Source organism: Peromyscus eremicus, chromosome X (assembly GCF_949786415.1).
Source record: "Peromyscus eremicus chromosome X, PerEre_H2_v1, whole genome shotgun sequence".
In the NCBI taxonomy this organism is placed as follows: Eukaryota; Metazoa; Chordata; class Mammalia; order Rodentia; family Cricetidae; genus Peromyscus; species Peromyscus eremicus.
Genome location: NC_081439.1, coordinates 66460798 through 66733297, shown reverse-complemented (window position 1 = coordinate 66733297; position 272500 = coordinate 66460798). Strand labels below are relative to the sequence as shown.

Below are 272500 nucleotides of genomic sequence, written 5' to 3'. Positions count from 1 at the left end.
GTGAATGGAAGTGGAGCACGAGAAGGGGGCGGTGCAGTGCCTTCGCCAACCGCCTAGCCATCTGAGCAGGATTGCCATGCAGAGGTCTCGGAGGGGACTGCGCTTGCAAACAGTCTTCTCCGAAGTGGAGGACTGGTGGGGTCACAAGCCGGACTCGCGACCGTGTCTCCTTCACCCCAAACCCCAAGCTATCCCGCACCGAGTTCGGTGGAGGAAAGTGACTTAGCTCTAATTCCACGTGCACATTTCTCCCAAACTCAGCAGAGCGAAGAGGTGGTTCCGCTCAACATCCAGGAGAAAGAAAAGAGTCCAGTGCGTTCACACGTGCACAACTCAGCCTTCCTCCTAGCCATCTAGCTCACTTGCTGTAATTTCTTCCTTCTCCAGAGCCAACAGGACCGCTTCCCGGAGTTCTCGCACTCCCATCAGAGTTGCTGGGCGCGAGCGTTCAGGAAGCGCGGTGGGGAGCCTCTGTGGCAGATGGGAAGATTGTTTTACAGCACTTCCGCCACTGTCCCAAAACAGACAAGGGTTTTGGGGTGTGTGTGTGTGTGTGTGTGTGTGTGTGTGTGTGTGTGGCACAGGCTGGTGCGTGTGTGTGTGTGTGTGTGTGTGTGTGTGTGGCACAGGCTGGTGTGTGTGTGTGTGTGTGTGTGTGTGTGTTGTGTGTGCCCGTTCAGGCACACGCTCCCGCCATACCTTAGTCTGAAATCTTCTTGCCCTAACGTTATCTAATGACTCAAAACCGTACATAGTTCATAGGGACAGATGTTAACACGCTGGAAAATGGCGTTTTATCTCCCTCACAAATAAGGTCAGAAGATCAGTGAGTGTCCCAGGCATTCCAAAGGCTCTATGTCCTAAATGGTAGCTCATGATTCTTCTTCCCCTACCTATCAAACATCCAGGACTTACTACAAAAACACACAGGGAACTAAATGTCTGAGTAGGGTACATGCCTGAAAAAAAGCATTATCATTTCCAAACAACATATCACAGTTAAATCATTTATCCAAGTTGTTTTAAATTCCATGTCAAAGTTTAATTGAACTGCCAGGTATTCACTTTGTCATCCTCTCCTGGAAAAGCTGGCAGTTATTCACTGTGTTAAATTCAGGCTTTGTTTGTTTACAAAAGCTACCACCTACATAGCTACATAACTTCTCTGATATTCTTCCAGAACATACTTTTAGAAACTTACAGAGTTTTATTAGAGATAGATGTACTTAGCAGTATCAAAGAGGGGAGGTGAGTGAGTTGCTTTTCCTCCTCACTTCCTAAGCCAAAAATGCCCTAGGTAAGACATTTCATCTCTAGCTACAGCTTGTATTACAAATGTCCTTTTGAATCGCTTCAGAGTGTCCTATTTCAAATTGAATGAAGTCAAAATGTGAAGAACTAGTGTTGATAGTGGCTTTTGGAATACAGGAATAAGCAACTCTAACATAACAGATTGGAATATATTCAATCACAAATCATTTTTAAAGGCATGAAATTGTTTTTGCTCACTTGTTACACTCTTGGGAGGAAAATGAGAAGATATGAGGGCATTGAGAAGATAGAGCAGAGGCAAGAAAGATTTCCAAAAAAATGTAGTGCTTTGCAAAGACTGTACAGCAGCACTGACCTATTTGTTAGTGTTTATTAATTGTTTCTTTTTTTAAGAAATCTCAAATCTGTACAAGAGGTGTTTTGACAGAATATCTATTAAATGATGTATTGAAACAACTTACCCCTAGTGACATTGCAATAAAAATTCCAGGAGAATAAATTCAATACAAAGTTTGATTTGAGAAAACTCTAATTACACTGATGATCCTAAGGTCAAGCAGCTCCCTGTTATATGGCAGCAACTACATTATGAAGGCCTTTCTTTCATAGTCCCTGGGAGTTTTCTGCAACAGGACATTTCAGGGATGTTTGGATATTTCATATTTAAGAAATTACTAAATACAAAATGAAAAAGTAGAACACTCATTAAAGTTGTAATCATTACTTTTGTAATAGAAAACAAATGCATTTGATGTTAGAAGAGTCTTAAATTAAATGTTATATATTTCATTTACCTATCAGGTTTATAGAAATGTTCTAATTGTTAGCAGAAATTAATGTTAAAATTCTAGTAGAACTAATAGAATCTCATATTTGCCAGTGATCACTGAAGGATTAACAGCTCTTTCAGTCCTTAAATGTACAAGATACTCTTGGTTTCATTACTTGAATCTCTTCCCATTGCAGTCCTGTAGAAAATAAACGTGGTCATTTTAAGTGATGCTTGTAACTTAAAAACATCTAGATCAAGACTCCAGATACTGTGTCTTTGAGTTTCTTGATGCTTTGATGGATTTATTTCTATTACTACTATCTATACTTTGAGACTGAGATAATCAGATTCCACATATAGAGTTTCATTTTATTCCCTTTTGATGTTAATACCTTCCATCAGACAAACATATTTCTAAATAAGCCTGTGTTACTACAAGACCCAAAGAAGCCTTGCATGTCAACACCCTATAAGTGTGGAACTAAATAAAGTAGTATAAAATCACAAAGGCTGTAGTAAACAGAGTACCTTTGGGAGATGACATGCACTACATGAACAATAAGGAAATATTCAAGGTTTGTGAATTCATACCAGAGAGAAGTTAGCCACTGAAATAAATATGAATAAAATTAGTTCAAGTAGACAGCATATCTTATAAGGAAAAGTTCTAGTACAATTAATTTAATGATTTAATGTCCTAAAACAGAATAGCTATAAACTTCATTACCTTAATTAGGAATTTACATTTTATCCTAATTCATATTCAATTAGGAGGAGAAGGTGCTTATTTGTAAACATTAGCAAAATGTTCCACTTTTTGGTATAGCCTATAAAATGAAGATACCTCAATAAATATAAATTTTTAAAGATTTATTTATTTTTATGTGTTTGTCTGACTGTATATGCACCACTACATGCAGACCTGGTACCCATAGACACCAGAAGAGGGCATTAAAGTCCCCTGAAACAAGAGATACAATTATTAGCTGCCATGTGGGTTCTGGAACTCCAACTTGCGTCCTTTGCAAGTGCTCTTAATTGATGATCTTTTTCTCCAGCCTAACTTTTTTATTTATTACCTTTTATTTATTTATTGTGTGTGTGTGTGTGTGTGTGTGTGTGTATTCAGAGTCAGTTCTTTCCTTCCACCATGTGAGTCTCAGGAATCCAGCTCAAGTCCACAGGCTCAACAAGTGCCTTAACCTGCTGAGCCATCTTGAAAGCCCTTTATATTTAAGATATTTTTATTTATCCTTTGAGAATTTGATACACATGCACAATGTATTTTGATCATATCCACCCTCCACTCCCCCATCCAACTCATCCCAAACCACCACCACCACATCTCCCTGCCAACCCATGTCTTCTTTCTTAACCCCACTAACTCCAGTTACTACTAACCCCATATGTGCATGGATATAGGGCTGTCCACTGGAGAATGAAGACCTATATTCCATATAAGGATTTTGCACACACACACACACACACACACACACATGCATGCACACTTGCATATATATGCACACTTGAATAGAACTGCAAATTATCCAGAACTATTTGAAGGGGCTGGTTTTTAGAACAGACATTCATGCACATCCCAAGTAATGATATTATTTGAAACCCACAGAGAAATCCTGTAGGTGTACCCCCCCCCGACACAATTTATTCTCAGAAAACTGGCTGCATAATGATCATCTATACTGTACCCCTTTTCCTCTGTCAGTTACAAGGTTATACTGAAGGTGAATTCTAAGTAAGGCAAAAGTGGAAAAGATGGACCATTGGGACAAGAAAAGAATTTGCTGGTGCTGGAGAGATGGCTCAGCAGTTAAGAGCACTGGCTATTCTTCCAGAGGACCCAATTCCCAGCATCCACATGGCAGTTCCAGGAGATCCAACATCCTCATGCAGACAAACATGCAGGCAAAACACCAATGCACATAAAATAAAAATAAATTATTTTTGAAATAAAGAAAGGAAGTTGTCAAAACCAAGAGAATTAACAGCTAAAAATGAGAGGCTTAAAAGAAAAATGATTGTTTTCTAACTGATATACAAAACAGTAAACTTTGAAAGTATTTACAAAATACAGGCCTTAAGTTTTGTTGATATTCATGGGAGACCTGCCCTTTCCTAAGCAGAAACAGAGGATGAGTGGATTGGGGCATGGGAACAGAGAAAGGTTGGGGGAGGGGACTGAGAGGAGAGGAGGGAGGGAAAACTGATGCCGGGATGTAAAATAAATAAATAAATAAATTTATATTTAAAAAAAAGCCTTTTCTATCCTTTAATAGGATAGACAGTGTAATATAGGGTGTATTATATTAAAGGATTTAATTTGAATTTATTTTTAAAATTTAAATTCCATTTATACTTCACGATGCATTTTCTCCTTTAAAACTATAAGGGTTTTTTTTTTTTTGGACTATTTAGATTGGAGCCATTTGAACTTCATCTGGAATCCTACCAGTACTAGACATGGTTTTATTCATTTTGCTAACTCCTTATAGAATTCATTGGAGCATCTGCTCCAACCTTTACAAGCCACAGTTCCGTCCACTCTCATCAGTTGCTACCTTCCACTTCTGCATGCTTTTACCACAAAGTAATTGAGAGTTTTTCAAGCCTCCCTTCTCCTTTCTGAAATAGTTTTTCTCCTTCATGTCTCTAATCTACTCACACTCCCCGTGTCCCTCAGAAAATATCAAGCTTCCTCCACTACCTTCCTTGAGCCTTTTGTATCCCTCAGGCCACGAATCAATTTTATTCCCTAGTCTAGTCTCTTTTGCATCTGCAGTGTAGCCCTTGAATATGGGAAAATATGTTTTCCCATATTCAAGACCTACTAAAACAGAATCTCTAAAAAATGAGGCCCAGAAATTTGAGTTTTAACAAAACCTATAGATGATTCTGATAAAAGCAAAATATTAAAATCCACTTGCATTCATGCAGATTCTTAAAACTTTTTGAAAATAACAGCTGCTTACAATTGTTTCCCTTTTTGACACTTTTGACCTTACCCTTTTGCAATGTAATTCTTAATAGCAAGCAGCTGAAATTACTATAACAGACATGATCATTGTCCTGCTAAACAGCAATCCAAATTTGTTTTTCTAAATCTTCATCCTTTAATATTCTGGATCTTTCTGTACTATATATTTGTAAAATACTCTTTCTTCTTTTATTTTCTGAAATTATAATTACATCATTTCCACCTTCCCTTTCCTTCCTCCAAATCACCCCATATACCTATCTTTGCTCTCTTTAAATAGTGATCATTCTTAAGACCCTATCTCCTAGCTTTTTGACCTTGCAATTACCAAATATTTCTCTTCTATACAGCTTTTCCACTTTCATGTACTTGTTCCTGACACTGAAAATGTAAACCTTTTGATGCATACACTATCATTACTGGTCGTAATTTCACCAATTGGCTGTAGCTTCAACACCACCAACATAAAGGACTTCCCCAAATCTTATCTCTAGCTTTCTCAAAACTCTCCTATAAAATAGAATGTCTCCATGGCAGGAGAGCACTTACTGCTTAGAGGACTGAAGTTAATTCTTGGCACTCATAAAAGCCTGCAATTCCACTTACTGGGGATTTGATGCCCTCTTATGACAGCTGTGGACACCTGCACTTACATGCACTTGGTAATCTGAATGTAATTGGCCTCCATAAACTCATAGAGAATGTCACTATTAGGAGGTGTGGCTTTGTTGGAGTGGGTATGGCTTTGTTGCAGGAAATGTGTCACAATAGGGGCAGGCTTAGAGGTCTCTTTTCCTCAAGGTTAACTTAGTGTGACATTCAGACCATTTTCTGTTACCTGCAAGATGTAGGACTCTGAGCTACTTCTCCAGCACCGTGTCTTCCTTCATGCTGTCATGTCCCACCATGCTCCCTGACATGATGATAACAGACTGAACCTCTGAACTGTAAGCTGCCACCTCAATTAAATGTTTTCCTTCATAGAAATTGCCATGGTCATGATGTCTCTTCACAGACAGAAGTTGGTACCAGGGACTGGGATATTGTTTGATAGGCCTGACCATGTTTTTGTTTGGAGAAATTTTGACTTTGGTACTATGGGTTAGGAAAACAGTGAAATGCTTTTAAGCACTGCTTTATGGGCCAGACTAGTAGGAGCATGGAACACAGTGGTGTTGATAATGATTTGAACTGTGGTAATCAAGAGGTTTCAGGGGAAAAGGATGTTAGTTTGTTGCCTAGAGAACATTCTTGTGATATTTTAGTGAAGAATGTGGCTGTTTTTTGCCCTTGTCCAAAGAGTCTGCCTGAGGCTAATGTAAAGAGTTTTGGATTAATTCTAATGGCAGAGGAAATCTCAAAACAGCCTAGTATAGACTATGTCATGTGGTTATTAGTGGTAACTCTAATGAAGATTTATTTATAATGAAAAGGAGCAAGCTGAGCAAATAAAAATACAAAATGTACACAGATTGAGAAAAAGGTCACCAGGAAGTGAAATAGACCTAAATCCTATGTTCAAGGAGGAAAATGGATTAAGAAATGAAAGAAAGGGAGTAGTGACCTCAGGGCAGGATCCTGCCAGCTAAATTTCCAACTTCTGAAAAGAAAATAAAGAAAAGCTTAGCGCCCAGAGTGGTGGTGTATGCCTTTAATCCCAGCACTCTGAAGGCAGAGGCTGGCAAATCTCTATGTTTGAGGCCAGCCTGGTCTACAGAGCAAGTTTAAGGACAGCCAAGATTAGACATTGAAGGACAGAAAGCTGGTAAAGATGTAATTGAACTAGGGGGCCATGTTACAGCCCCAGAAAGCAGCAAAACTTGGCAGCTTTGGCCACATGGTTCTGGCTTTAGAGTTAAGCATAGAAGAAACGAGTAATGGAATTTGCCTCCACACCTAGAGAAAGCCACTGAGGCCAGGCATGTGTCAGGGGTGTCCCTAAATGAAGGTCTAGAAAGTCCATTGTGTGAAGCTGTGAAGTTGAAGCCTGGATTGCCTTGGCGAAACTAAAATATTGGAGATGCCAGAGCTGTGGGATATCTGCTGGGGAAAGCTGCTAACAGGGAGTGGAAGAAAAGAGAAAGAAACTAAGCAGAGAGTTTTGACATCGGAATTTGGAGGTGCAAAGTTTGAGCTTGCCCAGTTGGTTTTTGGTTTTTTAGTTGTGCTTTGCTCTGCTATTTCCTCACTATGCTTCCTTCCCTATGTTTTAGAATGGTAATGTATATCCTGTGCCATTATATGTTAGAAGTATGTGATATGCTTTTTTATTTTGATGACCATGGTAAATGAAGACCACATGAGAATAGGAAGAAACAAAGTGCTAGAGAGGCCCACAGAAATCCACAAAGATACCCCCACAACAGACTGCTGGCAATGGTCGAGAGACAATCCGAACTGACCTACTCTGGTGATGGGATGGCCAAACACCCTAATTGTCGTGCTAGAAACCTCATCCAACTACTGATGGATCTGGAGGCAGAGATCCATGACTAGGCCCCAGGTGGATCTCTGGGAGTCCAATTAGCGAGAATGAGGAGGGTTTATATGAGAGAGAATTGTTGAGACCAAGGTCGGATAAAGCACAGAGACAAATAGCCAAACAAACGGAAACACATGAAATATGAACCAATGGCTGAGGGGTCACCAACTGGATCAGGCCCTCTGAGTGGGTGAGACAGTTGATTGGCCTGATCTGTTTGGGAGGCATCCAGGCAGTGGGACCGGGTCCTGTGCTCATTGCATGAGTTGGCTGTTTGAAACCTGGGGCCTATGCAGGGTCCCTTGGCTCAGCATGGGAGGAGGGGACTGGACCTACCTGGACTGAGTCCACCAGGTTGATCTCAGTCTGTGGGGAAGGCTTTGCCCTGGAGGAGATTGGAATGGGGGGCGGGCTGGGGGGAAGGTGAGGGGGGCGGGAGGGGGGAGAACAAGGGAATCTGTGGCTGATATGTAGAACTGAATTGTATTGCAAAATAAAAATTAAAAAATAATAATAATAATAATAAGCTAATATTAAATTATAAGAATAATTAAAATGTAGATATCAAGTACAAAAAAAAAAAAAGAGTTTGCATGAATCTCAGAAAAGACTTTGAACTTTGGTCTTTTAAACACTGATAGACGATGGGGACTTTTGAAGTTGAACTAACTCCATTTTGCACTGTGATATTATCAAAAGTTTATGGGAGCTGGGGACTGGAATGTGGTAGTTGAATGTAATTGGCCCCCATAAGCTCATAGGGAATGACACTATCAGGAGGTGTGGCTTTGTTAGAGTGGGTATGGCCGTGTTAGAGAAAGAGTGCTGCCTTGTGTCTCAGTTGACACTCTGTTGCCTGCAACATGTAGAACTCTCAGGTACCTCTCCGGCACCATGTCTGCCTACACACCACCATGTTCCACCATGATGATAATGGATTAAACCTCTGAACTGTAAGCTACCCCAATTAAATATTTTCCTTTATAAGAGTTACCATGGTTATGGTATCTATTCACAGCAATAGAAACCCTAACTAAGACAATGCACATATCCACACAACAGTGAACATACTTTAAATAAATAAATAAATAAATAAATAAATAAATAAATAAATAAATAAATCTTTTTTAAAAACATATGGAAAAAGAATAGAATGTCTCCAATGGGGTAATCCATGGTCATCTCAAATTCAACATACCCAAAACTGAATTAATTATTCTAGCTCCTGTGAATCTGGTCTTTGTTTTTCATTTCTGATATCTACCTATCTGTCTAACCACCTATCTAATCAGTTTTGCCTCAGATTTGTGATTCCCTTGCCTTGGCCTCCTTAGTAGCAAGACTACAGTTGTAAGTCACTGTGTTTATCTTCATTTATCTTTTTGTCATATGTATGTGTGTGTAGTGTACATGCATGTGTGTTTAAATATGTATTGGTGCACATGTGTATGGGGTAAATGTTAATGGGTATGCATGTGTATGTGGAGACCCAAGGTTAACATAACATAGAGGCTCTCTCAGTTGAACTCAGAGATCTACATTTCAGATAGTCAATCTAACCAGCTTGCTCTGGTGATCCTGGTCTCTATCTCCCAAGCACTAGAATTATAAGAGGGCCACCAGACACTCCTGCCACTTAAGTGGATGATGGAGAGGCAAACCCTGATCTTCAATCTTGCACAAGTGCTTTTACCCATTCTGCCATCTCCACAGCCCCATTAACTTCATTTCCAGTAATTTTAAAAGCTTTCTCCATGCAACTAGCTACCATAAATAGGTACTGGAGAGAATCCTTTGATTTCTCTCTATCCATTATATATTCCATCAGTCAGCCACTCAGAAGTTTTTCATGTCTTCCACATGTTTTCATTTTCAATGTTAAAAACTTCACTGATCTTTCATGTTTTTGTATCATTACAGTAGTTATCTCTCAATCTTGTTACTTTGAGTGCTTCCTTTTCCAGTTTTACAATGGATACAAAATTAATTTATTTTTCTTTTTTCTATATTTCTCCTTTTTCTTTCTTATATTTTTTCCAGAAAAGATCCCCCAATATTTGTTGGGTGATTTGAGCTTCTATTTCTCCTGCCTCAGCTTTCCAAATGCTAGGATTAAAGGCACAGGCCACTATACCAGATCACACTATTTGTTAATGAAGTTTTGCTATAATCTTTTTTAAAAATCTTCATTATTACTCCACTTGAATATCAGATAATTTCTAACTCCTTAGAATGATGCTACTTTGTTGATTTATCTCTTCATCATTTCCTCAAATACTGACATACTGCTTGAACACAAATAAATGGGTATCACCTTTCACGATACTTAAATTTTTTACAATGTTTTCAACCTCATGCTAATCTTCAGGTCCGCCATCTTTCTCTAGAATGCATAATTGCACCCTTACTCATCTATGTTTGCCCAAAGCATATTCGTGCTTTAAAACTAAATTCCAGCCGGGTGGTGGTGGCGCACGCCTTTAATCCCAGCACTCGAGAGGCAGAGCCAGGTGGATCTCTGTGAATTCGAGGCCAGCCTGATCTCCCAAGCGAGTTCCAGGAAAGGAGCAAAGCTACACAGAGAAACCCTGTCTCGAAAAACCAAAAAAAAAATAAAAAATAAAAATAAAAACTAAATTCCAATGCAGTGCCATGAAATAGTATCTCATTCTTTTTATTTTTAGCTAGAAAGGAGATCTCTTTTATCTGAATTTTCATGGTAATTGTGACTTAAACACATTCAATTATAACTTTAGAGCCTTAGGTCATGACCTAGAATCAGGTTAAAATAGATTAAGTATCAGTTTTATATTCACCAGTATGGTATTTCAAGGACCAACTACTGTGCCTGGCTTATGGTTGCTGTTCATTATTGTTTCTTAAATATTAAACAATGACATCTCAATTTGCTTTATCCTATGGTTTTTAGAAATTAAAGGTTTGTGGGAACTTTACCTAAAGTACATATTTTGTTATTTTTTCCTAACAGCAATTGCTGACTTTATGTATTTTCAGTAATGAAATATTTTAATTGATGTCTTACTTTTTAAATATAATGCTCTGCACACTTGATACTCTATTGTGGAGTAAGTATAACTTTTACATATACTTGGAAACAAAAAAATTGTATGACTCTTTTGACTGCAAGATTTGCTTAATTGTGGTGATCTGGAACCCAGCTTGCCATATCTCTAAAGTTTGCCTACATGAGCTGGTTGCTATTGCTAATTCTGAAGCAAAGTCTACAAATTTATAGTATATTACAGATTTATGGGTAAGAGGATGATTGGGTTTTTTTCCTTCTTTTTTTTCTTTTCTTTTCGAGACAGGGTTTCTCTGTGTAGTTTTGGTGCCTATCCTGGATCTCACTCTGTAGACCAGGCTGGCTTCAAACTCACAGAGATCCGCCTGGCTCTGCCTCCTGAGTGCTGGGATTAAAGGCATGCACCACAGCTGCCTGGCGAGAATGATTGTTTTTATTATCAGTATTTGGGGCATCTATTAATGGTAACTGCTCTTTCAGATTATTAAAGAATTATTTCAATTTTCTTTACCTGAGCACCATTTTCTGAAAGTGGTTATTTAAGCATGGTATGTTTATATAGCACTCCCCTTGCCATCCAGTTTCACTTATTGCAGTCTCAGCTACCCACTGTCAATTGGGATCCAAAAATATTAATGGAAAATTTCAGAAATCCATGAGTATTAAATTGCTTGTCATTCTCAGTAAGTTGATGAAATCTCCTGCCATTCTGCTTCAATCTATGTGATCCCACACAAGATTTGAATCATCTCTTTGTTTAGTGTATCCAGGTTGAATGCTATGCTAGTAGTCCATTAGTCACTTAACAGTCATCTTGGTTATCATATTGACTGCCAAAATATTGCAATGTTTGTATTCAAATAACCCTTATTTTTCTTAATAATGATCCCCCAAAGTGCAAGCACAATGATATGGGCAAATTGGATATGCCAAAGACAAGACCTAAAGTGCTTCCCTTAAGAGACAAGGTGAAAATTCTAAATAAAGACAAAAGATGTAGGCTGATGTAGTTAAGATGTACAGTACAAAAATTTAAGTTAGAGAAATACTAAAAAGATCACATTCATATGGTTTTTGGTATGGTACTTTGTTCTATTTTATTATTGTGGTTATTCATCTGTTACTGAGCATAATTTACAAATTCATGTGTGTATGTGTAAATAATCTCATAATGTAGTATTATATTGTGCCATCCATGTTTCAAAACCCAACTGGGATGTTACACCACATCGCGACAAATAAAGGAAGATTACCAGGTTGCATTGGGCTTTTTATATGAGCCCCATGGCGTTAATTTGTTATATCCCTGCAATGAATATGTTATAAAATTATAATGATTCTTCTACTTTTCCCAAAGAAAAATATTTGGTTGGTTAACTGATACATTTTTAATAAAATATATTTAGTGTTTGTTTGTTTTTTTTTAATTTTTCTACTCTACATGATTTATGTAAGGTACCTTAACTGGGGAAGTGTGTCAATGAGAAAATTATTTAAATCATTGCTGAGATATGTTAAGATGCACAAAGAAAAGGTAAAATTTTATATTTACCTTTTGTAAAATACCCAGCTCTAGTCTGAGAGAAGAGGGAAAGATTATAGATCTTCTTTATGACAGGTTGAAACAAAAGCTACTTTTCTCTGATTGGGAGAATACAAAAATGAAGACGGAGACACTCACAACAGGACGGAGTAATTATTGTATTTCATTCTTGTTGCTTTTCTTCTGCACTAGGAAACAACAAAGACAAGTTCCCTCATAAATGGAGAATGGATCGAAGAGAATGACTGCACCATTTTGTTCTAAATTAGTGTGAATATTTCTGGGCTCTATGTCTTCTAGCTGATCTAACTAGAAGGCTGGGTGAATTATATTAAAATGTAAACCCCTTGTAATAAAGTTACTTTACTAACTAGCCTTTATTGAGATTTTGTATCTTTGTGCATGTGTTAAGAACTTTACATGAATTTCCAAGTGGACCAAGAGGTGAGTCTTTGTTATCTTAGCTGATCACTCCAACCTCTGGGCTTTAGGCTCAGGGGCACAGCCTGCACCCCCATACCTGCACCCATTGCAGTCCCAGTTGCAGGCCACCAGGCAGGACTCCTGCAGGCAAGCTGGACTACCACTACCCTCTACCAGTCCCTGTAACCCACAAGCCCCACCCCATCCCCCAAACCCACCCATCCTCTGAGATCACAGCTGCTCCCTGAGACACAGACTCTGCCAGCTCCGAGTGGACCAAGAGCTCTTATTGGACCAAGAGTGCTTACTGGACCAAAAGAGGCTCCCTCAGACACAGACACCTTTTGCACTGATTGGAGGAAGAGAGGGGTAGATGCCAGTGCAAAAATACATTCAAGAACATGAAGAGAAATATGGCACCACCAGAACCTAGTGGTTCTACATCAGCAAGACCTGAAAATTCCAATGCAGAAGAAGCAGAAGAAATTGACCTTAAAAATTACTTTAAGAAGTTGATAGAGACCTTTAAAGAGGAAATGAAAAATTCCCTTAAAGAAATCGAGGATAAGACAAACAAAAAATTGGAAGAAATCAATAAATCCCTTAAAGAAAGCCAAGAAAAAGCAATCAAACAGATGAAGAAAACAGTTCAAGGAAACTGAAATAGAGGCAATAAAGAAGACACAAATTGAGGGAATGCTAGAAATGGAAAATCTGAGTAAATGGAAAGAAACTACAGATGCAAGCATAACCAACAGAATGCAAGAGATGGAAGAGAAAATCTCTGGCATTGAAGATACCATAGATGAAATAGATTCATCAGTCAAAGAAAACATTAAAGCCAACCAAGTCATAACACAAAATGTCCAGGAAATCTGGGACACCATGAAAAGACCAAATCTAAGAATAGTAGGGATAGAAGAAGGAGAAGAATACCAGCTCAAAGGCACAGAGAATATATTCAACAAAATCAAAGAAGAAAACTATCCCAACCTAAAGAAAGAAATATGGTGGTATTTTATTTGTACTGAAATGTGATTTTAATTGTATGTTAATAAATAAAGTTGCCCGGGGTTCAGAGCTATTAGAGCCATAGCAAGAGCGTGGCGGTGGTGGCGCACGCCTTTATTTCCAGCACTTGGTAGACAGAGCTAGGTAGATCTCTGTGTGTTCAAGGATACAGCCAGCATTGGAGACACACACCTTTAATCTCAAGACCAACCATAGAAGACCTGGAAGTCTCTACAGACAGGCAGTGACGAGGCAGTCATGTGTTTGGGTTTACAACCAATGAGAAGGCAGAACAGAAAGACTATATAAAGACATACACACAGCTCTGAAAGTTGGAAGGTCCTGGGCAGACATTATGCAGACACTAAGAGACCATGGCTGCCAATCTAGACTTTTATATCCAGCAAAACTCTCAGTCGCCACAGATGGAGTAAACAAAATATTCCACGACAAAAACAGATTTAAACAATACCTATCCACAAACCCAGCCATACATAAAGCACTGAAGGAAACATCCAACCTAAGGAAGTTAGACACCCAAGAAAACACAGGCAATAGATAATCCCACACAACAAATACCAAAGAAGGGAAACACACAACACTACCATGAAAAAATAACAGGAATTAGCAATCATTGGTCGTTAACATCCCTTAATATCAATTGACTCAATTAAACTATAAAAAGACATAGGCTAACAGAATGCATACAGAAACAGGATCCATCCTTCTTCTCCATACAAGAAACACACCTCAACTTCAAAGACAGACACTGTCTCAAAGTAAAAGGCTGGGGAAACACATTCCAACCAAATGAACTCAAGAAGCAAAGGGGTGTAGCTAGCCTAATATCTAACAAGATAGATTTCAAGCTAATATCAATCAAAAGAGATTACGAAGGACATTTCATACTCATTACAAGAAAATTCCACCAAGATTAAGTCTCAATTTTGAACATTTATGCCACAAATACAAGGGCACTCACATTTGTAAAAGAAACATTACTAAAGCTTAAATCACACATCAAACCCCACATACTAGTAGTGGGAGACTTCAACACCCCACTCTCATGAATGAACAGGTCTGCCAGACAGAAACATAACAGAAATAAAGGAACAAGCAGACACAAAGACTCAAATGAACTTAATAGATATCTACAGAACATTCCACCTTAACACAAAAGAATATACCTTCTTCTCAGCATCCCATGGAATCTTCTCTAAAATCGACCACATACTCGGTCACAAAGAAAAATCTCCACAGATACCAAAAAAAAAAAAAGCTGGAATAATCTCCTGTATTTTATCAGACCACCATGGCTTTATCACCACCATAGATCTCAACAACAACAAAAACTACAGAAAGTCTACAATCTCATGGAAACTGAATAATGCTCAACTGAATCACCAATGGGTCAAGGAAGAAATAAAGAAAGAAATTAAAGATTTCCTAGAATTCAATGAAAATGAATGTACAAAATACCCAAACTTATGGGACCCTGTGAAAGCAGTGCTAAGAGGAAAATCCATGGCACTAAATGCCCACATAAAGAAGTTGGAGAATTCTTATACTAGTGACTTAACAGCACAACTGAAAGCTCTACAACAAGAAGAAGCAAACTCAACCAGGAGGAATAGATGCCAGAGAATCATCAAGTCATACTTCAAAAACCTGTACTCCATAAAATTGGAAAAATCTAAAAGAAATGGAAAATTTTCTGGATAGGTACCACATACCAAAGTCAATTCAAGACCAGATAAACTATTTAAATAGACCAATAACCCCTAGAGAAGTAAACAGTCAGTGAAAGACTCCCAACCAAAAAAAGCCCAGGACCAGATGGTTTCAGCACAGAACACTACCAGATTTTCAAAGAAGAGTTAATATCAATACTCTTCAAATTGTTCCACACAATAGAAACAGAAGGAACATTACCAAACTTTTATGAGGCTACAGTTACCCTGATAACCAAACCACACAAACATGCAACAAAGAAAGAGAATTACAGACCAGTCTGCCTCATGAACATTGATACAAAAATTCTCAATAAAATATTGGGAAACTGAATCCAAGAACAAATCAAAAAACATTATTATCCACCATGACCAAATAGGCTTCATCCCAGAGATGCATGGATGGTTCAACATATGAAAAGCTGTCAATGTAATACACCATATAAACAAACTGAGAAACAAAAACTACAATGATCATCTCATTATATGCTGAAAAAGCCTTCGACAAAATTCAATACCTTTTCATAATAAAGGTTTTGTAGAGATCAGGAATACAAGGACATACCAAAATGTAATAAAGGCAATTTACAGCAAGCCAACAGCCAACATCAAATTAAATGGAGAGAAACTCCATTAGGAATCAGGAACAAGACAAGGCTGTCCACTCTCCCCATATTTATTCAATATAGTACTCAAAATACTAGCTATAGCAATAAGACAACAAAAGGAGATCAAGGGGATACAAATTGGAGAGGAAGAAGTCAAACTTTCCCTATTTACAGATGATATGAGAGTATACATAAGTGACCCCAAAAATTCTACAAGGGAATTCCTACAGCTGATAAACACCTTCAGTAATGTGGAAGGATACAAGATTAATTCAAACAAATCAGTAGCCCTCCTATATACCAATGACACATAGGCTGATAAAGAAATAAGGGAAACATTACCCTTTACAATGGTCACAAATAATATAAAATAACTCAGGGTAACTCTAAGCACACGAAAAACCTGTATGACAAGAACTTTAAGTCTCTGAAGAAAAATTGAAGAAGATGTCAGAAAATGGAAAGATCTCTCATGCTCATGGTAGAATTAACATAGTAAAAATGGCAATCTTATTAAAAGCAATCTACAGATTCAATACAATCCCCATCAAAATCTCAACACAATTCCACACAGACCTGGAAAGAACAATACTCAACTTCATATGGAAAAACAAAAAATCAAGGATAACTAAAACAATCATGTACAATAAAGCCACTAATGGAGGTATCACCATCCTGACCTCAAGCTCTACTATAGAGCTATAGTAATAAAAAACATCATGGTATTGGCATAAAAACTGACATGTGGACCAATAGAATTGAATTGAAGACCCTGACATTAATCTGCACACCTATGAACACCTGATTTTTGACAAAGAAGCCAAAACTGTACAATGGAAAAAAAGAAAGTATGTTAAACAAATGGTGCTAGCATAACTGGGTGGCAACATGTAGAAGATTACAAATAGATCCATATCTATCACCATGTACAAAACTCAAGTCCAAGTGGATCAAAGATCACAACATAAATCCAGTTTCACTGAACATGATAGAAGAGAAAGTAGGAAGTAGTCTTGAAATCATTGGCACAGGAGACCACTTCCTAACTATAACACCAGTAGCACAGACACTGAGAACAATTAATAAATGGGACCTCCTGAAACTGAGAAGCTTTTGTAGGGCAAAGGACATGGTCAATAAGACAAAACCACAGCCTACAGAATGGGAAAAGATCTTCAGCAACCCCACATCTGACAGAGGTCTGATCTCCAAAATATATGAAGAACTCAAGAAACTAGACATCAAAATACTAAACAATCCAATTAAAAAATGGGCTACAGAGCTGAACAGAGAACACTCAACAAAAGAATACCAAATGGCTGAAAGACATTTAACGAATTGCTCAATATCCTTAGTCATCAGGGAAATGCAAATCATAATGACTCTGAGATACTATCTTACACCTGTCAGAATGGGTATGATCAAAAACAGTGATGACAGCTTATGTTGAAGAGGATGCAGAGCAAGGGAACACTTCTCTACTGTTGGTGTGAGTACAAACTCGTACAGCCAGTTTGGAAATCAGTACGGTGGTTTCTCAGAAAATTGGGAATCAATCTACTTCAAGACCCAGCTATATCACTCTTAGGCATATACCCAAGAAAGGCTCAATCATACATACTCACCTATGTTCATAGTAGCTTTATTCATAATAGCCAAAACCTGAAAACAACCTAGATGCCCCTCAACCATAGAACGGATAAAGAAAATATGGTACATATACACTTTGGAGTACTATTCAGCAGTAAAAAACAATGACACCATTAAATTTGCAGGCAAATGGATAGAACAAGAAAATATCCTCTTCAATGAGGTAACCCAGACTCAGAAGGACAAACATGGTATATACTTACTTATAAGTGGATACTAGAGATAAAGCAAAGGATAACCAGACTACAATGCACAGCTCCATAGAAGCTAGCTAACAATGGGAACCCTAAGAGGGATGCAAGGGTTGCTCTGGGAAGGGGCAATAGATGAGACCTTCATGAGCAAATTGGGGATAATGGGGGGCAATGGAGGGTGGGTGATGGGGGATGAGAACATAAGGGAATGGGATAGTCAAACTGGAACAGGGTCAGAGTGGGAGAGCAAGGAAAGAGATACCATGATAGAGGAAGACATCAAGGGAACAGGGAGAAACAGGGTGCTAGGGAAGTTCCCAGGAATAAATAAGGATGCCCCAGCTTAGACTACTAGCAATAGTGGAGAGGATGCCTGAACTGACCTACTCCAGTAATCAGATTGGTGAATACCCTAATTTTCATCATAGAACCTCCATTTAGTAGCTGATAGAAGCAGAGGCCAAGCTCCAGGAGTCCAGTCGAAGAGAGAGAAGAGGGATTGTATGAGCAAGGGGCATCAAAATCATGATGGGGAAACCCACAGAGACAACCAAGCCAAACTAGTGGGAACCCATGAACTGTGGACTAATAACAGTTGTGGAGCCTCCATGGGACTGGACTAGGCCTTGTGCATAAGCAAGACAGTTGATTAGGTTTATCTGGTTTTTGTTTTGCTTTGCTTTGTTTTTTCGAGACAGGGTTTCTCTGTGTAGTTTTGGTGCCTGTCCTGGATCCTTGGATCTGCCTCAACTGAATGTACCAGGCTCTGCTGACTCCCCATGGGAGGCCTTGCCTTGGAGAAGGTGGGAATGAGGGGTGGGTTGGCGGGAAGGTTGGGGGTGGTGAGAGGAGGGAGGAGAGGGGCATCAGTGGTTGGTATGTAAAATGAACAGAAAATTTCTTAATAAAAAAAAGAAAAAAGAATGCAATTGGATTTATTTGCAATCTGAGTTTGCAACACTTCATTCCATAAAAAAGTATAATTCAAAAAATATTTTCCAATACTTAGGTGCTTAGTATTCTGATGACTATAATTCATTGTATATGCATATAACATTACTACAATTTATCCTATAAAAATGTAAAGACATCATGCTTCAGGAAAAATAATAAATCTTACTTTTAAATAATATAATAAAGGTAAATCTTTATTAATCTATCAAGAAGTATATTGAATACTTACTGTATATAAATGTCCCTATACTTTGAAAGGTAATACACACAGTAGTAACATTTTTAATTTTTCAAGGACATTATTGCCATGCAGCAACACTCATGGGAAGCATTTGCCCAGGTGAGACAAGTATGTGTGCTGATTACACAGTTGAGCTGTAAAGCAAAATAGAAGTTCAGTAATGTGCCCTGGCCAAAGTAGTGTTTTGAGAGAACAAGAGTTTCAAATGAACCCTGAAGGAAGTAGTGTAACTGGATGGAGGGTAGAGGCAGGGGCATAGCACAAACAACACATAGCATGTGATCAGAAGTCAGTGTCTAAGGCAACCTGAGGAATAGAGACAAGCATTTGGATAGCTAGAAGGATTGAATCCAACAACAGTTTTGCTTCTGCACGTTAGGTAAGAGATAGCCCTTAGTGCTTTAGGGAAAAGAAATGAAATTCTTGAAGGCATGGAAAGTAATTTGGAGAGCATATGAAAGATGGGAAATCGAGACTGAGAAAAAATTTAATGCTATTAATTTTCTATTTAAATATATTTTTAATTACATTGTTGAACACTCCTGTAATTTGTGATGGTCTGCCCTCCTAAACTGCCTGTATTGTAGTAGGTTTTTTATCTTAAAAGCTTATCCAATAATATAAAATTACATTAATATTTTGAAATGTTTATATCTGTTATAATAATGACATAACACATTGAGATGCTTTTTTGTAAATATTGGATCAAAAAAGAAAGGTAAATTTATGTAAAGTCCAGCTGTAATTGGAAACCAGTACCATTAATACGGTGTCCTTTAATTTTTCAGTTGCTTCTGTATTCGTACTTTTGATATTATAAAAACAGCATTTTGACACTATTATTCTCTAATTTCATTAAAACTTAAAAATATAATGAGGGAAGCCAATGGAAGGTAAGGGATGGGGGATGAGAACATAAGGGAATGGGGTGGCCGAGCTGCAACAGGGATGGAGTGGGAGAGCAATGAAAGGAATACCATGATGGAGGGAGACATCATGGGAATAGGGAGAAACCGGGTGCTAGGGAAGTTCCCAGGAATCCACAAGGATGTACCCAGCTTAGACTACTAGCAATAGTGGAAAAGGTGCCTGAACTGGCTTACCCCAGTAATCAGATCAGTGAATACCTTAACTGTCATCATAGAGCCTTTCTCCAGTAACTGATGGAAGCAGATGCAGAGATCCAGAGCCAAACACCAGGCTGAGCTCCAGGATTCCAGTCAAAGTGAGAGAAGAGGGATTCTGTGAGCAAGGGGCATCAAGATCATGATGGGGAAACATACAGAGACAACCAAACCAAACTAATGGGAACTCATGAAATTTAGACCAACACCTGTGGAGTCTCCACAAGACTGGACTAGGCCCTTTGCATAAGCAAGACAGTTGTGTAGCTTGTTGTCCTTAGGGGGTACCCTGGCAGTAGGATCAGGATCTGACCCTGGTGCATTTTGGGCTTTTTGGAGCCCACAATCTATGGTGGAACACCTCACACAGCCTTGAGGTATGGGGAGGGGCATGGACCTGCCTCTACTGAATGTACCAGACCCTCCTGACTCCCCATGGGAGGTCTTACCTTCTTGTAGGAGTGAACTGGAGGTGGGTGAGTGGAGGAAGCCTGGAGGGGTGGGAGGAGGGAAGAGGGGGATCTATGATGGATATGTAAAATAAATTTTAAAAAATTTTAAAAAGAACTTTATATAAAACCTCTTATTGTGTCTTCATAGCATCATTGTGAAATTGATTCTGCTATTATCCCTTTTTCTCAGATGAATAAATGACAGTTTATAGTGATTACCTTGTCCACACTCACTCAATTTTAAATTACAGCCAAAATACAGACATATCTTGAGACCTTTGTCTTAACCATTCCAATAGACTTACCTCCTCACTTCAAAAGTGTTATGTAGTAAATTTCTAATACATATTTAAGTCCAGATGTGTTTAAGATAGAAAAATGTGTTAATAAATGATGTGCTGAAGCATTAGAGAGAGATTCTCAATCTGCAGTCTAGATTTTATCTTTAATTTTAAGCCATTATTGACTCATTCTCCACATTGTGGCACAAAGCACATTACAGGCTTAAGCTTTTTTGAAATGTTAACATGACAACTTTGATTGCTTACATTTTTTAATCCCCAAGTTCTGAAAGGAAAACAATACAAAACCATATCTTCACATTCCAAACTACTGAGAAACTTTTGACAAATTCAAAACGCGCCTTTCATTCACCAGTGAAGAGGAACACTTTGTGAAAATGAAAATGAACACAAACCCAAAATATCTCTTTGCAGCATGAGCAGTACTTGTACATTTGGTTTCTTTACAGTTCGTTGCCTTGTTCACTGGGCACAGTAATCTCTTCACTCAACAAGATTCCTTCAGGTCAAATTTAGCTATTTCTATCCCAGGAAGCAGTCTAGCAGAGTGCTTCTAGAAGTCAAATCTGCAACCAGACTTCAAGCACCCAAAGCCTGCTTCTCCAATTTACTGCATGAGTGCTCTTAAACAAAATACTTAACTAATTTGTGCCTCAGTTTCCTGATCTGTAATCTTACACAATTATGTCTTGTTCACAGATTTTTATGAGATTGTATAAGTTAGATATAGAGTAGTGCCTTCCATGGGGTTAGTGTCATTTCTGTTAAACATTATCATTTATTTGTAAAGATTACTTTTCAAAACTTTACTATATATAAACTGTGGCTTTCCCAGATGGAAATATTAATGACAATGAGAAGAAGAAAGAAACCTGAAGGAAGAAGAATGCCGATAGGTCGTCGTAAAAAAAAATGAGAATAGACAGGAGACAGAGTAAGAAAATACATTTTGGAAAGTAGGATAGGGCAGGCGATTCAAGAAGTAGGCTGAGTCCTACAATCACATTCTTGCATCTGGGATGAGGGAAGAAACCAGGATATAAGCAAAAGGATCTGACAGCATGGGTCAGAATACAAATAAATAGAATCACTGCTGAAAGATTAGCACGAAAATCTCTGTGGGGTATTTGCCTTAAGAAAGCAACTGTTAAAAAAAAAATAGGAAAATAAATAATTAAAAAAGCCGGGCGGTGGTGGCGCACGCCTTTAATCCCAGCACTCGGGAGGCAGAGCCAGGCGGATCTCTGTGAGTTAGAGGCCAGCCTGGGCTACCAAGTGAGTTCCAGGAAAGGCGCAAAACTACACAGAGAAACCCTGCCTCGAAAAACCGGAAAAAAAAATAGGAAGAAAGCAACTGTTAGTGGTAATACCTGAAAGGCCTTGAGCGTTTTGAAGAGAGCTAGACACAGAGAAGCATTGTTAACCACTTCCTGGTGTGCAGACACTCAGTTCTGTATGTATGTATGTATGTATGTATGTATGTATGTATGTTTCTGTGGATAATGATTTATAACAGGTAATTGATATATGATAAGGCCAATCAATAGACATAAGGTTGTAGAAAAAGGTTAATAAAATAATTGATACTTGATTCTTGTATTGTTACTATTATATGAGAGTTAAATGAACACAAAGAAATGGAAGAAAGTTCAAGTGAGTATATAATCTCTTCTTCCATTTTACCAAGTAGAATGCATATTTCTTCCTTGTTCATACTTAGAGCTAATCCATTGTTTATTACTGAAAGAGATTGTGCAAAGAATCTCCTTCCAGAACTAAAAAGAAAACTATGGCTTTTCCTATGATGTTAAAACCAATTTGATAGTAGTGTTATACCCAGTTTAGTTGAAACCTTCAACATAGGAGAAGTAGCTTCTTACATTGTTAGAAAGGAATAAACTCACAACTACATGTAATGATCTAAACTGAACCTAGAGATTTGATTTTAAAAATACATTTATATGGTGATATTTTATTTGGGCTGAAATGTGATTTTATTTGTATGTTAATAAAGTTGCCTGGAGATCAGAAGTCACAGCGAGCCATAAGTGGGAGTCAGGTGGTGGTAGCACACGCCCTTAATCTGATCACATGGCAGGCAGTGTCTCTATGGTCAAGGACACATCCAAAGCAAGGTGACTTGAACTTTTAATCCCAGTACCAACCATAGAGACCTGGAGGTCTGTATAGACAGGCAGTGACGAGGAAATCATGTGGTTGGGTTTAGAGCCAATGAGAAGGCAGAACAGAAAGGCAATAAAAAGACTGGACATAGGAAGAAGGTCTCTCTCTTGGGGAAGAACGGCAGTGAGTGATAACATAAGGTGGTCTTAGCTCTTGGCTACTGCTCTGATCTCTGGGCTTTTAATTCTGCATTTGGCTCTGTGTTTCTTATTAATAAGACCATTTAGAATTTCATCTACACATTTATATGGACCAAATTGATCACTACTTGGGGTCTATTGGAAGTCTGAAAGTATTCTAGAATAGTTATACTAAGGAATACAATTTTTTCCTTTAAAACAACCTTCTTCTAAATATTTGACTTAGTCCAGTGTGCACTTCAGTCAGGCTAAGTGGGATATCATATTTTTTTTCACTGTTCTCCTATAATCACATTCATGCCAGTCTAACTGTTATACTCAGATATCCTACAAGCCTACATTCCTAAGCATTTGAATACTCTGTTCCTCTGCCTTCAATCCTCTTTGTAAATTCTATCCCTCCCACTCTATTTTTATTTCTATCTCTATCTCAGCTTACAAAATCTTTCTTGCAGAATTTTTAGTATGCCATAAAATTTTTGGTGACCACTACTACCTTCCCCAGAAACCTAGATAATATAATACCATTATTGAAATATTATCTGTTTTTATCTGGATCAGAGTTGAGATTTTTCAGTAGCAAATATTTGTTGTATTCTCACTATGTGTAAGACAATTTCTGAGATATTGTTCAGTCTGTCTGATGAGTGTTGCATAGTATGCATTTCTGGATGACAAGGACCACTGGCCACTTGAAAGACGTATAATTCAGAAGCATATTTAAATTAATAAAATCTTCAGTGTATATTGGTGCACACCTGGAAGGCCAGTACTCAGGAGGCCAAGGCAGGAGATTCCAAGCAAAAGGTCAGCTTGGCTTGATCCTGTCTCAAAAACTGTATATTTCTTAGGCAGTCTTTTAAAAGTAACTCCGAAACAGTTTCATATAAATATTGAAAATTTATTCTATTTCAGTGTGGATCAATAATTATCAAACATTTTTGTTTGTTTTTTGAAGAAAACCGATAAATTCAAATGTCTGCATATCAACAGAAAAAGCAATCCCCTCTTCTGCATAATTAAATGTTTTGTTTTAATGTGTATATAATGTAAAATCAATAAATAATAATTACCACTGATTGTAATTGAATGTTTTCATAATTTAATTGTCAGCCATGATAAATAATCAGTACACTTAGACTGCACTAAGTTAATTAGTGTGTCATTTCTGTTACATACATCAGCAGTGTAGTAATGCTGTGACATCTGTTTTTAATGTTATAAAGATAAAATATCCTTTATTGAGTAAAAGAAGGAGTTGCTAGAGATATTTTCAGTGGTTGAAAAGTATAGTGGTATCTTCAAATTGTTCTTTATAATAAAAGTATTATAATAATACTTAATGAAAGTATTGATTCGGCATTATTTCTTACAAAAAGTACATTTAGTTCACAGCCAATTTTCAGTAACAATATTAAGGTAAAAATTCCTTCTTTCTCCACAATTATTAAAGAATCCTTAGATGGCTTTGTCACATCAATAGGCTATGCATTAGACATTGTAGTGACTAAAGAAGTAAAATTAGATTTAGCATATAAAAATCCAAGGTACCATATTTAGGACATGAATATTGTTCACTGCTGGTCTGAGATATAATAGTAAATATGGCTGGTCCACAGGAGACAGTCCTGAGTAATAGCTGTGAGACTTTCAGCTTATCTTCAACTAAATCTGAAAATGATGAACAAAGAGGTGTGGTTTTATTTAAATCTCGAACCTTTGTCTCCAAGTTTGTAGTGATGTCTGACAAGAATAAAACAGCAGCAATTGCCCAAAACAATTCCTTAAAAATATACAAAGCTCTGCTCTGCACAAAATTCTTTCTCATTTTTAGTACCTCCATTAGGTGTCCCCTTGCTCTGTGAGAGTTAATTGGCCTTTAGTTTTCTAACCTAAGGAGTCAGGTCACTTCTCTCTTCTTTGACTATGTCACCTTTTTCATTCTATGCAACTGTTTACACCTTTCAGAATGTCTAGTCTCAGTGTAATTTTATGACCATCAAATAGGAAATTTGAATGGGGCAACAGAAAATGTTTCACTAGTGATTGATAATTGATGAAGGACTAAAATTCATTTTAATGCAAAATAGTGCTTATATCCTGTGTCTTTACTGACTTATGAAATGATTCATTTTAAACACAAATTGTGTATTATGCTACTTGCTAAAATCTGTCACTATGTGGCCTTTACTTGGCTAAATCATTCTTATCTATGTTGTCTTAGAAGGTATATTCATATGAAGTATGCCTCATCTTTCACTCATTTTCAGTTAAGAAAATACTTTTCAATTAACTGACCCAATCTCTTCATTTATAGAGTAAAGTAAGTTTTGACTTCACATGTCTGAACAGAAAGAAATGTCAAGTGGAAGATGTGACCTGATTTTATATTAAAAATAGGTGTCACTGCTCCCCATTAACTAAAGATGCTATGATCATTATTAATATTGATTCTTAAGTAATTCTGTTTGAAATTCAAATATTGAATCAGGGGAGTAAACCAAAACAAAAATGTTTCATATTTCATAAAGTATCTCACCTTTTCCCAGTTTTTCATTTTTTAATTAAAAAACAATTACATCATTTTCTTCCTTTCCTTTCCACCATTCCACCTCTCCCATACATCACCCTTTGCTCTCCCTCTAAAATCTCTTTTTCTTTAATCATTGTCAGAGAGAGAGAGAGAGAGAGAGAGAGAGAGAGAGAGAGAGAGAGAGAGAGAGAGAGAGAGAGAGGGAGAGAGAGAGAGACAACTTGCTCATTCCATATGTTACTTTTATATGTTTGATTTCAGGACTGACCACTTGGTATTGGACAACCAAGTTGAGGACTCTTTTGTGTAGAAGACTATTTCTCTCATTCTCAGCATGCCTTAGTTGCCTGGGTTTTGTTTTTGTTTTTGTTTTTGTTTTGTCTATATTTGAGGCCCAATGAGATTTCTTTCTTCCATGTTAGCATGTCTATTGCTGTAATCCTTGTTCAGGTCTTGTTTAGACATCGATGTTGATGATGTTTCATGGGTATAGATTTTAAATCAGTTCTCTTATAAACAATGGACTATGTCCTCAACATAAATTAAAAATTCCACAGGCAGACACACACTCCTTCACATTATCTTCCATCATAGACATGTGCTTCATTTAGCATAACCAGTAAATTTAAGTCAACAAACACCATCATTTTACCACTTTGCTACAAATGATCTATCCTGGAGTTACCACAACCTGGTGACCTGTATTTAACCATTCTACTTTGCAAAATCAAAGTGCATACAATTTTGAAAAGTAAAAGAATGTAGAAATCAGAGGATAAAATATTGAAAGAATTAATCAATCAAAAAGTATCTGTCAGGCCATTGTTTGACTATAACTTAAAGTTTTCTGATTTCAAAAAATTGGAATTCTTCCAGGTTTCTTGCATGTTAAGATTTTATTTATTGATTAAAACATAAGCAATGCAGATTATGTATTCTTTGATATTTTAAACCTACTGAAACTCTATGGGAAAATATTTCTTTTTATTGACTTATCAAATTGTTTCCAGTAACAATAATTTTCTATTTTTATAAAATGTGCTGCCATCTGCAGCTCTTATCTTGAGAAGTTCTGTGTATGCAAGTTCCTGAGATGTTGTCACTAATGATTTCCTTGCATTCATGACTACATAAATTTTGTCTGAATGGAAAAATGTTAACATTTGGTCAAATATTTTAGAATTCTTTCATAAATAAGGTATTCAGTCAGCTATCTTTCTCACTGTCTGTCTGTTCTCTCTCTCTCTCTATCTATCTATCTATCTATCTATCTATCTATCTATCTATCTATCTATCTATCTATCTATCTATCTCGGGGGGGGGGTTAGCTCAGCCCTGTAGGAGCTATAAGGAGTTATTATTTTTTAGCACTGAGCTGCTATCATCTTTCAGAGTCACACACATAGTAACTTCTGTGTGAAAAGTAACCTTTGTTTAAACCAAAAGACAGAAATTGCAAAATTTTAGTTTAGTTTACAAAGGAATCCAATGCAGCCCTAGTGACCACAAAAGAGAACATCCACAGAAATATTTGAATTTGGCTTTGTTTTATTAAAAAAAAACCTACTACTTAGTAACAGATAGTACTCATTTGAAATTATCTAAGGGCTAGAGATGTAATTCTGTGGTAAGATATTTGCCTACCATTTGTGAAGCCCTGGATTCAATTCCTAGTACTGCCAAAAATATCATCTGTTTTGCAATTTAAAAATACAATGAGTTATATATAATGTTTGGATTTAGTTCAGTTTTCCCACAGGAACAGTATGAAAATATCTACCATGGACATTGAACATGCCAAACAGGCAATTTAATCACCCATCTAGTTGCAGAACTGCTGGGGTGCTTGGGCTAATTCTTTTGTGTCTGCCAGTAAGTAAAACCCTTAAATATGAATGGGTAGGTTCTGGGTCTCTAGGTTAGCAACCACTTTTCATTCCCAGAGTCACTGGAACCAAATCTCATTAATCTATGTCTTGTAAAAAGTTATAGAGGTCACATTAAAATGTGTGCCAAACAATGGTTTCTCCATCTGGGCTAGAGAGAAAAACAAAACTAACAGTAGATTTCTGAGGTTTAGATCTTTCATATTTTAATACCAGGCCTAAATGTAAGTAGTGTCTTAATGCTATTACTCATTAATAAAATTGGGCTTAAATTCAGCTGATGACTTAGAATTAGACATCTATTAATTGATTAGACTATATGATCTGTGGTTAGATTATGTTTTAAACAGCTTCTAATTAAATATAAACAATGCTGGATCAATTATGCTGTTATTAGAGAATTATAAAGGGAAATTTGCTCATGTCATGTAAAATATTCAAAGTAATATAAAATACTCTTAGTTTTTTATCGTATTCCTCATTCTCTTATTCATTATTTTGAACTGGAAGTGAAATTTAATTTGAAAAATAGTTAATAACCTGTGACATACCACCCGTGTAATACTGATTTCATGTACATAAATTTTAAAATGTGAAAAAAAATATGAACTTGTCTAAATATTTTAAAAATCTGAAAATTTTGTGATGAAAGTAAAAATTTTAAAAACAATTTTTTAGCATAACCAATATACTTCAAACACTAGTATGCTTCCTTAACTTGATTTTTATGTGCCTATTTTTTCATTAGTATTACCAGATTGAAGGATGGAGTCAATAATAGAATCCTTTGTTTAGCATGTACTAGACTCTGGGTTAAATTCTCACACACACACTTAGATTTACCAATCTAAACAAATCATTTGTTTTGAGGTGTTTAATAGTCATCAATGAGAACTTTGTAATAGAAAATTAAAAGAGTATTAATTAAATAAATGATTTATTTCTCAAAGGAATCAAGTAAAGATGTTCAACGCTGAGACAGATATTTCACTTCATATTTAACATACATTTTCTGGATTCATTCAACATTTCTTATTTAATATCAATCTGTAGGGCAGAGGTTAGGCTACAGTAATCCATCAGATGGAAACCTCTCATGTAGAAACCCTGGAGAAGGGAATGTTGTTGTGGCTTCCTAGAGAGGCAGTGAGATCCTACATTATTGTGTTCTATGTCACCATAAGAATGAAAGACAAGAGCAAAAATTAGAAATATTTTTACACTTAAGGCAAAGACAAAAATTTGGAATCTAAGTTTTCAGAAGAAATTAAATTCAGAGAAAATGTTGTAAACCTATCTGCTGTGATCTTAATAAACCAATATATATTAAAATGGAAAGAAGTTCTCCAAAAAGGAATTCCCATTATATAACTAAAAAGGATTAGTAAATTAAGAGGATGATGGTGCACACCAGTAATCCTAGCATTTAGAGGCTGAAGCAAGAGAGTTGCAGATTCCAGAACAACCTAAGATAATCAATGAAAACCCTATCTCAATGACTTACTGAATGAATAATAAATAAATAAATAAATAAATAAATAAATAAATAAATAAATAAATAAATAACATCTAAGTAAAACAAAATGGAGAATAAATCTAAAAAAAGATGTGGTCAAATAGGGAATCCATGGATGAGCTTAAATTACAAAAGGAGTCTCACAAAGGATGAGAAAATAAACATTGTAAAGACATGTTTTTAATGGCACAGATACACATATTTATATACCAATCGAAAGAATGATACCAAGGAAGTGATGAGAACTATGAAATTAAAAGAAAAAAAAACCAAACCACTAAAAATGCCTTTGCAAAATACGTACAAAGAACAGGCATCCTCAGGTTTATTGAATGAATACCTGTTGTGCTTGTAATTTCCTGCACTGGTTATTTTAATCTATTTTTAAACTGATTTACTCATTTTTTTAAATTTTATTTTATTTTATTTTACAATACCATTCAGTTCTACATATCAGCCACGGATTCCTTTGTTCTTTTCCCACCCCTTCCCCCCAGCCTACCTCCTATTACCACCTCCTCCAGGGCAAAACCTCTCCCAAGGACTGAGATCAACCTGGTAGACTCAGTCCAGGCAGGTCCAGTCCCCTTCTCCCAGGCCGAGCCAAGTGACCCTGTATAAGCCCCAGGTTTCAAACAACCAACTCATGCAATGAGCACAGGACCTGGTCCCACTGCCTGGATGCCTCCCAAACAGATCAAGCCAATCGACTATCTCACCCATTCAGAGGGCCTGATCCTGTTGGGGGCCCCTCAGCCATTGGTTCATAGTTCATGTGTTTCCATTTGTTTGGCTATTTGTCCCTGTGCTTTATCCAACCTTGATCTCAACAATTCTTGCTCATATAAACCCTCCTCTTTCTCTCTAATTGGACTCCCAGAGCTCCACCCGGGGCCTGGCCGTGGATCTCTGCATCCAGTTCCCTCAGTCATTGGATGGGGTTTCTAGCACGACAATTAGGATGTTTGGCCATCCTATCACCAGAGTAGGTCAGTTCGGGCTGTCTCTCAACCATTGCCAGCAGTCTATTGTGGGGGTATCTTTGTGGATTTCTGTGGGCCTCTCTAGCACTTTGCTTCTTCTTATTCTCATGTGGTCTTCATTTACCATGGTCTCCTATTCCTTGTTCTCCCTCTCTGTTGTTGATCCAGCTGGGATCTCCCGCTCCCCCTAGCTCTCTTTCCCTCGACCCTTGCCCTTCATTACCCCCACTCATGTCCAGATTGTTCATGTAGATCTCATCCATTTCTCTGTCACTTGGTGATCCCTCCTCTTTTGGTGAGAACATATCTTCCAGTCCCTTTCTGGATAATAGATAAAAGACACCTTTAAATTAATTGGGAAACAAATACTTAAGGAAGGTCTCTGATATAAGAAAAACAGAGACCAAATTAAACATAAGAATTTCAGAGTGAAAAGAAAAACAAAGCTAAGTATAAAACTTTGGAAATTAATACATAATATGCTGAGACAAATAACATCTGTCAAACAATGACATAATACTTTGAAAATAATTAGAAGAGCACAAAACAAGTGTCCTGGAAATTTAAATATGATGTAATATAAAATCAGTTCTATATTCTCTTGCTAACTATACTACACTGGAGGACATAGACATGTGTTCTCAAGGTTTAATGTAGCCCCAAAGTAACCTGCAGATTACAGAATGAGTAAGATGGGTTATGCACAGATGATCTATTTTCCTTCTGAAACTCCACTAAAATTATAGGAAAGAATATGTAAAATCTTCATTGTATCAGATAGCAAAAGTAAAAATTAAAAAATGGAGAAACAATGAGAAATCTATGACCAGCCAATAACCTTAAAAAAGGAGTACTACTATTAAGGACGATTGAAAGTAAATAGAGGTATGGCCAGCTGACTTAGTTTAGGCAGAGAAATGTACACAGAGGCTGACTCCTCATTGCTTTATTAAGACACAGTCATTTCACCTTTCACTTAAGTTTCTTGACATCACTTCTGTGTTTTTTATGTCCCATGAATATGACCTGTAGAAGGATAAATTTCAGTATTCTCTGTGTGGTAAGCTCAGAAAATTCCCAAACTCCTGAGCAACAGACACAATTTTAATGAAGTCTGGTTTATTGATCATTTATTTTTGGCTACAACCTTTTGAGTTTTGCATTAGCAAATGTTACTTATCTCAAATTATCATAAAAAATATTCTCTTAAATCACATTCTATCAGATTTTTTGTTTTCACTTTCTCACACACAGATTTTCATGCACTTAGAGTTGAAGTTTCTTGGGTTTTTTTATTTTTTTTTTATGTCTATGAGTGTTTTCCCTACATGTACTTATGTACAATATGTGCGAGCCTGGTGTCAGAGGAGGTTAGAAGAAGGTATCAGATCTCTTGGAACTGGAGTTATAGACAGTTGTGAGATATCATGTGAATGCTGGAAGCTAAACTCTCGTCCTCTGCAAGAAAAGCAAATACTCTAACCACTAACCACTAAGCCATTTTTCTAGCCCCAGAGAATTGGTTTCTTTTGATAGTATTGTAATAAATGTCCTTTGAGATAGATATCAAAATGGCACATTTTGGGGTAAAACATTTGCATTGTTCTGTTTTATAAATTATGTGACCATACATGTGTGGATCTGTTTCTAAATTCTATATTACTCTATATTAATCTACTTTTCAGTTCCTTCATCAATACTATTGTATCCTTGTCAATAGATGTTATTTGGGAGTCTTGATATATGGTACTTTAGTTTTATTATTCTTTACAAAGTTTTTTTTGTTATCCTTGGGCTTTATTAATTCTAAAAATAATTTTAGAATCAATTTATCAAAATTCATATAAAATATGATAAAAACTATTGTCAAATAAACCAAAATATGACAAATAGCACACAATTGATATATTTAAAAGATTATCTCTTTCTGTTTCTAAACATGGCACATCCCTCCATTTACCAGAATTTCTTAATTTTTCTCAATAATATTTTATAGCTTTTATGAAAGGTTTTTTCATATCTCTAGTTAGATTTGGATTGTTTTGTTTGTTTGACATTTTTTTAAATGGCGTATTTTTCTCAAATACAATATGGATTAATTTTTGTATGCAACATTTTTATCCAGGAAGCTTACTAAATACATTTGTTCTTTCTAACACACATGTACACATTTTTAGATTGTTTCCACACATAACAACATCAAATGCTGTTATAGTTTGAGTACAGTTTGTTCTCTATAAACTCATGTGCTAAAGCCTTGCTCCCCATTGTAGAAACTTTAATAGATGGGGCTTAGTGCAAGATTATGGATGCTAAGAAAAACAACACCCTTGCTAACAATAAATCAATTTTTCATAAGACATGGGTCAGTTCCTGAGAGAGTGCTTTATAAACAGACTAAGATTGGTCTTTGAGTGTTTTCTGATTTCTGTCTTGCTACGTGATTGTTACCTCTCACATTTAGAATATAATGTCATGTATCATCTTTTGATATGGGAGGGGGGCCTTTTAAGAGACTAAATATAAGAATCTGCATGATATTATACTTTCAACTTCATAAACTATAAGTAAGCCTCTTTCTTTGTAAGGTTCAGTTTGTTGTGGCAACAGAAAACAAAGTAATGCATATATAAGTCATAAAATTCTTAAGTTCTCACTTCTAACACTTTTTTCTGTAATTTTCTATTGATTTTTATTAATTCTTTTGATAATTTTATACAATGCATTTTATTCCATCCCCCAAATCCACTCACGTCCATTCTCCTTTCCCTACCCACCCACCTTCATGTCCTCATTATTTTAAACCAATTTGGCCATCCATACTCATACATGTGTAGCTATCCATTAATGTGCAGTTGACCTACCAGGGATCAAACCATTAAAAAGTTGACTTTCCCTATCCCAGTGGCTGTCAATTGCCAATAACTCATTAGCTGTGGATTTGAATTTGTGGCTACCTTCCCTCTCTATACTGGGATTTTATCAGGCTAGACCTTATGTAGGTTGTATACATGCTGTCATGATCTCTGTGAATTCCTGTGTGTGATAGCCCTATTGTGTGTGGACAACACTATTTTTGTAGTCATACACCAACTCTGGCTCTCACAGTCATTCCACTCCCCTCTTCCACAATGATCCCTGAGGTGTGTCTGAACTATGTGGCTGATCTATTTATAGCTTTTGGAAGAACCTACACACAATTTCCCATTGTGACTGCATTAGTTTGCACCCCAAGCGCTAAGTTTGCCAATTTCTCACATTCATACCAGCATTTATTGTCATTTGTGTTTTGTGGTCCATTTACACAATGAAATATTATGCAACTGTGAGGAAAAACGAAAATATGATATCTGTAGATAAATGGATAGAACTATAATCAAGACTCAGAAAGACGAATGCTGCATGTTTTCTTTCATTTGTTGGTGCTCTCTTTGAATATTGATGTAAATGTGTTTCAATTGAAATATGCATAGAGATCAGGTGTGGTGGTATTTTACTTGTACTGAAATGTGATTTTAATTGTATGTTAATAAATAAAGTTGTCTGGGGGTCAGAGCTTTTAGAGCCATAGCAAGAGCATGGCGGTGGTGGTGCACGCCTTTAATCCCAGCACTTGGTAGACAGAACTAGGTAGATCTCTGTGTGTAAAAGGATACAGCCAGCATTGGAGACACACGCCTTTAATTTCAATACCATAGAAGACCTGGAAGTCTCTACAGAGGCAGTCATGTGTTTGGGTTTACAACCAATGAGAAGGCAGAACAGGTAGACTATATAAAGACATACACACAGGAAGTAGGCCCTTTTTCGGAGAACTCTCTTGGCTGAAGCAGGAAGGGTAAGGCTCTTAGTTCTGACCTCTTGGCTTTCTTCTCTGAATCGGCTCTGTGTTTCTTATTTAATAAGACGGTTGGTTACATCTACAATCAGGAAATTTCTAAGGGGCTATGAAAATGGGGCTTTCTAGAAAAGGGAGATAGAACACAGTGTTGTAAAGTGATAATAGAGAATAATGGAAAATTAAATGTTGAAATAGATAGTAGATGGAACACAAAGTAGAAGAGAGAATATGAGGAGGAATAGACAACGTTTAAAGATCTTTCTAAAAAGTCATATGGAATTCTACTGCTATAGAAACATCTTAAAATATATACACATATAAAATATAGGTGTTACTCTATAATAGGGTAAAAATGACTGCAGAAGACACTATACACTAACAAATAAAAAGACTAGTGTCAAGAATCTGTTACTTCTTTTAAAGTTGTACCATATTTTCATTATCCATTTCATTTCAATATCTATTCATCACATTTCATTATCTATTCATGAGTTTATGGATATACAGACTGTTTTTTTTTTATTTTATGCTTATTGTGAAATGAACATAGATGAGTAGGCATCTCCATAGTAGGATATAAAGTCTTCTGAGCATTTGCTCAGGAATGGTGAAACAGAATTAGTGGTTGATCTATTTATAGTTTTTCAAAGCTAATCTATTTATAGCTTCTGTTGCTATGGTAAAACACCATCACAAAGGAGTCTTAAAGAAGAAAATGGTTTACCTTGGCTTATGGTTCCAGAGGAGCTGAGTACACAATAGTGTGGATAACATGACAGTATCAACAGGAAGCTGGGAACTCACCTTTTGAACTGAAAGTACAAAATAGAGAGAGCAAAGTGGAAATGGCAAGAGGCTTTTAATATCAAAGTCGTGCCCCCAGTGACATATTTCCTCCACCATGGCAGCACTACCTAAACATCCCCCAAACACCACCACCAACTAGGAACAAATTACTCAAATGTGTGAGACTAAGGAGGACATTTCTCTTTCACACCACCACAGCCAGCAAACTTCAATGACTTAACTCCAATTAGGCCTCACATCTTAATGGCCCCACCACTTCTTAATCCCAACATATTGGAGAACAGAATTTCAACAAATGAATCCTTGGTAAGCAAACTACCCAAACAATAGCACTATCGTACACACTAATTTCACATTTTGCAATATAAAATTGACAATTGTCATTTTCTCTATAATTGCTGAAAGCATGTTTTTTTTTAACTTTAACTTAAATATGCCCTGTTAATTTTCTTTTAGCCTTTATTGGATTCTAAATGTCCCTCAATTCTCTCACAATTAATATATTTTGATTTCTACACAACAGTTATACAGGATTATGAGATACAAGGTGACATTACAATCAATATACAATAGGTAATGATCATATTGGGGTAATTAGTGCAACCCTTACTTCAACCATTTATCATTTCTTTGTGTTAGAACATTCCAAAAATCTTTTTTGCTAGTTATTTTGAAGTATACAACTAATTGTCACTAATTAAATGTTTGCCTTTTGTCTCTTCTTGTAAGGATGTAAGGAAATTAAGGGGATTTCTTTTTTATTACAAGAACTTGAACAATAAAAACATCTTCTATCATATCTAACTAGTTATGACACATTCTTTAAAAACATAAGTAATACTAAGAATAAGACCAATTAGCATAAAGAGATTAGTTTGACTACAAAAACAATGGTATACATCTCCTTCATTTGCTACAGCAGTCTTACAAATATTCACCCATACCTCTGTTTTTAACTTATGAGAAATTATATTGGGGCGAGGAAAATCAGGCACAGCTATCTTATTTTAAAACTAATAATTCTGGGAATAGCCTCATATGTATTCACCACATAGCCTAAGTACAAACTTGCTAGTTGGCAGTCCTTTCAGATGAACTCTTATCAGTAATAACTGTTTATCAATGCAGACTCTCAGTAGAGGAGAAGCAATAGCCTACTTGCATGAAAGAATTATCTATTGTTCCCTTGTGGTAGCATCCAAAAAATTTAAGCTGCTAACACTTGGAAAAATGGATCTTTGTGTAAGCTTATGTGTCTCAAAGGAGTATCTACTTGGTATCATAGAATTATTTTATTTACATGGGGCTTTACATGTCATTTCCCTCTCCCATTAGACCATTTAAGTATATTTTTATAATATATCCTTTCCTGGGTTTTGGTCACTTGTTAAATGTCTTCAGTAATGGTGCACAAAAAGAAATAGCTGGGTATTGTCTGTCCTTCAGAGAAAAAGAAAAGTATGAAGTAAATAAATAAAACAAAATCAATCCAAAACAAGAAAACTTCATGTTTTCTTTCAAATAATGATCTTCCTACCTTTTGGTTTGTTGCTTGGGAAGCATGAAAATTTGCTTATTCATTTGAGCTAAGGAATTATTTTTAATCTCTGAAAAATGCCAACAGTGTCAAGTACTGAACTGCAAAGAAATTCTGTTAGCCCTCAAGCACTGTTTGATGGATCACTGAGATGGGTCTTGATCTAATTTGGGGCATCTAGCTGTAATGTTATCTATAGGAACAAGTTATAGTGCATTTGTTTAGAGGAAGATATTGGACTTGCAAATTAAACTTCCAGGTGAAAAAGTGCTGTGTTGCCTCCTTAGGAATACATGCCAAGGGCTTTCCCCTCACCACAGTGACTTCAAGTTCTTAATATTGTTGGCAAAATTTAATTAACAATATTTTTAAACACACTTTTATAACAACACTGATTTGTACAAGTCAACTTCCAAAAATGTTTGCAAAGGGACTTATAATTTCATAAATGGTTCAGACATTTAATATGCTATCAAGTTTAGCCCTCTATTCATAATTAAAAGCAATTCTTTAAATTATCTTGGAGATAAAATATTACTAGCAGTGATAACTGTACCCGTGTTACCTGGTTCTCAAGTAAAGGGAGTGTTTTTGTTTGCTTGATATGTTTACTCAGCTCCCACTAATGTGAACAAGCAATCCCCAAGGATAAAAAAAAAAAAGAAATGATAGATCTGGAAAAGAAATACAAGCTCAGTAAGTTCCATTCTGCAAAGGGATGTGAAATTCTTCCTGACACAACAAGAACCACGAGTAAACTTAGTAGAGGAGGAAAGGACTTGAAATGAGAAGCAATTTCCCTATCAAATCACACCAATAAATGTCACCGAGATGTTGGTGAACTGGCTGGAAAAGTTTGGATGCCTTTAGTGCATCATGATTTAACAACAGTGCTAAAGAACAATGGAGCATGTTTATTGAATTCACAATTATTATAGAAGTTTACTAACTGTTAATTGAATCACGTTGAGGAGTATTTGAAAAAAGAAAGCAATTTGCAAGTTTTTTTTTTTTTTTACTACCAATACCAAGTTTTTAAAATAAAAGGAGCATTCATAGCATGTTTGGAACTCATTTTTCAAACTCCTGCAGGAATTGGATTCTCTAAATATCTTTAGAAGGAAGGGCCTAGAGACATAGGTTGGGGAGAAATGAACTGAAACAGTGTCTTCAGGACGTGACAGGATCAGTCCACTCATGAACTCACAACAGCTCTGGTTGCCTGCGTATTACTTGTACAAGTGAGTCAATACTCCAACATGGGTGGGGGGGTCAAAACAAAATGCCCCCAATTTAAAAAAACAAAACAAAATAGAGTTTGTTAAGGATTTGGCACGTTGACCATGGTAGGTAAGTTGACCATGTCTCAATGGGTGGCCCCACACACATTAGTATTTAGGCAACATAAATAGGGCTCTGTGGGTTGTTTAAAAAAAAAAGGCCAGATATTTTCAAGTATATAATATTATCACTTACATCTTAGTGCTAATAGCTACTAAACTTGGAATTCCTGCCCAGTACTGTAAACCTAGCCAAATACCTGTGACTGCTCATGGACCCTACAGGAGAACATACTACTGTCAGTTACTTAAATTAGGATGATTCTTAATTACATTCTAAACATCTATGTTTATACCCACAGTTTTTTACAGCTTCAAGTATTTTATTTTCTTCTATTGGAAATAGATACTTTTCATTGCTCTCCTACCCCATCCCTCCCCCAACTCGACCCTCCCATTCCATCATGTTCTCATCTCTCATTCCCTCCTCTTTACTGCCTCCCCCACTCCCTGTTTGCCCAGAAGATCACATCTCTTTCCCCTTCCCAGTGTGATCCATGCGTCCCTCTTAGGGTCTTCCTTGTTACTTAGCTTCTTTGGAGCTGTGGATTGTGGTCTGGTTATCCTTTGCTTTACATCTAGTATCCACTTATGAGTGAGTACATACAGTGTTTGTCTTTCTGGGTATGTGTTACCTCACTCAGATATCTCAATAGAGGGAGCCATTATGGGCCTAGGGAGAAACCTGATGTTGGGGAAATTCCCAGGAATCCACAAAGATGACTCCAGCTAAGAACCCTAGCAGTAGTGGAGAGGTTGCCTGAACTGGCCTTCCCCTGTAATCAGATTGGTGACTACCCTGTCATCATAGAACCTTCAACCAGTAACTGATGGAAGCAGATGCAGAGACCCACAGCCAAGCACCAGGCTGAGCTATGGGAGTCCAGTGCAAGAGAGGAAAGAGGTATTATAAGATCAAGAGGAGTCAAGATCATGATGGAGAAACCCACAGAGGCAGATGACCCAAACTTGTGAGAGTACACAGACACTTGACCAATAGCTGAGGAGCGTGCATGGGACCGAACTAGGACCTCTGTATATGGGTGAGTTTTACATCCTGGTCTCTTTGTGGGACCCCTGGCAGTTGGACCATGATCTATCACTGGTGCATGAGATAGCTTTTTGAAGCCCATTCCATGTGTTGGGATGCCTTGCTCAGTCTTGATGCAGGGGCAAGGGGTGCTTGGTCTTGCTTCAATTGAATGTGCCAGGCCTTGTTGACTCCCTATTGGAGGCCTTACCCTTTCTCAGGAGTGGATGGGGGTTGGTTGGTATGTAAAATGAATAAAAATAAATAAATTTAAAATAAGAAAGAAAAGCACTCGAAAAAAAGAGAAGAAAATAGATACTTTTCATACAATAGATCCTGATTATGGTTTTTCCCTCCCTCCACTCCTCCCAGTTCCTCCTCACCTCCCATCCAGATCTACTCCCTTTCTGTCTCTCATTAGAAAACAAACAGGTATCTAAGGACAATAATAAGATAAAACATAATAAGATTAAACAAAAACGAACACAGCATAACAGAAAAAAAAAAGAAACCAAACAAACAGAAGGAAAAAGGGCCAAGAAAGTAGCACATGTAACAGACATAGAGACCCAATTGTTTGCATACTCAGGAACCCATAAAAATACGAAATCAGAACCCATAGTACATACACAAAGGACATGTAGGATAAGAGAAGAGAAAAAAATAAAATAAAACTAAAGACAAAAATATTTTAAAAGCCCTCATTTAACATTATGAGAAAGAAACTTCCAAATGTGCCATTGAGTGTGTTTTGTTTTCTATTGGCCATCTGCTTCTGGGCATTCAGCCTACCCAAAAGAGCCCTTTGTTCCCTTGGAGAAAACTAAATTTTCATTTGTAAGAGGTTTTCAATTGGAGATAGCTTATGGGTGGGGGATGGGGGCATGTATCCACTTCTCCTTTTAGCTTTAGGACCCCATCTGGTGCAGACCCATGCAGGCTCTATGCATGCTGCCCCAGTCTCTGTGAGTTCATATGTTCATCTGTCCCTTGGGTACAGAAGACCTTGTTTTCTTGATGTCTCCCAAATCTGCTGGCTCTTTGTGCCTCCCCTTCCATGGTGTTGTTCCCTGAGCTCTGAGGGCAGGAATTTGATGAAGACATCACATTTAGGGCTGAGAGTTCCAAGGTCTCTCACATTGTGCATAATGTTTGTCTGTGAGTTTCTACATTCTTTCCTGTCTGCTTCAGGAAGAAGCTTCTCTGATGATGGTTGAACAAGGTACTGGTCTAGGAGTACAGCTGACTCATTAGGAGTCATTTAATTGCTACATTTCTTTAGTATAACAGTGGTATTTGGTTTTACCCTAGGTCCCTGTGCTATCTAGTCTCAGTTCTCGGTCACCCAAGAAGCATCTGGTTATGGTTCCATCTTGTGCAGTGGGCCTTAAGACAAATCTGATATTGATTGATTATTCCCACAAGCTTTGTGCTACCATTGCACTAGCATATCTCACAGGCAGGACACCACTGTCAGAGGGTTTGTGTCTGGGTTTGTGTTTACGCTTCTTTTTTGACAGAGTGCAGAGTATCTCCCTGTACTAAAGATGTTGGAATATGAAGGTGAAGGCTCTATACAGGCACCAGCTCAATTTCTTCATGTTCATGAATTGTGTCAGTGTTGTCCTTAGCAATAGGGCCTTGCTGTCAGTTTGTAGAGAACGACCTAGGCTTGAGAAAAACCTAGGTTTAGTAACAGCCTAGGTTGTTTGGGGGTGCCATGGAACCCCTTTGGTCAACAACTCAATTAACTATAACACATTCCTGATACTGGAAGCTTCGTTTGGTGACAAGAGATGTCTAGTTGGGTCTGTATTTCCCCAGTTATTTGGAAATTTCACTTATATCACCTTCAGACATGTATATATTTTTGAAAGCTTCTACTGCTTGTTTCCATACTACCCCCTCTAAATGGCCCTTAACTTTAGCTTCCTCTCCCCATATAACCTCTTGTGTTCCCTTCCTCCCTCCCCTTCTTGGTTTGAGCCAACCATTCCAGTTCCTTCCTTTATCCCTCAATAGCTATGTATTGTATTTCCCTTTCCTAATCCCCTCTAGTCCCTTATGCTGTACATAACCTCTGTGATTATATGGATTGTAGCTTGCTTATTATTGACTTAACAGCTAATATCTACATATAAGTGAGTGCACACCATTTCTGGGTCTAGGTTACCTTAATCATGATGATTTTTTTCTAGTTCCATCTATTTACCTTTGAAATTCATGATCTCATTTTTTAATGGTTGAGTAATAGCCTGTTCTGTAAATACACCTCATTTTCTTTATCCATTCATCTATTGAGGGACATCTAGGTTATTTCCAGTTCTGGCTATTATGAATAAAGCAACAATGAACATGGTTGAGCTGAGTAGGTATCTCTGTGGTAGGATAGAGCATCCTTTAGGTATAGACATAAGAGTGGTATAGCTGGATCTTTAGGTCAATCAATTCTCATCTACCTAAGGAACCACCACACTGATTTCCATACTCTTAACACAAATCTTAAATGGTCTTATCGATTAAAAAAAAAACTCAGTGCTAGCTATTGGGGTAAATTCTGAAAGATCAGAGAGACAGAACAAGCCACAGCTAACTTCACCTTGCCAACTCCTCAGCTGATCCTGTTTCCTCAAACAGGAAGCCTCTGAGTCCTCATCTGAATGGATCTCAGCTGAACTGCTGCTAAAAGCGTCAAAGCTTATAAGCCTCTAGTTCCTGGTCCTCACACCTCTGTTTCCTGCCATCCCTTCCTGGAATTAAAGTTGTGTGTCACCATGCCTGGCTATTTCCAGTGTGGTCTTGAACTCACAGAGATATGGATGGATCTCTGCCTCCCAAGTGATAGGATTAAAGGTGTGTGTGCACCACCATTTTCTGGCCTCTATGTCTACCTAGTGGCTGTTCTGTTCTCTGACCCCAGATAAGTTTATTAGGGTGCACAATATATTGGGGGACACAATATCACCACACATATGGGCTGTACAAGTTTGTGCTCCCACTAGCAATGGATGAGTGTTCCACTTAGTACACATCCTTGCCAGCATGAGCTGTCATTTGTTTTATTGATGCTAGCCATTATGAAAGGTGTAAAATGAAATTTCGAAGTAGTTTTCTTGAGTGTTTTTTTAGCCATTTGAGTCTCCTCTTTTAAGAATTTTCTGGCTTTCATTACTAAGAGTCCTGGATAGGGTCACCGTCATAGATTCCAGGAAGTTTGCACTGCTCTAGGTGGCCACATCATCTCTTAAATGCACCCCAACTCCATGAACTGCCATCTTCTGTAACTAGACAAGTTTTCCAGTGGTGGGAATGGGACATCAAACCAGTCACAAAATCTTCGACCTACAACCTGCCCTACCTGCAAGATGTGTTGGGCAATGGTAGCTCAGAACTTTTGGGAGTAGCCAATCAACAACTGGTCTAATTTGAGGGCCATGCCAAGAGAGGGAGTCCATGCCTGACACTGCCTGGAGGGCCGTAAATTGGAGGCTGGACGGCCAGAAACAAGAGACCTATGGTAGATCCAAACATAACTGACAAAAAAAGTCAATATAATGATTCCTAATGATATTCTACTATACTTATAGATTGGTGCTGTGGGAGTGGGGTTGTTTCTGACCCTTTTGCCTGCTCTTGAGACCCTTTTCCTCCTACTAGGTTGCCTTATCCAGCCTTGATATGAGGGTTTGTACCTAGTCTTGTTGTATCTTGCTGTGCTGTGTTCAGTTGATATCCATGAGAGGCCTGCTCTTTTCTGATGGGAAATGGAAGAGCAGGGGACCTTGGAAAGAGCAGAGGTGGAGGGAGGACTTGAAAGAGTAGAGGGAGGGGAAACTATAGTTGGGATGTATTGTATGAGAGAAGAATAAACAAAAAGGAAAAAGAAAAAAAAAGGAATTTTGTTAGATCTGTACCTCACTTTCAATTGGGTTATTTTTTTGATATCTAGTTGTTTTGAGTTCTTTATATAGTTTGGATATTGACACTCCTCTTTGAAATTGTGATAGATTTCTGTACTAACTTTTAATTACTGTTTTTATTTCACTAGGGGCTACAGGTCTGTTTACATAGCGTATAGGTGTTGATTTATCTTTGATAAATAGTTTATATCAAGAAAATTATCCGTTATTTTAGATTTTTAATTTGGTAGGATACAGATTTTTCAAGTATGTCCTTATTGTTCTCTGAATTCCTCAGTATCTGTTGTTATGTCTCCTTTTCATCTTTAATTTTGTTGATTGGATTTTCTCTCTATTCCTTTTAATTAATTTGGCTAAGGTTTTGTCAATTTTATTGATTTTCTCAATGAACTCAACTCTGTTTCATTGATTCTTTGTAACTTTTTGGTGTGTATATGTGTGTGTGTGTGTGTGTGTGTGTGTGTGTGTGTGTGTGTGTGTGTGTATTTTATTGAATTCAGGCCTTTGTTTGAATATTTGTTGCCATCAACTTTTTGATACAGAGCATTCAGGTGTGTGGTTAATTTATTTAGTATGATAATTTCTCCAACATTTTATGTAGGCACATAAGGCTATGAACTTGCCTCTTAGAACTACACTTCAATGTGTCACATAAGTTTGTGTATATTATATATTCATTTTCATTCAATACTAGAAATTCTTTAATTTCTTTTTTAATTTCTGTCTTGATCCATTTTCATTCAGTAGTCAGTTGTTCAGCTCTCTGTTTTTTTCTGCTGTTGTTGATATCCAGCTCTAGTCTGTTCTGGTCAGATATGATTCAGGCTATTATTTCAATTTTCCTGTGTTTGTTGAGGCTTTCTTTGGTCCAGGTATTTGGTCCATTATGGAGAAAGTTCCTTGAGATACTGAGAAGAAAGCATATTATGTTGTGTTTGGGTGAAATGTTCTGTAAATATCTGTTAGATTCATTTGATTTATATAATCAGTTATCTCCGGCATTTCTCTATGTCATTTTTTTGTCCAGAAGACCTGTCTATTAACAAAAGAGGGGTATTGAAGTCTCCCGTTATCACTGTGTGCGGGTCAATATGTGATTTAAGCTGTAATGGTATTCACTTGTTTTTGGTGCATAGATGTTAATAATTGCAACATCATCTTACTGGATTTTTCCTTTGAACAGTATGTAGTGTCCTTCCCTGTCTCTTCTGATTAGTTTTGGTTTGTAGTCTGTTTTGTTATATATTAAAATGGGCTTACTTTTTAGGTCCATTTGCTTGGATTACCTTTTTCTATCCTTTTTCCTTGAGATGGTATCTATCCTTAATATTAAGGTGTGTTTCTTCCATGCAGCAGAAGGATGGAATCTGTTTTTGCATCCATTCTGTTAGTCATTTTATTGGGGAACTGAGACCATTGCTGTTGAGAGTTATAATCAAGAGCAGTGTTTACTGATTCTTGTTATTTTTATGGTGTTCTGTTTTTCCTCTTCTTTAGATTTTCTGGTGTGGGATGATTTATCCTCTGTGTTTCGGTGGCTGTAGTTAAACTCTTTAGGTTAGAGTTTTCTTTCTAGCACCTTCTGTAGGGGTGGGATTGCAGACAGTTACTATTTAAATTTGTTTTTTATCATGGTATACATTTCTTTCTCCATCTGTTGTGATTGAAAGTTTTGCTGGGTATATGAGTCTGGGCTGGTATCTGTGGTCTTTTAGAGTCTACAGCACATCTTTCCAGGCCTTTCTGGCTTTTAGAGTCTCAATTGAGCTGTCAGGTGTTTTTCTAATAGGTCTGCCTTTATATGTTACTTGGTCTATTTCCCTTCCAATTTTTAGTATTCTTTCTTTGTTCTGTATGTTTAGTGGTTTGATTATTATGTACCAAGGGAAATTTCTTTTCTGATTCCAGTCTATTTGGTGTTCTTTATGTTTCTTGTAGTTTGATAGGCATCTCCTTCTTTAGGCTAAGAAAATTTTCTTCTATGATTTTTTTGGAAATATTTTCTGTGCCTTTGAACTGGGTCTCTTATCCTTCCTATATTCCTATTATTCCTAGATTTGGTCTTTTCATAGTGTCACAGATATTCTGGATATTTTTTGCATGGATTTTTTAGATTAAAAATTGTTTTTAACCATGTTATACATTTCTCCTACTTTGTCTTCAATGCTTGAAATTGTCTCTTCCATCTCTTGCATTCCACTGTGAAGCTTGCCTCTGAGGTTCCTGTTTGAGTTCCTAAGTTTTTCATTTACAGATTTCCCCAAATTTGTGGAATTTTTTTTTAATTGATTCTCTTTCCACATTCAATTCTTACACTATTTTATTCATTTCCTTCCACTGCTTATTTGTGTTTTCATAGAATTTTAAGGGATTTACTAATTTCCTCTTTAAGCATCTTTATCATATTCACAAAGTGTACTTTAAGGTCCTTGTTTTGTGCATCAGCTATGTTGCATGTCTCAGAGCCTGCTGTTATAGGGTTCCCTGGCTCTAGTGGAGACATATTGCTTTGTCTGCTATTGATTGTATTTCTACACTGGCTTCCAGACATCTGTATTTGGGATAATTATAATTATAGGTACTGAAATCTGGTCTTGTCTTTGTTGGGTTTTTTTTTAATCTCTTGGTTTTTGTTGCTCTCTCTGGTTCTTAAGAGGGTGTGGTGGCTGATTTATGTCTGGTACAGAATTCTTTTGGGAAATTGCTAGGTGTGTCCACTGGGGGTTCAGGGTAGAGTGTGCTTTTAGGTATTCCAACCTGACATTTAGGAATGGAAAAGAGATAGAAATAGAGGAGACTGAGGGTATTCATAGAAGGAAGGAAAGCAGGGTATTTCACCAGAATCTGCTTAGTCCCTTGGAAAAGGGGTAGAGAGTCTAGAGAAGCTGCAGCAGGTGGCTTGCAGCAGGGATCAGATGGCAGGATTGGATTTGGATTAGAGGAGGGAAAGTGAAGATTTGAGGCTCCCCTACCTGCTTAGCTAGGCTGTTTGCTTCTCTGACAGGTTTGGCTGGTGGGTCCCAGGAGACATCTGCTGGAGTTGGGGGTTGAGACAATGGAATGAGTTGACAGGAAGTTTGTAGGAGGAGTTCTGCATGATCTACTGGAGGTAGAAGCAGAGAGGAAGGGGAAGCTACAGCAAGTGCTCTGCTACAGAGCTGAAGGTGAGACTGCCCCCAAAATTGATTTATTAGGAGAGGAGAAAGAACTGAAGAACTGAAGTTGGCCTACCTACTCCCCTGGCCAGCATGGCCTGCAAGTTGCCAGGGAATCCAGTTTGAAATATTTCAGCCCATGCTTTTCTGGCTTTTGTGGTTGCTGATGAAAAGTCTGGGGTAATTCTGATATTTCTGCCTTTTTATATGAGTTATAATTTTTCTCATTCTGCTTTTAGGATTATTCCTTTACTTTGTAGTTTTTTTTTTAAATTTTTTATTTTGCAATACAATTAAGTTCTACATACAGGCACAGATTCCCTTGTTCTCCCCCATCCCGCCCCCCTCACCTTCCCCCCAGCCCGCCCCCCATTCCAATCTCCTCCAGGGCAAAGCCTTCCCCACAGACTGAGATCAACCTGGTGGACTCAGTCCAGGTAGGTCCAGTTCCCTCCTCCCAGGCCGAGCCAAGCGACCCTGCATAGGCCCCAGGTTTCAAACAGCCGACTCATGCAATGAGCACAGGACCCAGTGCCACTGCCTGGATGCCTCCCAAACAGATCAGGCCAATCAACTGTCTCACCCACTCAGAGGGCCTGATCCAGTTGACATCCTAATCAGAATATGTTTTAGAGATTCTCTTCAATGGTCATGTCTATTTAGAGTAATAAAATTTTCAATAAAATAAACTTAGAACATCTAATATTAAGTGAGGTCACACAATCTTAGAAAGTAAAATGATAGACACTCTCTTATACATGGAATCTAGAAAGCAATATTTGTATATGCGTAAACAAGTGTACATATGGGTACCATATAACATGAAGAAACTAGAACAAGAAAGGCCAAATATTATGGGATGAGAAAAGACTGAAAACAGGTATGGATACGAATTATGAAAGTGAATATAAAGCTAATATTTTTATAGTTCTAATTCTTTGATGAATTTTTTGCTTGTTTGTTTTAGTGGTGTATATGTGAATAAAACATATTGAATACTTAAAGAGTAAAATTCAATGTGAAGCAAGTTCAGTTCCAAACACCTATTTTAACTGTAGACAAGTTATTTTAGTTATATAGACATTGTCTCTGGTTAATTTGTGTGTGTGTGTGTGTGTGTGTTTGTGTGTGTGTGTATTTATTTATTTGAGAGGGTTTTTAACATTATAGAGTTGGAGAAAAAATGGAATAAAAAATAAAATTGACAGCTGGTCAAAATGCAGAGAACAACCAACTCACCATGGTGTATCCATCCCCAACTGATACATCTACAACACAGCTCTTACACATAAAGTTCAGAGAACATCACAGATGAGCAAGCAGAAGGATTGTGTTTTGTAGATTTCAAAAGCCAGAGTACCACGGCATCTGCTAAGAGATAATGTCTTTTACTCATAATAGGGAGCTTCACTCATTAAATCTTAACAACATGGTCACCTAAATAAGACCTGCCCAATGGCAATATCAGTTGACATCCCAAAGTGGATAGGAGAATTCTCACATTGCCCTGCCCCTAAATTAAGTATGGTAGGCAATTAATGGCTGCTACGACAGGGAGAATTGAGCTTCTCCAGGGATGAGCCCCCTGATAAATTAGTCAGCACCAAGTGGTCATCTTTAAACACACACACATGAAAGCAATACTAAATGGACTCAGTAGGTTGTGTTTACCATACTCACATATGAAGTTCTCAAAAAAGTTCATCTAGCTAAAAAAAGACATGGACTACATAGTGAGTTTCAGGATAGCCACAGCTTAACAGGAAAACTCTTTTTAAAAAAAAAGACACAAAACTGTGAGGGTAGGCATAGAGAGTCGAGGAGGTTGAAGAAGGAATGGGGCTGAATATTACAGAAATACGTTGAATTATGTTTCTAAGAATTAATAAAGATATTATATATAAAAAAGAATGACTTCGGTGGATGGATAAAGTTGATGGGTGATTCTGTCTCAAATCAAATGATACATGAATAGTCATGGAGACTTATTAACTATGAAAGCTCAGCCTATAGCTTAGGCTTGTCCCACTAGCTCTTATAACAACTTTTATATTAATCTACATTTTGATTTTTGGCTTTTTACCTTTCTTCCATCTTGTATTCCCTGTTTTCTCTCTGTGTCCTCTGGCATATCTCTCACACCAAGATTTATCTCCTTTTCCTCTCTCTGCCCAGAGTCCTGCCTAACCTCTTCCTGCCTAGCTATTGGCCATTCAGCTCTTTAATAGACCAATCATAAGGCACCTTGGCAAAGGCACTTCTTTACAGTGTAGAAGAATATTATTCCATCAATAACATCTCTAAAGAGTAAAAAGGGCTCCCATCTGGCCCAGAGGTGAGTGACTGGGTTCATAACCAGGGCAGCTTCCCCCTAGGTCCCATCCCTGGGCCCCAGCCTTTCCCGGAGAAGACCTGCCCACCTCAGCCCCAGTTGCGGGCCAGAGGGCAGGGCTCCCAAGGGAAGGTTCCCCTTCTCCAAGACCCCCCAGTGGACCCTGCAATCTACACGCCCTACCCCCACACCCATCCGCCTAAGACCCCTGCCACTTCCTGAGACTTGAAGACCAATCCCCAGCAAAAATAATGAAGCATGGAGCTGGAGAGATATCTCATTTTTTAAGAGCACTTGTTCTTGCAGAGGACCCAGGTTTGGTTGCCAGCACCCACATGGCACCATATTTAACTCCAGTACCAGGGGATGTCAGAAGAAGGTCCAAGAATGGAGTTGTGTGGGAAGAATTCTGAGTGCTTGTAAGAAAACAAGACTCTTGTGACCTCAGTTTCTTCAAGAACTCAAAATTGTTCTTGTATTATGCTTTCATGCCCCTCCCAGGTGTGGCAGATAGAAATGAGTTTACTTCAGATTATTCATTACAGCTGGCTACCGCTATTTGTTTATATACCTTTATGGATAAACATGTTTCTGCCATGTGTGGCTTGTCCTTGTGATTGTACACTTCACTCATGTGACTCCTCTTAACTCCCAGAATATAAACTGTGTTATGCTCTGAATACAGTTGGCTATTGCATGAGACTTTAGTTTGCCTCATTTATTGGCCACACTCTCCCGAGTCCCACTGCCAACTAGAGAGGCAAACACTGGGGATCTGATACCCTCTTCTGACTTTTGCAGGCAGCAGGCACACATGTGTTGCACACACACACACACACACACACACACACACACACACACATACACACACACACATATACATGTAGTCAAAACACTTATATACTGAAATTAAGTAAATAAATCTAAGATATGTATTTTTTACTGATGAAACATGTTTTGGCACAAAATAGCTGCCCCAATTTTATATTATATTTAAATAGCAAATAGTGTAGGTATATGAATTGAAAAGGATGATAATACAGTCTTTGAGTAGTTCATAGGCTAAACAATTTCTTCTAAAAAAGCATGACTGTAAAGAATTAAAGAAATACAAAATTAATTTATACTACATTACAAAGCAGTCAGTAAAGCTTCCAAAAATGATTATTGTGGTGACAGTAATTGAGCTAAAAATCATTTAACTGATTTATTTTCTTTGCTAGTAAAAAGAGCACATTTCTCTTCCTAATAGTAATATAAGCATTATAAAGCAGGTCTTCTTGCTAGCTTTCATCTAAATGCCTCTGTCAAAATGAAGAATGGAGCAGTCATTCATTCTGTGCCAAAATTTTCAGGAGATGCTTTGATTTCTATGGAAGACTCAGAATAACATCTGTGTCATGTATTATTTTTGGAACCACTGGAATAAAGCTTATATTGTATTCTAATGCATAGTCTAAATGTAGCCTGGCAATGTATTTTCTTTACTTTATTAAGATTTTAGCCTACTACAATAGCCTTGCTCTGGGTTTTGACACACTGTTCATTGTATAAAAACAAATGAACTCTTGAAAGACTTTCAGACAAAACTCTGATGCTTGTTACCTTCTAGATTCTGCCTACTGCCTAAGAGCAAAATGAAGTCTTCTACCAATCTGATTATGGAAGACAGATTTAATCTAAAACAAAACAGTGCAAGTATGAACTATAAGAATAAGATGTTAAATTATATAAAAAGTATTAGTCATTAGGCTATCTCTCTTGATAATTCATGTGGTGAGGAAATAGACTTGATAGACAAAAAAATGAAACAATAATTCAAATTGGAAAAAATCTTGCATTCTTTTAAAGAGTTAAAAAGCATTTCGCCAAACCATAACAAAAGAACAGAAAAAAAACCCTTGTTTCTCTAGCTAAATTGGAATTATTGGGAGAGAATCCACAATAGTTAGCTTCATCCTCCTTTTCATTATGGAAAGCAGAAACACAAGTGCCTGGACTAAAAGAAAACCTTGTTTCTGTCCCCTGCATTCTGTCCAGGAGGAGTCCCATATGGAAATATGACCCTTATAAAGCTGCCAAGTTTAGGAAAACCTAAGGTGATCTTTCGAGGAAGTGCTAAAAGCAGCTTTAACTTACATAGCCAGTTTTAAAAGCTTTGAAAACATTCTCAAAGAGAATACTTATGACATGTTCTTCTGGTTATTCCCTCTCTTTCTGACTTCATCAGCCTCAATTTAGACACTACATAAATACATTGTTTCTGAAAGAACTGGAAACATGAAATTTAACCTGTAACTTATGTTTCTCATCATTCTGGGTAATAAAGTTTCATATTTGTTTTTTATCTCTTGTGAATTTGGAGTGTCTTCCTCAACAAATCTGAGTTTTCAAAACCTCATTTCATGTGATGTCTTTATGGTCATTTGTTTATGGATTCCCTTTAAAATGTCCAAGTTAAAATATTGCATATGAGAGGCATCAAAGTTTTAGGTTTATGGACTACCTTAAACTCTTAGTTTTGTGATGAAATGTATAGTAAAATTCCTAAACCAATTTTTTCATCTTCCAATTTTGGATATTGTCAAACATTTTGTCATGGTTATTTTTATTTACTGGGGTTATAAGGGGACTATAATTTAACAAATTTCCCCAGTTTTGGAAAAGAGAATAAGATCAAAGTTTCAAATTAGATCTCTGCTATGTTCTAACATAGAGCTTTCAGAACAGCAAAACACGTTGTTTGCTTTCAGTCGATATGAGCTGACTACACAGAGTTGGTTTAACAGTGGTGATCAGATATTTAGTATATCTGGTTATAAGGAACTAGAAAATAACATTTATATGTATGTACATTTTCAGGGCTTGTCATTTGGTAATTAGGTATCTAGGAATACACGTACATATATATGTACATATATGAATTATATCTACCTATATGTAATATATATACAACAGTAATGAAAAAAGAGGGCATAAATTTGAAAGAGTGCAAGGAGGGATATATGGAAGGGGTTGAAATGAGGAAAGGAAAAATGGAAATTATGCAATCATATTACTTCTCAAAAAAAATTTAAAAGCCCCTTTACAGGGACATAGTAAGTAATATAAATGAGTAAAGCTATCTTGTATGAGAAAATATGTCTTAAAACAAGACACGATTCTGATCTCCCAGTTTTCTACTTTTGATTTATGACAGGTCCAAAACATCCCCCCCCATTCAGTTACTAAAGGAAATATACCTGTGTGAGAAAACAAGAAAGAGCAACTGACACTTATTTCAAATGTGTCTATGTAAAAGATTTGGCTATGCGTTTTCAAGGTATGACTATTGGTTTAAAGGGAATATCAAAATTGTTAGGTTATCTAGACACTGACATCAGAGTATACTTTTTTCACATAAATATGAAAGAAAGGAAGACAAGTATGTTGGTACCTCTAGGAAGGAAACAATAATAAATTTAACATGGTCCATAGGAACAATTAATGCAGTACCTCAAAAAAAAGATAACGGCAGAGAAAACGAAGTTTGTCATAATATGTTACTCTAGTTTCAGAGAGACCAAGATTTATAGCTCTTGTTTAAGTGCCCATCTAAACATACATTTTTAACGAAAAGGAATATTTTATATGAGATATTAGAGACTACCTAATTTGTATAGGTATAATACCATTACTTTGGTTATGTAGAAAAATATGTATGATTTTTAGAGATGAATATAGAAGTATGAAGACATGAAAAAACATGGTGTCTAGAGGACTTGTCTTTAATGCTTTAGAACAATGAGAGATCATATTTGCACAAATGTTATAAGAGTAACCAACCACTTTTTGGTTGAGATTAAGACCAAGCCCATGAAATGGAATCCATACCTGACACTGGTAAAGTGAACAAGAACTTGAGAGTGAAAGACTTTGGACCACTTGGTCCTAAATGGGATGTGTTTATCAAACTCCTCCCATCAAGCCTCAGAGATTTATATGGAAGAGAAGGCTGAAAGGATTCTAAGACCCAGAGGTGATGGATGACTCCAAAGAAACAGTATTTCCAGAAACAACAGGCCTGTTGTGCAAACAAATTCACAGAGGCTGTGACATCATGCCCAAGACCTGTACATTAAGGCCGGATGGGGTCCTTTCACTGAGAGTAGTAGTGGACATGGAGTTCCCACTCATAACTAAAAAGTTATTTGCAGCTGATACTATCTGGCAAAGGGAAATCAGTTTTCCCTAATGAAATGTCACAATCCAAGACAAAACAAACTTCTCTCTCTCTCTCTCTCTCTCTCTCTCTCTCTCTCTCTCTCTCTCTCTCTCTCTCTCTCCTTTTCTCTGGAACTTTTGTTTTATTTTGACTTTTTTTCTTACGAATCTTCTTGGTTTTTGCTTTGTTTTGTTTTCATTTTTTTTTCTTTAAAAGAGACAGAAGAACTCAAAGCTGAGTGGATAGAGAGGTGAGATAACATGGAAAGAGGTTTGTGAGGGAAAAATCACACCTAAATATTTATTGTATGAAAAAATATAATAAAAAAAAAGAAATAAAACATTTCCCGGAAGTCGACAAGGATGACCCCAGCTAAAACTCCTAGCCATAGTGGAGAGGGTGCCTGAACTGGCCATCTCCTGTAATCAAATTGGTGACTACAGTAATTGTCATCAGAGAGCCTTCATCCAGTAACTCATGGAAGCAGATGTAGAGATCCACAGCCAAGCACTGGGCCAAGCTACAGAAGACCTGCTGAAAAGAGAGGAGGGATTGTATGAGCCAGCCGGGGTCAAGGTCATGACAGAGAAACCCAGGAGACAGCTCACCTGAGCTCTTGGGAGCTCACAGACACTGGACCAACAGCTAGGGAGACTGCATGGGACCGACCTAGGCCCTCTGCATGTATGTGACAGATGTGTAGCTTGGTCTATTTGTGGGGCTCCCAGCAGTGAGATCAGGACCTGTCTCTGGCACTTGAGCTGGCTTTTGGGAACCTATTCCCCATGCTGGGTTACCTTGAACAGCCTTGATGCAGGGGGAGGAGCTTGGTCCTGCCTCACCTTGATGTGCCATGCTTTGTTGACTCCATGGGAGATCTGCCCCTTTCTGAATGGAGAAGGAGGAGGAGTGGATGGGGAGGGAGGTTGATGGGGGGGGGTTAAGGGAGGAGGGAATGGGACTAGAGGAGGGAAGGAAAACTGCAATCATGATGTAAAATAAAAAATTTCAATTAATAAAAAAAACTCCTGGAACCAAATGAAAATAAAAACATTGTGTGCAAACCATGTTTTCCTGGGTATATGTAGCCATCACTCCTCATCAAAGAAGCCCTTCTTTATGGCAAATGGAGACCATCACAGAAAACCACAACTGTACACATGCAGAGACTAACAGATTGTGAGGGAGCCCAGACCCAATGGATGCATCTCCATCCCAGCTCCTGTATCTGTGGCCCAGGGACTATCAAAGAAGAGGGAGCATAAAGATTGTAAGAGCCAGACTATCAGGAAGTCTGCTGTGAAACAGCCTCTCTTCGAGAATTGTTGCAAACAAGGCTGGGAAAATGACACTATCAATAGACATGCAAACACAGAAGTGGGCAATCTCTCAGGGTCACAACCCTGAATAAAGAATGGCAGTCAACGGATTGCTACTTAAAGAGGGGTAGTTAGCAACTCCCAGAGATGAGCCCCCAACAGGTTGTCTGACACAAAGTGGTCAGCTTGGAAACCAGATACACGCAAAGTAACAGTCTTTAAAATACAGTAAAAAGCATTACTAGAAAAGTAAAATAAAAAATAAAAATTCACACTAGAGATTTTTCATTTTAATTTTGATCAAATTCAAGTATATCAAGAAAGGTTATATATACTGTGTGTATGCATCAAAACATTAAGTTGTGCCAGTTAAATACATACAATCTTTTTTTTTTTTTTTGAGACAGGGTTTCTCTGTGTAGCTTTGGACCCTTTCCTGGAATTCACTCTGTAGCCCAGGCTGGCCTTGATCCACCTGCCTCTGCCTCCCTAGTGCTGGGATTAAAGGCGTGTGCCACCACTGCCTGGCTATAATCTTTTTTTGAGTCTTAAAATTGAACCTACATCCGAGCACATGCTGGCAAGTGTGCTTTTGAGTCTACCTTTGAGCAATATTCCCTGCTAACATTTATGGATAAACATTGAAGATGTTATGTTATCTGATGTAAGCACAGCACACACTGCATGATTTCACTTATATATGTAACGTAAAATAAACTCAGTTTATCCTGCTCAGTATATCACAAGAATATAGAATATATGTAAGCAGGATTCGTGAATATTGAATCCTGAAGAAAATGAATGTTGAATTATAAAGCTCTAAAAATCCCAAAACTAAATGTTAATTAGTACAGTACATAAATTCTGAAATGTGAGGCTCTCAAGGCTTTAAGGAAAATAAATTACATGTAACTTTAAAATGTCAACAAAATAGAAAATATAACCCAGTAAATTCTGTAGTGGTCTTCTATTTTGTTGATAAAGCATCATTCTTCACTAGTTTTATAACCAAATATACTATAATATTTTTGTTATGACTGAACTCTCTCCTGTTCTTAGTTTACAAGCTCCAGAAGACATGCATGATCATTTGATTCTTACCATCCAGAACTTCACCTTTCCACAATGAATACGGAACCATAGGAAGATGGGTACCTGGCTTAGCGTGAACTAGTGAGACTTTCTGAGATGAATTTTAAAAGGCAGGTGTTTTAGTTAGATTTCTATTGCTATGATAAAAAAAAAAATACCAAAAACAAGTTGGGAAAGTAGGGGTTTATGTTGCTTACCCATCTGAATAACAGTCCATCATGATGAAAAATCAGGGCAGAAACTCAAGGTAGGAAGCTGGAGGCCAGAAATGAAGCAGAAGCTTTGGAGAAATGCTTCTTACTTGCTTGTTCCTTGTGACTTGATCACCTTGCTTTTTCATGCTGTCAGGATGTCCTGGCCAGGAGTAGCACTGCCCCTCATGAGCTCAGCCAGCTCAGTCTGCTGATATCAATCATTAGTCAAGAAAGTACTTGCCTACCGATTTTACGGAGACATTTTCTCCATTGAGGTACCTCTTCCCAAATAACTCTGGTTTGTGTGAAGTTGACAAAATACACACACACACACACACACACACACACACACACACACACGACAGCAAATGATCATTACTGGAAGCTCATTTGCCTGAGTCAAGAGGGTTATGCTGCTGCATATATATTCTTGGTAGAAAGAAAATCCCTAGAGTCACTGAGGGCCACCACATTCTGAAAAAATAAGTGACATAATAAAAGCAGCGCTAAAGGTGAAATGTACACTGTACAGGCATTGTTGGGGCCATACTCCTTAACATTCATTTACACAAGGCAATACATTTTCCTTCAGAGTTTAAGGAGTTTGATTTTCTTATATTTTTTATTGTGAGCCTAGCCTTTAATGGCTGAGCCATCTCTCCAACTCAGAAGTTTGATTTTCTATCTGATAAAATACACTACCATTAAGTTTGTGGATAATAATAAGTTATGAGCTTTGTGCTCTTGTGTCTTATCCTAGTCACCATAGTGTTCTGAAGAAAGAATCCTGGAAAACTTCAAAGGCATCTAAGTATTTAGAACAAAGTGGAATGCTTGCACAGAACAAGTTGAGCATCTCAGCTGACAGAATTAGGAGTTAGAAGACACTAGGGGAAAGTAAAAGCTACTTTTCTGGTGTGGGGGAATGTGGGAGACAATGCACATCATGTTCTCCTCTTTGAAAGGCAAATCATTTGAAAGGATTTAAAATGACTAAGAAATCCTATTAGTAAATAATGGGGAATATTTTTGTGAATTTAAAAAATTGCTTATGAAGCTTATGTTTACTTTTTGGAGCCAATCATTATACTTTGAAGTTGTATTTTTGTTTTATTTTTATTTGTATGTGCGTGCATGTGCATATGTGTGCATGTTGTTGTATGAGTGTGTGCACTTGGGTGTGAGGATGCACAAGATTATGAGTACCTATGTGCATATGAAGATCAGATTACAACCTCATTTGTCGTTCTTCAGGTGTCTTCTACCTTTGTTTGACAGGAGCTCTCGTTGGCCTGGAACTTAACCATAAAGCTAGACTACTTGCCTAGCAAGATTCTGGAGATTCACCCCATTCCAGTTCCCTTCTCACCACTACTATAATTACAGGTGCTTAACACCACACTTGTCTTTTGTGGGTTCTGGGCATCTGAATTCAGGTCTGCATGCTTAAAAGGCCGGTGCTTTAAGCACTGGGTTATCTCCCCAATACTATACTTTATATATCCATTTTAAAGTAAAAAATCAGATTAATATAATTTACATTTATTTATATGCTGTTTCATTTTGTCAAAAAGTATAGATCTCTCAGTATAAATTCACTGCAGTGGGAAATGAATTAGTGAATTTAAGAGGAATCATAAACTCAGACACAGAGATTAGGCATATAAGTACAAGTAAGAGGAGTTTTTTGAAACAAAGATCAGTGGGGCCTAAGATATCCTGAGAAACAAATAGGAAACTCAACACATGCATATGAGTCCATTGTTGCTACAATCCTGTCAGGAAAGCCTCAATGCTTTATTTTTTACAATTTAAATAATGTCAATTATTATTTTTGTTGGTGATGCTACTTCTATTATTTTTATTGTTATAACTGTGGGAACAAAACAAAATAAAATCTGTTAAAATTTTAAATCCCAACATTCATTCATGTAACAGATATATTTATCATTTCTAATATGCTCCAGAATTTATTATAATCCTGTTGCATAGAAACAATTAACAAAGGAAGCCAAACTGTGCCCCCATGAAGCCTATGTTCTAGAAACAAAGAATAGGCAACACAATTTATAATAATTTTCTTACTGTGTTTGGTGTTGCTGTGCCAAAATGCCTGAGTCTGAGGTTCCATTTAGCTCATAGTTTAAAAAGTTCAAGAATATGAAGCTGCCATCTGTTTGGCTCTGGTGAAGACGTTATGGCAAGTGGTATTACATTAGAAGGAGTGAGTACATGAATGGTCAGTGGCACATATCAAAAATAGAGGTACCAGACTTGGAAAAAAAAGAACTCTCAAAGAACCTCCCTCAAGAGTCAAACTGCATTTTCCTGTGAGAAAAGTACTAATATCCCTTTACTATTCAGTCATGTCTCACTAATCCAACCTCTTAGATGTCTTACTACCTCTGAACATGACTATACTAATGACCAAGGTTTAACACATGATTCTTCAGGACCTCAAACCATATCCAAAATTTTATGTTAATGCTTCACATTGCTTTTGTTCAGAAACAGTGTCAGACAGTTTCAATGGAACACATAAAATATGTATGTAATTTTCTCTGATAAATTAGTATTAATTCAATTTATATTTTAATATTTTGTTCTATTACTTTTTAGCAGTTGCAATTATCAATATATACAGTTTTCTGTTTCTCTTTAAGGTGGGTAGGTTCTTAACTAAAGACATATGGTCCTGTATTTGTCAAGATACTAAATAATGTGTACCTGAAACACTGTGAGATAATATTTCAAGATGCTTATTTTTAATACACTTCTTCCTTTTATCCATTACTTTCCTTCACTAATTTTGCAAATATAATTTTTCATATAACTTGATATTAGTTGCAAGATGGTCCCTTCAAATAAAGATGACTGAGTTGTCGAATGCATTATAAAATATAGAAGACATAATCTAAAATCCCCAGGATTTTGACTTGTTAGAGTCAAGTATGATATATAGGTAATATATATTCAATAATACTGTATATATTGAAAGTAAAGTCTTTTCTTATACAATATACCCTCGTTTTCCCCTCACTCTACTCCCCCTAGTTACTCTCCACCTCCCCTCCCCTCTAAATCTACTCTCTTTATTTCTCTTATTAGAAAAGAACACTCTGTTAAGATGTAACAACAGTACATGACAAAATAAAATATAATAAGTTAAAACAAAAACTGTCATATCGAAGTTGGACACAAAAACCCAACAGGAGGGGGAAAGTCCCAAGAGCAGGCAAAAGAGTCAGAGACCCACTCATTCTCACAGACAGGAGTCCCATAAAAATACCAAGCTAATATCTATAATTTATAAGCAGAGGGCCTGGCATAGACCCCTTTGCCAACAACTGAAATAAATGTAACGCAATCCCTCCCCTGGAAGCCTTCCCTGGCATCAAGAGATGGCCAGTTGCGACTCCATAATCCCCATTACTAGGAGCCCTCCTTAAGTCGCTTTCAAAGATTCCAAGAAGTTTCCAATGTACTAGGTTTCCACATCACTTCCCATGTCCCCCCCCATTCCAGCCTTCTCTCTCTGTACTCTCTTACTCCAACCCATCTCCCTCCCCAATCTGATCCCTCCTGCTCCTGTCCCCACCTTCCCTCAATCCAGCTATAAAATCTATTCTATTTCCCCTTCCCAGATAGATCCATGCATTCTCCCAAGACCCCTACTCTTTACCTCAACACTCTGGGTCTACAGATTGTAGCATAGTTATCTTTTATTTGACAACTAATGTCTACTTATAAAAGAATACATACCATATTTGTCTTTCTGGGTCACAGTTACCTCTCTTAGGATGATTATTTTGTAGTACCACCCATTTCCCTGAAAATTACATGAAGTCATTTTTTAACAGCTGAGTAATACTCCACTGTATAAATGTACCAAATTTTCTTTATCCATTTTTGGTTGAGGGATGTCTAGTTTGTTTCTCATTTTTGGTTATTATGAATAAAGTCACAATGAACATAGTTGAACAAGTCTTCTTGTGGTAGGATCGAGTGTTTTTTGGGTATATGCCCAAGAGTGGTATAGCTGGGTCTTGAGATAGATCAATTCCCAATTTTATGAAGAACCATCATATTGATTCTCATAGTAGCTGTACAAGTTTGCACTCCCACCAGCAATAGAGGAGTATTCCTCTTGTTCCATAGCCTCAACAATATGAGCTGTCCCTTATATTTTTGATCTTAGGAATTCGGACAGGTGTAAGGTGGAATCTCAGGGTCATTTTGATTTGCATTTCCATGGTGGCTAAGGATGTTAAACATTTCTTTAAGCGTTTCTTTGTCATTTGAGATTCCTCTATTAAGAATTCTCTGTTTGGATCTGTACCTCATTTTTATTGGATTATTTGGTTTATTTATGTCTAGTTTCTTGAGCTCTTTATGTATTTTGGAGATTAGCCCTCTGTCAGATGTGGAATTGCTTAAAATCTTTTCCCATTCTGTAGGCTGCTGTTTTGTCCTCTTGATGAGATCCTTTGCCTTACAGAAGATTTTCACTTTCATGAGATCCCATTTATTAATTGTTGATCTTAGTGCCTGTGCTATCAGTATTCTATTCTGGAAGTTTTCTTCTGTGTCAATGAATTCAAAGTTGTTTCCCACTTTGCTTTCTAGTAGGTTCAGTGCATCTAGATTTATGTTGAGGCCTTTGATATACTCAGATTGGAGCTTTGTACAGGGTGGTAAATATGCATTTGTTTGTATTCTTCTATATGCAGATATCCAGTTTAACCAGAACCATTTGTTACAGATGCTTTCTTGTTCCAGTCTGGCTTCTTTACCAAACATCAGGTGTCCACAGGAGTGTGGATTTACTTCTGGATCTTCAATTTGATTCCATTGATCAACCTGTCTGTTTTTATGCCAATACCAAGTTTAGCGCAACTTGAAATCAGGGATGGTGATACCTCCAAAAGTTGGGTTTTTTATTTTTACCTTTTGTTTTGTTTTGTTTTCAGGATTGTTTTAGCTATCGTGGATTTTTTTTGTTTTTCCATATGAAGTTGCAAATTGCCCTTTCAAGGTCTGTAAAGAATTGTGTTGGAATTTTAATGGGAATTGACTTGACTCTATACGTTGCTTTTGGTAGGATGGCTATATTTACTATGTTAATCCTATTGATCCATGAGCATGGGAGATCATTCCATTTTCTGATATGTTCTTCAATTTCTTTCTTCAAAGACTTGAAGTTTTTATCATACACGTCGTCTTTCACTTGCTTTGTTAGAGTTACCCCAAGATATTTTATACTATTTGAGGCTATTGTAAATTATGTTGTTTCCCTCATTTCTAAGTCCATTTATGATTTGTATATAGGAGGTATACTGACTTTTTAATAATTTTTTAGCTAATCTTGCATCCAGACACTGTACTGCAAGTGTTTATCGACTGTAGGAGCCCTGGTAGAAATTTTGGGGTCACTTCTGTATACTATCATATTATCTGAAAATAAAGATACTTTTCCTTCTTCCTTTCCAATTTGTATCCTCTTGGTCTCCTTTAGTTGTCTTACTGTTCTAGCTAAAACTTTGAGTACTATATTGAATAGATATGAAGAGAGTAAACAGCATTGTCCTCTCCTTGATTTTAGTGGAATTGCTTTGAGTTTCTTTCATTTACTTTGATGTTGGGTATAGGCTTACTGTGTAATGCTTTTATTATGTTTAAGTATATCCCTTGTATCTTTAATCTCATCAGGACTTTAATCATGAAGGGTTCTTGAATTTTGTCAAAGAATTTTTCAGTATCTAATGAAATGATCATTTTTTTAAATCTTTGTTTATATCATGGGTTGCATTGACTCATTTTCATATGCTGTACCATCCCTGCATCTCAAGGATAAAGCCTACTTGATTATGGTGGATGATCTTTTGATGTGTTCTTGGATTTGTTTTGCAAGTATTTTATTGAGTGTTTTTGCAAAAATGTTCATGAGGAAAATTATTCTGTAATTCTCTTTCTTTGTTGAGTCTTTATATGGTTTGAGTATCAGAGTAATTTTGGCCTCATAAGATGAATTGGGCAATGTTCCTTCTGTTTCTATTTTGGGGAATAATTTGAGGAGTATTGACATTAACTCTTCTTTGAAAGTCTGGTAGAATTTTGTGGTAAAAAGTTCTGGTCCCTGAACTTTAAATGGTTGGGAGATTTTTAATGACTGCTTCTATTTAAATAGGGGTTATACATCTCTTTAAACTGTGTATCTGAGCTTCATTTAACTTTGAAAAGTGTTACTTATTTAGAAAGTTATCCATTTCTGTTATATTTTCCAATTTGGTAAAGTACAGGTTTTAAAAATATGTCCTTATAAACCTATGAAATTCCTCAATGTCTGTTTTTATGTCCCCCTTTTTTTTTTTCATTTCTAGTTTTGTTAATTTGGATAATCTCTCTGTGTCTTTTAGTTACTTTAGATAAGGGTTTCTCTAACTTGTTGATTTTCTCAAAGAACCAACTCTTTGTTTCATTGATGCTTTGAATTGCTCTCGTTGTTTCTATTTTATTGATTTCAGCCCTCAGTTTGATTATTTCCTGTAATCTACTCCTGTAGCTGGAGTATTCCTGTATCCACCTGGCTCCTGTAGCCACTCAGGCCCAATTAAACACACAGAGACTTATATTACTTATAAATTGTATGGCCGTGGCAGGCTTCTTGCTATCTGTTCTTCTATCTTAAATTAACCCATTTCTATTAATCTATAAGTTGCCATGTGGCTCGTGGCTTACTGGTATCTTAACATCTGCTTCTCATTGTGGAGGCTGGCAGCATCTCTCTGACTCCGCCTTCCTGATCCCCCAATTCTCCTCTCTGCTAGTCCCACCTATACTTCCTGCCTGGCTACTGGCCAATCAGCATTTTATTTATCAATCAATCATAGCAACATTTATTCACAGCATACAGGACATCCCACAGCATTCTCCTCTTGAGTGGTTTTGTTGTTGTTGTTGTTGTTCTAAAGCTTTTTTAAGTCACTAGTATGAAATTTCTCAAATTCTTTATAAGGGCACTTAGTGCTATGAACTTTCCTCTTAGCACTGCTTTCATTATTATCTATTCCTCTTGGGTATGCTTCTTCCTTTTGTTCTAAAGCTTTCAGATATGCTCCCTCTTAAGTTGATAGTATGAGATCTTTTCTACTTTTTTAAAAATGTAGGCACTATGTGTTATGAACTTGCCTCTTAGCACTACTTACATTGTGTTCCATAAGTTTGGGTATGCTGTGTATTCATTTTCATTGAATTCTAGAAAGTCTGTAATTTCTTTTTTTATATGTCTTGGCCCATTTTTCATTCAGTAGAAAGTGGTTCAGTTTCCATGAGCTTGTAACCTTTCTGTTGCTTCTGTTGCTGTGGATTACCATATTCAATATATGGTGGTCTGCTAGGATGCAGGGAATAATTTCCATTTTCTTTTATCTGTTGACACTTGCTCTGTAGCTGAATATGTGGTTAGTTTTGCACAAAGTTCCATGAGGTGCTGACATGAAGACATATTCTTTTGTGTTTGGGTGAAATATTCCGTAAATATCTGTTAGGTTCATTTGGTATATAACATCTGTTAAGTCCAGTATTTCTCTGTTTGTTTTGTCTGAATGACATACCCATTGGTGATTGTAGGGCAGTGAAAGTCAACCGCTTTCAGTGTACGAGGGTGATTATGTTATTTAAGCTGTAGTAGTATGTGTTTTTCCAAAAATGGGTGCCTTTGTGCTTGGGGCACAAATGTTAAGAATTAAAATGCCATGTTGGTAAATTTTTCCTGTTATGAGTGTCATTCCCCATCTATTTTGATTTTTGTTCAAAGTCTGTTTTGTCAGATATTAAAGTAGGTACACCAGTGTGCTTCTTAGTTCCAATTTTTTGGATTTTCATTTTCAAACCTTTTACCCTGAGGTAATGCATATTCTTGATGTTGAGATATGTTTCTTGTATGCAGCAGAAGGATGCATCCTATTTTCACCTCCATTCTGTTAGTCTGTGTCTTTTTATTGAAGAATTGAGACCATTGTTATTGAGAGATATCAATGGTCAATGGAGATTCATGTTATTTTATTGTTGTTGTTGTTGGTGGTGGTGGTGTTTTGAGTGTGGGGGGAGGGAGGGAGGGAGGGACAGAGGAAATGAGGGAGTGAGAGAAGGAGGAAAGGAGGGAGGGAGGGAGAACAAGCTTCTTTTGGTTTTGCTGGTGTGATATTATTGCCTATTTTCATGGGTGTAGTTACAGTCCTTAGGTCAGGGTTTTCCTTCTAGCACTTTCTGTAGGGCTGGATTTGTAGATAGATATTGTTTAAATTTGACTTTAACACAGAGCATCTTATTTTCTCCATCTACATTGATTAAAAGTTTCACTGAGTATAGTATTCTGGGCTAGCATCTGTAGTCTCTGAGAATCTGCCGGACATTTATTCAGGCCCCTCTTGCTTTTAGTCTCTCCACTGAGAAGTCAGGTATAATTCTCATATGTCTGCTTTCATATGTTACTTGGTCTTTTTCCCTTGCAAATTCCAATATTCTTTCTTTTTTCTTTATGTTTAGTGTTTTGATTATTATGCAGTGATGGGGATTTCTTTTCTGGTCCAATTTATTTGCTGTTTTGTATGCTTCATGTAATTTTATAGGCATCTCCTTCTTTAGATTAGGAAAATTTTCCTCTATGATTTTGTTGAAAATATTTTCTGGGCCTTGAGCTGGGATTCTCCTCCTTCCCCTATTTCTATTAGTCTTAGGTTTGGTCTTTTCATAGATTTCCAGATTTCTTGGATGCTGTGTCAGGAATTTTTTAGATCAAAAAATTTTTGACTGATGTGTACATTTCTTCTATCATATCTTCAATGCCTGAAATTCTCTATTCTACCTCTTATATTCTGTTGGTAAAGCCTAACTCTAGTTCCTGTTCAAATTCCTAAATTTTTCATTTCCAGAGTTCCTTCAGTTTGTGTGTTCTTTATTGTTTCTATTTCCATTTTCAGGTCTTGAACAATTTTATTTGTTTCCTTTAACTATTTTTTTTTGCAGTTCCTTGCTTTTCTTTAAGGACTGAATTTATTTCCTCCAACTGTTTGTTTGTGTTTTCCTGGATTTCTTTTATGGGATTTATTCATTTTCTCCTATTGTTTGTTTGTGTTTTCCTTAATTTCTTTAAGGAATTTCTTCGTTTCCTCTTTAAAGACCTCTATTATCTTCATATCGTTTGTTTTAAGGTCTGTTCTTTGTTTTCACCTATGTTTGAATGTTTAGGGTCTGCTGTGGTATGATAGCTGGGTTCTGAAGGAGACATGTTGCCCTGGCTATTACTGATTGTGTTCTTATGCTGACATCTAGACATTTGGATTTGGGGTGATTATTAGTCTAGTTGCTGATTTCTTGGTTTGTCTTTGCTGGGTGAGTGTTTTGTTCCTTGGTTTCTGTTTCCCCTCTGGAGTTTTGGAGAGTAAGATGGCTGTGTGTTGCCTCTTTTACTGGTCTGCTCAGCTACTGTGCTCACAGGGAATGCCTGTTGGTGTTGGAGTCCGGGATACAGTGATGAATTGGGGGAGGGATGTTAGGAAGGGATGGTCTGTGGGATCCACAGAAGATGTGGACAGTGAGGGAAGGGAGGATGCAGCTGATTATCTGTTGCAGTGCTAGGAAGGACACTGAGGAATTGGGTTTGAGAGAACATAGAGTGGAGACGGTCTGTGAGCAGCCTACCTGTTTTTCTGACATGTGTGGTCTGTGGTTGAACAGGAGGTAACTGATAATTTTTTCAAATGAAAAAATTCATACATGTTTTCAAAGGTGCAAAAATATGTTTATATCATTGTCCATTAAGTGAGAGGTTTTTTTTTCTTAATCAAATGTTTTAGAGCACTGAAGATAATTGTCTACTCCCAGGGTGTCCTGAAAATGAAAAACCTCAAAGAGATCAACTTTGGTAGCAGACTCACTATGGTGATAGAATGTGATCAGGAAGACAAACTTTAGGAAAGCATTCATACTGCATAAATACCTCCATCACTGTGCATAAAAGTAGTTTAATAATATAAAAGCCTCAAGAAGTAGTTGAAATATGACTGATAGAATTAGTTTTGAACACAAAAGGAAGTGGTAAGTTATTCAAATCCAGCCTAATTCCATTTAAATGCTGAGAGCATTATCCTATAGCCATTTTGCTCTCTCCTTCATATGCACACATGCTGACAGTACAACTAGGGAAACATGGAAAGTGAGACATATGCACTGAAGGTTTTTGTCATTAAATTCTATGAAATAAGCAATGCTCTTATTATGTTTTTATAAATGTTCAATAAAACTGAAAACTAACAAGAAAAATAAATCAAAATGATACGCCTTATGTGATTGAAATTATTATGAAGTCCAGTAAAAAAATTGTATCAAACCATTTCACTTACTTTTAGAAACAATTATCCATTAAAAGCAAACACCAAAGACATCCCCACAATAGACTGCTGGCAATGGTCGAGAGACAGCCCGAACTGACCTACTCTGGTGATAGGATGGCCAAACACCCTAATTGTCGTGCTAGAAACCCCATCCAATGACTGAGGGAACTGGATGCAGAGATCCACGGCCAGGCCCTGGGTGGAGCTCCAGGAGTCCAATTAGCGAGAAAGAGGAGGGTTTATATGAGCGAGAATTGTTGAGACCAAGGTTGGATAAAGCACAGGGACAAATAGCCAAATGAATGGAAACACATGAACTATGAACCAATGGCTGAGGGGCCCCCAACTGGATCAGGCCCTCTGAATAGGTGAGACAGTTGATTGGCTTGATCTGTTTCAGAGGCATCCAGGCAGTGTGACTGGGTCCTGTGCTCAGTGCATGAGTTGGCTGTTTGAAACCTAGGGCCTATGCTGAGACATTTTGCTCAGCCTTGGTGTAGGGAGGAGGGCACTAGACCTGCCTGGACTGAGTCTACCAGGTTGATCTCAAACCTTGGGGGAGGCTTTGCCCTGGAGGAAGTGGAAATGGGGGGTGGGCTGGGAGGAAGGGGAGGGGGGCAGGAGGGAGGAGAACAAGGGAATCCGTGGCTGACATGTAGAACTAAATTATATTGTAAAATAAAAGAAAAAAAAGCAAACACCGTTGTGTCATTTGAAAATACTACCTGTAGTCTATATGTTAGAGAGCTACTTTATATTTCCCTCATATGGTGTCTTCTAATTCTTAGTGAGAATTTAACTAAACAGGAAAACTAATACTTTAATTGCATCAAGAAAAGCACTAGATATTCAGAATCATAGAATTCTTATTTTATATTATAAAAACATCCATGCAAAGAAATATTTAGCATTGTATTCATTGAGTCACAGTCACGTATACCTTGTCTTCTATTCTGCAAATATATCTTTATCTTTATGATTTACTGTTTTTGAAGATTTATCCCAGCTCTACAAGCAAAAGAATGAACTTTATCCTCTGCATGTTCATGACATCTTGTCTATTCTTTTGTTAATCGCATTTATTGTGTCTGATATTATAAATGATTTGCAAACCCAGTCAATGTCACACTCTTGACATCCCAGAATTCAGAAGGCAGAAGCAAGAGAATTACAAATTTAAGATCAGCCTGAGTCACATAGTGTGACAATTAGTTATACTTGGTTGTCAACAGGACTAGATCTGGAATCAACTAAATGCAAGCCTCTGGAAAAGCCTGTATGGGATTTTCTTGATTAATTCTTGATTAGTTTATTTAAAATGAGATGACCCACCCTAAATGTGGGTAGAACTTTCTGGTATTGGCTCAGATATCATGAAGTACAAGGGAAAGGTTTTTGAGTTTTGCTACTTGCTTTTGTGTCTCACTGATAAGTTCATCTATGTTGTTGCTGCTACTCTGGCTATGATTCATTGCTTTTGGATCCCATCTTCTTTGTCTCTTTCATGTGACCTGAAGATGAGCAGCTCCCAGGCATCCTCCAGGCCTTCAGTGCCAGTTTGGGATTGCTGAGGCATCCAGACTTGTGGATTGAGCAGCCCTGGGTACTTAACCTCTACAGTGTGAAGACAGTTATCACTGGACTACTCAGATGGTATCATGCAATACAATCTAATAAATACCCCTTTAAATATGTATTCATTCTATTATTTCTGCTCCTCTAGAGAACCCTGACTAATGGACATATTCAGGTATAGGAAGAAAATAGGTGACAAATAAACCAAACAAAATAAACCACTTATATTTCTTTCTTGCAGAAAAAAATACATCAATTTCTTATCCATTATCATGTAGTGTGATAGTGTCTTATGCATAGTAGTTCTTACTGTGTATAGGCTTTATATCCATCGATTTTCCATTCATATTTCATTCACAGAATCAAAGAAGCAAGGTAGACACATCGTAACTAAGCTGACCTCAGGGATAAAACACAGCAGTAGCAACAAAGAAAAAAACAAAACTTCCTCAGTCCTAAACCTTAAAATATGAGTCTGAATACTTGCTTCAAATAATTAGTCATTAAGAAAATGAAAATCAATATTACAATGAGATGTTATTTCACACCATTAGGATGGCCAGAATTAAAACATCAGGTGTGAGAAATCAGAACCCTACCTCTTCTGAGACTGATAAATGGTAAAGTCACTTAATAGAAAATTCTGGAAGTTTTTCAAGCCATTAAACACATTTATCACATAACCAGTTCACTTTAATTGCAGATACATACCCAACAATAATGAAAACATGCCTACCGAAAAGACTTTTTCAAAAATTTTTATAGTTGTATTATTCTTAATAGCCCAAAGATGAAACAATTCAAAGTCCACTAATTGATGAGTAAATCGACACAATGGAATAGTGGCTGAACTTTGCATTCATTATGCTAATGTAAAATAAGCCAATAGAGAACTCCCAGGAGTGAAAAACCTACACAGATTAAAAACTAAACTAGCAATTGTCTGGGTCTGAGGGACACTGACAGAAGAAAGAAGGTGAAAGCTAAAGGATATGTTTTCTAGAACTGGTGTCAGTGGTTCCACTAAGATGTTAAAAACCATTGAGTTGTTTACTTAAATGAGTTTTCTTTGAGCTTTTAATGTATAAACATATTTTCAGTTCTAATTCAGTAAGTGCTCCCCAGAAGAATCTAGTGCAATATTATGATTGCAATGGACATATTCATGTACATAGAATCACCCCTTCAGCTGTGCTACCTTTATGCCAGTTTCCAGTCATGAGGGCTCTACTATTGCTGGGCATTGCTTCCACTTCAACTCCACTCCTTCAGTGATCAGATAACCTAAGCTAGACAATTATCCTATCATGTCCTGGACCACAGTGATTGGTCTGCATTTGAGCACCTGGCTCAAGTTAATGCCCTGGATATGTTTTCATTTGTATGTTTAGGTCCATTATCTATCCTTTTGACTCTGTAATGCATTTCTGATCTTTTTGTTGAATTCATAAAATATAGAACCATGGAATAGAGAAAAAAGGAGAGAAGGGACAAGAGGCAAGCTTATTTATTCCTGTAGTTCTTTCCATGCATTTTTGCAATGTAATAGCTATAACTAATTCCTGGAGTCAGGTGGCCTTCTCCATATTCTCTGTATGGCTGCCCTGTCTGGGAGCAAATACAGTTTATTTTGTCTTTCATCAGGATGATAGTGGTGCCCCCTTTCCCCTTCATTATGACTGTACAGTTTTTTATCATTCTCCTTCAACCCTGACGACAAATTACAGAGAATGAGAGAGGAGAGAGGAGAGAGGAGAGAGAGAGAGAGAGAGAGAGAGAGAGAGAGAGAGAGAGAGAGAGAGAGAGAGAGAGACAGAGAGACAGAGACAGAGAGAGACAGAGAGAGACAGAGAGAGTCGGGGGGAGGGAGGGAGGGAGGGAGGGAAGGAGGGAAAATGTGATTTTAAATTGTGACTCTGTGTGTGTGTGTGTGTGTGTGTGTGTGTGTGTGTGTGTGTGTGTGTGTGTTCCTACCCTGCAGTGCATGTGTAGGTCAGGAAGAACTTTTGAAAGCTGGTCCTCTCCTTTCACTCTGGGGCCTGAAAATTAAACTCACATTTTCAGGCTTGTGTAACAAATGTTTTGTTTTGGTTTTTTGTCTGTTTGCTTTTCCCCCTCTGAGTCATCTCTCTGTTCCCATACATGTGATTTTCTACAACAAGGTTAGGGTAAAAAATAAAATGGAAAACAGAGTGCTTTTTGGTCAGAGAAAACAATTCGAACAAAGACCTGGAGACATACAAAAATTTAGGAACTAGTGAACAGACCAGCTTTGCTGGACCATACTGTAAAGGTAGGGAAGGAGCAAAACTAGACAAATCTGGAAATTTGGAAGTAAGATTTACTTTACTAAAATACTTCAGAGAGTTGAGAGCATAATTTCTTGTGTATAACATAATTCTCTCAATGAGATAGCTTGATTCAAATACCATTTTAAGATGGGTTCTAGTGCTTCATTGTTTTTTAAATTTAAGTGCTGCTAAACAGAAATCATCTAAAAACTTAGCGCTATAAAATGATTAACATTGTTATCTCAACATTTATGTGAGGAAATGCAGAGAATTTAGTTTTGTTGCCAAAAATTCCACCAGAGGCAGCTCACACCAATGTCTATTGGTAAGAGACCTTAGATCTATGCTTCACCTGGATAGAGAATCTGGTCATATGGATCTATTCATAAAATTGTTTCACATTGTCGTGAATTGGGAACAGTCTTTTCCTAGAGCAAGTGGTCCTGAAAAGAGTCAGGTGGTGAAAACTATAATACCATGCATGGATGACCTGACTTCTACAGTCACATTCTGCCAATTCCACAAAATCCTATTTGAAGAATAGTCATCCAGGTTGATGTGATAAGGAAATATGTAAGAGTATCAATCCCATGATATGCAGACAAAGAGGACGATCTTGGAAACTACCTGCCATAGTTTCTACATATTTATTTGATAAAAATTTGTGCCGGGCGGTCGTGGCGCACGCCTTTAATCCCAGCACTCGGGAGGCAGAGCCAGGCGGATCTCTGTGAGTTCGAGGCCAGCCTGGACTACCAAGTGAGTTCCAGGAAAGGCGCAAAGCTACACAGAGAAACCCTGTCTCAAAAAACCAAAAAAAAAAAAAAAAAAAAAAAAAAAAAATTTGTAATTTGTAATTTACACATTGAGGAAGGACAGTTATGATTACAATTGAAGTTTCCATTAATGTGTTTCCATGGCTTTATAACATTGTATGCACTGGATAGTTCTATAGTATTTTTTACAGTAGCATTTTCTTTCCTTCTCTGCAAAATCAAGGAAACTGCTTATTTGCCCTTATGCTCCAATACTTATTTTTATACTATTGTTTGTACAATGAATAGTAGATTAAATTATATTTAGTTGTTATAGTTCCACCATTTTATAATGTGAAGTTAACATGATACAAACATATCACTTTAAAATCCAAACCTAATGTTAAAGATTAGCGAGGCTGGAGTTATAGCTTAATTGTAGAGTAAATGTTTAGAAAACATGAGGTCCTGGGTTTGATTTCCAGAAGCACAAAGCATCACAAAAATTATGGAGTACCTCCATGTATTTGAACTTTTTTACTTCATGAAACCAAATGCAGAAAATTTACATGGTTTATACTTCAAGGATAACACAGAAGGAAATAATTTACTGAACAATAAAATGCAAATGAATAGAGCTTACATTTAATCTTTCCAATGTGTATTCTTGGATACATTTAGGAAATTCTGATTAACTCAATGTTAATTTGATAAAATATCAAGAACTTCAGAATTGGGCTACTGAATATTCAGTTTAATTATGTTGATATGCATTTCTCTTTGCTTCTAATGCCAAGGATCTATTGGTAAAATGAATGCCCATTTTTTGGTCTGTTATGCAGAAAACGTTTAATCCAGTGTTTGATTTACTCTGTTAAATCTTCCTTATTGAATGTGCTTATTCATCCATGAAGAATTGGGCATGCTGCTTTCTGTTAATATGACATTATAATTAAATAGCTAAAATAAGAACAGCAAGCTTTTTAGCAAAAGTTCATGAAATTTCCACCAAATTATTCATAGTTTTCTGTTTTGTTTGCTTTGCAAGGATCATGAAAATGCAAATGTGTTCCAAATACTTCTGTATTGAACAAGCTGACAAATACGACAGTACAAATAATCATTTTGTTACTAAAACTGGCACTTAAAACATATTTCTTGTATGGTGTAATGATTGCTTCTGTGACACTGATTATCTTGTAAAAACAGCAATGTACATGCACTTGAAGAATGAGGTTTATAAACAGAAAAGAGATAATGGCTAAGTATTTCTATATATTTGAAATGAAAAGATTGAAGCTGATTCAAGTTACACTTCATGCAATTTGCAATTATTCTATGGTAAACTGGTCTCTCTCTAGTTTTAGTTATGTTCTGTTAACCAGAACATTTGTGTTTGAAGATTTTTATCACCACCACAAACACTAGCTTCACAGCAGAAAGATTTCTATTCAAAGAAACCAGGACAGTAGTTCTGCATTAATTATAATTTCCTTTTTAGACACGTAACTTGCAATAATATGTTTTGTAAGCTTCCTTTTGTAATGCTAGTGATTATTGTTCATAGTGTTAAGAGACTTGAGTTGCTATATACAACTATTTTTGAGTAAGTTTTCTTTAGCTTAAAGACCTCAAAGTGACAGTGATTCATCTGACACTGGTGCTTTTTTTTATGCAGAAAGAAATGTTTTGTTAGTTTGGTAGTTTAAATATGGTGACAATGGGCTTCGGCGGTGGCGGATTTAGTAGATGTGTGCATATGTAAGGAAAACTATGCAATTGTTGGATCATAAACTCTACTAATGCTGTCATCTGATAAAAGTATGCAATAATTCTGAGCCATCTGGTTCACTGCCACTCACAGAGAACATTTTTTTTCCTGTGTCTGCCTTACTGATGATGAGACAATGACATTATTTATGAAAATTTGAGAAATATAATTCCTGAGTATACCAATAATCTAGTCTAGTGCTTTCTATAGTTTAAAAGTTATGAAACCCCCATGACTCACATGTATGTTTATTATAAAATACTTTAAGAGAACTCCTGTTTTTTAATTGCAGCCTAAATGTATTTGATCATGAAAACCTTGCTAATATCCTGCAGTATTATTCTCTTCTAGATAAGTCATTGAGAAAATGGCTCTGAGGGAAAAAAAACTGATTATAATAGTAAGAAAAGGTTTAGCATGAGTACACTATACATCTCTGCCTTTAAGAAATATTTATTATTATTTCATTTTACAGTCACTCTTTCAGATTTGTATGTTAATATAAGACTTTAGAAAATATAAGATAAAATGTTTATATGCATAATTCTAGGCCATCTTGTGTGTAAAACACATATCTAATTTAAGCCAAAATTGTCTATGTTATGGTACTACATGTCAAAAATAACTACTAAAATGAAAAATTATTTCTTTCTTTTTTTTTTTTTTTTTTTGGTTTTTCGAGACAGGGTTTCTCTGTGTAGCCTTGCACCTTTCCTGGAACTTGCTTTGGAGATCATGCTGTTCTCGAACTCACAGAGATCCGCCTGCCTCTACCTCCGAGTGCTGGGATTAAAGGCGTGTGCCACCACTGTCTGGCGAAAAGTTATTTCTTGATCACAGGAATTTTAAACCTGAAGACCAGCAATTGTTGAAATGATATATAATATTGTATCTATCTTTATAAATACCAATAAACCACATTTGTGAGTCTGTAGGATAAATTCCAAATAAGAAAGTGATCAATTATCAGGTACGTAAATTGAACATGTTGACAGATATTGCCAAACTACCCTCCAATGGCAGTATATGCATGCGCCTGCTTGCAAATACTTTTACTTATATTGTACCCTTATCTATACCTTGTGTTATCAAATCATTTCAACCTTTAAATCTAATTGATTAAAAATTGTTATATCCCATGGCAAAGACTCCCCTGAGGATTGAGTTCAACTTGGTAGATTCAGTCCAGGCAGGTCCAGTCCCCTCCTCCCAGGCTGAGCCAAGTGTCCCTGTATAAGCCCCAGGTTCCAAACAGCCAGCACATGCACTGAGGACATGGAGGAGATGGGAATGGGGGGTGGGCTGGGGGGAAAGGCACGGGGGGGGGGACAAGGGATATGTAAAATTAAATTAAATTATAAAATAAAAAATGTTTAATACTGAAAAATTGTTATATCCCATATACTTATGAAAACTGCCACCATTAATAACAACAACATTACTAAATACTTACTCTAGGAGAAATATAATCTAAGTAACTTATTTAACTTTTTCACTCTTCATATATACCTTCGAGGTAAGTTGTATTATCATTCCTATGTTAAAGATTAAGGAAATCAAGTTCAAAAAGGTGAAATAACTTGCTCAAGGCCATCATTCAGTTTGTGATAATAGAACTGGGGCTGGAGCTTTGATAATCTTCACATGAGTCTCAATGTATAACCATTATCTTCTACTGTCTCCCTAAGAAAGAATGCTTGTTGAAGCATGATTTTTAGTAGAAATAGACCAGAAAATATTGAATAAAAATTAAGTGAACGTAAAATCAATCATGATATACACATACAATATAATTGCTGGAAATGATTGCAAAGAAAGAGGAATTCGTCCATATCAAGTGCAGAAGATCTCCAAGTTAAAACAAGATAAATAAAGATGTAAGGAGACGAATAATGTTTATAACATGATAAATGTATAATACACATACACACAAACACATAGCACAGTTCACAAGAAGCTATAAGCACTAGTGAAAAGTTGGAGGACAGACAGGTAGACTTACTAGCCTCACCAATCATTGTAAAACCTTGGTACTTCTTTGATTTTGTATTAATCACTTATTTGATATTTTTTCAATTACACACATAAAATCAAACATTAAAGCAATTTACTGGCTAGACAACACATTCCCATTAAATAATATTAATTATTACAACTCATGTGTTGTTTTATCAGGTCCTCATATACTTTGCTTTCATCTACTCAAGTAGCAGATACAGTTGAGTGTCACTGTGTGCTAGGCACTGGAGTGTGTATGGGAAGTGAAAAATTCATATAAGGTACAGTCCATTTCTTTGAAGAGCTTACCTTCTATGATGATGAAAAAAGTAATTCCCTAAATAATTAGCTATTTCCAATGATGGTAAGTTCAGCAAGGAGGGGACTATTGGGTGATAGAATTTAAGCTTGAAAGAGTCCTCAACAAAGGCTTGGAAGAATACATAAATTTTGAGTTAATATAAAAGATGAGCAAAATTATGATGGGAGAAAGTGGGAGGAAAAAGACAGAGGTGTACTTCAGTCACACATAAGACTGATCATGTGTGAAATCCCTGAAGTAAGAAGGAACATTACTAAATCAGTAAATGAAGAAATTCTAGTATGACTGGAGCCTACAGAATGAAAGCAAAAATGTGACTGAGGCTAAAAATTGGGTGTATTTTAAGAGCAATGCAAACTCATGAATAGTTTAAAGTAGAGGAAGACAAAATAATATTTGAGCTAAATATATTTACTTAGCTTGTATTGTGGACAGTGGACTGGAAAGAAGCAAACATGAATAATGTATCTAGGACTTATTGTAGTTGTCTGGGCATAATTATGGTGGGAACCCAGATTGAGAGAAATGAATATGCTTGTAATATATATATGTATATGTATTTAACTTTCTTTTTTAAGAATTTTATATGTCTTTACAATGTTTCAATCAAATCCACTACCAGTCCTTTACTTACAAATCTTCCCCTATCCTCCATCATTTATATTCCCAATTCTCTCTCTTTCTCTCTCTCTCTCTCCCTCTCCCCTCTATCTCTTCTCCTCCCTCTTTCTCTCCCTCTCTCTTAAATCTACTGATTGCACTTTATTCTACCTTTATGTGAATGGGAATAGTGAGAATAGGACTATCTACTGGAGCATGGGTAACCTCTTAGTGGGCACATTTCTGAAGAAAACTGATTACCCTTCCCTCAAAAACCGTTCAGCTGTCAATAGATTCTCAGCTAGGAGTGACACTTCATGAGTACTTCTTTGTCCAGACTTGAGTTTTGGCTGTTGATGCCTACTACTTACGGCCCTAACAATCATTTTTCCCTTTCTTCTAAAATGATTGAGCCTTGTGGGCAGGGACTGTTACATAGACTTTACATTTAAAGTCGAACACTCCATAGACTTACTTTCTGTACACTGATAAGTTGTGGGTCTGTGTACTAATAATTATATACTGCAAAAATAAGTTTCTCTGATGAGGGTTGAGAGATGCACCAATTTAGAACTTAGGGGCAGTTTAATACTATGACATTTATCAGGATAATGGTATTGGGTTCTTCCCTAAGACTTATGCCACATACTTCAGTTATAGGACATGAAGAAATAAAGCTGATACTGACTTGGTAGCTTCACTTCTACTGAGTATGATTTCACATTGCCAAAGGGTTCTATTTATGCTACCAGAGGAGAAACATCTTACAAAACAAAAAATACCCTGCTGTGAACCCTGTGAGCAACAACAATGACTGTCCTGACAAGATATGACCACTGGTGCAATGGAGGCATGAATGTTATGGCAGTAATCAAACATTTTCTGATCGGATTTAAGTGCTGGTCCACAAATTGGAACTCATGCCTGGTACAGTTAACTAGGTCTTCAACGCTTGCAGTATGTTTTAAACATAAATCTGCTCTGAGATGTTGATATAGTTTAAGAGTTGAAGAAAAAGATGTGCTTAGGATGATTCTTTTTAAAAAAATATATTTGTTTATTTTAAAAAAATTTAATTCATTTTATATACCAACCACAGATCTCTCTCATCACTCCTCTCGCTCACCTCTCCCAGCCCCCCCCCCCGACCCACTCCCCATCCCCTCCTCCAAAAGGGTAAGGCCTCCAGTGGGGAGTCAGCAAAGCCTGGCACATTCAGTTGAGGCAGGACCATGCCTACTCCCGCTGCATCACAGGATGATTCTTGATGTTTTGACTTAAGTGAGTAGAAGGTGGAACTATATTTAAGACAGGAATTACAAAATAAAGAGACAGTTTGCAAATGCAGTTGGAATATTTTGGAGCTTAGTACTGAACATACTGAGAAGAGATACTAAGTAAGGAGTTAAATATAGTTCTAGAGCTGAGAGGAAAGACCCTAGGGAAAAAGCCCACTCAATTATTGATTTGTAGAAAGATAGTATTTATAGTGGAATATACCTTTAAACACACAATAAATATGTAAGGAATTATTATTTTTCAACTCAGAAAACCTTTATGTATAAAATTAGTGTCATGGTGATTTAATAGGCACTCATTTCTTAGATATAATTCATTGTGCCGTAACTTATCAAAATATTTCAGCTCTCAAAAATAGATGTCCTTGGAACAATTGCCAGCAATTTAGTTGTTTTTTTAATGCCATTTCCTGACATTGTCAACTCCTGTATTATTTATTTACATAAAATGTAAACAAGGTTTTTAAGGAGAAAAGACATTTTAACATTTCTTCATTAATAAGATTTATATTTTTCTAATATAGTGATTATTTTTCATCATACATGAAAACATGATATATTTAGAAAATATACAGCAAAAGATGTTGGTAATATTATCTTCATGAAGACCATACTTTTTAATCTTCAGGGAAAAAACAACTTTAAATATAGGGCAAGAGAGAGTGGAAAATCAGTAGAATAACATGTAAACTTTCTGAAGACGAGAGCTTTTTGACTGTTATTTGCTCTTATCTCAGCATTTAGACTATAACCCATCCACTTACTAGAAGAATAATTTTTAAGGAATAAATTTATAAATGACTTCTGTAGTTACATTTGTGATTATTAGAAAAATTTTCTGAAATTATGGAAAGTTACTCATATTTAGAAAAATACTATATAATGTACAGATAGTATGTGCATGCATGAATGTATGCACATATATCTCCCAAGGGGAATGCAATGCTATTTGTTTGTATTTTATCTTTTAGTGGTTTCTCATGGCCAGAGGAGATTTTGGAAAGTTTCCTGTGCTTACTTTGGGCTGTTTTAATTTTAATTTACATTGATATATCAGACACCTCACAGATGACATTTATTTTAGTTCTGATAAAACTCAAAACTTTCTTGTCATAGCAAAGCAAATGATGTAGTGACTTACTGAATAATACATTATGTTCAAGGAATCTATTTTCCAAGAGCTACATACTCCTCAGTGGCTCATACCATGAGAGAATTCTATACTATAGTAAGATAATCCATAAATAAAATTAGGAAAACTATAATATTCATAATGATTGTACCAAAATATAACAAAAATGTAGAAAATGTCTAGCAAAACCCATTTAAAACCAGTTCTTATGGAACTTTTAAAATTAAGAAATGAATAAAATGTCTTAAAAAATTCAAGGCACTTCATTGTGACAGGTAGATATAAAGGTGAAAATGGCCTAGTCTTTGTCTTTAGAGTGCTCAGTATCTGCTAAAGAAGTCAGGATTGAATTCAGGAAATAGTTGTAAATTCCTAGTGTGAAAACAAATTTAGGTTAAGTGTTCTGGGTAAAAAAAGAGGAGCACAACTTAATCTCTGTCATGCAAGGATTGACACTTTATAGTACTGTATGTCTGGGTGTGCATTTTGTGTGTATGTGTGGGGATGTGAGTACTTTATAGGAGTCAACATACTTGAAATTTTAGTGCAATGTAGCAGGATGTGATAAAGTGGTAATATCTTGTAAAGAAGTAGCACAACATAGAGAAGGAATGAAAGCAAGATAAAATAGAAGCTTGCTAAATTTTTCTTTAAAAATAGCTTTTTCTTTAAAAAATTTTTTAAAAAATAGCTTGCTGGCTGTAAACCTGTAATATCAGTACTTGAGAAGCTGAGTATTCTAGGCTGCCCTAGCCTACATTAATGGGACCTTGTCTCAAGAAACGTATTACTTAAAGTTTTGATTGCTTTGCCTCCAAAGTTTATTTTTGGTTTCCGTTTATTATGATTATTGTTTTTAAAAGTTTGTATTGGTGAAATTATTAAGGCCACTCCACGTAGTTAAAAGATTTATTTAATGGCGTAACTTACAAATTAAGGGATAGGTAGGTCGCGGGGTCTGGGGAAGGTGTATTGCAGTCCAGCGGTGTTCTCTGGAGGTCTGCTTGGCCCACCTCCACCGTCCAGGGTCCCGGACCAGAGAGAATGCTGGCCCATCCAGATCTCGGGTCTTCAGGTGCCTCCCTTGGCCCCGCCTTGTAGGCGTGACAGTTGCCAAAGTCTCAATGGGGGTTTGGAATTTCCAGATCAAAGCTGGAATGGCTACCCACTACAGTTTGTTTATATAATGTGTACTTATCTGTGTGCATGTCTGTGTACCGTATGAATGCAGTGCCTTGGGAGGCCGTAAGAGGGAATCAGATTCTTTGCATTTGGAGCTACAGGTGTTTGTGAGCTGCCATGTTTGTATCAGGAATAGAACCGGGTCCTCTAGCTCTGAACCATTGAGCTACATCTCTAGCCTCCCTTTCATTTTATTATTTTTTAACAGTACATGAAGTTGTGCATATTTATGTGGGATCAGGTGGTGTTTTAAAACATGTATACATTAGTTAATATTTTAATAAGGTTAAGTATCTCTTCCTTAGCAGGATGGTGGTGGCACACGCCTTTAATCCCAGCACTTGGGAGGCAGAGGCAGGAGGATCTCTGTGAGTTCGAGGCCCATCTGGGCTACAGAGTGAGTTCCACGAAAGACGCAAAGCTACACAGAGAAACTCTGTCTTGAAAAACCAAAAAAAAAAAAGTATCTCTTCCTTGATATAAAATATAAGTGTAAGCTAGAGCTTGAGAAGATCTTTCATTCATGAGGGAAAAGCTAGTGTGAGTAGGTCATAGAGACTGAGAAGAAAACAAATATGGAGAAGCACTGGAGACAGAATATAGTATGAAGGATTATCATACTACTGCATCTCACATTTGAATTATTTTGAAACTCTTGGAAAATAACTACACGAATAATTCTTGAGATTAAAAAGTACTTTCCTTAATCCAATGCACCGTCCCTTCTCTTTTTGCTTTAGCATTTTCAGGCAGGCAAGCATTTTAAATAAGGTAAAGTGGAAGGTGACAGACCTTGAAAATACTCATGAGAGCTCTGTTAACTACTTTGCATAGACAACCTTAAGCTCCCTTATTAAGTATGATCACTTCTATATAAAGTCTATTTTACTTTAATCATATTTTTCCAACAGTTTCGTAGGAGAAAGGTGTATAAACTCTTATTTTGGCCAGAAATCAGATTCTGAAACAAAAAATTTATTAAGCATCTACTATTCTTTATTATTCTTTCACATTTTTCCCCCATCTCATTTTGAAACTTGTATTGCTAGGTGGCTGTTTGGACTGACTAGAGAGTACAAGAGAAATTCCATTCTGTGGAAACTAGGCAAAGGAATTTTTGTTTGGTTGTTTCTTTTCTCACTGGAAAGATACAGAGAAAAAAAAGACACAGAATATAGTTGGACAGTATTGTTATGAAGTGAAAATCAATGCCTCAAGTTCCAAAAATACAACTGCAGACACGCTAGGGGAAAGAGTTTTCCTGGCGTGAATGAAAATCTCCTTTGTTCAGAATGAGCACCTTTGAATTTCACTCCTCCCCGAGTCACTGACCAATTTTTGCTAGGTAATTGTCAAGGAGTATACAAGATTTTCCTCATCATCCTTGCTTGAGGAGTCGAATACTTACATTTCTTTTCCATATCAAACCTCCAGGATAAATAATGTATTTCACTGAAGCCTGTAAAATGAATAGAACTTTTACCATTCTCGTTAACATTTTAAATACTACCTCTTTGCTGCCTACCTGGACGCTTCACCGTAGAACTACAACACCCAGAATGCACTGTTTTTCCTTCCGCCTTCTACCGAGAAACTGCCTACGGAACGCGGAGCCACAAACTACTGTCACATGACACGTTTCCTGTCAAGATGGCGGATAATCTCCCTTCGGATTTTGATGTGATCGTAATAGGGACGGGTATGTGTAGCCCTGGTTTTTCCTGGACAAAATTTAGGAAATAATTCTCGCCTTTTAGTTTCTCTGTCAGTGGCGAGGGTTGGCGAGAAACGGCAGGGGTCGAGCCTGAGAGGGAGGTCGGAAAGGAAGTGAGGTAGTCTGGAGTCAGCGCGGGACTTGGCAGCTTCAGGGAGGGGCTTGGACCCGCGGTGTTTTGCGCCGTTTGAGTAGGGGTCGATCTGGTCGATGCCGATTGCTGAGGTTGGTTGCTGCGGTGATTCCTGTTAATTTCCTTAGAGGAGGGTGGGTTCGCAGTGTCATGAGAATGGAGGGTCGGGATTTGATCAATGGATTCGCCATTGGCATAACATAATTGCCTCCTTCCCTCCTCGTTGATTTCAAGGTTATATTCCCCATCAATTTCTGTCGCTATTTCATAGCACTTTTTCCATATACTTATATGATTCTAGGATACGTTGCAGCTCAGATGCAGCTTAATTTGCAGTTTTATAAGAATGATGCTCAGTTACCCCTGTGTATTTTTAATAAGGGAAAGATAATGAACTCTTTTTTGTTGTGTTGAGTAGCCTAAGGGCCTTTTCCCCCCAGAGGTAGCTATTATTCTTGCATTATGGTGTTTAAAGCATCCTTGTTTTTGATGCAGAAAGGAAGCATACTGTTTTCTTTCACCCATCTATACACCACAAATATGCTCAGAAAAAGCTCCAGTGTTTCAAATCCCATGTCTGACCTTAGCTTCTCCTTGCTTTTCCATCATTAGTTCTCCATGTTTTGGGTGGAGCCAGAAATCCTCTTCAGCTTCTAGTTGACTAGTTAATCCTACAACACTTGGCAGCAATTAACATTTCTTAACTGTAAGGGATGTACTTTGCATAGTATAAGAGATAGTGGGGTGGGTTTTTCTACCGTCTATAGAATGTGGTAGGCAGCAGAAGCTTTGGTGAATGGGATTCTGTCCATTGTGCTAATGAATTCAGTTTCCTCTGTTCCCAAAGAGTAAAAATAGCCATATTTCCAGGTTTAGAGTGAAAACAATAGCAACTTGTTTTCAAATGTATATCATTTCCTAATCAATGGATTAAGCACTTCATAAAATCCCAACAACAACCTTCCTAGGATGGGTATTCTTTTCAGTCCATAGAAGAGAAGCAGCCTGGAAGTCTAACTTGCCAAAGTCACATAGTTGATAAATGTCTAAAGGCCAGTACCATCCAAGAAATGGAAGAACTTTTTTTTTTACTCTCAAAATTGTACTATGTTAGCAGAAATAACTGGGAAAACTTAGTCTAGATATTCAGTGGGAATCAGACACTCAGCATTTCAATTTCCACAATTTTGAATATAAGAAGGGTAAGTCAGACAGCCTTTAAAGGTCTTATCCAAACACAAATTCCCATATTCTAGATGTACCTGGGTAGTTGTTCTCAGAACAGTGGGGGTGTATTAATTTTCAGCCTGAAGATAACTATGGCAGTAGCTAACCTGGCTGTAACTGCAATGAACAGATGTTGGATGGGAGCTTGAAAGACTCAGGAGACTATTCACTTTTCCCAGTCTGCTCTCAAACTGAGAACACCATCCATTTTAGAATAAGGTGCTTTTCTTAAAAGTTGTACTTGAATTCTATTTGATTTGGGTGATGTGTGTTAACTTTTATTAAATGTTTTAGATACATTAAAAGTGTAAACATTTGGTGAAAGTCATTTTTCAAATAAAATGATTCTGACAGTTTCAATCATTGCTTTTAATTGAACTGATTTTTAAAACATTTTGATTTCCTCCCCCAATACTTTGCTGAATTAGACTTCAAATGTGTTGGCCTTATTAAATTAATATGTAGATAACTTATAGGGGAAACAGTGTTTCATAAGTTCAGTTCTGTTAACCAAAGCAAAATGAAGCATGTCATCAGAAACAAGAACTGGGCTGTGAGTTGTAGTTCCCTTTTAGCAAGTTTCTAGTTTAAATGTCACCAGGAGACAATTGCTTCATCAAGTAGAATCCATCCAAGAATATTTTAAAAGTCCATCTACCTTAAATAATTTGTATTTTTACTTTTTGAATGACGTGGTTTAAAGCTTTCCTTTAAGGTCACATTTTCAAGATATGATGGGGAAATGATATCAGAATACTCAATAAAAAATTAAGATTCAGTACTTAAATTGTGGGGTAAAAGATAAAAAGAAAATGGTCAAAGAAGGAAAACCAATTGGAATCTCAATGGAGAGGATAAAAAAGACATAAACTATTAGAATGTGATCTTTGGCTTGGGTACACTATTGTCATTTCAGAATAGTTTAGCATTTAAAAATGATTTTAGCGATAATTTTGTGGGTTATGGAAAAGTTATCATTAGGTGCAGATTAAAAATTATCCCAGTAACAATTGTCACTCGAAGTGACTTTTCTGGTAACTTGTATGATCTCCAGCAAAGCCAAAAACTCACAAGTGCGGAAGAAATCGAAGTTATAAAGGTTATATGATAATGTTGACATATGCCATACATAGGAGCATACTTCAGCTCCTCACTTGGAATATATATTCTTATTTTAGAAGGAATTCTAGCATGCTTAGAATGTACTATAACCATGTCATTTGGAAGCACAGACTTATCACCTGTGAAGAATATGTTTGGCTGTTGCTATTAGATGTATAGCTGACTGAAAATTCATAGCTCTATAAGAAAGGGAATACATATGAAGTGGCATAATGGGTTGACATTTTTTAGTGTAAATACACACATATAATCAGTCAATCAGTTTTCATGAACTCGACTTCTATTGAGTACCTACTCCCCTTGTGCTTGTAATATTTACTGTATTGCCTTTTCCTCAGAGTCATAGTTCTACACTTTTTCCTGAAAGCATGGAAATTTTTCATGCCGTGGGTTCTTTATGCTTTCAGTACACCATAAAGAAATTCAGTCTGCATGCTGTTCCTTCTTAACTATACTTTATACTTAACTATGCTTTATCTTTACCAAAAGTTCCTCCTCTACGAGACTATGTAGTAAGCGAGCTTATTTAATTTCTTAGTTATTTTCTTGAAGAAGATCTTTTCTCTTTTCGCTCCCTCCCTCCCTCTCTCCCTCCCTTCAGTCTTGTGCTGGTCTTTGAACCTGGGCCTTTGCACATGCTGTGGAAGTACTCTAATGAGCCACATCCCCAGCCCCACTCAGATCGTTTTTTAAAGAGCTAGGTAGCTAAAGCTTCTCTAAGGTAAGGGTTTACCATTGTGTGTATGTAAATGACCCTGTGTTTTCTATAGCCTTTTAAAGAAGTTGAATTTGTGTTCTATATATTATACTGATTAAAACATTTTTTAAAGTTAAGCTGCTTTTTTCAGGAATGTTCATGTAGAGAGCACAATCCCATTCTTGATGTTTCAGAATGCAGCATTGAGGTAGTTAACTTTAAAGGCTGGCAGCTCATTCAAAGATTTAAATGCTTCTGATATCAATAGGGTACTATTTCTAAACCTTGCTGAATAATAATGCTGCAGTAAGTGGTGTAAAACCTGATATTTGCCGAATAGCACTTATGCTATGTTCAGCACAAGTGATTTCCCATATTTACAGACCACTTAATACTCTTCTTAGGATGTCTATGTGTGCTTCTGTTATAGTATGCACATATTCCTTCCCTATATCTCCAAACATCCTTACACGTACTGTTGAGAATGTGTGTGTGTGTGTGTGTGTGTGTGTGTGTGTGTGTGTGTGTGTGAGATTTATTTTTTAACATCCCAACCACAGTTTCCCCTTCCTCCTCTCCTCTCAGTTTCTCCCCCTATTTGTCCTCTGCTCCACCCACCCCCAACCACTTCTCCATTTCTGTTCAGGAAAAGGCAGGTGTCCTGTGGATATCAACCAAACATGGCATATCAAGTTGCAGTAAAACTAAGCACTTCCCCATGTATTAATGCTGGGCAAGGTGACTCAGTATGAGGAGTAGGGTCCCAAAAGCCAGCAAAAGTCAGAGACAGCCTTTGCTCCCACTGTTATGAGCCCCACAAGAAGACCAAGCTACACAACTGTAACATATATGCAAAGGGCCTAGGCCAGTAACATGCAGGTGCTCTGGTTGTCAGTCCATTCTCTGTGAGCCCCTATGAGCCCAGGCTAGTTTATTCTGTAGGTTTTCTTGTGGTATCCTTTACCCCCGTGGTTCCTACAATCCCCACCCCCGTTTTCCACAGAATTTCCTGAGCTCTGCCTGATGTGTGGCTTTGGGTCACTGCATCTGTTTCTATCAGTTGCTGGATGAAGCCTCTCTTATGACAATTGGGCTAAGCACCAAGAGTGGCTTTGTTTTTTTTATTGCAAGTTGCCACTTCTTTGTAGTTCATGAAATGAATGCTAGCCCTTAAATGAGTAGATTATATAATATTAATATATATATAAAATAAAAGATTAATGTATTCTCTTTATACATACCAAAATTATAATGTCTAGAAAACATTAAGCAACGTAATAGTAAATAGTATTGAAAGTAGTATTTCAAAGGTTCTTTAGACCTTCCATAGATTTTGCACACTTTTACATACATATGTCTCATTTGTGGAGTATAATGTGGTAATTAGTAGCATGGCTGTGGAATCAGCCAAATTGAATTTGAATTCCAAGTATGCTTCTTATGCTACCTTAGGCACATTCCTTAACCCTTCTTAAGTTTCACCTTATTTCTAAATAATTTCTAGGACGAGTTCCACCAACTTGTGTTAAATATTGAAGAAATAATTCTGATAAAATGTTTACAAAATGTAGCTGATTTTTGTGGTCTGAAAAGCCGTACTGAGGTGCTTTTATTATCATTACTGTTTAGCCTGAATAGTTTCAAGGAAGAGCTCATGATTTTCATGGAGTGTCTTGGATGGATGCTATTGTAAAGTTCATTATCTTCCTCTTCCCATTGGCTACTTGATTGGAAAGAACTTTGTTTATACATTACTACTCTTAAGAAAAAAATCAGATTTTTTTAATCTGGTAGCTTGAGTTTGGTTCACCAGTTTGCGTTATTTATCATCTGTTTTGAGTAGATTTATTAATTCATTTTAATTGGGGACATAGTGTGAAGTACTGTTTCATTGCTTATAAATGCTGTAGGAGGTAAAGAAAGCCTACAGGTCTTGCTGTTTTGTTAACTATTTTGTACTTCTTTGGGCTTTTTGTTTTTTAAGGAAAATCATGTCTTTTCTTCTCTTAGTACCTAACAAAGTAAGGAGGAGTTATTTAATTCTGGGGATTCTCTGAGCTGCTACACTTCTCTGTAAATCATAAATTTGAGCCAATCCCTCAGAGAGAGCCGCATCTGTTACCAGAGTTCCCTGGGCAGCATCATTTTCATCTCCCATGCTGCTTGTCATTTTCTCATTTTCTCCAGTGTTCTCATGATGTTTTGGATAACTCAGGCTACAGCAATTAAAATCAAATGTGGTTGCTCAACCTCACATTCTCATGTTTAACATAAAATCCCAATGCACAGAAACAATTATAATTCCACATAATTGACCTGTTACTCATGCTAAATCATCTGCCATTCAGTTTCAGTGTGAACTGAAAAGTTAGGCTGTGCCTCTTATGTGTGTAAATCCTAAAAGTTGCTGTCTGCTCCCAGTGTATAATCCATAGTATAGAAAGATTGGGAGTCTGGGAGACATTTAGTTGTGGCTAGTAAAATAGGGATACTTTTCTAAAGATTTCCTTTTTGTTTTTTTCTAATAAGTTAATTAAAGGGCAGTATACAAAGAGACAATGATTTGCCATGGATAGAGATTTATTGGAGCATGATTATAAGAGTTGGCATGTTTTCACATGAGGCAGATAGGGAAAATAAACAAGACAACAAAAATCCCTAAACAAACAAACAAACAAACAAAAAACCCCAAACAGGTTACAAATAGTTGAGGAGACAGGCAACTTGGCTTAGCATAATGCCTAATTGATTTCATCTCAGAGCTTAGGCTGGTTTGGTTTTCTAGTATCTACTTTGCCCTCTCATAGTGTTTTCTATTATTGTGCTTGTCCACAAAAATTTAGTATAATATTTGATTTCTTACTATTACCCTTTCTGGGGTAAATATTATCTCATCTCAAGTAAGTATAAAACCATAGATTTAGCCAACTTTGACATAGATTATATAGGTTAGACAAGTCATTGTCAACTGATGTTGAGATACTGAATTGAGTTTGTTGAATTTTTGTAAGTGGTAAAGAACATCATATACTCTGAAGATTAGATTAGTGTGCTCTAGGTTTGTGGGTGGCAGTTTTTTACTGATGCCAACAATAGCTATGTGTCTGGTCCTTAATTATTGACAGCACTATGATATTGTGGTCAGCTTGCAAACCTTGATATAAAGGCAAACAGGATGACCTAGTTAGGTTTATCCCTAAAAACGAAACAGAACAAAACAAAAATCAAAGAATTACACTAAATCAGTGGGATCGGAGATTTTAGTCATGTTTTAAGATACAATTTGTTTCGATTGAATGTCATTCATTCCAAGGTGTGTAATTGCATAATAATGATGTAAGTTTGAGAATGATTCAGTATTCAATTCATCTTCTTTCAACATTGGCATTCAAGTCTTATTTTTCATGACTGTCAACTTGTTTTGCGGCCATTGCAGCAAAAGCAAAAACTTGGCATTCCTGGAAGAGAAGAGCAATGATGCGTGCAGAGACACACCCTGTGTTTCTTTTACTAAGAAAAAAGGACAAATGTATTTTACAGTTTGGTATATTTAAAGGGCAGAGTGGGGTTACTGAGAGTGTCAGGCCTTATCTAGAGCTTTAGAGGTCATAAGGGCTCAGAGTTAGTGAACATAGTTCTCCAAAAAGGCCAGCCTAAGGGCATTTTCCTTCTGGTTATCAGATTGCCCTGCAGTTTTTTTGCAGACATGTGAACACCCACAGGGAGCATTGTGTAGTTGCCCTTGAATTTAGGTTTGCCCTTGATGAAAGCTTTGGAGGCCATCTGTATAGCAACAAACTTGATACACAAATGATACTTCTTGACAACAAACTTGATTCACAAATAGTATTACTTGTTTGAATTTGCATTTTATGATAAATAAGGCTGAATATTTATGTGATTTGGCCACCTACATTTCCTTTGTGAATAACCATAAGATATTAATCAGGTCATTACTAAATTATTATAAATATATAGTAATTCATTCATTAACTTCTAGTTTTTGTTATATCTATTTAAATTACTATTGTATTTTGTTTTTCTTCCGGAGCTGAGGACCGAACCCAGGTCCTTGCACTTAGCTAGGCAAGTGCCCTACCACTGAGCTAAATCCCCAACCCCTAACTATTGTATTTTGATTAGCACATACTTGTATAACTCAGTTTTGTTAGCATGTCCACTTTAAACTTTTATTATTTCTTCATTATTCATATATTTGAAATTTTTCTAATTAGTACTAAATACATAATGTGGTATGTTATGTATAGGTAGGTCACCAGAACTTACTCTTTTTAATGAGCAAACTCTCAATTCCTCTTTTATCTTCTTTCCCTAGTTTGTTATGTCATTGTTCTTGTATCTTCTGTGAGATCAAGTTTTGTGGATTCCATAAAGATCACCTGGTATTTGTGTTTCAGTGTTAACTTGTTTCACCTCACATACCATGTTGTGGCAAATGACAAAATTTTATTTTATTTTTTATAATTTATTGTATGTTTGAGTATTTTGCTTATGTATGTATATATACCATGTGCATGCTCAAGGAGATCAGGGAGCACATTGAATCCTCTATAACTGGAGGAATGGATAGCTGTGAATTACCATGTGGGTGTTGCTGGAGAATTTCTCTCCAGCTCCCGCCACCAAGTCCCGCCAGTTCCAGAGCCCACTTACAAAATAAACACACAAACTCTTATATTATTTAAACTGCTTGGCCATTAGCTCAGGCCTGTCATTGTCTAGCTCTTACTCTTATATTTAGCCCATTTCTATTAATCTTTACTTTGCCACATGGCTTGTGGCTTACCGGTACTTTACATCTTCCTTGTCCTGATGGCGGCTGGCAGTGTCCCCCTCTCTCCGCCTTCCACTTCCCAGAATTCTTTTCCTTGTCCCACCTATACTTCCTGCCTAGCCAATGGCCAATCAGTGATTTATTTACTGACCAATCAGCAACACACTTGACATACAGACCATCCCACAGCACTTCCCCCTTTCTTTTCTTAAAAAGGAAGGTTTTAAGTTTAACATAGTAAAATTACATATAACAAAACAATTATCAAGCAAGAATTACAGTTATAATATTAAAGAAGAGATCCTATCTATCTTATATTTGTAAGTTTAAGGTTTTATATCTAACTTATCTTTTATTATAACTAAGGAAAATTGTAAGTATCTAGTCTTTAACCATATCAAAGACCTCAGAAGGATATATTATTACCTGAGAAATGGAGAAGGATATAAGCAACTTTTAGGAGTCTTGTAGGGTAGACAGAGACAGATGGCAGCCTGGACAGTCATTCAAAGTTCTCTTGTAAAGTTGGGGCATCTGTCTTTAGCCCATAGGCCTAGAGTCTCTTATTCATTTTTCTCTGTGTCCTGTAGAATGTCTGGCAGTTTTCTCTGCAAAGCAGGAACCTGAAGGACCATTTTGTCAAGCAAAGTTCAGTGGTCATCTTTGTATGGGTCCTGCATGTCCAGTTGATCAGGCAGTCCAGGCAAGAACAGTTTCTTGCCCAAATGGCTATTTTTGTCAAGGTGAAGATAAACTCCGTATGGAGTGTCTTCGATGCCCATCCTCCTCTCTGAAGTAAATCGGTGCTGTCAGGAGCAGACATGTCTCATTGTCCAGAAAGTCTAAATTTTTAAAACATTTTAAATGCCATATTCTGTAGGTCTTTGAAGTGTTTGAAGACTACCTATCTATCTGAAATATATCTATGTATATCTAGAAGACTTAACTAACATGGCTACAAATATTATCATAGATGACTAACTATTAATCTATTTTTTAATTATCCATTACAATTTTAAATGAGTTACATAAACATAATACCTCAAACAAGAATAGAAATATATATACAGTATAACAAAATTAAGTTTAAATTTGTATCAATAAACTAAAATCTATAGCGATGTAAAACATTTTAAACAAGTTGTTACTCTTTAAAAGTAGGTTCATTAATCTACCCTTTCATCCTATCATATCTAAACTATCCCCTTTTTTTCTTTAGAAAGAGATTGTATTTATAATCAACCTGCTTTAAATAAAAATATTGTTTTTTCTCTGTCCCACACCAGAGGGCTCTTCTGATTTGGGACATAAGAATCTCTTAACCATTTTTTTTTTTGAGCAATATGTCTGGGTTTAGAGGGGGAGTGAGCCAATTCCATCTCTAAAGCCAGCTTGGTATATTTGGGAATTTGGGCGTAGCTTCTCTTACTACTTCCTGCTGGAGGGGGGCGCTGTATCTTATGGGGACACGAAGAAAATTTTAGGATCATGGAGTAGTCCATGAGGCTGTATCATCTGAGCCAGTTGCCTTGGAACCATTCTGGATGTTGAGTCATCTGGGCCATGGTGTCATTGGAGACCTTTCAGGGGGTCTTGGCTGGTCAAACCTGATGTATCTTAATCTGGAACAAATCCATAGTCTCTGGCTTTCTGTGGAAACAAAAGAGACTCTTTTCCAAAGCAACATATCCTTATATCCAAACTTTGAAGTCAAGGTACCTTTAAAATACACATTTTGGCATAATTCAATAGCTTTTGTAATCAAATGTTTTTCTTCAGTTACAAATATCAAAGAGAACATAATCCAGATTCTCTGTGTGGTAGTCATCTTTACGTGGCTTATTTTTTTTATATTAGCTTGAGCCTATTGCTTTTAAACTGCAGCCTTCTAAGCCTGAAATGGCGCAGTGGCTGCTGGCTCCGCCCATTTCAGCTTCCCAACATGGCGGCGGTCCGCTTTCCGCCAGCTCTGGGAGCCATGACTCTCAGAAATAGTGGGTCTACATTTTTACCAAAGTAGCGTGTAGCCCAGAAACCTCTTTTTTTTGTTTTGTACTAGCAAAGGCTAAATTCATCACATAGTTTAATGTGCTACTTGCAGAGGCCTCATTCCCACCATACTGCAGGTCGAGAGCGCACACTAGGAACCCGCCAGTAGCTCAAACCGGCAGCTGCTGCTTATTTGAGAGAGACAATTAGGAACTGTTTTTAGCTCCGTTTTAGAATCTTTTTTCTCAGTTTTTAGGTGGAAACTCTTGCCCCACGTTGGGCGCCATTTGTTGCTGGAGAATTTCTCTCCAGCTCCCGCCACCAAGTCCCGCCAGTTCCAGAGCCCACTTACAAAATAAACACACAAACTCTTATATTATTTAAACTGCTTGGCCATTAGCTCAGGCCTGTCATTGTCTAGCTCTTACTCTTATATTTAGCCCATTTCTATTAATCTTTACTTTGCCACATGGCTTGTGGCTTACCGGTACTTTACATCTTCCTTGTACTGATGGCGGCTGGCAGTGTCCCCCTCTCTCCGCCTTCCACTTCCCAGAATTCTTTTCCTTGTCCCACCTATACTTCCTGCCTAGCCAATGGCCAATCAGTGATTTATTTACTGACCAATCAGCAACACACTTGACATACAGACCATCCCACAGCATGTGGGTGCTGGGAATTAACATGGGTTCTATGAAAGAGCAACAAGTGGTCTTAACCCCTGAGACATCTCTCCAGCCCCCGATTTCATTTTCTTATAGTAGAATAGTGTTTCATTGTGTCTATGTATTTAATTCTCTTTATCCATTCATCACATGACAGACATTCTAGTTTCTATCTCTTAGGTGCTGTGAATAGTATTGCACTGAATGTACTTGTCAGGTGGATGATAGCAATAGTAATGCAATTGACTGTGTTTGTGAGGTGGGTGGTGGTATACACCTTTAATCCCAGCACTTGGGAGGCAGAAGCAGGTGGATAAGGCTAGCCAGTCTGGTCTGTAGTGAGTTCCAGGATAGCCAGGACTACACGGAGAAACCCTGTCTTGAAAAACAGAAACAAAACAAAAAAAAAAAAAGAAAAGAAAACCAAAAAGTACTTGTCTGTTTGATATGATGATTGATTTCCCTTTGGTGTATACCCAGTAATGGGAAGACTAGAAATATAGTCTTTCTACTTTTAGTGTCTTGAACCTTTATACCTTTTTTTTGCAATGGCTATACAAATTTAAATTCTTACTAATGTGTATAAGAGTTCCTTTTTCTCTTTGTCCTCGTCACTTTTTTTTGTCTTTTCAGTGATTGTAATAAAGTCATAACATTCTTTTTTTAACTTACATTTTTTCTATTTGAGAAGTTTCTCATGTATCTATTGCCTGTTGGTTTGTCTTAAGAAATACCTAATCTGTGCTTTAGCCCCGTTTTGAATTGGTTTATTTATTTTTTTATTTTTGCTACTAAGTTTAGTTCTTTGTATATTCTGTATAGTAACATAACTGCTTGTTTTGTCTATAGTTTGCACATGTTTTCTCCTGTTCTATTAGTTGTATTGTCTGTCTCTTTAATCATTTTTCCCCAGTGATGATTATTGATCTCATGCCTTCATGTATGCTATGCAAGTACTCTGTAAGCCTGTCTCTTAAATTTTGCTGTGTCTTTTGTTGTATAGAAGCTTTGTAAGTTGATAGGACCCCATTTTTCAGTGTCTGTTTTTGTTGCTAGCACAGTTGGGATCATTTCCAAAACACTCTTTACCTAGACCAATGCTTGTGAGTGTTTTCCATGTTTGCTTTTGCAAGACTCACAGATTTGAGTATTTCAGATATCTTAAATTCACTTTGAAGTGATAGCTGTAATTGGTGAGAGATGGGGGTTTGATTTCATTCTTCTGCACATTGATACTGGTTTCCCAGCAGAACTTACTGAGAAGACTGCCCTTTCCCTGCTGTGTGTTCTTGGTGACTTTTGTCACAAATCAGTCAACTCTCAGTGTAGAGGGCTATTGGACTTTTGTGCTCTCACTTTGTTTGTTTCTCTAGTTTTGTTTTGCTAACATCATGCTGTTTTAGCTAATTATTATTAGTTATCATTGTCATTTTAAAGTCAGGTAGAACTTTATGCTTTTTTGCTTTATTAGGCTTTGGATATTTGAAGTCTTTCATGGTTCTATTTTTAATTCTGTGAAAAATATTGATATTTTTGATAGAGATTGTATTGAATCTGTATATAGCTGGCTGGCCTAAAATTCACTTTGTAGACTAGGCTGGGCCTTCAACAGAAGTCTGCCTGTCTGTGCCTCTCAACTGTGATAATTAAAGGTGTTTGCCAACGGAATCCATCATCTTTCCATGCCCTCTTTTTGACGCCCTCTTTAGTTTCTTTTGCCATTTTTAGATGGTTTTTGTAGAGATCTTTCATCTCTTTTTCTTTTGTTCTTTAGGGACATTGACGTTGTGTGTGTGTGTGTGTGTGTGTGTGTGTGTGTGTGTTATTGTCATATTCATTTTCTAAGTGTGCCTTCTGAAATGAATGATAAGCGGCACTGGTGGTGGCACTGGTTACTGGTGGAAAGGTCACGGTCACGACAGAATCTGGTTGCTTAGTAGCAGAGAGCTTTATTAGGAGGAAGGGGAGGAGGAATAAAAGACCAGGCCTGGGGAGAAAAGAGAGAGGGAAAGATGGTGGGGGGGTGGAGGGAGCAGAGCAGAGCAGAGAGAGGGTGGGGTCCGCATCCGGCTTTTAAGGGCTCCTGGTGAAGCGGGCTTAGGGAGCTACCCCATGCATGCGCTGATTCCGTGACCACACCGTGTGCACATAGTCGACAGTGCACACTGATGACGTAAGATGCAAGACCCTGAACTGCACATGTGTAGCTGGAGTAAGGGCAGAATTCTAACATTCCAGACTTATAGCTTATTATAGAAAAGCAAGTGAATAGGAATAGGGGCGTTGTTTCTCCCAGAAAAACTGCTCCCAGCTGACTTGGTGGGTGTCAGTTGGCTCTTGTGGGGTAGGCGTTCTGGGATGGTGGGCTGTCCTGGGATGGTGGGCTGTCCTGCTGCCTCGGAGCCATTCATCCCTCTTGGCTTGGCACTCTGGCTGCTTTTGCGTCTGACAGGATGCTGATAAGACAGAGAAAGCTTAGGAAAATAATTTTACCTTCAGGGAGGTCCCAGGGTGAGGAAAAGGGAGTCCTGGGACCAGGAATTTGGGTTGCACTTATCTGAAGCAGATCTGACCTGTCCAGATGGATTTGAGCTGGTTTCTGGAGCTTGGGAAAAATTTTGAACATGTTAAGCAGCAGCCATGAGAAAATTAGTGACCATTGTAGTGTTTAGTACTCTGCTTAATTTTACCTGTGATAAGCTTTATTAGAGGTAGATTATTTAAGGCACCTGCTTCCTTTACTAGTTTAGCATTCAGGAGACACAGGTGATCAATTGTTGAGAGCATTTAACAGTAATAGATGGTTATATTAAAGTCTGTTTTTGTAGAGCCCAGACGCTTTTGTGTCTGGGGGTGTAAATACCTTTTAGCTGTTACAGTTTCTTACTTGATGATCCCTGGACTCCCGTTCTGTGATGGTCCTGTAACCATTAGCTGAGCAGTTAATTAGAAGAGGGAACCAGGAAGAGAAAAGCTTGTGGTGCATGAGAACTTATTCTTTAGGAATTAGGGACAAGGCAGAGATCAGGGCTCTCTCTGTGTCCCTGTGCATGAGGAGGAAAAGTACTTTTGACAGGTCTGGAGTGAGGCTCCTATCTTAGATGGAAAATCTTTTTCCATTAAGTAACCTTGAAAGTACAATTAAGTCTGGTGAGGTGGATAGGCTGTCCTCCCTACCCCAACAATAGGGAAACAAGGAGAGGTGAGACCCCAAAACTCCCAGGACTGGGCGAGTGGCTCTGGTGTCCAGAAGGAAAGAAATGGATCTCTTTCCATGCTGTGTTCTGGGTTCCCTGCAAGCGAGACAATAGCCAAGCCTAGGTCTGCTGGAGGTCTTAGTTTGATGTTCCCATGCCCCTTGGTGCCTGGGTGCAGTCAACTGACCAGTTGTCTTTCTAGGTGGCACTTTGAAAAAGGCCCAATTGATGGCCTGGCAGGGCACATACTAGCCCATGTGGCCTCTCCCCACCCCCACTTAAAACAGGGACCCAGCAGCTTTCGGGAGCCAGTAGGGCCACGTGTGCCAGCACTTGGCAATTCTGTTCTTGGGCTTTTTCATCTCTCCCCTGGTACACCTTAAATGCCACAGCTGAAACTTCTACCTGTGGGGTCAGGAGCCTTGCTCTCCAGATGCTTAAGTTTTAGCCCTTATGTCGGGGAGGTCTGGGAGACACGAGACAGATTTTATTCCATGTCTTGAATTTTTTTCATCTCTCCTGGCTTGAGGACAGCTTTAGGAAGACCCGCCAGGAGGCAGGGTATAAACTGATCTCTGGTTAAAGAGCCATCCTGATTACTGTGATCCCCATGTGGGTCCTGATCATAAACTTATTTGCATGCATCCTAGCCTGCTTTCAGACCCGTTTGTGCTTCTCAGGGCAGTGTGAGAGTGAGTGGGAGGAGTTAAGGTGAGAGCCAGGGTTGGGCAGAAGCAGCCTGCTCAATACTGGAGAGCCTGCCCAATACTAGAGAGCGGAGAGCGGAGCACAGAGTGGAGAACAGATGAGGTTCTTTGGAGTCAGAGATTCCTTAGGTTTAGGAATGCATGTGGTCAGGAGAAAGAGAGAGTCAGAAAGGGAGAGGGGCTTTAGCGCTTTAGAGCTTGGGTAAAAGTGTGGGGATAAAGTAACTCTTTTCATTTGCCCATTTGCTGGCAGAAGTTAGATAATTCCCATGAAATATTGGGGTTCAAGCAGCCAAATATAATGGTATCTGGGGATATTTAAGACATTTGTCAGAGGAAGAATAGAACCATGAGAAGAAGGAAGCCCCTATGTCCCATGGCTGCAGTGCCAAGAGAGAAAAATAAAAATTAAAAAAAGGAAACGGGATCAGACTCTAGTCCCAGGCATCCCTGAGGTTGGAGAAGGATCTATGAATCAGCACAGGTTACTCCCTGCTTCTTCAAGAGAGGAGTAAAGGTTGGGAGTATACATAGCATGAGGACCCACCGGGGGTCTGACAGCATTGACCTCTTTGTCAAGAGAGAGAATGAGTCAGTTACTGCGCAGCCCAAGGACCCCCTGGGGGTCTAGAGCAAGGAATATAGCTCAGGCTTCAGTCGCGGAAATGGGCGGGAGTCAGAAAGGGGAAAAACTCACCAATCTGGTTGGCAGGTGTGGTTTACAGGTCCGGCGGCTGGGCAAATGAAAAAAGCGGAGTGGGCAGTCACAGGTCCTACGTATAAGGTTTCCAACAATGCTCAGCCCTGGACACAGAGCGGGCAGAATATCCTATTGAAGTCATGGCACCAATAAAATGAATGATAACTGCACTGGTTACCTGCGGAAAGGTCATGGTCACGACAGAACCTGGTTGCTTAGTAGCAGAGAGCTTTATTAGGAGGAAGGGGAGGAGGAATAAAAGGACCAGGCCTGGGGAGAAAAGAGAGAGAGAAAGATGGTGGAGGGGTGGAGGGAGCAGAGCAGAGCAGAGAGAGGGTGGGGTCCGAGTCTGGCTTTTAAGGGCTCCTGGTGAAGCGGTCTTAGGGAGCTACCCCATGCATGAGCTGATTCCGTGACCACACCCTGTGCACATAGTCACCAGTGCACACTGATGACGTAAGATGCAAGACCCTGAACTGCGCATGTGTAGATGGAGTTAGGGCAGAATTCTAACACCTTCTACTTTTATGGTGATGTCTTATGTGAAAATGTATAAATTTTACATTTCTTTATTCTTTGATGTGTTATTTTTGTAGGCATTGTAACTGGTATTGTTCCAAGTTCTTTTTCAGATAATTCACTATTAGTGTCTTGAAATACTGATACTTGTTTGTTGATTTTGTTTCTTGCGTTTTGTTGAGTTTCCTAATTATTTCCAACTTCTCCTTGGTGAGTGATGACTCTGTATAGTTTTCTATATAAATTAAATTGTCTGCCATAAAGGTCAGTTTGGTTTTCTTTCATTTCCAATTTAGATGCCTTTTGTCTTTTTCTTGCTCCTTTGCCTGGCTAGCACTTACAGTAGTATGTTGAACAAAACTGGTGAAAGTAGGATTCCTGGTCTAATTCTTAGTCTTAGAAGAGCTTCTAATGTGGTGAGGTATGTTCCTTCTATATATACTGAGTTGCTTGGAAGCTTTCTTCATGAAGCGTTTTTTGAATTCTCTCCAGAGTCTCTTCTGTATTTGTTTAAATAATTACCTTTTAATTGTTGCTTATTGTAATGTGATGAATCGTGTTTATTGATTTACATATGTTTAACTGTCTTTGCGTTGCAGAGATCATTCTTACTATGTTCTGGAATTGAATTTGGTTTGATTTACTACCAAACGAAGGGATTTTGGCATTTAGTGTTTTTGTTGTCATTCAATTTCTAAGTATGTCTTTTGTTTTTATGGTGATATCCTATGTGGACATGTATACATTTCACATTTCTAGTCTATCAAAAATTTTATTCTGTAGTTTCCAGCCTTTGCAGATATCCCTAAAAAAAATCTTTCCTTCTCTCTAAGAGTAGGTAAATATTACTTTGATTTATTGTTCTTAAAAATGTAATATAAAAATTGTTAATGCAGAAAGGCTAATTTTAATTAGACAGAATTTTATCATTTAATGGTTTTCTATTTTAAATAATTAATTATTTGCAATGATGGAGATCAAAACTGAATTTTGCATTTGCTAGACAAGCATAGGCAGGTAGTTAGGTAGGTGTGGTTGCTTAAACTTCTAATCCTAATGCTTAAAAAGCTGAGGCAGGAGGATTGTCCTGAGTTCAATGCCAGGCTAGGCTCTAAGGTTAGACCTTGTCTCAAAAAACGAAAATGAAATTGCCTTTAGGTTACATGTATAATATGGTGTATGTAGAACATGATTTTTTTGTGTTATATTTGGCTTTTGTATTCATGGTTATCTTATTATGTGTATACCTATATTCTCAAATCTGAAAAAAGAAGTCATCCCAGATCTTAAACATTGCTGTTTCCAAGCATCTTGGATAAGGGATTCTCAACCTGAACTTACATTTTTTTAAGAAAAATATTGTGTATGTGTGGGCATGTATGTGCTATAGCACAGAGGAAAACTTTCAGAACTTGATTCTCTGATTCTAGCATGAGTTCAAGGAATTAAACTCAGGTTGTTAAGTCTGCACCTTTGCCCACTGAGCCATTTCCCAGGCCCAATCTGCACTTAAAAAATGTTTATAAGGTTATTTATTTATGGTACTCTGCTATATGTCTGTGTTCCAGCCTATGTATATGCATGTATATACATGCAGTAACAATTAGTTAAAAAAAAAAGAAGCCATGAATTTTGAAGGAGAGCAGGGAAAGGTATATGGGAGGGTTTGGGGGGAGGAAAGGGAAGGAAGAAATTTTGTAATTATAATCTCAAAAATAAGGAAAAAGAAAATGGATTTCATGGTAAAATTTCAGATAAAAGGGAATGTGGTTTTATAACAATCTTGGAATGAGCACTCAGTCTATTTTATCATCTATTGTAGACTCAGTTTTATTATAGAAAATTATAAAAATAATGATGCAGTACAAAATACCTTCCCAGGTATCAGATTCTCAGTTTCATCAGTTAACTACTCATAGCCACTTCTGTTTTCTCTGTATTCTCTGCCTTCTCTCTCATTTCACCATCCAACTCCAGATTGCTAAGAAAGAAATCCGAGACATAACATCATTTTATCTGTAAATGCACTTTCAACATTTATCTGAAAGATAAAGGATCTCCTTACAAGCACAGTACTGTCATCCCATACTCTTTTTGATCATCAGTTTTTTTCATCGATTTTCTTTGCTTGTGTACTCTAGCTTAGTTTTCATTTCTGAAATGAGTTGTAAAAAACTTCCTTCTTAACTGATTTCAGTCTGTTTTAGGATTTCTATTGTTGTGGTAAAACACCATAACCAAAGCAATTTGGAAAGGAAAAGGATTGATTTCAGCTTATAACAATGCACAGATCACAATCCATCACTGAGTCAAGTTAGGGCCAGAACTCAAGGCAGAAACTGATATAGAGACCATCAGAGAGTGCTGCTTGCTGGCTTACTCCTCCTGGCTTGTTCGGTATGAATTCTTAAACAACACAGGACCAGCTGCCTAAGTATCACCCAGAGTGGGCTGGCTAGACCTTTCCACATCAATCATTTGTCAAGAAAATGCCCTACAGACTTGCCTTCCCGGCAGTCTTATGGAAGCATTTTCTCATTTGAGGGTCCTTCTACCTAGATGACTCTAGCTTGTGTAAAGTTGATAAACAAACAACAACCAGGAGACAGTCTTTCAAATGTTCCTACTCTATGTTCACCTCACATTTGAGCTTCTCTTATTTTGGTTTTTATGTCAGATTTTTTGATGATTTTCTTAAATTGTCTTAGCTTATATTACCACATCTAGGTTGAAATTTCCATTGAACGTGTGAGGTTGTTTTTGACATGTTTTTGTCTCTTTGGAGTGTTATTTTGCTGTGTTTTATTTATCGTAATGTGCCTTAAGTAGAATTCAGCCAAAGATTTTTTTTTTAGGTGAAAGGACCTTTTCTTGTGTTTTTATGTGAAATGACCTTTCTTGTGTTTTTAATAGGGAGAATAGGCCAGTATAGCTTTTTGAACATTACTGTTCCAGATCTTTCTCTTTTGTTTTCATGCAGTGAGTAAACATATACTGGGATCTGAGATCCATTGACTGTTTTCCTTGGCCAGTGTTGTCTTTCCCTTTCATTGTCCTGTATTTTATCAGTTTTGATGAATTTGGAAGATGTTCACAGCAGTCACTTCTTTCTTTTTAATCTATTTTTTTTATTCATTGGGAAATTCATATATGCATATGGTGTATTTGATCAAACACCTCACTTCTCTCTGCAAATCCTCTCAGGTTATCTTCATCACACACACACACACACACACACACACACACACACACACACACGAGAGAGAGAGAGAGAGAGAGAGAGAGAGAGAGAGAGAGAGAGAGAGAGAGAGAGAGAGAACACACGATTTGATGTAAATGATGTAAAATGAAAGTTGGTTCACTCCTAAAGCCTGAGTTCCCCAGCCACTGTTTCTTGGCCAGTGTACAGTACCAAGCATAAGTTTCCTTCTGTGGGGTGGGCCTTAAAATAAATCAGGTAGTGATTTACTACCTCCAGTAACATTCATGCCCTTTTGGCACCTGTTGCAAATCTTGTCACACCTGTCCTTATTTTAGGTCACAGGGTTCATAGCTTGGTAAGAGTGTTGATGTTTTTTCTCTCCCAGCAGACTGCAGAGCACCTACTGGTACTGTGAAAAATAGCCAGCAAGGAGGGTCATTATCAACGTGAATTCTCTGAGTCCTGTACAAAAAATGTTTAGTATCTTTAGCAATAAGGTCTTAACACCAAGTTCTATTAGCTAATCAAGAGCAATGACAATAGTTTGCATTGTTTTGGGGCGTGGTCTCTAAGATTCTCCCCTGACTATCAACTTGAAGGGAAGTAGTCTAGTATTGGGCTTTTGATTTGACAACTTGTGGCTTCTGGGAGTAGCATTTTGCACATGGCTTTTCAAACATCTTAGTGTTAGTTTTCCCTTCCCCGACCCCTTTTTCTCCCCACCCTCTCATCCCTCTCCTCACTTATACCTCACTGCCTAGCATACATTTCAGAAGAGTTTGATTTTTCAGTTTCTCAGGATTCTGACCCCCACTTGTACAATCATTTCTTTTCATTCACATCAAGGCTTTCAGCATCTCCTGCTTTTCCCCTCATTCTCAGAATAGTCTGCCAACCTTCCAGCCAGTATATAGGACAATTTGGGGGTGTTCTAGCTTCAGGGTAATGATACATTTTCTTACATCTGTTGGCTGTTAGAATTGATCCACTCATATTTTGAGGTTTATGATGGTAGTGCATAGCCAGGTCTTGTTGTAGATGTTGTCCCCTAGGATTTAATACTTTGAGGGTCTTCAGGGAGATTCATCAACTCTTCTGCTCCTATGGTTTTCTAAGAATCTTATTTTTATTTTTCATTTCAAATCATTTGTCTAAGAATATTGGCCTATTTACCATTACCATTCATGTTTTTTAGAGTCTGAAATAAATCTTTGCAACATTTATACTCAGCCCTTCTTTTTATCTAATGAGAATACATACTGGTAAGGAAGCTGGATTGAAGAGAGGGAATGGCAATAACTTTCCCAATGTCAAAGCTATTTAATATAAACCTGAAAAGAACAAGACAATTCTGATGCTTGGCTCAGCACTCTGAGTCCTGGAACAGTGTTCCTGTTATCAGCCATTCCTGGGACCTTACATTATATGAAACTTGCATTAATATTTTAATAGGTGGCATATTTTTTCAATACTGCTAGAAAAATTATACATATAAATACAATATCTTTACAAGGAAGACATCCATCAGATTTTAAATATCATTTATTAATATGTGCTTGATATTTTGTGAGGCATTAATGTGAATTGATACTGAATTTAAGAACCATATTTTGTCTGTTTGTGATTCCCTGGGTTGTTTCCCTGGCACTCTACTGGTTTCATTTTAAAGTGTCCACTAAAAGTAGTCTGAATGCGAATCTTAAATTAGGACTAAACAAAATGACTTGAGCCTTGGTTGAAATTGAGTTTCTGCTTAATTTTATGTCATCTCTTTTGAGTGGCTATAACCTTTGAAGTATGTAGTCTTACCTTTGCATTGCTCTCTAGTCATTTCTGTACCTAATGTTGCTTCTGTTTTGTTTATGATGGTGCAGATGTCTACATAGTGTTTTTAAGTAGTAAAATAAAAGCCGTGGCTCACTAAAAGCTTGTTATAGTCACAAGTTTCTTCTTGCCAGTCATTCTGTTTCTTTCCCTTAAAAAAAAAAGAAAAGAAAAGAAATTGTTCTTCATAAAAGCAGTCACAGTAAATTTTCTAGTTCTATGTAATTTTCTTTCCATTCTGGTCTTCACTAGTTATAAATAACACATGAAATGACTTTCAAGGTAGAAAGCAGGAATCCATTTTGAAATGTTCTATAAAATAAAGAGTGATTTATGGTTTCATATGATTTGGGCTGAAAGCACTCGGGCTTTGCCAGGTCATCAAAGTCCTGTCAGGGGAATCTATTATTTATTGTTTGATTCACTAGGAGTGGTGTAAGTACTTTATTTTATGTTTATCTTATGTAAGTGTAGTGTTAGGACAAACCAGTCACAAATACAAATAGTTTTAAGAATATATCATGGAGAACTAACCTAAATATTATAGTTATAAATGATGAAGTTCAGCAACGATGATTTGGATTAAAGGTGATTTTTAACATTAAATGTATAATTTTCTAATTCTTTTAAGATATTTAAGATAATATTCTTGAAAATATTCATTTCATAATTTTGTGGCCCTGATTTTAATCTTGTGTTTTCATTTGATTATTAAACATCTTTATCTTAATAGATTTTGAAAAATTTCAGAAAGATGGGACTGTTTATGATAGTGTGTGATCATATAACAATCCATATGCTCTTTAAATAATATATTTTTAGCTGACAACTTTCTAGTGGAATGTCAGCTGAGAAGGTCTGATGTCAACACTCCTCTTACAACTGTTAAGAAAAGTCATTTTCTTACCTTATTTGTTTTTTAGTAATGTCTTTTCACTCAAATTGTTCTTATATGAGAATTATGCATGTTTCTTATAATTGAGTGCCATGGAAGATTCTTTGGGACAGCCTTACTAATCATATTTAATGGGAAATGTTTAAATTATATCAAATGTTTGAGTAGCTTGTATAGAATACACAAAAATTATTTACTTGTTTAACTTATTACAAATAAGTTAACTTACATAATAACTAATAAAAACAATGTACAAGTGCCATATATTATATATATTTGTAAATGTTTAAAATTTCATGTATGTACTATATTTACGTCATTTCCTTCTTTTCCTCACTTTAGCTCCCCCCTTGTTTTCTTCCATTCTTTCTAAAACTCATGGCCTCTTTTTCCTTAATTACTATTGTTATCTTGAGTGTGTGTGTGTGCAAATTAAGATATAAATAAAACTTGCTGAGTTCATTTACTGTTGCTCAAATGTATATATGTTTAGGGCTGACCTCATGGTATTAGATAATCTGTCAGGGACTCATCCCTAAGGAAGACTAATTTCCCCCTTCTCAGCAGTCACCTGTAGCTCTTATCTAGGGGTGGGGCCTTGAGAGATTTCTCAGATCTACTTCAGGATGTCAAGTGGTGTGTCATTGTACAAGTATTCTGTAGGGAACCATATTGTTGAAATTGCGTGGGTACAACTTCCCTGTCCTATATAGTTTTTCTTTTTTTACAGTGTACATCCTTTCCTGGTCCTCTGGCTCTAAGAATTGTCCTGGACCCTCTTCAGTACTTCCTCAGCTTTAGATGTTAGGGTTGTGTTGCAGAAGCATCAGTTGAGAGTGGAAATCCAGTCACTTATTCTCTGCATTTTGGCCAGTTGTAGGTTTCTGTAATTGTCTCTATCGGCTGCTGAAAGAGTCTTCTTTGATAGGGGGAGGTGAGAGTTACACTTATCTGTCAGGGCTATAAAGATAAGTAGATTGTAGTAGAATATTTTAAAGTGTGTTACTTTTGTTTATGCTGCATTTGTTTAACTCTGTGAAGCTGTGTTACTGTGCCTGTCTAAAACATCTGATGGTTTAATAAAGAACTGGCCAATAGCAAGGCAGGAGAAATGATAGATGGGGCCTGCAGGCAGAGTATATATAGAAGGAGAAAACTGGGAGGAGGATGGAAGATTGAAAAGTGCAGAGCCAGAGAACGGGGAGGATACCCGGGACCAACCACCCAGCTACACAACCAGCAAGTTGCAAGTTAAGAGTAAGATTTACGGAAGTAAGAGAAACGAAAAGCCCAGAGGCAAAGGTAGTTGGGATAAGTTAAGGAAAGCTGGCAAGAAACAGCCAAGCTAAGGCCAGGCATTCATAAAAGTAAAAATAAGCCTTCGTGTGTGTGATTTATTTGGGAGCTGGGTGGCGGACCCCTCTCAAAAGAGTAAAAAAATCCCCAACAACAGTAGGTAAGTATTTAGAATGTGATTACAAAGTAACTGGCTTAGGAAAATGACAATAGTAGGTTCTCCTCTAGGTTTCGTGGCTTCCCTAGCCATAAGTAGTTGGCTAGGTTTACAGCACTGGCATCAAGTCCCTCCTGTTCAGTATGACTTAAGTCTAGGTAGACAGCTGTTAGTTATGCCCAAAATAGAAGTACCAGTATTGCATCTTTGGGAATAACTTGCTATGCTGATCATTGTTGTGGTTCCATAAGTGTCATAGCTGGCTGGAAATACTAGCTGCTTTTCATCTTTGGCAGCTTGCATAGTACCTTACAGTACTATGAGAGATGGTCCTCAGGGAGAAGGCTTCTAGGTCAAATCTAGCTTGATTCCTCTAAGTCCTGTGTCTAAAGTCTGTGCTGTCTTCAGTAGTAGGGACTTAACTTCAAATTCTAGGAGGCAACCAATGGCAACTTCAACTACGTATATTGTGTTTTTTTTGGGGGGTCTCTTATACTCCCCCGACTTACAGCTTGAAAGGAGGTTTATCATGCTTAGTACTGTCCTCCTTTCCCCCTCCTAGCTAAAGTCTACCCTCCTTTGTCCATTTCCCACTTCATAGTACTTGTATGCTTCTGTCTTCCTCTCTAGAGTGCCTTCTCTTCCCCATCCTTCACTTCCCATTCCCCACATCACCTTTTATTTTCCTGGTTTCTTCAGTTACTCCAAGCTGTATATGCTCATGTAAAGATTCAGAACTAGGAACCACAAATTAGAGAGAACATGTCTTCATTTGTCTTTCTGGGTGTAGGTTATCTCACTCAGTATAATACTTTCTAATTCAATGCTTATCTGCAAATCTCAATATTTTATTTTTCTTTATACCATTGTGTGTGTTTGTACCACATTTTCATTATTCATTCATCAGTTTAAAGACATTTAAGCTATTTACATTTCTACATAAAGAGATTCATGATATAAATTCCTTTTTAGATAAAAAGCTTCCTTTAGTGTATATAAATATATTGAGGATCCAGAAAATGATGAGTATCAGTAACTATTTAGAAAATATTTATCTGAAATAATTTCAGATGTATACTGTTAATCCAGGTATTATGAATTTTCTTTCTCATTGCAGGGACAAGGGATAGACTTGTATAAGTAGAAATAAACTATGTCACAGAAGACACACGAGAAATATTCCCTAATGACCTAGGAAGTAGGCTGATTAAAATATATATTTTAACTACATACACTGTGTATTAGGTAGTGTTCTCTAAAAGAATGGAATTGTTAGAATGAGGTCTTTTGGAATGATTTATAGGTAGGTAGTCTAACAATGGCTGTCTTACAACTAATGATAAGAAGTCCAAAAGTTCAGTTGTTGTTCAGTGCATGGGTCTCAGGAGTCCCAATATGGTGCTAGAGTCCTGAAAGATTTCTTGAGAGAAGCTGATCTTCAGTCCACCGTGGAATCCTGAAGAAGTAGGTCTAATACCAGTGAAGGAATACCTCAGCACAGTAGAGATGAGCTTTCTAGCCAACGTGAGGACAAACAGACAAAAAGCAAAAGCTTCCTTGTTCTGTGTCATTTTATGTGGGCTGCCACCAGAAGGTGTGCTCCAGATTAAGGTTGGTCTTCCCTTCTCAAGTGAACCAGCAAAGAAAATCCCTCACAGGCATGACCTGCTGCTCAGTTTTACGTGATCACACATGGCATAGATCATGTTATACAACTTTCTACATCTTTTCCTCCTTTCTTCCTTTCCATCCCCTTAAATTCAGACATATCAACCATAAGTTTTAGCATCCAAACTTCTTTTTTTTTTTTTTTTAATTTTTATTTTGCAATACAATTCAGTTCTACATATCAGCCACAGATTCCCTTGTTCTCCCCCCTCCCGCCCCCCTCACCTTCCCCCCAGCCCGCCCCCCATTCCAATCTCCTCCAGGGCAAAGCCTTCCCCACAGACTGAGATCAACCTGGTGGACTCAGTCCAGGTAGGTCCAGTCCCCTCCTCCCATGCTGAGCCAAGGGACCCTGCATAGGCCCCAGGTTTCAAACAGCCAACTCATGCAATGAGCACAGGACCCGGTCCCACTGCCTGGATGCCTCCCAAACAGATCAGGCCAATCAACTGTCTCACCCACTCAGAGGGCCTGATCCAGTTGGTGACCCCTCAGCCATTGGTTCATATTTCATGTGTTTCCGTTTGTTTGGCTATTTGTCTCTGTGCTTTATCCGACCTTGGTCTCAACAATTCTCTCTCATATAAACCCTCCTCATTCTCGCTAATTGGACTCCCAGAGATCCACCTGGGGCCTAGTCATGGATCTCTGCCTCCAGATCCATCAGTAGTTGGATGAGGTTTCTAGCACGACAATTAGGGTGTTTGGCCATCCCATCACCAGAGTAGGTCAGTTCGGATTGTCTCTCGACCATTGCCAGCAGTCTGTTGTGGGGGTATCTTTGTGGATTTCTGTGGGCCTCTCTAGCACTTTGTTTCTTCCTATTCTCATGTGGTCTTCATTTACCATGGTCTCCTATTCCTTGTTCTCCCTCTCTGTTTTTGATCCAGCTGGGATCTCCCACTCACCCAAGCTCTCTTTCCCTCGACCCTCGCCCTTCACTACCCCCACTCCTGTCCAGGCTGTTCATGTAGATCTCATTCCATTTCTCTGTCGTTGGGCGATCCCTGTGTCTTTCTTGGGGTCCTGTTTTCCAGGTAGCCTGCCTGGTGATGTGAGTAGCAGTCCAGTCATCCTTGTTCCACATCTAGTATCCTGTTATGAGTGAGTACATACCATGTTTGTCTTTCTGAGTCTGGGATACCTCACTCAGGATGATTTTTTCTAGATCCATCCATTTGTCTGCAAACTTCTTAAGGCAAGTTCTAAATCTATATAGACAAAGCTAAGAATCCCTTGTCTTGTTTGAGTACTTTTTGTCTTACTGATTTTTTTGTTTGTTTGTTTAGTTAGTTTGTTTGGATTTTCATTTGAGAGAGAAAAAGATGAAGTTGGGTAGGTAGAGAGATGGGGAGAATCTGGGAGGAGTTCTGGGAAGGGAACGAATATCATCAAAATATATTGTATGAAAAAATTAATAAAAATAAATTAATAAATACCCCCTCCATTTACCATTGATTTATCCTCAAAGAGGTAACAATCTAAAAGCATCTTTAAAATTCATTTTGTAAGCAGTCTGCAGCCTTAGACTGTCGTGCCAGAACATACTGCCTTTGCAGCTAAAAAGGACTTGGCTTTTGTTGACATTTAGAAGAATGGAGTGAAGGATCAACAGAATCCCTTGTACTTTCTTTTTGAACTTTTCTGTGAGTTTGAAATGACCACAGAAAAGAATATTGAAAACATCTTTGTTCTTTTTTTAAAAAAAAATTTAAGTAGAAGATTCTCTTTGGGTATGAATGTGTGGCTTGGTGATAGAGCACTTGCCTACCATGAAAAGGGCCTGCCTTCATATCCAGACGTTAAAAGAAAAAGTGATTCTCCTAATCTGAATATTTTTAAATATTCCAGTGACAAAAAGTTTACATTTTGAGTTATTTTAATTTGTGCCTGAGGAGAGAATTACTTAGTTTTTATCTGCAGTCTCTGGCCAGAAGTTTATTTTGATCAAATTCTTTATCTTCCTGACATGTAAGTACTGTCAAGGCAAACAAACCATCCTGGGTTATAAACACCACCCAGCAGCTACAGGGGTAGCTGGCATACTTTGAGAGGGAGAAGCTCTTTCACACAGTTGAAGGTAAAAATATTCAATTCTCATTCTTGGGTACAGGGCTCTGTAAGACTTGGATCATGGCCTTGAAGGCTGAAAAGTCCACATCTGTAACCTCAGCCAGTACCTTAAGCACATCAGTATGCCAGATCAGATTACCTGCTATATAGATAGTTAAACTATACCTCTTCAAGAACATAGATGTGTTGCTTTACCTCACAGGTCTTGTAGTAAGCTAAAAAAAGTGATACTGGTAGGTGCTGAATCTTGCATAGAGTACAACACTTGTTCAAAAAACTGCATGAAATAGTTTTCTTCTTCTGGCACAAAATAGTAGTACCCAGCTTCTTATAAGAGCTACAATCACTGAATTTTCATTTTGGAAAATGCCTAATGAGCAAGAAAGAAGCAGACACAATTATTCCATATACTTCCAGTGCTGATGGAGTGCTCATTCCTTTTCCATGGTATCAGGTCCTCTTCAGCTGCAAAGGCAATGTGTTGTGGCACTATAGTCTCAGGCTGAAGACTGCTTAAAGATGAACTTTAAAAATTCTTTTGAAGATAAATCAGTGGTATGCAAGTGATAGCTTTTTTAAACCTTCAGAGAGCTAATCTTAACTCAAGAAATAGAGGTAGAGAACATTTTCCACAGAGCAGGCAGTGCTATATAAGGTGTGTCATATCATTTTGTTCCTGTTCTTCCCCAGACCCTGTAAGATACATTATTAGGCCTTTTGAACAGTGAACGCTTTGCACTTGTATATTTGTGCTCACACATTTCATAGTGCTTCCAGTGAAACATTATGTGATTTGTCCTTGATCCAACATTAGATATTAGCCAGATCTTTGAGGATATAGAACAAACCTAAACTTACTCCTCACAAAGGGTGAAGGAGAAGAGAGCACAAAAAGGTGGTTCCTAAGTAGTTGGGCTGGCCTATTTCACTTAGCATAATGTTTCTGAGAGTCATCTACTTTGCAGCATAGATATGCTTCTAAGGCATCTGGCTTTACTTCCTAGGGAAAATCTTACAATTTATTAAAGCCTGCATGTGTTCTAGATAAAAAACTCACAAGGATGTGTGAATTTGAGTCATGATTCAGTACCATTTTTCTAAGTGTTAGAAGAGATTTATTATAAAATTAAAGTTTTTAAATGATATTAAAGTTGAATACACACATATACACATATAGATCCATATTTGAACAAAATAAGAAAAACAGAAGGGCTGGCAAGGTGGCTTGTTGGGTAAGGATGGTTGTAGCTGGAAGTTTTCCTGTGTCCTGCCTGGTCCCACAGCCACTCACACCCAAGTAAACACACAGAGGCTTATATTATTTATGAACTGTATAGTCTATGGCAGGCCTCTTGCTAGCTAGCTCTTATATCTTAAATCAACCCATAACTATTAATTTATGTATCACCTCATGTTCCATGGCTTTACCTGCATCCCATTACATGTTGCTCCTTGGGTGGCTGGTTCAGGTCTCTTCCCTTCTGCCTTTCTTCTTCCTGTCTATCTGCTTGTATTTCCTGCCTGCCTCTAAGCTGCCTTGCCATAGGCCAATACAGCTTTATTTATCAACCAATCAGAGCAACACATATTCACAGCATACAGAAAGACATCCCACAGCACTAATTTGGGTCTGAGTGGCTGCGGACCGCAGGACTGTGGGAGCTGGGTGGGACCAGGAAAACTCTAGTTACAGATGGTTGCTGTTAAGCCTGGCAGCCTGAGTTTGATTCCCAGGACCCACAAAGCTGGAAGGAGAGGACTGATGGCTGCAAGTTGTCCTCTGACCTTCACATGTGCATGAGGGCACATGTTTTCCCCCACTCACTATTTTAAAACAAGCAATTATTTTATTAAATGATTGAGAAAAAAGATTTAATTTGTTACTTTTCCTATATAAGTTTCTTAAAACTTAAAGCTCTCCCATTTAATGAAAGTTTATTTTCTGCTGTGACTAGAGGTTTTTTTTTTTGTTTTTTTTTTTGGATTGATTTATTTTATTCATATGAAAATTTTACCTTGTATGTATGCATGTCTACCATTTGTATATCTAGTGCCTGAGAAGATCAGAAGAGAGCATCAGATCCCTTGGACCTGGAGTTAGGTGGTTGTGAGCTGCCATGTGGGTGCTGGGAACTGAACCTGGGTCCTCTGCGAGAACAAGTGCCCTTAACCACTGATCCGTGTGGTGATGTATTTGTAATCTAAGAAATCAAGTTTGCCTGAAGATCAGAGGGCACAGCCAACCACAGAGTTAGCCATAGTCAGGCAGTGGTGGCACACACCTTTAATCCTTGTACTCAGGAGGCAGAGGCAGAGATATTTCTGGTTTTCTGTGAATTCAAGGCTGCACTGGGCTACATGAGATTAATCCAGTCTAAAAGAGAAACAGACAGGCAGTGGTGGCATGCACCTTTAATCCCAGCACTAGGAAGATTGAGACAGGAAGTGATATGGCTGGTCTGAGAAAGGAATATCAGGCTCAGGAGACATGAATTCGCACTCTTGCAGAGGCTCTGTCAGGCTGAGGAGTTGGTGAGGTAAGAGGTGGCTGTGGTTGCTCTACTTCTTTGATCTTTCAGCTTTCACCCTGATATCTGGCTCCATGTTTTTATTATAAGACCATTTTGGATTTATGCAACAGATCCATCGCTCTAGCTCCAAGTTGAAGTATTTTTGAAAACTAATTCTCACTGAAACACTGAAATCCTTTTCAACCTCTTTGTTCCTCAAAGAATGACATTCAGACTTCCTAATTTGGCTCCAACTACTCATTTTAAAAAGTTTGTTTTATTGTAGTAAAATATTTAAAATAATAACTATCCTCTTAACTTTTTTTTTGCTGTGTCCTTTCCTCAAAAACTATTTATTGACTGGGTGGGACAAAAAAATGTAACCTTGGCCACAAAGACATTACTAACAGTATTCATAGCTTGTTATTTTAATAATTCTAGGCATGAAGATAATGGACTCTTGGTATTTACCATTGGAACAGCCTGCCTATCGCTTTCACAATCTTGTGGTGATATCTGGATGGAAGTATTAAGGAAAATCACAAATAATAGTTATTTGGGTTTTATGCAGTATGGACTCCGATCATATTCCACTTTGAAAACCATTTTTGGCTTTGCATTGTCAGCAAAGACTTGACTTCTGACTGTTGATTTCAAGCATAGAAATTACCACACACATATCTTCCTACCCAAAGGAATAGCTAATTTGGGCAAAATAGAGGCAAGTGATATTGTCTGCAATTGGTGTTGGCATTTGCTACAAAGACGTATATGTTTGGTTTGGTACTAAATGAAGGTTTGGCACTTCTAAACTATCGTTCTCAAGGATGTTAAGAATTTTCTCTTCCAGGCTGTATTTATGTATTTAGGAAATTTATGAATATATATAGATGCATATATATATATATATATATATATATATATATATATATATATATATATATATAAAATACCAATTAATTAAAAAAGAGGCCACATTTGAAAGCATGCAGTGAAAGGATATATGGAAGGCTTTGGAGGGACAAAAGGGAAGGGGGAAATGATTCAATTATTATAATCTGAAAATAAGTAATTAAAAAATATTCTTAGTACAGGTAGTCTTCTAATAACTAAATAATCCTACAAAGTAGGTGCTGAATATTGCCATTGATAGAAGGAAAAGGAGGCCCAGAAAGTCTGATTTGTCTAAAGTTGCACACCTAGGGAACCAATGAAACAAAGATTCCCATCCAGGTATCAGTAATTAAGACGTCCTCATTTTATTGTATTACCTATATTGCCTTTAAATCCTGTTCTCCAACTTATGTCAAGTTGGAGGCAGTGAATTACTGCTGTTACAAAATTCCTTTGGATTTGCCTTCTTTCCTCACTTAGATAGTATTATCCATGATGATAATGATAAATAGATGAGATTATATGTGTTAACATGGTACAGAGCACAAAACTATGTACATACCATTTTAATGCTATCATTTTATAGAAAACTTAACATAATTCTATTTTGTAATATTTCTTTGCTTATCAACTTTTTAAAGTATATTGATTATATTTCTTTAGCAAGGAAAGTTATTTAGGTATAGCAAAAGTTCAGATCATCATAAGACATGTTAGAATAATACCTTGTAACTGAAGAACATAATAATATGTGTGGTTATTTGAAACTCCCATTTCTCTCTAGTCTTTCTTCTACAGTTCTATCCAAAGTTAAAACTTTATGATGGCTTGGTTCCAATAATTGATATTTAATGGTTGTATTTTGTATGTTTGGACACAACTTTTTTTGAACCAGACATTATATACACACAAAGTGGAAAAATAGTTCTTCATAAAAGTGGTTGGCTCTTGTGTTTAATGTGGTTTTTAGCTGAAGATTGATTGTTTCTGTGTGTAATACTTTAAAACAGTTTTTTTTAAATTTTATTTTTTTTGTGTGTGCGTGCATGTGTGAGGGGTGTATGTGTGTGTATGTGTGCATGCGCACATGCGCATCTTGCTGGGTATATGGAGGGAGATCAGAGGATAGCCTTGTGGAATTGATTTTCTTGTTCTACAGTCTGGGCTCTGGAGGTCAAACTCAGGTTGTCAGGCTTGGCAGCATGCTCCTTACACCATATTACATTTTTACCCAGAAAAGTTAACTTGTCCCTTTTTTGTCATCCTTGATTCTTAGTAAGTACTTTAAATGTTCATCAAAGAATGTAAAACAACTAGGATTTTTCATGGTGATGGTGGTGCTTGTTCTATAGGATTTTACTAAACTTTCAAAATATGCTTTAGCTGTATGACTGAGAATATAGGCCCTAATGGCCTCTATTGAAATGGTAGATCTGATGATAAAAATTGTGGAGAGTCTTGAACTTATAACATAGACATTTTATTAATGTAGTAGAAAACCTGGTCTTTATTGTAACATAATTGAGCTTGGTAATTCTAATTTTTATTCATATTGTTAGTAGTAATTTGTATTTCCTTTTATAATAATAAGCTTTGATATGACTGCATTTGATTCCAAAGCAGTAATATTTTCTTGCCAATCTGTTATAGTGACCAACAAGCAAGATAATTAACTAACATAATTTTTAACATAAAAAAATTGTATTCCATTCTCACTTTGAGGCTTTGTGGCTTTGGAATTAGATGTGAGTTGAAATTTCAACTCTGGAGCTTTTTAGTAGCAGTAAATGTACATCCTTGAGCAGTTTTGTTGTTGGCTGCAGGTGCAGATTCTTATCTCTCAGTGCCTTTGGGAGGATCAGATAAGCTTGTGTGGTAACCTGCTTTCTAAGTAACAGAGGCGGATTTTTTTAAACAGTTGTCCATTTATGATAATTTACAGATGAAAAGAAGCTGAAGACTTACCTTATAAAAATGTTTATCTTCTACCTAAAATAACCCAGTATTAGTTTTATATGTTTATGAAACATCTCAATATAATCTTTATAATTTTGAAAATATTTAATTTTCTTTAGTGAAAATATTTTTAGTTAAATTATTTTATGCAGCAATACTATGACTTGAACATTTTCTATAAATTACATATATACCTACATTCTAAATGATATAGGTGTGTGTTTTTATAGGTTTGCCTGAATCCATTATTGCGGCTGCATGTTCAAGGAGTGGCCAGAGGGTTCTGCATGTTGACTCGTAAGTTTTAACCCTGGTAGCATTTAACATACATGTATGTCTATGTATTTATGTATGTGCTTGTATATATGTATCATGTGAAATTTCATTACATAGAAAAGGCACTGGGATTATTTTCATTTTTAACCAATAATGTATAAGACACATAAAATACAAAGTTTCTTACTATATTCTTTGAAATAAGGATCTTGTCCTTTAAAAGTAGTAAACCAAATGCATCTTATAAAAATTTTTTTTCTCAGTCCTGAGCTTGATCTTAAAATAAGCAATTCTTGCCGGGCGGTGGTGTGCACGCCTTTAATCCCAGCACTCAGGAGGCAGAGCCAGGCGGATCTCTGTGAGTTCGAGGCCAGCCTGGACTACCAAGTGAGTCCCAGGAAAGGCGCAAAGCTACACAGAGAAACCCTGTCTCGAAAAACCAAAAAAAAAAAAAAAAAAAAAAAAGCAATTCTTTAACAGGCTTGAAAACCCCATGTGTGCCTTTTCTTATATAAATTGTATGTGTGTGTGTGTGTGTTTGTGTATACCACATTTATTTGGTATTGTATTTTAGGATTCATGTTTTATTAAAAAATTTAGCCATTAGTTTTGAATTTATGGTTTTGTTAAAGGATATCAAAGTTCGAACTTAAAAAAGTCTTAGGAAAAATGTCTAGTTTTCTCTTAACAAAAAAGAAGTAAAAGGAAAACTACTTGATGCCTAACCTAAATCTTAATTCCCATGTCCCTTGAAAGCAGGTCTTATGTCTGCCACCTATATGATTACTCATTTTGACTCAGAAGAGAAAGAATAAGTGGACTTTCTGTCTTCTCGTAGATATTAACTACAGTATTTTCCAGAGTGCTAGAAAACCAAGTAGCACTAGGTTTGTAAATAGTGTTTAGTGTTTTCCCATATGTTCATGTTGTAAAAGGTAGCATTCATTAATTTATACTTAGAAGTAATATGATTCATGTTGCATTTTCATATATGTGTATATGTCATTATACCTTATTCCTACTCCATTCACCATTTCCTTCCCCCACCCCACTAATGCTCTTCTTACTGATCCCCTTCCCATCAGTGACCCCTTTCAGTGTTTATGTCTCATGTATTTACAGCTGTTTTCTTTACCTTTTCTGAGGCTCCTCGTCATATCATTTCCTTTCCTCTTACAGTTTCCTTTTCGTTTTGGGACATTCTGTCTCTCTGTATCTTTCTTTCCACAGATCTTTTTTCTAAGATCATGTGCTGGTTAGTTTTTGTCAACTTGACACACACAGGATAGTTATGTAGAAAGAACATCAATTGAGAAAATGCCCATATCAGATTGTCATGTGTAGGCAAGTCTGCTAGGCTTTTTCTTGATTAATAATTGAAGTGGTAGCTCATGGTGGGTGAGGACATGCCTGAGCAGGTGGTCCTGAGTTGTATAATAAGGAGGCTCAACAAGCCATGGTGAGCAAGCCAGTAAGCAGCATTCATACATGGTCTCTGCTTCAGCTCCTGCCTCCAAGTTCCTGCCATGACTTCCCTTGATGATGGACAGTACACTGTAAGATTATAGAAAGTAGGCCGGGCGGTGGTGGCGCACGCCTTTAATCCCAGCACTCGGGAGGCAGAGCCAGGCGGATCTCTGTGAGTTCGAGGCCAGCCTGGGCTACCAAGTGAGTCCCAGGAATGGCGCAAAGCTACCCAGAGAAACCCTGTCTCGAAAAACAAAACAAAACAAAACAAAACAAAACAAAACAAAACAAAAAAAAAAGATTATAGAAAGTAAACTAAAACAAATTGTTTTTGTCTATTTTGGATTTTTTTTTTTGCTTTCCTGAGAAATTTTGCATTTTTAAATATATTCTTCAGAATGCAATTGAGACTTTCATGTGAAACGTGTTTTTGTATCACTGTGTTTTACATAGCTGTAAAAAAATATAGCTATTTTTACAATATGAATTTTACCATTTCATGTGCATGGGAGGTCTTTTCATCTTTTCTTCTTCAGTTTTTTTTTTTAACAATGTATATTTATCAAGGCAACAAGAGGATATCCAAGAGGAATCCTAGTGAGGGCCCAGAGGCCTCCAACTAGACCAATGACTCATTGCAATGAACACTTTCAAGTAAAGATGTGTGGACTAAAGGGTATACTGTGTGACTCACTGAGCCACACTACAGCTTTCATGCTGAGATTTTTTTTATTTGTTTTTTGTTGTTGGTTTGGTTTGGTTTTTCGTTGTTGTTTTGGTTTTACTTTTAAATTTTGTTTTGGGGGAGCTTGCATGAGCAGAGGGCAGAAGTGAGGGGACTAGGAGATGAGTGGGATTGGGATGCATGATGTGAAATCCACAAAGAAGGAATAAAATGTGTATTTGTTTTTAATTCTTTTTTTTTTTTTTTTTTTTTTTTTTTTGGTTTTTCAAGACAGGGTTTCTCTGTGTAGCTTTGCACCTTTCCTGGAACTCGCTTTGGAGACCAGGCTGGCCTCGAACTCACAGAGATCCGCCTGCCTCTGCCTCCAGAGTGCTGGGATTAAAGGCGTGCGCCACCACTGCCTGGCTTGTTTTTAATTCTTTAGATAGGGTCTTGTAGCACAGGTTGACCCAGGATGATCTTGAACTTCTGATTATCCTCACTCACCCCAAGGGCTAGGATTAGCAGACATAAGCCATTTGACACCCTGTTTTAAATTTTAGTTTTCAGTGTTTATCATTGTGGTGATCTTTTATCTCTTTTTAAAAGTTTTATTCCTGAGTATTTAAATTTTTTGTGATGCTATTGTGAGTGAAGTTTTTTGCTCCTGATGTTTTCCTCTACAAATCTGTTATTGTTATATAGTAAGGATGATGGCTTTTATATGTTGATTTTATATCCTATTTTTACTATAAGTGTTCATTGGCTCTGAGAGTTTTTGCTGAAGTTTTTCAGTATTTTCAATATAGCATCATATTGTTATGAAGTAGGAATAATTTGGCATTTTCCTATTTTGCATCCACTTCATTTCATTCTCTTATTGATATCTACCTTGACAAGAGTGGAGAAAAGATTCACCATTTTCTCGTTTCAGGTTTTAGAGGAAGTGCTGTTTTTCTGCTTAGTATAATGTTGGCTGTAGGTTTCTTTTTTGATGAGATATGTTCCTTGTAGTTACAGTTTTCTAAAAGCTTTCATCATGAAGGGATGTTGAAGTTTGTCAAAGCTCTATTCTCAGTGCACTGATAACTGTCATGTGGTTTCTAGCCTTAAGTCTGTTTAATATGTTACATTTATTGATTTGTCTATATTGATCCAATTTTGCATCCCTAGGATGAAACCAACTGGTCATAGTATAATAGATTTTAATTTGTTATTTTTATTTTGGTTTACATGTATTTTATTGAGATTTTCATCAATCAAAAGCTATTTTCATGCTTCTTTTCCTTTTTTCATGGCTTATTATAGGTTTCTTCAAGCAAATGGGCAAAATATTTAATAAACATCTTAGTTTATTAGTGAAATTGGGCTGTAGTTTTCTTACTAGCTTTATAAAACAAATTTGATACTATTCCCTCTTTCTATTTCATTCAACTTTACTGAGTATTAATATCACTTCTTTGTATTTGTCAGGGTTCTCTAAAGGAACAGAATGGATACAATGAATATATGTGTATTAAAAGGGGATTGGCTTATTTGATACAGTCCATGTAGTTTAGCAATGGCTGCCTCACTTTAAAGGTCCAGATTCTGGTAGTTGTTTAGTCCACAATTCTGTGTAGCTGGAGATTTTTCCAGTCCCGCTGGCTCAAAATACTGAGACCCAAGTAAACACACAGAGACTTATATTACTTATAAACTGTGTGGCCATGGCAGGCTTCTTGCTGTCTAGTTCTTATATCTTTTTTTTTTTTTTTTTTTTTTTTTTTTTTTTGGTTTTTCGAGACAGGGTTTCTCTGTGTAGCTTTGTGCCTTTCCTGGAACTCACTTGGTAGTCCAGGCTGGCCTCGAACTCACAGAGATCCGCCTGGCTCTGCCTCCCGAGTGCTGGGATTAAAGGCGTGCGCCACTACTGCCCGGCTAGTTCTTATATCTTAAATTAACCCATTTCTATTAATCTCTAATTTCCACGTGGCTTGTGGCTTACTGGTACTTTTACATCTTACTTCTCATGGCCGCGGTGGCTGGCAGTGTCTCCTGACTCAGCCTTCCACTCCCAGAATTCTCCTCTCTTCTTATCCCGCCTGTATTATACTTCCTGCCTGGCTACTGGCCAATCAGGGTTTTATTTATCAATCAATCAGAGCAACACATTCACAGCATACAGAAAGACATCCCCAGCAATTCTGGATGTCTTAGCAGTTTCATTCTGGAACTGGAGGCCTAGGGGATTCCTGGAGAGCTCAGGTCTTCAGTCCACTTTGGAGTCCCAAAGAATATTACTGGTTGTAAAATCAGTCATGGAATGTCATGTCAACAGAATGAATCAACTTGACAGCTAGAGTGACAACAAATGGGCAAAAAGCAAAGTCTCCTTCTTCTGTCTTTTGATTTGGGCTGCCATCAGAAGGTTCCACCCAGATTTAGGATGGGTTGCCCTGCTTGAAATAATCTCCCACAGGAAAGCCAGTATCTTGTGGTTTACTGAATCACAGATGCAGTCAAATTGACAAGCAAGATTAATATTCACAGTCTTTTTTAAAGAATTGTGAGAATCTGGTAGTAAATTCATCTAGTTGGGTTTTTCTTTATGAGAAGGCTATTTTCATACTTCTTTTCCTTTTTTCTTGGCTTATTACAGGTTTCTTCAAGTTGTTTTCCTTTTGGCAGTTCATATGTATTGGACTTCATTTCTTCTAAATTTTCCAGTTTTTTGGAATGTACATTTTAAAAGTATTTACCAGTGATGTGGATTTCACTGAAATCTCTCATCTTTAATTTTATTAGTGTCTTCTCTCTCTTTGGGTTTAGTTTGGCTAAAGGTTTGTCAATGTTTAGCTTTTCAAAGAACTGCTTTATTGAGTTATTTTTTTAGTCCATTAATTTTGCCGTAGTATTTTTCATTCATTGTTAAGGTATTTAAGTTCCTCCCTGCTTTTTATTTTTAATAACCTATTGTTAATTCAACAATATCTTAGCTTAATCATGATTGTGTAGCTTCTGTGGTTTCTCTTGTTGCTGATTTCTAGTCTTATCCTGTTAACTAATGAGATACAAGAAATTCCTTCAGTGCTTTTGTATTTCTTTAAGCTGTCTTGGTATCCTAGAATCTGTTCACTTTTAGACAAGGCTCCATGGGACTCTGAAAAAGATAGGACTTGTGTATTATTGGCTGGAATATTACATAGGCATCTGTAAAGTCTATTTGAACTATTTTGTAATTTAACTTTGAAGTTTTTTGTTGATGTTTACTTTGGATACTTTTGTAAAGATGAGAGTGGGGTAATAAAGTCACCCATTATTAATATTTCAAGACCTATCTGACCATTTATGCTCATTAGTGTTTGTTGTATGAAATCAGGAATTCCAGTGTTCTGTGCATATTTAAAATTATTATGTCTTCTTAATGATTCTTAATTTTTTAAAAAATACAGTTCTTTAAGAATACAGTTTTTAAGGAAGGCTACTATATTTTATAAACATACAATGCCTTCCTTAAATCTGACTAATTTTTGTTTAAAGACTACCTCATCAGATAGCAGAATAGCTATACCAGCTTGTTTTCAGCTTCCATTTGCTTTATTGATTGATTTCTAGCCTTTAAGTTTATATGTCTTTTTAAGTAAGTTATTTTAAGTAAGTTATATCTTGGAGAAAACAAATAGTTTGATCTTGTATTTTAATCTGTTCTGCTGGTGAATTGAGAATATTTCTATTTGAAGTTATTTTTAAATTTTAATTAAATGTTTAAAGTTATTGTTTTAGACATTGGGAAAATGGACGTCCTCCTAACATTTTTTTTACATTTATGTACTTATTTGTGTGTATGTACGTACATTTTTATGTGCTTGGAATATGCACATGGAGGTTAGATGATTACTCGTGGAAGTTGGTTTTTCTCCCTCTTCCATAAGGGGTCTCTGGGACTGAATTCAGGTCATAAAGCTTGGCACTATGCACCTTTATTAAACAAGCCATCATACCAGCTCCTCCTTTCCTCTTTATTGACTTTGAAACAGGGTCTTATTAGGTTGCCTAGGCAATCCTTAGACTCACTATGTAGTTCAGTCTGGTCTTATCCTCCTGCAGTACTGCTCCCACTTTTGGTTATTATTGATCAGTGTTTATGTATTCCTATACGTTTTTTTTTTCTTATTTATTCTACATACCAACCAGTTTCCCCTCCCTCCTCTCCTCCCTTCCCTTTCCCCCATCTCCCTTCTACCCACCCTCCATCACTCCTCCTTCTCCATTTGAATGGGCTAAGATTTCCCTTGGGAATCTACAAAGCATGGCATATCAAGTTGCAGCAGGACCAAGCTCCTCCCCCCTGCCTCAAGGCTAAACAAGGCATCTCACCAAAGGGAATAGGTTCCAAAGAGCCAGCTCATGCATCAGGGACAGGTTCTGGTCCCACTGCTAGGGGCCCCACAAAAGACCAAGCTACACAACTGTCACCCAGATGCAGAGGGCCTAGGTCAGTCCTATGCAGGCTCCCTAGGTGTCTGTCCAGAGTCTGTGATCTCACACAAGCTCAGGTCAGCTGTCTCTGTGGTTTTCCCCATCATGATCTTGATGCCTCTTTGCTCATATAATCCCTCCACCCTCTCTTCAACTGTACACCCAGAGTTTGGCCCAGTGCTTGGCTGTGGATCTCTGTATCTGCTTCCACCAGGTACTGAATGAAGTCTCTATGATGACAATTAGGGTAGTCACCAATCTGATTACTGGGGAAGGCCAGTTCAGGCATCCTCTTCACTATTACTAGGACTCTTAGCTGCAATCATCCTTGTGGTTTCCTGGGAGTTCTGCTGGCACCAGGTTTCTCCCTGACCCCATAATGGCCCCCTCTATCAAGATACCTCTTTTATTACTCTCTCCCTCTGTCCCACCCCGAAGATGACCATCCTGATCCCTCCTATTCCCATTCCCCTATCCCCTACCCTCTAGTCCCCTGCCCCCGCCCCCAGTTTACCCAGGACATCTCGTATTCCTATAAGTTTTAATATTTGTTTTTGTTGTTGGCTGTGTTGTTTGTTCTCCTTTGAGTACGAGGGCTTTTATGATTTATTATGTTAAAGATAATATATTCCTTACTAGTTCCCACTTGTGGATATATTCCACAGACTCTCTTTCCTTGTCCTTGTACACAATATTCCACGAAATATTTTCTTATGACGCTGGCTTAGTTGTCATGCCTTAGTTGTACTTGTCTTGAAGCATGCTTATTTTCCCTCAATTTTAAAAGCTAGCTTTCGGGACTATAAAGATGGCTTAGTGGTTAAGAGCATATCCTGACTCCTCCTGCAGAGCATGAGTTCAGTTCGTAGCACCTGCATCTTGTAACTCATAGCCACCTGTAACTCCATCTTCAGGGCATCTGAGGGGAGGGCCCTCTTCTGTCTTCTGCAAGTACCTGTCCAAATGTGTACATACCCCATCTCTAAGCACACAAAATTAAAAAAATAAAATAAATGTTTAAAAGGCAACTTGAGTGTTTATAATCTTTGTTGATGGTTTATTTTCAAGGCTTAAAAAATAATTTCATTCTTTATGTCCACTTAGAATTGCTAGTGATAGGTCTGTATGTTTGCTGCTGTAGGTAATTTGATTTTTTTCTCTTCCAGCTTTTAATATTGTGTCTTTGTTTTGTACTTTTGACAGTTTGATTGTAGTTTTTCTTGGAGAGGTTGTTCTCTTGTCACATCTATTTGATTATTCTAAATACCTCCTGTGTTTGGATGTCCCATTTCTTTTCTAGATTGGGAGAATTTCCTGCTATGGTTTTACTGAATCCTTGATACCCTTAGTGTTCAGTATTTATGTTGTCTCCTACTTTATGGATTCTTAGTCCCTTAAATGTATCCTGGAGTTCTTGGGCCTTTTGGTCATAATCGTTTGCTTTTTTTCTTCTAGGTATCTGAGTGTAGTAGTTTCTTGACCTTGTTTTCCATCTCTCATACTTTTCCCTCTCCTTAGTTGTGGATGGTGATTTTTTTAATGTGTTTTTTAATTTGATGGGTTATCTGATTTCTAACATACATAGGTATTGTTTTTAGAATCTCAGTTCCATGCTGACAATTTTCTTCATGTTTTGGAATTTCTTTACTATGTTGTTGATGTTTTCATCCCCTTATTTTCTTGTCTAGGTATTGGATTGATTTCCTTAATTCATCTTAAAATTTTGTGTAAAATTTAAAAACAAAATAAATGAAAACAAATAGAAATAATAAAGTGAAATAAAAATATATAACAACATTTGTTGGTATTTCTTCCTAGTTAGGATAAGTGTGGTTTTCCTGTTCCCTTTAGTTGTCTATTAGCCATTTTTGCAGGTCAGGTGAGGGCTATTAGTCTAATTAATTCAAAGTAGATCAGAATATTCTCTCTGTCACTGAGAAGAGTTACTGGGTTGGACTCTTTTCTTTTGGGAATTTCCTGGTGAGTGTGAAATGATTCCTTTAACATCTTACTCGGCTGCCTATAACTACCTCCTTCGTTCTAGTACTAGTTGGTAGGAAAGAAGTAAATATCACCCTCACTAGAACAAAACAAACAATCAAGAATGGAATCTTTTGAATGCACAAGTGTTGGGAGAGAATCTGTCAAAGGAGATTAAGAATCAGCAGCTAGAAGTTTAAAGGAAAGCATGATGGTGTGGTTGTTCATTAATCTGATAAATAGATTCTATAGCTCTTCATTCCACACAAGACAAAGCTTGAAGCAAAGGGACATTTATGATTGTTTTCTGATATGGCCCAGGTTTAATTTTTTCCTCATTTAATACTCATTTTAGTACTTAGGATTTATTTAGTATTAGTGATATTCAGTTTACTTTATCAGCCTTGCCTTGTCTCTCGGCCTCTGCCTTCCTGTCTTTTTTTCCCTTGGTGTGTGGATCTTTGTCTCTGTCTGCCATCAGTCTCTCCATCTCTATTTTTCTCAGTGCTGGCAGTCAAAGCCAGGGCCTCGAATTTATCAGGGAAATGCTTTACCAGTTGAACTGTATTACCAGACCCTTTAATTTCTAGACTACATGTAAAATAGTGTACCTCAGTTCAATGTTCATGCCTTTCCATGTTCTCGTTCTCGTTCTCATTCTCTCGTTCTCTCTCTCTCTCTCTCTCTCTCTCTCTCTCTGTGTGTGTGCGTGCGTGCGTGTGTGTGTGTGTGTGTGTGTGTGTGTGTGTGTGCATGCGCTCATGCTAGTGGACAACCTCAAGTGTTATTCCTTAGGATCTACCTTTCCTTTTTTAAAGATATGGCCTCTCAGTGGTCATAGTCAGCCAGCCTAGGGATTCACATATCAACTACCTTCCTAGCCCTAGGATTACAAGATGGTAATGCCATGCCTGGCTATTTTCTGTGGGTTCTGTGGATCAAATTCAGATCCTTATCCTTTCAAGCCAAGCATTTTACTGACTGATGTGTCTTATTAGCCTTTCCCATGCTTTAAATATTTTTAAAAATTATGCTTAAGGTGAAATAAAATTTGCTATCTTAACCACTCTTAGATACACAGTTCAGTTGTGTTATATATATTCACATTGTTGTACTGTACATATCCAAAACTCTTGACTTTTTTAAAACTGGAATTTGTACCTATTTAACAATAACTGTGTTCTCCATAATTAAACTTGTAATAGCCAAGATTCTAATTTTTGTTACCATGAATTTGGGTGTCTAGACACCCTGTAGAAGCAAATCAGGGTATTTATCTCTTTATGACTAGTTTATTTCACTTAGCTCAAGATCTTCATGTTTTGTTTGTGTCATCATATGTTATAGGATATCTTCCCTTTATAACTGAGTATAGCCCATGCTATATTCTTTTATAGACATCTGGGATGCGTAAACTTTTTGGCTGTTGTGAATAATGCTTCTAGGAATATGGGTTAGCAAATATTTATTTTTAATTCTGACTTTAATTCTTTTAAGTAAATACCCAGAAATGGTGTTGGTAGATGACATGGTACTTTCATACTTGTATTTTTTTTTTTACAAACTATAATCACGATATATTAGGTGAGAAAAAAAATCTGTTTTTAGTAAAAGGGGGGAAAGGGCAATCGTATTAGTAACCTGCATGTTTAAATCATTGGGAGATTTTTTTTATTGAATAATGATTTATTTAATGTCTGTCAGTGTCTGGATGTTAATGATACAAGGAGAAGCTAAAAGTTCAAGACATGCATATGTAAAATACAAAATATCAAGTCAACTTTTTTACTGACAGCTTCTCCTCATCTCCTTCCCAAATCAGAAGGGTTCCCATGTGCATGGATGCTAGTGTGACCCATCATACTCAAAGCTGTTACCTGTCCAGCCTCAACTTTTACATCAGAGCCTACTTTCATCCATTTCAGACTGTCAGGCAAAGCTGCTGTCTGGGGAATGAGGGGCATCCCTGGGAAAGAGGCATGCTGTTCTCTCTCTTTTAAATAAGTGGGGTGACATGAGAGCTTTCTTATATGATGTTTTGAGTATGGATTTCTTCTGTTATTTTTTTTTCAAAGTAATTTAGTGTATACTTATAATTATCAGAATTTCAATTTTCACCTGCTTTTATGTTCCTTATTTAAAAAATTAAAGGCCGGGCGGTGGTGGCGCATGCCTTTAATCCCAGCACTCGGGAGGCAGAGCCAGGCAGATCTCTATGAGTTCGAGGCCAGCCTGGGCTACCAAGTGAGTTCCAGGAAAGGCGCAAAGCTACACAGAGAGACCCTGTCTCGAAAAACCAAAAAAATAAATAAATAAATAAATAAATTAAAATAAATAGATTTTGTAATTCGCAAAAACAGTGTAGACACTAATGCTTATGTGAGGTTCAACTATAAGAAGAGAAGTACATATGTGAATATAATATACCTGTACCTATAACTGTTTGTCTTTGTGATCCAGTCCAACTTCTTTCTTATTTAGTTTTATTTTGGTCCTATCAATGTTTTTCTTATAATACTACTTTACATGAAAGAGGAATTAAACTCTCCATGTTACTTTCCTGAATTAATTTAAATTCAGTTTTTCTTGGACTCTATTAAAATGTATGTGTTCAACATTTAGTGTCACTAAACATTTTATATGTTAAATAGATTTTAATATATATCTAAATATTGTCATAAATAATTATGCTTAACTTTGCATAATGACTGTATTTTTAATTATGACTTGAAACATTGCTTGGCTTTAATAATTTCACGAAGGAATCATATTTACCTAAATAGTGTTATCTTATAAGAACTGATAATACCACTATTGCATCTTTGTCAGTTTCTAGATTTCTTATTTGTCTCCTTAATAAGATTTTGTTTTAGTCTAAGGAATTACTTTGAAACTGTGCTAATGCTAAAGAATTTATGTGTTTATTTCATTTTGCATGTGTGTGTGTCTGTGCAGAATATACATTTCACCATATACATATACTAGTTTTAGTATATGATAAATTGTTTAGTATGTTCTATCCCAGTGACTTTGCAGGATTGTTTTGTGATAGAAGAACAAATGCATAAGTGAATAACACACAGATGAAATGAGTTGATGTGGGGTAGATGTCATAACACTATAGTACCAACCTTACTATGTATTTGACTTGGTCTTTTTTATATTTAAGAATATGTAGTGATATGTTATTCTGGAACACTGATACTGACAGCACAATAAAAAAGGCAGCTTTTAAAACAGGTAACTATTTAACCCAAACTACACAAATAAATGAGATCATGTGGGAACATATAAGGAAAATTGATCCTAGTTGATGTCTTGGAAGTTAATACAACTCTCACTATTTGTCATTTCAGAGTTGAGCTACCATGTAAGATTATCAGGATTTCTGATAACTTCTCCACCTTTAAGAAAGGATTAGAATGTTTTCCTCCAGAGCTCTCTAAGGCCAGGAGAGATTGGTAATAGTCATTGTGGGGAGCCACTTATGTTCACTCTTTCTCTGCCATTGAATGAGCATTCCTTCTTTTCAATGTAGTTATTAGTACGTGTGGTACCACTGTGAGAAAGCATCTCTGTTTTGTCAAGAATTATAACTTCTCAAGAAATGCATGTAAGAAACTAACTATAAAATCAAATGACTCCTGGAGGTCCACTTGGGGTTTGGCTGTGGATCTCTGCAGCAGCTGCTTCCACCAGTCACTGGATGAGAGTTCTACCATGACAGTTAGGGTGTTTGGCCATCGGATCACCAGAGTAGGTCAGCTCAGGCACCCTCTCGACCATTGCCAGTAGTCTATAGTGGAGGTATCTTTGTAGATTTCTGGGGACCTCTCTAGCATTCTGCTTCTTCCTATTCCCATGGGGTTTTCATTTATCATGGTGTCTCTTTCCTTGTTCTCCCACTCTGTTCCTGATCCAGCTGGGACCTCCCACTCCCCTAAGCTCACTTTCTCCTGACCCTTGCCCTCCATTAATCCCCCTTACCCCCAGTTTGCTCATGTAGATCTCATCTATTTTTCTTTTGCTGGGCGATCCCTGTGTCTTTCTTAGGGTCCTCTTTACTAGGTAGCCTCCTTGGAGTTGTGAGTTGCAGTCTGGTTATCCTTTGCTTTATATCTGGTATCCACTTATGAGTGAGTACATACCATATTTGTCTTTCTGAGTCTGGGTTACCTCACTCAGGATGATTTTTTCTAGTTCATCCATTTGCCTGCAAACCTCATAATGTCATTGTTTTTCTCTGCTGAGTAGTACTCCACTGTGTATATGTACCATATTTTATTTATCCGTTCTTCAGTTGAAGTGCATCCAGGTTGTTTCCAGGTTCTGACTATTACAAATAATGCAACTATGAACATAGTTGAACATGTGTCCTTGTGGTATGATGGAGCATTCCTTGGGTATATGCCCAAGAGTGGTATAGCTGGGTCTTGAGGGAGGTTGATTCCCAATTTTCTAAGAAAGAGCCATCCATGGGTGCCCTACTCCGCAAAGCCCCGGAAAAGGGCCAACCGGTGAAAGAGAGGAGGGATTATATGAGCAAGATATATCGAGACCATGATGGAAAAAGCACAGGGACAAATAGTCAAACTAGTGGAAACACATGGACTGTAAACCAATAGCTGAGGAGCCTCCATGGAACTGTACCAGGCTCTCTGGTTAAGTGAGACAGTTGATTAGCTTGAACTGTTTAGGCCCCCCACCCCCCAGGCAGTAGGACCTGGACCTGTCCTTGGTACATTGGCTGGCTTTTTGGAACCTAGGGTCTATTGCTGAGACACTTTGATCAGTCTGATGCAGGGAGGAGGGGACTGGACCTGCTTCAACTGAATTTACCAGGCTGGGCTGACTCCCCAGGGGAGACCTTGCCTTGGAGGAGGTGGGAATGGGGGGTGAATTGGGGGGAAAGGCTGGGGGGTGGGAGGAGAGAGGACAGGGGAATCCATGGCTGATAGTAAAATTAAATTAATTATAAAATAAAAATATTAAAAAAGAAAATCAAACATATATCTGGCAACAAATTGATGTAATTTATACCTTTTGAAAAAAAAAAGACCAAATGAATCCATGTACTTTCCTAGTCCATGAAAACCACGAGGTGAACCCGCCATCACTGTTGACTTTGAACCCTAATAGGGGATATGGATTTGAAACATCTTAAGATTTCTAATTACACTCTGAAGGAGAAACCAGAGTTACTACAAAATAATAAAATGGAACATCAGTTAGATTTGGTGGTTGGAGAGTTGAATGAAGGTTACCGTGGTGATTCCTATTGACTTTCATCTTGGATATAAGACATTGTAGATAGCTTTGAGAGGTAGCATCATTTTCTGCCTTTATTCTTTTATGGAAAGGTATGGATTTATTAGTAGAGGCAGGTTTTGTTGCTTAGTAAAGTTTTACTTCATTGAATCACCTCAGAAATTGCATCTGTAATTGTCTGTCAAGTCAATTTTGTGGTTATTTTTCTGCCATGGAAATAAATTGTACATAAACAGAGTTAGGTGAAATAATGCCTTACTTCTAATGAAAAAAAACAAAAATACTCTAGATGGTCAATGATTATTCACCCATAAAAAGGAAACCAATATTGATTCAACAACTACTCCTACAGTGAAGTTTCTTTTTATTGGAAATTAAGGTTAGGTTGTCTGCCTTCATGCTCCCATCCCTAATGTAGAAACTATCTCCAATTGATAACCACGCACAAAGGAAAACATAATTTCTTCAACAAAATCTCTCTGGTATACAAACTACACTTTAAGGACAGACCCCCATGCCCAGCTGTAGATGGTCAACACAATTGAACTCAATGGTACTTTTGGAATTGATTTTCCCTTTTTTATAAGTCTTTTTGCTTATATATTATGGTTTCTGATTTTGTGTCTATATGAGATTTCTGTGTGTATAAATGTGCGTGTATGTCTCTGTATCTGTGTTTTTCTTGTGCTCTTTCTTTGGCTTTTTTCTGTTCATTTATTTGTTTTGTCCTATGTAGGTTTGGTTTTTTTTATTTTATTTTACTATTTTTCTTTTCTTCCTTTTTTTCTTAAAGATGCCTATTTGTTTTCAAATGAGAAAGAGTAAGAAAGGATGTGGATTTGGGTGGGTGGGGAGGTGCATATGATCTGGGAGGACTTGGAGCAGGGGAAACAGCAATCAGAATATATTATATGGAAAAATATTTTCAAAATAAGTAAATAAATAAAACAGGAGGGGGTTACAATGTGCTGCCAAGGTTGAGAACTGCTACCTTATAGACAACTACTCAAACAAGAGTGATCATATTAGTTTCTTTCCATCTTTAGTATAAATAAATTAGACAATATAGAGAAAATATGTGTCTTTTTCCTCTACCACTATATACAGATATATGATGAAGTTACCATAAACTTTTATATTTTGAAAGCTTTATGTATTGTACTATGCCATAAAGGGTTGGGAAAATAGAGAAAACATTATCTTATTAAGAATAAAAGTATCATTTATAGAAAAGAAATAAAGTTGTCTTTGTTAGTGAGGTTGAGAAAATAAAATCAAGCAATCAGTTGCTACCATATCATTTGTCTTCTCTTCTGTGCTTCTGACCAAAAACCCAGAGGTGACTGGCCAGCATCTCTGAGTTGGAGTGCATTTCAGGGATACTAGGGTTCCTGCAGTTGTAAACTTCCTGGAGCACAGAGCTGAGGCAGGAAGGTGCAGGACCCAGGGGAAGATTGCTAATGAACAAACAAAGCTAAAGCTGGTGGGAACAGCACAGTTGCCTGCTTTCCTACAAGTCCCGGGTTGATAGGTCCACAGCTGGAAAAAAATCTGAGAAAAGCTTTTCTATCAAAGTAAGGACCTTTCTGGGAAAACAGTAAAGCTGAACTGTGTCTGAAGCAGTTGTGCTGCTGAGTCAGAAAGCTGTCTGGGGAAAGAGCCCAGCCAGGGCAGAACAGAACTATCCAGGAGTAAAGCTTTTTTTTCTGTCAGAGAAAGCATCTTTTTGAGAAAAGCTTTGTTTCAACTGCCTCCCGGTGAGATGAGGGAGTGTAGCCTTAAGGGGTGATTGCTTCTGGCATAAGCTCTGTCCTTGAGCATCCAGACAAGCAAATGCAACCCACTGGGGACTGGGCCAGGTGAAGGCCTGATGAGGCAAAACACCTGTCCTAATTGGAGTTTAGAAATGGCAAAAACCTCCCATGTTAGATTTTCAGTCTGTATGCAAACCACACAGACCCAGAAAACCAATGGACAAAAAGCCCCTACCTTCAGTAGCAGGGAAAGCCACCACTGTAGTGTCGGAAACTGTTTCTGGGGTAGAGGGGATAAACTGAGACCAAACTGGGTACTGTCAGGGAGAAAGACTCTGAAGAAACAGAGAAGGGACAGATTCCTCCCCAGAAAATGCACGACCTGACAAAGCTGTTAGAGTTTGAGGTAGATTTGGGGCGGGGGGGGGGGGGGGGGAGTCCCTACCTCCAAGGGCAGCCAGCAGACTAACAGAGCCGCAGACAGGTACCTGAAGCTCTGTATCTGGGGGGGAAGGAACAAGCAAAATGAGATAGATCAGTGGGAGAAAATCTCTCTGAAGGAGCTATGAAAAAGCTGTTGTAAATGTGTTTTGTTTTGTTTTTTTTTTTTTTTCCTGACTGTCTAAGGCCAACACAAGCCCCGAGGAAAGTTGCTAAAAGGAATGCCCGCCTCAATGCGCACTAAGGAGGCAGGTGCAGTTCTGATCCAGGGCCGGTGTCAAATGAAGGAAAGACACCTGTTAAAGCCAGCTGAGGAGCGAATAGAAATTTCTCAATGTTCCATAATTGAAAACTTAAAACTCTTGGTTCAAATCTCTTGTTGCAAAAGCAAAACTTCTAAAGCAAGTCCGATAAAAGAGAACTGGAGGTTGACTCCAGGACCCAAAAAGAACTATGGGAAATGGAGTCCAGAAGCTAGCTCTTAAACAGTGAACTGATGAAGAGAAATGAATTCTGGGAAATGTAGTTTTTCAGCTAAAGATGGCGATACTGTCCAAAACTTTTCAGCTCAGAATGATGTTTCTTCTCAAAGCAATGCTAGAAAGCTTAATCTTACTTCTTGAGAACTCAGATCAGACAAAAAGCTACCTATAAGAGCAAACAAGCCACTTTAAAAATCCTTAAAACAAGGGAAAGCAGTTTATACATTGAACATTATCTTAGATGTGGAGAAACTTATCTTGAAATTAAAAAAGTTCTTTGCCTTTTGAACAAACTGCCTGCAATGAGTAATTCCTTTGCAAATCTAATAAGGGTGACAGAGAAACAGGCATTCAAAAAAGAAATGACTGCTTTATAGATGGGAACCAAACTTCAGAAAATCTAGCTGTCTTACAAAAGAGTTGCTTCACCTGAAAGTTCCTCATAAGAAATCAATGCTAAATATCACAGCTGCTAATAACATCAGGAGTTAAAGGTAATGAAATGAAAATACTAAATCGTGAAAGTGCTTTTTCTCAGAGTAAGCTAATGAAGGATATGTTTCATGAAAGAACATCTATGTTCTTGACTCCTTTGAGTAGTAACAGTTTTGGTGAAAATATTGGAACTAACAACAATCAAGTCAAAATGTTTCGACAAATTCAAGACGCTATTCCACAAAAGAAAGCTGCCATGCTTTGTGGGCCATATTAGAGCTCACTCCAATCTTCCTGGTCCTTTAGCTGAGGGTAATGCAATGGCTGAGCATTATCCCAAGTGGAAATGGCTCAACAGTCACATGCTCTTCATCAAAATAGCAAAAGTTTAAGAAAGCAATTCAATCTTACCAAAGAAGTAGCTCATCAAATAGTTAAACGATGTGGGGTATGTCCAAAATATTTTCCTTTCCCTCACTTAGGGGTAAACCTTCGAGGTCTTCTTCCTAATCATCTATAACAAATGGATGTTACTCATATTGTAGAATTTGGTAAATTAAAATATATACATGTGACCATTGACACTTATTCAGGATTTTTAATGGCTAGTGCACAACCTGGGGAAGCTAAAAAACATGTAATTATGCACTGCTTGAAGTGTTTTTCCGTATATGGGTATACTAAAAATTATTAAAACTGATAATGGTTCTGGATATAGTAGTAAGGCATTTCAACAATTTTGTACGCAATGGGAAATTGTACATAAAACAGGTATTCCTTATAATCCTCAGGGACAAGGTATTGTGGAAAGGGCTCATAGCAGTCTTAAAGTACAACTTCAAAAAATAAAAATAGAAAAGGAAGAAATTTACCCTCATTCACCACATAATGCATTAAAATCATGCTCTTTTTGTTCTGAACTTTTTGAATATGGATGCCCATGAGCAGTCTGCCACAGATAGATTTTGGCACAGTGGCATCCAAGCGACTTTTGCTCAAGTGAAATGGAAAGATCCCTGCTCGGGATTATGGAAGGGGCCCGATCCTGTTTTAATATGGGGTCGAGGACATGATTGTGTTTTTTTACAAGAGGAGAATGAAGCTCAGTGGTTACCCGAGCGTCTCGTAAGGAGTGTGGAACTAAGAAAATTCAGCTCCAATGACGTTCCTATAAAGGAACCAGAATGAAAGTGGCTCGATTAGTGTTTCTGAAATTTTGTCACTGGTTAATGCAAACAGTGAGGAAATAGAGTTCAGAGCTGTGCCGCTTTTGGCTTAGCTCCTTTAGAAAAATACTTTATATCACCTAATAGCTGTGCAGTATTTGGCGAAGAGCTTTACAGCAGCTAAATACGGTAACTTCACCCTCAGTGTGAAGGGAAGTTTTCCAGTAGAGCAAACCAAAAGTACTGCTGTAATAGAAACGTTTGTCTGAATTGAAGCACTTAGACGAGCTATTATGAATTTGGGTGAAGGGGACAGCCTCTAGTTAAAAAACGTTTATCGCTGACAGTGCATCTCTGCCGGTTCCAGAAAGGCTGGTGTGGCTTCGTCCCAGTGTCACAGTCCCCTAGCAACAACTATCACAACTCTATAACGACAACACTCACTAAATCCCAGTGTTGTATAGCAAAGCTAACTATAAACTCTAAAAATGAAGTACATACTTCCTGTCTTAATCTTTCTAATAGAGATAGTGATGATAATTAAGAGTAAGAAGTAGAAAAAGATTAAAATAAGATATGTGAGTTTGTAGAAATTATTCTGTTTTGCTAGATCTGTGTTAAGAAATCTTTAGGTGTTTGCTAAGTTAGATATATGCTAATGGTAGCCCTGTAGAGTTTGCTTAATAGTTCTTATGAATGTAAGTGTATAAAATAGATCTATAAGTAAATAAGTATAAGTATATATGCTAATAGTAGCCCTATATAAGTTTGTAAAATAGATCTATAGAGTTCCTTTAAGAATATAAGCTTGCAAGAAGTATCTAAGGTAGTCTTAAGACATGTAATAATAAGCTTGTAAGAATTAAAGATGCTAGTTGTAAATGTAAGTTTAAGAAATAAGAAGATGGAATGAATATAAGAAGTATATAAGAAGTAAATAAGAAATATATTTGCTAAAGTACTTCTATAGTTTTCTTAAGTATAAATAAGTAGATGCTAATGTTATATGTGAGTTTGTAAAAAAGTGTAAATGTTGAATATGAGTCTAAATGCTTTGCAAGGCAAAAGATGTTATATGTGAGTTTGTAAAAAAGTGTAAATGTTAAGTGTAGTGTAAATGTTAAGTGTGAGTCTATGCTTAATATATATGGTGAAAGAACCTGAGACCCAGAAGGTAGTGTCCTAGCAGACTGCAAAGCAGGCAGTCTGAATGGTTTCAAAGCTCCAGAAGCCGCTAAGAAGCTAAGAATGGCGGACGCCAGAACCAGCACAACAAGGCATCCGCAGCTGAGATCTGTGGAAAATCAGAAAAACCTGAGCTAACATCAAAAACGGTGCGGTTTAGAATACTACTGTACCTAATTTTTATATTCTCTGGCTTGAGAATATAAAAATTGCAGAGACGCGTGTTTGAACTGAATTGTTAACTGCAAGAAGTTTTGGTTGTAAAACGTCTCTTCATATTTGGAAGTGAAAGCCTGATACCAGAATTTACTTTTTTTGTACTTTTTGAACTTAAAACAATGAGAGAAAACTACAAAAAGATTTTAGTTATGGATTTCTTCATATTTGGAAGGCTCATACCAGAATTTTATCATTTGAATTTTGGCACTTTATGAAATGAACAATAGATTTCATTGCAATGGGACAATTTTGAGTTTACTTATAGTAATGACCTGGGAACTGTTTTCTGGAATTATTTGTATTAAAAATGGAACTGTTTAAATGAAGAAATTTATTGTTTCTACCTAGACTCAAGATGCAGTTTTGTGTATGCATATATGCTTAATTAACTGGTGATTCATGAATTGTTTTATGGAACTGTTTATGTAAAAATGGAATTGCTTATGGAACTGGTTTTGTGTTACAAATGGTACTGTTTAAACGGAAAAGTTTGGGTTTTCTAACTAGGCTTGAGATTTTGCTTAAAAAAATTATAAAGAAAAGGGAGAGTTAATATTCTTTACTCTATTTAATTAAAAAAATTGTTGTTTGAGTGGATTAATGTCATGTTTTGTTAGTAAGAAATGCAAGTGGGGTATACTAAGAGACTACTTTTAAAGTGTAGAGTTTTATTAAGAAACTGCTTTTGGATGTTTTGCTAAAAGTTTTCAAAGTGTTAATGGTTAGATTGAAAATATTGCTTTTCAATATGGGTTTATAAGAATTGTATAAGTTTGGGTTTTTTTCTCACTAGATTCGAGATTTTGTTTTAAAAAATTATAAAGAAAAGGAGGAGTTATGAGTGAATTAAGGTTGAATTATGTTTGCAGAAATTATGTTTAACCTATTGGTATTAATGCACCCTGGTTTTGTGAAGTTAAGGAAATATTTAAGTTTGGTGTGAATACATCGAAGTTTTTCCTATGTTAGCAAGAAAATTCAAATGATTCTACTAAGAGTTAAAGTTGTAAGACTGACACAATTGTTAACTATACATAGCACCATATATGTTAATTCAAATGGCTCTGTTAAGAGTTTGCTTTGAGTTGTAAGATTGAGAGAATTGTAACTATGGATAGCAATATTTATGTTAACTTGTTACTAGTAATTATGAAATAAAGGATTCTTTAAGTTTGCAATTACATTAAGAGTTTTTGGTTTAGAAAGGGCTGGATGCAGCTAAAGACTGCTGTAGTCACCTTGGACCTAATCCAAAAGAGAAATGCCATCTTTATCATCCTTTACTCCCATACTGGGAGAGTATAACAGCTATGGAGATTGCTGTAAGCTATTAATGAGTTATTTTTTATATATTAAGAAAGGGGAACCTGTGGGAGCCCATTTTCAGGTTCCTCGTGGCTTTACCCAGCAGGTCTGCATAGAGAATGATTAGGGCCACGGGCCTGAGTGTAGGTGTCTGAAATGGTCTGCATTTAGCTGTGCAGGGTGTGGGGGGGTGTCTTTTGCTCCACCCCTTGGCGTCTCTATAAAAACCCTGGGGCAGAGACAGTGGGGCCATTGGAATAGGTTCCAGGCCCTCTCAAGGCTGTCCTTTATTTTCTATCTGTTTATCTTCACAATCTAAATCCTTCTATCTAATATTTCCTGCTGCTCGCACTCAAGAAAACTCTGGGGAGCTGTGGGATTAGTGGGTAAACGCCCCACAGGCCTGGTCATCTTCTCTAATATTAGAATTATATCTGCAGATTCTATCATGGAAGCCTAATTGAATTGCCTAAGAGTGTAGGGATAGTGGAAGGACTACAGCTTTCTTGTGTGGCACATGTGCTGAACTTTTCTGTGTCCTAGATTTATAGCCTATTGTTTGTTAACAAGATAATAGTGGCATATCATGACTGTAGTATTCCAACAAAATTCAACGGAACAGACCGTTTTTAATGAGATTGACACACACTGCCTAGTGTACTATGGAGGCAGGTTTGATCCCTTTTTCCATTTCAACAGCATATTGTACTCACTTCTAACTGGCAAACCAATGCTAGTAGATATAGCAAGAATTATTTTCTTTTCCTACTGATTCGTTCTAAATTTGAGAGATCCAATGAAATTTCAGGTTCACCCCCCAGTTCTGACATTAGAATAGACATAGTGTTGAGGTTATTATACTGTCTTTATTAAGCAAAGCAAAACAAAAATAGACTTTGTAGCAAGCATCTGGAGTTTGTAAACAAATACCATTGTTTTTACTTGTAAGTCAGTCTAGGATTTACTGATGCTTGTAATTTTAAAGATATGAAACCCATATGGTTTAGTACCTAATATTTAGGAAGCAGGGGTTAGGCTTTGGATTTGCTATGCCCTGGGCTCATGCTCCAACCTTACTATTTCTTAGCTGAGTGAATTAGACAAGGTACATAAAGCTTAAATGAAAAAGTGAATACAAAATGCCAAGTTCAATGCAGGTACTTTTCCTTTTCCTTAATATGAATTAAGCTAATATTTCTCAAAATATGTTCTGTTAAACCTCTTTCCTTCAAAATCCCGTCTCAAAAATGTGCTCATTGGTCAGCTGAAGTTGTGAAAGGCTACATAGTGCTGTATTCTCTTGGAAAGCTCCAGCAGTCATTGTGATAGTTAATGGTGTTGAGAAGGTATGACACTAGAAAACCATTTCTTGTTAACTTCTTGAAACCTAGTGTTTTCCATTTTTATTTTGTCATTATGCTTTTTTCTCCTTGGGACAACCAGCCAGTTGATGGTTTCATTTTGGAGAAGAATTTAGGCTTAGAGGCAAGCTCCAGCTCATTATGCAGGTGTCTTTATCGACCATAGCTACCATTATCCTGAGGACTAGCTAATACTTTCTAGTCTAAAAGTGGCAAATTTGTGTGTTGGCATGGACAGGATTAACTTTTGGGAAAACTGAGTTTGAACATTAGTTCTATCCTTTTTGGAACTGTGCTGCCTTGGCTGGCAGCAAGTCTCATTGGGCTTACCTATAAAGGAAACACTTTGTATCTTTCTCACAGAAGTGCTGGAAATCCAAGAGAAAATACTTCTGAAAACAAACTTGGAAAAATAAAATGCTGGCAAAGGAAAATGCTATTAGTCTTGCCCTAGGAAAAGGAATTGTAAGGTATTGGGACATAGAAAAGTATTATTAGAATTTAACTAGATCAATTCTCTTTCTTACCAAACAATCTTAGACCCTATTGCTTTGTTACCTGTCCGAATGTATTTTCAACTACAGGTTTCTTAAGTAAAATGATTCCCAGATGAATGTGCTTGAGTGTCATTAGTAGCTCTATCTTTTGTCAGTGTTTTGGAACTTGCTTATATATGCTGTTTCACAATGCAGTATGTAATACAATGTCTTGTATCTGTCCCTGCCCCTGCTTCTGAATAGTCAGTAAAGAACTATAATTTTGGTGCCAAATAGAAAAGAAAGAGAGCTTTATTATAGACTCTTACTAATGTATTTAATGTTCATCCTTTCTACTTGTTATATATTTTATGTTGGATAAAATTAAGTAAAATGATAAAAATACTATGGAAAGTCTAAGAAATATTTAGAATTACTGTGTCAGCAGTATTTTCTTATTTATTGATTTGTGTTAATAGAGTTTTTGAGATCATTTCTTTATTGTATCTGGAAAAACTTAGGTGGCATTTGGAATAGGTTATATAAAACAGTAGAAAAATTAAAACCATATTTTGAACAGTTTTAAGATCAACGTTTCACATAATATACTATAATATATAAAGTGGGAGAAAAATGCCTCATTATAATCTTTCTTTGCCTATTTTTTGCTAAAGACTTTAGGACACTTAATTATCATGGGACATTAAAGGAATGTAGATTCTAGTTTTATGTTTCCTGTTTTTATATCATAAATATTTATTTTCTGGTTTCCCAGAGACTCTAGTTTTAAGGAAGTCTTTTTCATCATCAGAAACTGTTCCTGACAGCAGAAATGTATTTCATTTTCCATCATAAAAATGCTTCTTCCTTTACTTCATGTACAGAGGCAGTGATGACACAAAATTGGCAGACAACATGCCATACCATTTTTTCACCTTATTTTTCTCTCATTCTCACTTTGTCTTTAAATCAGGTTTCTGAGGCTTAAAAATCAAAACTAGTACTAGTCTTATATCTCCCTGTAGAATCACTTTTAAACATAATGGAAAAACATATAAATTGGATTTAAATGTCAAAGTTCTAAAGCCATATCTTTAAAGATAAAACATTTTGTGGCTTTGATTTCTATCATATCTATTGTAGTTTGTTTTATGGATCATTTTGGAATGTCATATTGATTTTTTCCCATTTCTCTTGATATTGATATGTAATGTCTTTGTTTAAGGGATGTCATAACCATATTTAAAACCATAGAGATATCAGAATGAGTTTAGTCAGACTCTTCTGGTTTCATAGTGAGTTTACTAATAGTTGTCTTGCCATCTTTTGTCAGAAAGACCACAGTAATGAAAACCATATTTCACCTTTTACATACATAATTGGATGAGATCAGCAGATGTTGATGTTAGGAACAAATCAACAGGAAAAGTAGAAAATGAGACCTGCATGGAATAATACTAGGACCAATTAGCTCTGTCAAAAACCATATGACCAAGTGCAGGGGAGAAAAATAGGTTTTGACCAGGAACTGACCTCAAGTCACTTAATAGTGGAAAGAAACACCAGAAATGTCTCTTCTTACATTTTTCTTAGGGTTTTCATAATTAAGTGAAAATACCTTGGAAATTGACACATTGTGGTCAGTACTCAACAACTCAGATTATTTTTGTTTTTCTTATTTTATGGTGATAATTTTCAAGTATACAGAAAATTTAACTACTTAGGTTCTATAGTTGCCATCTATATATCACATAACCATCCACATACTCATTCTGTGGATCCATGAATCTTTCTGTCTTCCTGATTTACACACATCAGTAATTTCTGTCACTCAGGGTTTTAGCATAAAGATTATTAGTAAAAACTTTATATTGGCTCTTTTCAAAGATAAATTTTATATATTGTAAAATGTATAGATTTTAAGTATATCATTTAAATATGTTCTTAAAATTACATATACTTAGATAATTAAAAACTTACCACTCCCACTCTGAGGCGACCACTCTTACGATTTTTTTAATCATAAATTAATTTAGCATGTCCTTGAATGTCCTATTAATAGAATTATACAATATATATTCTTTGTGGCTTAGGCTTTCATTCAGAATAAAAATTTGAGATTGATCTAGATTGGTTGCTGTTTGTGTTAATATGTTATCCTTTTACATTGCTAAAAAGTATATATCCTGTGGATATAGCATAGCTTGTTTACACATTTTCACGTTGATGATATTATCACTCTGGGCCTTTTAATGTGATGAAAAGATTTTTTTTTTTGGAAAAATATGTAATCATTTAGAAGTACAATTGCTGGATCATTGGATAATTGCATCTTTTTTTTTTAGGAAGATGCCATATATCTTTGAAAGTTTAATCAACTTAAACACACCATCCCATCAGTGCCCAGTGTTGTGACTCTTAACTATTCTGATGGATCAATACTGGAACTCATTATGCTGGTGACTTGAGACTGGGTTTCCCTATGATCACTGAAGAAAACTCTGTAGAAGGCAAAGAATTTTTAAACTGTTATATCAGGAAAAGTTGCGCTTGAGATCTGAGAATAGCCATTTGTTTACACTTATTATTTTCTCTTATTTAAACAACCCAGTTATTGTGCTTTGGAACACTTGGGATGGCAATATTGGAAAATGCTAGGAGTTTGAAGTTCAAGGATGGCTTAGGTTATAAAGATCAGTGACTTGATTTTTATGTTCTTTGTATTTTACTGTTACAGACGAAGCTACTATGGAGGAAACTGGGCCAGTTTCAGCTTTTCAGGACTGTTGTCCTGGCTAAAGGAATACCAGGTAAAGTTCTTATCTGATATTGCAGGTCACTAGGTTGTATCTTGTGTCAGTGTCCATTCATTGAAGAAGTGTTTTTTTTTTTTTTCTGTCATATGAGATAGATACTTTATTTTCATTCACTTACTTGGCAAAAATAAGTACAATTACCTTCTTACCTAATGTTTCATATGAATCATTCACAGAAATTTTACCAGTCACTGTAAAAATCTCACCTATTCTTAGTTGTTCTTTTATTACTATATAACAATAAAAACAATGTACTATCAATTATTTGAAGAAAAATCTTAATTTGGAACATTCTCTGGTTTGTATGCTTATTTCTGTCAAGTGGCAGAAGCACTTAAAGGAAAAAGAGGAAAAAAATTGAAGTTCAGAAATTGTTTTTCCTATGGTAGCTTCTTGTTACTACAACTGTTGAGTATCTGTCATAAAAAAAGAGTTTTAGAGAAAACTGTCAGTGTGGTGTAGAGATTTAGTCATGCTATGTAGTTTAACATTTTTTATAAGACAGGTTTTATATAGATGGGCGTATGTGGCTTGAAATGTAACTTATGCTGAGAACATCTTACATGAATTCAGCCCCTGCTGTCTCTCAAATTAGCTGAGAAGGTTGGGAATAGAGAATGATACTATTCCAGGAATCTGTATTCAGTTAGCTAAAAATTATTACACATTATTACAACATTCCATTACTCTACTAAGCATGGTACTTGCTTTCATTGATTCAATGGAGTATATCAGCAGTAGCTCTCCTGATGACAAAAACACGGGTGATAAAACTTCAGTGATATTATTGTTCAAATACCATTGCATAAAAATAAGTGTGGCCCACTGGACAACATGCAGAGAGAGAGAGAGACCTTGAAATGCTCAGCCTCCGTATCATATCCCACCCATCAAAACTCAAGGATTTATGTAGTAGATGGAACAGAAGAATTGTAAGAGCCAGAGGTGGTGGATGACTTCAAGGAAGTAGCATTTTCCAAACACAGCAGGGTCTCATAGACACCTGTATACCAAAGCTAGCTTTTGATAAATTTTATGCAGTTTTCCTCTGCCTCCTTTGAAGCTGGCATACTGTTGGAGTCAGTTCAGTTACTCTGAAGCATTGCATCTTGTTGTGATAAAAATAAAAACATAAATTTAAGACAAGATACAATTTTTTGGGAAATTTTAATTTCAGATCTTTCAATTTAGTTAAAACTCTTTTTCTGTGTTTTTTAGGAAAACAGTGATGTTGTGACTGAAAATTCAACATGGCAAGAACAGATACTTGAAAATGAGGAAGCTATTCTTCTTAGTAGCAAGGATAAGACAATTCAACATGTAGAAGTATTTTGTTATGCCAGGTATGAAAATTATTTATATAGCATTAAGTAAGATAATAGCTCTTTTCCCCTTTTCACACTTCTTCAAGAAAATTGAGTAACAAGGATGTTGCTATAGTAAAATCTATACATTAGTTTTTCTTTTTTAGCTGTTGCTTTCAGTGTTCTCTATTTTTGAAATAATAACATCTAACAATGGCATACATTTCATTTTATCTTTGTGAAAATCCTGTGTTGCAGTAGGGTTGTGCTGGTTAGTTTGTCAACTTCACACTAGCTGTGGTCATCTGGGGAGGGTTAACTTCAATTGAGAAAATCCCACTAGGCCTGTAGGCAAGTCTGTGGGGACGTTTGGTTAATTAATGATTGATATAGGAGGGACCAGCTCACTGGGGTTAGTGCCGCCCTTGGGCATTTGGTCCTGTGTGGTATAAGAAAGTAGACTGGCAGCTCAAGAGATGGCTCAGATATTAAAAGCACTTGCTGCTCTTGCAGAGCACCCAACTTTTATTCCTAGCCATAACATGGTGGCTCACAGCTATCCACAACTCCAGTTCTAAGAGCTCAGATGCCCTCTTCTTGCTTCTTTGGACACCAGGCATGCATGTGGTATACATGCAGGCAAAATACGCATACACATAAAATAAATAATGTTTTAAGAAAAAACAAAAAACATAGAAAAAAGGCATTCTTTTATACACTGCTGTATAAGTGTGGCCTAGCCACTCTGGAAGTCAATATGGATGCTTCTCAAATAAACTAGCAATAGATCTTCCATATTTAAATTAGCTTTATTTTCTTAATGTTTAGTTGTTTGAGTTTGTTGTGTATACTAGTCAGTAACTCTCTGTCAGAAATATAGCTAGCAAAGGCTTTCTTCTGTTTGGTGGGCTGCTTCTTCACTTGATTGACAGTTTCCTTTGTTATACACAGGCTTTTTAGCTTTGTACATTCCCATTCCCAATTGTGAGAGGCTGCTGTCTCTTACCCTATTGGTCCATGAGGTGAAACAGTTGGAACAGTCCCTTCTTTTATTTTTACTGTTTTTTTGAATGTTTGGCACTGGATATTTTTATGTTGCTTAGGCTAGCCTCTAGCTCCTGTCTGTGCTCATGGCTCATCCTCCCAGAGTGATGAGATTACAGATGTGCACCCCTCCCTGTGTTTATGCAATGATGGGGATCAAACACATTGCTTTGTGCAAGCTGTGCAGACACTCTACCAACTGAACTACATCCCTGTCCCTGTTTTTTTTTTTTTTTATTTTAGTGTGAATTTCACTGATGGCTGATTTTGTATATCATTTCCTGTACTTAGTTGTCATTCATTTGTCTTTTGGGTGAAGTATGTTGATTCATATCTTTTTAAATAGAATTCATTTTTTTTCTTGTTGGTTGCAGAATTCTTTTTCTAGGTATTTGTTCTTTGTTAACTGTGTAGTTTAAAAATACTTTCCCCTGAACTGTGACTTGTCTTTTCATCCTCTTTAAACAGGATATTTTGTAGAGCAAGTTTTACAAATTTTAACGAGCTACCATTTCTTCCTTTTTTCCTTCAGTGTATTATGTTTTTGGCATCAAGTCTGAGTTCTCTTTACTTGGCTGTACTTCCGGAAGATTTTGTCTTGTTGAAAAGTACTTCCTACAGTTAAATATTATACATTTTAGTCTGTGACCCACTTTGAGTTATTTTTTTGTATGTGGCATGAGGATTAGGTAGATATTCTCCCCACTCTCCAGCCTCAGGACATCATTTGCTTCAACATCACACTCTAGGAAGTATGAAGATTATTTTGTCAGAGTTTTATCCTGAATGCTGCCTCTTTGAACCTCCTAGTGCTTTTGCTGTTCAAAGGTTGTTTTTTTTTCCTTTAAGTTATCTTCTGCATTTAAACAACTGATTAATGAAAGGGAAGAAAAATAACACATCTGCAGTTGTTGGTTATTATTTTTGTAGCAGTCACTATAGCCTTCTGTAATATCTCATATTACATTTTTTTTTATTCTGTGCTGAAGCTATGTGCATGATTTGTTACAAATGGATAAACTGAAGTTCTGTGAGACGCAGTTACTGTAGAACAGGGATTTCAACTCAGAGTTCTCTACATCAGAAGCTGTACTATTTCCATTGTACCTTTTTTCAATTTGGTTTTGGTTTTTGTGAGAGAGAACAGGACCTTGTTATATTGCCCAGGCTTGAGCTTGAACTCGTGAGGACATATAGTATTCCAATATCCTTGATTTGTTGAGATTGTAGTCTATATGCTTGGGAATATTTCTTAGTTTATATGGGAGCAGTAAAGTAACCATTATTTCTAGCTTTAAATCTTATACAGATTAGGAGAAGGCACACAACATTAATTATTCCCATTTGGGTCACACAAATGCAGATAATTCTTAGACCAAAAATTATTGCATGTTAATTTCATACTCGTGTTTTTTCTTTAGTAAGAAAGTAATTTTTTCAATTAATTCAATCTCTGTGGGTGTGTATGTTTGTGTAAGTGTATGCTAACATGCACGTGTGTGGAAGTCAGAGAAAATCTAGCTGGAATCAGTTTTCTCTTTTCTACCATGTGATTCCTGGGATCAAACTCAAGTTGTCACAATTGGAGGCAAATACCTTTGCTCACTGAGCCTAGGAAGAAGAAATTTTATTGTTCTAAACATATGTCGTTTTTGAATATTAATGACTAATAATTCCCCCTTTTTGATATAAAGTTAAACCAGAATAAAAATGTGCTTCTAAAATTAAAATGAACCAACTTTTTAGTGGATTGATATGATATCAAATATGAAGCTTTTATTGTGGCAGGAATTTGAAATTCTTCTTCATTATGAACTCCAAAAAACATGAACAGTAAACTTCTTGAACAATATTAGCTGTTGCATTAGTCCAGTAAGAAGAATGAAATAAAAAAAATCAATGTATTATATGCTGCATTTTTGCAGTTTAGAGGAAGTTGTTTATTATTGTGTACAGTAAGTTTGTTTTAGGCTGTGAAAGTATGCCAATTAAAAGTTGTTGGAACAAGTAGACAGATGGGAGTGTATCAGGTAGGTCAACAGAGGATTCGTAGCTTGTTTAGCATGTGCACGTTGGAGTACTAAAGGTCCGAAGATGCTTCCTAGCTAGATGGCTGTCATGATTCCAGACAAGTTCTCACACAACTAAAATCTCTATACAGGAAAGGAAATGGGAGATTATAGATATAATTTTAGATGTATAATTATATTTTATATATATATATATTTTATTTATATAAATAAATATATTTATATTATAATTTATAATCATAGATTAAATAAAGTCTTTACAAAGGATTCTACCTTAACTCTTTGGATAAAATTGAAGTACATGCACATTTTTAAATTCATCATATCAAAAAGGAAATAAAGTTACAAAATAAAATTTTGATTGGTCATGATTTATTCCTAGGGCTGGTTATCTTCTGCCTGATAAATTGTCATAAGCTCAGTTTATCTCGTAGTAAGCAAAAAGGCTGTTATGGTTGAGTAGGTTACCAGTGTTACCTGCTGATAATTTATGAAGTTTTGTTTTGATAAATGTAAGGAAAGGTTGATATTTCAGCTGTATTCTATAATGTGTAAAACCATTTAAGTTGATAACAACTAGAGAAATTTCTACAATATATTACATTGCAGAAAAATCAAAACTAATATAGTTTTATGGAACAGTTTGGGTAGTCTGATTTCTGTAATTCTTTTGAGTAGTCATGGAATATTTATATATTTTTAGGAGTAAACAGCTGGAAAGCAGCATAATATACTATGCAAATAAAAAATAAATGGTCTTAGAACAAAGTGTATGTATCAAATAAAAGAACACAATTTCTATAATATGATATATTGGGAAAGAAAATGTACAAAAGGTGCAAAATAATAAACTGTAGTTGGCATTTTTTTAGGCCACCAGCAAGCTTTCCAAATAAAGACAGAGACGTATTATTAATTATGAATTCTCAGCCTTAGCTTAGGCTTCACCCATGAGCTCCTTTAACTTGACTTAACCTGTTCCTATTTATCTACGTTTTGCCTTGTGGCTTTTTACCTTTCTTTCATTCTATATGCAGTACTTTCCTGTTTCCTTCTTGTCTGTCTGTCTGGCCCCTGGCATCTCCCTGTTGTCTCTTTTTCTTTCTCTACAGGCTAAACTCTTCCCCCTACTTACTCTCCCTGCCTGGAAGTTCCACCATTTAACTTTTTATTAGACCAATCCGGTTGGCAAGCAAGTTAAAGTGCAACACATCTTTACATAATAAAAAAATGCAACATATCTATTCATAATTAAACACATATTCCACAACATAAACATGTGTAACACATCTTTACATAGTTAAATATTCCACAACATCTACAAATGCAACACATCTTTACATAGTTAAACAAATGCAACATATCTTCACATGGTTAAATAAATACTCTGCAACATTTTCCCCTTTTGTCTAAATAAAAAGGTTTTAGCTTTAACATAGTAAGACTATATACAATAAGAAAACTTACCAAGTAAAAATTACATTTACCATATCCAGTCCATTTGTATTTGGCAAATTCAGAGAAAACACTGCGTTATCTATCCAATCATGGTGAGTCCAAAGTTGTGTGCATAATTTACTTTCTACCCTAACTTGTATTTCCAACCCAAAACTATCTTAGACCTCAAAACATTTTCTTAGATAAACCACTTAAAGTTTTATGTTTCTCAACATTATAAACTTTACATCTCTTTTCTGAATTTGGTAACAAGGAAAACTGTAACTATAACTATCTCTTCTTCAACTCCATCAAAGACCTGAGAAGGAAATAATATTACCTGAGTAAACAGAAAGTACAGAGTAAGCATCTTCCAAAATTATAGAAATGACAGAAGCAGCTGGCTGCTAGGACAGTCACCCAAGGTTTCTTTGCAACATTAGGGCATCCATCTTTTGCCTACAGGCCTAGAATATCTGACAGACTTTTCTGTGAAGTAGGAATTTTGAAGGACTGTCCTACCTTGTTTTGGCAAAGCTTGGCAGTTGCCTTCTTTTGTATCCTATTTGTCCAATTTGGACCGCATACTGTCAGCAGCCAAGGCAAGAGCACTTTCTGGCCCAAATGGCTAGCTTTGCCACAAAGAAGTGAAATCCTTATGGAGGTTCTTCAACACCCATCATCCTTTTATAAAGCAGACTGATGCTGCCAGGAGCAGATATTGTCTCATTGTCATGAAAAGACATACTCTGTATGTCTTTGAAACATTTGAAGATTACCTATCTATCTAAAATGTATCTGTTTAACCTTGAAAACATACCTAACATGACTACAAGTTTGATTGTTATAGAGAGGACTAACTACTAACCTGCATTTTTAAATAATCTAAACTGTTTGTAGTATTAGCTTTCAAGGACTAGAATTTTATATTACATTTTAAATGAGCTGCTTAGGTGCAATACCTTAAACAAGAGTAGAAACATATATACAGTATAACACAAATAAACTTAAATTTGTATCATTATGCAAAAACCAATGTAAAATATTTGAGATGATTAGTTGTCTTTTTATCCTATATTCTTATATCCCCACTAATGATAACAAACATCCATAATACATTGAATGGCCAAAAACACCCACCCCACCTCTTGGGAATATGGGCATTGTGTTCTCTAGACTGCTTCCTGTTGTCTGGAGGCAACCACATCCCTAGGGGACCCTGAGAAAATTGAGATAATGGTCAAGTCCTAAGAAAAGTAGCTATAACATTTGTCCCATCTCTGTGTAATGGGAAAGTACAAGGCTTATCTGAAATCCTGGCTAGAATAGACTATGAGGCTGGACCATCTTAGCTAGCAGCTTTGAAGCTGTTCTGAATGCAGAACTCTGAGGAAACTACAACAGAGGCACTCTGGATCACCTGGGCTACCTATTTTCATTAGTATCTGGTATCCTTGCTCTGAACACACAAACTTTGAAAGGTTACATACATATGTGTATTAATACAGTATGGACTGTGCATTGTATACAAGCCAGCCAAAGATGATTTTTGTTTGTTTGTTTGTTTGTTTTATGTTTGAGCAGGTAAAAGACTTCTGTTAACTTTATAAGTTTGTTTGGATTGTATAGCCAAACCTTGAGCCATGTCATATGAAAGTATGGCATGTAATAATAAGTCATGAGGACTATGTAACCAACAGGATTTATCATGTCTTGTCCAGTCTCAGAGCTGTTCTCATATCAAGGGATCAGCATATATGTCACCTATCTTGTAGTTTTTCTAGGTTTATTTCTTTATGTCTGTGGCCAGGATTTTCGTTGGTTCTCCCCCAATCAAATCTGGTCTCTATTAAATTTGAAGGAATCCACAGCCTTTCACTTCCTGTGAAAAGAAAAGCATAACTCTCCTCCAGCACAATGCATTTTCTGAATTCCATTTTAAAGTTAAGACATCCCTAAAGTATCTAGGCTGGTTTAATTCAGAAATTCCTTTTACAATCTTATGTCTTTGGGCAGCTGTCATTCGCTCATCAGCATTCAAAAATTCAAAGTCAACAAAGCACCATATAGGATCCAGACTGCCTGTGTATTTCCCATCTTTATGTGGCTTATTTTTTTTATTACATTACTTTTTCTTTAAAGAGTTTACTTAATTATTTTTAAAACTATTTATTTTTTCCTATGATTGTCTATACCCCTTTTCTTTTCTTTCGTAAGCATCTACACACACTGTAACCTGTTTAAAGTTTTTTTCAGTTTCAACCTATTTTACTGTGCACGTGTAGTACTCTCTGACCATGTGAGCTAAACCTTAAACTGCTAAGCAAGTGGCAGCTAGGCCTCTGCCATGTGGCTCTGGTGGTTGGCTCCGCCTCCTCCTTAGGGGTCTGTGAGAACTGAGCCTTAAGGCTGCCCTGCCAAGAGCTGCGTTTAACATCCCCAGCTCTAGGAAGTTGGTGCCCACACTGTGACAGGCATTTTACTTAGCTTGCTGTTTCTACTTAGCATGCTGGCTGCTCAAGTGCTCTGTTACACAGCAGTGCCTCTTAAAAGAGCCATATCCTTTTTATTTTTTCAGCTTTCTCAGGTCCTATATGGAAATTTGCACCTCACGTTGGGTGCCATTTGTAGTTAGAATTTTCTTTGGGCCGCCAACCAGCTTCCCAAATAAAAACAGAGACTTATTAATGAGAATGCTGGCTTGTCCCACTAGCTGTTTTAACTTAATTTAACCTGTTCTTATTCTACATTTTGCCTTGGGGCTTTTTACCTTTCTTTCATTCTGCATGTCCTACTTTCCTGCTTCCTCCATGTCTGTCTGGCTTGTCCTTGTCATCTCCTTTATTTCTCTAGAGTCTAAATTCCTGCTCCTACTTATTTTCCTAGCCCAGAAGTTCTGCCTATACCTCCTCCCTACTAACGATCATTTAGCTTTTTACTAGACCACTCAGGTGCCTTAGGCAGGCAAGGTAAAACAGCAGCACATCTTTACAAAATTAAATAAATGCAACACGTCTTTACATAGTCAAACAAATATTATACAGTGTAAACAAATGCAACACATCTTTTCACAGTAAAACAAATATTCTGCAACATAAACAAATGAAACACATCTTTGTATAGTTATACAAATATTCTGTACCAGTGAACACCTGTGCTGAATAAAGTAGCCAGTTAGTTGCCAGGGTTTTTTTTTTTTTTAAATTTAGAGAACTTTCAGATAAAAAATACCAAACACTGAGATTAGCCAAAACCAAAGTCTGTCTATCTCAGCGTACTTCTGGACAATTAGAATAGCCATTCTAAAGCTGTGGATATTTATACTTTTTTTTGCATTTCTTTAAAATATATATATATATACATATATATATATTATTAAGAAATTTTTCTGTTCATTTTACATACCAACCAAAGATTCCCTCCCCTCCCTCCTCCCACTCCCCAGCCTTCCCCATCCAACCCCCTATTCCCACCTCTTCCAGGGTGAGTCTTCCTCCTGTGGTGAGTCAGCAGAGCCTGATATACTCAGTTGAGGCAGGTCCAAGCACCTTCCTGTGCACCAAGGCTATATAAAGTGTCCCACCATATGCATTGGGCTCCAAAAAGCCTGGTGATACCTTAGAGATGGGTCCTGATCCTACTGCCAGGGGGCCCCTTAAGCAGATCAAACTATATAACTGTCTTGCCTATGCAGAGGGCCTAGTCCAGTCCCATGGAGCCTCCACAGGTATTGGTCCACAGTTCGTGAGTTTCCACTAGTTCGGTTTGGTTGTCTCTGTATGTTTCCTCATCATGGTCTTGCTGTCCTTTGCTCATAGAATCCTTCTTCTCTCTCTTCGACTGGACTCCTGGAACTTGGCCTGGTGCTTGGATGTGAGTCTCTGCATCTGTTTCTATCAGTTACTGGATGAAGGCTCTATGATAACAATTAGGGTATTCACTAATCTCATTACTGGGGTAGACTAGTTTAGGCACCCTCTCCACTATTGCTAGTAGTCTAAGGTGGGGTCATCCTTGTGTATTCTTGGGAGCTTCCCTAGCACCAGGTTTCTCCCTGTCCCCATGATGTCTCCCTCTATACTGGTATCTCTTTTATTGCTCTTCCACTCAGTCCCTATTCCAGCTTGACCATCCCATTTCCTTATGTTGTCATCCCCCATCTCCTACCCTCCATTGTCCCACCTTACTCCCAGACTACTCATGGATCCATTTCCCCTTCCCAGGGCGATCCATGTGTCCCTCTTGGGGTTCTCTTTGTTAGCTAGCCTCTCTGGAGCTGTGGGTTGTAGTCTGGTTATCCTTTGCCTTTCATCTAGTATCCGATTATGAATGAGTACATACCATGATTATCCTGAATCTGGATTACCTCACTCAGGATATTTTCCAGTTCCATCCATTTGCCTGCAGATTTTATGATGTCATTGTTTTTTACTGCTGAGTAGTGTTCCATTGTGTATATGTGCCACATTTTCTTTATCCTTTCTTTGGTTGAAGGGCATCTAGGTAGTTTCCAGGTTCTGACAATTATGAACAATGGTGCTATGAACATAGTTGAGCATGTGTTCCTGTGGTATGATTGAGTGTTCCTTAACTATATGCTCAAGAGTGTTATTGTTGGGTCTTGAAGTAAATGGATTCCCAATTTTCTGAGAAGTCACCATACTAATTTCCAAAGTGGATGTACAAGTTTGCACTCCCACCAACAGTAGAGGAGTGCTCCCCTTGCGCCACATCCTCTCCAACATAATCTGTTATCAGTGTTTTTGATCATAGCCATTCTGACAGGTGTCAGAGACGTTTTGATTTTTATTTCCCTGATGACTAAGGATGTTGAGCAATTCCCTAAATGTCTTTCAGCCATTTGAGCTTCTTCTGTTGAGAAATGTAGCGAGAATCTTAAAAGGTCCTATTAATAAAAAACAAACCCGGAGCCAGGTATTGGGGTAAACGCTGAAGGATCAGAGAAACAGAATAAGCGACATCCAACCTCACCTTGCCAATTCCTCAGCTGATCTTGTTTCCTCAAACTGAAAGCCTCTGAATCCTCATCTGAATGAATCTCAGCTGAAATGCTGCTGAAAGCTAAAAGCTTAAAAAGGATCTAGTTCCTGGTCCTCATGCCTTATATACCTTTCTGCTTCCTGCCATCACTTCCTGGGATTAAAGGCATATGTCACCATGCCTGGATGTTTCCAGTGTGGCTTTGAACGCACAGAGATCTGTCTGGAATGCTTAGGATTAAAGGCGTGTGCTACCACTGCCTAACCTCTATGTTTAATATTGTGGCTGTTCTGTTCTCTGACCCCCAGATAAGTTTATTGGGGTGCGCAAAATATTAGCTCTGTAGCCCATTTTTTAATTGGATTGTTCAATATTTTGCTATCTCGTTTCTTGATTTTTTATATATTTTGGATATTAGCCCTCTATCAGATGTGGGGTTGCTGAAGATCTTTTCCCATTCTGTGGGCTGTCGCTATGTCTTATTGACTGTGTCCTTTGCCTTACAAAAGCTTCTCAGTTTCAGGAGATCCCACTTATTAATTGTTGCTCTCAGTGTCTGTGCTACTGGTATTGTATTTAGGAAGTGGTCTCCTGTGCCAGTACATTCAAGACTACTTACTACTTTCTCTTCTATCAAGTTCAGTGTAACTGGATTTATGTTGAGGCCTTTGATCCACTTGGACTTGAGTTTTGTGCATGGAGATAGACATGGATCTATTTGTAACTTTCTACATGCTGACATCCAGTTATGCCAGCACCATTTATTGAAGATGCTTTCTTTTTTCCATTGTACACTTTTGGCTTCTTTGTTCAAAAATCAGGTGTTCATAGGTGTGCAGATTAATGTAAGGGTCTTCAGTTCAATTCCATTGGTCCACATGTTGGTTTTTTTATGCCAATACCATGATGTTTTTATTACTATAGCTCTATAGTAGAGCTTGAGGTCAGGGATGGTGATGCCTCCAGAGGTTGCTTTCTTGTACAGAATTGTTTTAGCTATCCTGGTTTTTTTGTTTTTCCATATGAAGTTGAGTATTGTTCTTTCAGGTCTGTGAAGAATTGTGTTGGGATTTTGATGGGGATTGCATTGAATCTGTAGATTGCTTTTGGTAAGATTGCCATTTTTACTATGTTAATTCTACCTATCCATGAGCATGGGAGATCTTTCCATTTTCTGATATCTTCTTCAATTTCTTTCTTCAGTGACTTAAAGTTCTTGTTGTGCAGGTCTGTCACTTGCTTAGTTAGTATTACCCCAAGGTATTTTATATTATTTGTGGCTTTTGTAAAGGGTGGTGTTTCTCTGATTTCATTCTCAGGCCGTTTATCATTTATATATAGAAGGGATACTGATTTTTTTTGAGTTAATCTTGTATCCTGCCACATTACTGAAGTTGTTTATCAGCTATAGGAGTTCCCTGGTAGAGTTTTGGGGATGACTTATGTATACTCGCATATCATTTGCAAATAGGGAAAGTTTGACTTCTTCCTTTCCAATTTGCATCCCCTTGATCTCCTTTTATTGTCTTATTGTTCTAGCTAAAACTTTGAGTACTATATTGAATAGATATGGGGAGAGGGGACAGCCTCGCCTTGTTCCTGATTTTAGTGGAATCACTTTGAGTTTCTCTCCATTTAATTTGATGTTGGCTGTTGGCTTGCTATAAATTGCCTTTAAGGGATATTCCTTGTATTCCTGATCTCTCCGAGACCTTTATCATGAAGGGGTGTTGAATTTTTTCAAAGGCTTTTTCAGCATCTAATGAGATGATCATGTGATATTTTTTTTCTTTCCATTTGTTTATACTGTGTATTACATTGACAGATGTAAAGGATTACAAATTAATATGAAATTCTTTTGGAAGTACTCCTGGTTGTTTCCACTAATTGATAAGTGATATCTAAGTTCTTTAAGTTACAGATAGATCTTTGCAATTAGTTTTTAAAAAGGTGCATTTATACAAAGCAGTGAACATTTTTAGATAGGATAAATTATGTAAAAAGTACAATCCATGTATAATGGCCTTTGAGATTCAAAATATAAGTGATATTTGACTTAATTTGCAAAATCTATTTTGGTAGTGGATATTTTTATAATTAATAGCTTCTTTTGAGGGTTTAGAATTCACTAACATTTTATCTGGTAGATGTATTTTCATATACATTTGACTTACTAAAATTAAACTGTTATTCTTAAATTTTCTTTGGCAGAGGAATATCTTTTTTGAAAATGCTTGTATATGAACCACAATGTAAGGTTTGAAATTCATAGAAATATCACCCTTTTGGTTAAAAGAATTTAGTTACAATGTAATTATGTGGGGATTTAGGAGTTTCTAGTGTCTTCATCACTTTTTTAGATATGAGCCTAACACTTGGCAGAACTCCAAAAATACTTTGGTTTTTAATGAAAAGTTGGAATAGTAGTATGTTTTTATGCTTCCATTTCTTGTAGAGCTAGGAAATTCACCAACTTGTGATGTTGAGAACATTGAAATTGAGTAGTTTGTCAAAGTAGGACTAATTCTAAAATAGTAGTTTCTTTTCTTATACATTCCCCGCTGCCTTAGATTTACTTAACCTTTGATCACCTTTAATAAAATGCTTTGACTTTCAGCTCTCAGATTGTCCAGCATGGGATAATGGATTTTATTTACTACATAAAACCTCTTTTTACTTAATATATGAGATAGCTACTGAATAAATCAGTTGCTATGCTCAATTTTCATGCTGTTCTCATCACAGTCTGCAATAAAAGAAGTTGCCATATTCTATCTTGTCTCTGTACTGTAATTAATTATCCTGTCACTTCTTAGTTTAATCTTTAGGCATATAACTTTTGCTAAAAGTTGTCATCTTAAGTTTTATCAATTTTCACAGTGAAAGCAAATACAGACATGTGAACATTACTGTGGAAAAAGATATAAATCACATTTTATATCATAACTTTTAATTTTTAAAAGATTTAATTTTTAATCCTTGTTCATGTGTATAGATGTGAGGGTATATGCCACATATGTGTGGGTTCTTTTGGAACAGGGTGTTGGATCCTTTGGAGCTAAAATTAAAGGCAGTTTTAAACTCCTCAACATAGCATTGGAACCCTGGTTTTTCTGCAAGAGCAGTGTTGGTTGGTTTTCATCAGCTTGGCAAATGCCAGAGTCACCTAGGGAAAAGTTGCAACATTAAGAAATTGACTGCAGGTTGGCTTATGGGCATGTTTATGGGGCATTTTCTTAATTGTAAATCGATGTAGAAGGACCAAGCTCATTGTGGGCAGTGCAGTCCTTATGCAGGTGGTCTAGAGCTAGTTAAGAAAGGTAGCTGAGGTAGCCAGAGGAAATAATCCAGTAATAACTTATAATAACATAATTCTGTTCCTTCCAGGTTTCTACTTCAGTTCCTACCTCCAGGTACCTGCCTTGAGTTCTTGTATTGGCTTCCTGCCATGGCGAACTGTAACCTCTAAGCCAAATAAATACTTTCCAAGTTACCATTCGTCAGTGATTTATCATAAAAACAGAAATTAAAATAGGACAAGGAGCAAACATTAACTGCTGAGCCATCTTTCTAGCCCTGACTTTTGTTTTTAATGTTAATTGTAATGGTATGGCCAAAGAGTTTCCATCGTATTATAAGGCAATGTAGGTACAAGTTTTGAGTTTTTTCTTTTGACCTACAGGCAGTTTAACAAAACTTCAGGTTTGATCTATACCTCATGTTTGACTTTTTTGAGTTTATTAACTACTTTTCACATAAGTTAATTTATCTTCTAACTCTATTATGAAAGATAAGGTAAATGGACTTACACCTATTTTACAGGTGAGCAATTTGTGTGATATTAAGTGTCTTGCCTAGGATCTCCCAAGTAATGACATGAGAGACAAGAACATAGATTATTTCCCCACTACTGTTACCTACTTAGAAAAAGTCTTGCTAGTCATTAATGATTATCACTTGCTATTTAAATTAAATTTCATTGAAGTTATCATTACATTTTGACAATAAATTTTGGCATTTTGAAAATAGATTTTTTTCTCATACAATACACCCCGACCACAGATTTCCTCTTCCTCTATTTCTGCCAGCTCCCCTGCTCCACCTTCTCTCTCTCCCAGATCCACCTCCACCCCCAAACCCCTACCCCTATCTCCCATCAAAAAGGAGCAGGCCTTCTAGAGATGACAACCAAACATGACAAAACACAATAAAGTGAGACTAGACAAAACCCTCCCACCGAAACTGGACAAGGCAACGCAGTCAGAGGAAAAGAGTCCCAGACACAGCTGCTCCCACAGTTAGGAGTCCCACAAAACACCAAGCTAACAACCACAACATATACCCAGAGGACTTAGTACATGCCATTACAGGCCCTGTCCTCACCTCTTCAGTCTCTGTGAGCCCATATGAGCCCAGCTTGGTTGATTCAGTGGGCCATCTTCTCCTGCTTTTCTTTATCCCCTCTGACTCCTGCAGTCTTTCTGCCCTCTCTTCCACGGAATTCTCCAAGCTCCGAGGGGAGGGACCTGTTGGAGACCTCCAATTTAGACTCTCTGCATGTCTGGCTATGAGTCTCTGTATCCTCTCACATCTTCTGCAGAAGGAAGCTTGTCTGATGACGACTGGACAAGTTACTGATCTATGTGTATAGCAGAATATCATTAGGAATCATAGTCATTCCATTGATCTAAATATACGTATGTATGTTTGTATGTGTGCGTGTATATGTGTAGTATGTATATATAGCAGTCATGTTTGATTATACCCTAGGTCTCTGGGCCATCCCATCTTCGGTTGGTTCCTGGCCATCCAAGCATTATCAGGCATGGGCTTCCTCTCATGGAGTAGGCCTCAAGTTAAATCAGACATTGGTTGGCCACACCCACAAGTTCTGCACCACCATTGCCCTAGAACATCTTGCAGGAGGGACAGATTGTTGGTTGAGTTTTGGGGTTGGGTTGATGTCCAGGTTTTTCTTCCAGTAGCTTATAGAGTATCTTCCTACACCAAAGAGACTAGACCATAGGGATGAAGGCTCCATGCAGATACCAGCTCGACCTCTGCACATTCAATGAACTGTGTGGATGTTGTCCTCAGCCATGGGGGCCCTGCTGTTAGTATGCAGTGAGCAACTTTCTGTCCTAGAATGAGCCTGGGTTGTTTGGGAATCTTCATGGGGGACCTCCTCAGCCTACAAGGCAACTGAATGCAACCTAATCCTGCCATTGAAAACCTTGATTAGGTACAAGAGATGGCCACTTCAGATTCTGTAGCCCCCATTACTAGGAGTCCTCACTATGCTCACTTCATAGATTCTAGGAAGTTTCTGTTGTACTAAGTTTCCACACTACCTTCAAATACTCCCCAATTCTAGCTGTCTCTCCCTTCACTCTCTTTCTCTATCCCATATCCTCCTTCACCTGATCCCTTCCACTCCCATGCCAGTCTGTCCCAGTCTAACTGCAAAAATCTGTTCTATTTCCCCTTCCCACGAAGATCATTGAATCTCCCCAGACCTCTCTTTGCCTAACTTCTCTGGGTCTACAGATTATATCTTGGTTATCATTTACTTAACTGCTGATATCAACTTATAAGTGAATACTTACCATATTTAGCTTTCTAGGTCTGGGTTGCCTCACTCAGGATGATTTTTTGTGGTTCCATCCATTTGCCTGCAAATTTCATGATGCCATTGTTTTTAACATCTAAGTAATGCTCCATTGTGTAAATGTACCCACATTTTGTTTATCCATTCTTTGGTAGAGGGACATCTAGATTTTTTCCAGTTTCTGGCTACTATGAATAAAGCTGCTATGAACCTAGTTGAACAAGTGTCCTTGTGATAGGATGGAGAGTCCTTAGGGTATATGACCAAGATTGGTCTAGCTGGGTCTTGAGGAAGATTGATTCCCAATTTTCTAAAGAACCGCCATATTGATTTCCAAAGTGACTGTACAAGTTTGCACTCCCACCAACAATGGAGCAGTGTTCCTTTTGCTCCACGTCCTCTCCAGCATGAGCTGTCCCTTGTATTATTGGTCTTAGCCATTCTGACAGGTGTGAAATAGAATTTCAAAGTAGTTTTGATTTTCATTTCCATGATGTCTAAGGATGTTGATCATGTGTTTCTTAGCCATTTGGGATTCTTCTTTTGAGATTTCTCTGATTAGATTTGTACCCCATTTTTTATTTTATAATTTCATTTAATTTTTCATGTCAGCCATGAATTCCCCTGTCGTCCCTCCTCCTGCCCCCATTCCTGCCAGGCCACCCCCCATTCCCATCTCCTCCAGGGCAAGGACTCCCCTGGGGATTCAGCCCAGCCTGGTAGATTCAGTTGAGGCAGGTCCAGTCCCCTCCTCCCTTCACCCAGGCTGAGCAAAGTGTCCCTGCATAGGCCCCAGGTTCCAAACGGCCAGCTCATGCACTAAGGACAGGTCCCAGTCCCACTGCCTGGGGGCCTAAACTGAAATATTTGGGTTTTTTTTTTTTTTTTTGATATCTGGTTTCTTGAGTTCTTTATGTATTTTAGACATTAGCCATCTATCAGATGTGGAATTGGTTAATTTTTTTTCTATTCTGTAGGCTTCCACTTTGTCCAATTAATGATGTCTTTTGCCATGCAAAAGCTTTTTGGTTTCTTAAGGTCCCATTAGTTAATTGTTGATCTTAGTGCCCGCGTTAATGGTGTTATATTTAGAAGATCGTCTCCTCTGCCAATGTGTTCAAGGCTGTTCTCCACGTTCTCTTCTATCTGGTTCAGTGTGTCTGGGTTTATGTCAAAGTCTTTGATCCAGTTGGATCCACTTGTGCAGGATGATAAATATGTTTCTATTTGCATTCTTCTACACGAAGACACCCAGTTTGACCAGTACCATTGTTAAAGATGCTTTCTTCTGCCTTCTTTACTGAAAATCAGGTGTTCCTATGCATTTGGACTTACATCTGGTTCTTCAATTCACATTGATTCACATTGATCAATGTGTCTGTCTTTTAAGCCAATTCCATATGGCTTTTATGACTAAAGCTCTGTAGGACCACCTGAAATCAGAGATGGTGATACCCCAGCAGTTCTATGGTTCAGGATTGTTTTAGCTGTCCTGTTTTGTTTGTTTCTTTTTCCATATGAAGTTGAGAATTGTCCTTTCAAGGTCTGTAAACAATATGTTGGAATTTTGATGGGGGTTGTGTTGAACCTATAGGTCTATTTAAATTGTTTATCTGATCTTGATTTAACTTTGATAAACAGTATCTATCAAAATTGTCCATTTCTTTTAGAGTTTTCAATTTCGTGGACTACAGGTTTAATATATGTCTTTAGGATCCTCTAGATTTCCTCCTCTGTTGTTATGTCACCCTTTTTGTTTCTGATTTTGTTCATTTGGATACTCTCTCTCTGCCTTTTAGTTTGGACAAGTGTTTGTCTAGCTTGTTGATTTTTCTCAAAGAACCAATTCTTTCTTTCACTAATTCTTTGTATTGTTCTCTTTGTTTCTATTTTATTGATTTTAGCCCTCAGTTTGATTATTCTTGCTGTCTAATCTTGTATATAATTATTTCTTTTTATTTTATAGCTTCCAGGTGTGCTATTAAGTTGCTAGTATGAGATCTCTCCAGTTTTTTTATATAGGCACTTAGTACTGTGAACTTTCCTCTTAGTGCCGATTTCATTGTGTCCCATAAGTTTAGGTATGCTGTGTATTCATTTTCATTGAATTCTAGAAAGTCTTTTATTTCTATGTTTATTTTGGTCTTGACCAATTTTCCACTCAGTAGAGAGTTGTTCAGTTTCTATGACTGTAAACTTTCTGTTGTTTCTATTTTTGTTGAAATCCAGCTTTAATCTGTGGTGGTCTGATAGGATGCAGGGAGCTGTTTCAATTTTTTGTATCTGTTGAGGCTTGCTTTGTGTCCAAGTATGTGGTCAGTTTTGGAGAAAGTTCCCTGAGGTACTGAGAAGAAGGTATTTTCTTTTGTGTTTAGGTGAAATGTTCTGTAAATATCTGTTAGGTGTATTTGGCTTATAATGTCTATAATTGTAGATGTAACCGTCTTGTTAAATAAGAAACACAGAGCCAATGCAAAGATGAAAGCCCAAGAGGTCAGAGCAATAGCTAAGAGCTAAAAACCTTACCCTTCACTGCTGCTGCTGTCCTCCTCAGCCAGACCCTACTTCCTGTCTGTTTGTCCTTTTTATTGACTTTCTCTTCTGCCTTCTCATTGGTTGTAAACCCAACCACATGACCTCTTCGTCACTGCCTGTCTGTACAGACCTTCAGGTCTTCTGTGGTTGGTATTGAGATTAAAGGCATGTGTCTCCATTCTGGCTGTATTCTTGAACACACAGAGATCCGCCTAGCTCTGCCTCCCAAGAGCTGGGATTAAAGGTGTGCACCACCACCGCCCAGCTTCTGCTATGGCTTGCTAATAGCTCTGACCCCAGGCAACTTTATTTATTAACATGCAAATAAAGTCACATTTCAGTACAAATAAAATATCACCATATATAAGTGCCAGTATTTCTCTGTTTAGGTTTTGTCTGAATGACCTGTCTGTGGTAATATTGTGTCCCCCAATATATTGTGCACTCTAATAAACTTATCTGGGGTCAGAGAACAGAACAGCTACTAGATAGATATAGAGGCCAGAAAATAGTGGTGCACACACCTTTAATCCTAGCATTCTAGAGGCAGAGATCCATTTGGATCTCTGTGAGTTCAAGGCCACACTGGAAACAGCCAGGCATGGGTGGCACACACCTTTAATCCCAGGACTTGAGATCTCATGTCTAGCTTGGGAAAGACACACCTTTAATCCCAGGAAGTGATGGCAGGAAGGAGAAAGGTATCTAAGATGTGAGGACCAGGAACTAGAGGCCCTTTAAGTTTTTAGGCTTTTGAGCAGCAGTTCAGCTGAGATCCATTCAGACTCAGAAGCTTTCAGTTTGAGGAAACATGATCAGTTGAGGAATTGTAGAGATGAGGTTGGCTGTGGCTTGTTTTGTTTCTCTCATCTTTCAGCGTTCACCCCAAATCTGGCTCCCGAGTTTGGTTTTATTAATAAGACCTTTTAAGATTCATGCTACACCTGTCCATTGGTGAGAGGGGGGCATTGAAGTCTCCAACCATCAATGTGTGAGAGTCAATATGTGATTTAAACTATAGTAGTGTTACTTTTACAAAGTTGGGTGCCCTTGTGTTTGGGGCATAGATATTTTTCCTTTGATGAGTACATAGTGTCCATCCCCAACTCCTTTGATTAGTTTTGGTTCATAGTCTGTTTTGTCCGATATTAAAATGGCTACACCAACTTGATTCTTACATCCATTTGCTTGGGATATCTTTTTCCAACCCTTTACCCTGAGGTAATATCTATCCTTGATGTTAAGGTGTGTTTCTTGAATGCAGCAAGAGATTAGATCCTGTTTTCACATCCATTCTGTTAGTCTCTGCTCTCTCATTGGGGAATTGAGACAGTTGATATAGAGAGATACCAATGATAAAAGGTTGTTGATTCCTGTTATTTTGCTCGTGGTGGTTGTATTGGTGGTGGTGGTGGTGGTGGTGGTGGTGGTGGTGGTGGTGGTCGTGGTGGTGGTGGTCGTGGTGGTGGTGGTCGTGGTGGTGGTGGTGGTGGTGTGTGTGTGTGTGTCTTTGTTTTTGCTGGTGTGAGATTATTTTCTTATTTCCTATGTTTTCATGGGTGTACTTAACCTCCTTGGGTTGGAGTTTTCCTCTTAACACTTTCTGTAGCTGGATTTATAGATAGACATTGTTTAAATTTTTTTTTTAAATCATGGAATATGTTATTTTCCCCAATTTATGATAATTGAAAGTTTTGCTTGGTATAGGAGTCTGGCTAAGCATTTGTGGTCTCTTAGAATGCATGCAGCACATCTTTCCAGGCCCTTCTGGCTTTTCAAGTCTTCTTTTATATGTTACTTGGTCTTTTTCCCTGTTGCTTTTAGTATTCTTTCTTGGTTCTGTATGTGTAGTGTTTTGATTATTATGCGTTTAGGGGACCCTCTTTTCTGTTCCAGTCTATTTCATGTTCTGTAAGCTTCTTGTACCTCTGAAGGCACCTCCTTCTTTAGGTTAGGAAATTTTTCTTCTATGATTTTGTTGAAAATATTTTCTGGGCCTTTGAGCTGGGATTCTTCTCCTTCCTCTATTTCTATCAGTCTTAGGTTTGGTCTTCTCATGGATTTCCAGATTTCCTGGATGCTTTGTGTCAGGAATTTTTTAGATTTAGAATTTATCTTTGACCAATGTGTCTGTTTCTTCTATCCTGCCTTCAATGCCTGAGATTCTCTGGTCCATCTCTTGTATTCTGTTGATGAAGCTTGTCTCTATAGTTGCTGTTAGAATTCCTAAATATTTCATTTCTAGAATTCCTTCAGTGTGTGCTTTCTTCTATTTTCATTTTAAAGTCTTGACAAGTTTTATCCCTTTCTTCTACTGCTTGTTTTTTATTGTGTTTCTTTAAGGGATTTATTCATTTCTTCCAATTGTGTTTTCCTGGATTTCTTTAATGGATTTAATCATTTCCTCTTTCAGGACCTCTGTCAGCTTCATATAGTTGGTTTTATGGTCTTTTTCTTATGCTTCAGCTACGTTGGAATATTCTGGGCCTGCTGGGGCATGATAGCTGGGCTCTAGTGGATACATATTGTCCTGGCTTTATTGAGTGTATTCTTATGCTGGCTGGCATCTAGGCATCTGGGTTTGGGGTGATTATAGGTCTAGGTACTGATTTCTGGGTTTGTCTTGGTAGGTGAGTGTTTTATTCCTTGGTTTCTGTTTCCTGTCTGGATGGTCAGAGTGTGGTGGCTGTGTATTGCCTGCTTTACTGTCCTGCTTGGCTGGTGTGTCCACAGGGAATGCCTGCTGGTGTTGGAGGCTGGAATTTGGTCGGGGGAGGGAGGTCAACAAGGGTTGTCTGTGGTATCCATGAGATACATGGGCGGGGGGGAGGGAGGCCACAGCTTGTGATCACTTACAGTGCTAGTGATAGAGGGGGGGATTGGTTCTAGGGGAACATAGAGAGTAGAGAAGTACTGTGGGCAGCCTGCTTGCTTTTTTAGCAGGCTTGACCTGAGGGTGAGCAGCAGATCTCCACTTGAGTTGGGGCCTGGGATGTAGTGTCGACTTGGAGGGAGGGAGTTTAAGAGAGGATGGACGGTGGGATCCACAGGAGATGTGGGCATGGCAGAAGGGAGACCGAAGCTAATGTTCTGTTGTAGTTCTAGGTATGAGCCTGAGAGATTGGTCCTGGCGTAGCAGAGAGAGTGGAGAAGGTCCATGGGCACCCTACCTGGTTTTCTGGCAGGCATGGCCTCTGGTTGGGCAAGTAGAGTCCACCTGAGTTGGGCGCTAGGCTACAGTGATGAGTGGGAGGAGGGAGAGCAGGAGGACACGGTCTCTGGTGCATACAGGAGATGTGGGAGGGGTGGAATGGAGACTGCAGCTGGTGCTCTATTGCAGCACTAGGGAGGACCCAGAAGGATTGGGTCTAGGGAAACGGAAAGTGTGGATATGGTTTGTGGAGATGCTGCCTGGTTGTCTGGCATGCTGGTGTTTAATTTCTTAACCTGTGACTGTCCTTCTGTTCTTTCATTTCCATTGCACCCAGAATTTCAAATTTATAATACCTTGTGTTCCCTTGGCTTAATTTTTTTCTGCTTTCTACATGTAAGCGTTTTTATATTAAAATATGATTACATGTCTATTGTTTTCCTTGTTCAGCTCATGTTTAGGAAGTTATGTTGGTGAGAATTTAATGGTGTAGCTTCTGACATGAATTTGAAAGAGCAGGGTATATGGGAGGATTTGAAGGGAGTAAACAGAAGGGTAAAATGATATAATAATATTATAATTTCAAAAAGAGAAGGAAAAAAACCTTTGCCTATATATGTTATTTTCATCTGCAGTTTATTAGACATAAACTAACTGTAATAGACTTTTAAGTAATATTTTTATTCTTTGATAATTTCATACAATGTATTTTGATCATGTTCACTCCCTTCAACTCTTCCCATATCCACCCTCTCTACGCTTACCTCCCTACTAACCTAAATTTGAGTTTTCTCCTATTTTTTTTTTTCATATCAAGTCAAATTTGTGTTGCCTAACTACTTTTGGAAGTGGGGTCTTCTATGAAGATATTTTAAGGAATATACACTTGGTATTAAAGCCTTCCCCTTAAGGAAATTCAAAAGATAAAAGCATATCCAGGTTGAGAGTAATTTGTCCTAGATATTTACATGTCAGTTATGTTTCTGTGGTAAAACATCATGACCAAGTTTGTTTGGGCTTACTATCCCAGAGGGATAAGAGTCTGTCATTGTGGGTAAGCATGGCAGTAAGCAGTAGACATGTTGGTTAGAGCAGGATACTGAGAGCTCACATCTTGAACCACAGGCCTTAAGATCTCAAACCCCACCCTCAATGACATAATTCCTCCAGCAAGACCACATCTCCTAAACTTCCCACACTGCACTACCAACCATGGACCAAGTACTCAAATTCCTGAGACTAAGCAGGGGTAATTTCTCATTTAAATCACCATCTTTTATTCCTTTGCAGCACTGTTTTAAAAAACCAAAGCCCAGAGTCTTTTCTGAGATTCAAGGCAGTCTCATAAGTAACCACCTGTAAAATCAGAAAACAGATTACACACTTCTAACATAGAATAGCACTGAATGCACATTAACATCCCAAAAGCGAGGAATGGGGCATAGTGAGGAAATACTGGACCAAAACATGGCTCTGACATCTCCAACATCTTGAGGTCTCCACTGCAATCTAGGTTTCACACAAAGGCCTCTTAGGGTCTCTTGTTCTCTTAGATTCATTACCCACTGTTGCCTGGCCTCTGTAGCTTTCTAAAACCATGGAGAAAGATTCTATGACCTCTTTACTCTTATATCCTTCATAACTCCCAAGCCAGCACCACCTGGATGACATGTAGGCAAGATGAATGGAAGTCTATTGTATCAAGATAACAGTAGACTAAAAATGCTTACTCTAGTAATAACTTTGGAAATGAAGCTTTCAGTGGAGTAATAAATATCAATAGTAAATAGGAAACAATGATTTCAAATTTCATGTTGAAACTTTAGCAGTATGTACCCCGAACTTAAGACAAAAGTATAGAGGAATAAAACTTACCACAAAAAGTTTAAAGCAGTAAGAAATTGGAGCAGAGTAGAAATATCAGAAGCATGATACTGATTATTATCATAATTTCTTATTAGTCAGGATTTGCACAAAGATGTTGAAGAAGCTGGTGCACTGCAGAAAAATCATGCTTCTGTGACATCCGTGAAGTCCATAGAGGTTGCAGAGGCTGCAGAAGCTTCTTGCCTGCCTACTGCAGATGAGTCATTAAGCACCCGGAGCTGTGAAACACCAGCAGAACAGACTCAGAGCAGTGATCCAGAGAGTTCACTAGAAGTAAATGATGCTGAAGCAGCAGGAGAGAAAGAAAATCTTAGTGATGATAAAACTTCAGAGGAAGAGACAAGTGAAAATGTGCCTAAAGTACAAGACAACACAGAGCCACCAAAGAAAAATACAATTACTTACTCACAGATTATTAAAGAAGGCAGAAGATTTAATATTGATTTAGTATCAAAAGTAAGTACTAATTTTATACATCTTAACGTAGAACAACAATAATTTCAAATGATTGAAAATAGCATCTGGATCTCTCAGTGTACTTTTCTTCATTTTAGTTTCTGAATTGTGTTTGCTTTACGTGAAGATAGTAAACAGAATTTTATAATTCAGTTACAAAATAATTGTTTTAAGTATAGGTTAAAATTACACTAAAATGTTAGTATTAATATAGTTACCGCACTTTTAAATTATACTAAATATTTTTGTCTGTGAAGAATGCTAATGTATTAGGGCAGGTAGTTCATCTTAATATTCTAATTCATGGGCACTATCAATTCCATCAGAAGAAAAATTCTATTGAATTTGTGTTCAAATCTCATGATCTTCGCAATAAATTTTATTTAAATGTCCTTAGCCCTTATAAAATTTAACCTTAGTATAAGTATTCCAAATGAACAAATACATTTTTTAAAATCACACGGTCAGGTTGGAGCATACCTTTCTAGTAGTGGCAAAGGATGTGAAGAATTCTTTTGTCTTTGCTGGTGTTTCCATAATTAACTCTAACATTAGCTCATTATAATTTCTGATGAGGTTGCTAGATCATGGGAGACTTCAATACTGCATGGGGTTCATAAGAAGCAAGGTTATTTTTGTTCAAAATAATAATAAAATACCCCATCAGACTTGCCATAAAGGGTGTGATAAGAGAAAAGGGAGGGGACAATTCATGCACCTTATATTTTGCTGATGAAATCCAGTCTGCCCATTCCCCTGTTCACTTTGAACTTAGTGTGTGGAAATATAAATATCTCCCTACATAAAATATTGTACTATTCAGAATAGTAGAGAAAAACCAACATAAAAATTTTTTTTTTCGACTTAAAAACGATTCTAAGTAAGCTTATATACCTCAGTTATGGAGCCAGAGTGCCAAATAGACAAAACAAATTGTTTAAAAGTGCTTCTGATTATTTTAGTGTGATTGCAGCTTTGTTTCATCTCATCAATGTGAAATTGACATGGAGATCACTTAGGGGACATTGAAAAAAAACTTATGATTAAATACGGTACATGTATTATTTCCATGCTTCAGAAACTTATGTCTAAGATAATTTTAGTTGAAATTTGTTTTTTATTCTTCAATGATAACTGAAATTCACTTGTTTTAAGCTTTATTTGGCTTAATAATTAGAATGAATTTTTGGTCTATATTAATATTTATAAAATTGTGCCTCTTGATGCAGTATTACATCAGAAATAATTATTTTTTAAGCAAATGAAATACCACTTTATTCTACTTTATAAAAGTTAAGACTTGCCATTTTAAAAATTATGTAAGGTGTATCACTTACAGTGTGTTAAGAATGAGGTAATCAAATAACATGGCATATTTATTTAGTCAGAGTATTTAGATTAATTTCTAAAAATGCCACATTAACTTCAGTTGGTGTAATGCTAAACTAATACGATAGTTTACAAAATTGTTCATAATTTATATTGATATACAGATCATCTTTGGTGCTCAAATTAATAATTGAAATCAAAATTTTAGGCCGCCATATTTCTTTGTATAGTGAAACATTTTATTTAATTTTTTCCAGTTATTAGTGTATTGAGTTATAAATTATAAGTACCATGATCATAGGAAATAGCCAAATATATAATATTTATACATACGGTTGAATTTCTAACATGATAGATAATACTGTTTAAAGTTTTATTGTTTTCCTCTCTGGTATTAATTAAAAGGTACACTGAAAGATTAAGCCAGTCCTTCACACAGATATCAATAGTAAAATTGTTCACCTCTTGAAAAGATTATATGTCATATAAACTTAGAGTATGAGGGGCTAAGAAATTGACTCTGTTATGGAAATGTATCACAAATCCATGTGAGGTGATTTTGTTTGTTTTTGGTTGGTTTGTCTATATTGGTGGCATGGGGTGGTCCACTGTACTGATCTCTTCTTAAAACCAACTGGCTCTATTTCTGGTTCAAAATCTTATATCAGCCTTAGATCTTTGGATCCTGAGGTGACAAAGATATTTAAGAAGGAAATACAGTGGATATGTTGATATACTATGTGCAGTATAACATTCTTAGCAGACCTGAGAAGAGATTTCATAATTAAATGCATTAACATTTCTGTAATGAAATTCATGAATGTTCATATATCATCTAGACAAGAGTAGAAGAACTATTTAGGAGTTCAGGTTTTACTGCAAGAACAAGTTATGAAGAAACATTTTATATTATAGATTTTTTGGTTTAAATTATAGTAATGAACTGTGAACATTTAATGAATTGTCTTATGCATATATAACTTAAATTCTAACAAGTTTGTGTGTGTGTGTTAGTTGCCATTTTCCATTATTTTGTCTTTGATTATATCTTCTCAAACACTTTCTGCTTACAGCTTCTCTATTCTCGGGGATTACTAATTGATCTTCTAATCAAATCAAACGTTAGTCGATATGCAGAGTTTAAAAATATTACAAGGATTCTTGCATTTCGAGATGGAATTGTGGAACAGGTACTGTATCGCTTAACTGTGTGAGTCAAGTTACTATTACTCATTTAGAAGGATAAGAAAGGACAATTACTCTTTTCCTAGTAAGGCAGTAAGTTTCAACTTTGCATGGTTGTTTATAAATGTAAATACAAAATTTGCTTCAGTAAATTTCCTGTTTTATTTTTGAACATTTATTCCCCAGGTTGATTTTAATGTTGAGGAAATGCTAGTTTCAGGCAGCAATACTATATTTGAATTGTCATTTGTTCCTTATTAGGGGTGACATGTCATTGGCCTTTTAATGGCATGAAGAACAACTTGGCAGAATTAAGTAACAGAGCTCTCAAGTTAATTAGGTCTGTAGTTAACAGAGATGCTATTAGAACTGATGAAAGGTGACATGAAGCAGCCAGGATGGAATGGAAATGATAACCTTATAATGAGGAAAGGAATACAAAGTATAATCTGGAATACTGTGTCATTAGGAAGCATTTTAAAATCGTCTTCACTTGCAAATATTTTTAGGTTCCCTGTTCTAGAGCAGATGTCTTCAATAGCAAACGACTTACTATGGTAGAAAAACGAATGCTTATGAAATTTCTAACATTTTGTATGGAATATGAAGAACATCCTGATGCATACAAAGGTATTGCTTTCCATTAATTTGTTTTGTTAATTATTTGTTATTTTAATTTTAATATGGTTCCTCAATTTGGTAAACAACTAATTATTCTAAAATGCATTCTAACTTCTACTGTATCCAGTAAGTTAGCCATAGCGCATTGGTACTATTTAAATTCATTCAAATTAAATACTTCATTCTCTCAGTTATGCTAGCCATATTTCAAGTGCTTGGTACCCATATGCGTCAAGTGGCTATATGCAGAGATTTTCAACATTGCCAGAATGTCTTGCCAGGCCCTCATTTTTATTCTTTTTTAAATTAAATACCCTGGATAACTGATTATTTAATCTATGTGTATATGGCACTAGGAACTGAATGTAGGATGTGGCTCATGAGATATAGCATATTAATTGATTGTTGATATATGCCATTCTTTTTGTTATTTCGTTTTTACTTTGTCATTAATAATAATAATAAATTTGTGTAGATGTCACTTTTCAGGACTGCTTTTACTTGAAATATTGAGCTCTTCATTTTTTTTTAACATAAATGCTATGTGATGTATTCTAGAAACCTCTAGATTTAGAGAAGCTGTGGTTTCCAATGTTAGCTTTAAACCTACTATTGTAATCTTATGGACAGTTATTTTAGTCTGTTGAAAATTGATTTCATTGTTTTAATGTCTGCTGCTTTTCAAGTACATTGGGTTGGAAAATTGTGCAAAATTAAATTATTGTGTTCATAATTCATTTATAAAATTACAATGAGAATTGCATCATGATTTGTTTTGATGGAATTCTGAAAACCTCTTTCTTGGTGAAGAAATACCAGGTTGTTCTTTCCAGTGCCTAAACTGAGAGCCTCTCAATCAGTTAACTTCTATCATTTTTATTGTCTTGGATTATTTACCTAAACTGATATCTGTTGTCACAGGATTGTTTCCTCCCACAAGTAGTACATTTACCTGTTTTCTCTTAGGTAATGAAAGGACTAGTTTTGTAGGTGTTCCTTATTATTTGAAGTGTGATTATCAGCATGTTGGGTTCCAGCAGCCACAGAGAAATTAGTTTCATTACTTTTTAGTAAAAGTTTTTTATTCTAGGTTTGAATGCAAAATATATATTTAACAAAAGGAAAATGCAAAATGTAACAAAAGTGACATTTTCATTAATGTATTTTATCAGTTCATTACATTTTATTTTGCTTAATATTTTCAGATTTGTGTTAACATTATTATATAGTTGAAATGCTGATGAATTGAGGTTATTGCCGTCACCATAATTCATTGAATTATTTAATGTCTTCCTGGGTTTTCACATCAATAAAATAGTAAAGATTTGTCATTTAAAACATAAAAACTATGCCATCAATTTATTTAGGATAATGAGGTTGTTTCCATATTTTGTTCTTAAGACCCATAGTATATGTCCAAACTGTAGTAATAAGGACCACTGGTGTCCTGTTTGAAGTCTTTAACAGACTTGACTATTAATGTGGGATATTTTTAAGTAGAAATTAAATTTGATTTTAATTGATAAATTTTCATCTTTCTTTTCATAGCATATGAGGAAACTCCATTTTCTGAATATTTAAAAATGCAAAAATTAACCCCCAACCTACAATATTTTGTCCTGCATTCAATTGCAATGACCTCAGAGCCAACAAGCTGTACTGTAGATGGCCTCAAAGCTACCAAAAACTTTCTTCACTGTCTTGGACGGTATGGCAACACTCCATTTCTGTTTCCTTTATATGGCCAAGGTGAACTCCCACAGTGTTTTTGCAGGTAAGTTACAATTTATGTCTTCCAAAAGAGTTGTATGGCTAACATGAAAATTAAACAAAGGTGAGCTTGGTGGTGCATCCCTGTGTTCCTAGCATGTGAGATGTGAAAGCAGGAGGGTTAGGAGTTCAAGGCTACTCTTGGCTACATAGCATGTTGAAGCCAGGCTTCTTTCTGGAAGCTCCTATCTTAAAATCAATTCAATGAAGAATTAGTATATACAAACATAGTTCATTCTGTTTTTTATAGGCAATTTAATGTTTGTTGGTTCCATCTAAATGATATATTCAGTTTGGCCTGTTTTTGGACCTGATAAAGTGTTATAAATCCCTATTGTCACCCAACATTATCTTTCAACAATGATATTGTATATATGCATTTTTATCTTTTAGATTTGTATTTATACTTATTTATATATTCAATTATATTTTATATAATTTTCATTGTTAGATAAGTCTATTGTAAATGTACCATAAGCTGCTTTTTTCCATTTTTTTGTTGATATTTTCTATTAATATCCTTGTGTATGTGTCTTAGTTAGGGTTTCTGTTGCTATGATGAAACACCATGACCAAAGCAACTTGGGGAGGAAAGGGTTTATTTGACTTACACTTCCATATCACTATTCTTCATCAAAGGAAGTCAGGGCAGGAACCCAAACAGGGCAGGAACCTGGAGGCAGGAGCTGCCTCAGGCCGTGGAGGGGTGCTGCTTACTGGCTTGCTTCCATTGGCTTACTCAGCCTGCTTTCTTATAGAACCCAGGATTACCAGCCCAGAGATGGTACTACCCATAATGGACTGGCCCTCCCCCATTGATCACTAATTAAGAAAAAGTTTACACTGGGTGGTGGTGGCACACGCCTTTAATCCCAGCACTCTGGAGGCAGAGCCAGGCGGATCTCTGTGAGTTCGAGGCCAGCCTGGACTACCAAGTGAGTTCCAGGAAAGGCGCAAAAAGCTACACAGAGAAACCCTGTCTCGAAAAACCAAAAAAAAAAAAAAAAAAGAAAAAGAAAAGGTTTACAGTTGGATCTTATGGCAGCATTTTCTCAATTGAGGCTCCTTCCTTTCAGATAAACTCTGTCGTTTGTGTGTCAAGTTGATGTAAGACTAGCCAGCACAGCATATCTTATGATATATGTGTTTAAGACTTTCTTTTGGAGCAGCTAGAAAGATGGGCCAGTAGATAAAGCGTGCTTGCTATGCAAGCATGAGGATCTGAGTTCATATCCTCGGAACCCACAAAAAAAGCCAGAAGTAGTCACCTGTGTGCCCGTAACTCCAGGGTTCTGTGGAAGGAGTCTGAGACTAGAGGATCTCTGTGGCTTGCTGCCACAAACCTAGCTCCAGGTTTACTGAGAAGCCCTGTCTTAATTTTTCTATTGCTGTGATGAAACAGCATGACTAAGCTAACTTATGGAAGGAAAGGTTTATTTGGTGTACATTTCCAGAGGGATAGCAGTCCCATCATGGTGGGGAGCCAGAGCAACACGTATGGTGGCAGGAGCAGGAAGCTCACTTCACACCTTCATTTGCAAGCAGGAAGTAGAGTGAACGTGATGTGTGATGAGACTAAACACTCAAAGCCCACTTGTAGTAATATACTGCCCCAGCAAGGCCACACATGCTAAACCTCCCCCAAACAACCCCAACAACTATGGAGGGATGTTACCATTCAAATCACTATACGCTGTTCCAAGGGAATAAGGTGAAATGTAATAAGCAGGATAATGATGGATGCACAGGCACACACATACACTCACTCACACAACACACAGAATATTTCCTTTAGGAGGCATACCTAAGAATGAAGTTTTTATAAATGCTTTTGTATGAGTGCTTTTTCTGCATGAATATATGTGCATCACATGTGTGCCTGGTGTCCATGGAGGCCATAAGAGAGTGTAAGAGCTACTAGAACTGAAGTTACAGATGGTTGTGTGCTGACACGTGGTAGCTGAGAAGCAAGCATGGGTCCTCTGCAAGAGTAGCCAGGGCTCTTAACCAGGGAGTCATCTCCAGACAAGAGTGGATTCTTTTTTTAGCCATAGCATGTGTGTTTTACATTTTACTATTGTAATATTGTTATTTCTTTTGATAATTTTATTAGTTACACCCTAGGAACAGTATATAGGAATTTCTATTTGCTTTATGTATTTCCCAGCATTTAAACAATTTCGTTAGTCTTTGCTCATTGCCCTGATTTCCTGTGAGGTTGAGCCTCTCATTTATTGGCTATTCATGATCTCTATTCTGAGGACTACTTTTTTATCTTTTGCCCATTTATCTTTTGGGTTGTTGCCCCTTTCTTAATGATTTATAGGATTCTTAAGTGTATTCTGATTATTGATCATAGTTAAAATTTTATGTGTTTTGTCTGTGTTGGTGTTCTACAAGAAGATTGTTAAGATTAGTATAGTTGGATTCAGGAAGCTTTTCATTTCTGTGTAGCTTTTTGACTGGTAGTTAAGAATATGAACTTTGTAGATAGACTGCTTCTGTTTAAATGGGGTGTCTTTGTTTACTACCATTGTAACCTTGGGTAAGTTTTATAGCTGTAGTAGATTTCTAAGACTTAAGTTGGGTGTTTGAATTGTCTCTGTTAAAGCTTTCTTTATTAATTCTTTACTGCCTCTGTGGTTTGCTTGTAGGAGACTTATTTGAGCTCTCTTGTATTCTTCCTTGCCTTTCCCGGTTATTAGGCTGAAACTTGAAAACTTATTTGATGGAATAGTCAGTGGAACTGACCCTTCCTTGAAATCAGATCTATTAACCTCCAAAGTCTAAATCCTGGTAGCCTGTGGTTGACTTGAAACCATACCAATAACATTATTGACTAACACATATTTTGTGAGTATTGCTTGTGACAAAAATTATGTAAGGAAAGATACTTTTTTATGCACTCTTTCTTGGAGAAACAAACTGCTTTTGTGATGTTTGATGCCACTCAGAATCTTAAGTGTAACACTTGAGTTTGCTGACTAACATGAGCTAGCTATGAAATGATTGCAGTAACACAGTATGGACCACATTTATCTTTGTGTTGCTTACTTTTCTCTCCACTGTGAATGGTACCATATACTGTTTCTGTGTCAGAGTGTGTAAAGTTGGATTAATATTAGTTTTACATAATGCCATAGTTTTTTAAAAGTCCACAGTGTACATTTGGTATTATTTGATCATAGTAAATGATAAAATATAGTATTGTTTACACATTTTATGTTTTGAAAAGTCAACTATATTAGTCTCTTTGTGTGAAAAACATCTCATTATGTAGCTCAGGTTGGCCTCAAACTCACCATTCTCCTGCTTCAGCTTCTGAAGTACTCAGATTATATAGGCATGTCCCACCAAACTCAGTTTATCTTTTTAGCTAGTAAAAACTTTTAAATTATGAAAATACATATGAGTTGTTTTATTTCTTACTAGTTTTTATGTATTTTATTAGAAATTTTAAGTTTTTATTTCTACTAAGATCCCTTCATTAAATTAAGTTATTATGAGGTATTTCAGAACAACTAACTTGGACAGTTTTGCTCACAGTATTCAATTGTGTTATGAAGGTAGAAATATTTTGGGGACACTGATGCTTTAAGCTTTGTCACAGGATAATCATCAGGTTTTATAATTTCTCTATCTATTCAAAAACATTTATATATTTGTAAGGTACAGAATTCTCTGAGGATTGTTTTCAGAGTTCAGTAAATCAAACTTAAGTTGTAATTTTCAAACTTTATTTTTATTGAATTTCATTCTTATTGGTCTACCAATATTAGAGATGTGTTTTGAAAAATCTCTATTAGATACTGGATTTGTCAATTTTTCCCTGTAATTTTATCAAAGCTTACTTTATGTTTATTGTGACATTAAATAAAAACATAGAAATTTGACAACATTTCCTAATAACTTTAATGTTTTAATTATCTGCTGATTTTCGTTATCCTTATTTTTTTTTTCTTCAAAACTCTGCTTTGCCTGGTAGTTGAACACCTATTCCAAGTTTTGAGCACTTACTTACTTGCCTCATCTTTGGAGTCTGTGTTTGAGTCTCTATTAGCATAGTCATGCTTGTGTTTAGTCCTTTTGCTGAGCTGGGATGAGTCCTGCCTGCTGCAGTCTTCTCCTTTCCTCTCCTTTACAACTTGCCCTCCGAGACCTTTTGTATCTGAAAATAACTATAGCTGTTGGCTTTCTTTTACCTTTTGGTTGAGTGGAATTCAATGATGTAAATGAATCTAGGTTGACAGTTCTTTTCACTATTTTTAATGTTTATTCTGTTATTTATATCTCATTTTTGCTCATGAAAAGTATGAAATCAGCCTAATTTGTAGTTTCTTTGTAAGTTGTATCTCTTTTCTTTGAAGTGTTTTTTTTTAAGATAGTGTTTTTGATGTCCTACATTACTGCACTCTCTTTCTTATAAAATATTTGTTGGGTTTTTTTTTCATGTTATGAGTATCTGTGTATGTTTGAATGTATATATAGCCTCCACATGTGTGCAGGCTCTCTCAGAGCCTAGAATTTTACATTCTCATTCTGTTTAATATATACTTTCATATGGTCAATTAGTGTCATGTGTTGATCCTGCTGATTCAAATTAGTGTTTTATTTCCTCTTGCACTGCTTTCCCATTGATCTGGTCTCTCAGAACTTGAGGTACTTTATATTTCTGCAGTTATTTGCTTTTGTCAACAAGGTACTACAAATTTGAGGAGTTACTAGTTCTTTTCCAGGACCTTCACTTGGTTATGGAACCCAGTATAGCTCTACCATGGTGAAACTGGCATAAAGCTTTTGAACACATAATTTTTTGTTGAAGTGTTTATTGCTCAAAGCTGTAATTTCAACCCTAGTTTTGTAGTGTTCTCCCGGGTGTTTCAGGGGATGAGGTATTTATCATTGGTGGTTGCTTTCCTTCAGTATCAGGAGTGCAGGAAGAATTGTTTCATGTAAAGTAGATTTTTTTTTTTGGTGTGAACAGATGGTTCTGTTATAGTGTGCATCACCAAGTATCAGTGGAAGCATGTATTCTCACATTTATATTTCCTAAATATTTGATTATAAGAATGGAAGTGACTAATTTCTGAATATTACAGGTCTCTTTCTTCCTCCTAAATAGGAGACAAAGTAGAGATGATGGAGGAGTATTGGATTCTTAGAATCATAGCTCGTCCTATTAATTGAAATTAAGTAGGGACCTGTGCTCCTCCTGCATCTGACTCTGCATCATATCCTACTGGCATATACCACCCAGTAGGTATATATGTATGTGTGTGTATGTATATATACATATGTATGTATATACATGTACATACATGCATGCAATAGCAGTTAGTGAAATATGAGGCCATGAATTTGATGGAGAGTGGGGAAGGGTATATGGGAGGGTTTGGAGGGAGGAAAGGGAAGGGAGAAATATTATTAAATTATATCAAAAATAAATAAAAATGATTAAAAAAGAAATTAAGTAGGAAGTTTTATACTTTTCTTAGTCACTCTTTCGATGTATAACTGCTGTTTCTTGTGGAGTTTTTGTTTACATTTTTCAGAAACTACAGTGTAATATTTTTCTATTGCCATACTCATTCCTACCAAACTGGGTAAAGAACAGGGATGGAAGTAAAAGTTCCTTGTGAAGTGATCTGCAGCACACTGATATATTTATTAATACTTTATACAGATGAAAGGAAGCAACCTAGCATCATGTTACACAATTCCAATCCTGGATCACCATGAGTATGAGGCCAGCTTGGACTATATAGTGAGACCTTATCTAAAACTAATCATAAAAAGCAGTAGTCTTTTTCTGAAAAATTGAAATCCTTAATATGCCCAAGTCTGAAATTTGTGAGTGCTGACATGATCCACAAGTGGAGAATTCCACATGTTACCTGCTACTTCATTGTCTAAACACCCATACAGCAAACATGTTTAAACTTAACCCTCATCCTTTTTTTTATTTTTATTTTCCAATACAATTCAGTTCTACATATCTGCCACAGATTCCCTTGTTCTCCCCCCTCCCGCCCCCCTCACCTTCCCCCCAGCCCACCCCCCATTTCCACCTCCTCCAGGGCAAAGCCTTCCCCGAGGACTGAGATCAACCTGGTAGACTCAGTCCAGGCAGTTCCAGTCCCCTCCTCCCAGGCCGAGCCAAGCGACCCTGCATAGGCCCCAGGTTTCAAACAACCAACTCATGCAATGAGCACAGGACCTGGTCCCACTGCCTGGATGCCTCCCAAACAGATCAAGCCAATCAACTGTCTCACCCATTCAGAGGGCCTGATCCAGATGGGGACCCCTCAGCCATTGGTTCATAGTTCATGTGTTTCCATTTGTTTGGCTATTTGTCTCTGTGCTCTATCCAACCTTGGTCTCAACAATTCTGGCTCATATAAACCCTCCTCTTTCTCGCTAATTGGACTCCCGGAGCTCCACCTGGGGCCTAGCCATGGATCTATGCATCCAGTTCCCTCAGTCATTGGATGGGGTTTCTAGCACGACAATTAGGGTGTTTGGCCATCCCATCACCAGAGTAGGTCAGTTTGGGCTGTCTCTCGACCATTGCCAGCAGTCTATTGTGGGAGTATCATTGTGGATTTCTGTGGGCCTCTCTAGCACTTTGCTTCTTCCTATTCTCATGTGGTCTTCATTTACCATGGTCTCCTATTCCTTGTTCTCCCTCTCTGTTGTTGATCCAGCTGGGATCTCCTGCTCCCCCAAGCTCTCTTTCCCTCGAGCCTTGCCCTTCATTACCCCCACTCATGTCCAGGCTGTTCATGTAGATCTCTTCCATTTCTCCATCATTGGGTGATCCCCATGTCTTTCTTGGGGTCCTGTTTTCCAGGTAGCCTCCCTGGTGATGTGAGTAGCAGTCTAGTCATCCTTGTTCCACATCTAGTGTCCTCCTATGAGTGAGTACATACCATGTTTGTCTTTCTGAGTCTGGGTTACCTCACTCAGGATGATTTTTTTCTAGATCCATCCATTTGCCTGCAAACCTCATGATGTCATTGTTTTTCTCTGCTGAGTAGTATTCCATTGTGTATATGTACCACATTTTGTTTATCCATTCTTCAGTTGAAGGGCATCTTGGTTGTTTCCATGTTCTGGCTATTACAAACAATGCTGATATGAACATAGCTGAACAAGTGCTCTTGTGGTATGATTGAGCATTCCTTGGGTATATGCCTAAGAGTGGTATAGCTGGAACTTGGGGGAGATTGATTCCCAACATGGTATGTACTCACTCATAGGAGGATCCTAGATGTGGAACAAGGAGGTCCCATTGATTGATTGTTTCTCTCAGTGTCTGTGCTACTGGTGTTATATTTAGGAAGTGATCTCCTATGCCAATGCATTCAAGACTACTTTCTACTTTCTCTTCTAGCAGGTTCAGAGTAGCTGGATTTATGTTGAAGTCCTTGATCCACTTGGACTTAAGTTTTGTGCACGGTGATGGTGTTAGATATGGATCTATTTGTTTATTAGGTATATATTAAACACAAATAAGTTATTGTTTAAATTTGGGTCTCATCACTAAGCTACCTTGTCACCTTTTGTATATTGCATATATTCCAAAATATGAAAATACTTCAGAATGAGACGTTTATGTATTATATCCTAGACAAAGAAGAGCATTTCCTCCTAAGTTGGTAGTTAGTCTTTTTGTTTGTTTGTTGTTTTTGATTTTTTCCTTTTTGTTTATTCTTCTCTCATACAATACATCCCTACAGCAGCCTCCTTTCCCTCCACCTCCCCTCTCCCCCAGATCCACTGCTCCTCTGTTTCCCTTCAGAAAAGAGCAGTCCTCCCAGGGATATCAACCAAACATGGCATAACAAGATACAGTAAGACTAGGCATATCTCCTCATATCAAGGCAACCCAGGAGGAGGGAAAGGGTCCCAAGTGCAGGCAAAAGAATCAGAGACAACCCCACTCCCACTATTAGGAGTCCCACAAAAACCTGAAGTTAAACAACCCTAGCATGTGTGCAGAGGAACTAGCACAGACCTGATTGCTGCTTCAGTCTCTATGAACCCATCTTAGTTAATTCTGTGGGCCTTGTTCTCCATGTGTCCTTGACCCTCTGGCTCCTACAATCCTTCCTCCCCCTCTTCCGTGAAGTTTCCCAAGCTCCACCTAATGTTTGGCTGTGGGTGTCTGCATCTGCTCACATCAGCTCCTGGAGGAGGCCTCTCTGATGACACTTGCACTAGGCACAGATCTGTGATGGTCATTAGGAATCATTTCATTGACATTTTTAAGGCTAAAATGCTATCAAAACTTTCTATTTATTCTTTTACTGAACTTGCATCAGTGTCATGCCTATGGTTCAAATTTGATGTTGTTATAAAAATTGTACTTGATCTCCATTTGAACTATTCTCTCAAGGAATGGTACAATGAAGTGTATGAATACTAGAAACAACAAACAAACCTTTCCCTGTAATATTTGAAATATTATATTAAACTTTTAACTAGTTCTTTGGTATTTAACACAACTCTGAGTTCTTGGTGTATTTTAAATGCATAGCACTGAATTATAGTAAAAATGTATTTACTTGGCTTAGGGATACTATTTTTTAAGTTTTTAATGGATTTACTGCATAATGTACTATAATTTCATGTAAATATTGATCTGTTTATACCCTAAACTACTAACACTACCACTATCTATACATCATAGCCTATGCTTTTTATCACCAGGTTATCAGAATAAGGTGTCACCTGTTCTGTGATTTCTAACCACCATTCTGTATTCTGTTTTAATATAAGCCTCTTAAGCATTTCTCACAGCCAGTTACAGCGTGTTCTCATCAAGGCTACTGTTATAAATGGTGTGCATGCATATTTATGTGAAGGATTCAAAGACATTTGTAAGTCATATCCTTGCATCCTAAATGAATTCTGTGTAAGCAGTATAACATTTTAAGTGCTAGAGATAACTTCCATGAATAAATGCCTTTTGAGGCTTTTATCATTTTAAATAGGTAGATTTTTTAGCAAAGAAAATGAAGCTTATTTATTTTGCTACCTAGTATACATTAATATGTCAGAGCATATAATTGGGACCATATTGGATGGAAAGTCATTGAAACCTATATATTTTTCTAGTCTAGCAAGTCTTAAAATTTTCTTTACCATGTTTCAGTTGGTTAATATTTTTTTTTCTGGAACATTGGACAGAATATGTGTGCAGTATATCGATTTTTTAAACATAGCTTATTTTCCAAACAGAAGTTCTTTTTCTGTCCCTAAATTTAGGAATTTATTACTGCCATCTGTGTAGTTGGTGACATAATACATTTTAGAACTACTTTCTAGTTTAGAATTAATTTTATATAGTGTTATGTTTTTATAATGTGAGAAATGGAGCAGCACATTGGGAGCAAACAAATTTTAGTTTATTTAATATATTCATTCTTTCATTACGCGCATGTGCGTATATATGTAGGTGTGTACCATACTAGTCCCACAGCATGTAGGTAGATGACAAAGAACAATTTGCAAGTATTGTTTCCTTCCTTCCAGTTCCAGGGATCAGTCAAATTCGTGTGCATCTTGCTTGGCAGCAAGTGACTTTACCTGTTGAGCCCTCTCACCAGCATCAGCAAATAGAGTTTGCATATTTTATAAGTAGTGTAGGACTGCCAGAGAGTTTTGTTTGAGAGGGAAATGGAAATAAGAGAGTATTTAAAGTTTACTTTACTCAGTAATTTAGTCTTTTGTGCTTTAGTGGCCTTTATTTGATCTCATTTTATCCTTCCAATGTGGAAAACTAAAGATGAACAATGGGAGTGTTTCAATTTTAGCATATGTGTATAAACACATATGTGTGTGTGTGTGCGTGTATGTAACCATGCACATTCAACTAAATTACCACCATCAAACTTTTTTTTTACTGAGTGTTTAGACTCAGTGTTTCCCTGCATGTTATATGTGAAAAATCAGATAATTGCAATATAATATGCAAGGAAAGTCCCATTATTGCGGGAAATTGTAGACCTCAAGCTTTATCTCTAAATTAATAATTTTTAAAAGAGAGCATGAGCGAGACCCAAATGTACAAAATATGTGAATGGATATATGCATCTTTAACAACATTATTCAAAGTTATTGGAGTAACAGGATGGAAAGGAAAGAGAATCTTTCACTGAATAAATTCAGTTAGTGATCTCAGATCTCTGCTACAAATGGGGCATGCAGATGCTGCTTTGATTTGGTGGTAACCATTGGTTTGGGTTTTTATTATAGACTGAGATAGTTGGTATTGCTATGTCATTTTGTTTTTGAAAGCCTTCTTCAGTCTAGAGTTCAACATTAGAAAATCAGTAGATCAATATATTTTGCTTAATGTTTTATGGTTCCTTTTGGACAAATCATAGTAGAAAATACCTTTCAGGCCAAAAGAATCTATTTAGTTCATTCTTTAATTATCAGGACTTTTTTTTTCTACCAGGAGATTTTTGGAATCATAAGAGGCATTTGTTAATTTGGATAAATCTATCCGAAAATCAGGGGGAAGTCTTAAATGACTAGATATTAAACTTTTGAGAAACTAAACATGTACATTTTTTTTCAATTGCATAAGAAGTTAGAAAGGGTTTTTGATATCTACCTCATTGTTTTTGCCAATGACAAATAAGCTTTAGGTTTTTTTCCCCTTTAAAGAAATCCCCTTAATCTCTTTTCATACAGAAATCAAACTATAATTTTGGGAATAATAGACCTTGGGGAATGTACATAGAAATTGTTTTGACTGGTTGTCTGATTTTACAAATGAGGAGAATTAAAGTAAAATGGTACTGAGGCTAGAATACAGATTTCCTAATATGCATTCTTTGTGGCTCATGAAGTATACAATAGTTAAAATAACTTTTTCTGAAAAAAAGAGATATGACAAAGCTTCTTAATCTACAGTACATTAATCATTGGAATTTGTATATATGAAATATTATACATGTGCGTTTTTATATAAAAGAGCCATAGTTTCTTCAGATTTTCACAGACAGCTATGATTTAAAAGAATTGAGTCATTGCTATGAATTTTCATTATTTAATATTTGTTAAGAGATCATAAAAGCCCGAAGTCCCAAGGAGTGAATTATAAGAATGCTTCGGGGATCTATAAGATATATGATGTGTGTCAGGACACAGTAAACTTGGAATATGTTGCTACTGAAACAGTAATTTTAATGTACTTCTTCCAACTGGATACAAATGGCTACTTATGCCCTAGTCATGTGGGCAAGAAGTATCTATAGTGAAGAAGGGTGACAGACTCATGAAATCAAATGATGGCCTTGCTATTTACTTAGTATGCATATTTGAGCAGATAACTAGTATCTTGCTATTTCTCTTCTTTGTGAGGATAATAATGGCATCTATCTTATAGGTTGTATTACAATGGTTAATTTCTAGAAAGGTCTTACAATGCTGTATACTCATGTATTATAGGAATGTTATCTGCTGTTACCATTGTTATTATGATTATTAATGGTCACTGCTGCTTGCTGCTTTTATAGAATGACACAGAGTGAATATGAAGCAGAGTTAGAAAGTCAGATTTAGCTATATAAATTAGTAAAGATTTTTCCACAAAACGTTAAGTGTTAGTAGTTTGGGTTTTGTAGGCTGTATGGTCTCCTTCAAAAACTATACTAGAAAATGGTACAGGCATGCCTCAGTCCACATTATGCCTAGTATATATCAACCATTCACTAAATATTAACAAGTGAAAGCTAGGCTAATTTTATATATAACCATGGAAACTGTATGTGAATAAAATATTACAGTAGTGTTCCTCAGGTATTCAGAAATTAACACACAAATTACTGACCTCATCTCCAGGATTTCAGATTTGTGGAACTGGAATTGGTCATGATAGTTTGCATTTTTATCCAGTTCCCAGGTGTTGCTGTTATTGCTGACCCTGGAAACACTGCCGTCAGTGGAACTGCTGTCTGATTTCCATCATAATTAACAAAAAAGATTAGATTAAGCTAAATAAAAATGAGCCAAAAATGTGAAGAAACATCTGCTATAGATTTGGCTTCTTATCTGTCCATTTAATTCAATAATTGTTTTTTAGAGCATTCTATATGTAGTGAAAAATAATATAGCATAGACCTTTATATCAATACAAGAAATATATAATTGAAAAAACATACTCATGAGCCAATTAGAGACTAAGTACCCTTAATCAGGTTCTAAAATGTACAATGTAGATGTGAAAGTCATTGATTTGCAGGAACTTAAGATCTGCCATGCACTTAATGTAGACTGGCTGCATCTTGATGAAGTTGTAAGTATTCAAATGGTTGCTAACTATCCATTTTAAGAAAAGAAACCAAAATATTAGACTGCTCTGAGATAAGTGCCATTTTTTGTCTGAACCTGCTTGCAATTTACTGTGGTGTATTCAAGTCAGCTACATAGTTTTAACATATCTTATAGAACAGTTTTTCAGTTTCACACTTAAAGATATTGATGTCAGTATGATTCCTTTCTGTTTGGAGGACTGTCCCTTGTATTGCAGAAGTTTTAATAGTATCCTTGAGCTCTTCCCACTAAATGCCACTACCTTTCCCCACTAACTTGTAGTAGACAAAATCCATTTGAAAAAATCTTGGCATTTGAATGTTGCACTTAGGCAAATCTATCCAGTTTAGGGCGTATTAAATTTTGTGAGTAGCACAATAGTACAACAAAGTGATCACTCTGCCTAAGGAGCCCCTACACTAGTTAAATATTCAAAGAGTGAGACTAAAAGTTTCTGTCCATTCTTAAAATCTTTTTGTACTGTTTTGATTCTATAATCTGCAACAATGTAAAGTTTCTTTAAGGAATAGAGCAATCTAACATACCTTAGCATTTTAATCAGTAGCACAATTCAAGTAGGACATTTAGCAAAGTTCTTTTTTTACATGTAGGAGATTCTAAATACCTATTAAAACATGAATTCTTCAACAATATAAGGTCTTCATATTTAGGGTGAAATCGTGAAGGTACAAAGAAACACACTTACATAATTTTGTAAAGAAATAGAAGCCCCATTCTCCATCCTTGAATTTGCCACTTCTATTATAAACTATTAAGTTGAATGTATATTTTTTCACCTATTCTGTGCTTATAAAGACAACCATCTGTAAATGTGTGTGTGTGTGTGTGTGTGTGTGTGTGTGTATGTGTGTGTGTGTGTGTGTGTGTACAGGCTTTAAATTTTTAAGTGATGAAATAACCTAGTATATGAATGTACACACCATAATTTAATCATTGCCCTATGTTTGTACCATTTAAAACCTAATATTGTCTTTATTATGTAAGAACCATAATTTCGTTTGCAAAAATTTTAGAAAACAAGAGCAAAAACATTATTTATTATTATAAGAATTTGAAGGTTCTGGTTGTAGCTCCACAGTAGTTCTTATACATGATTTTGGGTTCTATTACCAGCACCACAAAAAAAAAAAAAGAAAAAAAAAAGCAAGAAGGGAAAGAATCAAATCCATTCCTTTTTTGGGTTTTATGACATGGGCTTTTGCTATGTAGCCTAGACTTGTCTTGAACTCACTCTGTAGCCAAAGCTGACCTCAAACTCTTAGTGCTACTTCTGCCTGAGTCTCTCAAGGGCTGGGATTGTAATCATGCACTACAACTCCTGGCTTCTGTAACCCATTATCAATATCACATTGAACATTATGGTGTATTTTCTCCTTTATCTGTTCAGCCTATAAATCTAAAAGAAAATATATGATTATACTTCTATTAGCCTTTTGTATTTGACTTTCAGATATATACCACAAACTTAAAGCCACCATTTAAAAAAGCAAATCTCAGTTTAAAATAAAAATAGTGACAGCCTGGATAGAAGAGTGGGATTTGCCAAATTCCTGAACAATAACTTCAAATCTAGTCTTTCATCATTCACTTAGATTTCAGAAATTTGGGATACTTTGAAATTACATGCCTAATTTTGTCTAAATAATTTGTGTAAGTGCATTTGTTCTCCAAAATAAGTTAACAGACTCTCCGAGTACCATTAAAATCTCTATGATAGCCAGTCTGCACCATGTGCAAATGATAAATACTACTGAGATGCACTCAGTTGAGAATTATTCTTATTAAATTATAAGAGCGATGTGAAATAGATAATTTAAAAAACTGTCTGGAAAGTTTCAAGAATTAGTACTGACTCTAGAATTCTGGTAGATAAAATAAACACAGCAATATACCTAATTTTCAGAATCAGTTGTATATTATTTTAAGGACAGTTTTCTTTCTAGTTACTAGTTTGTATTGTCATAGAAGTTATGAAGGGAAGCATGGTTATGTTTTTATGATTGTTTGTGTGTTTCCCCTTGAGGAGAGAATGTTGTGTGGGATAAACAGCAGGGTGGTGAGATAATCCATCATTTTGAAACCTGTTCTGTAGTGATGGATAGATAGATTGGTAAAGTAACTCAATAATCTTCATTCTTTTTCCAGGTTATTCACAGATCAGTGAGCATTGTCGTTAATAAAGCAATGGAATGCTTTGTATTTTTTGCCTACATTACTCCTCAGGTTTTGACAGGGAAAGAATTAATATGAATAACTTCTTGCTAATATTTAAATATATGGTGTGAGGGATTCGTTGTAACTCTTAAGAGTTTATTAGAACTTCATTGGCTAACTAGGTAATACAGTTTGAACTTCTATTTTTAGAAATAACCCACTTCAGTTCTGATTCAGGTAAAAGGTTGTCCTAATAGGTAAGGTATGAAAACTTGTCCAAGACCATTTCTTCTTATGTTACATAGGTATAATATTCCGAATCTTAAAATGCTTCCTGTAATTTGTATTAGGATAAAATATAATTGGCTCCTTATTGGATAAGGGTGATATTTTTAAAAAAGTCAGTGTTTGAACCTGAAATTCTAGTGTTATTGAACTGGAAGGTAATGCAATATTAATGGGCAAATTTTTAAAAAATTCAAAGCCAACTTTTACCATCTCTTTGGAGTAACTGTTTCTTGTAAGTGTGATAGAAATAGCATGTAAAGTGTTATTTTTTAAATATAAATTAAAGGTTGTCAATCAAAATGAAACAAAGTACAAGTAAAACAACGGCAGCCTCTAAATTCAGTTCTCTCTGTCATTCATGTTATTTGTAATTAGTTATTGCTGAACGTTTCTTTTAAATTTCTAATACCTTAGTGCTATTACTTATATTATGGAAAAGGAAATAATATAAACTTATCTCCATCCCTTGGATTTAAAAAAAATATATAAACAAAGAAAAATAATTATGTGTATGGTTGTTTTACCTACATGTATATCTGCACTGTGTTTGCCTGGTGCCCATGGAATCCATGGAAAGGGCATTGGATCTGCTGGAACTGCAGTTGTAGACAGTTGTGAACTGCCATGTGAGTGTTGGGAATTGAAGAACCCTGTTCCTTTTGAAGGCCAGCCTTCATCCATTAAGTGCTCTTAATGGATGAACCATCTCTCCAGCTCCCACCCTTGGATACTTTAAGATTCAAATGTAATGACATAAGAGAACATATATTCTGTGTTATCTAAGGTGAATGGAGAATATTATTATATCAAAGTTGCATGACTTTATAGTCTTGAGACTTAAAGTAAATGTTTCGGTGGCTACTGAAAAATTAATTTGTATATTGTAGACTTTTTTCTTATATACACTGGCTATAGCATCAGAATTCAATAATTTAATAACTCAATAATTTTTTTATCTGTTGGTAGCTGTGCTTACTATGTAAAACTAAATCATCTTTGTTGCTCTGTGGTTCCTATCACAAATTGATGCTGTATAGTTTATTGTTAATTGAATTTTTAAATTTTGCTCATATGTCATTACATAGTTAGAACTTTGGTCGATACTGTTGTGAGACAAAATTCCTGTGTAGACACAACACACATGTCTACTCACTCCAGATAAGGATCTCACAGTAGAACAAAGTACCAACGCCACCTAATTCCAATTTGGTGAACCAATGAGTTTTATTGGGGCTACTTACAGGAGTATGGTTGCAGGGTTATAGGAGCAGAAATGACTCAAAAACAGCTGTATCACAATGGCCAACCCTGGCATGTGTGACAGTTCATCAAAGCTGGAACTTAGAGCACACTGCACAGCCTGCATGCAGCTCAACAGGTTGGAGAGGGTCCTTTCTAAGTTACTCTGGTATAAACCTCTTCCAGGCATCTCAGCAGGTTTCTGCTTCCTTCTAGGCAGTGGTTCTGGTCTCAGAGTTGTTTTTGTAGATTTTCTCATTTGAGTGTCTTCTTGTAGCTTGGCTTCTCTGAAAGAGACTCTCAGCATTTGTTTACTCTGGCAAGGAGAGGCCTATTAAATCTCGTCAGTTTCAGGGGCTTCCTGAAGCTATTTTGAGTTGTTTATCTACTTAAGGAGCTTCTGCTCCAAATGGAATGTCTTCATCTCTGAGGAAACTGTTACACAATGTATACATAGTATGGGCTTAGTAAATTAAATATTTTAATTGATTTAAAAATTATAAAAACAATAAACACTGCAGTACAGAAACTATTTTCATTTTATTAACTAGATAGATAAATGACACCTGACTTGAGACTGAGATAGTTAATATAACATTTGACCCATTTTATTTCTTTAAACTGGCCCCCTTTCCACAAATTAGGCAGAAGGTCTACACTAGTCTGGTAATGATGAAATAGAGTAAAAACTTGTTCTGGACTGGGAAGATAGCTCAGGTAGTAGAGTGAGTTCCATGCAGATATCAGGCTCTGGGTTTTATCCCCAGAACCTGTAGGGTCTGAGGAAATGCTGAAGGATGACCCCAGATTCAAATAGTATGCAAGAACAAAGAGTGTTTATTATACCATCATGCATGTGGGATCATTCACCTGTACAAAATGGCAACAACCCCAAGAGGGATGTGTAGGCTCCTTTTAAGCACAGCTAAGCGAAGTTTTAGGGACACGTAGATCATCTCAGATATGATTGGTTAAACAAGCAGCAGGAACAGTATATTTTTAATTGGCTGAGGTTTAGTCTTATCATTTTTGGACACATCTACACAAGCTGAGATGTGACTCAGAAGTGGGCTGCTGGGTTTGTCCTTGAGATACTGTGGGGCTGACTTAGACCCTCTGTGTTTGTTCTCTCCCTCCACCCTGAATGTAAGGGCCTTGGAGAGAAATGGCTCTTTGTTGGAAAAGACACCTGTTTGTCCTTCTTAGAGAACTGGAACCTATTCAGTTGTGAAAGTGGGAGAGTTTAACCCCTTCAAACCCACATGAAAAAGCTATTTGTAGGTTTGGAGAGATGATTTAGTAGTTAAACTACCTGTCAGGAAAACATGAGGACCCAAGTTCAGATCCTCAGTACCTCTATGAAAATCTGAGCATAGTCTCAGGTACCTGTAACCCTAATGCAGAGGGGCAGAGATAGGTGGATCACCAGAGTTCATTGACCGGTCAGTCTAGCCAATGGGAGTCAGTGGGAGACCCTACCTCAAGAGATGAGGAACAACACCCAGGTTGACCTCTGGCCTCCACGTATACACAAGTGTAAGTGGTCTCACAGATGTACAAAATCCCAAAATACTTTTATCTCACAAAGTTTGTCTGATTTGAATTTTACCAATTTACCATTTGTTCACAACTGTTTAAATATTTTTGCTTTGTACTCTGTATGTAAACAGTTTGCTAAACAAATGAATGACATGAACAAGAAGGCATATCACCTTCTACTATTTTATTTACTTAGGGAATCAGACTAATTTGAACTACTTCTGAGTGACTCCTGTGTCTTGAGTTACGTTCTGTGTGGTGACACGAGACACATGGAAGTTGTTAATCAGGATTTCATAATGCACACCTACACTGGTCTTCCGTGATTTAATGGAAAGCAGATTTACTCTACTGATGCACATGCGTCTGTAAACACCCACACCTGCCAAGCCTTTTGCGCTGCCATTTGCAGGGCAATTTGGTTGTTGCTTTAAACAACAGTATGACTATTTTAAAGTACATTTACAGAACTGTAAAATATTCTTTCCTTAACCTACAGTAAATGAGGTCTTATATGCATATACCCATAAACTTAAGGTACATTTAGAGGAAATTAACTCTAAAATAACCTCATTTGTCTATTGGATGATTAACTTTGTTTCTAACCTTATGTTTTAAACTATGTACTTTACAGAGTTAAAAGGATTAAGGAAACAGATATTTGCAAAGCTCTTAGAATAGTGCCTGACATATAAATCGACAACATCCAAGCCACTGCTACTTCAAATAGTCTCCAAGTTAGGTTATGGTGATTATATGTGAATTGTGAATTTCTGAATTCGGCCTAACATGCCTAATATCATGAGGGCCAACATTCTGACTACAGTGTTTCTGTCCTTCATATTTCGAAATGAACTTTAAAGTCATACCACAGTAGCCCTCATGTACTTAAATCAGAGCTGCTATTGTCTCATATCTCCTTATAGTACTTCTTCCTCTCACTAGAATGAAGTCTTTGCTTACTACCATTTGTGGAGTTGGACTCCATTCGTTCCTGCACTGCGGTAGTGTATGTTTTATGGTGTACTCCTTTTGCTAGTAAATATAGGTGAAAATAAACATTAGTTTTAATTGCCAAAAGCAGAAGTAAAGTCATATTTACTGTATTTTTGGACGTAATTGTGATGGTGCTTGAAACCAGAAAACTAAGGCAAGGCCCATATAATATAGATCAATCAGGTACAGCCAGAAGCTCTTAATCTTCTATTTTTGTATTTTACTTTAATGATAATATAGTGTCTCTCTTGATAGAGTTTTTTATTTTATAGTAGAAGTCTAATAACACCAAAGCTTAGACTGAAATCTGGTTTTAATTTCTCACATATTTACTAGAGTAGAAAGTACTTTTCTTGGACATATAAATTTGGAACTATTATTTTCTTTGTGGCATCAATGACTTCACTGAAACCTGTTGATATTCAGAGCCAGTAGAACTAAAGCAAATGCGTATGCTTTTCAGTTGCACCTCTCTCATGCAGATGCTCTTACTCACAAACACATGTGCTAGTAAAGTCAAATCGTCTGACCATTGCATTTGAAAAGATTGAAATGTTCCTGTTGATGCCAAGATTAAAAGATAATAATCCACCAGTCTCAACAGATTCATTTTGAGCTTCTAAAAAATACCCACTCTGTGAAACTTATCAAAGAATTATAATCTATTGATAAGAACCTAAGTTTGTAAACATGTGAACTTACACAATACCATTTTGGTGTGTAAAAAGAAACCTTACTTACCTATCAGAAGTTAGGCAAACAAAGACAGCTAAAAGCTGAATGAAGGCTCCTTAAGTAGCTGTGAAGTTATCTTTCTGGCACAATTCCTTCTTGATATAGGGTTAAACAATGTGTAGCTCTCAACCCCTCTCTGTCCCAACACACATTTCAATGATTCATTCATTTCCAGACACACACCCAGAAAGGTTTTATGGGTTTTAAAATAGATAAGAGAAGCTGGAGGCTCTGCATAGGTCCCACTATTACTCCACTTTATTTTTTCTTCTCACTGCCTCTTGCAGTACCAAGTTCTTAATCTGCTAGTCAGGTAGAGGTGATAATTTACTATTGATCTTGTTAGATAGAAATTGTCTTCTTTAACAACTGCTATGTGTGTTTCCTTATACTTCAATGAAAAATAAAAACATAATTTCAGATCTTATGAATTAAAACACAGGTGGAAACTGATGGTTCCACAAATAACTTGATAAAATCGATGTGAGGGTGATCTCGCTGTGACATCAATCACCAGGATTGATTTTGCTGATTTTGTTGCCTGGTTAGGTGGGTTCACTTTCTGCCTCACCACCATTCCCATCTTCCTCAAGCTGCATATTCCGTGGCAGAGGACCACCTTCCTTCCATTAGAGAGGAGGACTAGTCTTCATTGAGGTGTGTAGGAATAGCTGCATTTCCTTCCTAGAACCTCTAAACAGGCTCTAAATAACTTGATGAAAACTTGAGTGTCCCATCAGGGAAAATGTTACAATAGGTGATGAATTTGTATCCATCCGTATAGCTCAAAATTGTTCTAGTTTGCTTTCGAGTGCTGCAATAAAACATTTGACTACAAGCAACTTGGGGATGAAGGGATTTATTTGGCTTACATTTCCATGTCACTGCCCATCACTGAAGGGAGTCAGGGCAGGGATTCAAGGTAAGAACCCAGAGTCAGGAATTGAAGCAGAGACCATGGAGGAACACTTATTACTGGTGCTCGCTTTGCATGGCTTACTCAGCCTGCTTTGTTATACATCCTAGGACCACCAGCCCAGGAGTGGCATCACCCACAGTAGGCTGGGCCCTTTCACATCAGTTATTAATCAAGAAAATTCCCCACAGACTTGCATTCAATCTGATGGAAGCATTTTCTTAATTGAGACTCCCTCTTATAGGTTACTCTAGTTTATGTCAAATTGGCAGAAAACTAACTAGCACAGAACTTACCTTAGAAGAAAGGGTGATTGTTTTCTCTCCCTCTCCACTTCCCACAGTCTTTCGCATTCTTCCTGACTCTTCCATGACCACAATCTGAATCTCTAAATCTGTTGAAAATATCTACTCTTGGTCATGAAAATGACCTAGTAGTACGAGTGTGGTTAGTTTGTTGTTTCCTACTACCAATACATTTGAAATAGTCTTAGATGTGTTTTTGTGGTCTATGAATCTCCACCACCACCACCAAATCAGTTAGGAGAGCAACTGACTAAATTCAGGCTCCTTGCTTTATCGTTTGCAAGTTTAGACTAAAATTTTTAATTTGCCAAATAAATACTCCAGTGTTTTGGTAGATGTTCACGATAAAGTGATAAAAACAGATTTTTCTTGGCGGGGGGGAGGGAAGGGAGACTATTGAGAGACATGTGAAATAATTGGAGTGAACATTCTGTGAGAAAAATGCAAGTTTTTTTTCCATGCAATGATTGTTGAGGAGGACATTTGGAGGGTGATCAAAGGTAGTGGGTATCTAAGTCTACTCTGGAAGGTGGCATTTGAGTGTAGTGCCAGAGTATGATGGAACAACATGAGTTTTTAAGGTTATGAGAGGAACTCTCTAAATGGCCAGAAGCATTAGTTACAGAGCTGGAATGTAGAATCTTTTCATATATATGAAAGAGAAGGTAATCAGTGCTGGACAAAGCAGTTAAACGCAAGTGTAATATGTAGTGAAAGCCCAACTGAGGATGCAGGAAAGTTGTTGCTGCCTCCTTCTTTGTGGTATTATTGCACCTCTATAATTTATTATAATCAAACTTTCAATCTTTTGAAATATTATTTCCTGAGTTTGAGGGCTGCTTTTTACTTCTGTGGGAAAATATGCATCATTTAATTTGCTTTATTGGTTTGATGCGGTTATATGATTCATCAGCTTTGATGATAGGACCTCAAGCTGAAGGGCTGAGGAACTTTAAAAATAATAAAATGAAGCATTAAATCTAGGACACAGAATGTTCTGTGTGTAAAAATAGATTAAATAAGAATAATGTATTAATCTGAGCCCCGACCATTTTCCTCTGATCTCTCTCCAACCTCTCAGGGCCCTGTGCCCATTATTTATCTTATGGTGCATAGAAAGCCTTTTTCTACCTCTAGGAAAGATCTGGTTAAGGCAGTGATCTACTGTTTCTTTTTCATATACAGAGCCCTACATACATAAATTTAGAAGTGAAAACATTTTTACATTTTATAATACATGTTTAGGGACTATTTAAATATCTTGTATATTAAAATATTCTCTTTAATTTTTAAAACATTATTTAAGTTGGGTTTTGTAATTTTAGTATTAGTATAAATAAATGTAATACTTCCATTTTTGAAATTAACATATTAGATGAAGGGACACTTTGTATTGCATTGGATTTGGGCTGTGTATGTTATATCTGCATAGTACAACTGATGAGTATCCCTGAAGCCTATCTCTTTCTTGTTACATTAGTTTTTAATTAAAGAAAACAACTAGTTGGAGGCAGTTACTTTCTGTGAAATGTAATGAAGATTTATTTTGGAAGTGACCTTCACTTTATTAGCTGAAGCAGTAATCAGCAAAATTAATAGAATAATCAAATTATATACAAACTCATAAATCATCTTGAATACTGCTGTCAAAAGTTCAGCTATTAATGGGTCCTATTGTTTTGCAGCTGTATTAAAAGATTACAACTGCTGATTCTTACCTTGATAGAAACTAAAATTGCTTTTTTAAAGGCTATGTATGATGAGGGCTACCAGCCAAATTTTTTCTTGACTCTTAATTGATCTATAATACTATTTGATGTCACAGGGCAAAGTTGAAGTTTAGCCCAGTGTTGGTATGCAGTTTCAGCAAAATCTGAATCATTGTTGGAACTGTACTCCACTAATTAGAGTTATATTGCCTTAACTGTCTGCTCTTTGGAGTTAATAGCATCAAAGAGTTCGGTGTACTCCAAATATACACAGTTATCTGAATAATATATTGTATGGATATTATTTTGGTTTGTGGATTTTCTTTGAGCTTATAACTGTAGAGGCAGTTTAATAACTGAAACAAGCAATCTCTCAATAGTTTCAGTTTTTCATATTTTTCAGAAACAATTTCCATGTTCTTAACTTACATTAAAATGGAAGAAGTGAGAAAATCTTGGGGCTGAGCTGTGTATGTTTCATATATAGAAACAGTAGGTGTTGGCCACCCTTGTTATGTAGTTGATGATACTGAAAACTTAGCCCTAACAATACTTTTGTGCACAAGCATTACATTCTATCGGTGTCTATTAAAACAAAGTGAATTTACTTTTGAAAAAAGTCAAAGGCTTGTGAAATTAGAAAGCAGATTGTCATTTTTAAGTTAATGTGTGATGTGAGTATTGTATATGCTTGAAAATGGCATTTTGTTTTTTAAATAAAAATTTTTACAAAAGAAAGCCATGCCCACAAGTGAGGACATTTTTCTGTACTCTAATGTCATTGGTCAGATCCATATATTCATGTCAGAGAAGCGATCATTGTTTTAATTTCTTTATGCTAATTTGAGAACTATAAAACTTCCGTAAAATGTCAAGATTCTTTTGATATTAACAGGTAAATAACTAAAGAAGTCATTTGTGAGCATTCTAAGTAAGATGGATTCATAATGAAGTTCAAACTTTGATTAATCTTATCAATTTATCTTATTAATCTTATGTATCTTATACATAGATTTTTAAAATCTAAATAAATGATATATCTCTGAAATCACAGACATTCCCAAAAGTCTGTTATTGCTGGAATAGAATGGAAATTGAAAAAAAAACAACTCATTGACTTCCATTTTGTTAAAAATGTGGTCATTTCAGAGCATAAAATACGTTTTTCTCTTTACATATCTTTTATGTTTCTTTGTATCATATGTGTGTTTGGGGTGGGGTAGGGGCAGAGGTCCACATCTGGTGTCTTCCTGAATCACTGCTCATCTTATTTTTTGAGACAAGTCTATTACCAAACCTGGAGCTTGTGGGTTTCATAGCCAGAAAGGTGTCAGGACCTCCCTATATGCTGCACAGCTCTGAAGGTATAGATGTATGCCACTATGCTTGGCTTTTATGTGGTTGCTGGGAATCTAGACTTAGATCCTTATGCTTATGCAGAAAATATGTTACCCAACTGGACCATCTTCCCAGCCCCCTAAGTCTTCTAAAGTTTGTTAAGTGAGTATACACTCAGAATTTTACCATTCCTGCTCTTGTATATGTGTTTCTGGTGTCAGAAGCCTTCTTAGCACTCACATTTCAGATTTTAATGCACAACCTCCTGAATAGCATCTAGTATGGAACATTTGTGACATTAGAATGAAATATCAAAATAAAAAAAGCTTAGCATATAGCAGAAACATAGAAGATGCAATCTGGTAGATCATAGAAAGAAATTAAATAGGCTAGAAGAAGACAGTGAGGAGTGGAAGAGACAATGGTGAACTGTAGATAGAGCACATGCTCATAACTCAGCAGCTGCATATAAATGACTGTAGGTCTGGATTGTAGGCTCAGTACTCCCAGATCAGCTTGTTTAAAGGAGCCACAGATCCATTGTTTTAAACTGTGATAACAAGTAACGCAAAACTATAGGCAGGATTTATCTTCTGGTCTGCCACTTGGCAACTCCTCACTCTAGGTAAGCAACAAATTTTACTTATGTGTTCAGGAAGATGATGTCTTTCAATAGAGTGAGTTTTAAATACTTTCTTTACATATGCATGAGTGCCTGCATGTATATTTGTGTTCCACATGTGTGTCCAGTGCCTGTGTAGGTCAGAAGAGGGACTGGAATTACAGGCTGTTGTGAGGCACTGTGTTGATGCTTGGAATGAAACCAGGATTTCCTCTGTGAGAGCAGCTAGTACTCTAAACCACTGAGCACCTTCTTAGGTCTTCAGCAGTCTGACTATTAGAAAACATCTGCTTTTTATGTAAGCAGATTAGTCTCTTGGCTGTTCTGTAATAGAGAACCTGTTGGAAAGGTTTGCTTTCTTCTTCAGCTCTGTAACTTCTCTAATGAATGCATACTGACTTCCTTGTTATATCTGGACTGGATTTTCCTCTTTAATATTCCTCTAAATGCTACACGCACACCATTTTTTTCATGCTTATCAGAGGGCTAAATCCATGAATTACTCCATACTCATTCTTTTTTTTTGTTTTTTTTCGAGACAGGGTTTCTCTGTGTAGTTTTGTTGCCTGTCCTGTATCTCCCTCTGTAGACCAAGCTGGCCTCAAACTCACAGAGATCCACCTGCCTCTGCCTCTTGAATGCTGGGATTAAAGGCTTGAGTCACCACCGCCCAGCCCATACTCATTCTTAAGCTAACACGGTTCAAAAACCATGGCATGTGGCAGGTTAGTAACTGATTGGTTTTATTTCAGCCAAATGTCCAACCCTAGGTCAATAGCAGCTGCATTGTGCTTTCAGTCCCTGGCTAGAACCATTATCGGTTGTACTAAGAAGGCCTGAAGGAGGTAGCCAAGATTTGCCTAACATAACTGAGCATCCCTTGTTTTTATTTGACTGTATAACTTCATATATACTAATAAAGGATAAAAAGTGGAAACACTGTGTCTGAGATCACAGACAGCTGGGTCCTGATGTGTTCTTGAGCCATCTTAGTTTAATATGGTAACATTGTCCTGAATTGCTGTTTTGAGTGGGGGCAGTTAAAGGAAATGAGTTGACATGTGGAATGGAAAAGGTGTACAGGGTGTGTGGTTTCAAGAAATAACCCAGGAGTGACAGAGCGGTAAGGCAAACTATTAATTGAGTATGAGAGTCCATTTTGTAATAAATAGCAGAAAGCTGAAGTTCTTAAATATAGAATCCACAGGAGGAAAGAACGTGGTTTTTGTGAGAGAATTATACCTTAACGTTCTGAAAGTTCTTTGACAGGGGTAAATAAGGTGTGAACAAGGGGGAGCCAGTGAACATTTGAATTTTCAAAAAGCCTTTGATAACATTTTATATCAAAGACTGCTTTAAAAAAATAAATGTTCTCTCCCCATGGGGTTGGGGATAATGTTTAGTCATGCATACAGTTCTGGTTTAAACACAGGAAGGAAGGAAGGAAGGAAGGAAGGAAGGAAGGAAGGAAGGAAGGAAGGAAGGAAGGAAGGAAGGAAGGAAGGAGGTGTTTTAAATGAGCTCTTACTTGCATGGTGAGATTTTTATAGTAGGCTTACCAAGAAGCAATGTTTAGTTTTGTGGGTTTTTTTTAATCATGAAGTATTTTTCTAAGCGATAGGGGAGTCAGCATAGTAACTTCCCACTTCACTAGTTATCTGCTTTCCAGTTTATAGCTGACACTTAGGAGTTTATAACAGTCATCTCCCTGCACAGTTTTCAAATAGTGAAAGGCACCTAGGTGTCATTGTATAGGTCAGAAGATGGTAGTTTGGTTTATTCACCTTAAATTTTTGATTTCATTTGTTTTTCTGAAGAACTTAGCATTAACATACAAAGTAATGGTTTTGGTGTGGCTTTTAAGAAGACTGTGGCATTGTACATTATACTTATTTATCTCCCTCTCCCACTGCCTTCCTTCCTGCCTTCTGTTGCTGCTCCACTTCCTCTCCCCCATAGTTCCCCTGTTGCTTTCATGTTACAGAGATTCCCTTACCCTGACTTTTCCCTCCCATCTTTATAACTCTTCCTCTGCTCTCATAGACCCTTTTACTTTCATGTCCTGCACATGCATGCATGCATGCACAATATTAAATCTATATTTTTTTTTGCACAAGAAAAAATATGTGATATTTGTCTTTCTACGTCAGGCTAACTTTGCTTAACAAAATGATCTCAAGCTCCACCCATTTTCCTACTGTCATTAAGAAAACAAATAACAAACAATGCCTGGGAGGATGTAGGAAAGAAGAATCCATATACATTGCTGGTGGGAATGTAAACATGCAGGGGCTGTAGAAGTTGGAGGTTCTTTAAGAAACTGAAAATAAGAGAGAACATATAGCAGTTAATGACTGCTGAGAAAGGGACACCCAGTCTCCCACAGGATGAGCCCCCTAATTAGCTAGCCAATACCAAGTGGTCAATTGTAAAATCCTATGCATTCAAGTAACACTAAACAGACTTAGTAGGTTGTGTGTGTGTGTGCATTGTGTGTGTATGCATACATGTAACAATAGAGAAAATATCATAACTGAGAATATACACATCACAAAAATAATTAATGAAGAGTTAATGAATTTGAGTGGGACTTGGAGGGGGAGATAAAAGAGGAGGCAGAGGAGGGAAGTGATCTTAATACAGTATTCATATATGAAATTCTCAACAAAATTTATGACAATTAAAAACCTGATAATGGAGCTAACACGACTCTCCCACTCTTGGGTATATACGTGTAGGTCTCTTAAGCTAAAATATCACAGAAATAACTATATGTTCATGCTTTAGTTACACTACTCCCAATAGGAAATAGATAGAAGAGGCTTAGATGTCCAACAACAGATAAGCAGATAACAAATGTGGTGCATATACACAAAGGAATTTGATTTTCACATAGTTTGGGTCATTCTTGTTTCTGCATTCACAAATATCTATATCGTACTGGGCATAACCATGTAGGGTTTTAGAAATTAAAGAGCCAAGCATATTCTTGTCATTGTTTAGACTAGATTTCTTTTTGTCTGTGTATTGTGAAATATGGATCTTCAGTATGTGGTAGTGTAGGAGATATCTGTTCAATCTATGACCTTGAAGCAACACCCGAGAGATGTAGCAGGTAACTGTCCTACCTACCTATGATCTTAAAGTACCTGCCCCTGAGTGTGGCCTTAGGGTTACCCTTAAGATACATACTCCTTTCTCTTATCTCCCTCATGGGCTTGGATGCTGGGATGGACTCAGGTGGAAGAACAGCATTGGACTGTACCTCGGCCTCCCAGGACCCTACGATAAATCTCCTGTACTGTAGTGAGTCTTCCTTCCTAGTAAATTTCTTTACCCTTTAAGCAGACTCTGTGGATATCTTATAATAAGATAGCAAAATGAAAAAAAAATTCACACAGGGTTACTCAAACTGGAAATGGATATATCATGTACATTGTCATACCCGAGAAAGAGGCAGAGAGAGAAGACTAATCAAAGGAAATTGCATAGTCTATGGAGGTTTTTTCATATATACTTGAATTTAAAAGAAGTTCTTTAAAAGAATTTTCTTTAGAACTGCCACCGTAAAAAAAGATGAGTCTGTTAGTTGTAGTGATTTGGCTAAAAAGTTAAGTATTATTTAGCGCGTTCTCGAAATTATGTTTTAAGACTAGTTCAGAAACCCCAATGCTTTCCATTCCTAGTCCTCTTGGTATCACTGTGATAAACTGGATGTAGGAGCTTACTGGGTTGGAGTTGATAGTTGGATCCCTTGTGCAAACATGTGAACTGCAGATCTGTAGCCTAGCATGTGATGGAAGCATACAAATTGACCCCCAATGTTTTGAAAGGCTTTATTTTTTAAGGCTTGAATGATGACTAGTGTTCTATAATTTATGCTAAGTTATTCTGAACCCCTGGTGCAGTTATTAATACAGATCTGTTTCTGTCATCCAATACATAGTTGTATTGTGACTTTCCTAGAGAAGGTTAAATTTAAAGACAGCTGGAAAAGCTTGGGAAAAAAGTGAATATATCATCTACAGAATGGCACCAAGAACAGAAGAGACAAGATATATGGCTAAGATGTATGAAATAAAGGCAATTTCTGGCAGTGAGCTTTCTGAAGGCTAGGCATTCTTTCTGGACATTTTTTTCTAAGTTAAGCATGATGATTATGCTTTCTAAGAGTGACAGCAGTGCCCAGCCTGATTTCCTTGGGGCTGAAGTCTTCATGAGAAGCCCCACTGCATTCAGATATGTGTGCCTGATAGTTTCTTAGGTTACCAAGAGTGCTGTGTCCTTTCTAGTCCATGGCAACTTCTTCAAGGAACAAAAACTAATCTGTGTGTCCCCCATCTGGAAATGAGTATACAGAGTGTTAAGTAGTGATGTTGATGAAAGGCCAAGAGATAGTGCTTGCTGGTAATGGTAGCAATTAACTAGTAATCACACACCCCTGGGGAAGAGTATTCGGGGATACTCCTTCAAAGCATCGCCCTTGCAGGAAGACACCTGGGCTTAAGAAGGTGCATTTGATTGTTTGTTATATGTTTCAAGAGAAACACTGTACTTAGAACTTTATCAACGTCCTTGAATTGTTCTTGGGGAAATTTAATTCCATATCCAGTTCTTCAGCAGTTGTGTCTTAAATCTGGCCCCAGGCTCTCTACTTCTTCATCTGCATTGTCACTACTGTGCTTCAGGTCACCATCATCACTCACTTCTTCATTAGTAGCAGTCATTACTAGTCTTTCCCCATTCTGTAGTCCTTTTGAAAACTTTCCATTGAGTAGCAAGAGCCATCTTTAAAAACAAACAAAGAAAAAACTAAGTCTTTTTATTTACTACTGCATTATTTTTTCCTGGGAAGAAATAAACAAATGCCTCTTCACCTCAGAAAGGGTCACCAATATCAGACCAAAACATGAGTCCCTCCCAAGGTTAACATAATGAAACCAGTAGATTTAATTGGGGTTACTTTCAAGAGCATTAATGATGGTCAATCTGTAGAAACATGAATAAATTTTGGGTTGCTACACCAGGAAGAAAAAAAAAATTCCCAACTCTGACCTTGCATTATCAGATCCCTTACTTTTTTGGTGATATCACTTTATATGATATTTATTGTAGCCCTATAGTCATTTTTCCCTTTCTCAAATACACTGAGCCATTTATACTTCAAGTGCTGGAATTGGCTGTTTGTTCTGCTTGGAATACTCTTCCTGGACACCTTCACATGGTCACGTTCTTCTGTTTACTTGATTCTGTACTCAAATGTCAGTTCAGTTTGTCTTATACTCTGACTCCCAAGTCACATTACCATTAAGCTGTTCTGTTGCTTCTAGGAAATTACAATCTTTAATTATGTTGTTTCATTGTCCATTTGTATACTAGAAAAGTTATATGATGTCAAGGACAGCCGTTTTCTTCTATTCTGTGTCCTAACTGACTAGGACTATATCTAATGAACAGTAGTCCTAATTCTATAAATATTTGAGAATGAAGGGATAAATGTCAGTGCATGTTATGATAGACCTCGTAGATCTGTCACATATCTCTTTGTGGAAGATGGTTACATTCACCAGGTGCCTATGTTGTTTAAACTATAGTAGAAAAAAATACAGACCATGAACACCCAGGCAGATTACTACATACGTTGATCAGTGTAGGCCAGCAATTCCTCCTAAGTAATGGAATTCTGTAAACCTAGTCTCTTTGCTTCAGGAGATGGTAGCTAACAAGTTGCAATATAGTGAACACTTCACCTCACATCCTTTTAACGCATTTATCTCAGGAAACTGCTCTGTGTGATAAGTATTATCCCCATTTTATCATCTCAAGAACTAGTCATAGAACAGCAAGTGGGAGAAACAAACAGGACATAGGCACCATGTCTGATGTCCACATTGATTTCTTGACCATCTCCAAAAGCTGACCTCTGTAATTTGCATGTTGTAGTAATTTGCATATTGTAACAACTGGACACTTGGTTCCTAGTGAAAGTTTTCATGTTGATTATTTCTTACCAATCCAGCTGTCTTCAGGTTCTGTCACTGTGATCAGTATTATGAGTGACTTGTCATTTTCATTATACTAGGTCACTGTGACTAGAACATACATTTGAGTGTTTTTTTTTTTTTATTGGTGACATCATTATTTTTGTTTCTCTTTTTATCCCAGTGAATAGAATCAGGAATGGGCAGTAAATGATGGGGCCTGGCTTAGGATTGTTATGGACATTCTTTTCCTTGAGGATACATTTGATTCTGGGGCAATGAGAAATCTAAAGCTGGTTTGGATGAAAACAGCTTGACTATTAAAGAAAATCATAAGGAAAATTGATGCTGTGACTCACATCATACCCATTTTTACTTTCCTAGAAGGTAGACTCACTACAACCAAAAATGTAGCATTCAATTTTGATACCTAATATCCTTCCTCTTCTTCCAGCTGGAATGATACTAAATGCCAAGAAAGGGGAACTTTAAGAGTCATACTGTTATTGAGCACTGTACTAAGTACTCACTGTACTATAATCAGTAAGTACAATAAATATGCATTGTGAGTCTATAACTCATAAACATCTTGTGATACATAACACATAGTGAGAATGAACTTACAATATGTGAATATAAGAAGCACTGAGACTTTTGTGCTGCCCTCCCCCACATGTGTGTATTTACGTATATAAAATAAACACACAATCCATGTAGTTCTCTCTACTCTCATTTTTCAGAGCAGCATGTACCAGGTGAACATGTTAGAAAGCTCATTGTGCTGCTTTAAATATAGTGCTCTGATGTATATTTAGCTATACATATAGTTATTAAAAACATCAAACTTTACAGATGCAATAGCTGAATTATATATCATGGTATGTAGGAGACATATTTAGTGGAACTGCTGTTTTATCAGCTTGCTGTATGATCTGGGTGTAGCTAAAGTACAGTGACAAGTGATCATTGGTTAGGTTTTTCTCTTCTAACCTTTTTTAGATGACATGGTAAATGTTGAACTACGTTTTGGTCTTTTTTGAGGAGCAAAAGGATCTGATATTTATGTCTGTATATTTTCATGTAGTTCCCAAATACCTAGGTTACTTATTATTATAATACTTACCATACTTACTGCACTATAGCAAGTAGGTATAGCAGAGCCACACATCTTTCAGGCCCCACGATGCTGCTGTAAAATTGAAATCTTGGATGTTTGCTACTTTGGGGATCTTAATTGTTTAGCATTAATACATTGATCCTTGCATTACTAGGTTACCATTTCTCATACTCTGGAATCCAACTTACTAAGCCACATTACCTATAAATATACCCCATTTGGGAGTGTTTTCTTTTTGCTCACAGCACTTTATTTAAAATTTCTGCTTGAACAATGTACTTCATAACGTTTTTTTAAATATGTATTATGAAGTATTCATTATTTGCTAGAAACTCTAAAGACAAGCATTTCTACTATAATTATAATTGTACTATACAGTTGAAGTTATGTACTCTAAGTTTAGCATGTATAGGAAGAAACACATCTTTTCAGGGGAGACAGTGGTGAATAGATCTTGAGGGACTACTGTAGTTTTCATAATAATCTTTGCAAATGCATAGGTGTAGAACAACTTTAGGAGTTATTTGTCCAACTAATTCTAGCTTTTCTTCATAATGACAAAAAGAGAGGATAAAAACAATGAGACTAACAGAGAAATCTCTGGAATCACTCCATTTCAGTCTCTTTCTCAGCATTGCCATTTATTAAATGACCCTGAGTAAATCCCTTGACACCTCTGTGTGTGGAGTGTGTGTGTGTGTGTGTGTGTGTGTGTGTGTGTGTGTGTGTCTGTCTGTCTGTCTCTGTCTCTCTCTCTCTTTCTCTCTGTGTGTGTGTGTGTGTGTGTGTGTGCGCGCGCGCGCGCATATGTTTGTGTGTGTCTGGTTTCCAAATTTGTAAATCTCTGTCTTACGGGATTATTATAGGATGCATCATGTTCATACATGTAGTATATATAGCATGTAGTAAGCATTCAGTGGTAGCCATGATTCCTTTTTTTATATTATGGGTTTTGTGCCCCAATAACATAAATATAGCACATAGTTGTTTCTTCACATGTCCTTCCCCACTTGCCGTGACCATGGTTGCTATTTAAGTTTTGAATATACCTCTCAAGAACCCACAGTTGAGCTTATTATCCACTTGTAACAAGTTTCCTCTGTTGCTCATTGCCATCTTATACCACCCAGCAATCAAACAAACAAGCAAAAAAACAGTGAAGGTGAAATACAGAAATGAGTCATAAGAGTAGCACAAAAAGAAGTTGATGGGTATCCTTATTTTGCCAGACACAAACCACTGAGTTTTGTAATAGGAGCATAAGATGCATAAGGAAAATTGACGTGTGAGAGAGAACAAATACCACCCTTATAAACTCAATGTGTTTCCCTCTCCAGCAGACAAGCCCAAAGAGAAGCAGTGAGAAAATTGTAAACATGTAACTGTATATCCTTGTAGTCTGGAATATTTATAGTAGATGTTGTTATTCTTTGCAAAACCACTAAATACTTAGATTCTCATTTAAAATTTGGAGAGAATTTAGTTGTATGGTTATGACTGTGTGTAACCATTAAACTTCTTTGGAATACTCCATGTTATTCACATTATCTGGTCCTCTGGTCCTTAACATTCTTTACAAGATTTTTTTTTTCCTAAAGTACATAGAACAACAGTTGATAGACCATATCATGTTAAAAACCAGGAAATTTTTGATGATTTATAGAGAGGCTTCATGTAGCTCAGATTTTGTAAAGTTTTATTTTCAAAAGAATACTAGATAATACATGCAAAAACAGTAGTCTGTTTCATACAAAAACTTAAAAGGGGTCTTTGTAAAATCATATTTCATTAAGTGCATTTAGCAATCTTTTGATTGGTAATATTCTATGACATAATGTTTCATAACATTTTAACCTTATACAACTTCGAATTGAGTCAGATTTTTGTTTTCAAAACTAAGAAGACATTTAAAAATAGCATTTTCCCTTTGAAGAATTGATGCCACATTAACTTTTCATTATTGCTGTGAGCATGAAGGGGCAGGAGTAAGAGACGTGAACATGAGAATGTGGCCTAGTCTGTCTGAGATGAAAAATTCTGTAGATCGGGTGGTAACAGCTCACCCCTAGCTACTTCTGAGGAACCCAGAAAGACTGTTGCAACCACACTCACAACATAAAACTGTCCCTCAAACAAATGAGAACTTTATTTGGGACTTTGAATCTGATTCAACTTATTTGTGTGAAGTAGAACAACGGTGTTTCATGTGAACTCTTTTGTTATCAGCAGGAAATTGACAGTGAAGATCATGTCAGTTACCTTGGTCATGATTTCCTGTCTATCAGTACTCTCTTGCCAAAACAGAAGGCTGAATACCACACGGCAAATGCAACTAAACAGTCCACCTGGGAGATTATTTTTCTAAATCTCATTATGATAGATTGTAATGTCTTAACATCAGATAGACTAATAAATATAACTGTACAATTTGACATTCTATTGGTGAGCAAGACTAACAGGAAAGAAGACTGTCTTATAATTAGTGTCCTACATAAAATTTATAGTCTACAGGTTTTTAAACCATGTGAAATTTTGTTTAGTGTCTCTGTTGTATCCTTTATTGAATTATTCTAATTTTCTCAATGTAAAAAAACTACCAGTTTCCTTGTGCACTGACCACATAGTATACCAGAAGAAATTATTACCCAACCTCTAATCTACCATAGCTATCCTCCTTGTGTACATCTAAGAGGATTCAATTTGAAAAGACAGGAAAATACTAAACCCTATTTAATGAATGTCATTTATCTCCACCATTTATAGTTTTCATTACATTCTACATAGATTATGAAATACATTCTCAGTATCAACTAAAATAAAAGACATCAATGCACTCACTTGGTTTTGTCAAATCTCAAAATTTGGCCAAATTTACTTTACTTTTTTAAACTTTACTCATTTATTTTTATTTATGCATATGTATGTGGGCCTGCATGAGTTTATGTACAGCATGTGCATGTAGGTTCCTGGGGAGGCCCGAAGAGGTCATCAGATCCCTTGATACTACTGGATTTGTAGATGGCTATGAGCCTCCTGATACAGGTTCTGAGAACCAAACCTCTGCAGGAGCAGTGAAGAAATTAAGCAACTGATTCTCTTCTGTGTAGCTTTCATTCTCTACTTTCCTAGAGGAATTGTTATTCCAGTGTTTGTTTCTAGTCTCCTCAAAGTTTTGTGCATTACATATTGTGTATCCTTTTTAATGTATGGTGAGATTTTATATATGAAGTTGTGAATTTTTTTTATAAATGATACCACTCAGAAAGTATATTTTCCTAAATTTCTATTGTCACTCAGCTTTTACATTTTAAAATACAACCACATTAATAGATGAGTGCTGTGGGATGGTCTGTATGTCAAGTGTGTTGCTGATTGGTCAGTAAATAAATCACTGATTGGCCATTGGCTAGGCAGGAAGTATAGGCGGGACAAGGAAAAGAATTCTGGGAAGTGGAAGGCTGAGAGAGAGACACTGCCAGCCGCCATGATGACAAACAGCATGGGAAGATACCGGTAAACCACGAGCCATGTGGCAAGGTATAGATTAATGGAAATGGATTAATTTAAGCTGTAAGAACAGTTAGCAAGAAGCCTGCCACGGCCATACAGTTTGTAACCAATATAAGTCTCTATGTTTACTTGGTCAGGTCTGAACGGCTGTGGGACTGGCGGATGAGAGAGATTTGCCCTGACCGTGGGCCAGGCAGGAAAACTCTAGCTACAGATGAGAGATGAAGTTTCATGCATTTATATTTCTTATAGTATTTCCTTGTATGATATGAGAATTTGGACAACTGTATGCATATTTATAGGATGTAGTCATCACAAAGTATCCTTACTTCTAACACCAAATGCATAGTTGTTAGTTTTGCAAAGTCGACCTTAGGGATGATAATTAGCTTGAAGGACTCATTAAAAGTTGATATATAATAGTTTTGTTCATTAGAGGGAATGGATATAGAAGTAAATTATTCAAGATTTATAGGGCAGAACACTGAGGGATTCCAAATGTATAGTTTGTAGAATGTTTCCTCACTGAAGAATCAGAGCATTATGCCTCTCCATATGCAGGTATATGACCAGCATGTCTGACTAACCAAGAAAACTCACTTGAGCATCAATATTCAACTTTTTTTAATTGTTGCTTCAACATTTAGGCATAACTTCACTTGGAGCTGAGGTCAGTGCCTACCCCATTGGAGTTTAGTTGATATTTATCAAATGACCAAAGCTTTTCACCCCTAATCAAACTGTTGATCCAGCCACCCCCATCCTAAAGCTATCTGGTCCACCCTGCCCTCCCTCTAAGTCAATTTCTTAAGGCTGTCTGTTGAACCAATGTCTCTAGGCAAACAAAAACACGCTTTTCAGGCATGACATTTAGATGGCATAGAGATCACCTCCCAGAAGCTGGGGACAATGACTAGATCTTAGATCTTCCTTGGTTAAACTAAACTCCTTTATTGTGTATATAAATGTCCATTTATTTTTTAATTCTCCTCTAGATATTTCTATTTTATGTTGGTATAGAAAAACATTATTTTAAAATGAACATATGATGTACTTTCAATTCTGTGTATCATATACTTTATAACTTCTTTACAAACATTATTTTGTTTATTCTTCAAAAGAACCCTATGTGAATAAGAGGTATTGCAAGGCTGGCGAGGGAAATTAGATACAGTGGAGCTGATTATCCTGTTTCCATGGTCACACAGCTAGTATGTGGCATAGTTGGCATATGAACTCAGGCAGTCAAAATTCTTTCTTAACCACAATGCCTACAATGTATACAGGAAGAAAGAAAAAGTTACATATATCTTCTTCACATAGCAGGGATTACCTAAAATATCTAAATAGCAATAGGTGTTTCTGCTCTGAAATGTATGCATTTTGAGATTACTGTAACAAATTGTTATCCAGACTGAAATATTTAATAACTACTAATGTATCTGTACATCTCTTTTCGTATCTGTGGCTTTCCTTTTTTTTAAACTTTCTTGTCTACATGTTTAAACATTTAAAGTTACTCTATTTTCTCAATTTTATGATGAGTTTTATGTTTTGTTGAAAAATATCTTTCCTAACTTCATATCTTCCTATGTTGTCTTGAGTTTTGCTTTTCATACTTATGCCTGTCCTCTTCCTGAAATTGATTTTGAACACAGTACGAATCAGAGATGATTCTTCTGATAAATATAACCTGCTGTCCCCAAATTTTTTTGTCACAGCCTATTCTTTACCCAGATTCATATTGCTACTTCTTTCATAAACATTTCTATGTGTACATATATCTTTCTGTTAATTTCCTGTTTCTATTCTAACCAACTCAGTAGGATAAAACAACACAAATTTATTTTCTTACATTCCTGGAGGTCAGCAGTCTGAAAGAGACCAGAAGTACTGCATTTCTTCTTAGGGCACAAAGGAAGACTCTGTTCCTTTCCTTTTCTAGTTGAAAAAGGCCACCTGCATTCTTTAGCATGTGGCTACCTCATACAAACAGCATCTCTCTGACCTCTGTGCTCATCTGCACATCTTTGTATCTGACTTTAACCTTCCTGCTTCTTCTTTTGTAGATCCCTGTAATTTGTGCTCACCAGAATTATCTGATGGCAGGACCCTTAATGTAATGTACTTGTAAAGTCCTTCACGATGGCAGTGTAACATGTCTATATATCTCTGTGATTAGGGTGTGGACATCTGCTGGGGTGAATATTCAGCCTACCATAGTCATCTTTCTGATATTCCATTGTTCTTTTTCACATTTTTGATTAATCCATTTTAAGCATACCTATAACCTCTACTTAATAATTCTATCCGAATAGGGTTTTATGTGTTTAACTATGCTGTTAAATTGTGTCTGCTAATTCTCACTCGGGGCTTGATACGTTTCTTTCTGTACTGTGTAATTTTAGGTTTTAAAATCATCATTATGAGACTCTAACCTGTGGAAGTCTCACACAGCCCTAGTTGAAGTCCAGGATCATCATTTACCCAGAGCCACTTTTCTTGATATTTCCTTGGTAATGGGTCTTTTGGATCATTTAATGGTGTAATTTCAAATTTTTGATGTTGGTGGGGATATAACCTTGGTTGTGAGTAAAGAACTATAAGCTTTGACCACCCACAGCTTAAAGGAAAATCAGCATTCTAACCCCCAACCCCCCGCACCTCTAGTAATGAGTGTGTTTCTTTCCTTCATCATTTTACTGAAGTGGAGTCCTTAAGATAATCAGATGGCATGAAAGATAATTTCCTTTTGTGCTCAGATCTTAAGGCTTATTCTTCATATCCGGATGTTAAATCACTAGTACATATCTGAATAACGCAAGCAAACTCATACAGCAAAAAATACAGCTTCTGCTGCATCAACTCCTGCTATGTTCTAAGTTTGCAGTTCCTAGTTAGTCTTGGCTCCTGGAGATTTTGCTTACCTCTATGGTGAGTGACCTCCTCAAAAGTCTCTTGAAGTCTCCTTGCTCCATCCTTCTTCACCCTTCTCTGTTGTGTTGTTGTTGTTATTGTGGTTGAGTAACTCTTGCATCACTTCTAGAGAATATTTGTGGTTTATGCACCTTAGAAATGCAGGAGCTGATTTTAGGGGAACATTGAACTCTTGCTTAGGACACTTTTGGCCTGGTCACAGTTTTAGCTATCAGTATTATATTATTAATCATAATCCCTTTGTTGGATAAAGAAATTGCTAATATTACATCTGAGAAATTTTATAATGGATAGTGAAAATTATATATTATCAGACTTCTTTTTTTGTAATACCAGTTACTCTATATAAGATAACTAATATTGTTACCTTAATTTTCAACTCAATTATCCTAATTCCCATTTTTCTATTCTCTTTCTAGAATGTGTGCTGTGTTTGGTGGAATCTATTGTCTTCGTCATTCTGTACAATGCCTTGTAGTGGACAAAGAATCCAGAAAGTAAGGATGCTATAAGTAACCTTCCTATATTTATACACCAGACACAGGTGAAAAACATAGAAGTTGCTTTTTAAAAAGTGATTCTTGAAAGATCCTCCTTGGTATTAATAACATATCAACCTTGATTAAAAGTAATTTGTGTTTAGGTCTTCCAGAACAAGGAAAGTGAGTTCAGAATATAGAAACTAAATTAATTTCCCTGCAATATGACTGTAGCTCCTGATCATTCAAGCTTGGAAGACAAATCATTTCAGCTGCCGGGGGTGGGTGATGAGTGATGTTAGTTTTCCTTGTGGCCTTACCTCCTCTAATTGATTTTCATCAGATGACAACAAAGCCCTCTGTTATTGCATTTTTAAAAATGGAGCTCACCTAAAGACTCATCAGATTAATCTCTGCTGATAATGCATGTCACTTCAAGAGAAAAGACTTTAATGAGTTTTTAGGTAGATTGTTGTCATAAACTATGCTGCCCTGTTATCTGAGGATAAATTCTTTTACAACAGAATGAGGCCTACAAGCTCGTAGAGGATTAAAGTATGAATTTATCTGCTTTCTTACAATAGCTGAGCACCATCTATTTACCTCTATTTTGTATTTTAATTATTTTTCTAGGGTTTATTATTATTTACTAATGTATACTCTTGTCTAAATTAAATTCAGTAAAATGCCATCGTACAATTTTTAAGTTTTATACTGAAACAGAAATAGCTCAACTGAATGAAGTTTTCAGAGCTATTGAAATTGCTATGTCTCTTCTTTCTTAGATGTTCTCAAGTACCTATTGACTGTATTTCATAGGTGACTATTTTAGGAGTGTAGTAAAAATAGTGTTGTTGAAATTATCAAGTGCCATAATATTTGTAACTAAAATCTTAAATAGCTTGTTTCTTTATACAGTAATTGTGTACAGTCTAAATGGAATAAATTTGCCATTAATTTCTCATAGGTGAGTTTGACATTGTTATAAGTAGTTAAATTAGCTAAGATTTAGTACTAGAAATAAGTAAGACATAGTAAATTTGAAGTTCTGTGGTGTAAAAATTGACATGTGATTTAAGATTCTTATAAAGTATCTTTAGCAGCTGAACAGAATCATACTATATAAATGAAAGAAATGATAATATATAATGGACTATCCCTAAAGGCTTAGGATATTCAGTTTGGCTCATGAAGAACTATAAGTTTATAAAGGAGTGGTTGTCTTTATGCCTCCCAGCTTGTTGTTCCTTTTACAGTCATTTTGAAACAAGAGTCTTTCCTGTGACAGAAATCAGTTAATGAATTGCTTGTTTGGTGTTTATTTGCTTAGGCCATTTTTATAATCTTTGGGCACCATTCCAGTACCACATATTGGTCTCAGTTACATGAAGAATTTGCATCACTTATATTTCTTGTTAGTGATTTCTTCCTTCCTTCCTTCCTTCCTTTCTTTCTTTCTTCCTTTCTTTCTTGAAATGGGTATGCTATTCTAAACAAAGGATCTACATTTATGAACTTATACAGATTCTACTTGGAACAGATAAATGAAACCACAAGAACCCCCAACTGGTAATTTTAAAACTATAAAGTGACCAAGAAAATTGAATTGAGTAAATATTCTTTTAGATACCGCCAGCATTAAATTTCTCTTGGGTTGGTTTGGTGTTTTGAGACAGGTTCTCACTGTGTACCCCAAGATTATACGTGTTTGTCACCACTTTTGGATAGGAAACTACAGTTAGAAGCAATACCTCAGAGAATCTAATATAAATTATTCTTCGATGACACTGAGATACAGTGGTCATCTCTGTAAGCTAAATTTAAAGACTTAGGCAAGAGTACTTTGTTCTGTGATGAGTTTGGGTACCCTAAATCTTAGTTTATTATAAGGTTTTGTCTAGATTAACTTGTCAGATATACTGACAGTATGAACTTAAGGTAGTAAGCAGCTTGCCTTCTAGTTTAAAATATTTTGTATCACCGTATCATCCTGAAGCACTATATTTATTAACAACACCTAAGATATGCAAAGGTCTGTTGATTTTGCAATGCGAGCGGCTTTTGATTCATATTAATGATGTGAATGACAACAGCAGCAAGTCCTATTTTGGGCCAATTCCTTCAGCTGTAAGATAGTTTAGAAGAACTCAGTAATAATCATTGAGTCTTCTTCCAGATTTGACATGATGCTTTAGTTACTTTAATTGATATTGGAAAGTACTTAGTTGGCTCTTCCTTAACATTTAGTAATAAGTGAACTTAAAATACTTCATATGCCTAAGTGTGGGCCAGTAGTCACATTATTGAGTAATGAGAAATTATAAACAAATTGAACAATTTATGTCTATTTTTATAAACAAATAGCACGGTGTCTATTTTGTGCTATGTTATTTTGCTTAAACCACAGTTTAACAATGAACATCATTTTCTTATCTATTGGGGTTTTTTGTTGGTTGGTTGGTTTTGGTTTTGGTTTTTGAGACATGGTTTCTTTTTGTAGCCCTGGCTATCCTGGAACTCACTCTGTAGATCAGGCTGGCCTCTAACTCACAGAGATCCACCTGTCTCTGCCTCCCAAGTGCTGCGATTAAAGACATGTGCCATCACTGCCCAGCTCTATCTTTTTTTTTTAATACAACCTTTTGAGATATAGCATGCAGTTCTTACTGAAACATTTATTCCTTCCAAGTATTTAACAATTTAAGTATAATAGTATAGTTTTTGATCTCGGCTTGGAGTGATGTGATTCCTGTTATTTCCTGTCACCTCACCAGATGAGTCATTTAAGTGATCTTTAAAGTTCTTCCTTAAGAAATATGTAAAAATAAAAATAAAGGCATGTAGTATTTTATAATCAAAAGTGTATACCTCTGATAACAATGGCCAAGTTTATGTAAATATCAAAAGCTAATTTTAATTCAAATTGGTTTCAGGCTAATGTATCTTTCCCAAACACTGTCCTCATTTAAGATCTACTATTTTAGAGAAATGGCAGTAATAGGAGATATATTGTGAAGACCTAAAAGTACAAGATAATTTTGTTTAAAACCCTGATCTTAAAGTTGAGTACATCCAATATTTGTTTCTTTTTAAGGACTCTATGGTGACTTAGAAAATTGTTTATTGTAATTATAATCTTAAGCAAGCAACCTGCAAAGATTTGTATTCTTTCAGTTTGCCTCTCGTACTAGATGGAACATTTGACATTGCTTCTCCCATTTAGTGTAATTACAACTTGCCCATGCTTTTTAGGTCAGAGTCCTTGAATCTCAAACACTAAGTCAGACCTCTATGCTAGTCCCCTTATACGGTTATTTGATAAATTCTCTGTAGGAAATACAGGATACCACTAATATCTTCATAAATAAGGCATGTCTCTATCACTCATTATCCTCAGTAACCCTCTAATAAGTTAATGAACGAGGCTTAGAAGGACTTTAGCTTTGTGTATGTGTTTTGCTTTTTACCTTCTGTTTAAGAAAGTTGACAGAAACATAAATGACCACAGCGTTGAGGTTGATGTTCTGTTTACATATTAAAGTATGAAATAAACTTTGAGAGAGGAGGCACATGATATTATACTATATGGAATATGTAACGAACTTTATCCCTATGTTTGCATAGAGCTTGATTTTTTTCATTTTTGCTTAATTTGCTTTGCCTAGACTCTCCATACTATATTACCCAATAGCACTCCTTATTAAGATATCTCCTAATCATTTTCCCAAAATTCTAATACTCTACTCTTTGATTTTTTCTTAAACACTGAAAGCTCTTCTTGAGCAGCTTTCTTTTCCTTTGTAGTTGTGCTGACTAGATCAAATTCAGATAAATTAAGTTTGGCTCTTTAGCAGTACAGTATTTAACATTTGGATATGGTAGCTATGACTTTGGACTAGTAGCCTGTAAAAAATAGTCCTTGTGTTCGTCTTCTATGTATACTTTAGCTATTTTGCTTACTAGATTTGTTGTTAGGATATTTTAGAAATATTATTTTTTTCCGCTTACCTTCCCTGGATATTTGGATGTCAATAGTAGTTTGTTAGGCTGAACATAAGATTCCATTACTTGTGCCATTACTGAAGTTCTGATTGTAGGGTATCCCTTTTGTAAAGTGGTAAGAATTATATTCTAGAAGCTTGCCCTTTACCAACTCTCATGCTAGTTGCTATGTTGTGATGTGATTTAAGAAAAAAAAAAGGAAATAAAATGTAGACTCTGTGTCTTTGTATTGGGATTTAAGGGAACAGTGCAGCCTTCAATGACACATAAACTGTATTTGAATTTTGACATTGCCATTTCCAACCTGTGTGAAATTAAGCAGCATGTTGAACGCTTCTGTGCCCTAGTGTTATTATAAAAAAAAAGTGGAGTGGCTGACAAACCATACCTTGTAGGGTTCTTGTAATGTTAGCAAAGCAGATAAACCTCATAAAACCATGATTACACATACAAGTAGTTCAGTACACATTAGTAGTATATGTAATTGGAAACCTTGGCATACCCTAGAGGAAGAAGGTCTGTTGTGTTCTACTCTTTGCCAAAAAGTGTTACTTATTAGCTGTGTTTTTCAATAGGGTAAGTAATCTTGGCAATGATATGGAAGAAGGATTGTAATGAAAAGATACTCTTTACCTCTAGAATCACAATTGTTTGCTTTTAATGTTCACTTGTGCAGAATACTTTCATCATCTGTCCATTCCCCATTCATGAAAGTATTAGTTGTTTCCTATGTACTGGGCACTGGGAATACAGAAGGGAACAAGACAAAAATCGAGATTTTTGTTTTCATACAGTTTAAAGTCTACTGGAAGACATTATAAAACACTTAATGTAGCCAGGTATCTTGAGAGTTATTTGGTGCACAGATACAGCTCTCTTCTCCATGAAGAAGAAGTGTAAAGAGCCTCCATAACTTTTATCATCTCTGAATAAGCTCTAAAGCCTTGTAGGAGACATCTGGCTGATGCCTGCCACTCATTTCTTTGTCCCTCTTTGTTTCTTACCTTCTGAACAGCTAACACTGAAGTGATTGTGAGTTTCTGTACCTGAGACCGACATTCTCAGACTTGTTTGCTTAACTCTGTTGTTGCTGGACAAACATTGTGAATCACTTCCCCAGAACTACATTCCCTGATACTCTGCCCATCCATTCAAAGCTGAGTTAAATACCTCTCTTAGTACTCTGTAACGGTCTTTCCTCGCCTTTTTTGTTTGTCTTGTTTTTTTTGTTGTTGTTGTTTTGTTTTGTTTTTGTTTTTTCTGAGACAGGGCTGTGTAGCCCTGGCTGTCCTGGAACTCACTTTGTAGACCATGCTGGCCTAGAACTCACAGAGATCTGCCTGCCTCTGCTTTCCAAATGCTGGGATTAAAGGCATGCATCACCATTGCCTGGCTTCTTTCCTTTTACTGCTGAGCAGTACTCTTATTTTAAAATTGCCTGTGTCTGTATCTTCATTATCACCTATTGGAACAGTATGTGGCATAGCTAATTGCCGTATTTTTATGTTGAATAAATAAGGTATCGGCTTTGTAGCAGTCCACTGCCTTATTAAGTGCTACCAGAGCCTAAGGCAGTATCAGTGATGTGGGAGCAAAGAGGCTAATTACAAGAAATATTTTAAGGTGGAATCTAATATAGTAGTAGATTAGATATGAAGAGAGATTTGGGTGGGAAAGTTATAACTGCTGGTCATAGCCTTACTTGATAGAAAGATTACAAGGGAAGAAAGTAGATGTGGAACTGTGTTAAAGTCAATTTGGAGTACAATAAGCTAGATATAAAAAGGAAGTAGGTAACGATAACTTCATTATGTACTTGAAATTTGATAAGAGCAGATTTTAAACATCTTCACTCCCCAGTGGTAATTGTAGGTGGTAATTGGATGTGTTAATTTGATTCTTTTATTCATTATACAGTGTATACATGTCAGATTATCACATTGTATTCCTTAAATATATATAGTTTTTATTTGCCAATTAAATATTCCTAAGAGAATAAGTAGACTATCAAGAAAATAAATCAGTACAAATTAGGAAGATAGATACACATCTTATGAAAAGGTCAGAGCAACAACTAAAAACCCAATTCTGTTAATGAGTTGAAATGACTGTAGTAGATATCCACCCCGGAAATATCATTGTGAAACGTTTTGGAACAGTGTTTTGAAAGATGTAAAATTGGAACTAATGCCTTTGAGAGGACTCATAAGCTGTGTCCAATAGGAATACCTGGTTTGTTTCCTTCAGTGATTAAGAATCTTAGCATTTCCTTAACTAGTATTTTCCTTTTTTATTATTTCATTTCTCATTTCCATACTGTGTTATTGCCTGAGGTTTTAATTCTGAAGATCAAAGGGATTGCATACCCATTAATACTGTTATGTTCTCTTCTTGACTGAGTTCCAGATGTTTTGATTTAAACTTGCTGTGTTTTTTTTTCCTCCTTTATTGTCACTTTGCTATTTATGCTGTTGTATCAATGAACCAAGAACTGAGTAAGTGTTGTGGTTTGTTGATTTAGAAAGCCTTGCCCAAGAAATGTTCTGTCTAGCTTCAGTGATTCTTATGATCAGCTTGGTCATAGTGTCCCTGTAACTAGGAACTCCTATCATGTTCCTTCTCAATTTACTATTTATGAGGCTCAGCAAGGCCCTCTGCTAAGTTCAAAATGCTGTTAATCATTAACGGCTTCCTCAGGTTTATGTGGGAGGAGTAGGCAGGAGGGTATTTTAATGTGTCTGGCAGCACTGTTTCATTTTGTTGTTTTCCATTAAGCGAATGTCATCTAATTTTTATATTAATCTTTATAACAGAAAGATTAAGAGTAGGTCCCAAATCAATATTCGTTCTTCATTGTTCTCCCAATTAGGCTGACTATATGGCAATAAGTCAAGTATCTGAGGGAAAACAAATCTTACCACTTGCTTAATATGTCTTGGTTTGCACAGCTTGCTTAGGGCTACTGCCTCAGTACTTCAGGGTAAGAATGAGACTAACAGGTGAGTCATGGTGTTACTGTCTACCAGACCAAGACTGGGCATATGTGATAGTCGCTCACTCTGTACAGATGTGGGTAATTTCTCTATCTGGAGCTCTTTACTTTTCTCACTTTAGTGTAACGTAAAGATGCAGCAGTAGCAGAGGCTTCGCTTTGATTCTTTCTTGGGACTTGGAAGCTTATCAGAATCTCCAGGGGTACTTATTATTTGAAAAAGTCCCCCAGGTGTGATTCTGATTTGTTTCCTTCTCCCCCTCCTCCTCCTCCTCCTCTGGAAATCACTGTTTCATCTGAAGCTTCTGCATAAACAGGCACATTTATTAGCATCTTATCCCTGCATAGTTGAGCTTGCGTATATCCACATCTCGTTATTTCCTCTCTGGGTTATCTGCATTAATTCTTTCTAATACTGTAACACCTGACAACAGTGTCTGACAGTCACCAACAGATCCCTATTAGTCTTTGGAAACCAACAAAGGAGGAAAGACTCTCTAATCTTGAGGGCTAGGTTTATTTCTGAGTTGCTCGTTGGTTTGTTTGATAATAGGAGCCTTTTCCAAAGGCACCGAGGTTGAAGATTTATATGAAAAGCACTTTTTTTCTCAGTTTCAAACCCTTTGCCAACACTGAATTTCAAGTGAACAGCTCTTATGTCTTCTGCTCAATTTCTGCAGTGAACAATGCAGTATACTTGCTTATTCACACATCTTCTCAGTTACTCAACTCTTGAGCCTTCTGTTGATTCATCTTTTATGCATTCCACAGTAAATTGCAGATATCGGTAAAATTCACCCTAAACACTTCAATATGGACAGCATGAACTACAGTTCAGTGTTTTCCATCATCCTTTTAGATATAATTATACTTGTGCCCCATCCTTAAATATTCATTAGTTGAGTTTCAACAAAAGACAAATCTGTATACCCTCAGTCCTTTCAACATACATAGCACTTTATACTCCTTTGCCTGTCTGCATTATTCTTTCTTCAATTTCTATAGCTTCTCAGTTAAAAGTAAGAAATGTTTGCCAATGGTTACAGGACAAATATAATCAGTATGTCATGACAGTTCAGCAAATGTCTCTTCTCCATTCCTTCAAGTACTTTGATTCTTAAATTGTTTATGAATGCTTCAAAGTAGGAGCTTAAAAAACAAACTTATTTTTCTACTTTTTAATAATTATCTTGGCCAATATTTGGTGTAAGTCCTTTGTGCTAATTTAGTGAAATATGTTATAGGTAAGGTGAGCTCTTAGTTTAAGGGAATGAAGGAGAGTTGAAGTGTAGGTAAGATGGGGAAGTCATTTAAATATTAATACAACAGATTTATATTAAAATATGCTTACTTGTTTCTAAGTATTATATAACATTGTGAGACATAATAGTCTAACCTTCCAGCAGTGGTGTGCCATTTATTCAATAGTAACAGCAAAATATAAATTCATTTTCTTTTTCCATTGGTTTTGGATGCTGGTCATTTTATTTTTAGTTCATATATGCCTTTAATTGATCCCTTACTTGGCTTGTTTAGACCAATTGAGGATACTTTAATTTATAGCAGAATATTTTAAATATGATATGAGTGTGAAAATCATTTGCTTGCATTTTTGTGAAGACCAGCATATAAGTGTATTTCTAATAAAATAATTCCTGTACCAAAAGAAGCTGTGACAAAAGCAAATTGATATTTCCATAATAAAAAGATATAGCAAACATACAGTCATTTGCATATAGTTCCTGAAATACTGTATAGTGGCTTTGTCAATGCTGGTAAGTCCGTTTCAAGGATGTCGCTCTTAGTCCATTAGTTTGGATAATGAGCCCTATAAAGTACATTTATAACTTGTGGCACTGCAAGGAGATGGATTCTAATTTTCATCCTTTTATCTAGACACATTGAAAGAAGGTCAATGGAGGGTTCTATATGATTCATTGTCCCAACACATATCAGATGACAGAGACCTGATAATGTCCATGCATAAGTGTTTTCCTTATTTGGAAACAGCACTTGAAAGAAATCTTTCTATGATTATCCTTTGAAGTAAAGTGGAAACAGATATTAAAAGAGGCTCTCTCCTTTTTTTTTTCTGTTTAAAACATTATCAAACGTGTGACCAGATAGCTGTTCTTGAACAAAAGAGAAAGCAACACTTAACAGAAAATAAAAAGCCTTTAGTGGCCTTTACAGGCTGGGAATGATACAACAAGATATTTAATCAGCTTTCCTTTTCCTCTTAGAACTGTTAAAGGTGGAAAAAAGAAAGCTGATTTTTTTTTTCTAAACAAAGGAATGGCTTCTAGTTTCTAAATGTGAGGAAAGCTTGGAATTGTGCAATAATGCTTTGCTGGCCTTATACTTACAGACTAATGACAATCAAAATAAATATTTAAGTAACAGTTTACATGCAGTTATAGTTTAAAAGATGTCAGAATAACTACTAGAATATATCTCTAGTTCATTGTTAGAAAATGCAGAGTACTTGGCAATTTTAAGTTTCACAAGGTTTCAAATCAAAATCAGCAGTTCATTATTTCATTTTCTCAATTACTTAATCATTAATATGATCTTTTCTTCTATGCTTATCTTCTTTATAGATGTAAAGCAATGATAGATCAGTTTGGTCAAAGAATAATATCTAAACATTTCGTTATTGAAGACAGTTACCTTTCTGAGAACACATGTTCCCGTGTACAGTACAGGTAAGGTACCCTCCACCCATTACGCAAAGGAAGGGAACACTTCTGGCCGTGTAGTTATATTGTCCCTTCTCATCATTCTGCTTTTCAAGGAGCATGCAGAGGTATACCAAACTGAAGGTATAACTCTATTTCTTACCGTTCTTCCCTACTTAGTTCTGTTTTGAGGGGAGCCTAGCAGAATTTCTTCTCCTTTGCGTCAGCTGGAGTTTGTCTGTAGGTCGTGCATCCTTCTTTCTTGAGCCAAGAAAAGATTAAAGCAGAACTTGACTTGGTTTTGACACTTTTATCCTTACTTAAATCTTTGAAACATGCCTTCTGCTGGTTACATAACAATAATTGAAACTTAACCATAGAATCTGAATCACTGCTTTCCTCTTTTGTGCATTGCAGGCAGATATCCAGGGCAGTCCTGATTACAGATGGATCTGTACTAAAAACGGATTCAGATCAACAGGTGATTCAGTCCTCTATTTTTTTAGAATAAAAGATGTTTGTTAAAAAAAGAAATATATGTACATGATGATCTTAATACTACAGTCAAACTAATGAACATGTCTATCTTTACAGAGCATTTTTTATGGCAAGAGTGGTGAAAGTCCACTCTTAGCAAGTTTTAAGTTTATAATATAGTCTTAGTAACCGTAGCCCCTATGCTGTGTATTAAATCTCTAAAATTGAGCATTCATTTAATAGCTAGCAAACAAGTGCCTTTTCCTCAGCAGCCAGAGAGTTCTGACCTCTTGGGAGAGGTTGATAAATATGATAGCATGTCTGCCTTCAAATACCATATAGCCTAGGGGCACAAAAACAGACAGACAACTAAGAAGTGCAGTTCGGTGCAACAAGGATTAGCATAGGATAGCTTCAAGACATTATATAGCAGTTAATGTTTCCCTCTTCACATTGGGCTGCCATTGTTGGTTGATGGGTCTAGATTTCCAATTAAACCATGGGCTTTGTGAATACATCTGAGGGGGACGGGGAGAGAGAACCAGGAAAAGAGCAAGTAGAGGCAATTCTTTATAAGAAAGAGGAATTGGTCCCTGAAGAGGGATGTGGAAGTGAGGAGGGCTTTCTTTTAAAAGGTTGTTATGTATTTTAGCTGTTTGAATGGAGTCAGCAGAGGAGTTGAGATACTCAGGCAAGAAAGAAAGTAATTGATGAGTTGAAGTCCAACCAAAAGTCAGAGAAAAACCAGCCCAAGCATTGTCTGGTGCGTTAAAGTAAGAGGGTGAAAATGGAACTATTTTTTTTGTAAGTTTGGGAGTTGATGAATTCCATTCTTTAAATTACAAAGTGAAGTCCTCTCCCAAGTATGAGGCTTACAAACAAATCAAACCTGAAAGAAAGACGTATACTAAGTGTCTACGGTCCAGTCAAATATGAAGATTATAGACATGAGGATCTATGAATCTGCTCCAGTCTTCCCATCTCTTTTAATCATTTTTCCCACCTGTCTGTTCATAGAATTGCCCCTCGATTTCTTTCAATTTTTATCAATCTCTCTTCTACCCTCTTCCTTTCCTTTGCCTTAGACACAGTAGTGGATACTCTTTCTAACACCTTCAGTTCCCATGTTGCTAGGGCTCCACTAGAAACACAGGAAAATCTCTTTCCTGTGTCTGGCTACTAATTGTATTCATATCACTGAGGGCCGCTTGAGAAAGTTATACAGCCAAGCAGATTGGCCCTCCCACAAAGTCTGGTGTCAGCCTCATTCAGCTGGATCCTGTTCACATACAAATTCTTCCACTGGCTTTTGATCGCTTCTCATCTTCTTGTTTCTCTGGGTAAAATAAGATACCCACCATGCACAAAAGAACTTGAATCTCTGCCCTACCACCCACAGTATATGTATACCATCCCAGAAGTAATTGGGGGGCCTGTGTCCTGAGGGGTCTGTGTCTTCCTTGTCTTTAGGCAACCTCCTTCACAGGTGCTTTTGATATATGCATGAATGCTATACAGACACACTGACTGAAATTTTACAATTAAAAACAACACAACCCAATCTCTTGACTCTGCCTCCATCTCGACCAAGTACTCAGCCTCTCCTTTCTTTCTTTTCTTTTCTTTTTTTTTTTTTTTTTTTTTTTTTTTTGATTTTTCGAGACAGGGTTTCTCTGTGTAGCTTTGCGCCTTTTCCTGGAACTCACTTGGTAGCCCAGGCTGGCCTCGAACTCACAGAGATCCGCCTGGTTCTGCCTCCCGAGTGCTGGGATTAAAGACGTGCGCCACCACCGCCTGGCTCTCTCCTTTCTTTTTAATAGGATGTTCTATACACTGTACTTGCTGCTTCCAGCTCCTGAACTCCCAGGCATTTCTAAACCACAGTCTTGCTTTGCCCATACACGTCTACCACAATTTCTGTTACTAAATGCATTAAAAAAAAACATGGTATTCAGGGTCAGGAGACATTTTTTATTATTTTCTGTCAGGACTTTCCTGATGGCTTTTGACAATTTTTTTTCTTTCTTTCTTTTAAACACCTTTGGCTCTTATGCCCTGTGCCTCCTCTGCCTTTTTGACGCTCTTTTTCTTTTTCTCCTATTCTTAAATATCAAAATACTCCCTTCATCCAACTATATTATCTGTCTCTCTGCACACTCAAATGATTTCCTGTATTCGAATCCATAGTCTCAATTCCATATAAATGCTGGAGATCAGCTCTTAGAGGCCCAGGGGTTCCAGGCTCACATGTCAAAGTTCTGTTGGGTGACTGTCAAGAGATAGGCATTTAAAGCTGAAGTCACCATCTTCTGTCCCCACAGTGCTTTTCTTCTACTGCTCACTGCTTCTGAAAACAAAACTGATATTTTTCTAGCCACACAAACTTCCTTCTTTCTGACATCTTCTTAACCTTTGGGCCCTATCCTTATACTTGATAAAAGTTGTCTCAGTTCTTCCCTTTCTTGTGGTTAACTTTACTGTTTCCATGTTTATAATCTCTACCTTCTAACTTGTCACCCTGCTTCCCATCTGTCATCTTGAGATCCATCCTCACATAGCTGACAAAGTTAGTCCTTTATTTCCTTCAACCCCTCCCTCCCTTTCCACCTCTCTGTAGATCTTTATTTTGAATTGCAAGTAGAACTAAAAAAATTAGAAGGTAGGAAAAGAAACAGGTGGACAGTCTAGGCATATTGCTTAGTGATGTTAGAGAGTTGAGGAGATTCTCCTGTAATGTCTTTAAAATCTCTGTAATACTTGAGACAGTCAACTTCTCAGAGTTTAGGTGAGGGAGGTGCTCCAGTAAAACAATACTGATTTTATCTCAGTAATAAATTATGATAATTGCAAGAACCAAAAGAAATTCTTCCATGTTGGTAGAATCATTAAAGGAACGATTTCAATTATGGTCATATTTTTAGTCCCAGTCATTTCATTATTTCACAGTGTTCAATGTCTTAGTGGTTTCTCTCTCTTTGATGTTAAAGTACATTTTCTATCCTTAATAGCAGCAAAGAGAGTTAAAAGGAACATGGAGAACTGTTTTTGAGACATCATAAGCCGCCAAATAGATGGCAAGTAAGATAGTCATTGGTATTGTGACAATTTCTATTTTAAAAATGTGTTGTAGTTGCTTCCTCTTTGCATTCCTAGTCAGAATGCAAGCACAGCACAAGCAGGGAAAAGTGAAAATGGGGCTTTCTCTTTCACTAGCATTTCCTTTAAGAGGTTATAATTTCCTTAGATTGTAGATTTCTCCAGAGAAACATTGATCTGATGGTCATGTAAAGCCTTTAAAATATGAGCCATATATCATATCAGGAGTAGACAAGACCACTCACTTACTATTATAATCTGACCTCAAGGAGTAGAGTGCTTATATTTTAACAGTAATAATATAATTGCATTTCTTTGAATAGTATGTGATGTGTGATGAATGGAATCAGTATTAAAGATTTGAAATATTCACGGTTGATGGGAATTGTATAAACTTGAGTAATAATGAAGAAAGTGGATATTGAGACGTGTGTTGCATGTTTTACATTTTACTCCCAAATGAAATTTTTATAAGCAAAATGTTTTCAAATATCAAAGGATATTTGGGAACTGTGAACTTAACACTCAAAAGATAGAAAAATAAAAGAGACCTAACAGTTATTTCTATTGTTTGTTCTGGTTTTCAGGTCTCCATTTTGACAGTGCCAGCAGAAGAACCAGGAAGTTTTGCCGTTCGGGTCATTGAGTTATGCTCTTCCACAATGACATGCATGAAAGGCACATGTAAGCACAGTTATCTTCTTTACTCTCTCTCTCTCTCACTAAATTCTCCTTTTAAAACTTTTAATTACTTATTAAAATTTCTACTGATATGTAAGACAAAAAATACATATTAGATAATATGCTGATTTGGTACATGTATACGTTGTACAGTGTATTAATTAATGTTGGGGAGGTTCTTTACAGAAAATCTTATCATCTGCAAACAATGACTATTTAACTCCAACTTGTTCCAATGTGGATACCTTTCATTATTTTGTCTTGTCTGATTGTTCTATCTAGGACTTCTTACAATATGATGAATAGAAGCAATAAATACGGATGTATATCTCTTTAAAAATTTACCTCTCCCCCCTTTTTATCATACTAGGAATTGAACATACAGCTTCATGTATGACAGAGGATCTAGAACTAAGCCACAATTTCAAACTTTAAAGTGTTTGTTGTTGACTTTAACATAGTTTTTTTGCCTATTTGCAGAAAATGAACATCAAGAGTGATAACAGTGTGGAATTAAAGAACTTGCCATTAATCCTAATAGTGATTTTTTACAGTGCTTACCATTTACCCAGTACCCTAGAGTGAAGTGGGTTTCCCTTCTCTGTCTCACTTCCTTTAAGTAGGTGCGAGTTCAAGTTTCTAGAACACAGCAAAATAGCCCCAGCAGCTGGGAAGCAAGTGTTCAATACACAGAACTTTGGCAAACACTTCATGTCCAAATGTAACAATACCTAATTCAGTTCTTCTAGATCACTGTGATGTATAAATGTTTTACCTGATATTTGACCACTTTTTTCTTTGTTATATTTCAAGAAATACATAATAAAGGGAACATGTGATGTTTGTCTTTCTGTGTTACCTCACTCAATATAATCTTTTCTAGTTCTATCCATCTATCTTCAAAGTTCATGCTTTCATTTTTCTTTAAAGCTGAATAGTACTTCATAGTGTATATGTACCACATTTTTATTGTCAGTTGAAGGATTTAGGTTGTTTCCATTTCCTAGATGTTGTGAATAGAACAGCAATGAACTTGGTTAAGCAGTATCTCTAGAGTACAATGTAGCATCCTGTGGGCATATGTAAAGAAGTGTTAGAGGTAGATCGTATGGTAGATTTATTTATAGCCTTTTGGGGGTTCTTCATCCTGATTTCCACAGTAGTTTGCACCACTTTGCAATCTCACCAGCAGTGAGTAAGAGTTCCTTTTTCCTGCATCCCCTTCATCAGTTATTTCCTGTTGTTCCATTGATCTTTGCCATTCTTTCCAGAGTAAGACAAAAATCTTGAAGTTGTTTTGGTTTGCATTTCCCTAATTGAACAATTTTTGCGATATTTCTTAGTAATTTTTTTTTTCTTCTTTTGAAAACACTGTCTAGATCCCAAGCCCATTAACTCTGGTTTCTGAGTTTTTTATATTCTGGATATTATTTGTCTGCCATTTGTAGAGTTGGCAAAGATTCTCTCCAACTTTGTGGGCTTCTGAATGTTTATAAAGCATTTAATATAATGTCTATCAACAACAAAGTATATAATAAATGGCAGCTGCTAATGATATATTACAAATAGACTGGATTATGGATTCTACATGTAGCAAAACATTATACATTTTAATTTTTTCCTCCCCCAGCTCCTCCCAAATATACCCCACCTCCCTACCCATCCAACTTTATATATTTTCTCTCCACTTAACAACAACAGCAAACCCATGGTAAATCAAAAAACAATCAAACAAATGACCAATAAGAGAAAAAAATTCTCAAACAATACAAAAGAAAAATTTCATTTTGTATTGGCCATCTACTCTTGGTCATTGTGCCTGCCTGTGAGTGTGGTTGATAAACCCAGTGACAATCCATTGGAGAAAGCTTATTCCCCTTTCCTATAAGGCATTAATTGCAAACAGCTTCTTGGTTAGGGGTGGGACTTAGAGTCTACTTCCCCTTTTTAGTGCTGGAATTTTTGTCTGGCTTGAATATATACAGGTCTCTGTGTGCTGCCAAAGTCTATGTGAGTTCATATGTGCATCATTCCTGTTGTGTCTGGAAGACACTGGTTCCTAGGAGTCATCCATCCCCTCTGACATTTACAATCCTTCCGTCTCCTCTTCTACATAGACCCCTTAGCCTTGAGGGTAAGACCTCCCATTTAGGACTGAGTGTTCCAAAGTCTCTCACTTTCTGTGCGTTTTCCAGTTGTGGGTCTCTGTTATTAACCATCTACTTCAATAAGAAGCTCCTCAGATGATGGTTGGACAATACACTGATCTATGGGTATATCGATATGCCATGAGGAGTTATTGTTATGATTCTTTCAGAGAATAATAGTAGTGCGTTTTCCCCTAGAACCACGACCAGTTTAGTCTTGGATTCCTGGTCACTTTAGCAGTGTCAAGTATGGTATCCATTTCATTTAGTGGACCTCAAATTCAATCAAAAAGTTGTTGCTCCTTCTCATACCATTTGTGCCACTATAGCATCAGTACATCTTGCAGTCAGGTCTCTATTGTAGGGCACAGGGTTTGTAGATGGGTGATTATTTTTCTTTTCTGGTACTCTGCAGAGTACCTTCTAGCACCAAGACACTAGACATCAAAAAAAATTCAATTTAAAAATGTGATATAAATCTAAACAGAATTCTCAACAGAGGAATCCCAACTGGCCGAGAAACACCTAAAGAAATATTCAACATCCTTAGCCATCAGAGAAATGCAAATCAGAACACCTGTCAGAAAGGCTAAGATCAAAACCACAAGTGACAGCTCATGCTGGAGAGGATATGGAGCAAGGGAAACACTCCTCCATTGCTGCTGAGAGTGCAAACTTGCACAGCCATTTTGAAAATCAATATGGTGGTTTCTCAGAAAATTAGGAATCTGTCTACCTCAAGACCCAGCTATACCACTCCTGAACATATACCCAAAGAACGTTCTACCATACCACAAGGACAGTTGCTCAGCTATGTTCATAGCAGTTTTATTCATAATAACCAGAACCTGGAAACAACCTAGATGTCCATCAGCTGAAGAATGGATAAAGAAAATGTGATACTTATATGCAATAGAGTATTACTCAGCTATTAAAAACAGTAACATGATGGAATTTGCAGGCAAATGGGTGGAACTAGAAAAGATCATTCTAAATGGGGTAACCCAGAACCAGAAAGACAAACATGATATATACTCACTTATAGGTGGATATTAGCCATAAAGTAAAGAATAACCATGCTGCAGTCCACAGACCCAAAGAAGCTAAGTAACATGGGTGACTCAAGTGGGGACACACTAATCTCACTGCGAAAGGGAAATAGAAAAGACATTGGTCAATTTCTTAATCTACTACTGTGTCTTGTTTCTTCACTAGAAGTTCCTGCTGTTTAAAGTTTTATTTATTGAAAGTCTTTAATTTATCTATAGATGTGTGTGTGGTGCTAGGAATGCATATGCAAAACAATTGATTAAGCCTCGTAGTCATATCCCATACCCTGGGAATTTCTACATCTTCCTTAGAAATTATCTTAAGTGTTTTTGAAAGAAATCAAGTGACACAAGCCTCCAGAATTTGTGTATAGGGAAGAAGCCACTAGTCACACAGACATTTTTGATAATGTATGACAGTATTTTAAGCAAACTGGCCAAGATCTTTTGGTTTCTGAAGCCCTTGCTTTCTCACTTGTTTCTACTTTGAAGTTCTCTGGTCTTTACTGTAACTTAATCACTTTATATCAGTATAATACCAGGAATATGGACAAATACACTAGCTGTTTTTCTCTTGTTTCTGGCCTGAAAGAGGTAAGTTTGAGTTCACTAATGATACTTTGCCTTATCACAGAGAAAAAGAAGTTCTTGATCACTTTTAAATCTTTTTTTTTCATTCATTATGCAGTATGTATTATTTTATAAGATAATAGTTAGGCTTAATGTTTGATATAATATGTAGCAAGACTTAAGAAAGATACTAAGATAGAAACTGACATATTTATCATTTACTTACTTTATAACTTAATTAGTATTTGTCTTCTTTTTTTTATGCTTTGAGCCTCTTCACAGATGTAACTCAGACATTAAAAGTCTTTAATGGCATATTTTCCTGTTGCTCCCTTATTTAAGAGTCATTGATGTCACATGTAGTTTCAAATTGTTCTGTTTGTCATCTGTCTTCTAAAATAGAATTTGTCTGATAATATCACAGAAGGCTTCCATGTGTCTATTCTCATTGTCTTCATTTTCATTTTTTTTCTATTTCAAGTCAGGGGGAAAAATGGGCAAATATACTATGTTTTTATTTTGTGTGTCCAAACCTCCTCCCATTTATTTTTCTCATTTGAAGCTCCCTGATGATAAACATATTACTTCATTCAGAATGTTACACCATCATTCTCTACCAAACTACTGCTCTGTCTCTTTTGAGTATTTTCTCTTTTCTCCTGAAGCTTTGAATATAGCACATTGTGGACACAACAGAACATGTTCTTAAATTTTGTATAATTATCATCTCACAGTTTAATTCAGAAACATAATTTAATCCTTTCTCTTATCAAGCAGCCTGGAAAATGATAAATAGGACTATGTAATGTGTTAAGAGCCTACATTTTGGATTCTCTCTTCTGGATTTCCCATACTTATGCTAATTATGGTGAACTGTGAATGATAATCCAGGTTGCTTGTGATGTGTAGATATCAACAAGTAAAATAATATTCAAGAATAATTCTACATGTGCAAATTTTATGTGTTTTCAGGCACTTAACTTTAAATGGATTTTGAAGTGACTTGTTTTCCCTGTGCAGAGTTATTTAAGATTAACAGAAAGAAAACATTTCTAGCTGATCACATTGTGTATATTATATAATATAATCAATTTGCCAGGTAAGTGGATCTGAGCACCTGTACTTGCCCTAAAAACAGGCCATGATGATGGAATCCTAAGTGAAACTCATCATTCTTTCTATTGAAGGAATCACTTGACAAATGTTGGCAAGCACTGTAACTAATGTAGTTATACCTGAGTAAATCAAATGTAGTCCAAATATATCCCAGTGAGGCTGACTGTATCCATTCCTCAGAGGAAACAAAATGAAATTCATAGAAAGTAAATTATGTAAACTTTGCTGATTTAAGGTGAGGTTGTTAAACACATTTTAAATATTTAAGAGATTACCCAAGAGCAAATTAACTTGTTTGTAAGATGTACTTTATATATAATTATAACTTTTGTCGTAAAGATGGGCAAAGATTTAAGGGTTGAAAGATTCTGAGATGTTAAAAGTTATTCAAGTTAGCTTGTTCTTGTAACACATGCTTGACACAAACTTGTGTCTTTTTCCTCTCTTTCTACTCTTGGTGATGATTTTTCTAGTATTTTCATCATTATTTCATTACTGACTTTTAAAAGTTCACGTGTGTGTGTATGTGTGTGTGTGTGTGTGTGTGTGTGTAGAGATAGGGAGAGAATATATATGTTATTGACCATAATTCATTCTTGTTTTGCATGTATTGAAATACCATTATATCCCATACATATATATTATTATTATGTATTAATCACATGTGCAAAGCCATGCTGAAGGAGTTGGAAGTGCCAACTATCTTGGTTTGATCATTGCACATTACATGCATATTTTATTTAATTATTGTACTATCCCATAAAAATATATAAAATTAAACTAACTGTTATAAAATAAGCCTATAGCAGACTTGTCTCCTAAGGAAACTAGAGATCCTGTCCTTCAAAATAAAATGTTTTCGATATCTTGTTAAATTAATTTTCAGTACTTTAGAAGGGACTACCATAGGAAAAGGTTGACTACTGCTTAGAAATGTCATCTGTGGATACACAGTCTTCAGTCACCCATCATTTATTCAGCCCACTTTACTATGCAGTGGTCTTTTGGGTACTTTCTTTTAGAACCAAACGTTGTTTTACAGTCTTTAATTACCTTTTTGACACATATCTCACAATTTACTTGCTATGCTGTGTTATAATTACAGATATCAGGATCGTTATTTATTATAATCCATTTTAATTGAGCAGTCCTGAAGGCTACTGAGGTGCTGAGCCCTGTTTGCTCCCATGCTAAATGACCCTGTGGCATGCTTTGCCCGTTCTGGTGTCTGCATTATATATGTCTTCCTCCATTGCCCTTGTCAGACTGCTTTCCTGCACAATACTGAAAGAAAAAGAAAACAAAATAACAACATAACATTTAGAAGTCAAAATTCTCTCAGCAAAGAACCAGAAATAACTGTTCACAAAACTTGTTTGGGAACACTGATACGTCTCCTAGGATATCTCATTTGCCAGAACTATTCTACAGAGGGTTAAAAAACAAGATAAGTAAGCTTGCGTGTAATATCTGTAATATTAGCATAAATAAGTCCTTAGTGAGGGATTGGGTAGTAAATGTTGTAACATCTTGGGTGCTTAAAAAAAATTAGGAAAGCAAAACAAGTACACTCCCTGGTTTTTGACTATGTGCAAAAAATCCCTTTGGATAAATGTGATGATATTACTATACTTGCAATGAAAGTGGAGACCAGTACTTCTTAAGCTGTTCATTCCATCTAGTACTACACTCCTTTTCTCGGCAGCCATGGATTAGGTAAATTATTGTGTCACTTATTACAGTTCTAAAAATCTTTACATCAACTCAAATTCATGTTCCCTTGGTTAATTTGGTTTTGTGCTACTGGGGTTGTTAAGAATTTGACATTATTGTGTTTTGTAAAGCTAAACAAGTTATATTACATCCTAAATGAAGTTTGTTTATTCTAAAATCATTTATGAATGAGCAAACATCATTTCTGCAACCTTTCCATTTGACATTCAAGTTCATGTTTTTTATAGTTGTTATTCATATGCTATGCAGTTTGAAATCTTTTTCTATACATAATAATCAGGCAGTAACAGCTGTTTTATTCTGGGATTTTATGTTACTCGAAGTTATTTATATGTGGTATGATTCTAGATTTGTGACTATCATATATAATAATGTATAATCTAAAGTTTTATACAGGATCTTGTTTACATACTCCTTTCTGGTTTTACAAGCCTACTAGGAAAACGTTGCACACCTTTCATCAAACAACTTTAGATAATTTAAAACAGTTTTCAGTGTCTTCTTCAATTTTTAGTTGCTGCTTGAAAATGTGATATTTCAAATTATTTTTGTTAGTATTGTTACAAAGCGGAGATTTTATTTAATAAATAAGTTGAATTTTTTCCTCTTGACCTTAGGTTAACATTCTGGAGTGATTTTTTTTTAACATTAAATTTTGCCATGAAATTGCAAGTTGAGTCAAGTTTTTCAAGGTTGGTTTATGAAACCAAATTGTGTGACATATGTCAAACTCATTTCCCCATTTAGCACTATGAAGAAAACGATTTTTCTGACCCTTTCACTTTTATGGACAAAACCAAGTATTCTTATTTGTGCTGTATTGCATAAATTACAGTTGGCTTTTATGAATATATGTGAAAGATAAGTTATGAGCCACATCAATCCCTATACATATAAATTATGTTTTCTTTGGTGATACCACAAACCATAATTTGTTGACTAGCCTGTATTGCAAAATTCCTTAAAAAAAACTTTTGGAACAGATTTGTGTGTTTGTATGTAGTGAATAAATTCAATGTATTCTGACTTCAGAACATTGAGGAATAGACTTCTTATCTTTTTCAACAGCCGTTTGCTTACTCTTATTTTATATTCAGGTTTTAATACTGTCCATTTTTGGTTTAAGATTTTATTATCATTAAAAAATTGTGGTTTTAAATAGAGAGTTGGCTTCATAAGACTTTATCAGTGGTAGTGCAGATGACCTAATTCCACCCCTTCTGCCTAATCGGGAGGACACCAAGGCCTGAGAGAAAAACTGCCTTGACATTACAGATACAGAAAGCATAAGAAAATGGGGGAAAAAAAAAACAGGATCATATAATCATGCTATACTATCTCACCCAGCGCTCTCAGATATTAGACTTGTCATTTCTGCATGTACTCCTGTATGTTTTTCTATGTATTTCTGAGTGGAAATCTTGTACTTTGCTCCCTCCCACCACCCTGGTGTGTGTGTGTGTGTGTGTGTGTGTGTGTGTGTGTGTGTGTGTGTGTGTGTGTGTACGTGTGTGCATATACAGATGATTTCATAAGCTTGACTACTTTATGTTTTGCAAAATTAACTTCAGCTGTTACTTACCTTTGGGTATTAATGTGATTTCTTTTAACTATCATTTGTACACATTTAATTTTTTGTATGACATAATACATTGGTTTTACCTGTATCCTCATTACTAGATTGTAAATTCATGGAACAGAGGAACCATGATTGGCTCAATCACTACTACGTATGATAGATACTAAGTGCTTTGAATATGAATAAAAGTTGTGATGAGCAGGAAGTGAGTATGTTTTTGGTTTCGGTTTTGTTTTTCAGATTTGGTGCATTTAACTTGTATGTCTTCTAAAACAGCAAGAGAAGATTTAGAACAAGTAGTACAGAAATTGTTTACTCCATATACAGAAATGGAAGCAGGTAAGAAAATAGATTATTTGTAGTGAAAAGTTAATGTAACATGATATTCCTCTTAGATATCTCATGAACTGAACTGAACCTGAATTAAAGTTCAGTATTCAGCAATAACTCCCACATACTTCTTTACTAAGGATTTTGAACAGTTATTGCATAAATAAGAGAAGAAATGTTCAGTCTTTATTGTTAAAGGAAAATAATCACACTTATAGACAAAAAAATCATAATTATCAAAATATACATTTATACACATAAATACTGAAAGACCCCCTGAAGGCAGTCTTCCCTCAGGAGAGATCCTTGCCCAAGGAACACACCGAAACCACGAATCAGATGCAAACAGCAAGAGGCTTTATTCCGGAACACGGGTACCCGGGGCGACACAGTCTCTCAAGAAGCTCAAGGGACTGGCGCGCCCACGGGCTGGAGCAGAGGGTTTTTATAGGGTTGGGCACGGGTACAGAAGCAAGAAGCCTGGTTACAGGGTTTTGATTGGATGATGCAAATGAGGCCAGTTCTGATTGGATGATTCGAATCAGGCCAGGTTCAAACCCAGGTCAGCTCGTGGTTTCTCCCCGAGCTCGCCCACGCCTAGCTTCTGTCTAGGGTACAGGGTGTTTTCCCGACCTTTTTCTGACCTTTTAGTTCCTCGCTCTGGGGCCAGGTGGCTAACTGAGCTCCTCAGTACCTCTCAGGCTTTATTCAAAAGCAGCTGAGCTAAGCTATGTTAGGCGGGGAGGCTGGGGGTCTTTCATTCCCCCATTTTCTTATCTCGGGAATGGAATCCTCCATTCATGGGGAAGATTGGTGACGTGACTCGAGTTCCATCTGGTTGAGCCTTTGGTATTGCTGGGTTAATACCAAAGTCTGAACAATAGAGACGCGTCCCCTGATAAATTGGACAAGTCTACTTAGGATACAGGGCCCAAACGTCAGGAGGAGTAATAGAATCAGAAGGGGTCCCAGAAGGGTGGAAATGAGGGTGGTGAGCCAGGGGGACCTTCTGAACCATCCTTTAAACCATCCCTGTTGCTCTTCAAAGAATTTTTGTCTCTGTTCTAATCGTTTTCTCAATTTAGCCATGCTATCTCTTACCACCCCAGTATGATCCGCATAGAAGCAACATTCCTCTTTAAGGGCGGCACACAACCCTCCCTCCTGTAAGAATAGGATGTCGAGTCCCCTTCTGTTCTGGAGCACTACTTCAGAGAGGGAGGTCAGGGATTTTTCTAAGGCGCTTACTGATTCCTCTAGGTCCCGAATGTCCTGATTCATGGCCGCTTGGAGCTGTCTGAATTGTTGGGTTTCCATTAGGGCGGTGGTGCCTGTCCCTACCCCGGCTGCTATTTCTCCCATAGTCAGCCCCCCCCCCAATATTAGGGCCAGAGTGAGAGACGCCGGCCCTCTCTTATACCGATAGGGTCTCATCTCAAAGTGTGGGTAAATCTCCTCTGGTGTATGGTAAACAATCTTTGGATACAACTCGATGAGCACACAAAAATCAGAGGTAGCATTGAGGGCTGAGACTGAAACGCAGGGGGTAAGCCCAGTATTACATGCCCAATAGGTACCATTAGGGCCGGTGACATAACCAGAGACAGCGCTTATGGATAGGGTGTGGTTACACAGGTGTTGGTGGGTGCGGGGGACGCTCCCTAGACATAGTCCTTGTCCTGACACCTCTGAGATTGTGAGCTTATGTTGGGCTGTCCCTAGACATTGGCCCGGAGGGGGACTGTGAGTGTTAGTATACATTTAAGGCCTGGTAAGCCCCTGCTAGCAGACCCAAGAACCGGTCTCCGGCTCCCGGCCGGGGCGGCCTGGCAGTGGCCGGAGTTATACCTGGGCTGGCAATCGAACTGGGTCGAGGGGCAATCTTCGGGGGTGCTGGAACAGGTAAGGAGGGGCGCTTCTGGTCAGAGAGAACCTGATTGGGGCCTATAGGGGCGGAGGCCTCCTCAATCTCAAGCTCGACAGTGAATCCTACGCCCCGATCATATCCGGTTTCATATAACCTGAGCCCCCAAGTGCGCCCCCGTTGCCAGTTTCTACCAGCCTTCCCCGGGCCAGTGAAAGTTATGTTTAGGGGGAGTCAGAGCCCGGGCTCGAATTGGCTGATCTCGGTGGACCCAGCTGAGCAAGACCCCCCCCCCCCCCCCCGCCTGTAGCCTTCCTGAAACCTCTATTGGGCTGGAGCTAGGACTCCAATATGCTGCACCAGTGGTCTCGCAGCCCCATTGGGCGCAGAAGAAATTCCTTCCCCCCCCCCCGCATTTCTTGGCGAGGGCCCAGCCCCTCCCATCGCCCCGGACAGACATAAAAGTCCGACTGGGCGAATCTACATCTTGCTTGAGGGTGACGGCATCCCAGATCCGGCCAATGCACCCCCCCCCAGGTGGGTGGAGGAGTTTAAGGCATCTGCCAGACCGTTTCCCCAGTTTGTGAGATGACCTTATGTTCCTGCTGGGTCGGTCTCCCGGGCAGCCTTCACATGAGAGGCGTGGATCCATGCAGCAATCGACCTTGAGTGCAGTGGGGGTGGTCAGCAAGACAGTGTAGGGCCCCTTCCACCGTGACTCTAGATTCTTAGTCTGGTGGCGCCGGACCCAAACGGAGTCCCCAATCTGGAAAGGATGGGGGACCACCGGCTTGTCCAGCTGCTCTCGGTAGGCTCCAGCCAAGGGTTTCCAGATCTCCTTCTGCACCAGCTGGAGGGCCTGTAGATGTGCTTCTAAAGTGGGGCTGGTGGCAAAAGATGAGATATCAGGATGGGGAAATTTCACGACTGGAGGTGGGGTCCCATATAGAATTTCAAAAGGGGTTAGGCCGTGCGGCCCAGGAGTATTCCGGGCTCGGTAAAGAGCCAAGGGAAGTAGGAGCACCCAATCTCTAGTGCCAGTTGCAAGCGTTAATTTGGTTAAAGTCTCCTTAATTGTCCTATTAGCTCGCTCTACCTGTCCTGAACTCTGGGGGCGGTATAGTTTCCAATTAACCCCCAATAATTTGGCCACTTTCTGACTTATCAGAGAGACGAAGGCCGGCCCATTGTCTGACCCCAATATATGAGGCATCCCATACCTGGGGAAGATCTCTTCCAACAGTTTCTTTGTTACCATATTAGCCGCCTCATTCTTGGTTGGAAACGCCCCAATCCATCCTGGAAAGGTGCCCACGAAGACCAGGAGGCACCGGCACCCACAGAGTCCGGGCCCAACCTCCGTGAAGTCTATTTCCCAATGTACACCTGGGCGATGCCCTCGTTGACGAGCCCCTTTGTTTAAATGAATCTTTCCTGCATTGACCTGAGCACAGGCTGGGCAGGTGGAGGATACCTGCTGAAGCACCCGGTCCTGGTTTCAGCGCATGAAGGAACCTCAGCATATATTGGGTATGGGAGGTTGGCATGACCACCAGATCCCCTAATATATAGGCTTGCCTCCGTTGTTCCCAGCCCGCCCCCATTTTCTTCAATCGGTTGTCGGACCAAGGCCTCCACGGCATGGGAGGCCAATTGCTAGCTCATGGTCTTCGGGGCTGTATGGCATGGGCTCTCTCCCGGGCGGAGGAGGCTCCGGAGTGTCCTGTATAGCCATTAACTGGCTGCTCCCTGTTGGCTGGGATGCCATTGTCCCGGCATCCTTAAGTAGAACTGCAATGGCTGCCATCATGCGGAGGCAGGGAGGCCATCCTGTGGCCACGGGGTCTGATTTAGATCCTGGACCGGCCTGTAGTCCCCTGTCCCCGGTTTCTTAACGGGCAAGAGAGGGGTATTCGCGTGCCAACCCCAGGCCCCCCGTCTCTGCCCAGGCTCGGGGAAACTCTCTCAGCCAGTCCTGTAACTCCTTAAGTGACTTTTCCGGGGATTCTGATTCAAACAAGCGGTACTCTTCCTCTAAATTGAAGGCCAGGATTTGCAGAGGGCCCCCTCTGGGGCCCGTGACCCTCGGTCCCTTCTCATCAAAATAGATGTGCAGAAAGGAATGAGTTACTTGCCCTGAAGCCAGTTGAACTTTTCTCTCGATAGTCCAATAATATCTCTTGTTTCCAGTTGCCCCCTGCACCAGTGCAGAATGCCGGCTAAGAGGCACTCCGGCATGAGTTAGGACTGAATGTTCGGCACCAGTATTAACCAGGAAGGTCACGGGCTGCCCCCCGATCTTGAGGGTTATCCTAGGCTCAGGGGGGGGCTCCTGGCCTCGACCCCCCTAGTCCTCCAGACTAAGGAGGTCCATGGTCTTGGGCTTGGGCCGGCGGGGTCCTTGTGGCTTCTTGGGGCATTCTCGGGCCCAGTGTCCCTTCTCCTTGCAGTAAGCACATTGATCTTTATCTTGGGGTGGCCTCCTTCGTTCTCCCGACCTGTCTCCCTCTCTCCGCTGTCTCTGAGATACAACAGCGGCCAGAACTTTCTTCTCCCTATGCTGCTTCCTATCCCTTTCCTCTTGTTTCTGCCATCTCTTTTCCTCACGCTCTTCAGGAGTTTCTCTCTTATCGAATACTTTCTCTGCTTCCTTCATTAGGTCTGGCAACCCTAACACCTGTAAACCCTCCAACCGCTGCAATTTGGCTCTGAAATGATAGGATAATACCTGGTGCCTGTCTAGAAGTGCAGCGGGTGTCTCTTCCTTCACATTCCCTTCCTTTCCCTGTATCACATTCCCTTCCTTTCCCTGTATCACATTCCTTTCCTTTCCCTGTATCATATTCCCTTCCTGAGCCAAATTGGTAGGCCTTCTAACGGCCGCTCGGAGACCCGCTAAGAGCAACTGGCGATAGAGACGTAGATGCTCCCTACCTTCAGGCGTATTGAAATCCCAGTTAGGGCGAGTCAAGGGAGAAGCCGCATCGATGACATTCGGGAGTTGGGATGGCTTCCCGTCATCGCCCGGAACCTGCTTCCGGGCCTCCAGGAAAACTCTCTGCTTTTCCTCTACTGTTAAGAGGGTCTGCAGGAGCTGCTCCAATCGTCCCAAGTCGGCCTCATCTTCCTTGTCCTCATCTGAGGTCCTGCTGGTTGAGAAAACCTTAGCCTCTGCTAACGGCCGGATCGCGGCCGCGGCCGCCGCCGCCGCCGCCGTCGCCCCCGCAGCGGCGGGAGCCGCTGCCGCTCCGCCCGGTTGCCGAGCGGGTCCAACCTGATAGGGAGGGGGCTCCTCTACCAGGAGATCTATGAGAGGGGAGTTAGGGTCCGGGGGAAGGACAGGGGGCTTGGGAGTCTCCTTGTGAGGGAGCACAGGGTAAAGGGAAGAGTCCGGGTTGAGGGGTACAGAGGGCCCAGAGACTGGAGGGGGCTGTGGGAGGAAAGGCTTGACCCATGGAAATGGGTTTTCGACCAGAGATCTCCAGATGACGATGTATGGGACCTGGTCGGGGTGCCCATAAGGATTAGGGGCAAAAACCTTGCCCTCCACCTGTAAAATAAGAGAGAGGTTAAAGGATCCTTCTCGCGGCCAGCCAACATCCATCATGACCCATTCGGCCTTGCAGAGGGTGATCCATTTTTTCTTTTTAACAATGACACCTTCATTGTTTCCTCGGGCCTTAACATCAGACCAGTGGTCCGTGGTTAAGCTCAGTGGGGTGGTGATGGTCTGCCCCATGGTGGTCTCTAGATAAAGAAGTGTTAGACAAGTAACGATAAACAAAAAGACAAGACAGACGACAGAAATTTGCGCTGCGCGGCTTCGGCGTAAAACCGAAGACAGAAATACGGGGAAGCGGAGGAACCTCCGTCCCCTACCCGAAATACGGGGAAGCGGAGGAACCTCCGTCCCCTACCCGAAATACGGGGAAGCGGAGGAACCTCCGTCCCCTACCCGAGTGACCTGTGGAACGTCTTCCAGGGTTTCGGTGGGCGAAGTCTGAGCTCGTCAGCTCCTTCAGCCCCCACCACCGACTCAGACCTGACCTGAATCAGACCTGACCTGAATTAGGGCGCCCGACGAAAACAGAAGACGAATAGACAGACTGAGACAAGACAGACAGTGGCCGGCCAACTTACCTCCTATCAGTGGGTCGGTGGTCCCGAGGCAGGGGGTCTCTTTTCCCGGCCAACGCACCAAATGAAAGACCCCCTGAAGGCAGTCTTCCCTCAGGAGAGACCCTTGCCCAAGGAACACACCGAAACCACGAATCAGATGCAAACAGCAAGAGGCTTTATTCCGGAACACGGGTACCCGGGGCGACACAGTCTCTCAAGAAGCTCAAGGGACTGGCGCGCCCACGGGCTGGAGCAGAGGGTTTTTATAGGGTTGGGCACGGGTACAGAAGCAAGAAGCCTGGTTACAGGGTTTTGATTGGATGATGCAAATGAGGCCAGTTCTGATTGGATGATTCGAATCAGGCCAGGTTCAAACCCAGGTCAGCTCGTGGTTTCTCCCCGAGCTCGCCCACGCCTAGCTTCTGTCTAGGGTACAGGGTGTTTTCCCGACCTTTTTCTGACCTTTTAGTTCCTCGCTCTGGGGCCAGGTGGCTAACTGAGCTCCTCAGTACCTCTCAGGCTTTATTCAAAAGCAGCTGAGCTAAGCTATGTTAGGCGGGGAGGCTGGGGGTCTTTCAATACATGCCTGAGAAAGGGAAGGTACTGGGAAATTTCTCAATTAATTTTGGTAATATTACAGGTACTTTTTCATAACTATATTTATTTTACAGGATTTTTATGAAAAAGCATATATTACTTTATTAAAATGTTGCTTTAACTTTCAGAAAATTAAAATATTACTTGGCAAGTATACAAGTCCTAACTATTAAATGATTATCTTTAAGTACTACTTCTATACCAAATACTTAGCTCTGTAAATATCTGTTTCTGACTCATAGTTAAAGAATACTTTTCCACTTTGAATTTTTAAAATTACCACCACCACCCCCCAAAAAAAACAAAACAAGGTACAACTAGTAGCTCTTACTGGAACAAATATCGCATATGTAGTATGTCAGTGGTCAGAAATGTAGTGTGATAGATCTTCCTCATGTATATGAAGTAAAGGTAATTTTTCACTGAAGCATTTTCATGTTTGCTTGATTCCTTTGACTTTCTTCCAGTCTTCCATTGCTGTTTTCTTTAAATGATACACTTATTCAGATAGCCAGCCATTTGTTTTTATTCCTAATGGTTCTATTTACTCCTTTCTTAATACAGAGATGATAGTGAGATATAAACATTTACATATTTGACAAAGTGTTCCATTTATAGTTGCTAATGTAATTTCTTTGTGAAATCCCCAGTTGAATAAATTCTTTTTATCTAAAAAAAGCTTCACTTGAGTTTAGATTTAGTTCATTTATATATATTTTTTATTTGAATGTGTTGTAGAAATGTTTGAGTTACCGTTAAAAATTTCATTTCAGTGTTGTAACATACACAACCATACCCCTCAATCTGTGTAGAGTCATAGGTTTTATCCTTTGCTCATAACCATGAGTATTGTTTTCATTTCTGAAATTTTTCATAATGTCTCTGTTATAATTTCAGTTTATGACTGTGCCAAATAATACACTAAACATATCATTATTCCTCACTTTTTAAATGCATTTAATTTTCTGGTTTACATATCAGGCTTGCGGAAATTACATGTTCGCTAACTAGCATCCACTAGCCATTTTAGATTTTTAAGATTAATCTTAATGGTGAAAGTGATCCCAGTTAGAAATGATGTATTGTTTGGAAGCTGAGTGAAATTCTTTAGCAAGAACTATGCCAGAGGGGTCCTCAGGTGCACCGAGGCACTGCAAAGCTAGTTTTCACTGACACATAGGCCTTTTTATCATCAGGATGAGGTAGTGGTCATATTTTAATTAAAATGTCAGAACAAATACTGTTGGAGTTATTGAAAATGAATCACCAGATAAAGTGAGCACTGGGCCATGGCAGGTCAAAGAGGCAAAGTCACCTGCAGAAGCGAACTCAATTCATTTTCCTGCCTAAATGAGGGAGAAGCAACTTTATGAGCAATATGAACTTTTAATACATTAAAATACGTCCTTCTCTTGCAAAAGCTTGTATTTTTACAGGCTTTTATTATGTTTTGGTTATTTGACAATCATCTGAAACTTTGTGATTTAGAACATTGTAAATATTTTTTGCTGAAACGTAACAGAATAATGTCGTGTGGCCTTTTTTTGCATTTGAGTTCTACATTCTATATGGTGTTGTGCATCATAAACCTTTATGAAAATTAGCCTAGTCACCTTAAAAGGAAGTTCTTTCATGAAAAGGATGATGATCTCTTTACTACTATAACACTGATTGACAGTGTATGTGGGGAATTGTAGTAAGATTCTGAAGACAATGCCTATCTTTCTTACCTTTCTGGTTCATGGATATCAGCCAGAGCTCTTCAGATTGCCCTCTCCAAAGAAATAATTATACTCTTACCCACCCACCAGGCTCCTTTAAGCACATCAGATATCTCTAAATCCTTGTCTACTTTTTAATCTAAAGAAATATCAGATGATTTGTGCTTAATGAGCCTTATTCTATAGAAAAAATAAGGTCATTGCTTACAATTAATTTTCTTGTGTAGAGTCTACAATATCCTTGTAAACATTGAGAAGTGATAAACTGAGTGGTATGTGAACCTCACTGACAGAACTTTACTGATTTCTTATTTATAATACAAGACTTTCTAATACATGGTAAAGCAAGAATTTTGTTGATACAGTACTTTAAAATGTCTAGAATGTAATATTAGGACAGCATCATCTTTCTGACTTTTTAATTTGTTTTCCCTCCATTCTGCCTGGTTAGTGGAGTTGCCTCATTCCATTGTAGTCATTTTTATCTCTAACAGCAATGCTTCCTAAAACAAATTCCCTGCATAGATGAAGTGTTAATTTGCTGCCTGGCAAAGGTACTAAATATTTGCTGTACCAGGAAATCAAATGCCATCTCTTAATTTCTTGTTTTGTATTTCAATTTTATATTCCAGGGCTTAAGCAGCTTAACTAAATTACTTTACTTGTTCACTGCACATGGCATGCACCTATAGATAGTTACTGCTTTCATTTGGTTTGCCTTGTCTATTTTTCTTTTACCTGCTTTATTCAGGATATGTACTTGTTTAATTAACACAATCTTATTCTATGTCAGCTGTTACTTCCTTAGTCCAGCACATCATCTAACTGATTGAAATGAGCAATTGTTTATCAGCTTTAGTAGTTTTGACAATTACTTGCTTCAGAGTGCATATTATTTTTCCAGCTCTCTCTCTCTGCCTCCAGCTGACCTCCAAGAAAGATGAAGCAATTACATGTCTCTTTGAAGGTTCTAAGGTCAAAGCTTGATGGCTCCCTTGTATCCAGACCATTGATCTTCAGACTATGTCAATTTTCACTTTCAACATAGTTTCTTGTCAAAGCCTTAACCTTTGTGAAATCTCTTTCCTAAAATCTGTAGGGCTATTCATTTCACCCGTCTTGTATTGAATGAAGGCTGTCGTCTGAGGCAGAGAACATTTATGAACTACAAGATAGGCTCACCTAATATATACCTAGATATGACCTGGGCCCTATTAAAGACCTTCCACACCTTAGCTCACTTCCCTGCTGTGGTATTTGATGCCATTACACATAGGTGGCATTTCCCTATGTGATGCAGTATTTGATGCATCACTCATAGGTGGTGGTTTTAAGTAAATTCTCACAGTTAAGTGAAGCTAAACTCACTGTCAATTTAATAAAAGCCACATGATTTTAACTGAAGTATATTTCTTACATTCTTTTGTTAATAAGTAGTTTTTGCTACCTAATATGTCCCTGCATGAATTAGTGGTACCTAGGACTCAAATCTTAGCATCAGTAAGAGATCCCTTAGGGCTAGAGAGAGGAATCAGTGGTTAAGAATGTCTCCTCTTCCTAAGAACCTGGCTTCAATTTTTATTAACCACATGGTAGCTCACAACTGTCTGGAACTCCAGTTCCTGAGAGATTCTATGGCCTCTTCTAGCTTCTGCATGTACATGGTGCAGACATATATGCAGACAAAACACCTACCTACCCACATAAAATAAACAATTATGAAAAATTAAAGACTCCTTATAAGATCACTTATTTCACTCAGCTCCTTATCTTTTCACACTAATTACTATGAATTGTTCAGAACAAACTAGACAAATGGCATATTTGCTCTTCCTACAGTAGAGAGATTTAAAATTAAATAAAATTATCCTGGGGCCTAGGACATTCTTATTAATTCAGTGGCTTATTTAGCTAAAAATGGTTCTACATTGTTTAGTAATTCAATAAGAACAGTAACTGGATAATTATACCGTTAGCATTTTCTTGATGATTCACACTGTATCTCACAGAGTTGGACTATTGTCATAAACATTCCTTATCATTATGTAGAATTTGAATTTTTGGCAGAGTTGGGCTAGAGAAAACTATAATCAATACATATATTAACAGCAATATTTTCTGTCTTCAACCAAAGAAACTTTAATTGTAACATTTTAAAAGAAGAGAGGCAGAGCAGTGATCATTACTATAATAAGAAATAGGCTGTAGGAATTGAGGCTAACAAGATTGGACCTTTCTATAAACACTTTATATTTTGATTATTGAGAATAGTACTAAAGTCAATTTATACATTATTTAATGTATGTTTTTTGTGTGCTATGCCCTGCATTAGGAGAAATTTTTAAAAAACAGGAGAATCAGAACTAAGTCTACTCCATCTGTGTGTACCCAGATCCTATGTCATTGCCTAACATGCATAATGGTTGGCTGCTATTCAGTGAGTGAACTTGTACTCAAAATGACATTCAACCTATTTGCCTCATTTTTTGGTAATTGTTTTTGTTTGTTGTTTCCCATTAATTTTGTGATCCAATAACATAAAGCATTAGAACGAGAGTTAGAATATATCATTTTAAATTCTGTATGTTAAGTAATATTTTTAGAGATATTATTCATATGCCATACAATTTTCACATTTTAAGTAAAACTCTAAGTTTTAAAAGGTATATTCACAGAACTGTCTAAACATCTCTAGAAACAACTATAAAACATTTGTTTCTGCCCTCTGCCAAAGAAACTCCATATCCATAAATACCGACCTGACCTTTGTCCCAACCCCCTCTCCCTGACCTCTAAGTACCCATTAATTCCTATCTCTATTTGCTATGCTTTTGTTTATTCTGAATAATGTCATTTTCTATAATTATCATTTCATATGTATATACTATTAAGTTACTATATAACATTAAGTTATTTTTTTATGTGTAACATGATTTATGGTAACTTTTCACTTAGAGGAGATAATTTAAAGGTGGGTGTGATGTAAGAACTTTAATATTTTATTGCATTTATTTATTTATTTGTGTGTTCATGTGTACACAACACTGCACATTTGGTCAGAGGACAATTCAGGTGTTGTTTCTCTCTTTCCGTCATGTGAGTTCCAGAGATTGCACACCAGTCTTCAGTCTTGGTAACCAGTGTCTTAACCAGCTGAGCCATCTTGCCAACCTTTCAAAATAATTTCTAAAATCTAACTTGTCCTGGATTGAAAAGTGTTCATTGTTTGAAATGCCATATACTTCCCTTAGAGTTTGTGTTTTCGCATTCAATAATCGCTTATATATAAAAATGTCCGATTTACTATAATGTCGTCATAGCTTTATTGATATTTGCCCGTACAGTATAGTAAATTATGTTTTTCAATGTGATAAAATTTATTTCTACCACTAGAAAATGAACATGTTGAAAAGCCAAGGATTCTGTGGGCACTCTACTTCAATATGAGAGATTCTTCAGATATCAGCAGAGATTGTTATAATGATTTACCATCCAATGTTTATGTGTGCTCTGGCCCAGACTGTGGGCTAGGAAATGATAATGCAGTCAAACAGGTAAGGCATTGGTGTTTCTCAGTTTTGTATTAAGAAATTGATATACTGGGCTAAGTGAGTGGTTTATCCTCCTGGGAAGAGGGAAAAGATAATAGTAAAACATCTTTCTTTCTCATTTACTGTTTGGCTTTTTTTTTCTGTGAACTACAGTGCTACGTTAAATATACTTTTATCAGCTATTTTACCTCCTTGAGTTATATAAGGAATTATAAAGGCTTATTTATGAGTACTACTTTGAGAATAAATAATGAAGATATTAGAAATATATATTCTTAAAAATGAATTTAAAATGCCTGTATTCTTAAATAATGCTTCTAATAGAAACAGTTGGATTATTGGTGCATATTTTGAAAAATAAATGTTATTCTGCAATAACCTGAGCCATTTCTAGAAGGGTAGAATGAGTAAACTATGTAAAATAATTTTATAATGCTCTAATGCATTTCTTAATCTTAGAAAAGAATGAGTGATGTCATTTTATATAATGAACATAACACCATTAATGTTTTGACTCAAGTCAGTGCCCCAAAGCTGCTGTTATAATTGCCAAGAAGTATAATAAATCCACATGGGCTAGTCCTAGGTAGAGCTGTGAAGAAGTACCCACTTATTCTAGGCGCCAAAGGTACACTCTGATTCCATTAAGCAGAAGTTCCTTAGGGCATATTACAAAACATGTTTTTTTACCTTGATAGGAAAAAAAGAAGAGAAGGTATGCTTTGAGACAAATGTGTAAACTTTTGTCAGATGCTTTTGTCACATCCATTGTTTAGTGAACAAATAGATAATTTAATATTGTTTTTGTTTTTTAGTAATTTTGTTCTTCATAATTTCATATATGTACATTGTGTATTCTAAATACTTTTCATCTACCCATTCCTATTTCCTTGCCAACCCTATCAGTAATCCCCTTACTCACACACACGCACGCATGCACACTACAAATCTCTTTCCCCTATTTATCAGTTTGGGATTTGTTTAATATCCCCATGTAGTTTGGTTAGGGCCAAGTATGTGACTCTAAGTTTGAAACTAACCTTGAAGGCCTGAACTAGGGAGTATGCAACTAGATACTCTGCTTCCCCAATCCTAAACTCTGTTGGTTACCAATAGATCAGCAGTGAGTGGTAGACCCCCTTCAGTCCCATTTCCTTCCATACCTGAGAGGTATGAGGGCCCAACTTTTGTGAACATAGTTTCATGGTTGCCATGCTATATCTTTCTTACAAAATGGTGTTTCACATCTTCTTTCCACCCCCTTGTCTGCAGTTCCCTGAGCTTTGTGGAGTGTGTGTGTGTATGGGAGGGGTTGACTCTAAGACCACAGAAGACCATGGATTCAATTATGTTATCACCAGTAACAGTGAGTTTAGTACCAAGTGGTCTTACTGAAACTTTAAAAATCTCTTTTGTTACAGCAGTAATGCTATGAACAGTGAACCAACCTTTGCCATAATTTTATATTTCATCATTAGAGACTAATATTGGTCCTGGAAAATTATGCTAGGTCCTGAATGATGTCAAACGTACAGGGAATTACAACTCCTACCCATAGCTCAAGATTTGCATTGTTTTAAACTATTAACTTGGTTTTTACTTTAGTGACCCATTTTTCATGAAAGAAGAAAATTTCAAAACGCCTTTAGCCAATTAACTTAGGTTGGTATTTTTTCCTGAGTAAACAAACTTTTTAGATGAATTTTAAAATAAGGACTTACAAGTGCTTTTGTGAGCTATACTGCATACTAGAACATTACAGGTAAGGGGCTATATTTTTATGCAGTAATTTGCTTCACAAAAAGATAACTTTCATGGGTTATATGAAATATAATGAAGAAAACACCATTAATGTTTGTTTGAATGCTCATTAACATGTTACATATCATATCCACTTGAGGAAAAATATGCCTTCTTTAAAGAGCATCAGTAATATTTATAAATTGCCAGTTTATTCAGATAAATTGAGCTCTAATTCCAGTATATCATCATGTGGTTATCTCAGTCACCTATTGGCAACTTCTGTTTTCTAAATAAGAAAGTTATTCATGAAAACTCTCAGAATATTATCATGGCTTTGCCTATGTAAAATGCACAGGCCTCTGCAGAGTTGTAATATATTTCTTTTTCAGCTGAAATTATACATTTTAGCATTTGGAAATTTTGCACCTCTTACCAGTTAATGCATAGAGATTGAATATATAGATCTGACTTTCTTGTATCTATGTGACAGCTTATGATTTTAGGATGCACTAATGACTTACACACTGATAATACTACTTGATCTAGCTTTAGAAGCCACCAGTTCAGTACGTATAGTGACCATGAAAACCTTGTATGGTGGGACATGATAAATGTGGAGCATGACCCATTTAAATCAAAGACAAACACTGCAGATGGAGAGAATAGCATCTTGACCTGCACAGGATGTAAACATTGTGTTTTAGAAAGTCCAACTAACCACTTCTTAGTGTAGCAAAACATGAGATCTGGAGGTTGAAAGAAATGATAGAAGGTAGGACCAGAGAAAGTAGGCTGGAAGAGTGTATAATGTAATAGTTAGGACTGTCAGTTTTATCTTGTCAGTAATGGGGTGATTTTAAGCTGGGAAGTGGCATAAAGAGAATTTTGTTTTCCATAAGCACTATTGAGAGTCGCATAGAGATAGATTATGGTAAGAGGCAGGGTCCTTGAGGCAAGACGACTACTCCGATTTACAAACTGTCTCTTTGACAGATGGTTCCTGCTGGAACTTTGTCAGTGGGGAAAGAACAGAGTTTAAGAAACAGAAAATGTCACACACGGGGGAGGGTCTTGACCCTACCTCAGCTGATTGTACCAGGCTCTGCTGACTCCCCATGGGAGACTTTGACTTCGAAAATTTGGGGATGGGGGTGGGTTGAGGGGGAGAGCTGGGGGTGGGAAGAGGGAAGGGGGAGTATCTGTGGTTGGTATGTAAAGTGAATGGAAAATTTCTTAATAATAAAAAAAAAGAAACAGAAAATGGCATTCCCATGATTTGGCATCTGTTTACATGAGGAAGCAAAGGGGAGAGAGAACTTTTACAGACAGGATGGAAATATAGGACAAAAGGCCATCAGGGAGAACTGAGGTGTGAAGTAGTAGAGGCCTTGATGTAGGTCTTCAAGCCTCTACAGTAGGAGCCAGGAATCTCTGGCAAAGGCCCATACTGAACTCCTAGGATGAAGAGCAAAGTAAGCATGTCTGGTATTTAATTGAGAGATTTGTAGTAGACAGCACAGAGTTAACTGTGATCACTAAGCAGCACATTAGATCCACAGCAGTTAGTCATTTTGTCACTAAAAGTGTATATCGTCTGATCACTATTTCCTTATTCCTCCACTTTATACTTCAAGAAACCAGATGTTAAGTGTTCTAACTATGAACATCCAAAATGGTAGCTATGAATGTTTTTGTTTTTAATTAGCATAAAAGGTATTTCGTATCATTGTGGAATTTTCAAACAAAACTTGATTTTTGTCACTCTGAATTTGAATCAGTTTGCTTAATGTACTTTCCAAATTTAAGTTAAGGCATGATTTAGTTCATTTGATTTTGGTAACCATTATACTATGTATGCCAAGATGTCACTACATACATATCCATATATATTCAACTAAATATTTCAAATTTTTAATGTATATACATATTAAATATTCTGTTTCAAAATGTGTATATATTTGAAGCATACCTAAAAATCAAATTGCTTTCAAATCCATATTAAATGCAGGAAAATGGCTCTGTTGGTAAAGGTGCTTGCCATGAAAGTCTCCCAACCTGAGCTCAAATCCCAGAACCTAAAGTAGAAGGAAAAAAATAACTCCAGAATGTTGTCTTCTGGCTTCTACATGTGTGCTTTGGCATGCATGTTATACACATATGCAATAAAAAATAAAGAATTCAAATCAACTTTAAAGTTTAAAAGTTTCTGTTATTGCCCTTCCACCAAACTCTCAGGACTATCATCTTTAATCATCTAGTGAAGGTGTCCAGATGGTAAATATTTAGGTTATAAAGCCTGTGTAATCTTCATTGAAACTTCTCAGGTCTGCCATTAAAGAGAAAAGGCAGCTATAGATAGTGGGTGAACTAATGAGAATTGTGTTCCAATAAACTTTTATTTAAAAAAGCAAGAGGTGGTCTGGGTTGGACCTGTGGGCCATAGATGGTCAAGTTTTGGCCAAATAGATGTCTTTGCATTCTGTGGGGGGAATAATGCTCTTGTACACTGTAAAGATTTTTCACTTGAATTGGTTTAATAAAATGCTGATTGACCAGTAGCCAGGCAGGAAGTGTGAGTGGGGCAACCAAACTAAGAATGCTGGGGAGAGGAAGGGTGGGGTCAGGAGAAGCCAGCAAGCTGCCCAAGAACCAAGATGTGAAAGTACTGATAAGCCACTGGCCATGTGATGATACATAGATTAATAGAAACGGGTTAATTTAAGATGTAAGAGCTAGCTAGTAATAAGCCTGAGCCATAGACCAAACCATTTGTAATTAATTTTAAGCCTCTGACTGGTTATTTGGGAATAGGCAGTCAGGAGAGTTTCCTCCGACTACACTTGAATGTGTATTACAAAGAAGGGAGAAGCAGTATAGGAAAGCAGTGTGTTCTTTAACACCTTAAAATGACTCTTCCTCACCAGTTGCCTAGAGTAGAAGCTCCCTAGCATGACACAAAGCTTTAACAGTGAGGTGGATTATTGTGACTTGGCCATATTTACTATCTGTTTATTATTAGCCTCATGTTTGCTTTTTGATTCTCTTACCTTGTTCTACTAAACTCAGCCACGTATACTGGTTAAAATCTGTTTACATAAGTTTTTAAAGATGTGATTTTTTTTTTAGATAGTGCCATAAATGCACATACATTTTAAGCTGATGTCAAAAAATTAATTTGTCCTTTCATCCTTGGCTAGGCAGAAACACTTTTCCAGCAAATCTGCCCAAATGAAGACTTCTGTCCAGCCCCACCAAATCCTGAAGATATTGTCCTTGAGGGAGACAACTCACAGCAAGAAGCTACAGAATCCAGTGTCATACAAGAGGCCAACTCAGAGACTCCCAAGGAAAGTACAGACCTGGGAAACCTAGAGGAGCCCTCTGAGTAGTGCATATGCATCGGACTTAATATCCTAACTTGGAAATTCCTCTTGATTTTATAGTCTTCTTGATGGAAAGAATATATGAAATCTTTTAGAAAACAACAACCAATAGGCAAAATTACAAGAAGAAATGAGTCCCAGAAATTTAAAGGGGAATTTTCTTCAAAGAGGGCATTTCCAGGAACATAAAACACTTGTAAAGCATATTGACTTGCCTGTATTAAGATAACAAACCTGTAAGATTAGCAGATGAAAAATATAAATGGACTGATTCCTGGGAATGTAGCTATGATGTGAAAGGGATCCTATGCATAGTTAGTAATTATGTGGTGTTCACATAAATTTGTTTGCCACTTGGGATCTTTTTTGTTGAAAGCCACATCTGGAGAGTCAGCTCACATACTTATTTTGATTATTTGAATTATATTTTCATTCTGGGTATGATATAACAGATAAAAGGATATGTAAATACAATAGAGTAAAGCTAAGCTATCATAATCTGGCCAGAAGCCTATATTTGGGGTAAAAGTTGGTTTTATTTTCTATGTTAAGAACCAAAAATGTCAATACTAAGGTGTTCAGATGTTTTGCTAATAATGATTTGTTAGTAATTAGTAATTTGGATGTAATATTATACACACTGGCTAAAGTTCAAAGATGAGAAAATGTAAGAATGGAAGCAAACGTTTGGAAAAGGTCCTTCATGATTCTACTAAATCAGGGTAACTGAAGCACGAACCTCCTTGTTCCCAGAACTAATTTCATTATGGCTGTGCTACTCAAAATATTAGGCAAATTGTTTAACTTCTTATCTTCAGTTTCTCCAGATTCAAAGTGGAATACTATGCTTACTATGTCAGAGTGGTTATGAGATAAATGCAGCACCATCCTTACAATGGTTCTTCTGGAAAAATACTGTTTTGGAACTTTCTCATTGATTGACCTGTGGATATATATCAAACAAACCTCATGATCACAGTGTTATATTTATTGTGTGAAATTTTTAAAATGCAAGTCTGTTTCCTCATTAGTAACAAGTGGAATGGTGGTTTTTAAAGTCTTAGAAATACTTAATAAATTCATATTCCTCTTCTGGCAACTAACCCTGAAACCATGGAGAACTGAATAGAGTATAACAGTTAATAAACTGTAATACACACTTTACATGAAAACATTAGGGCTATACATTGGCAGCAAATCTATTTGCAATGCCTGCATTTAAATTTCTCCAAGCTCTGGTGGTCTACTTTCTTTGAGCAATAGTTTGGACCTAGAACTACCTGTAAATAAATAAACAATAAATAAACCCAGTGCTTCCTGTCAGTGAGCAGTGGCTCCAGTGAAAAGCATAGAGTTCTCCACGTGCAGCTAGTTCCTGGCCTGGCCAGGTTTCAGGGAAGATTTCAAAGGAAGCTCCCAGCAGAGTCTTAAGAAATGGAAAAATCCAAGGAATGTTGCTCTTGCTGACCCCTGCAGATTGAATTGAATTTAGGAAGGACAAACATCCCAGATTCCCAGGCTAGTCTTCTCAGACTGCCTGCACCTCCCACTGTACAGCCCTCTCTCCTCTGTGGTACCCTTTCCCTTTTGTAATGTCACACAAATCAGGGACAGAATCACATTATAACCTACTTTGTCACAAAGCTTCAGCTCTTCAGTCGGTTGTTTCGTGAAGCCCAACTAGGGCATGCACTAAATGCCAAGTACATATCTGTACGGCACCAGGTATTGGTCCTGCCTCTCCATGGCAGCATTAGGGAAGTTTCTCTTAGATGGGGATATTCAGTTGGAATACAATCACAATGAAGTTGCACCACTAAAAATGTTGTATTTTGTTATAATCTAGAGTTAAGACCTCCTAAATGCAGCATGCGCATTTACCTAAGGAGACAATTAGGCTAGATAGGTTTAGAATAACTAGAAACCTTTCGACACCGCAGCTGTGTAAATTGTAGAGCAGCAGCAACTATTGTATGCTTTCATGGCCTAGCTAATACTGTAGCTTTTTTCATTCCTTTGATGTCATCCAAACAATCGCGCTTCCAGGTCATTTACTAAATATATTGTTGAAATGCTTCAAGTACAATCTTAAAGATTGTAAAGACAGTTCTTCCTATTTCCTGTTGCCTCAGAATGCAATAATAAACATTTGAAGAGCTTTTTCTTGTTTTCTTAATTACTGCCAGTAAATACTTATTTTTGCTGTTTTAACTTCAAAACAATACCAACAACAGTCATTAAGGTAATGTTGTAAAACCATAAGTTTAACATGATATGAATAAAATTGCTGTTTTACATAATGCAAATATTACAGTAATTTAAACTTTGAAAGTTGCTGTTATCAAAGAATTTTTACTTGTATGTTCAAAATATTTAAATATGCATGCCTGTTTTCTTAGTAACCAAAAATCATATCATTAAGTGATTGATATAAGATCCAATAACTAATCCCATGTTGCTTTTGTATATTTTTTCTAGTTGGTGTGCCTGCCCAAGAAAACATAAACAATAGATGTCACTTTCTATTTTTCTAAAGTAAAATGGCCACAAACATGGGTAACTTCTAGGATAGAGGAAATTTCTAAAATAATATCCACAATTATAAAGTTGATTGTTGACAATTATTAATTTCTGGCAAGGTTGTTTCTAGATTTTTTTCTGTCTTAAATTTTGTTTTCTAGTTCCTAAGTAGTAGCAATCCTTTAAAGGAATTAAAACCATTTTCTTGCAAATTACTTATGTACTGTTATTGGTATTGAATAATTTGTCTTTTTGCTCAGTAAACTTTATTATATGTATTTTTAAAAGCATGAATAATAATTTGCACACTGTAACGGGGAGTTTTCAGAGGAAATAAAGACTTTTCAATGCCTTTCCACTGTAGTGGCCTATTCTTTCATATTTGAATTTTGTGTATAGGGTAGAGGTGCAGCTCAGTGGTAGAGACTTTGCTTAGCAGTGTACCTGCTAGAACTTTTAAGTGTAGATAGCCTGTTATCTAGCACTTCCACTCCTCATAGAAGATTTCCTTAGCTTATAGTCAGCTCTGCATGTGTTTGATTATAACAAGTATTCTTTAATAGGAGACTGACTTAAATTAATGTGTATTGATTAGTATAAAATACTAATCCCAAACACCACTTTTAAAAATATATAAATGCCAGGTAGTGGTGGCACACACCTTTAATCCCAGCACTCAGGAGGCAGAGGCAGGTGAATCTCTTGTGAGTTTGAAGCCAGCCTGATCTCCAGGACAGCCATTGCTACACAGAGAAATGCTGTCTCGAAAAACCTAGGGGTGTGTGTGTGTGTGTGTGTGTGTGTGTGTGTGTATGTATATGCCAATAACTAAAAAGATTGTCTTGGATCTGGGTTAGTCTTCTGCTTATATACTGTTATTAAATAGTTGTCCACTCTGTGTTTTATTTAATTTGCAGACATCTACCTACCCACAGTGGTAAATTTGTATGGCAGACTATCAAACTTTGAATGGCTTTGGTTTAACTTTACAAAATGTTCTAGAAACCAATATTAATGTCACTATTAAGCAAAAGCAGATGGTAGTTTATCCTGAGATCAGTGTTACAGAGGGTTGTGAGGCATAAGCTATGACTTTACAGTACATTGAACACCTACAACCTGCTTTTGCATCTTAGAGAAAGAGAATCCAAAATCTTTTTTCATGTTTGGTAATAAAAACTGGAAATGCTTTTCTCTTAGCTGTTTGAGTCTCTAACAGCTTATTTGCAGTAGGAAAAATAATTGCTTCCGTTCTTTGTATGTAGAAGTAATTCATTAAGCTATGTTTTTTAAACAAAATAATCAAAGAATACTGATATTTTCTGTCAATTCCAAATAGTTCATGAAGCTCCTCAGAATGTATTCAAAAGCTAACCAGAATTCTTACAAAACTGGCAATTTATCTGTAAGATTATTAATAAATCAAGACTTTGAAAGCTAAGGTTGATTGAATTTTTAAACAAGTAGCTGTGTTATCCTTCAAGCACCATGGAGCTCATAGAGTATTAACACTCTTAAAAAGTGTTTTGATATGTTTGAATTCTGTTTAATAATAGCTGTTTAAAGCACCAAGCAGTTTAACACTCGGCTTTCCAAGTCACATTTTGAAGACCATGTTCTTTCCATTAATGCAGTTTTGCTGTGGACTCCAGTGAGAAGTCCTTCCCCTGCAAGTTGCTGTGTCTGCTCTATCTGATGATGAGGGTTCAGGATTATTTGACAGGCAATCAGTCATTAGAACTTAAATCCTAGTAGACTATAGTGTTTTTGCTGATCACTGTAAGAAGATTAATCTGGTAACTCCTATCAATGCTAATAGGACTTGCTTGTATAAATCCTCTTTCTATAAAGTAGATAATCAAACCCTAAAAGAAAATTAGCTAGTGATGTACACTGTCACTGTCCAAGAAGCAGCACTAAGTATCTCTACTCTGGATTTTCACATGTGGTGGAAAAGCATCAGTGTCCCACATCAACAGAGATTGATAAACTTGAAAGGCTCTTGATTTTCTATTTCCATTTTAATACATAATAGAAACTTGTGCTTCTAAGAACTATCAATATAAATTTCTCTCGTATAAGAGGAAACTTATTTGTTTTTGTTTGTTAGTTGATTGGTTGGTTGTTTTTGTTGTTTTAGGCAGGATCTCACTATGTATCGCTAGATGGCCTCAAACTCAGAGATCCACCTGCCTCTGCCTTCTCAGTGCTGGAATTAAAGGCATGCACCACCACACCTGTCAAGAGTAAACTTATTTAAATTATTTTTTTTGAGAAGTTCATACATGAGTACTATATTTATATCACTTCCACTTCCTCCTGATCCCATGTCACTGTACACTCTGAAATTTAAAACATCTTTAATTATTATTGTTACATATGCACACACCACAACCTACTGAGCCCCTTTAGTGTTGCTTTTATGTGCTAGCTCTGACCACTTAGAATTAGCCTAACCTATCGGGAAGCTCATCCCTGGAGAAAACTGATTCTCCCTTCTCATCAGTCATTGATTGCCTGTAGCTCTTCATCTAGGAGTGGGACCTTGTGAAATTTACCCAGTCGATATTGGTATGTCAAATGATATTGTCATTTTGCAGGTCTTGTTTAGGCTACTATATAGTTGAGATTTCATCAGTGCAGCATTCCTATCATATCTATAAAACACTTATCTAGCAGCAGGTGTTCTGGTCTACCTTCTCATTCATGATTTTCCATGAGCCTTATGTATGGGGGTTGTGTTGTAGATATATCATTTGGGGCTGGGCGTGGTCCCTAATCTGCATTTAGAGCAATTATGGATCTTTGTAATAGTCTCTGTGTGTTGCAAAAGGAAGCTTCTTTGATGTGTGAGAGCTACACTTACAAGTAGGTATAAGGATAAGTCAACTACTTTGGCATTGTTATTAATATGCCAATATTAATATGCATGAGTAGATGGGCAGCACTAACTGGACACAGGATTATTAAATTTAAAAAGAGGACATGACATAAAGATGGGCACAAGATGGAGTGTGGACATTTGGGGGGAGTTGGATGGAGGTGTCACCACTCTAGAGGTGGTGGGACCTGAGAGAATAGAGTTGATAAATGAGGTGGGCCAAAGTCTCATGCACCAACTTTATTCAGAGCATCAGACAATTTATACTCTGAGGGCTAAAAAAAATTACATGAGTAATGTTCTCATGGGTTCAAGCTGTATACAATTACAAGGACAAGCCACACATGGCAAAAATATATTTTTCCATAGAGGCATATAAAGGATAGTTAAAGCATTAAATTGAGTAACAGCAGCAAGCAGTGACGAGTAATCTGAAGTAAACTCCTATTCGCTAAACCTAGGAGGAGCACAAAAACAGTCTAACAATTATGTGTTTTAAACTGAGGTCACAACACTGTTTCCTCTGAGTGTTCTTACAAGCACTCAGAATTCTCACATGACTACATTTCTGAACACTGTTCCAACAGGGGCCTAGTGGTAGACAAATATCAAAATGCATTATTTAAATCTATGGAATTTTCAACAAATAAAAAAATGTTCTGGAAATGTTGAACATTTTAAACCCATATACAGTAGTACTACTCTCTCAGTAGTCAAGGAAAGCTATACCAGCCTGAAGCGTGGGGGATTGGAGACTTAACAGAGTCTATAAGATTGATAGTAGACAAGAATGGTAAGTATGTGTGGGATGACTCATCCCTAACAGGCTTGAGGGCCAGCTGGCCCAAACAAGTAAAAAAGATTCTTTCTGAGAACCAACCTAGGTCTGCCTAAGGGCCTTAGCAACAGCAGCTAAAACATGATCTGGAGATGACCTGGACCAATGAGAGGCAGCCATGTCACACCAGCAGATGCATGTTCATCAGACCTTCCCCCAGGGTGAGGTGGAGGGTATATAAGGCTTGACTCTTCCTGAATAAACTGAGCTTGTTGTTTCAACATTCTCCCAGAGTCTGTGTTGTTGACTCTGTGCCTACTTGGCCCCCTCCCCCAAAGGGAACAACAGCATAGGACCCTGCCACAAGTATGTACAAGAAAGCCACTAACAAATCAGTATACAAATTGGTTATACCTTTTTATATGAGGGACAGTTTGTCAGTACTTATCAGAACATTTAAGTGCAGATAGCTTGTAGTGGGTAGCTGTTCCAGCTTTGACCTGGAAGTACCACCCCCTTTGAGGCTTCGGTAACTGTCACGCCTACAAGGCAGAGCCAAGAAAGGACCCCTGAAGACCCGAGATCTGGATTGGCCAGCTCTCTTGGTCCCTGAATCCTGGACTCAGGAGGTAGACTGAGCAGAGACCTCCAGAGAACACCACTGGACTATGCTTCACCTTTCCCAGACCCTGTTACCTATCCCTTCACTTGTAAGTTACCCCACAAAATAAACCTCCCTTTTAACTACGTGGAGTTGCCTTAATAATTAAACCAATAATAGCTTGTTATCCAGTGCTTCTAATTCTGATAGGTGGTTTCCCTAGCTTATAAAAAAGTTATATATGTGTGTGTGTGTGTGTGTGTGTGTGTGTGTGTGTGTGTGTGTATGTTGTAAATCCACAGAATTGAATATGTAGTATGGATCTTAGACATTATGAAACATAGATATATAGTAATGCCTGGGAAAGCTGCCTGAGTAAGCCAGTATCAGAAATGAAGAAAGGGCCGGGTGGTGGTGGCACATGCCTTTAATCCCAGCACTCGTACTCGGGAGGCAGAGCCAGGTGGATCTCTGTGAGTTTGAGGCAAGCCTGGTATACAGAGTGAGACCCAGGACAGGCACCAAAAGTACACAAAGAAACCCTGTCTCAAAAAAAAGAAAGAAAGAAAGAGAGAGGGGGGGAGGGAGGGAGGAAGGGAGGGAGGGAGGGACGAAGGAAGGAAGAAAGGAATATTCTCTGGAAATTAAAATATCTCAATGTTAAATATGTGATTACAAGCTATAATTGAAGATAAAGCTATGAGTGAGAAGTTGCCTTTGTTACCTTCCTTTTCTGGGTAGTCAGTAACAGTATTAAGTTCTAGCAGTAAAAGCGACAAGGTACACATACACATAAAAATAAAATGTTGAAAGAACATTTGTTCAAAACCATATCTCCAATAACCTGTAATAGAAGGCCAAAGATAATGAAGTTGGAATTACTATTATAAAACCTGCACTCATTAAACAGCTGTGGATGCCTGCACATGATCAAACCAGTCTAGTGTGGACAGGGAATGGGCTAGTTAGTACAGGAGGACTAACTGAGAAGCTGATGAAAATGTTTGGCTTAAGAGGAGACAAAGACAGATTTTTTTAAGGGTATGGGTCTTGTTAGGCCTACCACATGCCAATGGATGGCTCCATTCCCATGAGTATATGGACAACACAAATCGGAAATACTCAGCAAAGTTCCTGGTACATAAAAAGACACTTGTTGAAAGGTGGCATTGGTATTCCATGAATAAAGACAGAGCCAACATTAGACACAGGTTTCCTAATTATTAGATCACTTTTCTCTCTACAAGGACTGCCACAGCAGTTCTGCCAGCGAATTCTTAATCAGCCAAACCTGCAGTTTCTAGTTTGACCACACAATGGCCTTTCTAGTTACCTGATGTTAGTGGTTCATTTTAACTTGCTAGATGAAAAGTGATAAATATAGGATTTCATCAAATAAGTAGTATTGCAGTCCCCAAGTTATATCTTATAAAGTAAAAGATATTTTAAAAAAAACAAGAAATTTGTCTGTGAGACAAAATCAGCAAACATGTGAAATTCAAGCTTTCACTGTACTTGTTATACATTCCACCATTATGCATATTTACAGACCCCCCTCCCCAAGCTAACAGTAACTGATGAAATACAGGTTAAAATGCATGGAAATAAGTGTCTGGCAATTGGTACTTCAGGCTTAACAAGGGGGATCAAACATGTAGTATCTTCTTGCAAGGAAGCATGAATGGTAAAGTGCTGTTTGTGTTATAACTTTAACAGACAAAAAATATTAGAGTACAAATTCTATTTACTTTATCAAAAATGTACCATGAGCTGCTTTTCATGGTACTTCCCAGATAGTCATCTGTGTCAAGATGAAGCTGAATATCTCCTTTCCAGCCACCAGCTGTCAGAAACTCATTGAAGTGGACAATGAACACACAAACTTTGTACTTTCTATGAGTTCATGGCCACAGTTACTGGTGCTCTGGTTTTGAAGAGTGGAAGGGTTCTGTGGTCCAAATTGGTGAGAATGACAAAGTTTTTCCATGAAGCAAGGCATCTTGCCCTATGGCAGAATGTTCCTACTGTGGAATAAAGACTGTTCTTGTTATAGAACAAGGAGAACTAGAGAGAGGAAGAACAAGCCTGTTCGTGGATGTATTGTGGAGCAATCTGAGTGTTCTCAACTTGGTTATTGTAAAAAAAAAAAGGGGGGGGGGGCGGGGAGGGTGGATATTCCTGGACTGACAGATACTACTGTACCTTGGCTGTTGGGGCCTCAAAGAGATAGCAGAATCCAAAAGCTTTTCAATCTCTCTAAAGAAGATGATGTCTGTAATTATGAGAAAGCCCTTAAAACAAAGAAGGTAAGAAGCCCAAGACTAAAGCACTTAAGATTCAGCATCTTGTTACTCTATGTGCTCTGTGATAGGAACACTGACTTATTGTTCTAAAGAAGTAATGCACTAAGAAAAACGAAGAGGAGGCTGTAGAATATGCTAAACTTTGGGCCATAAATGAAGGAAGCCAAAGTAAACACCAGAACAGATTGCTTCTAGTTCTGTGACAATGGAAAGCAATTATTAGGTAAACTTCTCATATAGATCCATGTAGCTGGAGAATTTCTCTCCAGCTCCCGCCACCAAGTCCCGCCAGTCTCAGAGCCCACTTATAAAATAAACACACAGACTCTTACATTATTTAAACTGCTTGGCCATTAGCTCAGGCCTGTCATTGTCTAGCTCTTACTCTTATATTTAGCCCATTTCTATTAATCTTTACTTTGCCACATGGCTCATGGCTTACTGGTACCTTACATCTTCCTTGTCCTGGCGGTGGCTCCAGGCAGTCTCCCTCTTCCCTTCCTGTTCCCTCAATTCTTTTCTCTGTTAGTCCCGCCTATACTTCCTGTCTGGCTATTGGCCAATCAGAGTTTATTTACATATAGCGATATCCACAGCACTTCCCCTTTCTTTTTTTTTAAAAAAAGGAAGGTTTTAACTTTAACATAGTAAAATTACATATAACAAAACAATTATCAAGCAAGAATTACAGTTACAATATTAAAGAAGAGATCCTATCTATCTTATATTTGTGAGTTTAAGGTTTTATATCTAACTTATCTTTTATTATAACTAAGGAAAATTGTAAGTATCTAGTCTTCAACCACATCAAAGACCTCAGAAGGATATAATACTGCCTGAGAAATGGGAGAAGGATGCAAACAACTTTTGGGAGTCTTGCAGGGTAGACAGAGACAGCTGAGCCTGGACAGTCATCCAAAGTTTTCTTATAAAGTTGGGGCATCTGTCTTCAGCCCACAGGCCTAGAGTCTCTTATTTACTTTTCTCTGTGTCTTGTAGAATGTCTGGCAGTTTTCTCTGCAAAGCAGGAACCTGAAGGACCATTTTGTCAAGCAAAGTTCAGTGGTCACCTTTCTATGGGTCCTGCATGTCCAGTTGATCAAGCAGTCCAGGCAAGAACAGTTTCTTGCCCAAATGGCTATTTTTGTCAAGGTGAAGATAAACTCCATATGGAGTGTCTTCGATGCCCATCCTCCTCTCTGAAGTAAATCGGTGCTGTCAGGAGTAGACATGTCTCACTGTCCAAAAAGTCTAAATTTTTAAAACATTTTATTTTTTTTTTTTATTTTTATTTTTATTTTTTTTTTTTTGGTTTTTCGAGACAGGGTTTCTCTGTGTAGCTTTGCGCCTTTCCTGGGACTCACTTGGTAGCCCAGGCTGGCCTCGAACTCACAGAGATCCGCCTGGCTCTGCCTCCCAAGTGCTGGGATTAAAGGCGTGCGCCACCACCGCCCGGCCTAAAACATTTTAAATGCCATATTCTGTAGGTCTTTGAAGTGTTTGAAGACTACCTATTTATCTGAAATATATCTATGTATACCTAGAAGACTTAACTAACATGGCTACAAATATTATCATAGATGACTAACTATTAATCTATTTTTTAATTATCCATTACAATTTTAAATGAGTTACATAAACATAATACCTCAAACAAGAATAGAAATATATATACAGTATAACAAAATTAAGTTTAAATTTGTATCAATAAACTAAAATCTATAGCAATGTAAAACATTTTAAACAAGTTGTTACTCTTTAAAAGTAGGTTCATTAATCTACCCTTTCATCCTATCATATCTAAACTATCCCCCTTTTTGTTTTTTTTAGAAAGAGATTGTATTTATAATCAACCTGCTTTAAATAAAAATATTGGTTTTTCTCTGTCTCACACCAGAGGGCTCTTCTGATTTGGGACACAAGAATCTCTTAACCATTTTTTTTTTTTTGAGCAATATGTCTGGGTTTAGAGGGGGAGTGAGCCAATTCCATCTCTAAAGCCAGCTTGGTATATTTGGGAATTTGGGCGTAGCTTCTCTTACTACTTCCCGCTGGAGGGGGCGCTGTATCTTATGGGGACACAAAGAAAATTTTAGGATCATGGAGTAGTCCATGAGGCTGTATCGTCTGAGCCAGTTGCCTTGAAACCATTCTGGATGTTGAATCATCTGGGCCATGGTGTCACTGGAGACCTTTCAGGGGGTCTTGGCTGGTCAAACCTGATGTATCTTAATCTTGAACAAATCCATAGCCTCTGGCTTTCTGTGGAAACAAAATCAGAGCCTCCTTTCCAAAGCAACATATCCTTACATCCAAATTTTGAAGTCAAGGTACCTTTAAAATATACATTTTGGCATAACTCAACAGCTTTTGTAATCAAATGTTTTTCTTCAGTTACGAATATCAAAGAGAACATAATCCAGATTCTCTGTGTGGTAGCCATCTTTACGTGACTTATTTTTTTATATTATCTTGAGCCTATTGCTTTAAACTGCAGCCTTTTAAGCCTGAAACAGCGCTGGCACTATGGCTGCTGGCTCCGCCCACTTCAGCTTCCCAACATGGCGGTGGTCTGCTTTCCGGCAGCTCTGGGAGCCTTAACTCTCAGAAATAGTGGGTCTACACTTTTACCAAACTAGCGTGTAGCCCAGAAACCTCTTTTTTTGTTTTGTACTAGCAAAGGCTAAATCCACCACACAGCTTAATGTGCCACTTGCAGAGGCCTCATTCCCACCATAATGCAGGTCGAGAGCGCACGCTAGAAACCCGCCAGTAGCTCAAACCGGCAGCTGCCGCTCATTTGAGAGAGACAATTAGGAAGCTGTTTTTAGCTCCGTTTTAGAATCTTTTTTCTAAGTTTTTAGGTGGAAACTCTTGCCACCACGTTGGACGCCATTTGTAGCTGGAGAATTTCTCTCCAGCTCCCGCCACCAAGTCCCGCCAGTCTCAGAGCCCACTTATAAAATAAACACACAGACTCTTACATTATTTAAACTGCTTGGCCATTAGCTCAGGCCTGTCATTGTCTAGCTCTTACTCTTATATTTAGCCCATTTCTATTAATCTTTACTTTGCCACATGGCTCATGGCTTACTGGTACCTTACATCTTCCTTGTCTTGGCGGTGGCTCCAGGCAGTCTCCCTCTTCCCTTCCTGTTCCCTCAATTCTTTTCTCTGTTAGTCCCGCCTATACTTCCTGTCTGGCTATTGGCCAATCAGAGTTTATTTACATATAGCGATATCCACAGCAGATCCACTCATATGTATATTTGACAAATTCTTACAGATTGAATGCTGGATTGAGGGATATATATGTATTTTAGACTTTGGTAGTCACAATAATACTTCCAAAAGACTTGTTTACACTCGTATTAAAAGCTAGATATTATTGTTCTTTCAGTTTCTTCATATCTATCTGATGTCTGATGAATCAAAATTATATTATTCTTTAATATTCATTTCTCTGTTTATTATATAGCTAAATATGTGTTAATTTGTGATTTTGAATTAGCTCGTTGGTAGTTTCTCAATATTTCACCACCATTATGATTTTTTATTTTTTTTATACTCAGTATATTATGTAGCTAGAGTTTTCCTGCCTGGCCCACAGTCAGGACAAATCTCCCTCACCTGCCAGTCCCACAGCCGCTCAAACCCGACCAAGTAAACACAGAGACTTATATTGGTTACAAACTGTACGACCGTGGCAGGCTTCTTGCTAACTGTTCTTACAGCTTAAATTAATCCATTTTTATAAATCTATACCTTGCCACATGGCTCGTGGCTTACCGGCATCTTCCCATGCTGTTTCTCATTGTGGCAGCTGGCAGTGTCTCTCTGACTCAGCCTTACACTTCCCAGCTTTATTCTCCTCCTTGTCCCGCCTACACTTCCTGCCTAGCCAACGGCCAATCAGTGTTTTATTTATTGACCAATCAGCAACACATTTGCCATACAGAACATCCCACAGCAATATTATGCTCTGAACTTTGTATTTAATGTCATTATGTATTTTTCCTATTCATATACACTTAAAACATATTTTCATGTTTGTCTTTCTGAGTCTGGGTTACCTCACTCAGGATGATTTTTTCTAGATGCATCCATTTGCCTGCAAACCTCATGATGTCATTGTTTTTCTCTGCTGAGTAGTATTCCATTGTGTATATGTACCACATTTTGTTTATCCATTCTTCAGTTGAAGGGCATCTTGGTTGTTTCCAGGTTCTGGCTATTACAAACAATGCTGATATGAACATAGCTGAACAAGTGCCCTTGTGGTATGATTGAGCATTCCTTGGGTATATGCCCAAGAGTGGTATAGCTGGATCTTGGGGGAGATTGATTCCCAACATGGTATGTACTCACTCATAGGAGGATACTAGATGTGGAACAAGGATGACTGGACTGCTACTCACATCACCAGGGAGGCTACCTGGAAAACAGGACCCCAAGAAAGACACGGAGATCGCCCAGTGACGGAGAAATGGAAGAGAGCTACATGAACAGCCTGGACATGAGTGGGGGAAATGAAGGGCGAGGGTCGAGGGAAAGAGAGCTTAGGGGAGCGGGAGATCTCAGCTGGATCAAGAACAGAGAGGGAGAACAAGGAATAGGAGACCATGGTAAATGAAGACCACATGAGAATAGGAAGAAGCAAAGTGCTAGAGAGGCCCACAGAAATCCACAAAGATACCCTCACAATAGACTGCTGGCAATGGTCGAGAGACAGCCCGAACTGACCTACTCTGGTGATGGGATGGCCAAACACCCTAATTGTCGTGCTAGAAACCCCATCCAAAGACTGAGGGATCTGGATGCAGAGATCCATGGCTAGGCCCCGGGTGGATCTCTGAGAGTCCAATTAGCGAGAAAGAGGAGGGTTTATATGAGTGAGAATTGTTGAGACCAAGGTTGGATAAAGCACAGGGACAAATAGCCAAACGAATGGAAACACATGAACTATGAACCAATGGCTGAGGGGTCCCCATCTGGATCAGACCCTCTGAATGGGTGAGACAGTTGATTGGCTTGATCTATTTGGGAGGCATCCAGGCAGTGGGACTGGGTCCTGTGCTCATTGCATGAGTTGGCTGTTTGAAACCTGGGACCTATGCAGGGTCGCTTGGCTCGGCCTGGGAGGAGGGGACTGGACCTACCTGGACTGAGTCTACCAGGTTGATCTCAGTCCTCGGGGAAGGCTTTGCCCTGGAGGAGGTGGAAATGGGGGGTGGGCTGGGGGAAGGTGAGTGGGGAGGGAAGGGGAATCCGTGGCAGATATGTAGAACTGAATTATATTGCAAAACAAAAAAAAAACATTTTCATTATTATGACTTTTATAACATAGTTTGATATCTGGTAGGGTCAGCAATTTCACTTTTTTTTTCAAAGCAGTCTCAGCCATTCTTGACATTTTGTTCTATAAAATACATTTAGGTTCAGCTTGTTAAATTGTACGCATCATATACACACATAGACAAAATTCCTTGTGATTTTCATTGAAATTCCATCCACTTGTATCCTAATTTCCTATTCATGAACATGGTATATCATGCTTTTTATTGAGATTTTATTATATTTTTAACAATATCTTTTTTTGTCAGAGGCTGATAATACTCATCAAATGCCCATGTTCAGCTCTATATTTCTGATCCTCTTTTGAAGGTAAATTAGTGTGGTTAGAAAGTTATGATGCGCATGCCTCCTATATTCATTTCTCTCCTTCCATAAACTAATAGTTTACATATTCCAGATGTCCTTACAACAAATTTGAAGCTCACAAGAATCCTGAGATATGATGTAGGGTTGGGTTAAAAGCTATGACTGACAGCCATATGGCTGATATTGACTATTATTAGAACAAGATATGAATCTATATTGTGTTATAATGTGGAGATTTTTGTGATTATAGGTTCACTACAAAATACCATATCAGTGTACTTATTTAAAAGTATAGGCCATATTTGATTTATTAAGGTTATCTTAAATCTCTTTTCATGATAACTTATGGTTATACAGGGCAGTAATTATGTATTGATCTTCCAATTAACACCCTTACAAAACTGCCATGTTAATAATTAACCATAGATCCTTTTTGGTCTTCTAGTAAGATAATTATAAAATTCATGATTGATGATATCTTTGTATCTTCCTTTTCAATCTTTTGTCTTATGTATTTTTAGTTTTTCTTACTGATCTGCCTAGGACTTCTAAAACAATGCCAACTGGAGTGGTGGTATCAGATACAATTTCATTTTACTAAAATCTTCCCTTTCTAATTGTTGAGAATTTTGTCTAAAGTTTTTTTTCTGTATGCATATATTGATATTATGGGTCGTGTACTGACTAAATTTAGTTCTTTCACCTGTTGATATGGTACAGTATGTTAGGATTTTTAGTATTATGATATCCTTAAATTTTCCCTGGTGACATAGATATTTCTGTCTCTGGGAATATATTGAAAGCATACGGATGTTATAACTGATACAACATAACCTTTCAACAAGCATTGGATGATTGAACAAATGCTAAGCAATGTTTTCCTCGCATTACTTAATTTTACCTAGTAAGTAATATCTTAATTACTATGTTGGTAAAATTTCTTCTACCAGAATCTTACAAAGAACATTACAAAGTAAGTTTGAGTTAAAAATAAGGCAAATATGTTTAATCAATCCACAAATCATATCTTACTTTTTTCTACAAAAGCAAAGAAAACTTATGTAGTAATAATTAGAAAATGTTTATCAACATATCATATGACTTATTTCTTTACCTCATTGTAATAGGTAAGTAAAAATTTAGGTACTTCTAATATATTACTAATGGGTAGCTGCTGTGGATATTGCTCTATATGCTGTGAATGTATTGCTCTAATTGGTTGATAAATAAAATGTTGATTGGCCAGTAGCCAGGCAGGAAGTATAGGCAGGATAAACAGACAAGGAGAATTCTGGGAAGTGGAATGCTGAGCCACGAGACTCCAGTCCACCGTCCAGGGAGCAGCATGTAATAGCACACAGGTAAAGCCATGGAACATGTGGTGACATATAGATTAACATAAATGGGCTGAACTTAAGTGTTAGAGCTAGTCAGTGGTAGGCCTGAGCTAATGGCCAAGCAGTTTTAATTAATATAAGCCTGTGTGTGTTTACTTGGGTCTGAACAGCTGTGGACTGTGGGGCCGTGGGAGCTGGACAGGACCAGGAAAACTTTCAGCTACAGGTAGTAATATAGATTGGGACCAAGCAAGATTCTGCAATCAGTTGCAGGCCTGAAACCTGTCTCACTTCCAAAGTTATATGTCTTTGAGCAAATTCATATCTCTGGTTCCAATTTCCTTACATTAAAACTATAGAGAATGATATCTGCTTTAGTGTTTATCATGAAGAGAAGATACTACTGCCACAAAGGCATTATCTCCTAACATGAACATCACTATTTGTGGTGGTTTGGATAAAAATAGTCCTCATAGGCTCATATATTTGAATTCTTAGTCACCAGAATGTTGCACTATTTGTAAAGGATTAGGGGATGTGGCCTTTTTGAGGAAGTGTGTCACTGAAGGTAGACTTTGAAGTTGTATAAGCCCATGCCAACCCCATTCTCTCTCTCTCTCTTCCCCCTCCTCCCCTCCCTCTTATCTATCTATCTATCTATCTATCTATCTATCTATCTATCTATCTATCTATCTATAGCTCTGCATATAGATCCTGATGTAGCTCTTAGCTATTTATCCAGCACTACATCTGCCTGCCACATGCTCCCTGCCATGATGATGATAATGGACTAAGCCTCTGAAACTCTTAGCAAGCCCCCAATTAAATGTTTTCCTGTATAAGAGTTGCCTTGGTCATGGTGTCTTTTCACAGCAATAGAACACTGACTCAGACACTACTACTAGTAGTGTTTCACCCTGTGATTACCTCAAATGCAGGAAACTTTATGGTGATATTTTATTTGTGCTGAAATGTGATTTTATTTGTATGTTAATAAATAAAGTTGCCTGGGGGTCAGAGCTAATAGCAAGCCATAGCAGAAGTCTGGCAGTGGTAGCACACGCCCTTAATCCGATCACATGGCAGGCAGAGTCTGTGTGTTCAAGGACATAGCCAGTTTGGAGATACATGCCTTTAATCTCAATACCAACCATAGAGACCTGGAGGTCTGTATAGACAGGCAGTGACGAGGAGGTCATGTGGTTGGGTTTACAACCCATGAGAAGGCAGAACAGAAAGTCAATAAAAAGACAGACACACAGGAAGTATGTAGTGGGTAGCCATTCCAGCTTTGATCTGGAAGTTCCAACCCCCATTGAGGCTTCGGTAACTATCACGCCTACAAGGTGGGGCCAAGGGAAGACCCTGAAGACCCGAGATCAGAATGTGCCATGCTCTCTTCCTGCTAGAGGCCTGGACGCTAGAGGTGGACTGAGGAGAGTTCTCCAGAGAACACTGCCAGAATGTGCTGCGCCTTTCCTAGAACCCTCAACCTACCTATCCCTTCATTTGTAAGTTAGCCATTAAATAAATCTCCCTTTTTACTACGTGGAGTGGCCTTAATAATTTTGCCAATATCTGGCGCCCAGCTAGCTCAGTCGATAGAGCATGAGACTCTTAATCTCAGGGTCGTGGGTTCGTGTCCCACATTGGGCACCATTTGTAGCTGGAGTTTTCCTGCCTATCCCACAGTCAGGACAAATCTCTGTCACCTGCCAGTCCCACAGTCACTCAGACCCAACCAAGTAAACACAGAGACTTATATTGCTTAAAAACTGTATGGCTGTGGCAGGCTTCTTGCTAACTGTTCTTATAGCTTAAATTAATCCATTTCTATAAATCTATACCTTGCCACATGGCTCATGTCTTACCAGCATCTTCACATGCTTCTTGTCATGGCGGCAGCTGGCAGTGTCTCCCTCCACCTTCCTGTTCTCCCAATTCTCTTCTCTGTTAGTCCCACCTATACTTCGTGCCTGGCCACTGCCCAATCAGTGTTTTATTTATTGACTAATCAGAGCACATACAGACCATCCTACAGCAGAAGTAGGTCTTTTTCTGAGGGGAAGGATGGCAGTGGGTGGTAAGAAGGCGGTCTTGGTCTCAGCTCTTAGATACTGCTCTCTGACCTCTGGGGCTTTTAACTCTGCATTTGGCTCTGTGTTTCTTATTTAATAAAACTGTTCAGAATTACATCTACAAAACTTAACACAATAATTTTAAGTAATGATTGAGGAAGAACAAAAGTTAATACTTTACAATGTTATTGTTATTTCATTGGTTAATGATAAATAATTAACATATAATATCTGACATTATAAACAATAAATAAGTATTAAAAATAAATATAAATGAGTATGCCTTTCTTCCTCAAAAAAAATTCATCTCAAGAATTCTGAATGTAGGAAGTTGACAATTTAAAGGCTTTCAGCTCTAAAAGTCTTGGTTTTCTGCTAGTTGCTGTCATCAGAGGTTGATAGGTTATTCTCACTTAGAAAAACAATATTAATGTTACCCAAAGTAACAGTGGATTAAATTTATTATTAGTCTATCTTCCTAAATTTAGAATTTCTTTTACCCTCTAATGGGTATTTAAGGTCTTATTTTGAAACATCTATAAAATTAAACTACAGATAAACATTATGTGGGGCTTGAGAATATAACTCTGCATTTTCTTCTAAATGAAATATTTTAATAATTGCTTTAATGTACTAAATTCAAGCATATTTTCCTTTTCTCCCTCTCTCTACCTTTCTGACTCCTATTTTCTGCTTTTCTGTGCTCTTATATTTCTTTCCTGACTTTCTTCCTTTCTAATTTATCTTCAAAGAATTCTATTTATCATTTTGGTATATAGAACTTGATATTTTCAAATTTGTTTGGAGTTACAATGTTCTATGATATCACTTTGTGCTTCCCAAGCTTTTCAATGATAATATGGCAATATAAGAAACAATGTCTTCGTAAAGAAGATGAAAGATATAGAGAAGGCTGTGGAGGAAGAGTAGGAAAGAAAGGTTTCAATTAAGTCTCTCAGGTTAATATATGTCCCTCTCATTTTCTTGTTACGTGTAAAATCAATATCTGAGACTAAAGCAATATAGCAAAGTTCAGTGATCTACCCCTGTAATTTTTTTTTATTATTAAAACCATTAGGGTTAGATAAGAAATTCTGTGATGTGTTATCATTTGGAGAATATATTTGGCATTCCTCAGTCAATGAAATTTGTGGTGGTGTGAACGAGAATGGCCACCATAGGCTCCTATGTTTGACTGATTGGTCCCAAGTTAGAACTGTTTAGGACGTGTGGTCTTGTAAGTGTGTCACCAGAGATGATCTTGAAGGTTTCAAAAGTCCATGCTATAAGCAATATTTGCCTGTCTCCCTCCCTTCCTCCCTCCCTCCCTCCCTCCCTTTTCTTCCTTTCCTCCCTCCCTGCTACTTGCAGATCAAAATTTAAGTTTTCAGCTACTTTTCCAGCACATTGCCTGCCTGCCTGTTGTCATACTCCCCTCCATAGTGGTCATGGACTCTCCCTCTGAAACTGTAGGCTTAGTAAACTTTTTCCCTTCTAAGTTACCTTGACTATGATGTGTCTTCACAACCACAGAACAGTGACTGAGACAGAAGTTGATACCAGGAATTGGCTATTGCTGTGATAGGCTTATCCATTTATTTTTAGGGAGAATGTAGATGACTTTTGGACTTTGGACTAGGAATGCAGGAGTAAGCCAGGCTTAAAGGACCATCCTACTAGAAACTTGGAACACAGTAGGCTGAGTTCAAGTTGAACTTGGAGCCCAAATCAAGAGGTTTCAGAGGGGAGCTGGGCTAGAGAACATTCTTGTGATATTTTGGCAAAGAATATGGCTGTGTTTTGCCTTTGTCCTAAGAATCTACCTGAGGCTAAATTGAAAAGGTTTGTACTAATTTTGCTGGCAGAGGAGATTTTAAGACGACCTAATATTGACTGTCACATGGTTATGAGTGAGTACTCTTTTTTTTGGGGGGGGGGAGTTTCAAGGCAGGGTGTCTATATATAGTCCTGGCTGTTGGCTGTCCTGGAACTGTCACTATAGACCAGGCTAGCCTCAAACTCAGAGATCCTCCTGCCTCTGCCTCCTGAGTTCTGGGATTAAAGGCTTGTACCACCACCACCTGGCTTGAATGATCATTCTTCGCAGATCTACAGTGAACAAGAACAAGCAGGACAAAAGGAAATACAATCTGTACAGTTTGAGGAAAAAAGTAACTCCAGGAAATTTAATGCTGGAGCCATGGTTTGTGCTATAAGAGATAAGGGGAAATGAAATGGAGGGAATGGTTGCCTCAGGGCAATGCCCTACCAGCTAAGCTTCCAACTTGTCAAAACCAACCAACCAACCAACCAAACAAACAAACAAAAAGACCTAAGGGATTATCTGTTCATAAAATCAACAACAAACACATCTTATGCAAATGTAATTGAAGGAGGGGGCCAGGCTCCACCATAAGCAGGCAGCAGACTTTGGTAGCATCAGCCACATGATGGTTCTGGCCTTAGAGTCATAAAGAACACAGGAGTAAAGGGGTATTGGCTCTTCCTCTGAGGTTAAGGAAATCTGCTAAGGCCAAGCCTGTGACATGTGAGTTCCTGCATGGAGGCCCACAGAGGCTGGTGTGTGAAACTGTGGAAGTGAAGCCTGGATTGTATTAGAGATCCAAAGATGTTTGAGATGCCAGAGCTGTGGGGTATCTCCCATGGAGAGAGAGAGCTGCACAAAGGGAGTGGAACCAGTCAAGACAGATAAGTGTGTTGTAGTCAACAAAGCTGGAATGTCAGAGTCACCTAAACCCTTTGACACTGGGTACAAAGCTACAGAATTTAGAGTTTGCCCTTTGGATTTCCATTTTGATTTGGTCCAATATTTCCTAAATATGCCCCCATTCTTCTCTTTTGCAATTGTAATGTATATTCTGTGCCATGTTAGAATTATGTAATTTGTTTTTTGATTTTACAGGGAGTTACACTTAAGAAGTGGTCTTGAGACTGTGAAAGACTATACGGATATTTGAAGGTGGACTGAATGCATTTTGCATTGTGACATAGCTACAACCCTATGGAGCTCAGGGAGTGGAATGTGGTGGTTTGAATGGCCCCATAGCTCATATGCTTGAATATTTAGTCCCAAGTTGGTGGAACTGTTTGTTTGAGAAGGACCAGGAGGTATGGCCTTGTTGAAGAAAATATGTCACTGGGGGTGGGCTTTGAGGTTTCAAAAGCCCATGCTATTCCCAGTTAGTGCTCTCTTTGCTTTGTGTTTGTGGATCGGGATGTAACTCTCAGCTACTGCTCTGGCACCATGCCTGCTTTCCTGCTGCCAAGATCCCTGCCATGATAGTCATGAACTTTCCCTCTGAAACTGTAAGCCCCAAAACTTTTTCTTCTATAATTTACCTTGATCGTGGTGTCTCTTCATAGGAAAGTAACTAAGACAGACATGTAAAGTAAGTTTCCTAACATACTGTCTGTCAGTTGGTAGGAATCCAGTATATATTGACTTTAATTGACTAAGATAGACTTATTAAACTTTTAAATTCCACATAGCACACTAGCCATTGGGAAATTTGACGCCATCCTGTATCCCCAAATAATTTTCAAAATAAAGCAATAAACTAAAATCATCACTGAAATGAGGCTGTTACTGAAGGTAAGAGAAAGTTTTAATTGAAAATGTTCCCAAATGACAACACCAAACACTTTAAAAACAATCAGAAATGGTAGGATAAATAAAAAACAATCTTTGTCTTCAAAGAGCTAAGCAATCTATTGGACACAGAGACCTGTAAAACTAAGCAATGACACCATTAGCTTTATGGTCTAAAGACAATGCTGTGACCTGGGATTTTCCAGGTATCTCGGTTACCTTGTGTTTTCTGACATGTGTTTTCTTAAGCCTTGAGTTTGGGTGTTAAGACTAAACTATCTGTTTTAGCTCCAATTCCATATTTACCCTATGTCTTGTAGTTTGTTCTCCTATGTTAACACAAAATCAGTTAAATTTTATCCTTTGAAAAAAATATTACTATGAAATAAGAATATAAAACTTTGTTTACTTTCTTGGAATAAGAAAGACAAATATGTACAAGCTGTGAGATTAAGCCCAATTAAAATTTCAGTAAATTGTTTAAAAAGTGAAACAGGATGCTTCTGGAGGAAAATAAAGTACTACTAGAAAAGTCCTTAAGTATTCTCAGATTCTTACTACCCTTTCTTTGCCTAAAGTAGAGAAAAGCTTTTCTCTAAATTACAAGACACATTTGGTAGTGATTTCAAAATACTGTGCATTCTGAAGTCAGTTTAATATTTATTAGGTAATTATAATGAAGAATATTTTGTTAAATAAATAACGGTAGAAATAAACTAGACTAGACATGGTTCATTTAATGTATCAAGTCAGCAATAGTACAATTGCAGTTGCTATGTAAACTATAATATGCAAAGAATAAATCCAAGATACTATACATTTTCTAGCTAGGAAACTTCTACTTGTTCTCTTTCCTGTATCTATCACGGACTTTAGACTGGTAGGCTTTTAGCAGATGACAGCCTCTTAAAATTGATCTTTGGCAAAAGTGCTTCCGAATTCCAACCGAGGTTTTCAGCATGAACCAAAGTTAAATTGGGTGAAGGGGTCAAGAGCAGTGCATTATAAATGTGACTAGTTCTGCTTTAACATGCTGAGAAGTAGATAAGATATGCCTGCTGAAATGGGAGTTTTGATTTCTGGACATTCTCAATCTGAGAACAGGGGAGAGGTCAAAGGAAATAGCTAAGAAAAATAAATGAGGCCAATAAGAAATGACCGGCAAGCAAAGCAATGTCTTCAGAGAAGAAAGTCTGTGTATTGTTTTAAAGACCTGGGCTAACTATTTTAAAGTAGATTTTATGGCTTCCTAAGGCTAATATTTAATAGCTAACACACTGCACACAAGCTGTAAAAGCACTGGTTTAGGTGCTTTATATTCTTATACAGCCAAGGATACAGGTACATTACAGCTCTTATTTTCAGAGATAAGGAAACTGAGGCACAATTTTCTACATTAAATGATAAAAAATGTTTAAACTGAGGTAATCTGGTTTCAAATGCAGGGTAATTAAAAGCAATTTAAAAAAACCAAGGCATTTTGGTGAGAATCTTTGCATCCTTTCTCCTGTCACCCTTGTATTGTCTCTGTCATTTGTCAATAGTTAAGTGGCTTAAACTAAAAGGGAGAACAGCATAGAAATGCTTAGTTTTGATGTAAATCTGCCTAACTTTTTTAAAGTACAGCATATTGGACAATGTTGATGAGCTCAATTTCTATAGAATGTTTTGCTCAACAATTTTAGAGTAGAAATGCCATGATAAACCGTCTGTAATTTCTCCATGGCAGAGTTTTCTTATTTGACTTCTATTAAATGAAAGTAATGTATTTCAGGTTTAGAACCTTCCAATTTAATAATGTAGGCTCCCAGAAAAGCAGTTTATAGGCCAAAGTTTCAGTAGCACAGAGAAATGAGTAGGCGACACCGTCAGATAAATGAATGCCTTCTCTAATATTTCAACAAAATCAAACGAGTCCCATCCTAAGCAGGCAGTCTTACCCATGAAAACTGAGCCTTAACAGGAAAACTGGATCTATCAGGCCCAAGTTGTTTGCTTAGGAGGCTGCATTATATCCAGGAAGTGAGAGGCCTTACATTCTTTTTCACCTAATGTAAGAGTTATGACCCTATTCATTTCTTAAAAGATACAAGAAAGCAAGCAAAATAATGAAATCTGAGCTAAGTGGCTTTACTCTAGTCTAATTGGTGTATCAAAACAAGCATATGAAGATCACATTTTCCAAATGGCTCTATAAACTGTAATCCTATATAGTGTGACAATTAGATAAAATCAATGGCACCATTGTATCCTTGAAAGTATATAATCTCCATATGCAATCCAAATTATTTATCCTGCTTGATTTAATTATACAAGCTGTTTGACAACAGTCAGTGCAAACAGTTCCTTCGAACATGTTCTGAGGAGAATACCTCAGATCGGATACCTAAATGTTGCCAGAACAGTGATAAATATTCACATTTTTCTGACACTTATAATAGCACTGATTCAGCAATGCAAAAATGTTGTGTAACAGGGGAAATAAGTGTTAATATATTGATATGCTGTAAATATGTGCTGGAAAAATGCTGCAGACAGATGCAAACAATTTTCTGTAGGGAAGTCAACTACAACTGTAATGATATATGATGAAACAGCAGAAGTACCACTTCCATCACTAACATTTTCCTTATTTTTTTAAGTGCTGTATTCATTGACCCACAGAAGCATTGCTTTGTTTTGCTTTTAATAAAAACAGAGGTAGTTAAAGTATAAAATGACATTTTATTGAAATACGTTTTACTTCTGTGCAAGATTTGCACCAGAATGAAAACTGCTTCCTTGTTTAATTAGGTCCAATTGATAATGTCATTGTATTCTTAGTTGGCACTATAAGATTTCTTCTTTATTACCAGGTGATGAAAAATATCTTGTTTTAACAATAAAATTATTCTTTAAAATTCAGATTTAACTTTATAAAAAAATTTTGTGCACTTATGAATTGAACAGAAATGCTTACAATGAATCCTGGTTAATCTTACATTTTTCTATTAATGGAAGCATGTAAAAATGATCTTATACAAGGCATAATGAAATGTCTTTCTAAACATTTGTTTCTATAAGGTGGGGAATGAGGGAAATAAAGAGAAGTATTCAAACATGTAAATGAGTAACTGTAGAAAACTAAGTACAGTGCTATAATCATTATTCAATTTACCACCAAAAAAGTCTTCTATGGATCACCAGCTGAAGAAGACCTTTCCAAGTTACTGGAAGTAGGGAAACTAAGGAAGAGTCTTGCCTTTTAGAAAAGGAAACAACACAGGGAGAAAAAAATATACAGTTTCTGGCTCCTTCTCTTCTAGAATTGGGATATTCTAAGCAGTATATTTGGAATAATCTGAGGAATTATGAATATAGATGAAGCTGTAGCAAAATACAGGAAGATATCCCAAAGCTCTGCAATGGCTAGAGAAGATAAAACCACCAAAGCTTTAAGAATCATGAGAGAAGCTAGGCAGTGGTGGCACACACCTTTGATCCTAACACTCGAGAAGCAGAAGCAGGTGGATCTCTGTGAGTTTGAGACCAACCTAGTCTACAGAGTGAGTTCCAGAACAGCCAGGACTGTTTTACAGAGAAACCCTGTCTTGAAAAACCAAAACCAAAACCAAAAAAAAAAAAATCACAAGAGAAATGAAGCTCTAGCAGTGGCACAGGATAATGGGAAAGCTAAAACAAATGTATTCCTTAAAGTACAACTTTAAAAAAAGAGTAGGGTTTCAATCAAAATGGAGAATTTTAACTTTCACATATCATCATCTGTAAACATTACTTGTTATAGTTTATATTTTATTAAATTATATTCTTCATAAATTTTTATTAAGATCTAAGAAAATGAGATTCAGTGTGGTTTTTAATATGGAAGTTATTCTGAGAACTGCTAAAAGAGCATACTTCATATATGCTCATGTGACTTCAGGAGCAAGGTATTGGTGTTGTGAGTACATCAGAGAGCATTTACTCAGTGGCACAGTACATTACTATTATTTCAGTTCTACATGAAGAATAATATGTCATGAACTAGGTGAAATGAGAGAAATATAACATGAGTGTGATAGTGCCTGCCTCTAATTCTAGAACTCAGGAGGCTAGGGGATGAAGGTAATGAATTCAATGCTACCCTGGGTTTCATAGGTAGACTGTGTTCAAAAAAGAAAACAAGACAGAATTAGAGAAATCTTTCTCTCTCTCTCTCTCTCTCTCTCTCTCTCTCTCTCTCTCTCTCTCTCTCTCTCTCTCCTTCTGTGTATGTGTAAGAAAGTCCAGAGTACCTTCGAACTTCTTTTTTTTTCTCTTGTTGACTCTAATTTTCTCTGTGTGTTTCTTGGCTTCTTGAAAAATTTCCTTCAGTAGTAGCTGATCTAAGCTTATATTATTTTTATATGTATCAATAGAAGACTTTTTTACTCAAGTTCCAGTAAAACTCCTAAAAATTTATTTAATGACTAGTTTGGGCCATTTTTTATTTTTTATTTTGGCAAAGGGTAAAAACTTAAATCATCTTGCCATGCCTGTGGTCAAAAGAGTCAACTTGTCAGTAGAGGTTCAACTACCAGAAGACAGAATTATGTTTGACAGACAAAATTATGCCTGATGCAATAGAGTAACAACAACATTTACAAATTTGTAACATCATAAGGAAATGTATGACAAAATCCAAACAAATGACTTCACTCTCAATTATCTGAATATCTTTGATAAAACATAGCTTGACAGTCATTTTCATATTTTGTGTATATGTGTATATGTATGTATACAATATACATGTGTATGTACTCATGTGTGAGAGCATGTACTTGCTATGTCATGCATATGAAAATTAGAGTACAGCCTCTGGTGTTATGCTTACCTTATACCATGTTGGAATTAGGGCCTTCTGATTTGTCTTAATGGTGTATACTCAAGTCTACCTGACTTATAAGCTTCCAGGCCATTCTCCTGTTTCCACTTTTTATCTTACTGAAGGAATTCTGAGATTACAGACATGTGTCACCCTGTCAGGATCTTACATGGGTGGACTCTAAGCTTCCAAACTTAAGTCATCAGGCTTGAGTAACAAAGGATTTATCAGCTGATCCATCTTCTCAGCCCCAAATACTGTATTTCATTCTTATATAAAACTTTCTCCAGTTCTCTCTTGGATGACTTGCATCAGAATTATTTGATGATGTTTGTTTAAAATGTAGTTTCCTGTATTCCAAATGTATTGAATCAGAATCTGAGGTGCTGGCCAGGAGATTTTTTGGTGCGGGCCAGGTTTGTTAAGGACTCACTCTAATTGATTCTTTGATACACTAATATAACTGATTGCTAGCCATTTGCTATTTAGATACTTGGAACAGTAATTCTAGGAGAACTTGCTGTGTTTGAGTTTGTAATTAGGTATTTACATCCCGTCCAATCTGCTTTTGGCACTAAAATAATATGTGCTCTTGACTCACTTTGCTGTGTTAGTTCAGAATAGTCAAGTGAGAACCCCAAAAAGAAAATGGAAAACTCCCTCAAATCAAGTTATTTTTATTCTTTAAATGTAGTAATCAGATTATACTGTAATCAAAAGAATAGCAAACATTCTCTGCCTTACCCCTACAACCATAAAAATGGTACAATATTGGGGATTTGGGGGATTCTATTGTTTTTGAGACAAGGCCTCCCTATGCACAACCGGCTGGCATGAAACTTGCTACATGTGGCCAAGGTTGGCCTCGAACTCAGAAATCCACCTACCCCTGCTTCCCAAGTGCTTAAAAATATGTACCACCATAGCCACCACCAACTATAATATTGTTTTTCATAAGCTCAATCATCATTCCAGAGATCTGACAAAGAATAAAGGTAAACCAAAAATAGAAAAGTGTTTACATGTGAAAAGGTGATTCTCAGGAAAGAGCAATAAAATACATAATCT

The 272500-nt window shown here is 37.1% G+C and overlaps 1 protein-coding gene across 1 annotated transcript; it reads left to right on the top strand.

Annotated features, from left to right (window-relative positions):
- The first annotated feature begins 79742 nt into the window (after nucleotides 1–79742).
- Chm (CHM Rab escort protein) lies at nucleotides 79743–246897 on the top strand. The gene is made up of 15 exons (XM_059250822.1): nucleotides 79743–79823; nucleotides 112295–112361; nucleotides 137742–137814; nucleotides 139039–139163; nucleotides 161892–162273; nucleotides 164676–164792; nucleotides 165297–165417; nucleotides 166957–167182; nucleotides 205332–205409; nucleotides 214986–215090; nucleotides 215481–215544; nucleotides 219224–219320; nucleotides 227753–227851; nucleotides 239537–239697; nucleotides 244635–246897. Exons 1-15 carry the CDS (start codon nucleotides 79775–79777, stop codon nucleotides 244824–244826), a joined length of 1956 nt encoding a protein of 651 aa, XP_059106805.1. The 5' UTR covers nucleotides 79743–79774; the 3' UTR covers nucleotides 244827–246897.
- Nucleotides 246898–272500: the final 25603 nt, after the last annotated feature.

Bases quoted from the DNA above. Each gene is read 5' to 3' on its own strand.
- Chm (XM_059250822.1), top strand. From the start codon at position 79,775: ATGGCGGATAATCTCCCTTCGGATTTTGATGTGATCGTAATAGGGACG. The intron at 215,091-215,480 runs GTAAGGTACCCT...TGTGCATTGCAG, and splicing joins TGTTCCCGTGTACAGTACAG to GCAGATATCCAGGGCAGTCC. The intron at 239,698-244,634 runs GTAAGGCATTGG...ATCCTTGGCTAG, and splicing joins ATGATAATGCAGTCAAACAG to GCAGAAACACTTTTCCAGCA.